The following is a 270980-nucleotide window of genomic DNA, read 5'->3' as shown; positions in this document are numbered from 1 at the left end:
CTTAACACTAGGAGAAACGTTTTCTTCATAGCAAAATTTGGCTAATCCAAACTACCTGTGGTCTTAGGTTCCATTTTGCCATGTCTGAGAAATACAGAGACTCATGTACTCGGATGAACTTAGTAGAGCGTCTGCAAATTCTTTTTTCATTAAACTGCAAAGATTACATATAGGCATTTATAATTTTGACTGCTTATATTCTCTCCATCAGAGTACACTGTTTATGTAGCCTTTGCCACGTATTAAATAAGGATTCACAGAAAAATAGTGAAACTAAATAAATTTGCAGTTTAAGGAAGCAGAGCTACTTTCTCACCTTCCAATCACTAGAGAAAAAGTTTACTGCCCAGTCTTACATAACACATTCCTTTTATGATAAAGTGTGTAAAGTCTACTTATGTACATGGATCTTTCATTCTCTTTGATGACAAGACTTCCAGGAGTTGGTATAGATATAAAGTCCCCTGTTCCAGGGAATGGAATAAAAAATTATATTTTACTGTTGTTTTTATTATCCTGTCACTACACAACAGGTGGCATTATATAGAGAACAAGTCCTATGCTGGACACTAGGCAATACAGGATCACCATAAAAGTCCTTGTCTCTCCGGTATTTCAGTCCTTGTAACTGAATAATTCTTGTATGTGGTGGATGGGACCAAGAGCAAGAAGACTCAAAACTAAAACGATGGTAACCCTCTAAAGAGAACCAAAATGTAATAGATGCTCTAGCCATCTTTAGAAATGAGATAAATCAAGAATACTTTATAAATGTGTGCTTTGAGATGTTTTACAATAAATACATAAAAAAAAGAAAATGTAAATATAAAAAAAGACCAGTAAAACAAAATGCACTAGGAGGTCAACACCAGAGAAAAAGTTACAAAACAAGAATATTCAAGTAATGAGATGTAATACAATATGAAAGTTAAACCATAGATATGGTTTGCAGCTTTCTGGAGACAAAGCAAATAAATAATGGCTATCAGTTGCTTGATTCTCATTGTCTTGGAGGAGAAATACACAAATTCTTCAATGGCAACAAAGCTTTTCAGAACTTTAAAAGAAATGTCTTGCCTGCACTACACAGCAACATAGTAATGTAGAGGGAAATACCCTTTACCACCTCTTCAAATTCACTAGCTTGTTTTACAACACTGTTTCTTTTAGTGACCATCCATGAAAGTTGAGGGTACATTATGGGTATATAACCTACCAAAAGCAGTTTTAATGGGAAGACAGTAATGCAATGCAAATTTTTAGCTTTCTACAGATTCCATCTAACCCAAGGGAAAATAATAGGCTATCCAGTGTTAAAGTCTATGGTAGTCAGGCAGGTATGATGAATAGGTAAAGTAGGCTAATATGAAGACAAAAGTGGGGGCCATAGCAAACCAAGAGATAATAACCCTGCCTAAAAGGGGCAGCCACTAACTTAGTCTCAGACTGGCCTTTGCATTGTAAGAATGTAGGCCCAGTGCTTCCAGACATTTGAATTTTCCAAAAACAACTAGAAAGTTGGATTTTTATGTGAAATCTGTTTTTTTAAACTTGCCAACTAATTAAATTTTTAAACACAGTGTAGGCCAAATATATCACATTAAGTAAATCATGGTGTGAAATTCCAGTTTGCAGACCCTAAAGTAGAACATCCAATTAGTATTAGTTCTCAATATGGCTTCAGATAAGACTGTAATGTCAGCAATTCAGTTCTCCATCGGATTGAACTACTTGCATTTTTTTGTAAATATATCCTCTTCTCCTGAGAGAGATACTCAAATATTTTTTGTTGGAATGAATGACTAGTCTCTGAGAAGACTAACTCATTATAAGTTTTGCCTAAACAAAACACTGTTAACAGAAGGGGGATGGTCTTCAGAAAAAAAGAAAAGAACATTCACAGAGATGAAAAAAGACAGTGAATCCTCAGTTCATTACAAAGAAGAAGAAAATCTGGTCCACAGACATGAGAATCTATCTATCTGACCCATGAGTTACGGCCATCCTTCAAATATGATAGATTTGGGGCACCCAGGTGGCTCAGTTGGTTAAGTGCCTGACTTTGGCTCAGGTCATGATCTCACGGTTGGTGGGTTCAAGCCCCACATCAGGCTCTCTGCTGTCAGTGCAGAGCCTGCTTCAGGTTCTCTGTCTCCCTCTCTCTCTCTGCCCATCCCCACGCTCTCTCAAAAATAAACATTAAAAAAAATTAAAGAAAATATGATAGATGCATCAGGCTAACACACCTTTGTAAGGTGACACAATTAGATCTTCAAACTCAGTAACTTTAAATTTAAGGGATCTTCTCAAAAGAATTGTGAATACCTATACCCCTTTCCACATATCCAAGCTGACATCTAATTTTTCCATTATAAGTTTAAAGAGTTGCAAAGGATATACTTCCCAAAATATTGTAATGGTGGCCCTTTAAAAAGAAAGCCTTCATTTAACACTTTAAAATGCATGCAATGGAATCTAAATACCACAGCAATTTGATATGTCCATCATTCTTTTTTTTATAAATAAAGAATATGTTTCTTCTTTAACAGTAGGAAATTTTATGATTTCTTTTTCTCTCTGATCTCAAATTCCCATTCTATTTCATCCAAAGAACTTTATCCCAGTGTAATATGTTTAAGCCCAAAAGTCTTTTGGTGATGCCCTACTATCTTTTTCTGCAACAAAAAGATCTCTATAAATTGACACTCAAAATTAATAATTTCCCTCTAGATTACATTATCAGTCCAATTATTATTAATTCCCAATCGATCAAAACAATATACATGTATTACAAACTTTGATTAAAGCTTATTGAACAAAAATCAAAATTGAACTAGATATCAATCTCTTAATAAGATGGATGGGACCTGAAAAAATTAGGTCCTGTACCTGTGGATAAATTTTATATAACACTAGAATGAGAATGAGTTTAATATCAGTTCCATTCTTATTCTTTATGTGTATGGAAGTAAACTCTGAGAAACCACATTCACACAATAGGGTTTTGTTGCTAAACCATCACTGAATTCTTTGAACTCCTTAGTAATATATCATGTAGTGATCTTCCTTCAAACGTTATTGTTTATAATCTTACACTGTTATTTTGATCATCTTCACTTGTGTTGAAAGCAAATAATTAAAAGCTACCTGACTTAACAAAAGGATTTGTTACCCAGTCCTCACGGTCCTTCACTATAATTCACATCAATCTTGATGAATACCAAAAAAAGACTTTGCCAAAACTTATCAAATGAACGATTGTACTGGTTATTTTTTTCTCTTAGAGGCACACATTTAAGCCAACATCCTCAGAAAAGGGAGGGCAAATGGACATATTCTTAATTTTAATACTTTCTTGTCAATATAGTATTTTTTTTTTTTTAATTTATTTTTGGGACAGAGAGAGACAGAGCATGAACGGGGGAGGGGCAGAGAGAGAGGGAGACACAGAATCTGAAACAGGCTCCAGGCTCCGAGCCATCAGCCCAGAGCCTGACGCGGGGCTCGAACTCACGGACCGCGAGATCGTGACCTGGCTGAAGTCGGACGCTTAACCGACTGCGCCACCCAGGCGCCCCAATATAGTATTTTTAAATAAAACCTTTTTCTTTTCTTTTATTTATATTGGTCACATTTTTAAAGTTTATTTATTTTGAGAGAGAGAGCATGTGCGCTCCTGAGCAGAGGAGGGGCAGTAAAGAGGGAGAGGGAGAATCTCAAGCAGGATCTGTGTTCCCATGAACCGTGAGATCATTACCTGAGCCAAAATCAAGAGTTGGACGCTTACATCTTATCACACATTTTAAATACATTTTTGTCAAAACCATGGAGCTTCAGATTCAGCCCTTTCAGATTGTGGAAAATATTTGCCATACAACTCAACCAGCAAAAACTGTCCCCTTTGTCAAACCACACTGCCAGGTCAGATTTGCTTTCTTTCAAAGAAAATCTGACTTCACTTTCTAATTTCACTGCCAATCCTAATGAGCATGTTAAATCTTATTTTGAAGCATATTAAAAATCATTGAGAAATAAATTACAAACCATGTGCTATAAAATAGATTACTAAAAGGCAATTCAAGATTAAAATGAGGTAAGATTTAATAGAATGTATTCATTTTATCATGTTATAAAAACAAGAGTAATCAATAGACAGTTCCTGATTACTTAGTTTGTTTTCATTCAATGTAATGTGTAGCTAAAATTGATAAGTTATTTATTTTGCAAAGGATGTGGTAAAAAGCACAGTAATCCTTTGGCAAATGTGCATGTGTGTGTACTGAACTTTGGTATTTGCTTTGGAAATAAAGAATTATGAGTAAAATATCAGAAATACTCCACTAATTTCATTTGTGTTCAAACTTTTCTTATATATTTGATGATATACAAAGGTATGTGCTGCTAAAAATAATCAGTCCAGGATTTAGCCTTTCTTTTTATTTTTAATAGAAAGTGGGAAAATCTTAGATGAAATTATATAAGGATTTTTATCTGTGACTTTTATCTAGTGTTCCTAGAAATGTGGAAATCTGAAAAAAATTGTTTCCTCTTGGAGTCATGTTTATTGAGACTAATTGAAAATACTTGCTTAAATAGTGTTTACTATTTCCTATCAATGCTTGCTTCTGTACTTTGTTCTTTCTAGAACTCTCCTTCAAAAGCATTCTATTTTTTTGACGGTCAGAAAAGAAAGTCTTTAAATGAAAATTATTCTGCCTCTCACTACTCCACAACATACTGTCTCTGTTATCAGAAAATCCCAACAAGGACCAAAATACTCCATTCTTCACACCATATTTAACTTAAAAAATATATAAGACAGGAAGATTTAACATGCATTAAATAATTTCTACAAGCTTATTATATATCCTTCATTTTTTTTTTTGTGATGTGTTTCTCAAAAATTTTTTTTATTTTTATTTTTTTATTTTTTTGTTATTTTTTTTTATTTTTTAATATATGAAATTTACTGTCAAATTGGTTTCCATACAACACCCAGTGCTCATCCCAAAAGGTGCCCTCCTCAATACCCATCACCCACCCTGCCCTCCCTCCCACCCCCCATCAACCCTCAGTTTGTTCTCAGTTTTTAACAGTCTTTTATGCTTTGGCTCTCTCCCACTCTAACCTCTTTTTTTTTTTTTTTTTCCTTCCCCTCCCCCATGGGTTTCTGTTATGTTTCTCAGGATCCACATAAGAGTGAAACCATATGGTATCTGTCTTTCTCTGTATGGCTTATTTCACTTAGCATCACACTCTCCAGTTCCATCCATGTTGCTACAAAAGGCCATATTTGATTTTTTCTCATTGCCACGTAGTATTCCGTTGTGTATATAAACCACAATTTCTTTATCCATTCATCAGTTGATGGACATTTAGGCTCTTTCCATAATTTGGCTATTGTTGAGAGTGCCGCTATAAACATTGGGGTACAGGTGCCCCTATGCATCAGTACTCCTGTATCCCTTGGATAAATTCCTAGCAGTGCTATTGCTGTATATATCCTTCATTTTAATGTGCATTTCTAAAACTATACGGTTAAGATCTCTTCTTATATCTTGGTCACTCTAATTGTAAAAAAAAAAATACACTTCTCTAAGACTGACCAAAACAGGCTGAACAAAACAACTGTTCAAGTACTGACAAGTGCTTCATAATTCTGTTGTGCTGTATTAGAATAGAAGCTAGAAAGGGTATTAAAAAAGCTTAACTGACAATTTCAGAATTTTAACACTAAGTAACGGGCAACCCGTTTGGAGAACTGGGTTTGTGATGGAATGCACAGGGCATGGAAAAACAGGGACTTCTGCTGATGCAGGATCATTAGCAGGGTATTAACAGAACTAGACTTATTTAATAGACTTACAAATTATCTTGAAGAAAGAATGTACAATTCAAGGAATGCCAGTGACTTTGCTCTCCATCCCCCTGATGAAAATATTCTGGTTTTATCTTGAGATGAAAAGACTTGAATTTTCCATACTCTTGGTTGGCTTCTCACAGTGTAAGCATCTTGCTGCACTGACTGTAATTCTGGTGTTTAAAGATACTTTTTTTTTTTTTTTTTTGGTACAGCATGGCCTGTAAATACAAAACTCCTTCATCGTCTGGTGTTAAACTAAAGAGATACCAAGTTAATACTGAAGGAAAATTGACTTCACTGGATTTTTTTGAGAGGCTGTATGTGGAAGTTTCCTAACTTTTTTTTTTTCATTTCAATTTCTTTTCAAATTATTATTATGGGGCACCTGGCTGGCTTACTTGGTGGAACATGCAACTCTTGATCTCGGGGTTGTGAGTTGGAGCCCCATGTTTGGTATAGAAATTACTTTACAAAAATAAAATCTGGGGGTCCTCAAGTGGCTCAGTCAGTTTAGTCTCCAGCTCTTAATTTCGGCTCAGGTTATGTTCTCACACTTTGTGAGATCTAGCCCCATGCCAGAGCCTGCTTGGGATTCTCTCTCTCCCTATATCTCTTTGCTCCTCCTCTGCTCCTGGTCTCTAAATAAATAAATGAATAAATAAATAAATAAATAAATAAATAAATAAATAAATAAATAAATTTAAAAATAAAATAAAATCTTTAAAAGGTAAAATAATTATTATGAAATGTTTTAGGAATATCAAAAAGTATGCCATTTAAATAGCTTTTTATCTTCCTTTCTCTTCATTTAGCTTGCACAAACTAAATGTAAATACAGTGTTGATTCCACATGATAAGCATTTATTGAGTACCTATTAAGTGTGTATCAACCACCTTGGAGGTTGGTATTGTCTCTGTATTATAGATAAAGAAACTAATAGAGAAATTGAAACTTACCCAGCTTGTGAATGACAGTTAAATTTGGGCCCAAATCTGCCTAAGCTGTTTTCTTCATATAAAAATATTAATGAGTAAACCAAGAACTATTAAAAAACAAAAAGCATTTAGGTGAAATCTTGGTAATTAAGAGACTGAGCAAACTCTGTTGGAGGAAAAACATGCTTAAACTAAGGGACCAGCTTTGGAAATAACCTATGAAACTGGATAATAGAAAAAAATATGTATTATATCAACTTATTGTAAAGCTCATACAATTAGGTAAAATAATCTGAGTTATATTGTACTTAAAAGATAATAAGCTGATAGAACACAGACTGTGTCCATTTGAGTCCCTCTTTGCATACACTTGGCCTAGCACACACACTCAGTAAATATAAGTTGGATGAATGAGTAAATCAGGATCCAGTTCGACTACAGCCACTTCCAAATAACCCACGGTATTCAGTAATGACGATAACAGGCAATGTGTCCTAGTGCATCACTGGAAGGGTATTTTAGAGGCAGCAGTCATTCACTTATTAATCCATTTACAAATCACTTCCATCCCTGGCCTTTGGTTGGATAGGGCCTCCCCATGCAGTAAGTGTACCAGGAAGACAAGTCAGGGACAGGAGCTGTCTGACTTCACTGTGCAGTCAGGCAGCCCTATTGTTCACCTGTTCTGACTTGTTGCAGTCCAGCTCCCTCCCCCACCTCAGATAACTAACTCCCCTTGATGTCACACAGAGTAATGTTCCTAAGGGCCCCCTTTTTTGTATGACTCACTGGAACATGCTCCCTTGGCTTTCACCCACTGCGTTCCCCCTGGGACCTCCACTCACCCATAACTGCAGGTTTTTCCTGGTCCACACAAGCCACGTCAGCTCTACCTGGCCCTCTATCTCAGAGAGGAAGGGACATAATGAGCTCCCTGTGCTAGGCTAAGTGGATTCACTACAAAACTATAATCATTCACCAACTTGTATTTCAGCTTTTGAAATACTTACACGCCAACACTTAATTTTACACACAAATGAATACCCCCCACCACTGAGTGGATTTCTATCCAAAATTACCATGTCAAAGTTGTTCAAGAACAAGCCTATTGGGGGAGGACTTTTTGACATAGAAAGAAGAACTTTCTATCAGAAGCATTTATGTGCTGTATTAGTCTGCTGGGCCACCATAATAAAGTACCACAGACTGGGTGAGTTCAACAGCAGAAATTTATTTTCTCACAGTTCTGGAGAGCGGAAGTCCAAGACCAAGGTGTCAGAAGGATTGGTTTCTCCTGAAGCCCTTGTCCTTGGCTTTTAGATTCTCCTCACGTGGCCTTCCTTCTGTGTGCACATATCCCTGGCGTCAGTGTATCCAAATGTCCTCTTATGAGGACATCAATCAGACTGGATTCGGGCCTATCCTAATGGCCTCATTTTAACTTAATCACACCTGTAAAGGCCCTATCTTCAAGTATAGTCACATTGTGAGGTACTACAGAATTCAACATAGAAACTTGAGGGGACACAATTCAATCCATAACAGGTGTCCCCTCAGATTCTTTCCACCCAATCTGCCTCTCATACTTGTAGCTTCTGCCCTGGATGATCAACTCCACGCAAGGAACTGCATTCTGGTGTCTGGAGTCTTCTTGCCACTTCTGCACTTGGACAACACACCAGCTGCAGAGCACAGAATCTGGCTTTTTGAGTAACTGCTGGAGGGGCTAGATGGTGTAAGGCAGAAACATGGAAGTTTTGATTCTATATCAAACTTTCATGAATGGGGACATGGGAGACAAATTTTGATGAATGGGGACATGGGAGACTGAAGGGTATCTGGCAGTTAAATTTCCTCTCCTCCTTCCCTTGGATGGATGACTCTGGGGTGCTGGTTCCCCCTGCAACCTGTCCTGAGATGTCCAGTGTGACTGAGAAGATGCATCTGCTGAGTGACCTGCTGGGCCTCCTGTGGCTTTGTCACAGAGCAATGAGCAACATGATTATGCACCACTTTGCAGTGCTTTCCATTCTTCCCTGTTTAACTTCCCTTTTTCCATCCTCTTGCTGCCATGGTTTTCCATCTCCCAAATACTCACAAATACATCATCACTTAATCCTTGCCTCAGGTTCTGTTTTCTAGGAAACCTGAGCTAGAACACTGGCATACTTGACAAAGAGAAAATGAAACTGAAAAAAAATCCTGTTAATTAGAGACAAACACTGACAAGGAATCTTGGGGATGATTCTGAGTAGAGTATCATTTAATCAATAATGTGGCCCTACACTACACATGTTGAGCTCAGAGGACTCATCATCACTCTTAATGAAATAGAAGATTAGGAAGTATATCAGCCAGTTCCAAATAGAAAATCAGAAAAACCATTCTAAGATTTAAAACAGAAGAAATTCAGGGCGCCTGAGAGTAGCTCAGTCAGTTAAGCGTCTGACTTTGGCTCAGGTCATGATCTCACATGGGTTTGAGCCCCGCATCGGGCTCTGTGCTGACAGCTGGGAGCCTGGAGCATGCTTCAGATTCTGTCTCCCTCTCTGTCTGTACCTCCCCCACTTGGATTTTGTCTCTCTGTCTCTCTCTTAAAAATAAATAAACATTAAAAATTTTTTAAATAAATAAAACAGAAGAAATTCAAATAAATAAACAGAAGAAATTAATCCATGAATGGGTTACACAAGTCTAAGATTCAAAACAGAGTACTGTGAAGTTATTCAGAGATTTGCAGAAAGTGCCACCACTCTTAAGCTGGAGGGACAAAAAGCATAATCAATGTTACCACAGCCCGGGGGCCAGTCAGTGAGGGAAGCCAGAACTATGGTATACTTGCCTAGCTAGAGCTGTACCGGAGATGTAACCAGAGACAGAGAAAGAGGGACAAATATCCTGGCTTCTCTCCTTCTCTCTCTGATTTATTACCAGTGCCTTCCATTACCTGAACCCAAGAAGAAGCCAGCTCACCCAGGAGCCTAGGAAATGGAGCTTGTAGGAATTGTTGCCCCTGTCATATGGAGGAGTTCAAGAGAATTAATGACATAGGCTAAGGACTGACCCAGAAAACAAGATTGGTCAACTTGGAGAAATTGTTAGAAGGTCAGTAACATCAGGGGTGCCTCGCTGAACATGGAAGAACATGCTACTCTTGATCTCGGGGTTATGGGTTTGAGCCCCACGTTGGGTGTAAACATTACTTAAATTTAAAAACTTTGAAAAAAAAACGAAAAAATAAGGTCAAGAACTTTATGGACCAGGGAAGTGTATCTTGGGAGGAAAAATATAACACAGATACAACAGTGAACATTGGAATAAAACAGATCTGAATTTAAATGTTACTGGCATGTGAACTTGGATAAGTCATTTAATGTATCTGTACCTCAGTTTCTTTTTTTTAGTCTGTGTTGTACCCCTCTTAGAGTGTGTAACTCTTTAGAAGCGTTCCACAGAGGGATAAGGAAGTTGGAATTATATCCACCAATTCCCATCCCCATTTGAAGCTAATTCCTGGCATTAACTCTCAGGCACTTTCATCCTGACCTTCGGGAAGGCCCAGCCTGCTGTCTCAGCCAGATAACTCTCATAGGCAGAGAAACGCAGGAACTAGGTGTATAAGGTGCTGTCTGAAGGTGACTCCAGGTGGACTGAAAAATATGGATCAAGCGTTGGTAGTATCTACTGCTGACGGATAGCTAAAAAAGCTCTGAAAATCATAATGGACCAGAATCCAGCCTTAAATGAGCACAGTTGCACTTTCACGTTTTCCTAGACCAGTGCTTTTTACACTTTTCTGACCAATACCCACACTTGGAAAGGTATTTTGACATTTTGACTCAGTACACGTGTGTAGGTATATATACATGTATATAACTGAAACAAAAGATTCATACAATTATACTCATTCTAAATAGCACATACTCTGATTTTTTTTCCATTTCATTATTTTTTTTAACAAGGTTGCAAGTCTTGAATTGATTTCATGACCCTCTAAAGACCCTCGGTTCATATCCTAGCCACACAAAGTGTGGAATGCTGCCATGACAAGGAACTGGAGCCAGAATGCAAATAAACTATGTCACTATACACTAAAGTCATTAAACACTAAATTCAGCTGACATTTCTTTCATAGCAAGACGTTCTCAGTGAAGGAAGCAGTATGTTGATTGATATTTTATAAAAGCAAAAAAAAAAAGTTTTCTAATACGCTTCTCTATTGTTAAAAGATCCTAGCCCTCCAAAATCTTGTTCAGTTATTTCTTGGCATCTCTAAGGAACATCTCTGATGCTGCCATCAAACTACATTTGCAAAAGATTCCCACCCTCTCCTTAGTGCTGATGGCTAGAAGCAAGGGTGAAGACCACTGCCCACTCCTACTCACCCTTGCAAGAAGGACCACATGGCCCATACCCCTGGGCTCCCTGCTGCTGTCACCATCTGGCCTAATGGGAAACAAGACTCAAGTTCCACTTCTGTGGACTTAAAAGAGAAGGAAAATTGGGTCCCTACTATGACTATAGTTTCCATACTTCGGGTTGCAGATGATGTCTGTGAAGCTATCCTCCTCCAGGACAGCAGTCCTCAAACTGGAGTACCCTAAGGCAGTGGTCCTTAACCAGGTGTATTTTGCTCCCCAGGGGGACATGTGCCAATGTGTGAAGATATTTTTGGTTGTTAAAATGTGAGGAAGGGGGTTGCTACTAGGATTTGGTATGTAGAGGTTAAAGATATTGTTAAATATCCTACTATGCACAGGACAGCTCCCCTCATGACAAAGAGTTAAATGACCCAAAATGTCAATAGTGCTTAGATGCAGAAACTGTGCCCTAACAGTGCACATAGGCTTCCATGCAGTGAGCAGGCACAGATTGTTTTAAGCTGACTGGTTACAGATCTTTAGTTTCCATTTGTACTCTTTCCTGACTTTGGGCTGCTACAGCCTGCCAATTCTCCTTTCCAGCCTTCCTTTCCTGATGACCCTTCTCCCAAATCCCATATAAACCTGCCCAAGTTGAAAAACCTAGAGAGCACCTAAAAAAAAGGACATGAGATTGTGTGCTGTCTCCTGTGAGGAGCATCTGTGAGGCAGTTCCCTGAGGGCAAAGCAGAAGAGCTTCATAAAATTAATAAAGCATCAGTGCCTTGGTTCAAGCAGGTAACAAACCGTCTGGCAAGCCTCTGAGCTTTATGCACCCATTTATATGTTTTAGAATTGGAATCCAAAAGTAAGATAAATCCATCACAGGGAGACCTAGGAACACATATATATGAGTTGATAAATGAAGTCAGACTCCTTCTGACTGAAAATTCAATCTGGCTAATTGGTTTAAGAATGAAGACTGGCTTTGCCATTTAGATTAGATAGCAGACATTTCCATAAACAAAATAGGTTCAATCTGCAGGCCAAGGTACACTATATAATATGCCAGGAGTGACATCCTTTGAAATTCTTTAGATTTATAATAGAAAAATCTTCATGTGAACTGAAAAATGTGAGACGATGGTGATAGAAGTCAGAAGAGTGGTTACCTACAGGAGGGAGAGGGCAGGTATCAACAAGAAGGGAACATGAGGGAACCTGCTAGTGCTGGAAATGTTCTACATCTTCATCTTGATGGTGATAACATGAGTGTATAAATATGGAAAAGTTCACTGAGCCTGTACATTTAAGATTTAGGTACCTTAGAAAAGTTATATTTAAATTTTTTTAAATTTTTATTTTGAAAGAGACAGAGAGAATGTGAGTGGAGGAGGGGCAGGGAGAGGGGAAGAAAGAATCCCAAACAGACTCTGTGCTGTCAGTGCACAGCCTGATGTAGGGCTTGATCTCATGAACCATGATATCATGACCTGAACTGAAATCAAGAGTCAGACGCTTAACCAACAGAGCCACCCAGGTGCCCCAGAAAAGTTATACTTGAATAAAAACAACAACAAAAGTAAAGGAGGTTTTAAAAATCTTATGTGAGACTATTCAAGCAAAAAAGTTTGAAGACCACTGCTTTAGGAGATTGGGAGGAGGAAGTTTTCCTGCAGTTGCAGTCTAAAATATGTCTCTCCTGTTCTGTATCCTCAGAACCTCTCCTTCTTAACATGTCTTCTTTTCCTCCCAAACTCTTCCACCAAGCCTCCAGGAGTCCTACTCTGTGATCTACACACCCCTTATATCCTGAATCACTTCCCTGGGCATTTCTCCCCACCACCTGCCTTAACTGAAATTTGCTCTTCTCCTGATCCCCCACTGCCCCCACCCACCCAGGACATCACCCTTTCAGACCATACAAACTTCAGGGTCAGGAGGTGAGGTCCATGTCCTTGTTCCTCTGGTAGGAAGCCAGGATGCTCCACCCTCTGAGAATCCTAATATTCACTCATACTATCTTCATTCCTGGTCACTGTCATTTACTGATTACATGGCCACTGTTCTTCACCAACGTAGGATCTGGTGTATACACTGCCTTCTCCCCCCTAATCCCTGCTATTCTCTTGGTTGCATTTATACTTGAAGAACAAAGATTTTAATTTTGATGAAGTCCAATGTATTAATTTTTTTCTCTTATGGTTGGTGCTTTTTGTAGCCTGTGTAATTTTTGTCTTCTCAAAGTTTTCCAAGATTTTCTCTGATATTGTTTTTCAAAGTATGTTATAGTTTTAACTTTAACATTCAGGCCTATGACCCATTTTGAGTTAATTTTTATATATGGTGTGAGTTAAGGGTCAAGGTTATTTTTTTTTTTCAATATAGATACACAGTTGTCCCAACACCACTTGTTGAAAAACTTTCCCCATTGAAATAACTTGGCACCTTTCTCAAAAATCAACTGAATATAGATACAGATATAGATATAGATATAGATATATAAATATTTTTGATGGTTCATATATATATCAAAAATTTTTTTCAATTCATATATATTTATGAAAAATTGTATGTGTATAATGCCTATTACTAGGGTCCATATATTTTTTCATGATTCTTGATGACTTATAATAATAAGATTCATAATAAATCTTGAAATTGGATAAGACAATTCTTGATAATTTATAATAATAAAATTTGTAATAAACCTTGAAATCAGGTAGTGAAAGGCTTCATCTTTGTTCTTTTTTTAAATTATTTTGGCTATTCACTATCCTTATTTCCATATGAATTTCAGAATCAGTTCATCAATTTCTACAAAATTCCTGCTAGTATTTTGCTTGAGATTGTATTGAACCTATAGATCAATTTGGAGAGAATTGCTATCTGAACAACAGCAACTCTTCCAATTTATGAACACAACATATCTCTCCATTAACTTAAGTCTCATTTAGTTTCTCCCAGCAAAGTTTTATGGTTTTCAATGTATAGATCTTGTAAATCTTTTACTAAACTCAACCCCAAATATTTTATGTATTTTTGATACTATTTTAAATGGCATTTAAAATTTTCATTTTACCATTGATTGTTGCTAGTATATAGATATTCAATTAAATTTTGTATATTAATTTTGTACCATACAACTTTGGAAATTTTATTTATATGTTAGTGGCTTCTTGTAGACTCCTTAAAATTTTCTATTTTCACAAATATGTCATCTGCAAATAAAGACAGTTTTACTTCTACCTTTCTGATCCATATATCTTATTGTTTTTCTTGCTCTATTGTGACTGCTAGGACCTCCAGGATAATGTTGAATTAAAATGTTGAAAGTATTTATTCTTCATTGTTCCTGATATTCCTGGGGGAAAGCATCTCATCTTTTACCTTTGTGGTGGTTTTGAAATATAGTCACTGTTTCTCTTATACTCCTCCCCTCAGAGAGTGGAGTCTTTCCCCCTCCCCTTGAATGTGAGCAGTAGTCACTTGCTTCTAATGAATAGATTCTGGTGGAAAGGCTATATGTGACTTCATAAATGGTCATAAATGGTATTGTAGCTTCCTTCTTGCTTTCTCTTTTTCTTGGATCACTACTCTGGGGGAAGCCATTTGTCAAGCCATGAGAAGACTTATGAAGAGATGCGTATGGTGAGGATCTAAGGCCTCCTTCAAGTAGTAAAGACCTGAAGGCTTATCCCAACAGCTTTGTGAATGAGCTATCTTGGAAGCAAATCCTTCAGCCCTAATCAAGGTTTCAGATGACCATAATCCTAGCTGATATCTTGAATGCAACCTCATGAGAGAATCTCAGTTAGAACTACTCTACCAAGTTGCGCTCAAATCCCTAACCCTAAGAAATAGTGAGATGTTAAGTGTTTATTGCTTAAGCTGCTAAGTTTTGGGGTAATTTTTTACACAGTAATAGATAACTAATATAGCCATTAAGTATGATGTTTCCTGTAAACGCCCTTTATCATATTAAGGATATTTCCTTTCTATTACTAGTTTGCTGAGAATATTTATTACAAATGGGTGACAAATTTTGTCAAGTAACTTTTTTGCATATATTGAGATGATCACATTCTTTTTCACCTTTATTCTGGTAATTGGTGATTTTCAATGTTTATCCAATCCTTCATTCCTAGGATAAACTTTAATTTGTCATTTTGGTACATCCATACACTAGAAATAACATCAAGCAGTAAAAAGGTATGAAAACAGATACAAGTAACGACATGGATGAATCTCAAAAACACTCTGGTTCCAGTTATATTAAATTCACAAAATACAAAATTAATCTAGGAAAAGAAGGTAAATTTGTGTTTGCCTGGGACTGGAAAGTGTGTGGGGACTGACAGTAAAGGACAGGAGGAAAGGTGATAGAGATGCTCTATATCTTGATCATAGTAGTGGTTACACAAATGTATAACTCACTAATCAGTACCCTTAAAATGGGTGCACTTAGGGGCACCTGGGTGACTCAGTCAGCTAAGCATCTGACTCTCGGTTTCAGCTCAGGTCATGATCTCATGGTTAACTTCGTAGGAATGAGCCCTCTGAGTTGGAAGTGCAGAGCCTGCTTGGGATTCTCTCTCTCTCTCTCTCTCTCCCTCTGCCCCTTCTTGCTTGTGATCTCTCTCCCCCAAAATAAATTTTTTTTAAATAGGTGGTGCACTTAAATGTTAAGTGAATTATACCTCAAGAAAGTTGACGTTTAAAAGTTTATACTTGAATTCTACAAAACTATATAGTTTCAGAATGTATATCCTAATCATGCACGTTAAAATAAAAATGCTAAAACGGTAGGTGTAGGTTATCTTTAAACATGGTTTTCTGTGTTACACCTAATGCTAGCAATTTGGTTAATAACCACAGTGAGGGAGAAAACACTGGCTTAGTTAATGGATTTAATCTATTCCTGAATCTAAATGGTTGTTAAGTAAAGCCTTCAGCTGTGTATAGAATTGTTACTGAAATAAGTGTACTCACTGAGCCTGGTTTCCCAGGGTAAAATTCAAGTACGGTTGAGAGATTCAAACGCAAGTCAATTTTCCAAGTCAGAAACCTCTACTTAAGTCATTCCAGCCTAAGAAAAGAGGGTTAAACAGAAACACAATCCATGACTTTTCTGATGGCCTTTCTCTTTGTGCTGACAGGTTTTCTCTTTCAGCTGTGGTACTATTGAAATCTGTCTCACCCCAAACCAGGACTCTTCAGCCTGGAATGCATAGAAGGTACTAACACCAACAGTTGTTTCTAAATAAACCAGCCATAAAAGAGAAGTCATTGAAAAGAGGAATGATAAACATTATCAGTTGTAAGTTACTGTCAGCAAAAACCAGTTATTTATTACTACCTTACCTAATGCGGAGACTCCTCTCCCTTCCCCTTTGCAGCAAATAAAAAGACCGAAGGAAATGAGAGTCCACCTCTAAACTGATCATTGCACTGGCTGTTCCATCTCATCCTTGCCACTCTCAGGTTGGAATTCCAGAATGATTGCTGTCCCATCCCCAGTTCAGCCCTTCCTCGGTCCCTCAGCTGGTCACTCCAGCAACTGGAGTAGAAGAGAAAGAAAAGGGGTACTGTCAGTCACATTTAACCTTCCTCTTTCTCTCCTCTTTTATTTAGGGGGTAGCATCTGAGAACCCCAATATCTGCCAGCCTTATTCCTTAGTGGAGGAAGTCAAGGAGTCTGCCAGTGTGATGGAGAATGACTTTTACAGGAAACCCAGAAGATGCCTGAAATCAAGGAAGTGCAGGATTCCTAAGGTCAGTGAGCCAAACAGGCTCTAGGAGCCAATAGTGGGAAGTAGGGTGCCATAATCAAAAAGACAGATGATAGCAAGTATTGACAGGGATGTAGAAAACTGGCACCCTTATACACTGCTGGTGCGAATGTAAAATTCTGCAGCTGCCTTGAAAAACAGTCCGGAGGTTCCTCAATAGGTTGGGTATAGACTTGCCACATGACCCAGCAATTCCACTCCTAGGTGTACACCCAAGACAAATGAAAACATATGTCCACACAACAAGTTATATACAAATATCCTAGCAGTATTGTACGTAACTGTCCCAAACAGGAAACAACCCAAATGTTCATCAACAGGAGAAAAGATAAATAAAATGTGGTATATTCATATGATGGAATATAATTTTGCAACAAAAAGGAATGAAGCACTGAAACATGCTACAACATGGATGAATCTTGAAAACATCATGCTACATGAAAAAAGCCAGTCACAGAAGACCACACATTGTCTAATTCCATTTACAAGACATGTCCAGAATAGGCAGGCAAATCATTGAAACAGAAAGTAGAATAGTGGTTGCCTAGAGTGCGGAAGGGGATGGGGAGTTTGGTGGCAGAAGGATTGGAGGTTGCTGTGTTTCTTTTGGGGATGATAAAATATTCTAAAATTCATTGTGGTGATGGCTGCCCAGTTCTGTGAAGGTACTAAAATCCATTGAATTGTACATTTTGAATGGGTGAATTGTATGGAAGGTGAATTATATTTCAATAAAGCTATTTAAGGGTGGGGGAAAAAAAAAAGAACCATGAGCCCAGGGCAGGAATAGAAATCCCAGGAGCTAGCCTGAAGGGAGGGTTGAAAGAGAGAGAGATGGTAGGCAGGTGGGTGGCCTGAGGCAGCTCCGAGGCTAGTGCTGGGAGTTGCTGTTGCTGGTATCTGTACATTGCAACAACAAGAGGCAATTATAGGTTGAGCAGAATGTAAAGGACCAAGAGTGGGCATCTACTGTTCTTAGGACATAAGACTGTTTCTATAGTTGGTATTACAGAACTCCAAAGAGGCTGCTTTTGCAGGGTTTTTTTTCTTTTTTGTTTTTTATACCAATTTTATTTTATTTTTTTAGATATAATTTACTGTCAAATTGGCTTCCATACAACACCCAGTGCTCATCCCAACAAGTGCCCTCCTCAATGCCCATCACTCATGTTCCCCTCTCCCCCACCCCCCATCAGCCCTCAGTTTGTTCTCTGTATTTAAGAGTCTCATAGTTTGCCTCCTTTCCTCTCTGTAACTTTTTTCCCCCTTCCCTTCCCTCATGGTCTTCTGTTAAGTTTCTCAACATCCACATATGAGTGAAAACATACGGTACCTGTCTTTCTCTGACTGACTTATTTCATTTAGCTTAATTCCCTCCAGTTCCAACCACATTGCTACAAATGGCAGGATTTCATTCTTTCTCATTGCCAAGTAGTATTCCATTGTATATATAAACCATATCTTCTTTACCCATTCATCAGTTGATGGATTTTTGGGCTCTTTCTATAATTTGGCTATTGTTGAAAGTGTTGCTACAAACATTGGGGTACATGTGCCCCTATGCATCAGCACTCCTGTATCCCTTGGGTAAATTCCTAGCAGTGCTATTGCTAGTCATAGGGTATTTCTATTTTTAATTTTTTGAGGAACCTCCACACTGTTTCCCAGAGCGGTGGCACCAGTTTGCATTCCCACCAACAGTGCAAGAGGGTTCCTGTTTCTCCACATCCGCCAGCATCTATAGTCTCCTGATTTGTTCATTTAGCCACTCTGGCCAGTGTGAGGTTGTATCTAGTATGGCTTTGATTTGTACTTACCTGATGATGAATGACACTGAGCATCGTTTAATGTGCCTGTTGGCCATCTGGATGTTTTCTTTAGAAAAGTGTCTGTTCATGTCTTCTGCCCATTTCTTCACTGGATTATTTGTTTTTAGGGTATGGAGTTTGGTGAGTTCTTTATAGATTTTGGATACTAACCCTTTATCTGACATGTCATTTGCAAATATCTTTTTCCATTCTGTCTGTTGCCTTTTAGTTTTGTTGATTGTTTCCTTTGCAGTGCAGAAACTTTTTATCTTGATGAGGTCCCAATAGCTCATTTTTGCTTTTAATTCCCTTGCCTTGGGAGATGTGTCAAGTAAGAAATTGCTACAGCTGAGGTCAAAGAGGTTGCTTGCTTTCTCCTCTAGGATTTTGATGGTTTCCTGTTTCACAGTCAGGTCTTTCATCTATTTTGAGTTTGTTTTTGTGAATGGTATAAGAAAGTGGTCTAGTTTCATTCTTCTGCATGTTGTTGTACAGTTCTCCCAGCACCAATTCTTAAAGAGACTGTCTTTTTCCCATTGGATACTCTTTCCTGCTTTGTCAAAAATTAGTTGGCCATACATTTTTGGGTCCAATTCTGGGTTCTCTATTCTATTCCATTCACCTATGTGTCTGTTTATGTGCCAATACCATGCTGTCTTGATGATAACAGCTTTGTAGTAGAGGCTAAAGTCTGGGATAGTGATGCCTCCTGCTTTGATTTTCTTCTTCAATATTACTTTGGCTATTCGGGGTCTTTTGTGGCTCCATACAAATTTTAGGATTGTTTGTTCTAGCTTTGAGAAGAATGCTGGTACAATTTTGATTGGGATTGCACTGAATGTGTAGATTTCTTTGGGTAGTATTGACTTTTTAACAGTATTTATTCTTCTAATCCATGAGCATGGAATGTTTTTCCATTTCTTTGTGACTTCTTCAATTTCCTTCATAAGCTTTCTATAGTTTTCAGCACACAGCATAAAGCTTTATAAGCTTTCTGTAGTTTTCAGCATACAGATCTTTTACATCTTTGGTTAGGTTTATTCCTAGGTATTTTATGGCTCTTGGTGCAATTATAAATGGATCAGTTTCTTTATTTCTCTTTCTGTTGCTTCATTATTGGTGTATAAAAATGTAACCAATTTCTGTACATTGATTTTGTACCCTGCGACTTTGCTGAGTTCATGTATCAGTTCTAGCAGACTTTTGGTGGAGTCTGTCAGTTTTCCATGTAGAGTATCATGTCGTCTGCAAAAAGTGAAAGTTTGACTTCTTCTTTGCCAATTTTGATGCCTTTTATTTCATTTTGTTGTCTGATTGCTGATGTTAGGACTTCCAACACTATGTTGAACAACAGCGGTGAGAGTAGACATCCCTGTCGTGTTCCTGATCTCAGGGGGAAAGCTCTCAGTTTTTCCCCATTGAGGATGATATTAGCTATGGGCTTTTCATAAATGGCTTTTATGATGTTTAAGTATGTTCCTTCTATTCTGACTTTCTGGAGAGTTTTTATTAAGAAAGAATGCTGAATTTTGTCAAATGCTTTTTCTGCATCGATCGACAGGATCATATGGTTCTTATCCTTTCTTTTATTAATGTGATGTATCACATTGATTGATTTGCGAATATTGAACCAGCCCTGCAGCTCAGGAATGAGTCCCACTTGATCATGATAAATAATTCTTTTTATATGCTGTTGAATTCGATTTGCTAGTATCTTGTTGAGAATTTTTGCATCCATATTCATCAGGGATATTGGCCTGTAGTTCTCTTTTTTTGTTGGGTCTCTTTCTGGTTTGGGAATCAAAGTAATGCTGACTTTATAGAACGAGTCCGGAAGTTTTCCTTCCATTTCTATTTTTTGGAACAGCTTGAGAAGGGTAGGTATTAACTCTGCTTTAAATGTCTGGTAGAATTCCTCAGGGAAGCCATCTGGTCCAGGACTCTTATTTGTTGCAAGATTTTTGATAACTGATTTAATTTCTTCATTAGTTATGGGTTTGTTCAAATTTTCTATTTCTTCCTGTTTGAGTTTTGGTAGTGTGTGGGTGTTTAGGAATTTTTCCATTTCTTCCAGGTTGTCCAGTTTGTTGGCATATAATTTTTCATGCTATTCCCTGATAATTGCTTGTATTTCTGAGGGATTGGTTGTAATAAATCCATTTTCATTCGTGATTTTATCTATTTGAGTCCTCTCTCTTTTCTTTTTGAGAAGCCTGGCTAGAGGTTTATCAAATTTAGGGGATGAATGGCGGGCACTGTATTAATATGTTTATTTAGGTCTTCAGAGTCAGGAACCTGAGCTACTCATGCTCAGTTAGAGACACTTTATCTTCACTGATTCCATGTAAGGCCTTTTTTTGTATGTTCCTTTATGTTAATTCCTTTTTACTCCCATAACCTACCAAAGCAACCATTCTAATGGGCATGATGAGCATCTTTTTTTTAAAGTTTATTTTGAGAGAGAGAGAGAGAGCATGAGCATGAATGAGAGAGAGAATCCCAAGAAGACTCCACTGACAGTGCAGAGCCCAACACAGGACTAGATCTCAAGAACCCCAAGATCATGACCTGAGCCAAAATTAAGAGTCAGTTGCTTAACTGACTGAGTCACCCAGGTGCCCTGAACATCTTTTGGTTTGTATGTATACACTTGTATATTGAATGTTACTGTTTTGTATGCATGTATTCATACATTCAGTAAATATTGTTGTGATAGCTCATTCTGTTTCTTCTTTTTCACTCTACACATTGTTTTTTAGATTCATCCATGCTGTTAGGTATACCTCCAATTCTTTGCTTTTAACTGCTCACTGATGTGTGTCCAGTACATATTATGTATTTACTGTCCCCATAATGGACATATATGCAGTTTCCTCTCCCTGCTACCCCCAATACTGTGTGCCATCCATGAGAATGCTCCTCACAGGCCTCTAGCCCCAGCGAGTATAAGTGACCGAAGGCCCCAGCTGTTGTGCTCTGAAATCTATCTCTGTGCTTCACCTAAGGTCACACTTCCTGTGGGCTGCTCCCAGGAGGGAGCAGAAACACTAAGACAGACCCATTTCTGGGTAACATGAGACTCCTCTCATAGCTGATTGTTCCTGGAGGACTTCCAGGTGGACTTGAAAAACATTCCTTAGATCACAAGGCAATTGAGGACACTTCCACCAACATTCTTTCCCTCTCTTCTTCACTCAGGACCAGACTCGCATCATGGAATGAAGGTTATCCCAGTCCTCCCAATTTTCTTTCACAGGTACTTCCTCTACTAATATCTTTGGACATTTAATTCCCATCTTGGTGTCTGTTTTTCAGAAGACCCAGGCTAATCCATAATGCTATATTGAGCATCCTTGTTCATGTTCCTTGATAAAGTTGTGTAAAGATTTCTCAAGGATGTACATCTAGGAGGAAACTTTTGGGGTCACTTGGTGGGTCCAGGTTGCCCCCAGAAGGGGCTGCTGCCCCATCTCTGTTCTCACCAGCAGCACCTAGGGCTCCAATAGCTTCTCACCCCCGCCTCCTTGGGGTATATTCCAGCTAATGTCTGCCCATCTAATGCACATAGTGATGTCTTTGTTTTATTTATTGATTGATTGGTTGGTTGATTATTTTATTTGAGAGAGAGAGCATGCACATGAGCAGGGGAGAGGGGCAGAGAGAGAGAAAGTGAGAGAGAGAGAGAGAGAGAGAGAGAGAATTTTAAGCAAGTTCCACACTCAGTGCGCAGCCCAACACGGGCTCCATCCCAGGACCCTGGGATCATGACCTGAGCAGAAATCGAGTCAGACACTTGGGGCACCAGGGTGGCTCAGTTGGTTAAGCTTCGGACTTCAGCTCAGGTCATTATCTCATAGTTCGAGCCCCACATCTGGCTCTGTGCTGACAGCTGAGAGCCTGCAGCTGGCTTCAGATTCTGTGTCTCCTCTCTCTGCCCCTACCCCACTTTCTCTCTGTCTTTCTCTCTCTCTCAAAAATAAATAAATGTTAAAAAAAAAAAAAAGCGTTGAACACTCAAAGGACTGAGCCATGCAGCCGCCCCATTCATCTTTGTTTTAAATTTCTCTGATCACTAAAATTATTGATCATGTCTTCAAATGCTTATTAGTCTTCAGAGATTCCTCTTCTGTAAATTATCCATTACACTCTTTGCCCATTTTTACATTGAGATTGCTTTCTTTATCTTTTTGGTTTCAGAAATTATCTGTATATTCTGAATATTGAACCATTTCTGGTTTCAGACATTGCAAAATCTCCCAGTTTATCATCTAGTAACTTTGTCCACAACATTCTTCATTAAACACAAATCCTTCATTTTAATGTAATCGAGAGTATGGTGGGGAAGGGTGTTTACATGTCACACGGGCAAGTTATCTCTCTAACTTTTAATTTTTCATCTCCGAAATGGTAGTAATATAAGAGAATCACACCCATCTGAAGTAAGTCAGATGAATTGGTCAACTAAAAATGGAACATCATAAAATGCCATATATTTGCCAAACATTTTTTTTAACTTAAAACATACAAAAAAAACCTTTATTTATATGTCCTTATGTAGTGCATAGACCTTTCTTTGGCTAACTATTCTTCACATCTTTTTTTCTTACCTGATCCACATCCATAATACATGGGCAACAATTTCCAGTTTGCGACTCTTTAAAGTAAAAGCAAAAACTATTGTCTTCTAGATTTTTACAGGTTTTTTCTATCTTATTACAATTGTTCTTATTCATATTTAATTAAACAGAATGGTTTGTTTTAATCACATCATTCCAAAACAGTCCATTTAATTTTCTTCAGAAAAACTCTTCACACTCATATTTAATCAGTTTATGTACTATTTTTCTTTTTCTTTCTTTCTTTTCCTTCTTTCTTTCTTTCTTTCTTTCTTTCTTTCTTTCTTTCTTTCTTCCTTTCGAGTTAGGGAGCATGAGCAAGGGAGGAACACAGAGAGGGAGACAGAGGATCTGAAGCAGGCCCTGCACAGAGAGCCTAGAGCCTGATGTGAGGCTTGAACTCACAAACCGTGAGATCATGACCTGAGAGCTGAAGTCAGATGCCCAACTGACTGAGCCACCCAGGCGCCCCAAATTCATGTGTTTTTTAATCAAATAGCACAATTGTAACAAGTATGATAGGCACAAACAGGTTTGAGAACAAAGACATTTCTTTTTAAACATATGAGTCAACATGCCAGGGCAGAAGCACACGGGTGAACCAGAGTCCTTAGGAATAAATATTCATGTGTCCTTGGAATTCCTCCTTATTGGTCATGGAGGAAATAAGTGGACAGTCTTGTAGAATCTGGTGAGTTGTTTTAGTAGGGTCTACTCACCAATTTTCACCATTATCTACCTTTTGGCTGGTTGTGCTGAACACTGCACCTGACACCTAGTAAGTGCCCAGTAATTGTTCATCATTAATAATACTAGACCATTGGTCTCATCCCTGGATAATCTGTCCCTCCCTCTTTCCTCTCTCCCCTAAAAAAACATCTGGCAATGCAATGTGCTAGAGGCATCTGGGGATGTCTCAGCTGGAGAGGTGGTACTGGTATCTAGTGGGCAGAGGCCACATATGCTGATAAACATACTACAATGCACAGGACAGTTCCCTTGACAAAATGTCAATAGTGCCCATATGGAGAACCCTTCACTAAACTGCATGCTTCAAGAGAACAGGAACCATACAGGTGTTTATTCACAATTGTACCTCTAGCACCTAACACACTTCATGGCCCATAGTAAGTATTCAGTAAATATGTGTTAGCACATTCATGCAAACTGACTACATGAGTGAAACCCTTTCGAGATGAGTGAGAGCACACCCACAGAGCCAGGCTCCAAGACTTCAAAGGGAGCACAGACCCCTTTCCCAGAAAATTAGTTCAGACCACTTACGCAACTTAAGTGTCCATTGATAGATGAATAGACAAAGAAGATGTGGTATTTATATACAATGGAAAATACCCAGCCATAAAAAAAGAATGAAATCTTGCCATTTGGAACAACATGGATGGAGCCAGAGAGTATTAATGCTAAGTAAAATAAGTCAGACAGAGAAAGACAAATACCATATGATTTCACTCATATGTTGAGTCTGAAAGCAAATCAAATGAATAAACAAACAAAACAGAAACAGACTCATAGACACAGGAAACAAACTGTCAGTTACCAGAGAAGGAGGGGTTGAGTGGGTGAAATAGGTAAAGGACATTAAGAGGTACAAACTTCCAGCTATAAAATAATCAAGTCTGGTTGATATTACATACAGCATAGGGAATATAGTCAATAATATTGTCATAACTTTGCATGGTGACAGACAGTAACTAGTAACTCATCTCATAATGTATAAAAATATAGAATCACCATGATGTACTTCTGAAACTAATAAGATATTGTATTTCAGTTATACTTCAATAAAAACAAAACAGAACAAAATACAAATATCGATAATGTTCCAAAGAGACTGGACTAGAACACAGCCCAGTATCCTTTCCACTAGGATGCCCTGCTCCTAAGCAGGTTATTTAAAGACATATGAAAATGATTTGGATAAAGTAACACAAAATAAACACATTTCAAATGGGTTGGCATAAAAGGAAGCTGCACAGCACACATGTTAAGGACTTTTTAAAATGTTTATTTATTTATTTTGAAAAAGAGAAAACAAGTAAGAGTGCAGGGAGGGGCAGAGAGAGAAGAGAGAGAGAAACCCAAGCAGTTCCATGCTATCAGCACAAAGTCTGACATGGGGCTTGATCTCACGAACTGTGAGATTATGACCTGAGCCAAAATCAATTAAGCCAATGCTTAACCGACTGAGTTACCCAGGCACCCTCTAAGGACATTTTTAAAAAATGTTTATTTATTTTGAGGTGGGGGAGGGGCAGAGAGAGGGGGAGAGAGAGAGAGACAGAGAGAGAGAGAGAGAGAGAGAGAGAGAGAGAGAGAGAGAGAATCCCAAGCAGGCTCCACATTGTCAGTGCAGAGCCTGACACAGGGCTTGATTCCACAAACCGTGAGATCATGACCTGAGCAGAAAAGTCAGACCCTCAACCAATGGAGCCACCAAGGCACCCTGCTAAGGACATTTTTATGATCACATTCCAGAATGTTAAATTAGAAAATCACAGAAGTACACAACTAGTCATCTTTTCTTTGCTTGGAAACATTTCACAGAGAAGTTTTGCATGTGGCCCTGAAATTTCTCTGCTCATTCAAGTTTTGGCTATTCTTTTTGTGGCATGGATCTACAGAACAGCAAATGCCATAACCTTTAGTTCACGCATGACTGTCGCCTGTGTCACTCTGTGGGATTCAGCCAGCCTTGGCAATCCTCACGGATGGATGGAAGGGGAGAGGCCTTGGATACATCTGGGTTGGTCCCAAGGGGTCAAACACAAGGGAGGAAGAGAGAACCAAGCAGCTGCAACTGCAGACAGCCTGAGCAGGCAGTTGAGCAGGAAGAGAAGCCCAGCGGGTATGTGAAGCACAGGAATGGGGCACTCAAAGTGGAGCACACTTAGAAGTTCAGGACACCAAGCCAGCAGTCTGTCATTACTGGGGCTGTCTGTGATTCTGATCCTTGGGAGCTGGACTGGCATAGCTGAGGAAGGCTCCCATTCTAACGGATGGGATATCAACCAAGTTATCAACAACAGGCTCAAATACAGAAGCCCAGATTCAAAAAATGGAGCCTGTGAAGTGTGCCTGGGTGGCTCAATAGGTTGAGAGTCCGACCAGCTCAGGTCATGATCTCTCGGTTCATGAGTTGGAGCCCTGCATCGGGCTCTGTGCTGACAGCTCAGAGCCTGGAGCCTGCTTTGGAATCTGTGTCTCCCTCTCTCTCTGCCCCTCCCCCGTTCATTCTCCCTCTCTCTCTCTCTCCCTCTCCCCCCGCCCCGACTCCATCAAAAATAAATAAACATTTAAAAAAAATACTAAAAGAAATGGAGCCTGTGAAAGTAGATGGAGAATTCAGGAATCAAGTAGCTACTGCCTAAGGATCTCTGTGGGTCGGTTATGGATCAGCTGGAGTAGAAAGACTGCTCTGCGGGGAGATAAAAATGAAGAAACCAGGCTCCGGACTGGACAAAAAGAGACAAGGGGTTAACAACTGTCAGGAGGCTGTGGGATCTTTGATTGTTTCTCTTGCCCCATTGTGAGCATAGTTACAGGAGCACTGGAGTTTCTGAGCTCCAGAACATTCCCTTCCCATATGCTGCCCCAGAGTAGATTTACAGGTTATACCACAGAGCTATTATTAGAGAGAGAAAGGAAAACTTTCGAAACTCTTTGGTTGAGATTTTAAATGTTTACAGTATTTTTTGCAATTGATTGTTAGTTGACTTCTTTTGCTCCCTGGTGCCACCTTGCACTTGCACTTGCACTAGCCCATGGAGCTCTTTGTACACAGCCAGCCCTGACCTCCTAAACTTATGAGCAATCTCCTTGAACAAAACCCACCAGAGATGTCTCCATGGGGAAAGGATGAGACAAACAGAGGGAGGGAGGGGAATCAGCTCTACGTGAGGTTTAAGTTGGAAGAACACTGAAAAGGAAGTTGTGTAAAGAGAATGCAGGTGTGCTCTGAAGCATTTTGTGGTAGGATTGAGTCCCCCTGTGTATACACCCTGTGTATTTTTTCAATGCTGATCTACAGAGAAATGAATAAATGAATGGTCGAATGAATAAATCAGTGAATGAACCAAAGAATCAATGGACTGATAAATGAATGAATGATGATGATAAGAAAATGGCAATGAACAACTATCATTACACAGATTTGTGTGTGTATGTGTGAAGGGAGAAGAGTTCAATGAGTTGATGGGTGTAATCAGTAAACAGAGGGCTGTTCAGGCCCTTCCAGAGGGATTGGTGACAAACTACAGGAGATTCACAAGCACCAAAGTGCCTCCGAAACCCTCACCCCTAGGATGGCTACAGACATGTGTGGCAGGTGCACCCTCATAGTGGACAGCTGTTATGTTCTATGCTCCCCTTCCCCCATCCAACCACCAGGTGTGGAACAGAGGGCCCCAAGTCAAAGGACTCACCACTCAACCAGTCCTTTCTCCAAGAATCCCTTATGTTAACTCTCTGACAATGCGAGAGAAACAGAATCACAGAGGATATAACTAATGTATTAATTCAAATGAAATTCCATGCCTCTGAAAGATCAGCTACCCAGCATTGGCCACAATGATACTGTACACATGTGCCATACAGTGGATGGTGAAACTGTTAGCTATACAGAGTGAGATGACCTCCAGCTTGATTTTATCTAGCCAATCTATCGGAGAACAATGTATTCTAATGGCCTATTGTGGCTGACCTTTTCAGATTGAATATTGAGTTCTCAACTGATAGACGGAGTGAGTACCAGGATCACCTGGGGAGCTTGTCAAACTTCCCATGCCCCAAGAGTCCTAGCCCCGATTCTGGTACTCCCTGCCTGAGATATCAGCTACTAGATATACAGCAAGGAATTAGATCTGTTTGCACCCAATACAAGGTCTAGCATTCAATGTAGCTCAATATGTAGTTCTTGAGTAAATGGATGAATAACTTAATTTAGTTGTTTTTTTAACCATAGAATTTAGAGGGTTTTTTAATATTTATTTGTTTATTTTGAGAGAGAGAGAGAGCATGCAGGGGGAGAGAGAGAGAGAGAGAGAGAGAGAGAGAGAGAGAGAGATTCCCAAGCAGGCTCCTTGCTGTCAGTGCAGAGCCCGACTCAGGGCTCTATCTCATGAACAGCGGCAAGATCATGACCTGAGCCGAGATCAAGAGTCAGATGTTCGACCGACCAAGTCACCCAGGTGTCTCTAGAATTTGGAGTTTGAAGAGACCTTCTAACTCAAACACCTTAATGACAGAAATAAGGTCCAGAGTGGTGACGTGATTTTTCCAGTATCACACATTTAAATAATGGCTTAGCATGGCTACTAAAATTCGAAGAGTATTCAGAGTAGTGAGTATAAAAATGTAAGTTAATCAACAAACATAACTTTTCTGCAAAAGGCAAAGCAACAGTTCAAGAGGACTGGTCAGATGGTGTGATTGAGAGGGAAAAAGAGACATGCAAGGATCACACATCAAATGTAGGGCCATGGATCTGTCCTATCTTTAGGTTCCTGCCCTCCACATTCTGAAAAGACCTACTGCCAACTAAGCCTGTCCTCCGAGCCTAAGCCTACAAATTACAGCAGATGGGCATCGTTTACCAGGGAAGTATTTCCTTTAGCAGGAGAAAAGGAATCAGTGTCAAATGCCAATTTGGTGCCTCAAAGATTCTGGAAGAGATGTTCATTGATTGGGAATGATTTAGATGAGATTCCATTTCAAGACCTATGATCTCTATTATGAAATTCCTTACCACCATTAAAACATCTTTTCCTGAAGCAATAGCGGTATCAAGAACATGGCTATCAATTTGAGAGGAAAGACTACTTATTTCTAAGGTCGAGAGCCAATAAATCATTCAACATTGAAACAGCTACTTATTTTTTCACTGGGCAAAGGCCAAAATAAAAATCAGAGCCTCTCCTTGCAGGTGAAATTCTTTCCAATACTTCATACTCCAAGAGCCTATGCATAAGTCTACTTGGTTTTAGGTTGCCAGAGAGCAGGATGTTATTTTAAACAAACATACCACTGGAGTGACACTTTCCATGGGGCCACTAAGATACCACTTAGAGAAGATAATGATGAGGCACAATCATCTTCTTAGACTCTTCTTTGGTGATTGAGCAGCTAGAAGGAAACACTGATTTGGAGAGCCCGCAAATTTATCAAGAAAATGCCTTTTGATAGTAGGAGCACTTTATGAAACTGGTCTCCATGAAGTTCCATGATATGTCTTTGGATTCTATCCATCCACCCAAATGGTTTAAACCAAAATCAAGTGCTGCCATATGAAATATTTTTAAAATGTGTGTTTGATCCTGATTAAAAATGTTTATGGCCACTATATTTCCAAAAATATCTCTTGTGTATGCCAACAATTGAGCCCACAATCTATGTTATCTGTGCCCTCAACCACTTGCACTGTTCTTCATCTTTGAAACCAGCTGTTAAAGGGCATTAAGAGTGAGGTCACTTAGCCTCCAAAGAGGATCATTTGACAGTGCTACACAAAGTCATCCACTGACGAAAGATAATAGTCTTTGCAACTGTGTGTGGCCTGCACCATTGCACAATGTCATTGAGACCAGAGAAGTCACCAGGGACACCTTTCTGAAATTAAAACATGCATTCTACTGCCTTGTTTTCCCTGAGAAAACTGATTTGTGAAATCCACCAGTCACATAAGGTTTAAAAACCTTCAGATGGCAAAACTTGCAATATATACAACAAGTTTCATCCTAAGGTAAAATTATCCCTCATCCCTCATATTTTCACAACTCTGGTGTTAATAGTTAAAATAATAAGATTTTAAGGAAGTTTTTTGTTTTAAATGTTTATCTATTTTGAGAGAGAGTGTGTGTGTGTGTGAGCAGGGGAGGGGCAGAGACAGAGGAAGAGAGAGAAAATCCCAAGCAGCCTTCATGCTCAGTGTGGAGCTCAACACAGGGCTCAATCTTATGAACTATGAGATCATGACCTGAGCTGAAATCAAGAGCCAGGCGCTTAACAAACTGAGCCAACCAGGTGCCCCAAGGAAGTTTTTCGAAGGCAAGTAAGTCCTTAGCAAATGTGAAAATAAAAAGTTTCTTGACCAGAGTGATTTCCACAAAATGTTAAATGCAGCACTTAGGTTAATATGTGTCTGAGTATTTAACTGCATCCTTCCAGGCAGATCTCAACATAAAAAAATAAGGAAGAATGGCAAGAAACCTGTTTACCCCAGGAGAGGCTCACTTCTCATCTCAATAGGAATTTCAGTTGTAATAAACTTGCTAAAACTATTTTAGCATGAGAGATTAATTATAATTCTAAATAATGAGACATTTTCTTCTTCAATTGCTCATGATACAACAATTATAGTTGGCAAGCTCTCCCTTGGTCACACTTATAATCTATGACATTAAAATATAGCTGTGGTTTAGTCAAGGCCAATGAAATCAAGCAACTCTGTACTGGGTGTGGAATGAAATGTTACATTAGCAATTCCACTTTAATGAGTTTATCTTAAGGAAATAAAGATACGAGCAAAGATTAATGCACAAAGATATTCATAGCAAGATCTTTCTTTCTTTCTTTCTTTCTTTCTTTCTTTTTTTCTTTCCTTCCTTCCTTCTTTTAGAGAGTGAGCAAGCAGGAGTGAGGGACAGAGGGAGAGACAGAGGCAGGGAGAGGTGCCCCAGCAGGATTTGTGCATAAGAAAAAATTGAGAACAATTCTAATGCTCAATAACGGGTCACTAAATAGATCATGGTACTGCCATAAAAATGATGATTTTTTTTTTCCTGGTGGCTCAGTTGATTAAGCAACTGACTCTTGATTTCGGCTCAGGTCATGATCCCACAGTTCATGGGACTGAGCCCCACATTGAGCTCTGCAATGACAGTGCGAAGCCTGCTTGGGATTCTCTCTCCCTCTCTTTCTGCCCCTGCCCCACTCTCTCTCTTTCAAAATAAATAAATAAATAAACTTTAAAAAAAGACAGATGAGTTTATTTTTAGAAAAAAAAATTTCATATACAGAGAAAATAGTCCAGAAGAATATATGGTATTATTATATATGGATTATACTATGGGTTATAATTATGGGTTATCTTAACTTTCTTCCTTCTTTCTAAGTTTTCTACAATAAATATGTAAAGACTTACATAACTTTATTTTTAAAAACACATTTTATAGAAAAGAATAACAATGTTAGTGGCCAAAATGCTATTTGCCAGATGTTTGTCTTAGATACCTGCAAGCCCTCCTTCCTACTTAAAAAGTCGGGATGGGCTAAGAGGATGAAACAGATAAACCCAACATCTCAGTGACTAAATCCAATGAGAGGTTAGTTTTTATAAATGCGATGGTATAATGCAGCTGTTCCTACGCAGCTCCCTTAAGCAGTTCTTCTCTGATCAGTGACCCAGGAACCAAGGTTCTTTTAACCTGTTGGCTTCACTAGACCCTTTGCATTAGATCAGCAGGGAAGGGAAGAGAGAATTTGTAGGGTTACACAGAAGGTTTTCTTAGCCAGTACCAGATATAACACATAATATCACCCAAATCCATTGTCCAGAATTCAGTCATATTGCGGTGTCTAACTGCGAGGAAGACTGAGAAACATGTAGCTATGTGACTGGAAGGAAAAGAAATTATTTGGTCATCAACTAGCCCATTGCAGCCACACTACCATAACCAAGATGGGCATGACTTCCACATGATCACTCTTCTTGGTACATGGAGGTGAGGGTGAGGCATCCTTCCAAGAAGTAGAAAATGAGGAAATGAAAATTAACCTAGCTGAAGCCAACTCAAATTCATGAAATATATCAAAATCTCACCTCTTTGAGCAATGAACAGGAGATTAGATGGACATTAAAAAGGAGGGACTTCTCACCTATGCCCTATATTCTGGGACTTATTTTTTTCAACCCCCAACTCATGATCACAATACCAGAATGGAATGTTTCATGCGATCTCTGACAGAAATCTGGATTGGCTACATGTAAATGACTGAGGATCTGATAGCACCCAGAACAAATTGGGCTGACTTGAGTCCAACCTTTCAGAAACATGATTGTACCAACAGAGCTGAAAATGTGGCACAAACATTAATTTAGCCCAATATTTTTAAAATTTATTTATTTGTTTGTTTGTTTATTTATTTTAAGTGTGTATGTGTGTGTGCGTGCACAAGCAAGGGAGGGGCAGAGAGACAGGGAGAGAGAGAATCCTAAGCAGGTTCTGCACTGTTAGCGCTTGATCTCACAAACCGTGAGATCGTGTCCTGAGCCGCAATCAAAAGTCGTACGCTTAACTGGCTGAGCCAACCAGGTGCCCCAGGGTAGTCAAATATTTAAGATGAAAGCTAACAAAGTGAAGCACTCTATCTGAAGAATAAGTGTGTGAATAAAAAATGATCTTCAGAAAATCCAGTAAAAGAGCTAGAAAAGAGGAAGAATTTGGCAGTTTAGTCATCACTATTCAGGGAGAGACATTAAATTATATTCATTGAACCCTGTGGCTCTCATGCTTATAAATATTTCACACATATTGTACCATTTAATTCTATAACAACTCTATGAAATAGCTTCTGTTGTAGCATTCCAACAGTTGAGGAAACAGATGGTCAGAGAGTGCAGGGACCTTAAAGCAGGGATCTGCTTTAAGTTTTCAGTTTCTAAGCACTGGAGTCAAAAGTGAACCAATGGTTTCTGACACCAGAAGCTGAGAGGCAGTGAGTTCACTGCATCACATGGGACATGAAAATCATGGTTACCCAAGAGGTGTATCCTATGGCAGGACAGGAATAATTCATCAGGTCCCACCTTAGCCTGAATGAAATATTTCCCCATTCAGTTGTTCCTAAACTTGGGTGGTGTTTTCTGTGAGCTTATAAAATTCCAGTTACCAAGCTCCATCCAACCCCTAACACCTCTAGTAGTACAATTCAAGGATTCATATTCTTACAAAGCTCCTATGGTGATTCTAATATGCAGTAACATTCAGAAATTCATACTCCAGAATCTCCCTTCTTTGGCTCTGATTCATACATTTGAAATATTCTATTGAAAAATTCAGCCATGTGGTTGATGGGATAGGGTATCCTAGATGATATACATAAAATTCTACTCATAGGGAAATTTGTTACTCTTTTGTAAATTAAAAGGTTAGCTTTTAATTTTGTAAATTCATCTTTTAGAAATTTTATCAACTGTCCCACCCCAAATCTGTCCATTTCACTTTGTAGTTTGGGTAGAGGAGCCAACAGTCCAAGAGTTTTCCTGGTATTAACACTGTAAGTTCCACATCCCAGGAGATTCCTCTGGTCAAACTGGTATGGTTGGTAGGGTGACCAATTCATCCTGGTTTTCCTGAGAATGCACCATGTTTTCAAATTGAAGGTCCCATGTGCTGGGAACCCCCCTGAGTCCCAAGCAACCTGTGTCAGTTGGTCACCCTAAGTGGTCACAAACCACTGCCTTCCTATGAGACCCTGCATAGTCTGATAATATCAGACAAATTCTCTATTTTATCATTTACTAAAATATATCTTCCCAAGACTCAATGATTTCCAGAGTTTTTAGGAAATAAGGATTTTGTTCCTAATGAGACCTCATAAATATTAAAACATATAGCATAAGGGTGCCTGGGTGGCTTAGTCGGTTGAATGCCTGACTTCAGCTCAGGTCATGATCTCACATTTTGTGAGTCTGAGCCCCCCATCCTCCTCTCTGCTGTCAGCGACAGCTCGGAGCCTGCTTCAGATCCTCTGTCCCCATCTCACTCTGCCCCACCTCCACTTGCACGCTCTCTTTCTCAAAAATAAATAAAAAACATTAAAAATAGAAAAATAAAACATACAGTTTATGGAGCACTGTAAAGACTTATTCAGAGAAAAGAAACTCCTCATTAAGGATTTCTCAAAAATGGAATGCTCTGTAATTTCCTTACATCCTTTCATAAATAGGACTGAAAAAGCAAACCAAAGATATGTTGCTATATAGGTCCAAATATTAATAGGACGGGATCCAAGAGTCACACCATAAATGTGATCATAGCAATTCCGAGGTTCCTGGAACCTGCAAAAAACTTAATGTCACCAAGTGTTCCTCTCTGATTAGGAGTTCAGGCTTCATTCCCAATCTCTCACATAAGCAGGCTATGTTTCAAATGAGTGACCCAAGACAGTGAGTTTGCCTAATAGATTTCTACTTTGCTTGTGAGATCTTTTCTTTATGCAAGAATGCTGGGTCAGTTGTTTATACATTAACACATTTGAATATTCATAAACAGTATCTGCTTTAATGTTCCCAAACTCTGCTTCATGAATAATTCACATGTTTGACAGCAACCTATGTTATTCAATTTATTTAAAGACTACAATCAATATAGCATGCTGCTCCAAAACATAGCAACCAGTCCTTTAACTATAGTGTGCTTCAAAATATCTTTCCAGTTATTTCTCCATCACACTGAACTACAAATATAGGGTAATTACTAATAATTCTATCTCCATTTTGCATGTCACCACAATCAACATATTGATTGCTTTTTGATTATAATAAACGGTTGGTTAAATTGAAGGTTTGCGATTAAGAATGTTAAGCTCTGATATTTATTTAATTCAGCTGCACCAATTTAGGCTCTACATGGTAATTTCATAAAAGCTATTGAGAATCAGAGTAGTTATTTGAATCAAGTTATAAAGAGAGCCCAGTTTCCCCAGGAGAATCTGGCATTTGAGTAAATTACACCAAGTAGGGGTTTGGTTTTGCCTCTTAGAGTATACAAATCACTCCAGCATTATGCTCATTTTGATATGTAAATATCAAAGCAGAGAAAAACAGGAAATTTTTTTAGGTTAATTTTTTATGTTAGGATTTAAAGAAACGAGTTTCAGAGAAAGAGTAAATGAAGCCTTATTTAAAAACAAACAAACAAACAAACAAAACAACTTTATCCTCAACTGGCTGGGTGAAGAGAAAAACAAGAATTATAGAAGAAATATGACAGAATAGTCACTTTGATAGAGAATTTGAGAGATTATCAAGATTTTGGCTTCAGCCAGGAAACCCATTTCAAAGAACTGAAAACCCTCAATGTTTTAGAATCCCTTAGGAGGAGATACCAAGTTTTTGTATAAACCCAATATTGCAGTTACAAAGAGCAGCCCAAACTAGAATAATCAGTGATTAGAAATTCTTGATAACATCATGAAGACCTTTCATCTCTCCTCTTATTTTCTTTGAATGGCCATCTCTCAACACCTTCCTCATTTATTTAATTAAGAAATAAAGTATGTTCCATCGAAGACTGTGTCCCTCACCTCCACTAACCAAAAACATGAAGAAGTTATACAGAACCAGCTTTCATATTTTCTTAACTCTAAGGCATGTATGTTTTATACTGTAATGTTTCTGAAATCAGGTTGGGTAGTAAATATACTCTTTCCTTATTTTTCCCCTAAAAGCTGTTATTTATTGCATAGTCTCATGATTCATATTGTCTTAAAATGAAACTATGGTACTGTTATTGCTCATGGGCTCATCTAAACTAGATTCCTCTTGGAACTATAATCAACCAGGGCCATGCCTGACTTTGTACAGAAAACTAAGTCCCTCCTATACATAAAGCCACTATGGAAACTAAGTCTTCCAGATGCCCTACTTTTAGTACAACATGGTTCACTTCCATGTCACCTTTTTTGTCATCTCTTCTCTCCTAGACTCTTCCTCATACTATTTTGTCCTTCCTTTCTCTTGCCTCAACCACTACTGTTCCTTCCCATTGTACTCTTGGGAAACTACTTCTTATGCATAAATTCCACAGGATTTTCAACATCACCAAGTGTTCCCTAAGTATCTTGCCTAACCTGAAACCCAGACCTTTCCAAAGAAAACGTCTTGCCTTGACACCCTCTGAAGAGTTGCTTCTTAGTTTGCTATACCTGATGTACTCTGAAGTCAAAAGATTATCTTGACAGCATCTTCCTTAAGCAATGATGCATTCAGGGCATTATTCTTCCATCCTTGAGTAAAATCCTCTTTTCCTTGAAGGCCCAAAGCCTGGCTTTACTATCTTCCCTTCCTCATCTCTCTTATTTGTTGACCTCCTCAAATGTCCCATCATTCACTGTGAACCTTGGCTTTTCATCTATCATCTCCCTCTTTCCCCCAGTCTATCATCATCGATGGTTCCTTCAATGTCTATATGAAAGACCCATCCAGTGCTTCTTTACTTATTCAACTCTAAATACCATCACCTTCACCTATTTCAATTGACATACATTGGGTCTCACCACCACCTAAAATTATTCCACCTCTATATGCCATTACCTGGATAATAATGTCCTATCTTGTTTTCTCATTCTGGAATTCGCACTGTTTGTTCTTGACTCTTGTTTCTTCATTCTCTCTGCATTTACTTTTCTATCTAATCTAGACCCCACAAATCACTTTACCCTTCTCCATCCAGTTTCCTCTACTGCCTTCTTTTTTGATCCTTCCATCACACATGCCCAGGAAAACTCCATGACTGAAGTACACAACCACCTGCCTTTGTGCTTCACACCTAGTCTGTTAGCCATGATGGGAAAAAAAAATTATACAAACACTTATAGTCAGGCCACTCTGAATTCATGCACTCCAAACAGGTTCTCAGTGGATGTATGGCAATCCTTCTGTTGTATGGGTAGCTTTACTCCCACTCTACAGAAATCATTTGAAACTTCTCCCTCCTTTTCTTAATCTATATCCCAGCACTTCTCACTGTCTGTAAGAGACTTCACCTTAAGGAAAATAGAATTCATCATTTGGGAACACCTTCAACTTTGTTCTACTCAATGCACAAATTTACTTTTGTCTGTACCTCTTTCTCCTTCTTTTCTCCATTGCCCAAATGGGAAAGATGTCCTGCCTTTTATCCAAATCTACTCTCTCTACTTGTAATCTGATCTCATTTGGTTCTACCATCTCTCGATATTGTATCTTCACTCGTGCCCTCACACTACTGCTCTCCTGAAAGCATTTAAACAGGCCCTAGTATTTCCCATCTTAAAAAATACACCCATTCTCAACTCCACATCCATTCAGGCTCTCTCGTCCTTCAAAAAGGTATCTGCTCACTATCTCCTCTTCTTCACCTGTCATTTATTCCTTGGCTGCTGCAATCTTGGCTTTTCACTCCACTGAAGTGACTCTCACTGAGATTCCAATCCATGTTGCCAAATCTAGGGGACTCTTGCAAGTCTGTATTAGAGCTCTGTGGCATTTGACCATATTAACCATGTCATTCTTTTGAAGATCTCTTCCCTGGGCTTCTGTAAAGTCATGGTCTCTGTTTCCTTTCTGCTTCTTTGGCCACTTTTTTTCAGTCTCTCTCTTTAAAAAAAAAAAAACTTTTTTTAATGTTTATTTTTGAGAGAGAGACAGAGCACAAGCTGGGGAGGGGCAGAGAGAGAGGGGAGACACAGAATCTGAAGCAGGCTCCAGGCTCCAAGCTGACAGCAGAACCTGATGTGGGGCTTGAACCCAGGGATTTCAAGCTCACGACCTGAGCTGAAGTTGGATGCTTAATCAACTGAGCCACCCAGGCACCCAGTTATTAACCTCTTTCTGTAGTCACCTCTTCCTCTGTCCAACCTGTGAATGTAGATGACCCTCAGAGCTCTGTTTTGGACCTTTTCTCTTCTACACTGAATGATCACTGCTATTTCTATGCCTAAAGTATCATCCACACTGTGTCAGTTCAAGTTTTCCAAGAAGCATCCACCAAGATGTGATTAGATATGCAAGAGATTTATTGGGAGAAATATCTGTGAAGGATAAAGGAGAGGCAGCAGAAGTAAGTTGGGAAAAGAATTTAGATCATGATATCATTTCAACAACTCACCTATGAAAGAAGAGGGTAAAGGAAAATCAGTAGGAAGAGTCTCAGACTGCCATCGAGTTCTAAGACAGTTTCAGTCAGGCGCACAGGGAATCCTGGAGCCAAAGTTGCCTTTTAAGTAGTCCTATGGCTAGCTGGGAAGTGTGGCCTTGGTGTGAACACAGTGCAGGATTCAAAGGTTGGGGGAGAGGTGGTCAGCTGGGTCTGTCAGTCAAGTGTGCTTCTCAGACCAGGTTCACCTGAAGGAAGTCTGAGCACCGCACTTTCATAGCTATCATCAATATCAGTAAATTTCAACCTTGGCAGAGCTTCAGAATCCTGATGGAGCTCTTTAAAAACATATGTATCTAGATTCTGCCTCCTGAGAATTTTGATTTAGTCAGGCTTAGATGAAGTTAGACATGTTATTTGCAAAAAGCGCCATAGGCAAATCTGATTCCTAGCCAAGTTTGGAAACAAAGATCTTCATGTTGATGGCTTGAATTGATCTATTCAGGGTAGGTCTCCACCTTGAGGTCCATACCCATATAAGCAACAGGTCTTTGCATTTGGATGTCCCAAATTAAAGTCAATATAATCTGCCCCAAGTGTGCTCCTTTTCCTGATTTCCCTACTTCAGTGAATGCCAATACCTTTCAGTGGTCCAAACCAAAAGCCATGGCATCCTAATTGATCCCTCTTTCCCTATTCCTCACTGTCTCTTACTCACCAAGTCCTGTTGACTCTGCCTTCTTGATATTTGCTGAATATCCCTCTCTTTCCTGGTGTCACTATGTTAGTTTAAGCTATCATTCTTGCCCACATTCTTGACCCCTCTAATTCATTCATTACATGACAGCAAGGTGATCCTTCCATATTTGGTGATGTCACTCTATTGTCTCCTCATGGCCTACCAGATACAGTCCAGAATCCTTTATATATTACACAAGGCCCTACACATTTGAACCCTTGTTTATCAGTCCTGCCTTAATTCTTGTCATCATCCTGCTTCCTGCTGATCTATTTGGAGTTCTGGGAGATCTCTAGGCACTTGTTTCAGCTCTAACTTCTTCCTGGAATATACTGCCTACTTCCTTTCCTTGCTAATTCCTGGTGTCTCAAGGCTCCATTTGAATTCACTTCCTTCTTAAACCTTCCTTAAGGCCAGTGTCTCTTTCCACTTCCACCAAGATGAGTTGATGTCCTTGCACTCCCATCACATCCTACCATTGCATGTTTCACAAAGATTAATGTGATCCTTGAGGCTGTGAATGTGCCTTCTTCAATGGTACATCTCCAGGACTTGGCACACTGGAGCTCTCAAGCTGAGGTACCTTGAGGTTATGAGCCGTAGAAAGAGCACAGGCTTTGGATTTCACCATGGCCTATTTCTGAATAACCTTGGCAAACACTTAAACTCTTAGACCTCCAGTCTTCTCATTTGTAAACCGAAAAATATCCCTCTGAATTGCTAAATAGATCATCTATGTAAAGCATGGTGCCTGTCATTTGGAAGTATACCCTAAAATTCTAGTTTTTTTATTCTCTTCACTTTTGCAAGATCTCAGTTTAACACTTCATCTAATTGAATCTGATCTGTTTCCCCCTTAGAGCTGTTTCCTTCCTGTATATTAGACCATCTTCCCACAGCTCATCCACGCAGCTACCTTCCTCTTTTCTTTGATTTCTTCCATGAGCCAATTCCTGTACCTCATTGCTGAGGCAGACACCACTAATGGTTTTTGCAGAAACCGTGGCGTCAGACACAGCAGCAGATCCATAAGTTACTGCACATCCATGTGAGCAAAGGCTAGGGCTTGAATCCCCAGGTGGGAAATGATAAATATAATTGCTGAAGTGGATACCATTAATGGTTTTTGCAGAAATCATACTGTAAGATCCTCCATCATATGGACACATGAACTCCCCCAAGAGCAACCAGGATAATAAATTCTGGTGTATCAGAAGTTCTTAGCCAGATCTTGGGCATTAAAACACAACCTCACTTAAGCTTTTCCTAGGGACAAAGCAAAAGCTAGGTAACAAATCCTTCTCACCCAGATGTTCTAAAAAAAAATGACTTATGACTCCTGTCCTACATAGATTAATTAACTAACTAACTAATTAAATCTGCTAGTATTTACTGAGTACCTTCTAAGTACTAGGCACTGTGAATGGTCTAGGGATAAATACAGTTGGGAACTGAAAGCAGCTTAGCACAGTGGCTAAGATCATGGGCTCCAGTTCCTGTCTGCCTGAACTCAAATGTAGGCCCCATACTCATTACTTGTATGACCTTGATCAGCAAGCTGTGGTGTGCCTTGGTTTTCTTGAATGTAAATTGAATATATATAATAGTATATTTCTGATAAGTCTTCAAAGAATAAATGCATTAACACATGTTAAGATTTACTTAGAGCAGTGTCTGCCACTGTATAAATTTAAATATGTTAACCATGATTATTGTGGGAACACAGAGGAAGGGTATCCAGCCTAGGCTTGGAGACCAGTAAGGGCTTCCCAGAGGAAATGATGTCTAAACTGAAACTGGAAGGATGATGGTAGGTGAAGGAAAAGATTATTTAGGCAGGAACTGCATATGCAAAGCTCCACAGCACAGTGACAATGATCCACAGGGGAAAACTGTTAGAGCTGCTGGGTTATAGTGCATACATGTGTACGTGTGTGTGCGTGTGCGTGTGTTGGAAATAGGGGACCTAGAGAGAGAGAGATGATAAAGGTAAGCAGGTGTTCCCCCTGTCCTCCATTTGTCCCTTCTATTTAAATTCTCCTCCACCCTACTCTTTGTCCCAAGGCTGACTACTATGGACTACTTTTGTGCCTCCTTTGTTTACTGACTCCCAGTTGTTACCTGGCCAGAGAGTAGCCCTGGAAGGCCATCAGAAGGAGGGAGGAGAGTACAGGTGGGCTTACTCCTTGGTGCTCTTCCCAGGGAGCCACAGCTTCTTCCAATCACCCTTCCTCACCCACAATCTTTCCCAGGCATGAGGAAAGATTCCCAGCCCAAGAAAGCACCTAGGGAAGGAAGTCACCAAGCCTGATATTCTTTGGATCTCTGGATATTTCTAACACTGACTGGATGTTTGCAACCCTAGCCCAAGGGTCAGCCTTAAGGAGCAAAGAGAAAAAAACTCTCTTTCTCTTTTCTTAAATATTTTATTTTATTTTATTTTGTTTTACTTTATTTATTTTATTTTATTTTATTTTATTTTATTTACTTTATTTGTTTTTAAGTGGGCTCCATGGCCAATGTGGGACTCAAACTCATAACCCTGGTTAGGCATGGCCTAACCATTTGATGGAAGTAGTATCTGCTTTGTACTATGACACTCACCTCTTTGTTCTAAATACCTCAGGAGGGGCTCTAGAGATGGGATCCATAAAGTGAGTTCGCCCCACAGATTATCTAGGACAAAAATACATTGGTTTAATATGCTCATGATATTTTACCTGTTACACAAAGATTAGCAATAATGTGTATATAATGCACTATACAATTCCTGGCATGTAGAAAGCACTTATACAGTACCTGTTACTATTTTGTAAGTTAGAGATAATGGCTGATGTGATTATCATAAATTCTTAAGAAGTGATTCTTCAAAGCTCTCTCTACTGCACCCAGATGAATACAGCCCCACTTTCACAGCCTTTCTTCTTTTTCAGTTTATGTTTTTTAACTCTGTATCTGGATTCTTTTGTGTGGAGCTATCTCAATCCTATTATCACCTGCCAGGCTAATCTGTTGACTGTTCTGGTTTCCAACACTCTTCTGCTCTGCCCTTGGAAACACATCTCCAAATAGGAATAGGTCAACCACTGCAGCTGTCCCTGATTCCAACTTGCAAAGCTTTCAGGAATAGAACTTCCTCAGGGCCACCTGAACTTAAACCTTTGCCAGGCCTGAGAGCTGCTGGCACTACCAAACATGGCCTCTAGGGGCACTCGGGTCTCTCTAGTCACCAGAGCTGCAGTGGGCAGGTAGATATCACAGGAATGGACGCTTTTACATGAAACAAGTTCTTGATCCTAATGTAACTAGAAAAACACTAGACTGGTTTTATTTGCACAGTTCCCAGGTTCTGTAGGGTATGATAAAATATTTGCAAACCTGACAAATGAATAGTATCTAGAATACATAAGAAAATCTCAAAACTCAATAGTGAAAAACAAACAATGCAATTAAAAAATAAGCAAAAGACATAAAGAGACATTTCCCTGAGGAAGACACACAAATGGAAAAAAAAAGCACATGAAAAGATATTCAACTTCATTAGCAACTAGAGGATTTCAAATTAAAACCACAAAGAAATACCACCATGCACGGCTAAAATCCAAAACACCGACGGTACCAAATGCTGCCAAGGATGTGGAGAAATCCAATCACTCATGCAATGATGGTGGAAAATGAAGAATGGTACAACCACTCTGGAAAAGAGTCTGGCAGTTTCTTTAAAAATGAAACAATTACTATACTACCCATCAGTTGCACCCCTGGGTATTTACACCAGAGAAATGAAAAATTATGTTCACACAAAATGTGTACACAAATGTTTACAGTAGTTTTATTCATAATAGCCCCACACTGGAAACATTTCAGATGTCCTTCAAAGAGTAAATAGTTAAACAAATGATGTTACACCCATATCATGTAACACTACTCAACAAAAAAAGGAAACAAACTACTAATGCGCACAACTTGGATGCATTTCCAGGGAATTATGATGAGTGGGGGGAAAAAAATGCAAAAGGTTACAGAATATATGTTTCCATTTATCCAACATTTTTGAATGACAAATTAGAGAAATGGAAAACAGTGATAGGTAGGAGTCAAGGAACAGGGTAAGTGGTAGGAAGTAAGTTTGATTACAAAAAAGCATTGTGAGATATGTGGTAATGGAAGTATTTTGTTTTGTATCTTGATTCTATCAATGTCCATGTCCTGGTTGTGATACTGTTCTATAGTTTTGTAAGACTTTACCATTAGGGATAAGGGGTAAAAGGATTATGGAATCGCTCTGCAATATTTCTTGCAATTGCATTTAAATCTCAAATTATCTCAAAATAAAAAGTTTAACTTAATAATGGAAAAACACTATTTAAAATTCAGCAATTGTTCAATATTGGCATAATTTACTAATATTGATCATTAGTTACTTTGGATTTACCTGTTATGCCCCTAGTTTCTTAATGTGTGTTTATTTTTGAGAGAGATAGAGACAAAGCGTGAATGGGGGAGGGGCAGAGAGAGGGAGACGCAGAATCCGAAGCAGGCTCCAGGCTCTGAGCTGTCAGCACACAGCCTGATGCAGGACTTGAACTCACCAACCATGAGATCATGACCTGAGCAGAAGTCAGATGCTTAACTGACTGAGCCACCCAGGCTCCCACCTTTTATGCCCTTATTGAAATCATTTTACTAATTTAAATATGACCAAACTCCCTACCTCCAACCCACACACACATGCACACACATGTACACACATTTACCTAAATATTAAATACTCCTACTCTGCAGGTCTAGTGTGGTGCCTAGCAATCTATATTTCTAGTAATCAGATAATTTTGATACATACTAAAACACTTCTTTAGGTGAAATTTGGTATCTTTCCCTTTCATTCTAAATTAATATTCCAAAGTCACCTATAAGTGATCAAGCAGTGTCAGTGATAGGACAGCGCTTTGCCAAGCAAACATCTTCCCAGGAAGTCTGGCTCCTGCTATTTCATAGGACATGTTTCCTATTGGAGTGCATAGCCTCCTACTTCCTGTGTGCATTAACACCATCTTTGCTCACCTCTCCAGACTGTATAGGTGACCCATTCAGTTTCACCTGGAGGAAAAACATGGCATTGAGAGTCTTGGGTTCAAAATGAAGGTCTCTTGAAAAGTACAGATGTTCTGACCTTAAAATAAAACCCCTACCATTACAGTTCTGGATCCTGCAAATGGTAAAGAATGAGAAGAAAGTTTCCTGTCAAAACAAAAGCTCTGGACTCCATGTAATCATATATTCTTGTCCTGGGGTAAAGGTTTGCAGCTAAGCTAAGGGATATCATTTCCTCCTAAAATCTATTTAAGGCAAACAGGGATTTAAAAAGACACACAAGTTACCTCTGATACCAAATAGCAAGAATTAAAACCTGCACTAGACAGCTGCTTGCTTCCAAAAATGTCTTGGCAGGAACACAGCTGCAACTTTTCTGAAATCTGAGGAATCAAATTCAGAGAGAAAGTTGGGGGCTAAAGAATCAAGACTTTAGAATACCAAAGCATTAGAAAGTTGAGAGGATTTTCATCAAGTAGGCAAGTAATTCATGCCAAATAAATCCATGTCAAGGCAGAGGAGCAGTGCAATGAGGCTGGGAAAGGGAGATAGATACACTTTTATATCCTAGCACTTGAAGACATTTCCAACATACTTCATGGCCAGGTGTGGACTCTTCTATCAAGCAATTGGGCTTTCTCCCAGAGGACAAAGAGATAAACTGTATGTTTTCTTCTCTCTGTTAGAGGCAGGTATGGAAGAATGAACATGGACTGAACATTCCTGAAAACTCCACTTGGTTTTTGTACTGGCCAGAGAACTCGGTTTCACATAATGAAGATTTGGGATAATTAAGCAAAGTAGGAATTAATCATAAGGAAACTTAAAGAATCTAGCTCAGAAAAGGAGTGTGAGGGGCAGCTGGGTGGCTCAGTCGGTTAAGCCTCTGACCTTGACTCAAGTCATGATCTCACGGTTTGTGAGTTTGAGCCGCACATTGGGCTTGCTGCTGTCAGTGCAGAGCCTGCTTTGGATCCTCTGTTCCCTCCCCAGCTCGTGAGTGCAAGAGTGTTCTTTGTCTCTCCCAAAAATAAACATGAAACAAGGGAAGGAAGAAAGAAAGAGAGAAAAGGAGTGCAGGGGTGCCTGGGTGATCCAGTTGGTTGAAAGGCTGACTTTGGCTCACGTCATAATCTTGCATTTGTGGGTTCAAGCCCTGCATCAGGCTCTGTACTGACAGCTCAGAGCCTGGAGCCTGTTTCAGATTCTCTGTCTCCCTCTCTCTCTGCCCCTCCCCCACTCATGCTTTGTCTCTCTCTCAAAAATAAACATTAAAAAAATTTTTTTAAATAATAATAAAATAGGGGCGCCTGGGTGGCTCAGTTGGTTAGGCATCCGACTTTGGCTCGGGTCATGATCTCATGGCTTGTGGGTTCGGGCCCCGCGTCGGGCTCTGTGCTGACAGCTCAGAGCCTGGAGCCTGCTTCGGATTCTGTGTCTCCCTCTCTCTCTGACCCTCCCCCGTTCATGCTCTGTCTCTCTCTGTCTCAAAAGTAAATAAACGTTAAAAAAAATTTAAAAAAAAATAATAATAATAAAATAAAATGTTTAAAAATTTTTGAAGAAAGAAAGAAAGAAGAAAGAAAGAAAGAAAGAAAGAAAGAAAGAAAGAAAGAAAGAAAGAAATAAAAGGAGTGTGAACCGCGGTGGGCTAAGCAGTTAGGCCCACTGCCAAGGTCATGCCAGCCTGGTTGGGTGTCAATGCTGTTGCAGCTACTACTGCTATAAACTGAACGCTGCCAATGGCTCTGCTACCATTGAGTCCTGAGGGGCACCACTGTTGTCGACATCACTAGGGAAGCCATCTCTTCTGAGAATAGGATGAATCAGAATGAAAGGTCCTAATGATTCAGGACCTCCAGAAGCGTAGCCTATAAATTTGTATTTTAAAACATAATCCTCAAAGTGATTTTAAAGATCTCCCGATTTGGGTAGCAATTACTTAAATATGGAACACTAGTTGTGTTATTGTTCTTCTCAAGGCTTTCCTGTTTGTTTCATGTTCAAAATTACTCAATGGCTTATTACTACCTATGGAAAATGAGGTTCAGATTCCTTAGGCTGGCATGCAGCACCCCAGGTTCTCTGGCCCTACCCCATTTTTCCAGACATGTCCCCCTCTCTCCTCTGTGTACCCAACACAGCAGTCCCACTGGACTACCTTGATCATTCCACAACAGTGCTGATACTCTTCTTGGCTCTGCTCCCATTTTTACCTGCTGAAATGTCTTCATTTTTCAGGTCACCTCCACCACAAGTTTTCCTTAACTACTTCTCAGCTTTCTCTGACACATGTCTTTTTCAATACATCATATTATGACACTGACATAGATTTCTGACATATATGGTATTTATAATAATAGATAATAACCTTTGCATCACCTATTATATATACAATAGTACCTGATTCATAATAGATATTCAATAAATATATAAACAAGGGATGCCTGGGTGGCTCAGTCAGTTGAGCATCCAACTCTGGATTTCAGCTCAGGTCATGATCCCAGAGTCATGGGATCGAGGCCCCGTATCAGGCTCTGCACTGAGCGTGGAGCCTGCTTAAGATTCTCTCCCTCTCTCTCTCTCTCTCTATCTGTCTGTCTCTCTCTCTGTCCCTCTCTCCCATTCACGTGCATGCTGTCTCTCTCAAACCGAAAAAAAAAAAGTGTGTGTGTGAGTGTGTGTATATGCATATATATACAATATAAACTATACACACACTCACACACACACACACACACACACACACACACACACACAAGCCATTTTGGGAAATTTTCCAGTCAGATTTATAAAGTACATTAACCACGATAAATGTCTCCAATTAGGGGCAGAGCTGGCCACAAATTCTGGTGTTCTAAACAATAGTCCATTTTTCACATTTATAGATCATGATTCTTTAACACGAATGGATGATCACACTAAGTCCTCTCAACTACAAATGTTGCTTATACTAAAACAACTGAATATCAATACAACTATGTTTTACATAGTTAGATCATGCCCCTGCCCTCAAAAGTTAAAATTAAGAATGTCTATTAACTTAAAACAAATATTACACAAAGATCATTCCTGTCTGTGGTAGCCAGAGATAAATACTTCATTGTAAATATGTGGCAGTGAATTTGACTTAGAAAAGTCCAAAAACCAAGTATCTACTTTTTTAAGGGCTTAACCACAAAGAAAAGGTTGCTCATTTACCTCCCAGGTCAAAGTTTGAAGGCTGAGAGTGATTGGCACAATGGTGTGGTTAAAAAGGACGAAGGACTGAGTTTTGGATTTCATTTCTGTGGTCACCTTATTTCAGAGAGCCATTGCTGTGAAATTATAAACAAAGTACTTCCATTTTTCTCTGTATCTTGAATGTTTCTTCTAACTAAATTTACAAAACCAAGTCAAGCCAAAATGAAAATAAAAAAACAAAACAAAGCCCTTAACTCCTTTGCTTTGACCTGGCAGATCAGAACTACATAAACATAGAGGTGAAATAAGTGTGGGGAAGGGCTTTATTGATGGAACTGTGAGGTGGTCAGTGAGTCTGGAGATTCCATCCAGAATTCAATCCATACTCAGGAAAGGATTGTGAAAAAAGCCTCAACATAGGATGATCCCATGACTCTTCATTTATTCAACAGACATTTACTACATGTCTGGCACTGTAGGTCTTGGGGTAAGTAAGACATAGTCTGTCTCCTCATAGAAATTATCGTTCAGTGAAGAAAATAACTAACAAATGTTTGTACAGATGATCATCCTGCTGTGGTGACAACAGTTCCTACAAAGGAGATGCACACAGTGTATCCTGAGATTGTGTAACAGGGGTCCCAACACCAGCTCACTTCTTGGCCTCTAGACTTTTAGTATTTACCTCTACTGTTTGTCCTCAGTTTGCTTAGCTCTTCATTTTACTCATTAGGTCAGTCCTGTCTATTCCAGCTCCCTCTTCTCCAGAGCTCTGGCAAATCATTACACCTGTGTCACTTTTATGCATCCAGAATTTGGAAAAAACAATATTATTTTCTGCATAGTACCCTAGTCTGGCCAGAGCTAATTAGAAGAATTATCATCGTGGATGATCCCAGACAAGATTCTTTAGATTCCTATCATTCTAAAACAGAATCTGCATTGTCTACAGAAGGTAGTGTGGGAGGCCTGCATTAAATGACAGCAATCCATGGCCCCCCCGCCCCACTCCAGGAACCACCAACAGTCCTCTCTCTTTCCTTCAGTGGCAATGGGAGTGTCATCATAGCCTCTATGAGATGATGCCTCATGTAAAATGCTCATAGACAGGTTTTTTCCTGCTGCACTCTCTGGGGGTTGGGAGCATTATCATTGCTCAGGCATATTTACTCAGGCCAGTATCTATAATCTTGACCAGCTAATACAATGCCCACAAACTGATAAAGTTCTTGATTTTCACATTAGTTTTTCTTATTTCCTTTTAGGTCATAAATATGGAGACCTGCTATGCTCAAAGATGCCCAATTGTGAACATCAATCTGTGGAGAGGTAAAAGTGAGGATGAGGAGGATCAACAGAGTTCTGTACAACCCGTTTATGCAGTCACACAACATTTGTTCACCCTTCTACATACCCTTCTGGGTTTCATGCTAAAGAAGATTCAAGGTGAGAAAGATACAGTTCCAATTTCTAGGCAATAGGTTCGACTGAGCTGAAATAGAAAGATCACCTTCAAACAATAATATTGATGGTAAAAAAAAAAAAACCTAACAAAAAATTTTAATACAGAGTTAAGCTTGAAAGCAAGTAAAGGAAATTCCCAGGTGCTAGGGACACAAAACAGGAGTTGGAGCCAAACCCCTTAAGAAAATATTGACAAATCAATATTAGCCTCAGAGGCCAAGGACTATAATATTAGTGGTTTCATGGAGATGAGAGGTGAGGATTTGAGCTTCCCACAAAAACCAGGCTCACAAGGCCACTCTGCTCATGATAAAGAAATGGAAGGACACTGACCACTGACCAAGGAAGGGTCAATGAAGATATTTATCCGCCAAGGGAAGGTGGCATCTAACAGAAATCAGAACCTCAAATCTGTGTCACAAGTGTGAGAGGCTATAAATTCAGACTATCCTGTGGAGATGTGAACACCAAACCAAAAGATTAACCTGGAAACTTTTCGAGAGCCACTGAAAACTTTAGGACTCTAGAAGAGGTATCATATAACTATCTTGAAGAGATGTCCACCATATTGAGAGTCCCCAAAACCACGCTGAGGTTCAGTGATTTGCTAGGAGGACGCACAGGACTTAACATATAGTCATACTCATGGCTAGGATTTATTATACTAAAAGAATACAATGTAAAGCATAATTGGCAAAGAAAAAAAGCATATGGGCAAAGTTCAGGGAAAACCAATTACAGTTTTCCAAGAGTCTGCTCCCAGTAAAGTCACATAAGACACATTTAATTCCCCTAGCAAGGATTTGTTACAACATGTGAATGTTCCCAGAGCACCTGGGTGGCTCAGTCGGTTAAGCGTCTGACTTCGGCTCAGGTCAGGATCTTGCGGTCCCATGGGTTCGGGCCCCTGTTGGGCTCTGTGCTGACAGCTCACAGCCTGGAGACTGCTTTGGATTCTTGTCTCCCTCTCTCTCTCTGCACTCCCCTGCTCGCTCTCTCTCTCTCTCTCTCTCTCAAAAATAAATAAACATTAAAAAAACAAAAACATGTAAAATGTTCTCTACCAGGGAAGCTCATTAGAAACTCAGAGTCTGTTAATTAGGCAGTTGGTCAGGTAGGCATCCTCTCCCTATCTCATACCCAGGTGCAAGACTCTCAAGAGGAAAGTAAGCGTTCATCATAAGCCTAATTGTACAATTTAAGTAGAGAGAACCACTCTGATCAGTCCTGAGAATAGTGGGACCACTCCTAAAATCTAAGTGTGAGATATAGAACCACAAAGACATCTTAAGTATTCTTATCTATCACACACCAAAAAGCTAACTATGTGATATGATGGATGTGTTACATAACTTGATTGTGAGAATTCTTTCACAATGTGTGTATATATATATATATATATATATATATATATATACATATGTATATATATATATATATATACATATGTATATGTATGTATATATATATATATATATATATATATATCCAAAACATCACATTGTATGCTTTAAATACAATTTTGTTTGTCAGTTATACCACAATAAAACTGGGGGCAAGGGAGGGGGAGCAAACATAAACAAACCAACAAAACCCAAATCCATTTCTGTTAGTTACAACCAAGAATCTTGATGTATATAAGAACAATCTGGGGGCACCTGAGTAGCTCAGTTGGCTGAGCGTCCGACTCTTGATTTCAGCTCAGGTCATGGGCTCACTCTCCATGAGTTTGAGCCCCACATCGGGCTCTGCACTGACAGTGTGGAGCCTGCTTGGCATTCTTTGCCTCTCTTTCTCTCTCTCAAAAATAAATAAATAAACAAACATTAAAAAAAAAAAAAAAAAGAACAATCTGAAATATACTTTAAAATAATATATGGGCTCTGGAGCTTCAAGATTTTTGCCACCTGGTGGGAGAAACATACACATAGAGACCTAACTATATATAATTTGGAAAATGCTGTAACAGACACACCTACAAAGCACTCTGCAAACCCAATGGAGGGAGTCTTTTTGTTGTTGAGTGGAGCAGGGTTCCAGGACAGGCTTCCCCAGGAACTGACAAAACAGGAACTGAGTGTCTAAATATCCATAAGATTTCATCATGCAAAGAGGAGAGGGAAAAGATTTGTATTTAAAGGGAAAGTCATGATCAAATGTACGGTAGGAGGAAGCTGAGTCTGAAGATAAATTAACTTAGGGTATCAGCACTATTACATTTAAGTTTGAAGAAAAAATAGGGAGGGTATCTGAAGAAGGATAAGGAAAATTAAGGCAGATAAGTAGGTAGAACTAAGTTCTATAAAACCTTAAATTGACATTCCAAACTATTTGAACATTATTCTTGTTGGATTTCTGTCACTTTTAGAGCCAAGGCATATCGGACCATCACCTGCATGAGCTGGTGGGAGAGGAGTGGGTCACTGAAATGAGGAATGGATTGGAGCCAGAGGGCAATCATCCAGCCCCAAGGCTAGTCACTGAAAACAGGACAAAAACCAGTAAATTATTTTAGGTTTAAAGAGCCTTATTCAGATAAAAGAACAAAGAGGAAACAAAAGACATACTGGAGAAACAGAAAACAATTAGCAAGATGATAAATTTAAATCTAACTATATCAATAATTACAACCCTAATTAAAAGACAGAGATGATCATGTATCAATTTTGGCTCATCAGTTGTGTTATGGACTGAATTTTGTCCCCTGACAAATCCCTTTCTTGAAGTGCTAATCCAGAGTGACTATATCAGGAGATACGGTTTTAGGAGCTAATTAAGGTTAAATGAGGCCATAAGGGTGGGGCTCTAATTCAGTAGAACTGTGGCCATATAAGGAGAGGAAGAGAGGTAATCTTTGTCTCTGTCTCCCTATCAGTGTGTGTGTGTGTGTGTGTGTGTGTGTGTGTGTGTGTGTGTGTGTGTGTGTGTGTGTGTGATTTTACCCAGAAAAGGAAGAAGGCGTCATCTACAAGCCAGGAAAATGGCCTTCACCACCAGTGACTGAATAGACTGGGTCCTTCGTCTTGGATGTCTGTTTCCAGAACTGTGAAAAATAGTATCTGTTGTTTAAGCTACCCAGTCTATGGAATTTGTTATGGAAGACAAAGCTGAGAAAAAAATGCAACAAATGTACTACATTAAGGCAAGAAGTCAATAATAGGGAAACTGGGGTGCAGGAGTAAAGGGATCTATGGGAACACTAGTAGTTTTCACTTAATTTTTCTGTAAAGTCAAAACTGCTCAAAAAAGATAGTCTATTATTTTTTTAAAGGCAGAAATTGTCCAACTGGTTATAGAAGCAAGATTCCCTATATAGCACATATAAGAAATGCACATTATAAAGACACAAAAGGTTAAAAGAGAGAGGACAGGAAAAGATATATCAGACTAATGCTAATCAAAATAAAGCTGAAGAGCCTATATTAATATCAAGACACAAAAGGTTTGAAAGCAGAGAGTCTTTCCAGAGACACAGAAAGTCAATTCATAATGACAAAGTGTCAACCTACCACAAGGACACAACAATCTTAAACATTTATGCAATAACAGAGCTCCAAATAAACATAAAGCAAAAATGTACAGAACTGCAAGGAATAGTAAATAAATCCATAATTATAGTCAGAGATTTCAATAACCCTCTCTCAAGAATTAATAGAACAAATAAAGGAAAAGTCAGTAAAGCTATAGAAGACTTGAACACTGTCAACCAACTTGACCTAGTCAATGATTATAGAACACTGCATCCCTAAACAGCAGAAAACATACTCTTTTCAAATGCATACACAATATTTACCAAAATACATCATATTTTGAAGTCTTGACAAATTTTAAATGATTCAAGTAATTGTATATTTTATGACCAGTGTGAAATTAAAAATCAACAACAGAGGGGCGGGTGGTTGGCTGGGTGGCTCAGTCAGTTGGACGGATCATGACTCAGGTCATGATCGCATGGTTCGTGAGTTCGAGCCCCACATTGGGCTTGCTGTCAGCCTGTCAGCATGGAGCTCACTTCAGATCCTCTGTCCCCCTCTTGATGCCCCTCCCCTACTTGTGTTCTCCCCAAAATAAATAAATATTTTTAAAAATCAATAACAGAAAGATCTTTGTGAAATCTCCATATACATTTGACCCTTGAACAACATGGAGGTTAGGGACGCTGATCTGCCACACAGTAAAAAATCCACATATAACTTTTGACTCCCCGAAACTTAACTAATAGCCTACTATTGACTGGAAGCCTTACTGATAGCATAAACAGTCAATTAACACATATTTTGTATGCTACATGTATTATATACTGTAAATATAGCTTATTTATACAATAAAATAAGCTATAGAAAAGAAAATGTTATTAAGAAAATTGCAAGAAAGATGGGAATGCAAGCTGGTACAGCCACTCTGGAGAACAGTATGGAGGTTCCTCAAAAAATTAAAACTAGAACTACCCTACGATCCAGCAATTGTGCTACTAGGTATTTATCCAAGGGAAACAGGTGTGCTGTTTCGAATGGACATATGCACCCCAATGTTTATAGCAGCACTATCAACAATAGCCAAAGTATGCAAAGAGCCCTAATGTCCATTGATGGATGAATGGATAAAGAAGATGTGGTATACACACACACACACACACACACACACACACACACACACACACAATGGAGTATTACTTGGCAATCAAAAAGAATGAAATCTTGCCATTTGCAACTATGTGGATGGACCTGGAGGGTATTACGCTAAGTGAAATTAGTCAGTCAGAGAAAGACAAAAATCATATGACTTCACTCATATGAGGACTTTAAGAGACAAAACACATGAACATAAGGGAAGGGAAACAAAAATAATATGAAAACAGGGAGGGGACAAAACATAAGAGACTCTTAAATATGGGGAACAAACAGAGGGTTACTGGAGGGGTTGTGGGAGGGGATGGGCTAAATGGGTAAGGGGCACTAAGGAATCTACTCCTGAAATCATTGTTGCACTATATGCTAAATAATTTGGATGTAAATTTAAAAAATTAAATTAAAAATAATAAAAAAAGAAATTAAATTACCTTTGCAATTCAAAAAAATAATTGCAAGAAAGAGAAAATACATTTACATTACTATACTGTATTTATGGTAAAAAATCTGTGTATAAGTGGATCTGCTCAGTTCAAACCTGTGTTGTTCAAGGGCCAACTATAATTGGAAACTAAATAGCACACTTTTATTTTTTTATTTTTATTTTTTTTTAATTTTTTTTTTCAACGTTTTTTATTTATTTTTGGGACAGAGAGAGACAGAGCATGAACGGGGGAGGGGCAGAGAGAGAGGGAGACACAGAATCGGAAACAGGCTCCAGGCTCCGAGCCATCAGCCCAGAGCCTGACGCGGGGCTCGAACTCACGGACCGCGAGATCGTGACCTGGCTGAAGTCGGACGCTTAACCGACTGCGCCACCCAGGCGCCCCTAAATAGCACACTTTTAAACAACAAAGGTGACAAAGGAAAGTAATCAAAATTAAAAAAAATATTTTGAACAGAGTGAAAATGAAAACACAACATATCAAATAGTAGGGGATGCCTAAGTGGTAGAGTGAACAATGGCACCCAAATATGTTCACATCCTAATCTCTAAAACCTGTGAATGTTACCTTATATCACAGAAGGGACTTGCAGAAGTGATAAATGAAGAATCTTAAAATGGGGAGATTATGCTGAATTATTAGAGTAGGCCAATGCAATCACAGTAATCCTTATATGAGAAACTGAGGAGGAGTCAGAATCAGAGGAAAGAACAATGTGATGACAGAAGCAGAGACTGAAGTGATACAGTCTGAAGATATAAAAAGGGCCCTTGAGCCAAGAAACACAGACAGCATTAGAAGCTATAAAAAAGCGGGGGGGGGGGGGGGGGGGGCAGACTGGTTGATTCAGTTGGTAAAGCATACAGCTCTTGACCACAGAGTTGTGAGTTTGATCCCTGTATTGGGTATAAAGACTACTTTAAAAAAAAAAAAAAAAAAAAAAGCTGGAAAGGACAAAGAAACATAGTCTCTCCTCAAAGATTCCAAAAGGAGCCAGCCCTGCCAATACCTTGACCTTAGGTCAGTAAATCTGAATTTGCATTTTTAATCTCCAAAATTATAAAAGGACAATTTTGTATAGCTTTAAGCCATTAAGTTTGTGGTGATTTGTTACAAAGACAATACAACAGGACTCTGATATAGCCCTTTAAATACTACTTAGAAGGACATTAAGAAGAATATATGCCCGACTTGTGCCTTAAGAAACTAAAAGCAAATTCAAAGTAGCAGAAGAAAGCAAATGATAAAAATCAGAGCAGAAATCAATGAAAAATAAAAGAGAAAAACAACAGAGAAAAATCATGAAACAAAAAGGCTGGTTCTTTAAAATCAATAAAGTTGAGGGGCAGCCAGGGTGGCTCATTTGTTAAGTGTCGGACTTTGGCTCAGGTCATGATCTCGCGGCTTGGGAGTTTGGGCCCACGTTGGCTCCGTGCTGACAGCCTGGAGACTGGAGCCTGCTTTTGATTCTGTGTCTCCTTCTTTCTCTGCCCCTCCCCTGCTTGTGCTCTGTCTCTCAAAAATAAATAAATGTTAAAAAATTTATTTTTCATCAATAAAGTTGATAAACCTCTAGCCAGATTGACCAGAAAAAGAAAAAGAAGACAAAAATTACCAGCATCAGGAATGAGAGAAGTGATAGCCCTACAGATACAACTGATGCTAAGATAATGATAAGGAATTTCCTTTGTGCTGATCCTGGGCAGGGCCCCACTTGTCCCTTTCAGACACCTTGGAGGGCAAGGGGCTGAAGAGGGCCAGACCCAGGTTTCAGGGGCACAAGCAGGGCAGCTTTTGGCTGTGTACATAGGGTGCTTTATTCTCCATAGAGTGATACATGCTAAGATGGGCTGGGTTGGGCCAATGTCCCCATATGTACAGAATTGAATAAAGTGTGTCTCTGAGGAAAAAAAAATGATAAGAAAGTATTACCAATAACTTTGTACTAAAAACTTCGACAACTTAAATGAGAAAATGGACAGATTCTACAAATTATGAAAGTTGCCTCAAAAAAAAATAGATAACTTCAATAGCCCTACATCTGTTAAAGAAATTGAATTTGTAGTTAAACTCCCTCCTCCAAAGAAAATTGCAGAGTCAGTGGCTTTACCAAGTTCCACCAAATATTTAAGGAAGAAACAATACCAATTATATACAAACTCTTCCAGTAAATTGGAGAGGATGAAATAATTCCCAATTCATCCTATGAGGCCAGCATAACCATGACACCAAAACCAGACAGAAAAAAAAAAGACCAATATCCATCATAAATACACATGCAGATATTCCAGACAAAATGGCAAGTGTAAACTGTATCCAACAATATATAAAAATGATAATACATTATGATTACATGGGGTCTATCCTTCTGTATCCCCCATTACGTGGGGCTTGAAGAAAATGAGAATACAAGATTGGTTTCATATTCAAATATCACTCAACATAGCTCACCATACATGATTATTTTTTAGCTACAAAACTAAAATAACAACATCTATGTAATCATGTAATAGATGCTGTAAAAAAAAATGTTCCCCGATAAACAAACAAAATCTCTCAGAAAACTGGTACTAGAAGGGAACTTACTTAGTCTAACAAAGTACAATTACAAAAAAACTGACAGCTAACATTATATTTAATGGTGGAAATTAAATGTTCATCCCCCATAAATTCAGGAGTAAGATGAGAACGTGTACTTTTGACATTTTGGTGCAACATTATATGGGTGGTCCTAACCAGTGCAACGAGGCTAAAGTAATAAATAAATAGATAGCAGTCATATTAGAAAGAAAGAGGTCAAACTGTCTTTATTTATAGAAGAAATATGGAAATTTCTATATAGAAAAAGATGGAATCTGCTTAAAAGCTGCTAGAATTAATATATGAGTTTAGAAATGTTGCAGCATTCAAGGACAATATATAAAAATCAATTGTATTTCTATACACTAACAATATGAAAAACTTAGGGTTAAGTCTGACAAAAGATATGCAAGGTACATACAAAACTATAAAATATTGCTGAGAAAAATTAAGGAAGACTTTAATAAATGGAAGAGATGAAAGGTCAATTCTTTTCAAACTCATCTATAGCTTCAACACATTCCCAATAAAAAACCCAGCAGGTTTGTTTGTACTATTAGACAAGTTGATTCTAAAATTCATATGGTAGTGCAAAGGACTAAAATTGCCAAAATGTCTTTGAAAGAGAAAAAGCAAAACTGGAGGATCAACACTACCTCATTTATGAAGCCACAGTTATCAAGACAGTATGTCATCGAGAGAGACGCATAGATCAATGGACCAGACTAGAGAGTCCAGAAAGAAACCTACACCTATATGAACAGCTGATTTTTGACAAAGGTGCAAAAGCAATGCAGTGGACAAAAGATAGCTTTTTCCACAAATAATGCTGGAGCATTATAAACAAAAATGAATTTTGACCCACATCTTGTGTCATTAAAAAATTAACTCTAAATGGATTATAGATACAACTGTAAAATAGAAAACTATAAAATGTCTATAATAATAATAAAAAAAAAAAACAGGAGAAATTCCCAAATCGTGGTTACCACAGGTTAAGCAAAATTTCTTAGATATAAAACCAAGAAGAAAACAAAATTATAAGTTGTACTTCACCAAAACTAAAAATTTCTGGTTGGTCTTCAAAAGAAATTATTAAGAAAATGAAAAGAGGGATAACTCAGTGGGTTGAGCATCCAACTCTTGATTTCAGCTCAGGTCATGATCCCAGGGTCATGGGATCAAGCCCCATGTCAGGGTCCAAGCTAAACGTGGAACCTGCTTAAGATCCTCTCTCTCTCTCTCTCTCTCTCTCTCTCTCTCCCCCTCCCTCCCTCCCTCCCTCTGTTCCCCCCCTCCCCCTGACTTGTGTTCTCTTTAGTTCTTTCAAAGAAAAAAAAGAAAGGAAGAAAAGAAAATGAAAAAGAAAAAGAAAAAGCCCCAGATGGGGTGCCTGGCTGGCTTAGTCAGTGGAGTGTGCAACTCTTAATTTCAGGGTTGTGAGTTCAAGCCCCATGTTGGGTGTGGAGATTACTTAAAAATAATTTTTTTTTAAAAAAGAAAGAAAGGAAGAAAAGTCACAGAGTGGGAGAATATGTTTGTAAGTCATATTTCTGATAAAGGTCTTATATTAATTATGTATAAAGAATTCTCAAAACTCAGTAATCAAATTTAAAGGCAGGGATTCAAAGAGATATTTATACACTCTTGTTCTCTGCAGCATTATTCACAATAAAGTGATAGGGGAAAGTGATCCAAGTGTCCATTTATGGAGGAATGAATTTAAAAAAACATGTTATATACACACAATGGAATATCTGGCCTCTTAGGAAAGAAATCCTGACATATACTACAGTTTGGATGAATCTTGAGGAAATTATGCTAAATGAAATAAGCCAGTTACAAACCAGATAATTCCATTGATAGGAGATACTTAAGATGAGTCAAATTCATAGAGATGGAAAGTAGAATGGTGGTTGCCACAGTTGGGGGGTGCGGGAGAATAAACACAATAAACTATTACGGTTTTACTACGGTTTAATAGATACAGTTTCAGTTCATCAAGATGAAAGAGCTGTGGCAAAGGATGGTGGTGATAGTGGCACAACAATATTTAACGCCATTGAATTTTACATATAAAAGTGGTTAGGATGGTAAATTTTATATTTAATGTATTTTAACACATTTAAAAAATTTTTTTTAAGATTTATTTATTCATTTATTTGAGAGAGGAAGAGAAAGAGCATGAGCGGGGCAGGGGGAAGAGAGAGGGAGACACAGTATCCGAAGCAGGCTCCAGGCTCTGAGGGTTCACCACAGAGCCTGACGTGACGCTCGAACTCTTAAACCACGAGATCATGACCTGAGCTGAAATCAGAGGTTTAACCAACTGAGCCACCAAGGCACCCCTATTTTATCACAATTTAAAGCAAACTTAATAAATAGAAAACAACCCATTTTTTTAAATGGGGCAAAATGTTTGAACAGACTTTCCCCAAAGAAGATAAACAGATGGAAAATAAGCATATGAAAAGATGCTCAACATTGTTAGTCATTGGGGAAATGCAAATTAAAACCACAATGAGAGATCACTACATACCTATTAGATGGCAAAATTTAAAAATACTGACCATGGGGCGCCTGGGTGGCTCAGTCGGTTAAGCGTCCGACTTCAGCTCAGGTCACGATCTCGCGGTCCGCGAGTTCGAGCCCCGCGTCGGGCTCTGAGCTGACGGCTCAGAGCCTGGAGCCTGCTTCCGATTCTGTGTCTCCCTCTCTCTCGGCCCCTCCCCCATTCATGCTGTGTCTCTCTCTGTCTCAAAAATAAATAAACGTTAAAAAAAAAAAAAAAAAATTAAAAAAAAAAAAAATATACTGACCATACTAAGTTTTGGCAAGGATATGGAAAATTTGGAATTTTCATATAGTGCTAACGGGAATGTAAATGGTAAAACGACTTTGCAAAACAGTTGGGGAGTTTCTAAAGAAGTGAAATATATTCTTACCATATATGCTCTAGCCTTTTGACTTCTAAAGAATTTACACAAGAGAAATGAAAGCAGATATCCATACAAAGACTTGTAAAAAAAATATTTATAGCAATTTTATTTGTAATGGCTAAAATCCTGGAAACAACCCAAATGTGCATCAACAGGTAAATATGTATAAACAAATTGTGGTATATCCATGTGATAGACTACTATCTCCCTCCTTTTATTAGTCCTTTTTATTAACAAAAGGAACATGGATAGATCTCAAAATAATTATGCCAAGTGAAAGAAACCAGACAAAACAATAGTACATACTGTATGATTTCATTTACATACCATTGCAGACAATACAAACTAGTCTGTACTGACAGAAAGCAGATCGGTGGTTGCCTGGGCATAGAAAGAAAGGAGGAGGAACAGGACAGGAAGGAATTAACTACAAAGGGGCATGAGCAAATAGCTGGAGGTGTTGGATAGCTTCCTTATCTTGATGGTAGTAGGGGTGGTTTCATGGATGTATGCATATGTCAAAACTTTCCAAATTGTATACTCTAAATATGTACAGCTTATTGCATATCCATTTTACTTCAATAAAACTGTTAACAAAATAAATAAACAAGTTTTATAAGCTCAGACTCAATCTGCCTCAGTAAATTCCACCTGTTGGTGGAGGATGGAGGGGCATAACCATTTGGAATTTTTCACTTTGGGAAATGACCAAGGAAGACAACCTGGGATGAGAAAAAAAATATTGCTGAGCCACGTGGTGTGTTCTGAAGAGGTCAAGAAGTGTTCATTTTCTCTACATTTAATCAACATAGAAGGTCTCAGAGTCAAAAGATATTGGAGCCAGGAAGGAACTTTGAGAAAGAAAATGCAGTTTAGTTTTTTTTTTCAGATGAGGAAATGAATCCAAGAGAAATAAAGGGCCTTGCTTTCAGTCAGATAGCTTGCAAAGCTAAGCATAAAATGTGAATCCTCTGAAACCTACTCTAATGTTTTTTATTTTTTATACCTAGATATCCTAAACCCTTGGGTAATTGTTAGTCTAGGTTAGTCTATGAAAATATGGAAAAAGATAACACCCATGAGACTCTGAGATAATAGCTCTAAGCTATCTTTCATGACCACGTGGACAGCCCAGAAAGTAGAAGGGAACACCACTACCTCAACCTTCATATTTTCAGTTCCCAAAGCCTCTTAGACATCAGGCCCTATGTGCCACTAATGACCTCCTTACTACTGGCAGAGTCTTGACAACTTGAAACTATTACTTTTGATGTGAACTCCTTACAGGCAGAGTCAGTTCTGCAATAATGCTTGCCTTGAAAACACAAATATGGTCCAGGGTGATTCATATGTTAGGAAACAATATGAGGATGGTGCGCATTTACCCTTGCCTATGTAAAGTGAGGTCTTATGAGTGAGAAACTGGATGAAAACAGAAAACTTGGCTCAGCTGAACCCAGCGGTGTGGGACACTCAAAACGCATATGCACATGCACACAGATGCTTAATGGTCTACCAGCTAACTCTGTGCGCTCCGTGTGTTATGTTGTCCCATCTAAGTCTGGTGTTAAATTTTTCCTCTGACTTTACATAACCTACCTTCCTACCCCTTTACGGTGAGTCACAAGCTGCTACCCTTTCAACATTCACGTCCTCATTGAAGTCTTTTTAAGATAAAGTGCCATGTTTACTTTATTATTTATGAATTTCCCTTTTTTTCTAACTTGGAAGTGGTCACTGTTTATTAACTGAACAGATTATAAAAATAATCATGGGAGACACCTTAGTTCATCCTTCTAACACGTCTGTTAATCTGGTCTTCCCTGTTGGTCACCATCTCTACCTTCTACAATATCGGTGATCTTTTTCTTCATTCTTCCTCGGGGAGAAGATAATTGGAAGGGCTGCAGGAAGTTGTTTGCTTCTCTGAAATATTTTCCAACAGGACAGACCTCATGAATAAGACCCTCCATGTAGACGATGCCCTTTTCCCCAAGAGTTTGAGCAATCAAAGTGTTATCTGTCAGCACAATTGACTTTTTGTTGATTTTGCCATGACTATGCTGGCAGATCAATTTATTTACTGATCTCGGGTTTGGGTACCCCATGCAGTATATGGCTCCACCATCCTCAGATGTTAACTGAAGCCTTGCTGAGTTTAACAAAGGTTCCACTGAAGAACTGACAAAGATAAAGTGTCAACACCTTTTGGATTTTTGGGCTCACACCGCTGATATCTCTGATCCTGAAAACAAATGCCCACTTCGGTTCCACATTACATAGAAGTTGTTTGCATTTCTTGCCCAATCCTCACAATTCGAATCTTACTTCTTCCCTATTCTGGCGCTTAGCTTTTTCATAGATAAGCTTCATCCTTGCCTTGGGAAGCATCTTTTGAGCATTTTTCTCAGGTGCTTGATCTTCAGCACTGTAATACTTTTTCTTAATGGTTTCTGGCACAGCAGAAACCTTCTTTTCTCCATTCTCCATTTCTTTTCTCCAGAAAACTTCTTTTTCTCCATTCTCCATCCTCTGTTTTGGCTGCCTATGAATTTCTTAAGTTATGAGGCTACTTATGAATTTTTTAACCATTTAGCATGTGTAAAACTGTGCTAGCATTTTTATTAGGTTCCTATACTTTTTTGTTTAATGTGTCATTGATGAAGTTCTGTAATGTTGTCTCTCTGATCCCATCTTTTCCCATAAACCCTTTCATTTCTCTTGCACTGTTGTGCATAGCACAGTGATTTTTATGAGTGCATATGCCACATTATAGAGGAGCTAAATCAGGAGTGTAGGGTAGACCCTTGAAATACTAATTTTGGGTCCAGTAGCTGTGCCCATGCATATGCACACACATACATACATACACAAACACACAGAATTTTGTTTAAATACTGCTGGGCTGGTGTCCTGTCATAAAAGTTTGCTTCAGAGCTGACAGGAGAACAAAGTATCCTTTTCAGAGTCAGCTCACACAATGATTGTTAGTTACAGCATACCAGTCCTTTGTTCCTTCTGAGCAGTGACTGATCTTGGATGCAATGGAGACCATTAGTACTGGTCAACCAGCAAAGACAAGCATTAAGTCAGCTCATACATAATGGATCAGGCTTAGCAATGACCCACCCTCTTGGCATCTTAGTTGCTGGTAACAATATAAGTCAAAGCATGTTCCATTATGGTCTGCATCATAATCATGTGGGGAACTGAACAGAATGCAGATGCCTGGGCTCCACTCTTTATCTGCCAAATCAGAGCCTCTAAGATCAGCAATGAATCAGCATTTTGTTTTTGTTTTATGTTAATTAATTAATTTTTAATGTTTATTTTGATTTTTTAAAATGTATTTATTTTGAGAGAGACAGAAAGCACAGTGGGGGAGGAGCAGAGAGAGAGGGAGAGAGAGAATCCCAAGTAGGCTCTGTACTGTCAGCCTGGAGCAGACATGGAGCTCAAACTCACAAACTGTGAGATCATGACCTGCGCTGAAGTCTGACACTTAATCAACTGAGCCACCCAGATGCCCCTATTTATTTATTTTGAGAGAGAGAGAGAGAGAGAGAGAGACAGAAAGCACATGCACGAGCCAGGGAGGGGCAGAGAGAGGGAGAGAGAGAATCCTAAGCAGGCTCTGTGCTGACAGCAGAGAGCCTGACATGGGGCTCTAATTCACAAACTGTGAGATGATGACATAAGCCAAAGTCAAGAGTTGGAGGCTTAATTGACTGAGCTACCCAGGTGCCCCCATTTTTTTTTTTGGTGGGGGGAGGGGCAGAGAGAATCCCAAGCAAGCTCTGCACTGTCAGCACAGAGCCCAACACCGGATTTGATCCTGCAAACTGCGAGATCATGATTTGAACTGAAACCAAGAGTCAGACACTTAACTGAGCCACACAGGCGCCCCAAGGAAGATGCATTTTGACAGGCATTTAGTCATCCTTAGGCACCCTGAACTTTGAGAACCCCTGGACTGGACTGTCTACATGAATTGCAGCAAGACACATGATACAGAGCCAGTCTCTTGAGTGCTTAATACTAAGCTTAACTTCTTTTTTACCTAAAACAGCTGGCTCTTACTCCATTTTACATATTATTATTATCCAATTACAATAGCTTTTGTCCAATTTTAAATCATTATCGTTGAGGATTTGTCACAGGTGCCACATGTTGACATGTTGTGAGGGAGAGCGGGTTGATAGAAAAGTTCCAGAGAGTACTTTGACATAGTAGAGAGTGTTGTTCCGTAGCTGGTTCATTAAGTTCATATCTCATCTGTCAAAAAATTTTTACAACTATTTTTTCAGAACTTTGAACTAAATTCTCTGGTATGTTCTGAAACAAAGACAGGACACCTGGAGCTTCCTAATGAATACTTTCTATCTTCTATAATCTAGCCACTGATTAATTGGTACTATGATCTGAACTTGTGTACTAGATGGGCTGGGAACAAAATACCAGTTAAAAATTGCAGAGATATTTATGAGTACACTAAAGGAATATAATTATTTTTCTGGAGACGATAACCATTATCATGATGTAGCATACAGTAATGTTTTGCAATCACCAGCAAGTATTAATGTGATGTTTAACATCTTCCACCTTGGAAGATGACTCAAGTCACAAGAAAAATAATGAAAGATCTTAACTTAAAAGAGATCTTTTAAAGATATCTCTCTCCTTAGCAGACTCAAATACATATTACAAAATAATTCTAGTAGTACTTGCTATGTTGGGAGGAAAAAAGCAAGTTCTGTCTTCTAGAGTGTACAAGAGAACATTGTAATAAAGATGTTTTTGAAGTAAACAATGAAGAAAATGGACATTACAGACTTAAAATGGATTTTCTTTGTCTCTTCTGAAATTATTGAAACAAGAACTAGCAAGAAGGAATTTATTATGCATGCTTCATAAAACGGTACCATGTATCAGAAAATCAATGTGAGAATTAGCTAAGTGGTAGAAACCTCCATTACCAGAAGAAGCTATGCTGACAATTCATCTTGTCCACCTTTTCTTTTTTCTTTTTAAATTTTTTAGAGTTTATTTATTTTTGAGAGAGAAAGAGAGAGAGACAGAGCTTGAGCGGGGCAGGGACAGAAAGACAAGGAGAAACAGTCTGAAGCAGGCTCCAGGCTCCGAGCTGTCAGCACAGAGCCTGAGTGGGGCTCAAACTCACGAACCGCGAGATCATGACCTGAGCCGAAGTTGGACCTACTGAGCCAGCCAGGTGCCCCTTGCCCACCTTTTCTAAACAAAACTTGACTTTACCTATTCAAAAATTCTCACTTTCTAATGGTATGATAAGTGCCAAGGTTGGTGTGGTATTTAGGAGTAAAATGTCATGATAACTACAACTTAATTTCAAAGGGTATAAATATATATAAAGTTCAGAGAAAGAAAAAACAAATACAGCAAAATATTAACTATTCCTGAATCTACAAAGAAGGTACATGGGTGTTCACTTTAGTATTCCTTCCACTTTTCTGATGTTTAAAATTTTCCATAATATAAATCTGAAGGAAAAAAAAAAAAAGAAATACACAATTTAGCCACTTAAAGTCAATGAAAATATTTAGTCACTCCAGAAACCCGTGTAATCATAGCCAAGCCTGTGAGTACAATTTAGTGTGTAATTCTGGTTTTATGACTTAGCGTGGCACTCCTCTAAAATTACAGCTGAAGAAGGAAGTGAAACCTGAAACCGCCCTACCTACTGCAATTCTTTTGATACCATGCATATTCCCCTCCAGAAGTATGACTTGTATAGTAAACGTTACAATGGCTTTCTACTTTAGGCCCCTTGTCAAAAGATTTGTCCTCTTTCTGTGATTGACTAGCAACTGAATTGTCATAGTGTGGAGATCAAAATGAGAAGCAGCTGCAGAGAACCGGTTTTACATAAGTCTTCAAACCAGTGGGGATGTAAAATAGGAAAAGGTTCTTAAATAGACTTGAATAAAATTTTTATTTATCAAAATAAGTGACAACGTGGATTTATTCATGGAGTGAAATCATTGAATCGGAATTTTCCCCTGGAAGGGTCACAGATGTTTAAATATTGCATATGTTTATATTTTTAATATGTTATGTATATTTCCGTTTCAGGAACTTGAAGTAACTAGTTCATCTCAGATTCCCTTTTCGTCTCTCTGTGTCATCATCCTTCTTCTGCAGACCCCACTACTTCTGTCTCAGCCTTTCATACTTGAAGGGGGCCTCTGGGCAAAGAACTGCATGTCATCTGCAGAATGAGGAGGGCTAAAGCGCCTCCCAGCCCTCCTGGATTGCATAGCAGTTCAGCTGCATTTTCTTTGCCAGCAAATTGTCTTGTTTACTTTCCTCACCCCCTGAGAACCCACTGGCCTCGGGATCTCTTCAATCAATACTTTAAATGGCCCCTTTCCTGAAAGACGAACAATGAGATTTTAACTCTATGTCTCGCTGTCCTTCGTTCTCTCCTTCCTTTTTCCTACCAGCTTTCATTTCTGTAAGTCCAACAAATGATGAGTTTATGAGTTTCTAATATTAGCCCTTAGGCTGCCTGACCTATTAACCCTTTCACAGCTGGCTTCCCTCTGCACCTGCTAGACCATTATAGTTCTAAACTCCATGGAAACCAAAAGATTCTTAAAGCAAGCTTAGTAAAGGCCCGTTTTCCATTCTTCTAGAAATGCAAGTTCATGGCAGGTGATGTGTCTAATGGGGTTAGCTGGGCCTAGTTAAATTCTCTACTGGACCTCTCAGGTATAACCACATGACTTCCCAGTTACTAAATATTTCCGTGTAGGTCATCATGCACATATAGTTCCAGATGCAAAGTTAAAGTTATGACCAGACAAACACAGAAACACCTGCACATAGTTTTCTAAAGCACCTTCAAGATGACAGGTATTGTGTATGCTCATCTGCCGCTATTATTAGAAGCACTTCATACTGACTAAGCTGGTATTGAGGATGAAGTGGATTAAGACTTACAGAGCCCGAATGGTAAACACATGACACAGGGCTTTGGGGGCAGGCTCCATGGTGTGCAGTTTTGTTCAGCACACACCTCAAATGCTCAGTAGTGAAGCCTGCATTCAGGGCACTTTCTAAGCAGCAGAGAGGCAATCCAAATGTTTAAACGACTCATCTAAACTGACCTTCCACCACAGCCCAACTAATCTCAGGGGATGGGCAAACTGACAGCACAATGCCAAGGTAAAAAGCACTGGAGGGGAAGCAAGGGAACCACAGATGCCCACCAATTAAGCAGATGAATCACCATGTCCCTCCATGCCTGTTTCTGCTGAAGTTCAAGGACAAGAACACCTGACTCATCTGGAGTCAGGTAAGGTTGTTTGGAGCACTGCAGATAATGCTGACCACTTGGGTCACTTAGTGACCATGCTTGAAACATGGAGTGATGCTGAAGGGCAAGCACAAATGGGATGCCAAATGACAGCAGACACTCTGAACACCTGGGTGGCTCAGTTGGTTAAGCATCTGACTTTGGCTCAGGTCATGATCTCACAGTTCGTGAGTTTGAGTCCTGCATTAGGCTCTGTGCTGACAGCTCAGAGCCTGGAGCCTGCTTCAGATTCTGTGTCTCCCTCTCTCTCTCTCTCCCCCTCCCCCACTCATGCTCTGTCTCTCTCTCCTTCAAAAATAAGTAAAAACATTAAAAAAAATTTCATTTTTGAGAAAGAGAGAGAGTGCAGGTGTACATGAGCAGGGGAGGAGCAGAGAGGGAGACAGAGGATCCAAAGCAGGCTCTGCACTGACATCAGCGAGCCCAGTGCTGGGTTTGAACTCACAAACCATGAGATCATGACCTGAGCCAAAGTCAGATGCTTAACAGACTGAGCCACCCAGATGCCCCAACACAAATGTTTTTACATGATGATCTAATTAGTAACTAGAGAACCATTAGATAGAAAACTCAGCATAGCTGTGATGTGACTGCCACTCAAGGAGAATCCTAGAAGTGGGGGCAGTGAGAGAGCAGGAGCCTTTGACAAATGTGTGCTTGAGATGGTAATCTTTTAAGAACTACATCTGTTCAGAGGGTGAGAGGGCAAACAAATAGGTATGGAAGATTCCACCACCTTCCAGCAGAGACATTTGGTGGAAAACTACTTGAACTGGGCCGGGAGTGGTGCACATCTACCAGCCACTCTCTGTAGATCTAACTTGTGGACCCTACCATCCCCCAAGTGAAGAGAGAGCAGCATGAGGGCAAAGACACACCCAAGTAAGACCGCTGAATGAATCTTGCTTCTTTAGAGGATACACAGGATAATCAACAGATAGTAAAATGAAGCCGGTGGAAAAATACCAAAAACAAGAGAAGGGGCAATATCCTCAGACTCAGATAATCAGTTGGAATCCGGGGGAGGGGGGGTGGGTGGTGGTTAAAGTTTGGGAAATTTTTCCTGCTCAAAAGAATGCAAAGTAACTGACCTCTTTGAAACAAATTCAGAAGAGCATAGGATAGATGGAGATGGAAAGACAATGGGATGAAAAGAAAAGGGAGGTAGGTGAAATGGCTGAAAAAGCAGAACTGAAATCCATGATACAGACAACGAAGAGCAGAATTGGCAATGTGGTGTCACCTTCCTGGACGACAGGTTAGCAACATGTATCAATATCCTTAACTATGAACATGGCCTTTGACCCAACAATTGTATTTCTAAAACATTTAATCCAAGGAAATAGTAAATTTGTGAAATTTTGCAAATTTGCAAAAATATAACTACAGGATGTTACTGAGGGATTCTTTTTAAATATTTTTTAAGTTTCTTTATTTATTTTGAGAGAGAGACACAGCGAACGGGAGGGGGCAGAGAGAGATGGAGAGAGAGAATCCCAAGCATGTTCTGTGCTATCATCACAGATCCCGACACAGGGCCCAAACTCACAAACCATGAGATCATAACCTGAGCTGAAATCAAGAGTCAGATGTTTAACTGACCAAGCCACCCAGGTGCCCCTGAGGGCTTTTTTATAGTAGAAAAATAAGTTTTCACCAATGGGGAATTACTGAAATAAATTATGGTATCACTATATCATAATATTAAAATGAATATAGCATTAATAATATTAAACATAATAATATCAATATTTATTTAGCACAGTTATTTATTTAATACATGTTACATTATTATATTATGCTATATATATTATATATTATTGTTATAAATGCCACAAATAGGTGCATATATATCATATATACACTCTATATACCATATATGCTATGTATTATATTATGCTAAAAATAAAGTTTACAAAATAATACACAGAGTAAAACGTTAGGTTATCTTTTAAAAAAACATACATTTGTGAGCACTGTGTTGGTCTCTGTGCTGATAGCTCAGAGCCAGGAGCCTGTTTCGGGTTCTGTGTCTTCCTCTCTCTGCCCCTCCCCTGCTCATGCTCGGTCTCTCTCTCAAAAATAAAATTAAAAAAACATAAAAAAATTTGTTTCATAAAATAAATTAAATTAAATTAAAAAGAAAGAAAAGAAGTCTGGAAAGATTGTATTATCAACTTTGGCTGCATAACAAACCATTCTGAAACTTAGTGGCTTAAAATAACCATTTCTTTAGTTCATGATTTTGCAGAAAGACAATTTGGGCTGGGTTCATATGGGCAGTTTATCTGGACTCAAGCTTTGTCATGCATCTGTGGTCAGCAGCCTAGTGGCTGGACACTGAATGGTTTAGGACAGCATCAACTAGGACAGCTCATCTCTGTTCTTCCTGGTCTCTCATTCTAAGGGAACCTGGGCTTGATCACATAGTGCTCCCCATGGTTCTGAAAGCAAGAGTGAATCCTGAACCGATACCTGGCTTGTAGTTCTGCTGCGTTTTACTGGCCAAAGTAAATCACAAGACCAGCTCATATTCGAGAGGAGGGAAAAGAGACTCTCTCTCTCTCTCTCTCTTTTTTTGTAATGTTTATTTATTTTGAAAGAGAGAGAGAGAGAGAGTAGGAAAGAGGCAGACAGAGAAGGAGAGAGAGAATCCCAAACAGGCTCTGAGCTGTCAGCACAGAACCTGCTGTGGGGCTTGAACTCATGAACCGTGAGATCATGTCTTGAGGCAAAATCAATAATTGACCACCTTGAGGTGCTGGGAAAACTGGACACTGACATGCAGAAAAATCAACCTGGACCACTTTCTTACACCATACACAAAAATAAACTCAAAGTGGATGAAAGACCTCAATGTAAGACAGGAAGCCATCAAAATCCTCGAAGTGAAAGCAGGCAAAAACGTCTTTCATCTTGCCTGCAGCAACTTCTTACTCAACACGTGTCTGGAGGCAAGGGAAACAAAAGCAAAATGAACTACTGAGACCTCATCAACATAAAAAGCTTCACCACAGCGAAGGAAACAATCAGCAAAACTAAAAGGCAACCAACAGAATGGGAGAAGGTATTTGCAAATGACATATCAGATAAAGGGTTAGTATCCAAAATCTATAAAGAACTTATCAAACTCAACACCCAAAAAACAAATAATCCAGTGAAGAAATGGGCAAAAGACATGAATAGACACTTCTCCAAGGAAGACATCCAGATGGCCAACTGACACATGAAAAAATGCTCAACATCACTCATCATCAGGGAAATACAAATCAAAACCACAATGAGATACCACCTTACACCTGTTGGAATGGCTACCAGTAACAATTCAGGCAACAACAGATGTTGGCTAGGATGCAGAGAAAAATGATCTCTTTTGCATTTTTGGTGGGAATGCAAGCTGGTGCAGCCACTCTGGAAAACAGTATGGAGGTTCCTCAAAAAACTAAAAATAGAACTACCTTATGACCCAGCAATTGCACTACTAGGCATTTATCCACGTGATACAGGTGTGCTGTTTTGAAGGGACACATGTACCCCCATGTTCATAGCAGCACTATCAACAATAGCCAAAGTATGGAAAGAGCCCAAATGTCCATCGATGGATGAATGGATAAAGAAAATGTGGTATATATTTACACTGGAGTATTACTCGGCAATCAAAAAGAATGAAATCTTGCCATTTGCAACTATGTGGATGGAATTGGAGGGTAGTATGCTAAGTGAAATTAGTCAGAGAAAGACAAAAATCATATGACTTCACTCATGAGGACTTTAAGAGACAAAACAGATGAAGGGAAGGGAAGGGAAACAAAAATAATATAAAAACAGGGAGGGGGACAGAACAAAATAGATTCATAAATGTGGAGAACAAACTGAGGGTTATTGGAGGGGTTGTGGGAGGGGGGATGGGCTAAATGGGTAAGGGGCACTAAGGAATCTACTCCTGAAAGCATTGTTTCACTATATGCTAACTAATTTGGATGTAAATTTTAAAAAAGAAAAAAGAAAATTAAAAAAAAAAAGAATTGACCACTTTGCTGATTGAGCCACCCAGGTGCCCCATCTCTATCTCTTGATATAAGGAGGTGCCAGACCATACTGCAAGCACATGTGGATACAGGGAGGGGGATAATTGTGGTAATTTTTGCATACAATCCACCATAAGCATGTACTAGCATGTTAGTAGTACATGTTTAGAACATGTAATTACAGGTGATTTTTATTTTATTCCTTATATTTTTCTATACTGACAACATCTTTTGCAATAAGCATGTATTACTTTTGTCACTGAAATCAAGTTGCTACCTCCATCTTATAATTTAGCAGAGTCTTTTAATTTATTTTGAAAGAGAGAGAGAAAGAGCAGGGAAGGAGCAGAGAGAGGGGGGGATAGAGGACTCAAAGAAGGCTCTGAGACAGACTCTGTGCTGACAGCAGAGGGCCAATGTAGGGCTCAAACTCATGAACCATGAGATCATGACCTGAGCCAAAGGTGGATGCTTAACCGATTGAGCCACCCAGGTGTCCCTCACAAAAAGTTTTAATGGCATTGCAAACTGACCCTGGTGTAACCTTGAGTTAAAAGGATGATAGAAAAATTAAAAGTATATGCAAAATATATCCTAAAACATAAAATGCATGGAGAAAGGTCTAGAAGGAATTATCAAAATGTTAATAATGGTACTGTTTAGGTGTGGGGTTATGGATATTTTTCTATTTTATTAAACTTCCTAAATTTTCTCTAATTAAAAAAAATTACTTTGATAATTAGAAAAGAAAGCATAAAAACTGGTAAATGAAACAGGTTTTTAAAATGACATTTAAAAGACTATGATGGGGCACCTGGGTGGCTCAATCGTTTAAGCGTCTGATTTCAGCTCAGGTCACCATCTCGTGGTTCATGGGTTCCAGCCCTGTATTGGGCTCTGTGCTGAGCACGAAGCCTGGAGCCTGCTTCAGATTCTGTCTCCCTCTCTCTACCCCTCCCCCACTCATGTTTTCTCTCTCTCTCTCTTTCTCTCTCTCTCTCTCTTTCTCTCTCTCTCTCTTTCAAATATAAATGGACATTAAAAAAAAATTAAAAGAAGGCTATGAGGTGCCTGGGTGGCTTAGTTGGTTGAGCATCTGAGTCTTGATTTCAGCTTTCAGGCTCAGTGGTCAGCACAGAGCTTGCTTAAGATTCTCTTTGTCCTTCTTCCTCCACCCTCTCTAAAATAAAACATTAAAAGAAGAAGAAGAAGAAGAAGAAGAAGAAGAAGAAGAAGAAGAAGAAGAAGAAGACGACGACGGCTAAGCATTAATGTCTAAAAGACATCCTGGAACCAACAGTAACAGTGTGCCATACACTGAGAATGATTAACTTGGTTCCCTGCACTTGAAATCTAATGATAAGAAAATCATTTTTGCTGGAAAACAATGATGAATCTGTCTACTTGTATAAAAGCATTCAGAAAAATGTAGTGCAAGCTCCCCATTTTCCAACACAATTTAGTAAAACCCCTATATTTTGGAGTTGCTGGACACTGCCCAGCTGCTATGAAAGCTTCTGCTATATTGGTTTCTTATATCTACATCCAACTGATTGGGACTCCAAATGCAGGAGTGATAGATTGATATGCTCTAACCTCCAACAGCAAGGCCAGGTGAGTGTGAGAAGAGGGGCTCCTGGGACACAAATAGGAGACACTCCTTGTTCAGGCCAGCCTACACTTGCACCACCCTCGGAATGAATGTATCAACCTAGACCTGGCTGTGCCTTAGAGAACTAATCTCACTCTTCTTTACCAGAATACAAATACTCTCCAGCTATGCCTCTCGTGGTAGGGGTACTGACAGTGTCTTAGCCTCGGTTCCCCCCAAAAAACGTCTGAAGCCACTGGTATATGCCTGGGTGCTTTACTAGGGAATTCACTCCCAGGGAGCAGAAGTGAGCCTCAAATGCAGTGAGGCAGAGAAGGAGAAAGAACCAACAAGAAGAAGATCTAGCAAGATGACCTCTAATAAGTGATAACTCAAAACCATGAGATTGTGCCCCTAGAAACCACATAAATGACATCTCAGCATCATCCTGGGAGAGAAAGGGGGAAAGGGGAAAGAATTTACCCATAGGTTCCCATCTTTCATTGGCCAAATTCCTCCCTAAGAGGCATTAATTCCACCACACTGCCAGGGTACACTTGAGCAATACTGCTCTTTAGATCCAGACAAGAACCTCTGCCCTTGTCCTGATGCTCCAGACTTGCCCTGCACACCACAAACCCTGCATACCATAAACACACACACATACACAAATATCAGAGAGCATGTTAGCCATTGGGGATCCTACCATCAGCCTTGGCACAGCACAACCTTTAACACTAAACATCTACTACGGTGCAGACCGCGGGGGAATCTATTCACATGGCTTGCCCTATATCCTCAAAACAAAAGGCAACTGTGTCAAAATGCCATGAAAATTTGTGGGTTATCCCACTGTTGATATTGGAGGCCAACACCTTTTTGGAGTTCAGGGCGGATTTGAGAAACAGAAGTGCTTAGGTTAGAAAAAGATAAATTTGTTAACTTGTCAAATTCTTCTCAGAAAGCAGGAAGGCAACAGATCCTTCCACAGAGAAGTATTTCCCAACAGGGCCAAGCGTTCTTGTTTTTCTTTTGTGTTCCAGTTGATGGCTCTGGAGGAGTGCTTGCTTCAGCAGCACCTATAGTAAAATTGATGGCTTTGGAGGAACTGACAAATGGATGCTGTAGTCACAACAGTTGCATATGGTGGTAGAGGAACACTTAAAACATCAAACAAGCTGTTTTACTCTTAAATTTGTATTGTCTCTCAGATGCTAAACGACCTTCTGCTCTGAGGCGGAATCTCTACCTTCCGCCAACAGAGAATGCAAGAGGAGGCCATGAGGCCAGAGAAGGGGGGCTTGCTTCTCCTTCCTGTTTGCTGGGTGTCCCTGTTAATATCACCTCCACAACAGTCCTGCAGCTTAGCAGCGACACCTGGTTTGTATCCAGTATCACAGCACCCACTAGCCAGGCAGGTTTTCCTGTTCAAAGGTGTCTGCCCCAGTTCTGCAGTGCCATCCTGAGAATTTCTGGTTTCGTCTTTCTTTTCCCACCTCTAGGCATGGGAGCTTCTACTGATACTATCTTCAATGTCACCTTCCTGATCCCTTTTCGGTGGTTTAGTTCTCTGATACCTGTTTGGCCAATTCCTTAAGTTTTTGTTGTGAAATCAACTGGTGTGATTTGTTTTTTCCTAACTGGCCCTGACACAATAGATCTGAATGAAGCATAACAATTCTTTACAGGGCAACGAGATGGACAGTGAGTGTAGGAATTTAATTAAACTGCCAAAAACTAAAGTACAATTTTATTTGAATACTTTGAGTATAAATTTTTTCTTTTTAATTTTTTTGTTTATTTCTGAGAGAGAGAGAGAGAGAGAGTCAGAGACAGAGCATGAGATAGGGAAGGGCAGGGAGAAAGAGAGACACACAGAATCCAAAGCAGGCTCCAGGCTCTGAGCTGTCTGTACAGAGCCTGTCATGTGGCTCAAACCTACAAACGGTGAGATCATCACCTGAGCTGAAGTTGGAGGCTTAACCGAATGAGCCACCCAGGCCCCCCTAAATTTTTTACATTAATGAATTATGATATATATTGGGCCTTTTACTTATAATAAATAATCTTGAATATTTTAGAAGGAAAATTATCTTGTTTTTAAAACATAATGTATTGGTCAGGATTAGAGACAGAGACTTATTACAACAAATTGGCTCAAGTGATTGTTGAGTTTGGTAAGTTTGAAATCTGAAAGGAAGGAAGTTCCTGGGTGGGAATTGATACTGTGATCTTGAGGCAGAATTTTTTCTTGTCCCGGAAACCTTACTTTTTTGCTCGGAAGGTCTTTCAATGGGGGCAACTGGGTAGCTCAGCTGGTTGAGCTACCAACTCTTGATTTCAGCTCAGGTCACAATATCACAGTTCAAGGGATCAAGCCCTGTCAGGCTCTGTGCCGATAGCACAAAGCCTGCTTGGGATTCTTTCTTTTTCTCAAAATAAATAAACAGACATTTAAAAAAAGAAACACCCTTCAACCAAATGGATGAGACCCACTCACGTTGTGGAGAATAATCTGTACGTAAAGCTAACCAATGATAGGTGTTAACTACATCTATACCTCCACAGCAACACCTAGATTAATGTGATTGAATAACTGAGTAGTATAGCCTAGCCAAGCAGACACATAAAATTAACCATCATTTTTATACATAAAATATATAAAATAATGTGTATAAAATACATTAAAATGTTTTATTTTTAAAATTTATATTAATTTGTATTTTTATAAATATATTTAAGGTTTGTGTTCCTTGAATATTGTTATATTTGATTTAGAAAAGAACATTACAAAAATAGAGCTTAGAAAAACTGAAAAAAAACAGACCTTCCCCCACAAAAATGTTAACCTGCTGGTTAATATTTTTCTTTCAATACACCTTTGCTGCCCCCACAGTCCCACCCCTGGCATCTGGAGATCCTGGGACATAAGTACAAATGGAGTCTACCCATATTTTCATTTTTTAATCAATAATTAAAATCTCTATTTGTTACATATTTAAAGTTGCAGAAACTTTGCTGAATTTATCATGATCATACCCAACTGAAGGCTGCTCATTTTCCTTATTTTTAAGTTTTGAAATTTTGAGCAGACCGTCTCTTTCCAAAATGGAAAATCTTGAACACCTTTGGTAAACATGCTCTAATTTGGCAATGTCCTTGAAACATGTTACAGCCAGGTGTAAAAAAATATGTTACAGCCAGGGTGTGTCAAATGGCTTTATAAAAACCTTCATAAAAACCTACTAATGTAAATGTTTTCATTTATTAATTGTTTGGGCTAATTTGGTAGACCAAACTGATGGTAGGCCAAACATGATACCTTGTTTTTAATTATTGCTGAGGTGAAGGTTTCCCAAGTGTGTATTTGAACCAACACTCTGTATTATAAGGTATAAAATTATTTATAGTTCCTGACCAAGCAATTCTATTTGTCAATTTATTCTAAAGAAATAATCCATACTAGGTATAAAAACATTTTTTCTGGAGTTAGTGTAATACTGGAAAATCAGAATGAAGTTTGATCAGTGGGGACTTACTGTTTAATTATAATAAATTTGTTTATCAAGTTTATGCAGCCCTTGAAAATGGCTGCTATATTAAGGCTAGATGCCATCATGGGGTGGCAAGGCAGGAGGAAGGGGTAGGGAGACTCATAAGAATAGAAAGTCCAAACCAAAAAGCTCAAGATACTAATTACTTGTACACTTTGAGTACACTGAGACTTTGTTTTTTAATGCATTCAAAACACCAGAAGAAAATTCATCAGAATGCTAATGGTGGTTATATTAGGGTCATAAGACCACAGCATTTTTTTCTTCTTTAACTGCCTTAAAATTTTCTATAAAGGGGATATATAACTTTTTAATTAGAAAATTTAAAAAAATTCTATATATTCCACTAAAACTCTTGAACTCATTAAAAGTCTTCATTATTCAGAGCTAAATGAAATATTCAACTTTTCACTCCTTTTGGATCACCTTGCTTCATGATTTATTGTGACAGTAGGAAACATGGGAAGAGGACTCCATCAGGTTTTCTTTCATCACCTGCAAAACATTTTTGGGTACTGGACTGCCCTGTCCTATTGTCTTAAATATCCTGCCTATTTTCCAAAAGTTAACTTTCCAATTGGGTGCTTGGTTTAAATTCCTTCCATCTCTCAAAACTTTGCCTCAACCATGGTAGCCTCTCTCTTGTGTGGATTTGCCTCTGCTTTCATTGGGTCCTTCCCTGAAGAAGGCATCTTTTCATATACTCACCAGCCATTTGTACATCTTCTTTAGAGAAATGACTATTTTTGAGTCCTTTGTTCATTTTTTAAATTGGGTAATTTGCCTTCTAATATTTGAATTGTAAGAGTTCCTTATCAATCTGGATACAAGTGCCTTATCAAATATATAATTCACAAGTATTTTTTTCCCATTCAATTGGTTGTCTTTTCACTTTCTTGATGATATCATCTTCAGCACAAAAGCTTTGCATTTGGATGAAATCCAATTTAGTCCAATGAAATCTGTTTTTTTCTTCTGTTGCACATATTTGGTGTTACATCTCAGAAGGCTTTGCCTAATCTAAATCCATGAAGATTTATTCCTACATTTTCTTCTAGTACATTCGTGTGCTCACTGACCAGGAAGCTCTCCAGAGCCTCCCAGACCTTATTGGGGTTTCATTACATAAGCATGGTAGATTAAATCACTGGCCATGTGATTGAACTTTATCTCTAGCCCCTGATCCTCTCTTTGGAGGTCAGGTGCCTGAAATTTCCAACTCTTTAATAACAAGTTTGGTCTTTACGATGATCATTCAGCATCCATCCTGAGACCAGTTAGGTACCCTCCCACCCCACATTATGTCATAAGCATAACCAAGATACTCCTATCACTCAAGAAATTCCAAAGGTTGATGAAGATGTGCACCAGGACTAGAGACAAAGACCAGATATTTTGTATTATACTATAGTTATCTAGCATACTGATAATTCGGGGATATTTTGTACTTTAAAAAAATGATTTAACTTTGTTTAACCTGGTATTTCCTCAATTTACTTGAACATGAAGACCCATATTATGGACCCTACTTCTTCCCCACACATGACACCTATAAGCACACTTGGGAAACACTCTTTGGGGAACACTACTCAAAACTTTGCTTCTCTGTGCTCCAGTGCTGCATTCCCAAAGGCTTAATGGCTGAACCAACTACACATTTTGTGGGGCCAAGTACAAAACTGGAGTGTGGAGTTTCCTGTTCAACAATTACTAGAAGCAGTATTAGCAGAGCATTAAGCAAATCATGGGGCCCTTCTGAGCACAAGGTCCTTTCAGACTTACCTCTTTATCCCCACTGCCACATCCCTAACTCAGGCTATCACTGCTCATCCAAGTCTAATTTGGCCTTCTACCAGGCACACAGCCTCTTTTAAAAAAAATTTTTTTTAACATTTTATTTATTTTTGAGACAGAGAGAGAGTGAGCATGAACAGGGGAGGGTCAGAGAAAGAGGGAAACACAGAATCCGAAACAGGCTCCAGGCTCTGAGCTGTCAGCACAGAGCCCGACGCGGGGCTCGAACCCATGGACTGTGAGATCATGACCCAAGCCATAGTCAGACACTCAACCGACTGAGCCATCCAGGCGCCCCGACACACAGCCTCTTATCTCACTCCTCCACACAGGCAGCCAGGATAATCATTCTAAAAATGTGGATCTCATCATGATCCTCCCCTCACCTTCCCTGCTTACAACATCTCAATGATATCCCTTGCTTTTGGAAAAAAGGTCTAATACCTTAACATGGCTTAAAGGCCCTTTCTGATGAAGTCCCTGCTTACTTGTAAAGTTTCAACTCATTACTCCTGTTTGTCTCCTGGTGGTGATTGTTTCTCTCTGTCTTTGTTTGATGTAAGATAGGATCCTCAGGGGGCGCCTGGGTGGCTCAGTCGGCTAAGCCTCCGACTTCGGCTCAGGTCATGACCTCGCGGTCCGTGAATTCGAGCCCCGTGTCGGGCTCTCTGCTGACTGCTCAGAGCCTGGAGCCTGTTTCAGATTCTGTGTCTCCCTCTCTCTCTGACCCTCCCCTGTTCATTCTCTGTCTCTCTCTGTCTCAAAAATAAATAAATGTTAAAAAAAAAAAAAAAAGATAGGATCCTCAGGACAGAGAGCCAGACTTCATTTAAAAACAAAACAACAAAACAAAACAGGACAGGTTTCATAAGAAGGCCTCAAGGGGGGTGCCTGGGTGGCTCGGTTGGTTAAGCGTCTGACTTCGGCTCAGGGCATGATCTCACGGTCCATGAGTTCGAGCCCCGAATCGGGCACTGTGCTGACCACTCAGAACCTGGAGCCTGTTTCAGATTCTGTGTCTCCCTCTCTCTCTGCCCCTCCCCTGTTGATGCTCTGTCTCTCTCTGTCTCAAAAATAAATAAAAGTTAAAAAAAAAAAATTAAAAAAAAAAAAAAAAAAGAAGGCCTCAAGGGGAAAAACGGGAATAGCTTTAGAGCTGGGCCTGACCCCTCGGTGGCCAATCACAGAAGCTGCCCATGCAGCTCATTTGCCCTCTCCTGCTGGGCCATGGGATGGGGCAGCACAGTATAGTGGCTAAAAGCAGAGTCTCTGGAACCAGACTGCCAAGATAATTAATGCTTTTCTGCCTTAGTTTCCTCCTCATCTGTAAAAATGAGAATAAAACGATCTACCTTAAACTGAGAATTAAATGAGTTAGTGTCTATAAAACACTTAAGACATTGTCTAGCAATAGGCATTATTAACAGAGTTCAGATGCACTTCTGCTTCTTCCCTCTCCTGTCAACTAACTACCAGCTATCTTTCTTGTGCTCATGCTTTCTGCCAATTTATGGCTTTGGATTATTCATGGCTTCCATGGTCTTATGGCACCTGCATATTGTTCCTCTCTGTGTGAGTTTGGCTTCCACTACAATTTTCGAACTGGTCAGCTACCTCTTGAAACTTTCCAAACTCCCCAAGATCAAGATTTTGATTGGTCCAGAAAAATCACTGCAATCCCTCTGTGACAATTACTGCAGCCAGTTGAGGCAAGAGCACCACTCTGGACTGCTCCCCTCTGTGTGGTTCAGGGAAGGAACCTCTCAGGGGGACCTGTGGGGAAAGCTAGCATTATGGGCAATGGTCTGTGCAGTACACATGTGTACTCAGTACTCAGGCTTAAAGCTCGGTGCTGTCTCTGAGTGTTTTGGTGCCTGGTCCTCTACTCCTCTAGCCAATTCGAATAATTATCTTTAAAACAAATGTTTCCCCCCTTTTATTAAAAAATACATACAGCTTAAAAAAAAAAAACGCGCCTGGGTGGCTCAGTTGATTAAGCATCTGACTTTGGTTCAGGTAATGATCTCATGGGTTCATGAGTTCATGAGTTCAAGTCCTGCACAGAGTGAACATGAGCCCTGCTTTGGGTGAGCCCCGCTTCTCTCTCTCTCTCTCTCTCTCTCTCTCTCTTTTTGCCCCTTGCTCACTTGCGCCCTCTGTCAATAAGTAAATAAATAAATAAATAAAAATAAACCATCATAAAATGGTAAATTTAAAAAGATTCCAACTTAAATAGCAAAGAAGTATGTCCAAATTACTGCTAACTATAGTTACTTCTGTATTTTCCATGTTTTTAAAATATCTTACATGCCCTGCATTGGGCTCTGTGCTAAAAGCACAGAGTCTGCTTGGGGATTCTCTCTCTTTCTCTACCCCTTGCACACAAAAGTGCATGCATTCACACGTTCCCTCTCTCTCTTTCTCTCTCTCTCAAAATAAATAAAATAAACTTATCAAAGGGACATATGCACCCCAATGTTTAGAGCAGTGCTATCGACAATAGCCAAAATATAGAAAGAGCCCAAATGTCCATCGACAGATAAATGGATAAAGAAGATATGGCGTGTGTGTGTGTGTGTGTGTGTGTGTAATGGAATATTACTCAGCAATCAAAAAGAATATAATCTTGCCACTTGCAACTATGTGGATGGAACTGGAAGGTATTATGCTAAGCAAAATTAGTCAGAGAAAGACAAATATCATTAACTTCACTCACATGAGGAATTTAAGATACAAAACAGATGAACATAAGGGAAGAGAAGCAAAAATAATATAAAAACAAGGAGGGGGACAAAACATAAGAGACTCTTAAATACAACAAACTGAGGGTGGAGGGGCTGTGGGTGGGGATGGGCTAAATGGGCAAGGGGCATTAAGGAAGACACTTGTTGGGATGAGCACTGAGTGTTATACATAAGGGAAAAAATCACTGGAATCTACTCCTGAAATCATTATTGTACTACATGCTAACTAACTCAGATGTAAATTTAAAAATTAATTAATTAAAAATAAAATAAAATAAAAAACTTAAAAATATTACAAAATCAAATATCTTATTTGGTAATATGTACCTAAAGAGTAATTATGAAAAAGTCAGATAATTGTGTATACCTCTAAAAATCTCACTGAAAACATCATGTTGCATTGGAACTATCATAGGTGCAGCTGCAGTAACAGGACATACATGTGCTTCTTTCTTTTACACCATATTGACAAAATAAGATTTATTTTGTATTAAAATATATATACTAAATGTAAAAATACCCCAATATGCTATATAAAACATGAAACAGAAATGAAAGTTCATAAATTAATGCCAAATCTAAACACCTAGGGATAATTAAAAAGCATATTTAGCACTCTACTGTGTTTATTTATTTCCTGTACTTTCTGCCTGAAATCTTATCATGAAAAATCTCAAAAATATAGAAAAGTTTAAAGGATTCTCCAGAGATCACCCATATGCACACAGTTTATTTATCCATTCTTCTGTTGATGGACATTTTGGGACTTTCCATTTTTGGCTACTATGAATAAAACTGCTATAAATATTGTAGTACAACTTTCTTTGTAGACATATAATTTTATTTTGCTCTCTTAATGGTGCTCTTGATGAACAGAAGTTTTTAATTTTGATGAAATCTGATTTGTGAACTTTTTTTAATGGTTAAATCATTTGTGTCCTAGTTATAAATGTTTTACCTACCCCAATCCCATGAATATATTACCTTAAGTGTTTTTCTAGAAGTATAATAGTTTAATCTTTCACATTAGATCTATGATTTAATCTCAAATTAATTATTGTGCATGTTATAAGATGAAGCATGTTACTAGGGTCTTTTTATTCCATGTAAATATTCAATTGCTCTGACACCATTCATTGAAAAAAAGTCATCATGCAATTTTCTCACTGAATTGCATTGACGACTTTGTCGTAAATCACGTAACCATATATGCATGAGGCTCCTTCTGGACTCATTGACTTATTTGTCCTTATGCCAATAACACCACTGTCTTAATTACTCTTTTAGACTGTTTTAGATTAATTCTTGGCATCTGGTAGGTTAGTCCTTCAAATTCATTCTTCTTCAAGATTGACTATTACAGGGGCACCTGGGTGGCACAGCTGGCTAAGCGTCCAACTTCGACTCAGGTCATGATCTCACAGTTTGTGAGTTTGAGCCCTGAGTTGGGCTCTGTGCTGATAGCTCAGAGCCTGGAGACTGCTATCTGTCACTCTCCGCCTCTCAGTCACACTCCATCTCCCTCTCTCAAAAATAAATAAAACATTAAAAAAAAAAAAGTACCACTAGGGGCGCCTGGGTGGCTCAGTCAGTTAAGCGTCTGACTTTGGCTCAGGGCATGATCTCTCAGTTTGTGAGTTCGAGCCCCACATTGGGCTCTGTGCCTGGAGCCTGCTCTAGATTCTGTGTCTCCCTCTCTCTTTGCCCCTCCCCTGCTCACATTCCGTCTCTCTCTCTCTCTCTCTCAAAAATAAACATTAAAAAATTTTTTTTAAAAAAAGCACTGCTTTTTAACCTTAAAAAAAGATTGACTATTATAGATCTTTTACTTTTTTCACATAATTAAAAAAATTTTTTTTAAAGTTTTATTTATTTTTGAGAGAGAGAGAGACACAGAGCACGAGCAGGGGAGGTGCAGAGAGAGGGAGAGACAGAATCTGAAGCAGGCTCCAGGCTCCAAGCTGACAGCACAGAACCCAACGCAGAGCTCGAATTCAGGAACATGAGATCATGACCTGAGCCCAAGTCAGATGCTCAGCCAACTGGGCCACCAGGTGCCCCTTTTTCCACATAATTTTTAAAATCAGCTTGTAATTTTCTATTTTTAAAAAATATGCTAAGATTTTTATGGAATTGCATTAAATTTAAGATCAATTTGAGGAAACTAGACATCTTAACAATATAAAGTTTTCCAATTCCTAAAATGATATATATCTCTATTTAATTACGCCTTCAACTTCTTTTGGCAATGTTTCATAGTTTTCATTGTAGAAGTCTTTGTAGAATATCTTTGATTGACTTCATTGTGGAATAATGTGATGGCATTCTGTACTCTTATAAATGCAGTTTTAACATTTTTAGTTTCTAGTTGACTGTTGCTAATATGTAAAATATATTTCCTATTGACCTCATATGTAGGTTACTAAATTCAACTTATTATTCTAGAAATTTATCTGTAGACTCAACTGGATTTTTTTTTTTTTTAATTTTTTTTTTTTTCAACGTTTTTTATTTATTTTTGGGACAGAGAGAGACAGAGCATGAACGGGGGAGGGGCAGAGAGAGAGGGAGACACAGAATCGGAAACAGGCTCCAGGCTCCGAGCCATCAGCCCAGAGCCTGACGCGGGGCTCGAACTCACGGACCGCGAGATCGTGACCTGGCTGAAGTCGGACGCTTAACCGACTGCGCCACCCAGGCGCCCCTCAACTGGATTTTTTAACTATAAATCAAATCATTTGTGAATAAACAAAATTTTATTTCTTCACTTTCAACTGTATGCCTTTTATTTCTTTCTATTGTTTTATTACACTGGTTAGGTTCTTCAGTACAATGTGAATAGAAGTGGTAAGAATAGATATTATTGTCTTGTTACCAGCTTAGCAGAAAAGCATTCAATACTTCACCACTAAAGTGACATTAGCTGTTAATATTGTTGTTGTTTGATATGTGCTCCTTACCAAATTGATTTAGTTCCCTTCCTAGTTTTCTCTGAATGACATAAGCTTCTCTCACTTTCTTTGATTTTTTTATTTGTATCTCTTCTCTCATAAAGAAAATACTGGTCCTTAATAATGTGAATATAGTTTTTTTTTGTTTTACTCTATGATGTAGATAAAATGGTTTCAAAATTATAGTATCAATACCAAAGTTGCTACTAAGTAAAATGCAAGATTTGCTTTTTATTTCACTCTTTTGATATATCTCCCTAAGACTCTACAGGCAGGGTCCTATCTTCTAAAGACAATTGAAATAATTCTTTCCTCTTTATGGCTGTATCACCAATTTGATATACAGTTAAATTAAACTGTTTCATTTTACTTTCAATTTTGGAGGGTTTTTTTCACGTAAACTACCATATCATCTGGGAATAAAGGTAGTTTTGCCTCTACCTTTTCAATTTTTAATCTTCTAATTGTTTTCCACTGACTGCTTGTGTAGGCTAAAGTTTCACAGAGTTAATTTGTTGTGAAGATGGTGATTATTCTTGCCTCATTCCTAAATTGAGTAAGAGTGTGCCCAGTATTTCCCCAATGATATCCTGCCTTAGAGGGAACTGTGTATATCTACTACAACTGCTCCCTCCCCTATATTCCTGTAAGTACAATCCTAAATCTGATCTTCATTATCTCTTTCTCTGCCTTGATCTTCTTCTTTGCACTTTGTCCACCCTTCATGGTTGACAAATTGTTTGAATCCCTTCTGTGATTGTGCCACTTCTGTAAAATGCAAACAACTTTGCTTGGTATGTAAGGTATTCTGCATAAGGTGTAGTTGTTACAAGTATTAATAAGACATGAATGCACTGGGATTGGGCTTTGGAGAGGGTATAGGTGTGATACAAAAGAAGAGATAAGGGAAATCAGAGTCATATATAGTTCTGTATAGCAGGAGGCATCAAATCCCCAGTGGCATGAGTTAAGACTGTGATGGTCAGAGAACAGAGGCAAAGTTAGGAATTGCAACCCTTGTTTGAGACATTAGGACCTCTTTGAAGACCTGAAGTCCTTTCTCACTGATATTAATAAAGCACAGTTATCTGGCTTCAATTTACCTTTTTTACTTCTCTCATACTATTACTCTTGACAAAGACCATCAGACTTAACTTTCTGTACCATTTTTGTACTTGGGATTTCAAATTAGGTTCATTTTGTGTCTGACACTTTAAGTTGGTCTCTGTAGCCATAAGCCAAAGACACCAAGACCCCTACAAGACTCATACACAACAAAGAGATTTAACTGTGTTCTCTACTCCAACTATTCCCTCTGCTCAATGAGCATTTCTTTAAAAAAAAAAATTCTTTAATGGTTATTTATTTTTGAGAGAAAGAGACAGAGAGCAAGTGGGGGAGGGACAGAGAGAAAGGGAGACACAGAATCCGAAGTAGGTTTCAGGCTCTGAGCTGTCAGCACAGAGCCTGACACGGGGCTCGAACCCATGAACCGTGAGATCATGACTTGAGCTGAAGTCACACACTTAACTGAGCCACCCAAATGCCCCTCAACGAGGATTTCCTGATCCCTACTCCTAGAAATAATCTCTGGCTCCTTCAAATTTACATATGACTTCACCTGTGCTCTCTTATAACACCTCAATTCCTACTTTCTGCTGTAGTTATTAAAGTACAAACTTATCCTCTCAATAAACTTCCTGAATTAACTCAGACTGATCCATTTTAGATTCCAATAACTTCTAGGATGATGTTCTGAATCATTGTAATAAATAATCATGAATAATTGTGGTTTGATCATTACAGAAAACACTGGGCTCCATTCTTTTTTTGCTGTACTTCTATAAATACAACCTAAGGTTGCACTTGCTTTTTCTTATTTGTAAGTTATTAAGTAACATAAACTTAAAATCTTTTTAAGTTAAAAAAACCTTTTTAAGTTAAAAAAATCACTTTTTTTTAAGGGTACTTTTTTGATGAGGGAGAGGGGAAGGAGAAAGAGGGAGAGAGAATCCCAAGCAGACTCCATACTGTCAGTGCAGATGGCTCTGCACTGGGGCACCAGCTCATATACCGTTGGATAGTGACCTGAGCTGAAATCAAGAGTCAGATGCATAACCAACTGAACCACCCAGACACCCCAACCCTTTGCTTTAAGTTTTTTTTCAGTGCTAGGTTTCTTTTGACTTCTATTTGTGAGGCTGATCTTTAAAATTTAAGTAGACAAATTTGATCTTTTGAGATCTATCATGTAGTCTATGGAGATCTATCATGATCTATCATGTAGTCTATGGAGATCTTGATTCTATTATCCAAACTGTAATCTGTTTCTCCAGCTTTTAGTCATCTGCCTATTTGGTAAGCATCTCTTCTAGGTCTCCATAGAGGTAAATAATAAAGGTATGTACAATTCGTGAATCCTCATAAAATTATCAAAAACAAAACAAAACAAACCCCCGAACCTCTCAAAGCCAACATGGATTGATTAAGCAGATGTTTGGCCATTGTTAATAAATTAGCTAAGAATCTAACCCACATAATCCATTGTATTACTTTCCGTATCACATTTCCTGGATTCATCCAGAAGAATATCATGATTGTCTTTGTCACATGTCTATTAAACAAAAAATAACTATCAATAGCTTCCCTCTCTTCTACCAATCTTTTTTAAAAATTTTTTTTAATGTTTATTTTTCTGCAAGACAGAGCTTGAGCGGGGGAGGGGCAGAGAGAGAAGGAGACACAGAATCTGAAGCTGGCTCCAGGCTCTGAGCTGTCAGCACAGAGCCCGAAGTGGGGCTTGAACCCACAAACCATGAGATCATGACCTGAGCTGAAGCCAGAAGCTCAACCGACTGAGCCACCCAGGTGCCCCATCTACCAATAATAATAAGGAAGAACATGAGTTTACTTTGGCATGCCACACTCCTGATGAGCCCAAACTGGCGCCTACTGCCAGATAAAAGGATTCTGATTTGTTTAACAAAGGCTAGCATTCACACTCAACTGGCTCTCCCCCATCCAAGGGAAGGCGTTACTCCTGCAGGAACAATAGAATTCAGTGACTCACTCCCAGGAGAGAGGTTACTCTTCTTGACAGCTAATCACAACCTGGCAGCATGAAGGTAAAGCAAATCAAACTGACAAAAGCTATCTTCCTAGATTGCCCATTCCTGACAAATTCAGGGAGAAGAATAGAATCTCACTGCTATTGTTTCCCAGCACTTACACACAGTTCCCAGAACTTTATAACACAAGACCAACAATCAAATAAGGTTACCATCTCTATTCACTAATATAATCACCAGTTCTAACTGAGGAAAAAGTTCACTATCAACTGTGTAACATTCACTCCTAAGGGTGTTCCTAAAATACAGGTCTTTATGGTGTAGATTTTTTTTTAAGTTTATTTATTTATTTTGAGAGAGAGAGACAGTGAGCATGGAGAGGCATGAGGGAGAGGGAAAGATAGAGAATTCCAAGCAGGTTCCTCACTGTCAGTGCAGAGCCTGATGTGGGGCTCGAACTTATGAACTGTGAGATCATGACCTGAGTTTATGCCATAGCTTTTGATTAAATTTTTGTCTGCCAGAAATTATTTTGGTAGAAGGTATTCAATAAATATTTGATTTCGTTTCTTGTCTTACCTAAATCTATTAGTTTTTTTGGGGGGGTGTTAAATTTCAATTTGGAAATAGATTTTGTCAGGGTGCTTGGTGCCTCGGTTGGTTAAGCGTCAGACTCTCGATTTCAGATCAGGTCATGATCTCCCGGGTTTGTGAGATTGAGCCCTGTGTGGGGTGCAAAGGCTGCTTGGGATTCTCTCTCTCTCCTCTCTCTCTCTGCCCCTTCCCCCACTCGTGTGTGCCATCTCTCTATCTCTTAAATAAAAAAATAATTTTTGTAAAAAAGGAAAGAAATAGATTTTATTCTGATTAAAAAGGTAATTTTTTTAATGTTTATTTAGGGTTTTTTTTTTTTTGAGAGAGAGAGAGATAGAGAGAGAGAGAATGGGCAGGCAACAGGGAGAGAGAGAGGGAGACACAGGATCTGAAGCAGGCTCCAGGCTCTGAGCTGTCAGCACAGAGACTGATGCAGGGCTTGAACCCATGAACTGCGAGACCATGACCTGAGTCAAAGTCGGATGCTTAATTGACTGAGGCACCCAGGCACATCAAAAAGGTAATTTTTGAAAACATAATTATAATAGATCTGAGTTTATTTCCTGGCTCTCAGCTCTCCTTCCAGGCAGAGTTCATAATTATATTAATTAATTTGTGCATATAGGAAGAACCTTTTTTTTCAGGGCACTAGTGTATATTCCAATAAATTCCTAGAAACTAGGTTAAATTGGATTCTGTTTTCGCCATGTGTACTTTCTTAAAGGAAATATAATACAAAATAATTCTATTTAATAACAATTTTGGGGTAGGACATGAAAAGAACAAAAATAAAGTGTGTAAGTAAAACTGAGTTTCTCTTAGGACAACTTCCAATATAAAATGACATTCAACTAGTAGATCCTGGCTTAAACCTTTTCGACTTCCAAATGAAATACTTAAAAAGAAAGAAGATGGGGCGCCTGGGTGGCGCAGTCGGTTAAGCGTCCGACTTCAGCCAGGTCACGATCTCGCGGTCCGTGAGTTCGAGCCCCGCGTCAGGCTCTGGGCTGATGGCTCGGAGCCTGGAGCCTGTTTCCGATTCTGTGTCTCCCTCTCTCTCTGCCCCTCCCCCGTTCATGCTCTGTCTCTCTCTGTCCCAAAAATAAATAAAAAACGTTGAAAAAAAAAAAAAAAAAAGAAAGAAGATGACTACCAAGATCAAAACACAAAACTGATAATTAACTTAGAGGCAGAAGCAAGGGGAAAACTCCACTAAGTCAGATGGAAACTGGAAAAGTTTAATCAATTGCTCTCTTTTCCTATGCCACTGGGGAAAATAGTGGCACTCGTGGGCCAGAAATCAGGTTGTAAAGCCCTTCCGGTTGTCCTGAATGAAGAAATAAAAGACTGTTACAATGAGAAACCTTAGACAGACAGCCTCCTGCCACATGGTTTGAGGAAGCCAGAATCTTCTCTCCTAGTCCTCCCTTCCTTCTCTTCCTAAAAACATTCAAATTCCATGATAAAAACTAGGCAGGAAGTGGGGTATATACCAGGGGTGTTGTAGTCTCCGGTGTAAACACTGCAGAAACACCGAGACAGAAAGAGCGGTGAAAATAGAGGGTCTAGCAATTATAATGTTTCACAAATTCCACCAATTAGAGGGGGATAGAGATAGTGGGGGCAGGAGAAGATACCATTTCAGGCCAGCAGAGTCTCACTAGATGAAAACTTGCAAGAGGCTGGGAATGGGCTAGGAGCTGCCCAGCAGATCTGCTACAGATCTGAGAAGGGAACATGCAAGCTAAAACCCATTGCAGTAGTGTGCTGGTAAACAGACTCTGACTGCCCCACCACTACCACCAACACTCCTTCCATTTTGTAAGTTTTTGCCAATTTCCATGGTGTGAACATTCCGAATATAGTGGATCTCAGCAGTCAACGTCACTGAACCACAAGTTAGGAAGAGAAGCACATGACCCCAGATTGCCATAAGCTGGATCCATCACATTCCCTGGCAAGCACTAGATGTGGATGGATTTCTCTTCATTCTAGGATGAGTAAAGAGGACCCTGTCAGAAAAATGCCTTAGGACGCAGAAGGAGAAGAATGTTAACAATAGCTAGCCGGAATTGAGTGCTGGTTGTTCTAAGTACATTCTACTTTACAAGAAACATCTCTTTTAATCTTCATAGCAATTCTATGCAGTAAGAGGTACTATCTTAATTTTAAGACAACAATCTGAAGTTTCGTGAGATAAAGTAATTTTTGCCCTGCTCATGCAGCTATTAAGTGGCAGATTTGGTCTTTGGACTGCTGAACTGCAAAGCCAATGCACTTAAACTCTAAGCTAAGCACAAAGTAAACCTGCAATAAATGTTCTGATTTCTTGACTCATTATGATAAACCATTCATCTCACTTATAAATTATTGTCATTTTATACTTCTTTCTCCTTTGAATTAATGAGAGATTTATGTCCAGGACCTTTCTATTGATCTTTCCTAATTTACAGTGACAAGTGAGTGGCCTCTTGGGGGAAGATTTTTTTTCTGAGCGAAGTGGGGTGTAGGGGTATAAGTGTGGTGGGAGATACTCCGAGAACAGGGGAACGGGGTGTCAGAATGCAACAGATAGAGAGTAGGGGCTGGGATGCATACTCCAAACGAAAGCAGTCTGTCATCTATCAATATTTCAGCGTTCTCCTAAATTCATGCCAGAGTCGTTTGCTTTGCTGTCATCAGTGTTAACAGCCATATGGATTGATTAGTCATCCAACACTCTAGTTTGATATATACAATGACCTTTATTCCATAACAACTACCTCCTCCCATAGGCACACCTGGGGATCTTTGCACGTCTATGTGCTCCACCTTTGATACACTGAATTCCAGTAAATTGCTCGCTGACTACCACCTTCTAACTCTCCCACATCTTACTCCTTCACTTGACATTTGAACTAGTCAAGCCCTCAGAGACCATCTCCTCTGTTTACCACCAACTTTCCTTCCCTTCTGTCTTCTCTCCTTTTTTAACTCAGCCTACATCCTGGGTTATATCAGTTCAATCACTGTCTCATCAGTGATCCCATCATCTTTGCCCCTTTGCCTCCCATCATCCCTAAGTGTTCATCCATCAGCCCTCTCAGCCTCTGAATGCAAGCTGTTGTGAAAATCATGCAATAAGGTTCTCTCACCTCAGCTTACTCTTCCTCACAGCCCAAAAGTCCTTCAGTAAATGCTTTGTCAGAAGTTTCTCCTATTCCTCACAGAAGCTATTTCAAACTTTTACCATATTCCTAGTCTACAGACCTCTCCTTAACTTCAGAAGACCTTGGCTGCACTTCACAAATGTGTTCCACGGGAGATGCTCCATATTCTCGGGGCATCAGGGCACTTCTGAGCACACAGTCCATAAGCCTTTTCAACAGGAACTTTAGTACCTCCTTCGTGAAGACTCCACATTCCTGCATTATCTGAAAGCCCTGGGGAATTTCACAGCTAAAAAAGTCTGCCTTCCATACCCAAGTAGAGATGGCTCTGGAGTTTGATAAGAATGCTGGCATACATATTATTGACACTAAACCCCACTGCCTCCAGCCTCCTGATGATCTTGCAGGGGCTATGTGGAATACTTAAGAGAGGGCAACTGCCCTCACATAGTATAAATCTCTTCCAAGCCTTCCTACTCTTGGTTTCTCAAAGTTACAGACCTAGAGCAGAGAAAACAGAAAAATTTATATATAAGCCCAAATCTCTGATTCAGCCTAGGTCAAACTGAATTCCAGATTGTAATAGAGGTGCCATATGTTTCAATAATAGGAATCTTGGGCAGATGAGATGTTGACACAGACATTTTACAGTTTCAAAACTCTGAGCTGGGCATTGGAGCTTGCTGCAGAGATAAAGATCAAATATGGGCTTCATTAACCAATCAGATGTGTTAAGGACACTAAAAATGTAAACATTAGCCAGGTTGGGATAAAGGTCCTTTCTTGACAGATGATGTTTCTTATCATGACGAAATTGATTCCTGGCTAGGGTGTATTTAAGAAGTTCAACAGTTACATCTTGATTTTTAACTACAACGGTTTACTGTTTTATATTACCCTTAATTTTGAGACGATGATGCTTGTTTTACTTGTTTGTTTTGAGAAATTTTATTTCCTTATTGTTTGTTACAGGAAGTTCAGTTTGGATTTCTTCATCAACATTGTAACTGATCTTACCATAATTAATTCAAATGAACATTAAGGAACTGTCAGATCCTCTTGGAGGTAGGAAAAATACATGTATTTTCTTCTTTTCATGGCTGTGGTTAAAAACTAAACTGGGATTATATCAGAGTGTTTTTTTCCAGTATTGTGAAAAAACACCAACCTACAGAAAATTAAAGTGAACATTAAAATGAACCACCATGTGCCCAGCATCCAGATTCAACAATCATCAAGAAGTTGTCACAATTGTCAAAATGGCTTAAAAAGCCAATGCAAGCACACAGTGAAGGATTGATGGTGGGCCCTTCTCTGTGGGCCTCTCAGAGTACACCTGTGCCAGAGAAGCATGCAGCCCTGAACCACTGCCCAGCCTCCTCACTAGTGGGCTGTGGGCACTGAAGGGGGCTGTACATTGTAAAAAAATAAAAATTAAAAAAAAAAAATTTCAAAGCCAATACATACATTTAGCTGTATATTTAACAGTGCAAACTGGTTCCCTGAGCAGCTACCTCTCAGATCCAAGGGCACTACAGCTCAGGCATCTACTACTACACAGTGACAGAGCTATCCTCTCCCCAGGGCACACCTCAGGGTGAATATTTCTACTTTAAAATTTTTTTTTAAATTTTTTTAATGTTTATTTATTTTTGAGAGAGAGAGAGAGAAAGAGAGAGAAAGAACAAGTAGGGGAGGGGCAGAGAGAGAGAGAGAGACAGGGACAGAATCCAAAGCAGGCTCCATGCTCTGAGCTGTGGTGGGGCTCAAATTCATGCACCAAGAGATCATGATCTTAGCTGAAGTTGGTCACCCAACCAATGGGCCACCCAGGTACCCCTAAAAAAACTTTAATGTTTATTTATTTTTGAGAGAGACAGAGACAGAGTGTGAGCAGGGGAGGGGCAGAGAGAGAGGGAGACACAGAATCTGAAGCAGGCTACAGGCTCTAAGCTGTCAGCACAGAGTCCAACGCAGGACTCGAACTTCCCAACAGTGAGATCATGACCTGAGCTGAAGTCAGACATTCAACCAACTGAGCCACCCAGGCATCCTGGATATTTCTACTTCTAATTTTAACTTTTTATTTTTATGCTTCATTAGTTATGTGGGGTTTTAAAAATTATTACATAAATAGTACACACACATTGTAATCCATCAAATGCTACATGGGAGTTTTTATTCTTTTCCTGTTTGAAAGTTCTCATGATCTTCTTACCTCTGAGGTAACTGGTTGATTTGGATCATTTAAAGTTTTTTTTTTTTTCTTTTCCACACAATTATGTGTAAACATATGGTGCTAGGTAGTAAGCCTTTGTCTCTTAGCTCCAGCCTCTTCCCTGCTTTATTGTGATGGTGGGATTGTAAATAGGCTTTCTGGTTTTCTGTTAGGATCCTTGTTTGTTTCCAGTTTGCTAATGGACCCCCATCATCTGGAATGCTTCTTCACTCCTGCCGCTGTCACCGTAGCCCCTGGCAGTGACTGAATAAGGCTTGCAGTTTTTTTCAACAATTGGAGAACCAGATTCATCCCACCCTCTCACTTAGAGATCTGCAAGTTCCCTTTTAGTTGTCTAGTTAGCAGACTGATACCTAGTTTATTGTTATTTTATATTTAGCTTTCTCCCTTTCATAAAACTGATATGATCTCTCTCCTCCTACTAGACAATGACACAGAAATATTCATATGTTGGAATTTTGTTCTTCTCCTTATTTACATATTTTTTTTAACAATGGGATAATGCCCATTACTTTGCAAGTTGCATTTTTTCACTTAATATTTCATGGACAATATTTCCAGGTCCGTATATATAAGTCTAACTGATTTTCTCAATAACTGCATAATATTCCAGTATATGGGCAGACTGTAATTTATCTGACCATTCTGTCAATGGATGTACAAATCAAGTCCTAATTTTTGCTATTACAAAAAAAAAATGCTTCAATAAACATTCTTGTTCATGTATCCTTCTACAATAATGCATTTGTTTCTGTTAAAAAAAAAATTACTGACAGTGGGATTGCTATGTCAAAGAATGAGGTATTTATATTTGTGTGACACCATGTATACTGAACTGAAGTGATCACACTCCTCAGTTTATGACACCTTATCATGAATTCCCCTCTGCAGCCTCCAGAAAGAACATAGCCCCTGCCAACACCTTGATTTATTCCATGAGACTCATTGTAGATTTGGGACCTGTGGAATTATTAGATAATAGATCTGGTTGTTCTGAGCTACTAAGTTTGTGGTAATTTATTATGGCAGCAATAGGAAACTAATCTGTTCTTATTAAGTTTAGGTATTAATGTTATATGTTATTTCATAAAGTAAGTTCAATAGTTTCCTACTCACCTAATCTCACTACTTAATTTTCTTTTTCTGAGTCAACTTGATAAGATAGATATTACTAAATTGTTTTCCAAAATGTGAAATTCATGTTTATCCAACAATGGGTGAAACATTTTCTACTAATTCCCATAAGGAATGGACACTACTGATTATTTAATATTTTGCCAATCACATGAGCAAAAAGTGATATGTTGTTGCTTTAATTTGCATTTCACTATCAATGAATCAGAACACTTGTTGGTTATTGGGGTTTATGATATTCTATAAGTATTTCCAAATTATTATGTTTTCATTTATTTATACTATCTTCTTGCTATAAAAAGTTTTTAAATTTGGTATGTTTACCTTTTCTGTTGCTGTTTTTGGGTTTCCAGGCTTGATTAAAGTTCCTCATGCACTTTGATGGCTCATGTAAAGTCCGACATTTTCTTACAAAATTTTATTGTTTACAATTATGTCTTTAATCCAACCAGAATTCATTTTCTGAAATATTATAAAATACAGGATTCATTTGAGTTTCTCCCCAATTGCACCAACACTATTAAATAATTCACCCTTTCCTCAGTGATTTGAATTATCACCTTTGTTATGTATCAAATTTTAACTTACACTGTACCTATTTCTTTTTTTAATGTTTATTTCTTTATTTTTAAAAACATTTTTTAAATGTTTATTTATTTTTGAGACAGAGAGAGAGACAGAGCACAAGCGGGGAGGGGCAAAGAGAGAGAGAGAGGGAGAGAGAGAGAGACAGACAGAATCCAAAGCAGGCTCCAGGCTCTGAGCTGTCAGCACAGAGCCCAACGCAGGGCTTGAACTCACCAGCCGTGAGATCATGACCTGAGCTGAAGTCGGATGCTTAACCCACTGAGCCACCCAGGCACCCCTATTTCTTTATTTTGAGAGACAGAGAGAGAGGAGCAGAGAGAAAGGGAGAGAGAGAATACCAAGCAGGCTCTGTGCTGTCTGCTCAGAGCCCAACAGCAGGTTCAATCCCACAAACCATGAAATCATGACCTGAGCCAAAATCAAGAGTTAAACATTTAACCAACTGAGCTATCCAGGTGCCCCTGGATTTAAGTTTATATTAGCTTTATCATGTATTCCAGTGTTAAGTAGGCAAGTTTTTCCACACTGTTGATCCTTTTCTCTTTTAATGCTTTTCTTGTCTATTACCTTATATTTATTCTTCCATACAAATTTTAGGATCCAAATAAAAGAAAAAATTTGTATGGAATTAAATTTACAAAATAATTTTAGGAAATGTGGCATTTGATGATACATTATCTATTGAGAAAATCTTTTCATTTGTTCCATTATGTCATATTTTTAAAAATTGCCTTGTTGGGGGGCGCCTGGGTGGCGCAGTCGGTTAAGCGTCCGACTTCAGCCAGGTCACGATCTTGCGGTCCGTGAGTTCGAGCCCCGCGTCAGGCTCTGGGCTGATGGCTCAGAGCCTGGAGCCTGATTCCGATTCTGTGTCTCCCTCTCTCTCTGCCCCTCCCCCGTTCATGCTCTGTCTCTCTCTGTCCCAAAAATAAATAAAAACCGTTGAAAAAAAAAAAATTAAAAAAAAAAAAAATTGCCTTGTTGGATTTGATTCACTAGCATGTTATTTAAAATTTTTGAACCTGTATAAGTGAAATTACTCTATTGTTCTGCTTTTTTGTCTTTGTATGACTATGCTGGATTTATAAAACTATTGTGAAGAGTTTCATATTTTTATATATTCTGGAATAGTTTGGTAAACATAGGAATTATCTGTAATTTGAATGTTAGAGGGAATTTACCTGTAACTTGACCAGACTTGTTGCTTTTTTCATTATTTGAAACCAATTTTATTATAGGGGCGCCTGGGTGGTTAAGCGTCCAACATTGGTTCAGCTCAGGTCATAATCTCACAGTATGTGAGTTTAAGCCCTGTGTCAGCAGGCTCTGTGCTGACAGCTTAGAGCCTGGAGCCTGCTTCAGATTCTGTGTCTCCCTCTCTCTGCCCCTTCCCTGCTCATGCTGTCTCTCTCAAAAACAAACATTTAAAAAAAAAAACTTTAAAAAACTTAAAAAAAAAGAAAATGATTTTATTATAAAAAATTTCAAGTAGAGAAAATAGTATAATGAAGCTATGTACCTACCACCTAGCTTTGACAATTATCACAAGACTCTTCCATTCTTGTTTCATCTATCTTTCCACTTTTATTTTGCTGGAATATTTTAAAGCAAATCTCAGATTTCATATAATTTCATCTGTAAGTAGTTCACCATGTATCTCTAACAGATAAGGTGTTTTCAACACAGCCACCTCATCACACCTAAAAAAAATTCCCTGATTGTTTAAAAAATATCCTTTTACTATTGGTTTGAATCAGAATCCAAACAACATCTAGTGCATTGCATTTTTGTTGTTCTGCCTCTTGATTCTCTCTAATTTATGAAAGTTCTTTCTTATCTCCTCCCACCCTGCCCTCCCCATGACATTTATTTGTTGGAAAATCAGGTTGCTTGTCCTACAGCATATTCTAGCTCTGGATTTGGTTGATCGTTTCCTTGTAATGTTACTTCATTAATTTATCTCTTCTTTGTTTATTTGTTTGTTTATTTTTGGGAGACTGAAAATTAGATAAAGTCTTGAATGTATTTAAGTTAAATAACTTTTTTGTTAAGGATTCTTCATAGATCATATGGTATACTTCATATTGCACCACGTCATGATCGCCCTTAAGGTCTGATTGTCCCACTTATAGTGATATTGAGATTGATGATTGAATTCAGGTTAGTATCAGCCTAATCCATTCATTATACAGTTCACCATCAGCCTTTCACCTAATAGTTTTAGCAGCCATTAATAAATATTCCTAATTCAGTGAAGAAATGGGCAAAAGACATGAATAGACACTTTTCCAAAGAAGACATCCAGATGGCTAACAGACACATGAAAAGATGCTCAACATCACTGATCATCAGGGAAATACAAATCAAAACCATGACGAGATACCACCTCACACCTGTCAGAATGGCTAACAGTAACAACTCAGGCAACAACAGATGTTGGTGAGCATCCGGAGAAAAAGGCTCTCTTTTGCACTGATGGTAGGAATGCAAACTGGTGCACCCAATCTGGAAAACAGTATGGAAGTTCCTCAAAACATTAAAAATAGAACCACCCTACAACCCAGCAATTGCACTACTAGGTATTTATCCAAAGGATACAAGAGTGATGATTCGAAGGAGCACATGAACCCCAATGTTTATAGTAGCACCACTGACAATAGCTGAAGTATGGAAAAAGCCCAAAAGTCCATTGACTGACAAATGGATAAAGAAGTGCTGAATATTACTCAGCAATCAAAAGGAAAGAAATCTTGCCACTTGCAACAATGTGGATGGAACTAGGGTATATCATGCTCAGTGAAATAAGTCTGTCACAGAAAGATAAATATCATATGATTTCACTCATATGTGGAATTTAAGAAACAAAACACAAGAAGATAGGGGGGAGGGAAACAAAAATAAGATAAAAGCAGAGAGGGAGACAAAGCATAAGAGACTCTTAAAGAGAACAAACCGAGGGTTGCTAGCACGATGTTGGGTTGGGAGATGGGCTAAATGGGTGATGGGCATTAAGGAGGGCACTTGTTAGGATGAGCACTGGGTGTTATATATAAGTGATGAATCACTAAATTCTATCCCTGAAATCATTATTACATTATATGTTAACTCACTTGTATTTAAATGTTAAAAAAAAAATCTTTAGAGCCACTGTTTTCATTAGGATTTGCAAAAATGGTGGGGTTTTTTTCTACTATTGTTTCTGTCTTTGTTAGCTGAAATTCCTCAACAAAAAAGAATCTTTCCTTATCAACTATTTAGTTACACTGAAATGAAGCTCATATAGGAAAGGCAGGCTGGTCCTGCCTTCCCTAATATTTTCAATCATATTGGTATTTCAGGTTTTAAAAAACTTTCAGTCATTTATATATTGCTAGAAAAATTTCTAAATTTTCACTTTATTACCGTGGAATGTGCAAACCATTCTGGTATAATTCTTTTGACTTTTCTCATAGCTCCTTTTTCAAACCTAAAATGGCATGTGTATATACATATATGTATGTGTGTGCATCCGTGTCTGTGTATTACCTATGGGGTTTGTACATTATTTATCTTTGCAAACAACCAGCATTAGATTTTATTTATCCTTCTGATTTTCCCTTCTATGAGTCACTTCTTAAGTGATTCCAAGTACACCTGTTTCACATTTAGAGTAAGGCTAGGATGAGAGGTAGTTTCTTAAGTAATTTATAATTCCAAATTACCTTACTGTTCTATTTTTCCAGTTAACACAAATTTAATCTCTGGTGTTTCATTTTACTACACAGAGGCAAGTTAGAACTCTTCAGGAAAAAATTCCTCCATTTTTTACTTCTCTAGTCAACCTACAAATTTATTTGCATTCTTGCTTCCTTTTTTTTACCATGTCCCCTCTCACCACAGTGAAAGAAGGTAATTATTCAACTAAGTACTGCATCTATCTCTCCCCCATTCCTAGAAACCTTAACTGATCAATGAATGTTTCTCAAGTGTCTTTAAATTCTATCAAATTATTTTCTTCCCTACTCTGTAAACAGGCTCAAGTGTCTCCCATCTAGGTTAAACAGACAAATATTCCCTTTTAGTTATCTCCATGTCTTTTCTTTCCATTACAGTCAGCCCACTGAAACATAATCTATGGTTTCTACCCACACTCTATCCTCTGCCCTCATTACTTCTCCAAATCTCGTGCCAAAGTCAGAAGTGGCTTCTTCCTTGCTAAAAACCAGTGGACTCACCACAGCATCTGATGCTCTTGACCTCCTTGAAGTACTTTCCTTTCTTGACTCAGATCGTCCTCCCTCCACCTTCTCCTGATTCTTTTACTCCTTTGACTATTCATTCTTATTCTTCTCTGCAGTTTGCTTTTTTTTTCTGAAACAGAGAAGACCGTCAATGTCAAACTTCTCACTGTTTTCATTCTCTTTTCCCTCTTACCCTGGAAGAAAATAGCATCAATTAATGTTCACAGGGCAATAGCTTCTGGAGCTGAACTCTGGTCCAAAAGACTTGATTCCCATAAAATCTTCTGTGTCCACACTGGACTTGCCTAAATATTGTATTGGCACAACAAAGGCAAAGTGTCAAAATCTAAACTCATACTTTTTCTTCAGAACTTGTTTTTCATCCACTACTTCCCTTTTGATGCATAGTACTGCTACCTATCCAATTATTTAAGCCAGAAATTTGGCTTAAAATGATAGCATGAGACAGTGTGACTGCAAAACAGAAAAGCCATTGAATAAAAGATGATTTATCATATGTTTAAGGATAACCTCATAAAAGGCAATTACATATATATATATTTTAAGTTTATTTATCTTGAGAAAGAGAGGGCACATGAGAGGGGTAGGGACAGAGATAGAGGGAGAGAGAGAGAATCTCAATCAGGCTCTGTGCTGTCAGCGTGGAGTCTGACTTGGGGCCCAATCCCACAAACCACAAGATCATGACCTGAGCTGAAATCAAGGCTTGGATGCTCAACCTACTAAGCCACCCAGGCATCTATCTTTTTTTTAATTTAACTTTATCTTTTATTTTTTAAAATTTACATCCAAATTAGTTAGTATATAGTGAAGCAATGATTTCAGTAGATTCCTTACTGCCCCTTACCCATTTAAAAAAAATTTTTTTTTAACATTTATTTATTTTTGAGACAGAGAGAAACAGAGCATGAACAGGGGAGGGTCAGAGAGAGGGAGACACAGAATCTGAAACAGGCTCCAGGCTCTGAGCTGTCAGCACAGAGCCCGACGCGGGGCTAGAACTCACAGTCCTCACGGACCGTGAGATCATGACCTGAGCTGAAGTCGGACGCTTAACCGACTGAGCCACCCAGGCGCCCCTGCCCCTTATCCATTTAGCCAATCCCCCCTTCCACAACCCCTCCAGCAACCCTCAGTTTGTTCTCCATATTTAGGAGTCTCTTTTGTTTTCTTCCCCTCCCTGTTTTTATATTATTTTTGTTTCCCTTCCCTTCATCTGTTTTGTCTCTTAAAGTCCTCATATGAGTGAAGTCATATGATTTTTGTCTTTCTCTGACTAATTTCACTTAGCATACTACCCTCCAATTCCATCCACATAGTTGCAAATGGCAAGATTTCATTCTTTTTGATTGCCGAGTAATAATCCAGTGTATATATATACCACATTTTCTTTATCCATTCATCCATCGATGGACATTTGGGCTCTTTCCATACTTTGGCTATTGTTGATAGTGCTGCTATGAACATGGGGGTGCACATGTCCCTTCGAAACAGCACACCTGTATCCCGTGGATAAATGCCTAGTAGTGCAATTGCTGGGTCATAAGGTAGTTCTATTTTTAGTTTTTGAGAAACCTCCATACTGTTTTCCAGAGTGGCTGCACCAGCTTGCATTGCCACCAACAATACAAAAGAGATCCTTTCTCCTCATCCTTGCCAACAACTGTTGTTGCCTGAATTGTTACTGTTAGCCATTCTGACAGGTGTAAGGTGGTATCTCATTGTGGTTTTGATTTGTATTTCCCTGATGATGAGTGATGTTGAGCATTTTTTCATGTGTCGGTTGGCCATCTGGATGTCTTCTTTGGAGAAGTGCCTATTCATGTCTTTTGCCCATTTCTTCACTGGATTATTTGTTTTTTGGGTGTTGAGTTTGATAAGTTCTTTATAGATTTTGGATACTAACCCTTTATCTGATATGTCATTTGCAAATATCTTCTCCCATTCTTTCAGTTGCCTTTTAGTTTTGCTGATTGTTTCCTTCACTGTGCAGAAACTTTTTATGTTGATGAGGTCCCAATAGTTCATTTTTGCATTGTTTCCCTTGCCTCCAGAGACATGTTGAGTAAGAAGTTGCTGTGGCCAAGGTCAAAGAGGTTTTTGCCTGCTTTCTCCTCGAGGATTGTGATGGCTTCCTGTCTTACATTGAGGTCTTTCATCCACTTTGAGTTTATTTTTGTGTATGGTGTAAGAAAGTGGTCCAGGATGGGGCGCCTGGGTGGCTCAGTCGGTTAAGCGTCCGACTTCTGCTCAGGTCACGATCTCGCAGTCTGTGAGTTCGAGCCCCGTGTCGGGCTCTGTGCTGACAGCTCAGAGCCTGTAGCCTGTTTCAGATTCTGTGTCTCCCTCTCTCTCTGACCCTCCCCCATTAATGCTCTGTCTCTCTCTGTCTCAAAAATAAATAAACTTTAAAAAAAAAAATTAAAAAAAAAAAAAAAGAAAAAAAAAGAAAGTGGTCCAGGTTGATTTTTCTGCATGTCAGTGTCCAGTTCTCCCAGCACCACTTGCTGAAGAGACTGTCTTTATTCCATTGGATATTCTTTCCTGCTTTGTCAAAGATTAGTTGCCCATACGTTTGTGGGTCCATTTCTGGGTTCTCTATTCTATTCCATTGATCTGAGTATTTGTTCTTGTGCCATATCTATTTTTTTAGGTCAGTTCTACATGGGGCTTGGACTTACGACCTTGAGACAAGAGTCACATGCTATAACGACTGAGCCACGTGCCCCATAAAAGGCAATTATAAGAAATTTAAACAGGGGCACCTGGCTGGCTCAGTTGGTAGAGCAAGCAGCTCTTGATAGGGGGTCATGAATTCAAGCCCCATGTTGAGTGTACAGATTACTTACAAAGAAAAGAAAAAACAACCAGACCCCAAAGGAAACTCAGTCTCCCAAGCTCATCTGAATAGCTTTTCTTGACTTTTATCTATTTCCTCCTTCCATGACTAGATTTTTCTGCTAATCTATGGGTTACTAATGCCCCTGCAACTCTAACCCAGTGTGACCTTCCAGGCTAAGCCCACAGCAACATTTCTCTGAATGCCCTGAATATCATGGTTCATAGCCAGAGAGAATCAGACTGCCTCAACTTAGCTGAGTCAAGGGGTGCAAACATGTCTGTTCATGTCCTCTACCTTAGCTAGATCTGTAGATGGAAACAGACTCTCTTTGAAGGAGCTGTGGGAAAGCTAGACTATATGTTGAGTGTCAGTTCTTGAATTTTCACTCTTCACAAATATTCACATCTAAGAAAGAGTGATCACTAGGGTGTCTGGCTGGTTCAGTAGTAGAGCATGCAACTCCTGATTTTAAGGTCTTGAGTTCAAGCTGTATGTTGGGTGTAGAGCTTACTTAAAACCAATTAATTAATGAATTAATTAATTTAAAAAGAGTGAAAAAATAAAAAAAGAGTGATCAAGTTCTATCAGTTCTACCTGTCTAATATTTCACAAATCTAACCACTTCTCTTCATTTCCTTCTCTCATTTAAGTCACCCTTTTCTAGATCTTTCCAATGTGTCCCTACATTCACTCTCTTTCTTCTCATCAGTCCTCTATGCTGCAGCCAGAGTGACCTTTTTAAAGTACCAATTTGAGGGGTGCCTGGGTGGCTCAGTCAGTCAGGCATCTGACTTTGGCTCAGATCATAATCTCACAGTTTGTGGGTTCAATCCCTGTGTTGGGCTCTATGCTGATAGCTCGGAGCCTGGAGCCTGCTTTGGATTCTGTGTCTTCCTCTCTCTCTGTGCCTTCCCTGCTCATGCTCTGTTTCTATTTCTCAAAAATGAATAAACGTTAAAAAAATTAAAAAAATAAAGTACCAATTTTATAATGTCACTTTTTTACTTAAATCTTTTCATAGGATATGTCAAGACTGACATCTGACTTGTAGATATCTATATATCAGTTCAAACTTAATATGACCATCTTAGTTTCCCAGGGCTTCTGTACAAAATTACCACTAATTTGAAGGGCCTCTGGGAAGATGGTGGGGGCAGGCATGGCTGCTCTGGGCTCTTGGGTACCTCATCAGAGGTGGGGCAGAGAGGCTGTCTTCTTAGGCTTCCACCATGGCCTCAGCGCGTTACTTGCAAGGAAGTCGGAGTGGACGCCACGGTGGGTCCCAGCTTGCAGACCAAAGTCATCAGTCTCTTTTCTTAGTCAACCAGACCTTCCAAACTTGGCTTATAAGAAGCTAAAAGGCAAAAGTCTGGGAATTATCTTCATCCCTGGCTATATTTCTAACATGAATGGTACAAAAGCTTTGGTGATTGGAGAGTTTTGCAAATCTCTAGGTCATGCCTATATAAGGTTTGGTTCATCAGGAGTTGGAAATTCGGATGGTAACTTACAAGAATGCACAGTGGAAAAATGGAGAAAAGATGTTCTTTCTGTAATTGATGACTTAGCTGAAGGACCACAGATACTTGTTGGATCTAGCCTTGGTCAATGGCTAATGCTTCATGCTGCAATTGCAAGGCCACAAAAGGTCATTGCTTTTGTTGGTATAGCTACAGCTGTAGATGACCTAGTGACACAGTTTAATCAGCTCCCTGTTGAGGTGAAAAAGGAAATAGAGATGAAAGGTGTGTGGACCATGCCATCAAAATACAGTGAAAAAGGAGTTTTTGACATTCAGTACGGTTTCATTAAAGAAGCTGAACACCACTGCTTGTTACATAGCCCTATTCCTGTGAACTGCCCTATACGATTGCTCCACGGCATGAAAGATGACATCATACCTTGGCATACATCCATACAGGTTGCCGACCGAGTAGTCAGCAAAGATGTAGATGTCATCCTCCGAAAACACAGTGATCACAGAATGAAGGAATAATCGGACATTCAACTTCTTGTTTACACTATTACACTAAGCTTTCAACTGTAGTTAACTAGAATCACATTTTTAGTTGGTGTATCAACTAATGGATCCAGAAAATTGGAAGAAGGACAACAAATGAAAGACCCTGATACTTGGGTTTTTTCCTCTTATCTCTCTATTTTGTAAATATAACATGAGTATTTATTTAATGATGTATAATATAAGTGATACAAATTGTGACGAAAGTATAAGCTGCCATCTGGAAAATTTTCTTCCTTCAATCCTTGATTTCTTTTAATTGAAGTAGAGTTGACACAGTGTTATAATAGTTTCAGGGATACAACATAGTGGTTGGACAGCTCTATATGTTATGCTATGCTTACCACAGATGTAGCTGCCACCTGTCACCATGCAGCACTATTAGAGTGCCACCGACTATTCCCTCTGCTGTACCTTTTGTCCCGTGACCTACTCATTCTGTACCTGGAAACCTGTGTCTCCCAGTCCCTTTCACCTATTTTTGCCCATCCCCCCACCCTCTCCCCTCTGACAGCCACCAGTTTGTTCTCTGAATTTATGGGTCTGTTTCTGCTTTGTTTGTTGTTTGTTTTGCTTTTTAGGTTCCACATATAAGTGCAATAATACCGTATTGTCTTTCTTACTTATTTGTCTTACTTACTTACTTACTTACTTGTCTAACTTACTTCACTTGACCTAGTACCCTCTAGGTCTATCCATGTTGCGTGTTGATTTTTTTTTTTTTATTAAAAAATTTCCTACTTTTTCATTCGAGATAATTTATTTGCTAAATGCTTATGTTAACCAGGGAAGCTCTTAATTGTGTTCTCTTCTACTTAGAATTGTTAATAAAGCTTGAATTTTTTGTCCTTTGTTTGTCATCGGTCATATATGGAAATTTGTAAAATTGCTTCTGATTTTAAAATGCTATCCACAAAATACAGGACAATGTTTACTGAAGTAAATCTTAAATGATTGGAAAAAATGTCTGAGGCATAAATAAAGTTCAAAACATCAGAATATGACTATTAAAAAATTTACCACAAATTTGGTGGCTTAAAACAACAGAAGTTTACTTTTCACAGTTCTGGAGGCTTGAAGTTTACTTTTCACAGTTCTGGAGGCTTGAAGATGTTAGCAGGACCATGCTCCCTCTGAAATCTCTAGGGAAGAATCCTTCCTTACTTTTTTCTAGAATCTGGTGACTCCTGGCAATCTCTGACACTCCTTGGCTTGAACTGCATCACTCCAAACTTTGCCTCCATCTTCTCATGGCCTCCTTTTCATGTGTCTCTCTGAGTCCCCCCCCCCCTTCTTATAATGAAAACAGTCACAGGATTTAGAGCCTACCCTATATCCAGGATGATTCCATCTCTTAAGATCCTTAACATCTGCAAAGACCCAGCATTCTGAGATTCCAGGTTGACATGAATTCCAGGGAACTATTACTTAACTCATCACAATTGCCTACAGGCCTTTTATGATATGGTATCTACTTACCTCTCTAGCCTCATCTCTTACCACTCTCCATCTCTCATTCAAATCTTCAATCATACTAAACCCCTTGCAATTCTGGGACCACAGGATGTTCCTTCTCCCTTCTGCAAAAAGATCTTTGCATTTCCTGCCCATCTCTGTCTGGAATGTCCTTGCTATCTCCCTTTGCCTGACTCTTACATTTTTCAGATTCAGTTGCTCTAGGAAGTTTTCCTAAATCTCACCCCTCATTTCCATTTGCTCCCCTCACCCTAGATTTACCTCAATCATAGCATGTTTTGCACTATTTCATCATTTTAATTGCTGAGTCATTTCTATAGATCTCTTTCCCCATTTCTTTGCCAGCCAAGTAATCAGTAAGGGACCAAACATTTCTTGTTTTGTTTTCTTTTTAAATTTTTTTTAATGGCTATTTATTTCTGAGAGAGAGAGACAGAGAGAGAAAGAGAGAGAGACAGAGCGTGAGTGGAGGAGGGGCAGAGAGAGAGGGAGACACAGAATCCAAAGTAAGCTTCCAGGCTCTGAGACAGGCTCTGTCTGCACAGAGCCTGACACAGGGCTCAAACTCATGAACCATGAGATCTTGACCTGAGACAAAGTCAGATGGTCAACCACCTGAGCCACCCAGGTGCCCCTCTTGTTTTGTTTTCATTTGTAGTATTCTCAGAGCCTAACACAGCGCCTAATAGGCACTCTACAAATGATTATAGAATGAATCAATCAATCAATCAATGAAAAGCAGTTCACATATGGTAAGAATTTCCAGATGTTAAAATTGATATGCAATAGCATCCGTGGTGGTTTCTTTATTCATGTTTCTCCTTTAAAGAGAATATTAACTTCATCTGAGGAAACTGTGAGTACTCCATGAATACTGAATATCACATTAGGCAATATTAAATTACCCCATTTGGTTTTGGTGTTGCATGAGATGAAAACCCACTTTGAACTGACCGTAGCCATATTCATTTTGATTATCCTTAGATCAAATAATGTAAGATTCTCAATTACAGCCATAAACTTGAATGATGTAAATTATCATATGAATGGGTTTGAATTCCATATTAGTATTAACTTTAAGGAAAATTATGTAGTTTTTTTCTAAAGAGAAGAAAAGCTTCTATTGAAGTTGGAAATTGTGTATACCTGTAAGTGAAAGAACCAGAAAAATAGCCTTAAAGAAAAGAGAAAGTTAAAGTATGAAGATAGTATTGATTATCTGCAAGTAACTCACCACTCTCATTACAATAGAATTTATATTATACAGTCACCTTGAATAAAATTAGGACAGAGAAATGTTATTAGGAAGATCACATTCCCTTTTGTTAATTTTTGGAATGAAAGGCTCCCAGGATTTTTCAATATTTTCCTTTATGGTTAACAAAACATCACGGATTATGTAAGTATGTAGCAGGATCTCACACTTGTCAGAATGGCTAAAATCAACAATACAAGAAACAAGAAGTGTTGGTGAGAATGCAGAGAAAAAGGAAACCTGTGCACTGTTGTTGGGATTTCAAACTGGTGCAGCCACTCTGGAAAACTGTATGGAGTTTCCTCAAAAGGTTAAAAATAGAACTACCCTACGATCCAGCAACTGCATTACCGGGTATTTACCCAAAGCATACAAAAACACTCAAAGGGATACGTGCACCCCTAACTTTATAACAACGTTATTTACAATAGTCAAGATATAGAGGCAGCCCAAGTGTTGATTGATGGATAAAGAAGATGTGGTATATATATATACAATGGAATGTTATTCAGCCATAAAAAAGAATGAAATCTTGCCATTTGCAAAAACATGGATGGAGCCAGAGAGTATAATACTAAGCAAAGTAAGTCAGAGAAAGACAAATACCATATGATTTCACTCATATGTGGAATTTAAGAAACAAAACAAATAGAGGCACCTGGGTTGTTCAGTCAGTTCAGCGACTCTTGGTTTTGGCTCAGGTCATGATCTTGCAGTTTGTGTATTTGAGCCCCGGGTCAGGTTCTGTGCTGACAGTGCAGAGCCTGCTTGGGATTCTCTCTCCCTCTTTCTCTGCCCCTCCCCTATTCATTCTCTCTATCTCTCAAAATAAATAAACTTAAAAAATTTTTTTAAAAAGAAACAAAACAAACAAGCAAATAGGAAAAAAAAAGAGAGTGAATGAGACAAATCAAGAAACAGACTCTTAATTATAAAGAATAAACTATTCTTTACCAGAGGGGAGGGGTGGGGATGGGCAAAATAGGTGATGGGGATTAAGTAGTGCACTTGTGGTGAGCACTGGGTGACATATGGAATTGTTGAATTACTATATTGTGCACCTGAAACTAATATTACACTGTATGTTAACTAATTAGAATTAAAATAAAAACTAAAAAAAAAAAAAAAAAGTATGTAGCAGGCTAGCTGGGTTACCTGAAAGAAAAGAACTTAAAAGCTAATTGTTGTTGAAGGACATCATCAAGTAGGACATCAATGATGGAGACAGTTCCTGGAGTCCCTTGGTTCCTGTGATCCCCCAGTCATGGGGAAGCACTTGTAGCTTGTGTTTAAAGGATTTGTAAGGGCCTGCCAGAGGGGTGGCAAAGTTCTCCAGAGTAACAGCAACCCAAGTTTCCAAGGGGCATCAAGAACAGAATAACTCAAAGGTGGAGGGACTGAGCTAGCTGTGATGAGACTAAGAAAGGGGAGTTTCTGGTGACTGCCTGGTCTTCAGACTGTCCTTGGGGAACTAAGCAAAATGAAAGAGGATGACTAGTAGATAAAAAGACTACACTTTACTTCACTTATTCCCTCCCTCCTCTCTTCTTTTCTTTCTTTCTTTCTTTCTTTCTTTCTTTCTTTCTTTCTTTCTTTCTGAGGGAGAGAGTGGGTGCAGGAGAGTGGGGAGCGAGGGGCAGAGAGACAGAGAGAATCCTAGGAAAGGCAGAGAGAGAGAGAGAGAGAGAGAGAAGTGGGGCTCACGCAAAGCAGGGCTCGAGATCACCTGAAGGGGAGCTCAAGCTGATGAACCAAACTGTGAAACCATGACCAGAGCGGAAGTCAGATGCTTAACACCAGGTGTCCTTCTCGTCTCTCTTTCTATCCTCTCTCTCCCTGTTCTCTCACACACCTGCTGTCTGGCCATCTCTGGATTATTGGAAAGTAGGAAAAAAAGCAAGACAAATCCCTGTTATTCACATAACCTTTCCCTGAAGCCTATCTTTCTGTGAACAAAGGCCATGGCTGGAAAGAACTAGATACTCATTTATAACCCTCATTTCTGAAAATCTAGTCATTCATTGTTTTTTAATTCATTCATTTGTTCATCATTCATCATTCAACAAACATTTATTGAGCCTATAATGTTCTAGGTATAAAATTTATCTTCCAGATCAATTATTTTCAATCCTTTTTCTTTAAGCCATGCAAGCATTTTTTTTTTTTTTCCAGTAAAGGATCACCGATGCTCAATATGGAAAACATAAAAGCTGCACTGAGTCAATTGGGGTGAGGACACAGAACTTGCCCAATTCCTACCCTTCCTTGCCATGCAGCCCCTGAAAGATTCTGTGGAGCATAGCATACCTACACTGTCCTATAATGATCACTTTTGGAGGATGCTAGTGAACGACTGTGTTAAGTTTGAAAACTGATAAAGAGAGCAAAGAATTAATCATTACTCCTGTGCTTCCTATACATGCTGTCCCTCATAATAAGCAAATATTTGATGAACAAGTTTCTCTTTACAGGACTACCAGTAGAAAGAAGGAACAATATTGAATTCAAATATCACCATTTTGCAATCTCTAATGAATCAACAGATCAAGTCAGTGATCATCGATGGTGGCTAACATCACAAAGAACAACCAGACTTTCTGTACCACCTAATAGAAGAATGCACACCACCACTCACGAGGTTGTCTTGGAAAATAAATCCAGTGTCAATCTGGTTAATCACTAGATCTCATTTACAGAAAATTTAAAGGAGAGAGGATCATGAAGGAATTCTGTCCTCTGCTTTTCTTGAAGTTGGCACCCCACATCAATATCTTCTTCCCGACTTCAGGTGCTCCAGCACTAGCTCAGAGACCTAGATAGAACAATTGAGGTATTAAGTGGATAATTTGTTTATCTTTGAGGTACCAGACAGAAGTCTCTCTCCTCATCTTCAATTCCTCATTCTCTACCGGATCGCTCTCATGAGCATTTAAATGTGCAATTGGTTCTCAGTGAGTTCCATATCCCTAAATCAGATGTATATTGTCTGTCAGTAGCATTCGTTGTAGATCCTCTTTGAAGCCATTCTGTTGTCCCTGCTATTGTGATACTGCATTCTTCCACTGGTTGTCCAGTCTCTCTGATCAGAGCTTCTCATTCTTTTCTGCCACATAATCTTTACATGTTGGACATTTTTAAAGGCTCAGACCTGGCTTCCCTTCCTTCTCGTTCTGTTCTCTTTCTCTCTCTCTCTCTCTCTCTCTCTCTCTCTCTCTCTCTCTCTCTTCCTTCCATCTCATCATACCCCTATCTTCAATTACTCACACTTCTTTAGTGATTTATATTCTGATGACTCCCAAGTTTATATTTCTGGCCTAGGTTTCTCTGATCGCTTTAACATGTCTGCCAATTCTTTGACAATCCTTTCACCAATGATGGAGTCTAATTCCCCTTTGCTCAAACATGGCTTGGCCTTATGACTCTTAACAAATAGAATGTGTGTAGTAGAATACTCTTGTTGGCAGGGATGCTATGTGACTTCTGAGGCAAGTTAGAAGAGGTGATACAGCTTCCTCCTGGCTCTCTCTCTCAGGATGCATGGTCTAGAGCCCTGAACCACCACATAAGAATTCTCATACCCTGAAGCTGCCTGAGAGACAAAGCAGAGACCACACTGTGGTAGACAGAGATGTCTGAGGAGCTTCAGCTGTTCCAGACTCAGAGTGTTTCCCAACACAGTGTCAGGCGTGTGAGTGAAGAGTCTTCCAGGTGACACCAGTCCCAGCCATCAGTTGACTGTGACCTCATGACAGACCCAAGCCAGAACACCTCAGTCAAATCATTTCAGATTTCTGACCCGCAGAAACTGGGACAAGTAATAAATGACTATTATTGTATAAAGACACTAAGTTTTGGGGTGCTTTGGTACTTAAAAATAGATATTCAGAATACCCTCTGACTTTCACACAGACATCTCCTGAAGGAATGCCACCCCAAATATGCCACTTTGGCATATTGACTATTTTGAGCTGAAGGCACTTGAGAAGCAGCAGATGCAAGAAGGGCTCTCTGACCTCCCCTTTCCTCTCTAAAAATAGCCCATAAAATTTCCCATGAGAAAGGTGCCCTCTTCCTGTAGCAGAAATAAAAGAACATCCATATCACCAGAAATTGGGAATTGACACTGAGATGGATCTGTACAGATAAATTTACTAAAATCTTTACTTACTAAATTTATTAAAATCTTACTATAATCTTACTAAAATCTTACCTTTATCTTCTACTAATCTCTACACTCCCCACCCCCCACTGCCCCGTACATCTCCTAGTCACTTCCCCATAATTTATTGCCTCTAGCCCAAACCTCCTTTGTCTTATCATCTCTTTTCAAATGTATTATTTCTTTATCTAAAAGGTATATATATAAACTTTTTGCTCTGGGCACATCTCTGGGTCATTTTCTTGTGAAGATTTTCATACATGTAAAATTCTAATTAAACTTGTATGCTTTTCTCCTGTTAATTTGCTTTAAGTCAGTTTAATTCTCAGGCCCGGCCAGAGATCCTAAAAGAGTAGAGAAGAAATTTTTATTTCCTTCTCTCTGGCCCTATTGTTTCCCCATTTTGTCCTCTTGTTAAGTAGTTCATTACCTTCCTCCATCACCCACCTCCCATTCTTAGAAACTTAGCTTCTTGGTTGATTTTCATTTGGTACTTGGAACAGTACTTCCCTCAATCTTTTCATATTTATTATCTGCCTTGTGTTTCCTAGAATTCTTATTTGGTAGCATCCAAGGCATTTGTGCAATATTTAAAAAAAAAAAAAAAAAAGATCCCCAGGGTGTAGCCAAGGCAGACAGCCTATAACAAAGACTCTTACATATGCATATATTGGAATGAAGATCCAAGTGTTTCATGAAAATAATTATCTCTGACTGAAGTAGAAGAACCATTAAGAATCATTAAACTTTGACATGAGTTGCTGGTGAAAGCAATAATTTCCTTTCCTAGAAGACATTAAAAGAATTAGATTCACAACAATTTAGGAATCTGAGTAGTAAAGATACCGTCAGTTCTAAAGCTAGGATAAAGATCTGAATGGCCAATGACCTGTGAGGAATCTAATTTTAAAGGCTAATACAGGCTTGGATTAGATGTATTTGTACCCAGGGGTGCCTGGGTGGCTCAGTGGGTTAAGGCTCACACTCTTGATTTCAGTTCAGATAGAGACCCTGGTCGGGCTCCATGCTGAGCATGGAGCCTGCTTGGGATTGTCTCTCTCTCTCTCTCTCTCTCTCTCTCTCTCTCAATCTGTCTCTCTCTGTCTCTCCCTCTCTCTCTACCCCTTCCCCATGTGTGCACTTGTGCTCATGCTGTCTCTCCCCCCTGTCTCTCTCACTCTCTCTTAAAAAAAAAGAAAAGAAAAGAAAAGGAAAGAAAAGAAAAGAAAAGAAATATTTGCACCCAAAGCAATGTTTCTGTACACAGTTCTAACCTGATTAGTCCTACCAAGGGATAAATCATACTTTTTTTTGGACTTGATTTCTCTTGGCCTTGATCTGCAACAGGAATGGAAAGAACAGGATGAACTAAGAGAATCTTTGTCATAGTACAGGAAGGGGAGGAGCAAGAGAAGAGGGTCAGGAAGACTAGGAATGCCCAGGTCTGCCCCAAGATGGGAGGAAATGAGACAGGATGACAGAGAAGTTAAGACAGGTTGTGCCCTAGATGGATTCAAATGGAATTTCTTTGGGGCTTCCATAAACACACCTGTATCTCAGAAGGAAGAGCTGTCTGCCTTATTTTGTGAGAAATGTTGGTCATGAATGTAAATAAATAGCCCCAAGCTATTGTGTGTTAAATCGAAGAATAATTCTTTGATAAGAAAATTCAATAATGAATGTTTTGAGACAGGCAGGGGAGAAAGAGAGAGACATTCACAAAAAAAAAAAAAAAAAGAAAGAAAGAAAAAAGAAAAGAAAAGAAAAAGAGAGGGAGAGAGGAAGTAATCCTTCATAAATTCCACAAGAAAAAAATACTAATGGAGGGCCTGGCTGGCTGTGGGTAGAGCATGTGACTCTTGATCTTGAGGTTTTAAGTTCTAGCCTCACATTGGGTGGAGATTACTTTTTTTTTTTTTAATTTTTTTAATGTTTATTTATTTTCAAGAGACAGAGAGACACAGTGTGAGCAGGGGACGGGCAGAGAGAGAGGGAGAGACAGAATCTGAAGCAGGCCCCAGGCTCTGAGCTGTCAGCACAGAGCCCGACACGGGGCTCGAACTCACGAACTGTGAGATCATGACCTGAGCCAAAGTCAGACACCCAACCGACTGAGCCACCCAGGCGCCCCGAGATTACTTTTTAAAAAATTAATGAAGGGTGCCTGGGTGGCTCAATCAGTTAAGCATCTGACTCTTCATTTTGGCTCAGGTTATCATCTCATGGTTCATGAGTTAGAGCCCCACATCAGGCTCTGCACTGACAGTGTGGAGCCTGCTTAGGATTCTCTCTCCCTCCCTCTGTCTCGGTTCCTCCCCCACTGGTGCCCTCTTGCTCTCAAAATAAATAAATAAACTTAAAAAAATTAAAAATTAAAAATTAATGAAAGGAAAGACCAGGTTCCAATGTTATCTATACTGCAACATATTGGAACATGAAATAAATCAGTATCTCAGTCCCCAGAAATTTTAAGACAATGAATAACTCATCTAAGACAATGTATATTTAATAGAAAAGTCCCAAAGTGAAGCACTGCAGTAATCTAGAATGAACATGAACAGCTTCTGATGTTAGGCACATTAAGAGTGAGGTGTTTTGGGAAAACAGCTTTCTGTTTTTGACAAGTACCACATCCAAGATGACATCTGAATAATTAATATGTTTAGCCTTGATAATACATTTTCAGAAGGAATGTGTTAGTCTGGATACAAATTTTCAAATAGTGAACAGCACTTCTTACTGTCACCTCCCATTATGTGTCTTTCATCATCTATTTAGCCAGCTGTGCTGTTATGTAGGCAAAAGCAAATGTATAACAGATGCTCCTAGAACTTAAAGCATAAGGTGTTTTCAAACATGGCTAGCTACATTGGTTAGAGATGAAAGGTGTCTGCACTGGAAAACAGATTAGTTTATCCACTAAGAGTAGTAGATAATGGAATAAAATTCACCACCTGCCAGCTAGCTATGTGTTCTTGGGCTAAGTTATTTAAACTTTCCAAGCCTCAGTCTTCTCTTCTTCCAGGGATGGCTATGATAATTAAACAAGATAATTCACTTAACAACAAACACATCTGGCAAAGGGTAAATGTTCAATAGATGTTAGCAATTCATTATTTAATTCTTATTGAATCGCGTATGTGAGAGCTTTGGCGAGCAAGGAAATAGTTTGAAGAAAGCAAGTTGGTTTGATGCAGTACTGCAGCCGAGGCTGCTGCTTAGTGGCAAAAGACAAACAAAATAAAACAAAGAATACCTGTATGAGTGGTGCTCCCAAACTCTCACCTCAGCTTGAAGCAGAGAAGTTCAACTTTTATCATCTATATATTGAAGTTCTGGGTAAAATCTCAATAAAAAGCAGTGCAGCTGGGTGGCTCAGTTAGTTGAGCATCTGACTCTTGAGTTTGGCTCAGGTTATGATCTCACAGCCTGTGAGTGCAAGCCCAGCATTGGGCTCTGTGCGGACAGTGTGAAGCCTACTTGGGACTCTCTCTCTCCCTCTCTCTCTGCCCCTCCCCTGCTTGCTGTATTTCAAAATAACTAAAAATAAACTTTAAAAATTTAGTTTCAATAAAAACTAAATATTACTACTACTTAAATAATTTACAATAAGTGATAGTGGGTAGAGCCTCTGATGTCAAATCTGTACATTACATATCTATGGTGAAAGTCTTAGAAAATTAGAGATAATAGAGAACTTACATAACATGATAAATGGTATATACCAAAAATGTACAGCAGTAATATACTTAATAGTAAAATGCTGACTGATTTCCCTCTAAAATAAGAGTGAGAAAAGGATGCCTGTTTTCCATTCAATAGTGTACCACCCAGTGCAATAAAGCAAGAAAAAGAAATAAAAGGTATAAAGAAATGAAATAACAAAAATGTCATTAACTTCAAGTAATATGATTTTAAACATAAATATTCAAAATAGTCTACAGATAATTATATTTAATATGTTCATTAAAATTGATGGGTGCAAAGACAATATAGAAAACTCAATTCTATTTCTATATCCCAGCAACAAATTAGAAAATAAGTTTTTAAAAAGACACAATTTTCAATAATTTCAAAAATATCAAATACATGGTAATAAATCCAGCAAACAAAATGTTAGTGAGATAAATTTTTAAAACCTGAAATTTACAGATACAACATGTTCTTAGATTGGAAGACTCAATGTTGAAAGAATGTCAGTTCTTTCTAAATTGACTTCCAGGTCAATGTGATCTCATTAAAAATCTCAACAGAAAATTTGTGAATTGAAAAGGTGATAGTAAAATTTATATGAAATGCAAACAGCTAAGAATAATAAAAAAAAAAATTGAAGAAGCATATAAAGTATGAGGATTTGCTGTACTGAAATCAATGATTATTATAGTAACAAAGAGAGTAAGGTGTCAGTGCAAGAATAGAAAATTACAGAGTACAGAAAAGACCCATATGCATTTTGACACTTGTTTTACATTAAAGGTAGCAATGCAGAGAAGTGGAGGAAAGATGGTTTCTCCAATGTTAGGTATCCTTATAGGAAAAACAAAACTTGACCCCTACCTCTAATACAATACACAAAAATAAATTCTAGATAAACTTTGTTTCTAAATGTAAAACTTCAAACAGTAAAGTTTCTATATAGTAACTTAGTAAATCATCTTTGTAATTCTCACATTCTCCCTCTCAGATCCTATAGGGGAAATCAGCTCCAGGAGACAAAATGATCAGCTCATTTACATTAACATATAAATTCTAGGGGTTGGATGTACCATTAGAGGTCATAAGGTTCAGTTCCTCCTCATGGTGCATAAAAAGACTGGCAAGAGTTTAGCTATTAGCATTCCCAGGCCTTTCAACTCGACTATGGAGTAAGTTTCCTACTATGAAAGTTAAGTGCCAGACTGCTAAGCTGACGAGAAAATTTTAGTTCCCTGAAATATTACCCTCTGAGTTTGGGTTGTGCTTGAATTATTTCACTTTGAAGGAGATATTTTGCCTGGAGCTTTGGGCCATGTAATAGTGGAGGATCCTAAATCTTCAGAAGTTGTTCTGAGGAGGGAGAGGGATGTAGCTCATCACCTAAAGCAGGGTGACCAACCGCCTTGGTTTGCCTGGAACTGGGGGTGGTGGGGTCAGGACAGGCACTCTTGACTTGGGACTGAAATCATCTAAAGGCTCACTTACTGTATGTCTGGTCAGTGATGGTGACTACTGACTGGTAACTTAGCTGGAGTTATCAACTGAAACACCTTTACATGAACTCTCCATGTGGTTGCCAGGGAACCCTCACCACGTGACAGCTGAGTTCCGAGAACAAACATCTCAAGAGAACCAGGATGACTTGTGTCACCTTTTATGTTCTAGCCTCAGCTGTCACATAGCATCACCAGTCACCCAGATTCAAGGAGGAGGGCCCTAAATACCGCCCCTCCATGCGAGAACTCTCAAAGTACATTGTAAGATGAGTGGGTAGGATGAGAGATATTGTGGTGGCCATTTGTGGAAAATACAATATGCCACAGTCGTATACAGAATCCACTGAGACACCTGAAGGACTTGAACATACAGGTGACTGGTGTGGAGTGTGGCGGGGCAGGGAGCAAAAGAAAATCATTCTCTCAGGTGCTTCTCATTATCTTCCACATCTCATAAATCAATTTCTGTCCTGTGGGTTCTAGGTTTTTAAATATGAGCTGGATTTCCATGAAATTATGATAAAGAATGAAAGCAATGTGGCTGGAAAGGACATCTGTTCACAGTTCAGGTGTGCTTTACAACTTTGGTGATATTATATGAATGCAGAGTGGGGACTGGTCACCTGATTTGGTCAGAAGACTGTCATTTTAGGGTTATAAATTCTGTCTCCTTCTACTGTTACCTCCATTGTTTCATCTTACGATGTTGGTCAAGTCACTTGTGTCTCAGGTGCCTCATTTTTGAAATAAGAGTGATAGCAATACTTCACTTATTCACTTGATAGCTGTAGGAATCAAATAAGATCAGTATAAGAAACTGCCATGGAAGCATAACATTTATAATATTATATAAATGTGTCAAGTTTAACTTGCTATCTTCAAAAAGGCTAAGTATGAAAGCAAAGACAGGAACAGCCTTGGATGGGAATGATGACCTCTCAGGCCCTATTAGATCTGTCATTAAGACCTTGAACCAAAATAATCATTTATATCTAACTTACTGAATTAAAACATTTTGACCCAATGAGGACAAAATAACAATTAGATGATAACACTGTGTTTAATGCATTACTACAGTAAATCTGTAGATCAAGTAAGGTCCAACTATACCCATTATTTTTGGAAAATAATAGGGAAGAGCATAGTTTCATTTTTATAGATACAGAGCTTAACAAACTTTTAAACTTATTGTATTTAACCAATGTTCCACTCTGCTGAATTTCATGATGCAGAAAATGGACCATATTGTAGAAAAGGCTATTGGGAAACCCAAAATTGAAAAGTAATGATCACAAGCCACTATGGAAAGTGGTTGTAAAGAATTGAATGAAAAATGAGTAACACTAAAAAGAAGTTAAATCTCTCAACTTAATAATGAGTCTAGTAAAGAAGTCACAGACTGAAGGGGTGATAATAACCACCTCGTTGGATAATAAATTTGATTTCATTTCTGTTCCTAAGACAGCAAATTTATGAACAGCTCACAGTGGTGCAAAAAGTAATCTGAAATACACAGTAAGTTAATCAATGCTTGTTTTATGATTGCTGACCTAGGAAACTGCTGGCTGAGAAAGAGAAACACTCTGGGTCTCAGCTTCCAGTAGAGCCTCTCAGGCCTTCTCATCTGGTTTTTCTTCTTGGGTTGTCTCAATCCCTCTCAAAGTTCCAAACGGTCACCTTTACATGGGTGTGTGCTCTTCTACCACTAACTTCACTCTCTGGGCTCCAAGCTCATGTTACTAATGGCCTACTTATTATAGGGCAAAAAACTGTCCCATTTTGCTTAGGAATGAGATTTCCAGGATGCAGACTTTCAGGGCTCTAACTGGGCAGGGCCCAGCCACACTGGAACAGGATACAACTTACTATTAAATAACTCTCCTTGGTCACTCCTGAGGGAACTTACACTCAACATATCCAAAAGTTATTGACCATCTTCCCCTTCAATGCAGTTCCTCACAGTATTCTCTCCAGCAATGCTTGGCACTCTGTCTGCGCTGACTACCATGTTAGAAACCTTGAAGTGATCACAGACCTATCCTCCTCACCTATCTCCCACACAAAATTAATCGAGTCCTCTGTGTGCATCTTTGAAAGCGATGTCTCTTTAGTTGGTTTAACTTCCTTATAATCTCCTACATAGACTATTGCAAAGGCCTCTTATAAGATAAAAATGATAGGGGCACCTGGGTGGCTCAGTCGGTTAAGCGGCCGACTTCAGATCAGGTCATGATCTCGCGTCTGTGAGTTTGAGCCCCAAGTCAGGCTCTGTGCTGACAGCTCAGGGCCTGCAGCCTGTTTTGGATTCTGTGTCTTCCTCTCTCTCTGACCCTCCCCCGTTTATGCTCTGTCTCTCTCTGTCTCAAAAATAAATAAACGTTTAAAAAATAATAAAATAAAATAAAACAAAATAAAATAAAATAAAAATGATAATTAAATATGCACTATCTGACATGCCTCATTACTTATATTATTTGGGCTCTGTATTCATGTTTCTTTATTAATAAAAAATATTAATATAAAGACTGAGAAAATGTTTCAGAGTAATGGGACATGATAGAATCTTAGATTAGGGGAGAAAGTTCCCATAAAGGATGATATTGGGACAATTGATGAAAACTGAATATGGACTATAAGTTGATAATAGTATTTTATCAATATTAAACTTCATGAGTTAAGTCATCACTCAGTACGTATGTATCTGAATGTCTTTGTTCTTTGTTTTTAAGTTTTATGTATTTATTTGTTTGTTTGTTTATTTATTTAGAGAGTGAGAGAGAGTACAAGCAGTGGAGGGGCAGAGAGAGAAGGAGACAGAGAATCCCAAGCAGGCTCCACACTGTCAGAACAAAGCCCAAAACAGGGCTCAAACTCACAAACTGTGAGATTGTGGGATGCTTAACCAACTGAGCCACCCAGGCCAGGCGACCCTGAATGTCTTTGTTTTTAAGATTTACATGCTGTTGGAGTGATAGGCCATGATCTTGGCAATTTTCATATTTTCAGGAAAATATTTTAAAAAATAAAAAAAAAAGAAGGGGATAAAATAAAAAATAAAGAAGATATCTTAGATGTGTGTAAGGTATCTTAGGTGTGTGTAAGCACTTGGCAACATTGTTGAAACAAAACATTAACTAATCGCTGGTGGGCCCACATCAGGCAATGTGTTCAGAAGTCTCATTCATAGCAAATACAATGAAAATCTTGGGTCTAGTGTGACATCAGCGTAAGCTGTAAAGCCAAAGACTTTCCAGAAGCCCTTTCTGGTCTAAACAGATGTTAAGGGGATTTGCTAAGTAAGTGCTTACCAAAGTAAAGCTTGGAAGGAGTCTAATAAGACAAAACCAACAAATATTGCTTATTGCAATTCAGCCTTCCACTTTCTATTGCAACCACTGTCTTGCAATCCAGCCTTCTACTTACTGAATTTTTTGCGTCTCTGACATTAAAAAGTGAAGTCTTGGGGTTCCTGGGTGGCTCAGTCAGTTAAGCATCCAACTCTTGATCTTGGCTCCAGTCATGATCTCACAGTCATGAGACCCAGCCCCACATCAGGCTCTGTGCTGGGCATGGAATCTGCTTGAGATTCTCTCTCCTTCTCCCTGTGCTCCTCCCTCACTTGCACTCTCCTGCTCTCTCGCTCTCTCTCTCTCTCTCTCTCTTTCAAAAAAAAAAAAAAAGTGAAGTCTTGAAAGGATTCATCTATAATATAGGGTCAACTGACTGTATGTCTTAAGGAAACCAGATCAGACTTGACCTTGCTGATAATTTCCCCATTGAGTCATGAACCAGTGACTGGAGAAGATCAGGTAATAGGCAGTGAGGTCAGCCCATGAGAAGAGCAACTGTTTTGTGAATCTGAGGCCTCCAACAGCTTCCCGCAAGAAAGTCACCTCCCAAAGTGTGGGTTGGGAATGACAATGTGTTGCCCGAAGATGGCATCTGAGTTTTAAAGCCAGGATGGTATTCTCCAAAACCCAGATTCTTAGACTAATTGTTCTGCTGCCACCTGAACCTGGTCTTGTACTTCTGCCCTACATCCAACCTCTATGCCTACTATTTCTCCAAACATGGTTAATTTTCAACTCTATCTAAATCATCGGCCCAACATTTAACCCATACTGCCCTCATATGTCTCCATATCTTTGCTCGTGTGTTGCTTCTACTCAGATGACCCCTAAGCTTTGCACAGTGGCAGTATCATAGCCAATGAGGTTTATCCGAGGCCTGATTATGGCTAATTGAAAACTTTTCCCTACTCAAAGGACCCTTACCCACTAGGCATGCAAGAAATCTCACCTTGCTTCAAAAGTTTATAACAAATGTTTGCTTTTTAAAATCTTTAGTGAAATATTTTCTAATTCCTCCAAGCAGAGGTTGGCTTTCTCACCTATGACTTTATACATATTTCTATTATAATTTTTATTTTTAATTTTGTTTTATTGTTACTTTCTATGTCTGCCTCCCTTGGTAACTCCTTCAAGGCCCAAACTGGGTCATTGTTTTCTTTCCATATGGCCACCTTTTCAATTTCTCTCCAGTAGGCATCTTTAACACCTCATAGTTTTGTCCTTATGCCATACCAACCTTCCAGTGTCCTGCTGACACTCAACACTCACACCAATCATTTTTGTTATTGTCATTGTTCCCTCCCTATCCAGGTTTTGTGCTTAATTAGCTACTGACCCCCATACACTTAGACTGAGGGAGGAGTAAGGGTAACACCATAACTCTAGGGTAGAATGCTGGCATGCACCAGGAGCATTCTTGGAATGGTATATTTTCCTTTTGCATCACTCATCCTGATTGTTCTTTCAGTTCACTGGCTATTGTACCAGGTGTCTATGATGCTTACTATTACTGTTCAGGATTGTCTGAAACAAATTTCTATTTCCCTGCTTAGTATAGCAGATTGGATAGTTTGGGTGTAGGATGGAATCCCTTGGTTAGATCATGAGGCTATAAACAAGGGCAGGGATGCAAACACAAGTGGAGACAGTAGGTAAAAGGCTATTGTGTTAATCAGTTTGATTGCAAACCTAACCCATAAGGTGAAAAATCTATACACTGAAAACTATAGAAAGCTTATGAAAGAAACTGAAGAAGACACAAAAAATGGAAAAATATTCCATGCTCCTGGATTGGAAGAACAAATATTGTTAAAATGTCGATACTACCCAAAGCAATCTATACATTCAATGAAATCTCTATCAAAATAACACCAGCATTCTTCACAAAGCTAGAACAAATAATCCAGAAAAGAGCCCAAATAGCCCAAGAAATCTTGAAAAAGAACCAAAGCTGGAGGCATCATAATCCCGGACTTCAAGATGTATCACAAAGCTGTAATCATCAAGACAGTATGGTACTGGCACAAGAACAGACATTCAGATCAATGGAACAGAATAGAGAACCCAGAAATGGACCCACAAATGTATGGCCAACTAATCTTTGACAAAGCAGGAAAGAATATCCAATGGAATAAAGACAGTCTCTTCAGCAAGTGGTGCTGGGAGAACTGGACACCGACATGCAGAAAAATCAACCTGGACCACTTTCTTACACCATACACAAAAATAAACTCAAAATGGATGAAAGACCTCAATGTAAGACAGGAAGCCATCACAATCCTCGAGGAGAAAGCAGGCAAAAACCTCTTTGACCTTGGCCACAGCAACTTCTTACTCAACATGTCTCTGGAGGCAAGGGAAACAATGCAAAAATGAACTATTGGGACCTCATCAACATAAAAAGTTTCTTCACAGTGAAGGAAACAATCAGCAAAACTAAAAGGCAACTGAAAGAATGGGAGAAGATATTTGCAAACAACATATCACATAAAGGGTTAGTATCCAAAATCTATAAAGAACTTATCAAGCTCAAAAATCAAGTAATCCGGTGAAGAAATGGGCAAAAGACATGAATAGACACTTTTCCAAAGAAAACATCCAGATGGCTGACACATGAAAAAATGCTCCACATCACTCATCATCAGGGAAATACAAATCAAAACCACAATGAGATACCACCTCACATCTGTCAGAATGGGTAACATTAACAACTCAGGCAACAACAGATGCTGGCGAAGATTTGGAAAAAGAGGATCTCTTTTGCGCTGCTGGTGGGAATGCAAACTGGTGCAGCCACTCTGGAAAAACAGTATGGAGGTTCCTCAAAAAATTAAAACCAGAACTACCCTACGTCCCAGCAATTGCGCTACTAGGTATTTATCCAAGGGATACAGGTGTGCTGCTTCAAAGGGGCACATGCACCCCAATGTTTATAGCAGCGCTATTGACAATAGCCAAAGTATGGAAAGAGCTCAAATGTCCATGGATGAATGAATGGATAAAGAAGATGTTGTATATATATACATACATATATGTATATATGTACGTATATATATATATATATATATATGTACATATATATGTATGTATATATATATGTACATATATATGTATGTATATATATACCACATCTTCTTATTTCTATTTCCCATATATATGTACATATATATATATATATATATATATATATATACACACACACACACAATGGAGTATTACTCAGCAAGCAAAAAAGAATGAAATCCTGCCATTTGCAACTACGTGGATGGAACTAGAGGGTAGTATGCTAAGTGATATAAGTCAGAGAAAGACAAATATCATATGACTTCACTCATATGAGGACTTTAAGAGACAAAAAAAGTGAACATAAGGGAAATGAAGCAAAAATAATACAAAAACAAGGAGGGGGACAAAACATAAGAGACTCTTAAATACAGAGAACAAACTGAGGGTTGCTGGAGGGGTCGGGGGGGGGCGTTAAATAGGTAAGGGGCATTAGGGAGGACACTTGTTGGGATGAGCACTGCGTGTTATACATAGGGGATGAATCACTGGAATATACTCCTTAAGTCATTGCACTATATGCTAACTTGCATGTAAATTTAAAAATTAATTAATTAATTAATTAATTAATTAAAAAATTGGTTTGATTGCAGAGCATATATGAAGTAATGAGTGATTAGAAGAGACTAGAGCAACACTGGACTCTTACCAGTTGGATATTGCTCATTGGATTAGCCTTGTCTCTCTCTCTCTGTCTTGCAGTCACTTGTAAGGCGGTCCAAGAGCCTTACTGAGCAGCTTAAGTTTTCTCCAGGAATAAGTTAAAGGGTGGAGCCTTCTGGAATGGGAAATATTAAGAGAAAGCCAGTGTGGTAGAATTTGGTAAATGCAGTACAAGATGACAATGAAAAGCAGCTTCCTGCTACTCTGTTAAGGACTTTGATCTTTGGATTTAGAGCCCTAGGATACAACTCAGTGTTTTTAAGCATGGTGGGGGTATGGTACTGGGGACATCATCAGATTTATATATGTTTAAAAACTACTTAGTTGTTATATAGAGAACAGATGGAAGTATATCGAAAAGATGAAGTTCATAGCCCCATATGTGCCAAGGAATTTATTTTCAATTTAATCAAGCCTCTAGATCTAGTTCATGGAAAATGTGAGAGCTAGAGGAACATGTTAAACAATATCACAAGGATATAGTCAGCCAAATCCAGACTGTGGGACATTGTATAGGATGAATGACCTGGTTTCTTCAACAAATGAAGGAGATTAAGAAGAAAGGGAGGACGGATTATAAATTGTTTGGATCCTAACTGAGACAAAACACCTGCACAAGAAATTTGGGAGCAACTGAACAAATTTGAGTATGTACTGGGTGTTATATGAAAATGAAGAAATAATTGTTTTGGGGTGCCTGGGTGGCTCAGTTGGTTAAGTATCTGACTCTTGGTTTTGGCTTAGGTCATGATCTCAGTTTTGTGAGTTCAAGCCTCACATGCAGCTCTGTGCTGACAGTGCAGAGCCTCCTTGGGATTCTCTCTCTCCCTTTGTCTCTGCCCTTTCCCTGCTCACGCTGTCTCTGTCTCTCTCAAAATAAAGAAATAAACTTAAAAAGTAAAAGAAGTAACTGTTTTCTTAGGTGTGGTAATGGCATTAGAATTTGTTTTTGAAAAATTGACCTAAAAAATTGACCTTATATATTATTGATATTTGCCAAAGCATTTACAAATGAATATATATGATATCTGCAATTTGCTTTAAAATAATCCAGAGATAAGAAAAAAGGAAATTAGAATATCTGGCAAATTGTTGGCAATAATTCAATCTGGTGTAATGGGACGTTTTATTATATTATATTCTGTCTACTCTTAAACATTTGAAAAGTATACATTTGACAATTTTTATGATAAATTCTTCAAAAAATAGATTAATAAAATTTGGGATTAAATCTGACTAAATTTTAATAAAAGAAAGTAACCATCAAACTGTGAAATCTACCCAACATCTCACCATATCCCTAGTGATATGGGAGACAAAAGCAAGAATCAACACTACCACCACCAATGACAAAAATCAGAGATTGGAGAAGAATAAGATCATTCCCTTTTTATGCCCTTCTCTCCATCCTCTCCTGTCTCCCCCCCCCCCCCCCCACCTCCCCTCTCCCAAAGAGTGGATGCAGTAAAACAAGTTAAAATGCTACTCCTGTCGTCCAGTGAAGGGACAGCCTAGACTGGGGAAGTGGCTTTGGAGATGGATGAAAAAGTGTTCGGGTTTATTTATAAAGTTGTGTATGTGGGGAAACCTACAAGGATATTGCAGTGATCTCCTGTGGTGGCCAATTGGATGCTAGGTCCCTTAAGCGTAGAGATTTAAAGAGAGGGAGCATGAGCTGGAGTAAAAGGGGAGAGTCATGTGGAGTTGGCCTGCTTCAGAAAAATAGCCTTCAGTAAGGAATGCAGCCAGCTCACAAAGCAGGAGCCTGGGAAGCCAATACCCTGACTTAGTCTCCTCCCTCTGCAGAGATAACCAGGGACAGAAGCCCAGTGTAAGACAGGCACATAGCCCTCAATACTGGGCCTTGAGTGGGCAGAGCAGGGTGGAGAGTGGATTGGAAGGGGCAAACATAAGGGGCCCAGCACAGGCTTCAGATTTTGTGCATGACCTATGCTATGAGGTTCACACAATCTGAATACTCCCTGTCTTGCCTCTTCTCTAGCCACACCCTTATAAAATGGGGGTATTAAGGTATAAGAGCATCTAATTCATAACTGTTGATCAAGTAAGCATCGCACGAATAAACTTGTGTAAAGCATTCACTTTGCATAGTGCTTGGCAACTGCATGCCTTCCTGGACATAGTTCTCTTCCTCTGAATATTTTTTTCTTCCCAGGTTTCTCTAGGAAATAGGTCTTTTTTTTCTTCCTTTGTTTTGTTGGGTTTTTTTGGTTGCCTGCAAGAGTAGGTATTTAATAAATACATGTTCAGTGAATTAACACTCACTATGTGTGCTAAGTGTTTTAACCTGCATCATCTCAATTATTACAACAACCTTATAAGGTAAATATCATTCCCATTTTACAGAGGAGGCTATTTGAGGCTCAGCAATGCTCCAGCTTGCCCGAATCAGACCACACAGGCCTGTTTTACTCTAAAACCTATGTATGTTCTTTGCTCCATACCAATAGCCTCATGCAAGGAGGGTTTTCTGCATAGAATGAATGCTGGCCCCTGGAGTATCACTCTGACACTCACGCCACTGTGAATCCCCAAAAATGGGCCTCTGTTCACCAGAAGCCAGGTGATCATATGCCTTTTATCTGCCAATAGATTTCTGGGTCATAGAACCTCTGTCTGAATCATCTTTGTGTCCCCACAGGACAACCCATTTCTTGGTGCTAATCAAGGTCTACTGACTTCAATAATATTAATAAATGATAGGCTGTCTTCTTCTGCTCTTGCTGACCCTGCTTCCAATGTGCTTTGGTCCCCTGAGGGGTTGGGGACCTTAGCCTCTAACTCATAGTCTGGAAGGGCTCTGCCTAACATCCAGTAAGCAATTTCACTGCCAGGCTTCCTTCTAGGTGCTTTACACGTAGTCATTTGCTCATCATGACAAATCTATGTCTTAAGGTTTCTCCTTATTCCTATTTAAAGTTTCGGGAGGGGCACCTGGGTGGCTTAGTCGGTTGAGCGTCTGACTTCAGCTCAGGTCATGATCTCGCGGTTCGTGAGTTCGAGCCCGCGTCGGGCTCTGTTTCTGACAGCTCAGAGCCTGGATCCTGCTTCGGATTATGTGTGTGTCTCTCTCTCTGCCCCTCCCCTACTCATGCTGTCTCTCCGTCAAAAATAAACAAACATTAAAAAAAAAATTTAAAGTTTCAGGAAACTGAAGTTCAGAAGAGTTTAGTGAACTTTTTCAAACTCACACAGCTAGAGAGAAAGCCAGGATTTGGAATCCAAGCAGTCTGATCCAGAAACTGTACCTTTAGATATTAATAAAGAAGAGCTTACAATTTTCCAAATGGTCACTCTGCCCTTTTCAGCCCTTTATATCTCTTGTAGTTTTGTGGCCTTCAGCTCTTCCCTGCTCACTATTAGCCTACAGGGCAGCTTCACATTGTCTCTGCTGTTACAAGTAACCGTTAAAAGCAAAACAAAGTGAAAGCTTTTTGCCAGAATTTTTGTTGCCTACCTGCTTCACATAGATCAGTCTCACTTCCTTATCTTTGTCAAGCACATTTAGAGATGAAGCTGGTGAAAGGGAGTTCAGTTCAGCGTTTTGTTTCTTATTGTCTTTTCCCCACAGAAGACATTTGGCCTGGACGCTACTAGTAACAAACCAAAACCCCAAACTTCATGGCAGAGTGTTGATTAAAGAAGACTGAAGAGAGAGATGTAAAGCAAGCAGCACAAAAGCTAGAATGGTCTGCAAATCTTTGCTGGAGACAATGTTACCTTTTTCATTTTTTTTCTTTTTGAGAGAGCGAGAGTTGGGGAGGGGGAGAGGGAGACTGAATCTTAAGCAGGCTCCATGCCCAGCAGGAGTCTGATGGGGGGGGGGGTGGCGGGGCTCCATCTCAGGACTGTGAGATCATGACCTGAGCCAAAATCAAGAGTTGTTTGTTTAACTGACTGAGCCACCCAGGCACCTCAGTACAATGTTAATTTCATTGAAACAATCACTAGTTCTTTAATGTGACCAAAATAGTAATAAACTCAATTATTTTAAATTCATGACACTAATATATGTTCCTTTAAAATTTACTATTTTCCCACCCTACACATTTTTCTTTCCCCCCTTTTAGTCTTTCACTGAATTTACATATATTTTTTTGAAGTTCCTGCTTTTAATTCTTTTGGGCATATACTTAGAACTAGAATCACATGGTAATTATGTTTCTAATTTTTTGATGAACTACCATATTGTTTTTTTGTAGTCGTTACACTTTATATTCCTACCAATAGTGCACAAAAATTCCAATTTCTCCGCATCTTCACCAACACTTGTTATTTTCCGCTTTTTAGATAGTGGTCCTCCTAATGGGTGTAAAATGGTATCTCAACGTGGTTTTGGTTTGCATTTTCCTAATGATTAGTAATGTTAATCATCTTTTCATGGACTTGTTGGCAATTCATAGATTTTTGAAGAAATGTCTGTTCCAGTTCTTTATCCATTTTTAAATTGGGTTGTTTTTTGTTATTGTTGAGTTGTGGTAGTTTTTTTTTTATATATATTCTGGATATTAGCCCCTTATAGGATCTATGACTGGCAAACATTTTATCTCATTCCATAGGTTGCTGGGGTGGGTGGGGTGTTATTTTCTGTTTTAAGTTCAGCTTGATAGACATATTTATATTATCTGCCTGGTCCCTTTGGGCATTTGAATTTCTGAACCTGCTGACACTTTCTTATATGCAACACTTAACATGCCTCCCTGAAGTTAACACAAGCCTCCTTGATTAGATTTTGGATATTTCCACATTCTTCAGTTATTATTTGAAGGCATTTCTTTTGTCGTATCATTTGTACAAGTGGTTGAACTCAATTGTTAAATTTTGAACCCACCTAATTTCATTTCTCATTAAGTTTAACTTAGGAAGTTCCTTGTTGTGATCCCTATGCATATGGGATTTTAGCTTCACTGATCTTATTCTACCAGTTCTTTTTACTGTTGAATCTTGAACAACATGAGTTTGAACTGCACCAGTCCACTTACATGGGGATTTTTCCCCATAAATATAGTACATTACTGTAAATGTATCTTGTCTTTATAATTTTCTTAATAACATTTTCTCTAGCTTCCTTTACTTTCATTTTAATCTTTCTCTCCTAAAAGAAAAAGAAAGAGAATTTTCAAATCTGCAATTTCAGTGATACCTGAAAATTGCTTGGTTAACTGTATTACTTTTCCATATTTTAAAATTATAAGCAGGTACTTCTTCTGGAAGCAAAGTTATGTGCACAAAGGGAAACAGAAGCCATGAACTAACAGAGCTGTGATGTAGTCACAATGCTGTCATTTCTCCTTTGAAGAAATGTTTCTATGATATCTGTTCTGTGGAAGGCACAGACAAATACAACTCATACACAAGACAAAAAGAAACAGACTTAAAGACCAACAGGGTGAGGGGGCAAAAATAATATTAAAAACCAGCAAACAAAGCAAAAAATTAAAAGAACATTGTTTCTGGACCTCAAGAGACATGATAGAGTTGCTTTTAATTGGCACAACAAAAGCATACAAAACTCTTCAGTTGCCAAAATCAGTCTTCAGAACTAAATTCCATGTCTAGAACCTCACGCAGACTTATTTTTTTCTTTTAGAAAAGACCTTGAGAAACACTCTGGATACCATCTCATCACTTATATTCAAGTTTGGATTACAATGAAGGTCTTGGAAACCCCAAAGATCTTACTTAGGTCTCCAGTAAATTCTCATCCAAGGTCAAGCCAATTCATATAAGTCCTTATTAGTGTCTTGATTAAAAGCAGAAACTGATTCCTTCAACAAGCTGGGCAGGGAAGGAAGAAAATCTCTCAGAGAGTGTGCTTTTAATTTCAACCAAAAAAAAAAAAAGAGACAAAGGCACGTGTGAAACATTTGTTTTAGGTTAGCTAGTGATAATCTCAGTTAGACAATAAGCCAAAGCCTCATCCAGTATTCGATGGGGAATATATTTCTACATTGGAGATGCCTAAACTGTTCTTTCTGGGGAAGGAACTATCTATGTTGAAAATACAGAAGTGGAATCTCTTATATCTAGGATTGAAATACTTCTCCCTCAACTGACACATACCTCCTCTTTAAGATTCTGTTGAGCATCATTGCCCACAGATTTCTGTATATTCCTGAAGAGTCTTTGGGAGACCCGAGACTCTTAGAAGCAATATGGTATGCTTCTCTACAGACTAAGTTCTGGGTGGGAAACAGAAAGACTCAGGCATGTGAGTTCCCTTTTCAGAGACAGAAGGACACAAGGTTGAAGGCACTCTGGAATCAGACACACCTGGTTTCAAATCCCAGCTCCATTACTGAGTGGTCACATGACCTTGCCCATGTTACTTAACCAGTCTGAACCTTGTTTCCTCCTCTGCAGACTTAGAATAGTAAGTTCTAAGTTACTTCATAGGATTATGAGGAGAATTTTTGCTACCTATAGTGTGTGACAAATTACCCCAAAACTTTGTGGCCCAAAACAATTTACTTGCTCTTAATTCTGCTTCTATGTTGGGCTCAGCTGGGCAATTCTTCTGTACATCTTGCCTGGGGTTCTCAGGCAGCTGCAATCATCTGGAGGCTCAATTGGAGCTGGGGGAATCCAGAATCACTCACAGCTGGGAACGCCAGAATACCTGGAGGCTAGATGGGCCTCTCCCTCCATATGGAGCTCAGGGCTCCAAGCGAATGAAAGCATCAGCTGCTGGGCCTTTGGAGACCTGACCTCTCGAATTCATATGACATTATTTTTGCTGCATTCTTTTGGCCAAAACAGGTCATAAAGCCAGTGCAAACTCAAGGGGAAGGGAAATAGACTCCATCTCTCAATAGGAAGAGCAGCAACTACATGGAAGGGAGGAATTTGGCTGCTCCCTTTGTAGACAATCCACCACAAGGAGTATATGAGATAATGCTAAGCACAGTGCCTGGCAGACAGTAGGCTGTTCATAATGCACTGGATAAAAACATATTTCTGGTATTATATTGCTTGAGTTCAAATCCTGCCCTTACCACATACTAATGACTTGATGGTAGATAAGTTTTAAAATTTTTCTATGCCTCAGTTTTCATCTATCAAATCATTGTAATAATTATATGTATCTCACAAAGTTATTGTAAAGATTAAATGAAATACTACATGTAAAATGCTTAGAGGAATTGATTTAAAAAAGAAACTATTTTGGTACATAAGGCTCTAAGTTTTATGGCTCTAAATTAATTTTCTCCAGATTATCGACTAGTTGTCTAAGCATTCATAAAATCATGCTTCCCTCTGCCTTTATTTTGTAGTGTCTCTTTTATTACACAGTAAATTATTGCGTGTAATAAAGTTCTATTTCTAAGGTTTCTGTGCAATTCCATGAATCTATTTTGTGCCCTTTTATAAATGCTTGTTGCATCACAATGTGATATCCTATTTTGAAAGCTACTGTCTCTTTCTTTGCTCTTCTCATTCAGGCTATTCTTTGATAGCTTAACCTGCTTAGTAAACTTTATATTTAATGAGCTTTCTATCACTTTTACCTAGTTCAACGAAAACTCCTATTGGCGTTTTCATTGGGAAGGTATTACTTTATAAATTGACTTGGAAAGAACATACTTATGGTATTTGTTTTGTTTTCCTTTGTTTTCTTTAAGTTGTCATCTTCAAATATCTAGTAATATCAGTGTTCCTTAAGTCTATTTTATACCATCTTCATTGCAATTATCTATTATTTTTACCAAAATATTTTCAAGGCGGTTAATACTGCTTAAGTGTATGGTTTTTATCACTTATTACTTTTCATATTAGACTTCACTTGTAGAAGTTTTAGTTCATCATACTTCTTAATTTATACATATACATGTGTATATATAATTTCTTCTACCTGCATAGAATTCCACATCCCCCACATTTTACATACCCATCCCTAACATGCCTCTGGCTCACTATTTCCAGAAACACTGCAATGAGTATTACTGTAGAATTCTTCAGATCCATTCAAGAATTTCTCTGGTATATGTATACCTTGAGATAATGGAGTCTGAGGCACACACTAACTCATCTTCACTGAATTCTGCCAGATCGCTTTTCAGAATACCTGTATCAGTTTACACTATTTCCCCATATTCTTGCCAAACTGATGTGTACCATCTTTTCTAATTTTTGCCAATCTGACAGATGTAAAATTGTGTATCATTTTGCTTTTTTATTTATCTGCTTACTGGTGATGTTGAGTAGCTCTTCATTATTTGTTTCCTCTCTGCTCTTTCCTTACTTCAAATCTCTTATTCATATCTTTTACCTAGTTTTCTATTCAGTTTCTAATTTTATTTCTAGTTATTTGCAGGAGCTCTTTGTATATTCTAGTTTAAGCATCCTGTAAATGTTAGTCATTGCTAATATCTTGTCCTAGCCAGTCAGCTGTCATCTAAGTTTGTACTTTATTGAACAGAAATCCTTAAATTTTAATCAGTCGGAATTATCATTTTTCATCTCATGTTTGTATTTTTGGGCCTTGCTTAATAAGCTGTCCCCCTGGTTCATAAAGATAGTCTCTGTATTTTCTATTACATTAGTAGGTTGTAAAATCCATTTTGAATCCCCTTTGCATATGGTAACAATGCAGTATCCAACTTGATTTTTCCCTGTATAGTAGCCAGTTTTCTCATGCTGCATAGGAAATAATCCTTTCTATATTGTTTTGTGGTACTGCCTTTATCAAATATCAAATTTGCACATATTTCTAAGCTCTCTATTCTGTTCCACTGGTCTGTCTGTCTTCCTACATGACTTCTATACTATTGTTACTATTATGACTTTGCATAAAAATGACTGATTACATTTATGCTATACTTGGCCAATTTTTTAATAGATTTTCAGTGAAGCTATAATACCATTACATTTTCTTTTCCCTTTTTGCAGTTGGTACAATTTGTCTCATTGGAAGAAGCACATAATGATTGGTGTGACTCTCTTAATAGTGATAGCAATAACTTTTATTTAATCACATTTGTTTCCCCCAAGAATGGAAATATTTTTAATTACACCAGAGGGTCTTCAAGTCCATATCAAGCAGCTAGGATGTTTATTCAAATCCTTTTCACACAAACTTTTCAGTTTTGGGGATTTCTTTCATACTCCTTGAGGCCCCATATTCTTCAGGAATATGGGTGAGCTTTATCAGCTCCCCTAGTAATTGCATGGAGTTGGTTGGTTATCTTACCTACCAGACCCATTTTTCTGGAGGTGGGGGAGGACTCATTTCTATACTCCCACTGACTTGATTTATTTTGTTGTTTTTTTTTAATTTTTTAATGTTTATTTAATATTTTTGAGAGAGACAGAGACAGAGTGTGAACAGGGGAGGGGCAGTGAGAGAGAGGGAGACACAGGATCCAAAGCAAGCTCCAGGCTGTGAACTGTCAGCACAGAGCCCAACATGGGGCTGAATCCATGAACCATGATATCATGACCTGAGCCGAAGTTTTATGTTTAACCAACTGACCCACCCAGGAACCCCTGACTTATTTTGGATAAAATTTTTAGTATGCCTATTACCTACTAACTGAATTCCCTAGGTTTTGGGTTGCCAGACTGCCATGCCATGTTCCTGCAGATACTTGTTCTGCAAACATTAATCTCTTCCCTAGGATGTGTTACTTCTGTACCACTTTGTCTTATTCCAGGTAGCTTCCTGCTATATCTCCCTCACTTTTCCTGCCTTGTGCAAAGAAGAAGTAGAAAATGAAATTTACACCCAGAATGTCCTTAGCAGGAGAATGGAACATGGCAAATAAAAAGTTTTTTTGTTCTGCTGAACATTTGGATAGGTTGGGATATGCAAAGTGTGTCTGGACTTTAGCTTGGAAGCAGACACCAGTGAGAGCTGCTGTGCACTGCATAAAGAACAAGAATTTGCATTGGGGGCTAGAGTCCAGGAAGGAGAAGGTGCTAATGAGATAAGATACTCAGGAGAGAGGAAGAGAAACAAGCTAGCTAGTGTATGGCTGAACCTCTATATGGATGGGAACTGAGTAGACTGATACCTGAGAAAAGGACTTTTAAGAAGTGCCCGGTTTTCAGGGCGCCTGGGTGGCTCAGTTGGTTAAGCATCCAACTCTTAATTTCAACTCAGGTCATGATCTCATGGTTCATGAAATCAAGCCCCGCAATGGGCTCTGCACTGACAGTGGAGAATCTGCTTGGGATTCTCTCCTTTCTCTGTCTCTGTCCTTCCCCTGCTCGTGTGCTGTCTCTCAAAATAAATAAATAAACCTTAAAAAAATAAAAAATAGGGCACCTGTGTGGTTGCGTCAGTTAAGCATCTGACTTCAGCTCAGGTCATGATCTTGCTGTTCCCAAGTTCAAGCCCTGCATCAGGCTCTGTGCTGATAGCTCAGAGCCTGGGGCCTGTTTCAGAATCTGTGTCTCTCTCTCTACCTCTCCCCCACTCATGCTCTGTTTTTCTCTCTCAAAAATAAACATTAAAAATTTTTTATAAAAAAAATAGAATAATATATTAAAAAAAAAGAAGAAAAAGTGACCAGTTTTTGGGACACCTGGCTGGCTCAGTTGGTGGAGCATGTGACTCTTGATCTCAGGGTTGTAAGTTCAAGCCCCAACTTGGGATACAGCTTACTTAAAAATAATTAATTAAAAAAATAAAATTGAGCTTTGTTGAAGCATTAGTGTAGCCATTTAAAAAAAAAGAAGTTCTCAATCTTAAAATGGAATGAGTTCACACTGTTGAGCTATAAGTATTCATACCCCAGTTGTCTCCCAAATTTTCACTAAATTCTGATAAAAACAAAAGTGTTTCATGCTATCAGATACACACATCTGTGTGTGTTGAGGGGATAGGGGGTGGTGGTGTTATGAGCATGTATCAGTTGAGAAAGGGAATGGAAATGACCAACTGATTCACATGGTGCCGAATGGGACAACCTGGGTAAGAAATAGTGAGACAATCCATGAACTGACCATGTTCAGTAGAAGCAGGAACTCAGAGCCAGAAGTCATAATAATAACAAGGAGAAGGAGGTGTAAGGAAAAGAGAAAATGAAAAAGAATGAAGATGGAGAAATAATTACCACTTGTAAAATGTGCCAGAATTTGTTCTAAATGCTATGCTTTAGATATATAATGGTGACCATAAGAACATAATACCCAACACCTGCCTGTCTCTCCCAGCGATGCACAGAAACCTTAGGGAAGGTTCCCATAGTAAGTAGTGAGGATTCAAGCCAATCCTGTTTGATCTCATAACATACGAGACCTCAGCTAACATCTGGAGAGAGTTTAAGCATTAGCCCTTACTCCCCAAAATACTTCAAAGGCAGCATAAGTCCTGACACAGTGGTATATCACAACTTCCTTCTGGCTTCTAGCCCTGTAAGGGCCCCTTAACTCATTATTAGAACAAGCTTTTGTTGCAATTTCGTATCGTAAGACCACAAATATTTTAAAAAGAAAGATATTTCTGAAAAATAGAAAAAACTTGCCAGCCAACAGTTCCTTTTATGGATCTTGATCTTGCATCTCTCTCTCTCTTGTCTCTGACTTTGACACATGACAGCAACTTTCTGCTTTTTCTTAATCTCACTCTAGGGTACCTTAGCTGGGTTCTTAACTTCCTCTACTAACTCTATTCCTTGTCTAGTCAAGTTTGAGCTCAGCAGGCCCCAAAGTAGTCCTATATGTCTCTGGGAATTTCCACAATGGACAAGGAACACTTTCATAATCACTCTTGCAGGTCTCAGCTGGGTCTCTCCATAGTAGTTAAGGCAGCTCTTGGCTGCCCTCTTCTGGGATCAGGTCCCTAAGTCACTCACTACTACTGACCAGCAGCAACCCTGTAAGTCCCAGCTTCCCTTTGAGCTGGGATAGGTGAGGTAATCACAGCTGTAAGTCTGTGACTCTCTTCTGTTTCCATAGAATCTCAGCAATGTTGTTTTATACATGTACTTGTTTTTTTAATTTCTTAAATGTGGTAGCTCTTTTATCAACAAGGAAGATTTTGTGGAAGAAAAAACAAAGAAATGCTGAGGCCTCTCAGATAGTAAAGCATTAATGAATTCAATAAAAGTAGATAACAATGGAGTACCTGGGTGGCTCAGTCCCTTAAGTGTCTGACTCTTGATTTCAGCTCAGGTCATGATCTCACCATCCTGAGTTGGAGCCTTGCACCGGGGCTCCACACTGAGTGGGGAGCCTGCTTGAGATTCTGTCTCACCCTCTTGTCTGCCCCCTCCCCAACTGGCACTTTTTCTCTCTCAAAATAAATAAATAAACATTTTTTTAAAGAAGAAAAAATAGATAACCTTATCTTGCACTATCTGTTAAATTATCTTTTCCATCTAGGTTGGACATAATAGCCATTAACAAATATCTCAAAGTTAAAAAAAAAAAAATCATCCCTTGGGGCACCTTAGTGGCTCAGTTGGTTAAGCATCTGACTTCAGCTCAGGTCATGATCTCACAGTTCATGAGTTTGAGCCCTGTGTTGGGCTCTGCGCTAACAGCACAGAGCCTGCTTGGGATTCTCTGTCTCCCTTTCTCTCTAACCCTCCCCTGCGTGTGTGTGCTCTCTCTCTCAAAATAAATAAACTTAAAAAAATTCTAAAAACAGTTAATCTCGGGGTGCCTGGGTGGCGTAGTCGGTTAAGCGTCCGACTTCAGCCAGGTCACGATCTCGCAGTCCGTGAGTTCGAGCCCCGCGTCAGGCTCTGGGCTGATGGCTCGGAGCCTGGAGCCTGTTTCCGATTCTGTGCCTCCCTCTCTCTTTGCCCCTCCCCGTTCATGCTCTGTCTCTCTCTGTCCCAAAAATAAATAAAAAACGTTGAAAAAAAATTTTTTTTAAATAAAATAAAAAAATAAAATAAAATAAAAACAGTTAATCTCTTACACTATTCTGAGACAGCTAATTTTTAAAGATTAAATTGAAATATACAGAGTAAGGGAATATGCTTTATGTTCCTAAAGTTCCCATTTTCCAGTTTGCCCCATGAATTATCTAAGAACACACATTCCCTCAACACACACATGCATAGACACAAGTAGCCATATCTTTTCTTTGAAATATTACTAGAATTAAATTGCTTAGGACCTTCAGACTTTCAATTGTTTCTATATTCTGGCTATGAACACAGTTTGTTCCTAAATTAAGAGCTCTCTTCTCAATTGTATGGAAATGATTATGAGGAAGCAAAAGGGCAAAATAAAAAGAAAAAAAGGAGGAAGCGAAAAAACAAAAGATTAGCATACACTGCTAATGGAAGTGTGAAAATATATAATTACTTTGCCAAACTGTGGCAATTTCTACTAAACTATATGCCACTCTATAACCCACCATTTCCACTCTTAAGTATTTATCCAAAAGAAATAAAAACAAATGTCCACATAAAAACCTGTATAAGAGTGTTCACAGTAGCTTAATTTATAATAGCTCCAAAGTAGAAACAACTCAAATATCCATTAACACTTGAATGAATAAATAAATTTGGATATATTCATCTAATAGAATACCAGCAACAGTATACATGAATCTCAGAAACATGATGTAGGGCAGACATAAAAGAATACACACTCTTTGACTCCATTTTTAAGAAGTCCTAGGATAGCAGAAATCAGAATAATGGCAACGCCTGGTGGGGGGCTGGTGGTTACTGATTGGGAATGGGTACAAGAGAACTTACAGTGGTGAAAGCAATATTCCATATCATGCCTAGGTAGTGGTTAATGGGTGTATACATAGGTAAAAAGTCATTGAGCTACCCACTTAAGATTTGTGCATTGCTAAATGTCAATTATATATCAGTTTAAATGAAAGAGAATGGACAAAGAAAAGGAAATCAGAAAATCAAACAGTAACAGGGCTAGGGAAGAGAGCTTCCAGTTAGAGAATGTCTAACTGCAACCCATAATGTCATTAAATATCCCATCTAATTTAATAGTAAAATAATTTTGGGGATACCTGGGTGGTTCAGTTGGTTAAGCACCTGACTTGGGCTCAGGTCATGATCTCATGGCTGTTGAGTTGAAGCCCCACATCGGGCTCTCTGCTGTCAGCACAGATCCCACTTTAGATCCTTTGTCCCCCTCTTTCTCTGCCCCTCCCCTGCTTGCACTCTCCCTGTGTCTCAAAATAAATAAACTAAAAAAAAAATAGAATAACTTAAAAAAATTTATTTTAGGGGCACCTGGGTGGCTCAATTGGTTGAACATCTAAGTCTTGATTTCAGCTTGGGCATGATCTCACAGTTATGGGATCAAGCCCCTTGTTGGGCTTTGTGCTGATCTCAGCATGGAGCCTGTTGTGGGTTCCCACTCTCTCTCTCTCTCTCTCTCTCTCACCTCTCCCCTGCTTGCATGCATGCACACATGCACACTCTCTTTCACAAAATAAACTTAAAAAAATTTTTTTATTTTAATTGCAAATTAGGTCCCAAAATTACAATAATTTTCCAGGCTCTGTCTTTGCTCAGGACCTGGTAAACATACTGAGAGGGTTGAATTTTGGCCCTGGGACCAAGGTGGACTTCAGGGATACACAACTTAAGAAAGTAATGCAGGGTTCCCTGTTCAGAAATGTCCTGTATGTAGTTAATGTTCTGCTGTTACTCTCTTAAAACTGTTAAAAATTCTATGTTTGAACTTCTGTTTTGCAAGTGAGCTTCAATGGAACAATGAAGCCAGTGCAGAAACAGAAGAGATACACACAATGTGTCTGTCTGCTGTTCCTGTCTGTCCATTTGCTCTTATCATTTGTGATGCCCATGGGCACAGAATTTCTCCCATCTACAATGTCTGGGAGTTCCCTGTGACTCAAACCAAGTACTAGATAGTATAGTACATCTAGATGACTGAGTAAAGTGGGAGGTTCTGACACTCACCAGGGCCATGTTAATCTTCTTCCACCAGAACTTGTTTCCAAAACAGTAAAAAAAGCACTGGTGTTCTAAGAAGCACAAACCATCTAGATACCTTGCCATATCCTTTCTTACCTTTGCTAATCTCTTATATGAGCTATGTGAACATAATGCCATAAAAGTAAAGGGAAATAAAGGGCAACTCATTTTTTCCCCCTTTAAGTCATTCCTTACTCATCAGAAAGCTGAAAGTAAGATGTAGTGGTACAACGGATGCATGTCAAGAAGTGAAATAGTCATGCAGTCACCATCTCTTTCTAGTTTCAAGACATTTCTATCATCCCAGAAGAGACCCTATGCCTGGGGAAGTAGTCATTTGGATCTCTTATTTACATTTATGCTCTAATTTCTCTTTGGAAAAGAATAAATGAATCTGGGTTTAAATTATAGCATTATTAAATAAATAAATAAATAAATAAAATTATAGCATTATAAAAAGGAAGTGAAATAAAAACAGATGAGTTAGTTTTATACAGTGTTTCACGGTTCTGGTAAGAACAAAGTATATATACACAAATACAAACTATGAAATATAAATTGTGCAATTTTGGTAACTACGCATGCAAGTTAAATGCTCTAACATTTGCATTTAAAACTGACATTGCATACTATATAAATAATGGTAAAATTCATGCTTATTTTAATTTTTCTTACTTAGAACAACAAAATACCATAACAAGGCAGGGGAGAGACTGTAGGAGATAATGAAAACTTTATATTTTGGTGCCTTTTAGGGGTGCCTGGGTGGCTCAGTCAGTTAAGCGTCCGACTTCAGCTCAGGTCATGATCTCATGGCTTGTGAGTTCAAGCCCCATGTCGGGCTCTGTGCTGACAGCTCAGGGGCTGGAGCCTGTTTTGGATTCTGTGTCTCCCTCTCTTTCTGCCCCTCCCCTGATCATGCTTTCTCTCTCTCTCTCTCTCTCTCTCTCTCTCTCTCTCTCTCTCAAAATAAATAAATAAATAAATAAAAATAAACATTATATTTTAGAGCCTTTAAGGGAGCTTTTTCCCTGGTATTTGAACAAGGGAACTGACTTTTCATTTTATACCAGGTCTAAAAAATCATGTAGCCTTTGTCGCCTAGAACTGAAGCTTTCAAAAATAGATGTACTGTGGGAAGAACAGAGAAATGAGAAAAATAAGGAGATGGGGTGGGCACCTAAGAGTCCCTCTTAACCTCCTAGACTGAGGGTCCCTACTGCCAAAAAAGCTCATTCTAAGTAGGAGAGTCAGAGAGCATAGTCAGATTTGAGGTAGGAAGGGTCAGCAGAGCAGTCTGATTTTGAGGGTTGTCCTGTGTGCTGTTTCTTTCAGTACCATCTGACCCAGGCTTACCAAGATATCTCCAAGTGGGACACTTACAGAAATTAAAACAGCAGTTCAGAAAAGTCTCACAACACGAGGACTGTTGTAAATGGTGGGAGGCCTGATCTAAGGTTTGAGGTCTGATACCACTGACACCATAGGGGGAGCATGGGGTTGGGTGGATCTTTTTCCGTCCTAGAGTGGGGTGTTACTTGCTAGGTCTTCCAGGGTGTTGGTGAGAAGGGTAACTTCAGTATGCAGTCTACAACAGGGCCTGAAGTCAGCTCATTTCACTGAGAGCCTCAGGGTCATCAAAAGCTGAGGGGACCCAGCTATCCAGACTTGGAGATGAAATCTAACAGGCACAGAAGTTTTTAAAACATGGTCCCAAATGCTTTGGTGCTTCTCCCATTGAGAGGCAGAGTATATGTCCCCTCCCCCGAATCTGGGCTCTGTGTTTGACCAATAGAATATAGCAGAAGTGATGCCATGACAGGTTCTAGCTCCAGGCCTTAAAACACTGGCAGACTCCACTTCCTGTCCCTTTTGGTTGCTGGCCCTTGAAACCCATCCATTATGCCCCGAGAAACTTGAAGCAGATTGTGAAAATACCTACACACAAAGGAATCATGTCCCTCTCCCCCGTTTTCATACCTGGCTGAGTTCTCAGTATCAGTCACCACCAACTAACCAGCAATGAAGGTGAGCTAAATGGGAAGTGGATCTTGCTGCTTCACTTGACACTGATGGATCAGAGATGAGCTCCCTTGCTGAACCCCATTCAATATTACAGACCTGGGAGCTAAATAGATTATTGTTGTTGAAAACCGAGTTTTGGCATTTTCTTTTAAGACGCGATATATAACTGATATACTTCTTAGGTTCTACTGGGAGAAAGGTGGACCTGATTTAGAACTTGAGGTTCTAGCATTTTTACCTGTGGGAGGTCCAGAGAAGATAGAGGTTAAACACATAGACCCTGGAGTTAGGCTGTCTTGGTTAATATTCCCAGTGCCACCACCTAACAGTTGTGTAACTGTAAGCAAGCCACTTACACTTGCTGTATCAGTTTCCTCTTCCATAACAGAACAATAATGAAATGATATCCTGTGACATTGTTGTCAAGATTAAATGAGTACTTGAGTATTTGACACAGAGAAGCTCCATCATTATTTCCAGAGCAAGTGCATCTTCATCCTTTTAAATTATTCCTCACCTGTGATTTTTACTCTCTCTAGAGCTTGAGAAAAAACTATCTCACGTTTTACACATTTAGTAATGACCTCTCTTTTGGGATTCCACCACCAGTCTGCCTCTTTACATTCTATAAGAGAATGTTTTACTTTATTCATAATCAGAATAAATGAAAAAAAAAAATCAGCAGTGCAAAGAGATGAAGCTCATGCTGAAAGCCCACAAATTGGATTTGAAGCTGTCATGTAGGTATTTAATCTCATGCATCCGTCTTACAACATATAATAACTTTGTATTACTTTGTTAGTTATAAACATTATAGATGAGGTCTAGGTTATAGGAACACAGGTATTATGTTTTTCTCAGCACTTGTCTGTACTTTTAACATCTCTTGAAGTTAAAAAAGAAAAAACCCAGATGTTTATTATTCAAAGTATGGAAAATACAAAATGGTAAGACAATCACCCACAATTTAACAGCCTGGAAGTAATTTCTCTGAAAATGTCACTACTATGTCTTAGCAAAGGGAAAATTAACCAATCTTCTAGAGATTTCATAAAGGTTAAGGAGGTGGCATCTGAAAGCAGAGGAAGTATTGCTCTTGAGAACACGTGTTATCAGGCCCTTCAAAATAAGCTGGGGGGCATAAAGAGGTACTTGACACAGAGGCAGACAGATGGGTAACATCTTAAGACAATCAGAATATTACAACACAATGGTAGTAATTTACGTAAATAAAATTTTTAATTCCATATGAACATGTTTCATAACTTTGTTATTCTAATTAGCAGGACCATTCACATTATATACTGAGAGTGGATTCTCATAAAACAATTTTACTTTTCCTTTGGGTCTACAGGCAGGAGAATTCTTTTTGTAAATTTATTTCTTCACCCAACTTTTAAGTAATAAAGTTATCTCTACTGTATCAGTTGTAGATACAGTAGAATTTCTGTCCGTTTGTTTATTTCTACTGACACAGGTAGACTTCTTAGGTGATTAAAATTTTGCTCCTGGCTCTTTCTACATAGATCCAATGGCATGGAGATTTCACCTGAAGGAAGGGGGTCTCAGACCATGGTTTGAGGCTGCTGAAAGTTATGTTCCTGAGGCAGGAACCCCACAAATGCAGAGGCTCCCTTCCAGCCCCGCCCAGTGTTTGCTCACAGAGACTGTCCTAATACAGGAAGGACACAGTTTGTGGTTTTTTGCTTTAAAATATGACACCATTTTCCCTTTCCTCAAACTGCATCCCCTAGAGACTAGACTCAGCTGGATTGGGGTTCCTCTGCTCATTGGTAAAAACTCTTTGATTTAGCACTCTATCTTGGGTCTCTTATTTTTTCTCCTTAAAGATGTAGGCTCATACAGAAAGTTGTTTTGGCAAGTGAGAGAGGCAAGGACTTTATATAACTTTCAATTACCTCAGTAAGGTAGAAACTGAGTTTTTCAGGGGAGTGATGGATTGGTTAGAAGACCTGAAGAGGGGCGCCTGGGTGGCGCAGTCGGTTAAGCGTCCGACTTCAGCCAGGTCACGATCTCGCGGTCCGTGAGTTCGAGCCCCGCGTCAGGCTCTGGGCTGATGGCTCGGAGCCTGTTTCCGATTCTGTGTCTCCCTCTCTCTCTGCCCCTCCCCCGTTCATGCTCTGTCTCTCTCTGTCCCAAAAATAAATAAAAAACGTTGAAAAAAAATTTAAAAAAAAGAAGACCTGAAGAAAGAGATAAGGGACCACTGCTTAGGGAATTAGGAGAAACTGGTCGCAGGAAAATACACAGATCCATGAGAACTGAAAATGGACACTTGTGAACTTTCAAAAGGGATTTAGTAACATTCTACAAGAGAGTCCTCAAGTGTAGAGAGATAATCTTCTGAAAACAAAATTCATATAAAGGAATGGTAGAGAACGTTCATTTATAACGATGAGTATATAAGTGAAAAGGGAGTGGTAAAGCATCCAAAATCCAATTAAGATTTCCTTTTAGTTGTGTCCACCCAGGTATGATAGGAAAAGATACGATTCAATAGGCAGAGGGGAAAGATTAGGACCTGAGGTCCCTGGGTGGGGAAAAACACTTATTTTGGAACAATGCTGGGAGCTTCTGACCACAGCAAAGCCCCTTAGGCATAATGTTCCTCTTAAGATTGTAATAGATACCACCTACTACCCCTCAGGCTCCTCTCAGGAATTTGACAAAAGACCTGACTAAAAATAAGTAGTACTCCACTCCAGCCATTTGTCCCAATTTAAGTTTAGAAATTATCAGTTTCAGTAATTGCTGAATTTCTGGTTTTCTCAATAGCTGTTCAAATTGTTAATAAAAGTTTTTTTGTGTGGTATGTATAAATAAATAAATAAATAAATAAATAAATAAATAGTAGACCATAAGACATATGGCCCATCCATAGACCACCCCTCATGTAATAGAAAGGAACCAATCAAAAAGGAATGACTAGGCATTTAGAGTTACCTGGCCAATAAGGGTAGGACCTGAGAACGTAGGACCTGAGAAGAAACAAGGGAGAAGGAGGTGGGGGTGAAATCAAAACCTTATAAAACAAAATCCTTGCCTATTGTCACTGGCATTCACTTCCGAATGCCCCCTCTCTGTAAAGAGAACTTTCATACTATTCTTACTTTCTGATTTTATCTTATACTCGAATAAACTTTTGCCTGCTGCTCATTTTGTGTCCACCTCTTCATTCTTTGAAGCAGTGAGACAACAAAGCTTGGGTATTGAGGTAAAAAAATCCTGCAACACCGGGAGGTAAAAAAAAAAAAAAAAAAAAGATTTCCCTTTATTAAGTAATCAGATCTAGTGATTTCCTTAAGTCCTTAGCATTTCTAAAAGAAAAATACTGTAAAGAGATTTGTTTTGTCCACGAATTCGCCCCCCCCCCCCCCCCCCCCCCAGGAAAGACAGGAGGGAGTGGTGGGTAGGAACTGAGGCCTGAGGGAGAAGTGGGGTTGGTGACCTTCACAGACCTGCCCAGTTCATCAACACTGAATATGGCAGGCCTATCCCCTGAGGGTGCCCCGAAATCTGGGAGGGTGCTTTTGATTGTTACAAAGATAGCATTTAGTAAATCCAAATTTTGACAATCTAACTTCTAAAAGATTGACATTAACCATTCCCTATGCCACTCTAATGTACAGCCAATTTTGTAGAAATACAACTACTGAGTAAACTGGAAGAAAATCATACTTTCATGAGAAACTTTTTATCAGGAAACATTCTGAACTGTAGGCACTCCAAGGAGCTGTAGAAAATGGAAGACTTTTACGGGCAGAAGGGAGCAGGAACCAGGAAGTTAAACAATAAAGGGGGTTGGTTATTGCAAGGTTACTTACTCTTACAGGATGGCAGGGATCTATCTGGCAGATTACCTAACTAGTGCTGATCAGGTGACTCCCCATTCGTTTAAGATTTCATTTCTGGGAGGGTCAAATTTAATCAAGTTAAGTTTGCTTGGTGAGGTGGGACTTAGGATAAATGATACCATTTTGGGCCTGTGTTCTTATTGTTGTTTTTTCCTATTTTTTGTTTTGTTTTGTTTTGTTTGTTTTTGAGTTTTTTGTTGTTGTTGTTGTTTTTTAACAGTACAAACATATGACTATCCCATTATGCATTTCACTGAAACTGGAACTAAGCATTTACACACTGAATTGTGTTTTACTAGAAATTACTGTTTAGGGGGCAACACAAAATATTTGTGATTAACAAAAGGAGAAGGACATAGATAAGTGGAGTTGAGACCCAGTGGCCTAGTATAAGCTTTTCAGTTGGGGATCAATAGACTCCTTTCAGAATATGATGGACACCAGAAAACTTCCCATCCATGCATAACCACCCTGTGCTTTCGTATATGCAAATAGAGTCACTCTTCGGGGGATATTTTGAAGGTGAAGTAATGGAGGAGGATGTGCAAATAGTGTAATAAATAAGCTAGACTTGGTAGGGTGCAAACAGAAAACAACTCTATTCCTGCTCAGTCTTGGGCATTTAAACCCTCTCTCTAGGATGGTTCTTGTCTTTCTCAGGACAAAATCTCAGGCATATTCCATAGTATTTTCACCATCACTTTCAGATCATCTATATTCCAAACTGTCACCAATTCAAGTTCTCCCTTCCCTCAAACTTTAATCTTATAGGTTTTAAACCTTTGGTGGGGAAAGGGGTGTGGTCAGTGTCTTCCCTACTACTTTCCTGCCCTGAATTTCATTGCCTTCTCTTGTTTCATTGTTTCATTCATTGTTTAATCTGGTACTGATGTCCTCTAGATTGCATGCATTCCAAATGTTGATTCTCTCCCACACAGCTCTTTTCCAGGGATTTAGTAAACCCTTACCACTTTGAGAATTTCTTTTTCTTTTTTTAAGTTTATTTATTTTGAGAGAGTGTGTGCACATGCTGTCAGTGCAGAGCTGGATGTGGGGCTCCATCTTGCAACTGTGAGATCATGACCTGAGCTGAAATAAAATCAGATGCTCAACTGGCCGAGCCACCAAGATGCCCAACACTTTGAGAATTTCTGACCTTAAGAACTGTATTTGTGGGCTCCCCCTGGTTCCTCTAGGTGACCAGCCTTCCTTAGCTCCTGGTTTTCACAAAGAGTTTCTCCTTGACCAAACTCCAGCCAGGATCCTCTGAGCCTCTGAGGTGGAGAAAGTAGGCTTCAATCTTGATCTATAAAAACTTAAACAAACACTGACAATTGCTAACATTCCAAAGCTACATCCCTAGGATGACAATAGCACTTAAAGTGCCTACCAGAGAAAACTCAATGTTGCCAAAAGAACTTACTGTGTGTTCTAGCCAACACTTAAAGATGGAACCCCTGTCTCCCACTCTCTGTGGAAAGGCAGAACTCTTCACTTTGATAAGGGCAAATTAACAAGCTCAAATGTGTTACACACAGGAAACCCACCCCCTCCCCAAACTTTTTGGGAGTTTTCATTTCCCTGATTGTATGGAGCCCCTGCTCTCCCCTCTCCCTTTTCCTTTATCCTCCCTTTATTTAACGTTTATTTATTTTTGAGACAGAGAGAGACAGAGCATGAACAGGGGAGGGTCAGAGAGAGGGAGACACAGAATCTGAAACAGGCTCCAGGCTCTGAGCTGTCAGCACAGAGCCCTACGCGGGGCTCGAACTCACAGACCGCGAGATCATGACCAGAGCCGAAGTCGGCCACTTAACCGACTGAGCCACCCAAGTACCCCTCCTTTATCCTCCCTTTAAAATGCCAGTCACTTCTGTACAAATTGAAATTGAGTTCAGTTCACACAGGACTCTTTCCCCTGTTGCGATACTATATAACTGATTAAAATTTGTCCTTACCATTTTTATCGCGTCTAGCTTTGTCTGTCTTTGATAGTTTCCAGGGGTTTCCAATAATCTACCTCTCCGCTGACATAACCACAACCTTCAAGTGTTCCTCTTGGGTAAGTCCAGCCTGTTTATCTGAGTCCATATATGGCTCATGCATCTATACCACCAAACTTTGGATGCGGGCCTTTCCCAACACAGCCTGCTTGCTTAGCTCTTTTGTCAGAAGAGCAGGCCATCACAGTCTTGAGACTTTCAGACCAGAGTCAGGTGTCCTGTCTTCCAAACTGCCCTCTTCATTACCTTAGGAATAGACTAAGCACCCTCCTCCTTTTGCCCATTGCCTAGGGTGTTTGGGGAGCTTGGAGAACCTCAGTACAATAATACAGTGGGTGTTTGATATTCATTTTCTTTCCTTCCTAGAATCTAATTCTGACTCATACAAATATAGATGGACTCATTGGTATCTTACTCTTTGTTGCATCCTCAGCATTTACCTGGTGCCTAGGTCACAGTGAGCTTTATATCTATTTGTTTAATGGCAGAATGACCACGCCATTGGAAAGTACACTTTATGTAAGTTAAAGAAAAGAACCACAAAGAAAATGCTGAGTAAGGTTATTTTCCTGTTTTAGTTTTCTTGCTCATCCAATTTTATTTTCTCATTGCAATTCTACTTTTCTCTCACTCTTTGAGTCACCAGCATCTTTCCCTCAAAGTGGGAAATTACCTTCCTTCACTACCTATTCATTCTGCACTTCTAAAAGTTTGGGTGAATTCATCCTTCACAGTAGGAAAGAATACTAACTGTAAGGAGACTTCCCAGAATCTTTCTCAGATTCCCTTTTCATTCTGTTGAAGTGAAAAGAGCTTCTGCCCTGGATGATAGAGGAAAATTGGATAGGATAAATTGTTTCCTTTTCAATTTATTTTCCACAAAAGGGATCCTGCTTTAAACGGAAACTTATTTATAGATAGAATAAGTGGATTTGATTTTTCTTTGGGCTAGCCATAGTGTCGATACAAAGGACAGAAAAACACCAGAAGTGTTACGCTTACCCCATTGGTTGTTTCAGGTAGCCAGCTTCTTTACCAGAAACTGAAAATCTGTCACAGATGACTTTGAATATCATGGATGAAAGAAAACATTGCATAGTATCAATCACCTTACAGGACAAAGACCCTGAATTTGTAGGTACTCCTTGGACAGAAAGGGACAGAAACCCAACACAAACTAATAAACAATAAAGGGATTTATTTGCTTACATTTGCTTATATATGAATATATATACGAATACATACACACACACACATATACATGTTTTGTTTTGTTTTACAAAAACAGTCCTCTTTAAACTCCTTCCAAGTTTGAGGATTTACCAGATGGCAATCCCTTATACTCCTTGGTTATCCATTCCAATATTTAATAAATTTTTCCCCTTCAAAATCATCTCCTTATTTCTAGTGAAAATCATTCATGTTTTAATTTATAAACACATTTATTTTGTTGTAATCTTGATAGTGATGTCAAACAGCAGTAACAAACATTGCTTTAATAACATTACGGCTTGGAAAAAGAGAAAATTAGAAAGAAAAAGGAAAGAAAATCAAGGAGGAAAAGACACAAATAAAATACATGCAAAGTAACTCCAAGAGTAAAGAAAATAGTTCTAAGATAACAGTAGCCTTAGTTGTCATGAGTGAGTGCCGGAGATGACTGAAGTTAACAATGCTGCCTGGAGTTAATAGGGGTGCCTGGATGGCTCAGTTGATTAAGTGGTTTACTCTTAATCTCGGCTCAGGTCATGATCTCACGGTTTCATGAGTTCGAGCATTGCTTCAAGGTTTGTGCTGACAGCATGGAGCTTGCTTGGGATTCTCTCTCTTCTTCTCTCTGCCCCACACCCCACCCTGCTTACACTGTCTGTCTCTCTCAAAAATAAATAAATAAACTTAAAAAAAAAAACCCCACAATGGGATATAGAGCTTATTATGGAAACTTCGCCAAGTTGTATTTCTTTCCCATTGGATTTTGTGGTTTAAGATTTGTACCCACTACATATCCCAAACTGAACTCATGATTACGTCTTCCACTTAACCTATTTCTCTGCCTCTGTCTCCTAGCTCAAGGAATGCCACCAGCATCAACTCAAAGGTTTAAATGGGAAACTCCATTTAATCTTGGATTTTTTTTCTTGCTCTATCTTCACAAACATTTAAACATAACATTCTATGTATCCACTCTTGAATCTCTTCACATCTCTCCCTCCCCACTCACTCACACATTTCTCATGAAATCTAGAGTCCAGTGGGTGAGGCATATATCCAAACAATAACCATATAAATAACCGCTTAATTTGTAATTAAATAATTTATCATTTATAATTATGTTCAGTGCTAAGGAGGGATCAGGGTATCAAAGAAGGCTACCTAAGGAAGTGACATTTAGGCTAAGACTTTAAAGCTTGTAAGAACTGGTGGTTGAAAATGGGGGAGCATATGTGTTCCAGCCAGAAGGAACAGTCTGTGTGATAACCCTTCTCACAATTGTATGTGTTAGAAACAAAATGGAGGATAATTATGATGTGTAGGAGAAACTGAAAGATGGTTAGGCTGGTCTCAGCCACCATCACCTTTCATTTGGATTACTGCAATAGCCTCTTACCTTCTTTCTCTTCCTGGAGTCTCATTTCCTTAATGTTTTCAGAGGATCACAAGCAGCCTCCTTGTAAAGTATGAATCTTATCATAACTCTCTCTTACTTAAAATACATTAGTCTCCCCTTACCTAGAGGGAGTAAGTTCTAACAACTCCATGGATGCCTGAAACCACAGATAGTACCACACTTTATGTTTTTTTCCTATACATACATACCTATGATAAAGTTTAATTTTTTTAAGTTTAATTTATAAATTAGTGACCGTAGGAGATTAACAACAATAAATCATAATAAAATAGAGCAATTATAACAATATACTTAGTCCCTGAACAACAGGATTAGGGGTGCTGACCACGTAGTCAAAAATTCGCATATAACTTTTGACTCCCCCAATATTTAGCTAATAGCTTAGCGTTGACCAGAACCTTACCGAGAAAAGTCAACTAATGTATATTTTGTGTATTATTACATACTGTATTCTTACAATAAAGCAAGCTAGAGAAAAGAAAGTGTTAAGAGAATCATAAGGAAAAGAAAATACTGTACTGTACTTATATAAAAAAAAGAAAACCCCTCACGTATAAGTGGAACTACACAGTTCAAACCAATGTTTTTCAAGGGTCAACTGTATATATAAAAAAAGTTATTTGAAAGTGATCTCTCTCAAAATATCTTATTGTACTGTACTTACCCTTCTTGTGGTGATGTGAGATGATAAAATGCCTCTGTGAGGAGATGAAATGAGGTGAAGGACACAGGCATTGTGACGTGGAGTTAGGCTACTACTGACCTTCTGATGATACATCAGAGGATCCTCTACTTCCGGATCCTGGTTTACTGTGAGTAACTGAAACCTTGGAAAGCAGAACTGCAGATAAAGGGGCACAAAATGTAAAAGACTCTCCAAACGCTTCAGAATAAACATGTGATCTTCGTAGCAGAGGGTCAAAGCCCTTTTATTATGGTCTCTGTGTTGTTTTCTAGCCCTCTCTCATGGTTCCCAGCACCCTGTATGGTGGCAGTCGCTTCTCTTTGCATCTTTGTAAATGCCGTGTTCTGGCTTATTTTCATCCTTTTCTCCTGGAAGTCTGTTTGACTCATCAGACTTAGTTTTTTCTTTTTCTTTTAAAGTACTCTCCACACCCAATGTGGGGCTCAAACTCATGATCCTAAGACCTTGATACCAAAGATCATATGCACTACTGACTAAGCCAACTAGGCACCCCCATCAGACTCAGTTTTTAAGGCTTCTTCTTGGAAAGACATGTCATAGCACTCTATGCATGCCTCTAACAGCACTTGGCACAGTCTTAAAGTTCATTCACTCAACAAATAACATTGAGTGGTTACTATTACTAGGCCCTGCTCTAGACACTGGAGGAACAGGCAGCGAACAAAATAGATATTATGTCAGCTTCATCTCTCAGGCTGTAAGAATCTGGAGGACAGATGGGGTGTGTGTGTGTGTGTGTGTGTGTGTGTGTGTGTGTGTGTGTATTTTATTTATCTATTTTTGGTGGGTGAGAGGGGCAGAGAGACAGGGAGAGAGGGAATCCCTAGTGGGCAGGGCACCCGACTTAGGGCATGAACTCACAAACTGTGAGATCATGACCTGACCCAAAATAGAGTTGGATGATTAACAGACTGAGCCTCCCAGGCACCCCGGACAGATTGTGTCCTAATCATTCCTATACCCTCAATAAATAGCATAGCAACAGCACCTAGTATAATAAATCTGAACTGACCTGCGCTAGGATTCAAGCCCAGGCCTAACTCTAAAGCTCAGGATGTTTCCAGTACTATGTGGAATCAAGATTAATCTGAGTCTATTAAAGTAAAAATAGTAGCAGTATTAAGAAAATGGCAGCATGGATCACAACTAACTGGGACCTGGTTCATCATAAATACTAGTAAATGATGTTATTTTGCCAAATCTTCCTTAAAACTACCATCGTTGGCTTAATGACTTACCCACTGGCATTTTTCATAATTTTTCTACCACTTACTTCTTTTTCCTTTCCAAACACACTCTAAATTCAGAAATATTACTATATGGTTTATAGGAGGAAAAAGTAGATGCAATTTAAATGTCTTTCCAGAAGACACTGGTTAAATAAGATAAGGTGAATTCTTTCAATGGATTATTACATAATTCTTAAAAATAATAAGTATCAAGTATACTGACATGGAAAGATGTCCATATATTATTAAGTTGAAAAACAAATTACAGAATAGTATATATAAATCAATTTTATTAAATATATGTTTCTATGTATAGAAAAAATCTACAAGGATGGGGCGCCTGGGTAGTTTAGTCAGTTAAGCATCTGACTTCAGCTCAGGTCATACTCTCGCGGTTTGTGAGTTCAAACCCTGCGTGGAGCTCTGTGCTGACAGCGCCAAGCCTGGAGCCTGCTTTGAGTTCTGTGTGTCCCTTTCTCTCTGTCCCTCCCCCACTCACACTCTCTCTTAAAAATGAATAAACATTTAAAAAATTTTTAAAAAAAGAAAAAATCTAGAAGGATCACAACAAACTTCACAAAAGTTTCACTCTAGAGGTATAGTTGGACTTTACTTCTAATTTATATACTTTTTAAGTATTCAAATATTTTTAAGTGTATGTTATTTTCATAATTAAAAGGAAGAAAAAGGTTAAAGTAAAATCAAATATGCTCTCATGATATAAACCATTATTTTATTTATTAATATTATTAAAAAAATTTTTTTTAACGTTTAGTTTTTTGCAAGAGATGGGGGGAGAGAGAGACAGACAGAGTGTGAGCAGGGGAGGGGCAGAGAAAGAGAGGGAGACAGAATTCTAAGTAGGTTCCAAGCTCTGAGCTGTCAACACAGAGCCCGACTCGGGGCTCAAACTCACGGACCATGAGATCATGACCTGAATTGAAGTAGCATGCTTAACCTACTGAGCCACCTCTGCTGCCCTATTATTTTTAATATTTATTTATTTTTGAGAGACAGAACATGAGCCGGGGAGGGGCAGAAGAGGGGACAGAGGATCCAAAGTGGGCTCCGCGCTGACAGCAGTGAGCCTGATGTGGAGCTCGAATCCATGAACCATGAGATTACAACCTGCGCTGAAGTCAGATGCTCAATGCTCAACCGACTGAGCCACCTAGGAGCCCCACCACTTTAATTCCTATGAATTTTAATAAAAGCCAGTTAGTGTGAACACAGTTACTAGTCTCAGTAAAGTTGGAGTGATCTATGATCTCTACTCCTAAAACTTAAAGGCTTCCTAAAGTATCAAAACTAGAAATTTTCAGGTTTTACTTCCATCTCTGATATTGTTTGATTGGCTTTTGTGTCATTTAGCTTCTGTCTATATCTCTATATGCCAATTAGGTAATTAGACTTAGTGTTATGGGAGGCATTAATGCATTTAAGTAGAATGGTTTGGAAGGGCTGCCACTCAGTTGCACTTGGGAAGCTACTGACTGATTCAATAAAGTTTCTGATGTACGTGATGCATTTCCTTTCATAAAATGGGTGTTCAGAGTCAAAAGTGGAGGATGCTATCTAAAAATGAACTTGGAAACCTCAGAGAATAAATATGAAGGAAATCTGGCCATGGAGAATATTCCAAAGCAGTGTCCCACATGTTTATTGTACCTAGAATAAAAAGGTAGCAAAGTAAACCAGTCTGGATTCAGCTTCTCCTCAGATTACACAATTCATGACAAGGTGAGGCAACAGGGGCAATTACACCTCCAGGGTTTTTTGTATTCCATTCCGGAAATGATAAAGGATACAACATATTGAAATCGAACACAAATCTTTTTTAAAAACTGTAAAATGTGTTTTTTTTACCTCATCTACAACCATTTACATGCTTATATTCCTGCTGTAGGTGTAAAACTGTTAAAGCTGTGTAAGAGAAGGCTGTGTTTTGGAAGTCACATATTGGGAGAGAACATTTTAAAACTTTTGCTGGTAATTTGTGCTCATGCTAATGGTGTTCCTCCACACCTCCTGGTACAGAGTGGGGAGCACAGAAGTGGACATGCCAATAAGGGAAACTGGGCCACCCATAACTGAAGCCTGGAGGAATATTTGTCAACGTACGTATCTGCTTTAAGAAGTAACTGTTGGGCTTCCTGTTTTTATATTATTTTTGTTTTATTTATTTAATTTTATATTTATTATTATATTTTATAAATAACATGTTATTTATGTAATATATATTATGTATTTTTATAAATAATATATTATATATAATTATATATATTATATTATTTATTATTATATGACTTATTTTATATTATTTTGTTTGTATTTTTGTCTCCCTGTTTTTATAGTATTTTTGTTTCCTTTCCCTTATGTTCATCTGTTTTGACTCTTAGAGTCCTCATATGATATAAAAACAGGGAGAGGGACAAAACATGAGACTCTTAAATATGGAGAACAAACAGAGGGTTACTGGAGGGGTTGTGGGAGGGGGTATGGGCTAAATGGGTAAGGGGCATTAAGGAATCTACTCCTGAAATCATTGTTGCACTATATGCTAACTAATTTGGATGTAAATTAAAAAAAAAAAAAAAAAAAAGAAGTAAGTGTTGGGGCACCTGGGTGGCTCAGTTGGTTAAGCGTCTGACTTCGGTCCAGGTCATGATGTCATGGTACTTGAGTTCAAGCCCTGCATCAGGCTCTGTGCTAACAGCTCAGAGCCTGGAGCCTGCTTCTGATTCTGTGTCTCTCTCTCTGCCCCTCCCCTGATCACGCTCTGTCTCTGTCTCTGTCTCTGTTTCTCTCTCTCAAAAATAAGTAAAACAGGGGCACCTGGGTGGCTCAGTCAGTTGAACGTCCGACTTCTGCTCAGATCATGATCTCGCGGTCTGTGAGTTCGAGCCCCGCATCGGGCTCTGTCCTGACGGCTCAGAGCCTGGAGCCTGTTTCGGATTCTGTGTCTCCTTCTCTATCTGCCCCTCTCCCGCTCATGCTGTCTCTCTCTCTGTGTCAAAAATAAATAAACATAAAAAAATTTTTTTTAAATAAGTAAAACATTAAGAAAAATCAAAGAAGTGTCAATTTTCTCATCAAAAGGGAGAAAATCTTGATAATTTAAATTTATAATCACAGAGGAAACCTTAATAGAATCAGGAGTATTTTCTGATGGTAAGAAGGTCAGAAAAGTTGATCAAAAATATAATCATCCTTATTGTGTTAAAAATAAAGACATCATACAACTAGCATAAACTGTTTTAAATTAGGAAATCAAATCTTACATTAGTCTTTAAAATGGAATATAGACAAAATGAAGACTTTTTAAAATATGGGGAATTTTAGAACATACAAAATAAAAAATGGACACAAAACCATATATATGGGGTGCCGGGGTGCCTCAGTTGGTTAAGTTTATGGCTCTTGATATTGACTCAGGTCGTGATCTCATGGTGGTGAGATGGAACCCCGTGCTTTTGGCTCTGTGCAGAGCATGGAGCCTGCTTGGGATATTCTCTCTCTCTGTCTCTCGTTCTCTCTCTGCTTTTCCCCTCCCCTGCTCATGCTTTCTCTCAAACAAATAAATAAACAAACAAAGACCATGCAACTCTTGATCTTAGGGTCATGAGCTCAAGCCTCATGCTGGATATAGAGATTACATAAATAAATAAATAAATAAATAAATAAATAAAATTAAGAAAATTATTTTTAAAATGTTTTTATTTTCATTAACCAGTCTTTCCTCCAACCAGGTAGTATTTATGGAGTACTTACCCTGTGCCCAGTTTTGTGCCAGGTTTTGGGGACACAACAGGGAACAAAACAGGTATGGGCTCTTGCCTTACGAAATCCAGTGAGGAGAGGGACCCATTAAATGGATCAGTACAAAATTGTGAAACGTGCTAGGCAGAAAGAGTAGCATGCAAATGTATTTTTTTTTATGATACCAAAGAGAAAACCTTTGTGAGTTTCCGATTTTTTCCAAGTTAGGTGGTTGAGCCTCAACTCAGACTGTCTGTCAATCACCAGAGTGTAATAGCAGGACCACAATCTGTAGTCAACAGAGAACAAGAGAGGACCTCTGCACCTAGGCAGTGACCTCAAACAGGTCAGGCTGTGTGGGTGCATGGGAACAGGAGCCGAGTGGGGTATGGATGCTTCAGTCATCTGTCTGCCAGTTATATTTATTGAGGACCTTCTATGGATTGAGCATTGTTTTAGGGACAGGTAATGAATGGAATAAGGGTCTCACCATCTAGAAAGAGGGACACACAGGAGAATAAATAGTGATACAAGTGAGTGTAAATCCATGTGAGAGTCCAGAGAAGGAAGTTCTGAGCTTTACCTGATTGTGGTTTACTTGAGTGTTATTTGAACAAGGTTTCCAGGTATTAGAAATAAGAATTTGCAAAGCAGAGAGTGGGGAAGAGAAAGGCAATCTAGTTAAAGGGAATAATATTTGCATAGAATGTTCAAGAACAAGGGAAATTCTGAGAACTGCAGTTAGTATGAGGCTAAAACAAAGACTAAAGGTAGGGAGGTGGTACATTGAACAAATATTGGAGACTTTACATCGCGGCTGAAACTTTGCTAATTGCTATGAATAAAGAAGGAAAAGATATAATTTCTGCTTTCAAGGATATTTTGAATTCAGTGGTAGAAATAAGTAAGAAAATTGGCAATAAGAATCTAGGGTAATAAGTGTAGGAAAAATGCTAAGGAAGTTCCTGCACACCCTTTAAGGCTCAAGGTAGAAGTAGGAATGGATAGATAATTAATCAAAGGGGTACGCACAGGATTGTACAATGGGAACACAGAAAAGGGACTTTGGATATAATTTTGAATGATTCAAGGTTTCCTACACAAATATTTCATTACATTCTTCAATTGTTGCAGATCACTGCATAATTAAATTTTATGTATTTATTTTTTTATTTATTTAAAAAAAATTTTATTTATTATTTTTGAGAGAGAAAGAGACAGACAGAGAGCAAGCAGGGAAGGGGCAGAGAGAGAGGGAGACACAGAATCAGACGCAGGCTCCAGGTTCTGAGTGCTCAGGACAGGGCCCAATGCAGGGCTCGAACACACAGACCACGAAATCATGACTTGAGCTGTAGTTGGCCGCCCAACCAAACTACTGAGCCACCCAGGTGCCCGAAATTTTTTAAAAATAAACTTTATTTTAGAGAGTGAGAGAGAGAGAGTGAGCTGGGAAGAGGGGCAGAGGGAGAGAGAGAATTTTAAGCAGGTTCCACGCTCAGCCCAATCAGGGCTCGATCCCACTACCCTGGGATCTTGACCCGAGCCAAAATCAAGAGTCAGACACTCAACTAAATAAGCCACCCTGGTGCCCCAAGTAATTAAGTTTTAAACATTACTCTAAAATAGTATATTCAAATAGCACAACAATGAATAAAATAAAGAATCCTGATTTAATGAACATTAAAGAATTATTTTTTAGGCATCATGATGATGATGAAGCTACACTTTTATCTCTTAACAAAACATATTGAACATCTCTGACAGTGTATTATAGGTCTACCTTATTTTTTTTTAAGAGCTGTATTCTGTTACATCAAAGTGCTTTACTTTTTGTTTTAAGAGACAGCAAGAGAATCTTTTTTTTTTTTTTTTTAATATTTATTCATTTTTGAGAGACAGAGAATGAGTGGGGGAGGGGCAGGGAGAGGGAGACACAGAATCCCAAGCAGGCTCCAGGCTCTGAGCCGTCAGCACAGAGCCCAACGTGAGGCTCGAACCCATGAACTGTAAGATCATGACCTGATCTGAAGTCAGATGCTTCACCAACTAAGCCACCCAGGTACCCCAATGAGAGAGAGAATCTTAACCAGGCTCCATGCCTGATGTGGGGCTTGATCTCACGAGTGACCAGGATATCATGACCTGAGCTGAAATCACAAATTGGATACTTAACCAACTGAGCTACCCAGAAACCCTTTTACCTTAGTTTTTTGCACCAGTATTCTGTTGGCAGATGTTAGGTTTCTTAGTTTTCTCTGTTACAAATAAGTTGGAAATGTTTATATATCACTGTATATTTGGGCTAACATTAATTTGGAACAAGTTATTTAATCTCTTTGTGGCTGATATCTATAACATCATTGAGAGAATTATCAAACTCATTTAATTAAACTCTCTTGCACAGAGCTAAAGAAATGTTCTCCTGAACTACTATATTTATTAATAAACTAATTATGTGATAAATCTTTTTAGTTTTCAGTAGATGAATAAAATAAAATAATGGAAAACATGCTGGTTGGAGACAGGTTCTTGTATTTAATTGTTCAATTTGCTTTTTAAAAACTGATTAGAAAAGTAACATAACCTCTTATCAAGTCTAAATAATAAAAATAAAGATCCTCTATTATTCTGCCACCTAGAACTAAGCACAGTCAACATTTTTGTAATATTCAGTCAGATTTTCTCAAATGGTACATACTTTATTTTACCAAAAATGGGACATTAGTTTTATAATCTACCTTTTCTCTTTCTTTCTTTCTGTATTACTACCTTTTATTTTTGTTATTGGTATGCTGTGAATAAAAACGTTTTTTGGATGGTAGGCTGTGAAATTTATTTCATATGACCATTAAAAAATGTTTGTTTTTTTATTTTGGTGGGGGGAAGGGCAGAGTGAGAGAGAGAGAATCCCAAGCAGGGTCCACCCTCAACTCTGAGCCCCAGTCCAACTCGGGGCTTGATTTCATGACCATGAGATCATTACCTGAGCTGATATCAAGAGTCAGATGCCTAAGTTACTGAGCCACCCAAGCGGCCCCTATCCCCCACCCCCTTTTCCTTCCACAAAAAAGCACATCATCATGTTTGTTTAAGTAATCTCTATACCCAATGTGGGGTTTGAACTCATCCAAAGATCAAGAGTTGCATGCTCTACTGACTGAGCCATTCAGGTGGCCCTACACCATCCTTTTTAATGGCTTTGTATTCTATACATGGTTGTCCAAAATTTATTTACTCAGTCTCTTTATTTATAGGAATTTAGGTTGTTTCCAATTTTTTTTGTAGTTATAAGCAATTTATCACAGAGTATCTTTATAAATTGTTGGAAACCTTTCCCATTATTTTATTAAAATTGATTCTAAGATGTAGAATAGCTGGGCAAAGTGTATCTTTAAAAAATTTTTTTTTTAATGTTTGTTCATTTTTGAGAGAAAGAGAGCTGGGGGGTGGGGGGTGGCAGAGAGAGAGGCAGACATAGAATCCCAAGCCTGGATGTGAGGCTGGAACCCATGAACCTTGAGATCATGACCAGAGCCAAAGTCAGAAGCTTAACTGACTGAGCCACCCAGGCACCCCAGCGCAAAGTGTATCTTAAAGATTTTTTTTTTTAAATGAAAGCCAGGGGCGCCTGGGTGGCACAGTCGGTTAAGCGTCCGACTTCAGCCAGGTCACGATCTCGCGGTCCGTGAGTTCGAGCCCCGCGTCGGGCTCTGGGCTGATGGCTCAGAGCCTGGAGCCTGTTTCAGATTCTGTGTCTCCCTCTCTCTCTGCCCCTCCCCCGTTCATGCTGTCTCTCTCTGTCCCAAAAATAAATAAAAAACGTTGAAAAAAAAAAAATAAATGAAAGCCAAACTATCTTCCAGAAATGCTGTATAGATTTTGATTCTTGATATGTTTAATGCAATTATGGTTATCTATTCCTTATATCCTCATCTAGGTTTTATTCTTTTAATGTCATTGCCAATCTAATAGGTGAAAAGTAGTATCTCATTGTTAGCTTTATTTTCATTTTAATGATTTCTAGTGAGGTAGAATATCTTTCCTTTAAAAAATTTTTTTCTTATCATTTATTTATGTGTGAGAGAGAGAGACAGAGGGAGAGACACAGAGTGCAGGTGGGGGAGATGCAAAGAGAGGGGGAGACACAGAATCCTAAGTAGGCTCCAGGCTCTGAGCTGTCAGTACAGACCCAGACACGGCGCTCAATCCCATGAACCGTGACATCATGACCTGAGCCAAAGTCAGACGCTTAACCGACTGAACCCCCCAGGCTTCCCAGAACATATTTTCTTATAATTTCTGACACACACATTACCAACTTGTTTTTGTCCTTTGACTTTCTAAGAGTTAGTATAGTTATCTTTCATGATTTGTAAAAGCTCTTGATATGTAAATATAATATCAGATATTAAGGTAGTGACTATGTATGTACAATTAAATATTAAGCAGTTTGTCATTTTATTTTTCCATTGTTTCTCCATTTTATTTTTCAACTTTATGTCTTTTGCCATAGGACAGGCAATTTGTGGATGTTCTATTATCAATTTTTTCTGTTGTTTTTACTTATACTGAAGCGGTGTAGTGTAAAGAATATGGATTAAGACTTTAGCAAATTTTAGAGGTACAGCCAAGCTGGTGGCACTCAGCTTCCATGTACTGCAAGCTTAAACGTTACTTAACCTGAACCAGTTTTCCTCAACTGCAAAACGTGGCAAATAACACCCATTTCATAAGCTGGTATAAAGACAAAGTGCCTGGCACAGGTAAGATACACAGCATGTGTTAATTGTCTTTTCTTTGCTCTCGGTAAGGTATTAATTGCCCAAAGTGTCTATTTCCCCGATGCAAACTAAACTAAAAGGTTGGGAGGTGAAATTTTTGTTGAATTTACATTCAAACATTCTTTCAGGGAGCTTTTAGAAGCCGTCCATTAAACTACAAATCCCATAATGCATATAAAAGGACTATAAAGTTACTATGTATGAAGGCTTTGTGGCTTGGGGGAGTGCAGAGAGCCAACGACTTAATTACTGGAATTTCTCTGGTTGAGACACCTCCCTTAACATTGTCCCTTAAACACATGTGATTACTTTCATTCCTCTTAGAAAGCTAACTTCACAGGTTTCAAAGTAAGCCTCCTGTTACAAAGGGGGAAAGTATCGCAACTAGATAACTGTGAATACCATTAAATTCATTAAAAAAAAAATTGTGTGGGGTGTGCCGGCCAGAGACAGCGTTGAAATAATTCTCACCTCATGCAGACTTAGCAGAAGGAAAAATGATTATAGCACGATTACATCTAGTAGCCATTTTTACCCTTTAAGAATCTGAGCTTAGTACCCACCGAGTTAGTCCCCTTTCTTCAGCCACTGGACTCCGGTACAAATTGTTTATGTCTGACACACTCATATTTGCATTCGATGATGGATCCATTGCTTCAGGGCGCCCAATTAGCCCTGTGCCTGCACCACCAGCGTTCCGCCCGCGCAGGGCTGTGTACAGGCAAGCATGTGATCTCCCTTCCGCCCGGGCCCGAGCGCGGTACCAGGCGAGGGGCGCGCGCCGCAGCTCCTCCGAGCGTCCAGCCCGGGAAGACGCCGTTGCGCGCGCCACTACAGCTCGTGCGGCCGCTTCCCGGCTCAGCCTTCTCCCCTCACCCGCTCGGTGGCCCCACCATCACAGCCTCCCGGGCGGCCCCGGGTGGGGGAGGGGCGGGAGGAGGGGCTCCTCAGGGAGCGGCGGGGAATTCCCCCTTCCACCGAACGTTCCCGATTGTTCACCGTCCTCACGTCAGCAGCAGGGGGTAATCCCCGACTCCAGCTGCTCTTGACGTCACTGCGCGGAGCCACCGCCCCCCACGCGCCCCTACCTCCGGGGCTTCCTCGACGCCCCGCCCCCAGACGTAGCCACGCCCCATTCCCCTCCCCCCAGCCGCCCCACGTAGAGGGCGGAGCTTCTTCGGCCGGGGCGTGAGCGGTTGCTTGGGCCAGAAGGTTCTCTGGTGGAGGCGCTCCTCCTGCTGCCCCGCCCAGTAGGTTCGTTCGCAGCTCTTCTTCCACACCCTTTCTCCCTCCTCCTTCTCCTCTCCCCGCCTTTTCCCTCCCTTCTCTTCAACCCGTCTAGTTCCTTCCCCGCCTCGCCACCTTCCACGATCTCGCGAGACTTGACCCAGAACATTGCGGATCGGGTCGGCGCCATTTTGGGACTGAGACTGGTTGTGGGGGAGGGAAAAGCGGCAAAAGGGGATTATTCAAAGTACCGAAAACCTTCTCCCGGGATCGAGCGCAGCGGCACCCCCAGGCCAGGGGCACCTCTGGTGTGGCAGAAGGTAACACCGTCTTCCGTGCTCCGTGCTGGAGTCTGGGGGAGGAAGGGGGTGCCCGTGTCGGCGTTGGGGTTTGAGGGGTCGGGAGCGGCGTTGGCGGCGCGAGGTGTGAGGCTGCCTTCGGACGCGGTGTGGGGGGTGGAGGAGAGCAAGGAGGGGGACGGAAAGACGGCGCCGAGAGGCCTCTATATATTTACTGGGCCCCCATGAGGCGGGGGTGGCGGTTGTGGCGAGGGGGTGGGTGGTTGAGGCTTGGTGGCTGGGGGGATGTTTGGCGGAGGCTCAGAACGGGTCCGACACCCTCCGTGCTCGGTCTTCCTTCCTCCGGCCTCTCGCATACGCCCGCCTCCTTTGGCACTATTGCTCCTCTTAGAGAGCTGAGGGAGTCGAGGCCGAGTTGTGGCCTTCGGTTGTTTTCTTCAGTAGCGCGCCCGCTTTCCGCCTCTCCCCGGTCTGTGGCACTAGCTGTGTACTGAGTCCAGTGCTACCATGTCCCCCCGAGTCCTGTGGGGCCTGAAGGGACCTATTCTGTTTTTGGAGAGAACCACTCTTAACGTGATTTACGAGAAGGGTTGAGTACCTACCACCCCCTCAGTGTTGGGAGAAACCTGTTTTCTTAATTCAAGGAAATGGGGACCGACACGTTTCTCCCACAGTTGCCCTCAGAAGCCAGGGAAGTCTCACCCTCAGGCGAGTTTAAGGAATGTTCATATCCCGTTTCTCACCCACCTACTTTCTACCCTTAATGGGGAAATGTGTCTTTTCTTTTAGACATTCTAATTTGGAGGGAGCGTCTTTCCTTTTACATTCCTTATTCTCTTAAGTTGCATTTACTAATGCCCCATGGCACCACACCTGCCTGTTCGTTTTTCTTCGGTAGCGTGAATTGAAAATATGGAAGATCTTTTATAAGATTGTGTGGCAGTTTCATAGTTTTAATTTTTACTCCCAAAGTGTGGGGAAGGTTTGTTTATATAATCCCCCTGTATTATATCTGCACCCTCTTCCCAGTTGAAATCACTCCTTGTGTTCTGTAACATCATCTCCCACCTTTTTCTCTCTTATTCTAAAGTCTTTTTAATACATTAAAGTGTTTTTGGGCGCTTGCTTGGGCAGAGCCTTTTTTTAGATCCCAGTAGAATTGGATAGAGGTGAATTTCTCTCTAGAAGTAGGCTTCTTCAAGATGGGGGTTAATTTTTTGCTCAAAATTAAAATTTCAGTGTGTAATTTTTTTTTTGTTTTTGTAACTTTTACAGGTGATTGAATTACCCGTTTGTGAAGATCATCTTCTAGGTTTTGTGTTAAAAGGCCCCGGATATTTGAAGTGGCCATTTTGGGATTACAATATCTTTGGATAATTTTGCCCCAGAAGTTTATTAAAAGTGGCAAGAATCATCTCTGAAGTGAATTTATAGTAGTGAACAGTTCTGCAAGCTACTTAAAGAGACCCAGTCATTTCTTCAGTATTTTGGTTCAGACGGATTATATAACTGGTTAAATTATTTCAGCTGGTGGTATTTTTTTTTTTGCCCCTTCCCCCCACCCCCACCCTTCTCCTGTAGTTGGTGTTCTTCAGCCAAAACTGTAAGATAATGTTTGATTTGTGTACTAAGTAGTTTCGGCGGTTTCAAATTACAGTTTAAGTACTGCTGAAGTTTCATGGCATTTTATTTTTACCTTTATTAAAAGTTTTAGGAATTTTTGACCTCAGCTATTTTCATGTCACAATGGGACAGCTTTTCTAAATGAAGACGTTGAAAGAATACAGAGTTTTTTTCCTTTTATCTTTTATTTACGTGGAAATTTAAGATGTTGCAGTTTTCCAGCAGCATGGTAGTATTGAGATAGCTATGTGTCTCTCTTTGTGCTGATGTTTAGGAATGTTCTTCAGATGTGAAATTTTCTTTTTGTTTTTGCTTTTTGGCTCATAAATTGGATATTTCATCTGGAGTGGATAAGTACAACAGTGACAAGTACATGGAATAATAAAGAAGACTTTAAAATCTTAAATCCAAGGAACTTGGCTAATTCTGGAGATAGCCGTATGAAAACTTTAAGACAGAAGTATGGGTAGCTGACTTGAAGTAACTCTATGTCAAATAGTCATAGGTTAAGTATCTTCAAAGAACTTGGATATTATTTCAGAGGATACAAAATAAAAAAACAAACTGGAAGACATAAAGATTACAGAGAAAAACCCAACACCTTCCTGTGCAGTCCTGTTGGAATTTGTAAGTATTAAATGGTGAGCAAATCAAGAGTTCATTTGTAAATTAATGAGTCAAGTTTATCCTATGTTGGAAGACTTTCTGTTTCTTGGAATAATACTGCTTGGCTTAGTTTCCTGGACAGTCTGTAAAGTACTGTTAAGTAAATTGAAATGAAGAAAGAGTTAAGATTTAAGAATATTTCGGATCAAACAGTCCACATTTTACATTTTTGTGTTCCGAAAGTAAAAAAAAAAAAAAAAAAGAAAAAATCCTTATGATCAGTATTCATCTTAATTTTTATGGATTCATAGATTGTTAAAAAGGCGAGAAAAATGTTTCATGAGTCTTTCCAGCCAGTTTATTTTAAAAAAATTTTTTTAATCTTTATTTATTTTTGAGAGAGATAGAGAGGGAGACAGAATCTGAAGCAGGTTCCAGGCTCTGAGCTGTCACCACAGAGCCCGACTTGGGGCTCAAACCAGTGAACCATGAGATCATGACCTGAGCTGAAGTCGGATGCTTAACCGACTGAGCCACCCAGGCACCCCCAGTTTACTTTCTTAGTGTGAGTTTAGACTGCTTTCTAAAGGCAATTTTGTGTTACAGTTTAGTTAGGTAGTTTAAATTATAACATAGGGCTTGGTTTTTAAATCTGATATTTCATAATCGTTCATAATTCTTTTAAATAACTGATTTCCTTTTCGGAAGTTTATGCTGGCTTATGTTTATAAACAAAGCTTTTTTAAAAAATTAGAAATATTGCTGTAATAGAGATCTTCTGACAAATGAGAATTCTGATTTAATAATTGTTATATTTTTCAGAATTGAATAATAGTACTTTTAGTTACCGTATAATTTTTCAGTCTATTCTAGGCATAGGAGTGTTTTTAAAAATTTATTAAAATACATTTTTTAGATAGTTACTACTAGTGAATATAATAAAACTAGAGTTTATTTCATTTAATTACTTTTCTGAGATAAAAGATTGTAATTTTGAACATTTTGCCAAGATGGCCTTACAACTTGTCAGTACTTCACTTATTTCAAAACTTTTTTGCTTTGCTCTTGAATCCTTTTATCTCACTTAGAGCAGAAGAGGTAGTAGAGTCCAAAAGAATGGAAGTATCCAAATATAGCATTTATTTTCTGATCTAAAATTGAGATTAGAGTTCATTAATTTTGTTAAAATAGACTGAGTTAGTTGTGTTTTCTCTGTCAGTGCTATGTAGTACTTTTAATTGAACTTCCACCTTGATTTATGTAAAAAAAGTGGCAAGACCATTCTCCACACCTTTTCACTTCAGATTGCCTGCTATTTTATTCATTTCTCAATTTAATGACTTTTCAAGTAATTTGTCTAAGAATATATATCTTAAATGAGATTAAAAAGTTGAACTGCGGGGTGCCTGGATGGCTCAGTTGGGTAAGTGGCTGACTTCGGCACAGGTCGAGATCTCATAGTTCGGGGGTTCAGGCCCCCCATCGGGCTCTGTGCTGACAGCTCAGAGCCTGGAGCCTGCTTCGGATTCTGTACCTCTCTCTTTTGTCTCCCTCTCAAAATTACATAAACGTTAAAAAAAAAATGTTGAGCTGGAAGGGCACTTGGGATGCTCAGTCGGTTAGCACCTCCCTCTTGATTTTGGCTCAGGTCATGATCTTCGGGTTTGTGGGATTGAGCCCCAGTGTGGTTCTGTGCTGACAGCACAGAGCCAGCTTGGGATTCTCTTCTGTCTCTCTGCCCCTCTCCTGCTTGCACGAGGGCTTTCTCTCTTTCAAAATAAAATAAACCTTTAAAAAAAGAAGTTGAACTGGTAATTATTTTTTTTTCGTGGAAAAGAACAACATTAATTGTGATTATCTTCCTTTAAATTATTACTATGGATGTTACCTGAAAGCCTTGGTGTCAGGATAAAACTAACTCCAGAGTCAGGGTTTTTAACAATTAACTTTAATCTTTGAATAGTCTGACGTTGGTGAACTTTGCTTACAGCAGTTGTTCAAGGACATATTTACTTACTTGAACGTCTTGATAAATATTTTATTATATTCTTGGCATTGAGTAGATAGCAATACTAATTGGAACAGTTGCTGGGCTGCTCCCCCTACCCTCTTAGTACCTCTTTTGAGCCTCTTTTTCTCCCCTACTCTATTGTTTTTTTTTTTTTTTTTTTTTTAATCTGTGCCTAGACTATAGACATAAGAAGTAATCTAGTAATGCTTATAGATGATGACAGTGTCACATATTCTGTATAATAAACATATTTACCTAGAATACCTTAACCTTAGAATAATTCTGTGAAGAAAGTGCTGTTATAGTGGTATAGATAAGAAAATTAAGATTTAGAAAGACTGAAACTTGGAGAAAGTTACTTGGTTAGGACCAAAGTTACCTAGGAGTCTGGGCCAAATCTCTCAGGTCTGACTGGAGGGCTCCACACTTTCAGTCACCATGCTACACTATAAATGCTCATTTGAGCATTATCCGTGATATTTTTGTTTCTTCTCTTATACTGCTTCTCTTTGGTTAGTATTGACTACTAGTGGAATTTGGAATTAGGCTAAAAGGTAGAAGAGAAAATATTGTTCGTATTGCTGTTTGTTAGTAACTGGTAAAATTTTGGTTAGCCAAAAATTAAAATGTGGTTTCAGGTTTTGTTCATGTCTTACACACCCATAGCCTCTTTGTACAAGTGTGAAGCTAAATTCATTTTAGCTTTGTTGTACTTTTTCTCTGGTTTTGAACTGAGATTAGTCCATGAATTTTTGTGCTTAAAGTTCCTGACGCTTGAGAATTGATGAAGGGAAGAATAGTAGGGAAATAAAAGGAATGGAAAATAATAGGGAAACAACAAGAGTGAGCAGAAGAAAGAAAAAAATGAAATTTAGAGAGTTACAGAGGAATAAAGATGGGAACCTCTAGTCTGAAAGTGAAATTAGCAATTGAGGATAGAACCTAAACTCCAGGCCAGGGGCCCCTGGGTGGCTTAGTTGGTTGAGGGTCCCACTCTTGATTTCTCCTCAGGTTATGATCCCAGGGTGGGTCATGGGATTGAGCCCTGTGTTGGGCTCAGTGCTGAGTGTTGGAGTGGGTTTGGGATTCTCTCTCTGTCCCCTTCTGCCGCTCTCCCTCACGCTCTCTTTAAAAGAAAAACAAAACAAAACCAGTAACATAAACCCAAGCAGGATCATCTAATTGTCTTTGACCTAACCACCTTTTCTGTTTAATTTTTTACAAAAACGTTAAGGTAACCATTTAGATCCAGGTAAGGGTAGTGATGTAGAAAAAGAGAAATGGCTGGGAGTTAAAAGAGATTTTTGGTTTAGGGATTGGAAAATTTAGAAAAGAGCCTATGTGACCTTGTATATTTACCTAATCTCTTTGGTGTTAGTGTTTTCATAAAACTGATGACAATAATATATGAAGGCTTTTTGTTAATGGAGAAGCATAATCTATAAAGTTATATTCTAATTCCAATATTTTAAGATTCTGAGTGTTACATGTCAAATCAGTATTTGTCATAGTCTGAAGTTATTTCTTCTTTCAAGTTTATTTGTTTATTTTGAGAGAGAGAGAGAGAGTGCCAGCAGGGGAGGGCCAAGAGAGAGCTGGAGAGAATCCCAAGCCAGTTCCATACGTAGAGGGTGTCTCTCTATCCTACAACCCAGGAGCTGAGCTGACATCAAGGGTTGGGTGCTTAACCCACTGAGCCACTCAGGTGCCCCTGCAGTTTCATTTATTATCCTAGCTTGGCCTTTGAATAAGAAGGTAACCGTACTATCTCATCTCTTTGCCTTTTAGTTCCATTCTCTTTTTTCCCATAGTCTCTCCGTGGCCAGAAAAGTCTACCTAAAGTAGGGCTCTTTGTTTTGTTATCTCACTAGCCTTTAAGGTGATGGATTTGACATATTTAGGAAGAGCAGGTTGGAAAGAGATTTGTTCACTGTCCCCTTCTCCCCTTTTATAAATGTTTTATATATCAGGATTTCCTAAAAATTTTTTTGGGTGGGGGGGAGGCAGCTACATAAGTGGGTGTGGGAGACTGTGGTTTGAGAACTGTCTAAAATTGATTATTTTGGGGGCGCTTAAATATTTTTTCTCAGGAGCGGGTCCATTGCTTTGAGCAGGACTCTCATTAGAAATTGAATGTTAGAATTACTGATAAACCTTTTGTGGTTTGATTTTCAGTTTTACCTGCTTGCTTTTCTCCTTTTTGTTAGCTGCTACACCCAGCAGAATAGTTAGAGGCTTTTGCTCTATGTCTTTTCAAGTAATTACTAGTTTCTGCATCTTTTTATACAAGGTATCCCATTCTTGTTCTTGAGTCATCTTTGTGTTCACAGCTTTGGTGAGTGTAGTGTTTTGGTGTTTTATTTTCTGCCCTTTAATTCAGTTTACAGATTTTATTTTTTGAAACTGTATTTAAAAGTTTTTTTCAGGGGCGCCTGGGTGGCTTGGTCGGTTAAGCATCCGACTTCGGCTCAGGGTCTGTGAGTTCGAGCCCCGCGTCGGGCTCTGCTGACCGCTCAGAGCCTGGAGCCTGTTTCAGATTCTGTGTCTCCCTCTCTCTCTGCCCCTCCCCTGTTCACGCTCTGTCTCTCTCTGTCTCAAAAATAAATAAAAGTTAAAAAAAAAATTTAAAAAAAGTTTTTTTCAGACTTATTTTTTAGCAAGAAAGTTTTAAAATTGTAGTTGAATATGTTGTGTTTCCTTTGAAACTCAGAACTTGCAAATACCCTTTAAGAAATTCTTAAACTGAAAATTGTCAGAAAGTTATCTATACGTATACATATTAGTAAAAGAAATTAGTTGGTTTTTCAGTGAATGTAAATATTTTAATGAAAGAGCTTTAAAAAATAAAAATTGTTACTATCTCACATGATTTCTGTGGGTGAGAAATTTGGCAACAGTTGAGCTGAGTGATTCTGACTCCCTCTAGGTCCGAATCTAAAATCTACATCAATATGGTAACCAGGGCTGCAGTTATTTGAAGGCTTGACTGGGGCTGGATGATCTTCTTCCAAGATGGTGTACTCATTGGCCTGGCAGGTTGATGCTGGCTCTTACCTGGAGGACTCAGTTCCTTACCGTACATGGATCTCCATGGAGCTCTTTTGAGTGTCTTCTACGGTTTCTTTTTTTTTTTTTTTTTTTTTTTTAAAGTAATCTTTAGGGGTGCCTGGGTGGCTCAGTCGGTTGGACATCCAACTTCGGCTCAGGTCATGATCTCGCGGTCCGTGAGTTCGAGCCCCGTGTCGGGCGCTGTGCTGACAGCTCAGAGCCTGCAGCCTGTTTCAGATTCTATGTCTTGCGCTCTCTATGACCTTCCCCCATTCATGCTCTGTTTCAAAAATGAATAAACGTTAAAAAAAAAAAATTAAAAAAAATAAAAAATCTCTACACTCAACTTGGGGCTCGAACTCACAACCCCAAGATCAGAAGTCCAGTGTTCCACCAGCTGAGCCAGCCAAGTGCCCTTCCTCCTTAAGTTTCTTTAAATGTGGCAGCTGCAGTTTGTAGAGCAAGTCATCTGAGAAGAGAGATAGGTAGAAAGCACAGTACCTTTTAGGACCCATTCCAGAAGTCACTTCTGCCACATTCTTTTCGTTAAAAGCAAGTTATTAAGTCTAGCCCTCAATCAAGGGAGGGTAGTTAGGCTTCATCTTTTTTCAAAACAATTTCTGGGCATACTTAAAAACCACAATAGGAGGTAATATTTCACAACCACTAGTTGTCGGCTTAATTGGAATTAGGCAAAGTCGGAGCCAAAGTCTTAGCTAAGTATGGGTAGGTTGGGCTATTATAAGTTTAGAGAAAATATATTCTAAATTTAGGAGACTTAAATCTTTCTACTTTTTAGCCATGATACGAGATTTGGAAGTAAGGGTTTTTTTTCCCCCCGCCTTCATACTAATCTTCCAGTCATTGTAATGAGGGATAACTTTTTTTTTTTTTTTAATCCTGGCAAAAAAAACATAAGGTTTACCAATTTAGCCATTTTTGAGTGTACAAGTGGCATTGAGTGCCTTCACATTGTTGTGGATTCTTCATTTCCAGAACTTTTTTTATCTTCCCAAACTGATACTCTTTGTACCCATTAAACATTAACTTTGCATTTTTCCCTGTCTGTAGCCCCTGGCAATCACCATTCTACTTTGTATTTCTATGAGTTAGGCTACACTAGGGACTTAGTGTAAGTGGAATTGTGCATATTTGTTGTTTTGTCATTGCCTTATTGTACTTTGTGTAATGTCTTCGAGGTTCATCCATGTTGTAGCATGTGGTAGAATCAATTTCCTTCCTTTTTAAGACAAAAGAATAATCCATTGTATGTATGTATCAAATTTTGTTTACCCATCATCTGTAAATCGACACTTCAGTTGTTTCTGCCTTTCTGAAATCATGAATAATGTTGCTGTGAAAGAGAGTGTACAAATAATTGTTTGAATCCCTATTTTTTTTTTTTTAATCTTTGATTTTAATCCTTTTGGATATATACCCAGAAGTGGAATTGGTGGTTCGTATGGTAATTATATTTTTAATTCTTTGAGGAGCCCCCATAGTGTTTTCCATAGTGATTGCACCATTTTTTATTCCTACCAGCTGTGCACATGGGTTCCAGTTTATCTATATTCTTTGCAACATTTGTTGTTTTCTGTGTTTTTGATAATAGCCATCTTAGTGGTTGTGATGTATCTGTGGTTTTGATGTGCATTTCCCTAATAATTACTGATGTCTTCTCATTTGCTTATTGGCTGTTTTTTTTTTTCTTTTTTTTTTTTTTTAACGTTTATTTATTTTTGAGACAGAGAGAGACAGAGCATGAACGGGGGAGGGTCAGAGAGAGGGAGACACAGAATCTGAAACAGGCTCCAGGCTCTGAGCTGTCAGCACAGAGCCCAACGCGGGGCTCGAACTCACGGACCGTGAGATAATGACCTGAGCCGAAGTCGGCCGCTTAACCGACTGAGCCACCCAGGCACCCCACTTATTGGCCGTGTTGTAAAAAGTTTATTTATTTTGAGAGAGAGCATGTGTGTGGGGAGAGACAGAGAGAGTTGGACAGTCCCAAAGAGGCTCCATGGTGGTAGTGTGTAGCCAGAGGCAGGGCTCAGTCTCACAAACTGTGAGATCATGACCTGTGCTGAAACCAAGAATTGGATGCTTAACCCATTGAGCCACCCAGGCGCCCTTGCTTATTGGCCATTTTATATCTTCTTTGAAGAAATGTGTATTCAAGTCCTTTACCCGTTTTCAAATTTGAATTGTTGGAGTTCGGCATATATTCTGGATATCCACACCGGTCATGATGACTAGATTTTGATAGCTACTATTTATCAGTGTTTACCATGTTCCAGGCAGTGTTCTAAGCCTTGGAAGTGAATTAACTGTAATCCTCATGGACGGTGTGTGTGGGAAGGTCCTATTTTCATTTTACAAATGAGAAAATGAAAGCACAGAGATAGTCACAAGGTCACATAGCCAGTAAGTGATATTTCTGAACCTACACATTCTGTATATCCAGAGCTGAGACTTCCAACTATGAGGGCTTATAGTTTAAGTTTTTAAGGTGTTAATAATGAGCAAAGTAAAAATACTACTGTTTCAGGACTGGGAAGATACTTTATCGTAAGCCAGTGACTAAATTTTATTTTCCTTAATCAGATGCAGTTGTGACTTGTTTATAATCTACCTTTCACATGGGTATATTCTTTATTCTCATTCGGGAGTATTTTACTTTTGGATCACTTCGTAACTAGTATTCACAGTATTTTAGATTAGAAAGTGCTTTTCCCAGTTATAATGTGAAATAACTGCTCTTTCCGCTCTGAGGTTAATTTACCCAAGGTTGTCATTAAGTGACAGCCAGAATTTCAGTTCCGTTTATCTGTATTTCCTTAGGGTTCTAAGTAGATCTTATTCTAGAGCAGTGCTGTCCAATAGAACTTTGTGAAATGAGGGAAGCAGTCTGTGTCTTTGCTGTTTGTTAGGATAATCTCTAGACCTAGGTCATTATTTGAGGTGTGGCTAGTGCCGATGAGGAACTGAATTTTGAGTTTTATTTAATTTTAATGTACATTTAAACAATCACATGTGGCTGTTAGCTGCCATGTTAGCGCAGTTCTAGAGCCAGCGGTGTAGGATCCAGTAAGATCTGTGTATCTTTTTTTTTTTAATGTTTATTTTTGAGAGAGAGAGAGAGAGAACACAAGTGCTTGTGCCCATGAGTGGGGGAGGGGCAAAGAGAGAGGGAGACAGGATCTGAAGTGGGCTCCATGCTGACAGCAGAGAGCCTGATGTGGGGCTCAAACTCATGAACTGTGAGATGTTGATGTGAGCAGAAATCAGGAGTCAGACAGTTAACCGATTGAGCCACCCAGGTGCCCCAGATCCATGTATGTTTTATAACAAGTACTTATCAAAGTCCCCTTCACTATCCTGAAATAAAATTTTATTCACATAATAAGATCATATTAATACACACCTGAAGAAAGACATTTATAATAATAAATTTTAATATGTAGTAGTACAGATGTGAGAATTCTAGAAGACAAATGTTTCCAAAACATTCTCACAAATTTCCAAACACTATTTGCCCTTCTTAAAAGAAACAAAGTGACTAGTGTTTTTTTTTAATAATTTTTTTTTTTAATTTACTTATTTATTTTGAGAGAGAGCGTGTGTGCACATGAGAGAGTGGGGAAGGGGCAGAGAGATAGGGAGACTCCCAAGCAAGCAGTCTCTATACTACCGGTGCAGATCTCTAAACAGGGCTTGATCTCACAGACCCTTAATGGTCTGAGCCACCCAGGTGCCCTAGGATTAGTGTTTTCTTAAGTACTTCTGGCTTTTTAGGAAGAAAAGTATGTCGGGTAGATTAATAATACAGTGATTAAGGTACGTTTCATTTATTTTTCTAATATTTACTGCCATTTCAGTTGAGTAGGCAGTTAGCTAACATTAAATCTGTCTTATGGTGTAGTGGCATGGTATGTGTAGATATGATCAAAAGAAATTATCAGCTTTCCTCTCATAAATTGAAGGTAAAAATCAGTATCCAATTTGGATTGGTGGCCTTGGTTGTTGATGTAGAGGGGAAATTGTGAGATTAATTTATAATTCCTCAGAGCAAAGAATATAAATATAGGGTCAAAGTAGTATAGGGGAAACACTATTAACAATAAAAATTAACATTTTAATAGTTTGTTTTTACAAAAGTGTGTGTGCCTGTTAGTTTATTTTAATGGAAGTGTGAATGCATTTTTAAACTAGGTGTTTTGAAGTGTAGTTTACATACAGTAAATTCACTCTTTAAGCGTACAGTTTGAAGATATTTTTTCAAATCAGTTGTGTAATCTTACCACGTGAGAATGTAGAGCATTTACATCACCTCAGTTACTTTATTGTCCTTTATGGACAGTCCTCTTCCCTCACCTCACCTCTGTTCTCTGGAAACCACCAATCTGTTTTTCTTGTCTTTTGTGTATTCTGGAATGTCATATAAAGGGAATCAGACACTGTGTATACTTTTGTTTCTGGCTTTTTTCATGCATGTTATTGCATATGTTATAATTCATTTTTTTTTTTTTTTATTGCTAAGTGGTATTGTGTACACCACAAATGTTTATTCATTCTCTGGTTACTAGGCATTTGGGTTGTTTCCCATATTTGGCTTTTGTGAATAAAGTTTCTGTGAACATTTGCATACCGGTTTTGTTTTGTTTTGTGGAGAATTATTTTCATTTCTCTTGGGAAAATTACCTAGCAGTGTGATTGCAGGGTCATATGAATTTGTGTATTTAACTCTGCTGAAAACCTACCAAAGTGTTTTACAGACACTAAACCGTTTGCATTTGCACCAGCAGTATGGTGCATAGTTCTGCATTCTTGCCAGTATTTGATGTCAGTCTTTTAATTTTATCCATGGAGTTGGTGCATTGTTTGAATTAGCATTGTGGGTTTTTTTTTTTTTTTTAAGTTTATTTATTTTGAAAGAGCACAAGTGTGAGCTGGCGAGGGGCAGAGGGTGAGAGGGAGAATTCCAGGCAGGTTCTGTGCTGACAGCGCTCAAGATTTCATCTCACGAACCATGAAATCGATGTCAGTGGAAACCGAGTTGGATACTCAACTGACTGAGCCACGTAGATGCCCCTTGCATTGTGGTTTTAATTCGTATTTCCCTAATAATGATGCTGAACATCTTTTTATGTTTTTGGTGGTGTCTGTTCAGATCTTTTGCCTGTTTAGAAAAGATGAGATTGTCTTGTTGAATTGTAAGAATCATTTATATATTTTTAGATACAAGTGTGTGCAATACATGTTTTGCACATAATTTCTCCTAGCCTCCTAGAAATCTTTCTTTAATCCATAATTGCAGGATTTGTCTTGCTTTCTTCTAGAAGTTTTGTAGGTTAGCTTGTAACTTTTTTTTTTTTTTTTTTGCATGTGGTGTGAGCAGTGGGTTGAGGTTCTTTTCTTTCTTTCTTTTTTTTTTTTTTAATACTGTAGATGTCCAATTGCTCCCCAAAAAAACAAAACCTTTTTTTGTTTGTTTTGTTTGGTCTTTTTCCAGTACCATTTATTGAGAAGATTTTGTTTCCCATTGAATCAGTTTGAAATACCTCTTAAAATGCAGTTCTGCGAAACTGCTGATTTATTTATCATTGCCGTATATGTTAAGTCAGTAGTTGATAAATACAGATGCTAGCATAGATCTTTTCTGCCTTATTTTTAAAATCCGGATATCTCTTGCTTTCTAAAATCTTTTATAGGAAATGTGGACTTAAAAGGAGAAATTGTTTTTATGGGCATGTGAGTAAGACCTGTTGCAAAATAATGCCATCTTGAATTGATAGAGCAATCTTCTTTTGAGTGGCTTGAAATGTTAGATATTATCTAATTTGTACTTGAACATAAGTGAAAATATTTCTTCATTGGAAGTGAAAGGAGGGAACAAACTATCAACTTACTGTAAAACACTGACTCACCAATGGTTCTGGGATTCTTGAGTGCTAGTCTGCTAGAGATGTTCATTGCCTTAGCAGATGTTTTAGTGCCTACTGTGTGCCTGCTCTTTCATGTACTGAACATTTATTTTACTTTTATTATTATTATTATTATTTTTACAATTTACTAATTTATTTTAAAAGGATATGGTAGAGGCACTGGAGTGGCTCAGTTTATTTTTTTAAGTTTATTTTGAGAGAGAGAGAGAGTGAACACAGTGGGCTGGGAGAGAGAGAATCCCAAGCAGGCTCTGCACTGTCAGCACAGATCATGATGAGGGGCTTGAACTCAGGAACCATGATATCATGACCTGAGCTGAAATCAAGAGTTGGGACACTTAACCAACTGAGCCACCCAGGCACTTCTGTACTGAATATTTAGTAGCAAGGCAAAAATGTACTATTTCTGAACTCATCTAGTCGGTCTGCTCTGAAGTTCTGTGAATGCAGAGTAAATAGAGTCCTTAAATTGGAATTGTGGTTTCTTTGCTTCTGGTAAATAATAGCTATTTAATGATGACCAGGGTAGCCTTTGTAAGACTCTTACTTTTGCTCTGATAAAACTGTTTTTTTTTCCTGCCTCACAAGATTATCCTTACAATCCAGTGAAATAATGAGTGCTGAATGCTTTGAAATTGTAAAATGATGCAGACGTTATTAGCAGTATTGTTCTGGCTTCATCACATAGATAGTCGTGATTGAGGAGCATTATGATCAACTAGGAGAGAGAGAGCTTGTAGATTGGGAGCATAGGTAAATGTAAATTGAAAGGACAGAACTAAGCAGAAACCAGGTATATTTAGATTGTATTTTAGAATGTTTGAAATTGATGAAAATATAATGCATTGCCTTCTTTTGAAGCAATATTTGTGTAATCTGGGTTATGGTACCATAGTTTATGGTACACAAATGATTTCACGTTAAATCTGCAGTCCATCTCTCTTCCCCATATTATACTCTTGTATTTTTTAACTGTCTTCTTGACCTCTCCATTTAGTTTACAAATTTAATATATCCAAAACTGCACTCTTTTGAGTCTTAACTTAGCTCTATTCTTTCTCCATTCTTTCCTAGCTCAATAGATGGCTACATAGTCCATCTACTCAAGCTAAAAAAATGTGGCAATCACCTTTGGTTTCTTTTTTCCCATCTAATTAGCTAGCAAATCTATTTGAAATATGTCCATTTTTATTCCACTGCCACTGGACTTGTCCAAGCCACCATTTTCTCTAACGAGAACTACTGCTATAGCCTTGTAACTTTGTTCCTCTGCCATTCTTATACACTTGTAGTTTATTATTCACAGAGCCCACTGTACATACACATAATATGTAGACTCTAGGCTGTAAGCATTTATGCATTGTTTGTCCCTTCCATTTCTTTGCAAGCTTCCTTAAGGTCTGATACCATTGGCCTTTGGCCCTCTTTCTCTTTGAACACAGGAGGCATTTTCCTTCCTGTCTTAGGGCCTTTATGCTTACTCGTTCTTCTGTTTTCCCCTTGTTAGCTCATTTTTAGTGTATATGTTATATTCTAAGTGACCCTAACCATTCTGTGTGAAATTGGCAACCCCCCTTCCTAATCCTTTGGTTTCTCTTATCTGTTTATCCTATTTATTTCATTCAAAGCCCGGTCTCTGTCTTGTTTACTTTCACCCATATTTATCACTTAACTATTCTGAGGGCAGGGACCTTGTCTCATTTATTTGTTATATTCTTAGTGTAGTTACTTGCAGAGTAAAAGAATTAACAATTTAGATAATTTAGGTTAACTTATTTTTTTCCCCACCTTTGAGTATGTGCACTTGGTATTTTTATTATAGCACTGCTTTTTAACTGTTGGGGGACTAGGAGAAATTTGTTAGGGATTATTTATAGCCCAGTTGATTTGTTGTCAGATCATTTAGAAGCTTTTTTTTTTCTGCCTAGACTTAAATAATTTGTTTTATGAGCTTTTAGTCTGTTTGCTAGATTTAAGACTGGCTTTGAATTTGCTGTTAGCTTATTGTAGGAACTGCCTTTTAAGGACTTACACGTTATGACCCTTGCCTTTAAAAATGTTCCTTAGTTAGAACTGTTGAGTTGGAGGGATTAAAACGTAGTAAAATTGTTCTCTCAAGTTTAAAAAGATAAAACACACTTTAAATTTCAAGGAGTAACTTTGAAATAAGTGAGTGAACAGAATTTTTGGCTCCTCATTTTCAGAAATGAGAAAGGCCCCGACAGTTCATTTATATTAACTAATGTCTTGTTTTGAGAAGGAGACATAATCTTTTTATGTTTCTTCCTCCATGATACAAAAGGGGCTGTGTGCCCATAGAGTTCAATTATTTTTGGTATTAAAAATTTTCTCTGTGTTCTTGCTTTGGTTCTTTCTAAGAGCATGTTAAAGGTTGCTTACAAGGGGCTATACTTACCAAAGCTCTAGAAGGATGCTAAACTTGAGGCTGTTACAGTGGGTGATGAAATAATTGTTTGAAGGAACAGTAGCTAGGTTGAAAACTGCTTGAAAAATGCATTCACCTGATAATCATGATGTTTTAAGGACTTTTCGTTGTAACTTAGTTGCCTCAGTTTTTCCATTTAAGACAGACAACTGGTAGTTTTCAGATTTTTCACATGAATTACTCTTTGGTCTTTTTCATTAAAATGAATCCTTGTTATAAGAACATTGTAGAAATGGGGACAAGTGAGTGAAAATGTTTTCAAGTTAGTCCTTTAAAGTAGGACTTTGAAGGCAATTTGATGAGAGGAGCGTCGGTTGGAGACAAAGTTGGCTTAGGTTAGTGGAAAGCAAGTTAGGACTGCAGTGGTAGCTTAAACTATTGCTCTTCTACGTGTTTTGGAGATTACGATTGTATTTTATATGGTTGTAGTTGTACCTCAAGGCAGTGCCTGACAGGTGAGACTAAAACTAACACACAGAATTTAGGGAATTACTAATACAGCTCTTACTAAGATTAATATTTTGTATAAGGTAAGATCTGTACTTAATGTATTCTCAGTTACAGTATGTAAATAGGCAAATATGTAAATATGAATTTCAGGGGGACCTGGGTGGCTTGGTATGTTAAGCATCTGACTTGGGCTCAGGTCATGATGATCCCAGTGTTCATGAGATCAAGGCCTGTGTCAGGCTCTGTGCTGACAGTGCAGAGCCTGCTTGGGATTCTCTCTCTCCCTCTGTCTTCCTCTCTCTTCCTTCCCTGTGCTTGCTCTATCAAAATAAATTAATAAACATTTTCTTAAAAAGCTTTAAAAAATAATTTCACTTATCACTGATTGGTGGGACCTTGGAAACTTTTTTTTTTTTTTTTTTTTTTCATTTTAAAGCTTATTTATTTTGAGAGAGAACACAAGCAGGTGAGGGGCAGAGAGATGTATAGACAGAATCCCATCCAGGCTCTGTGCCATCAGCATAGAGCCTGATGTGGGGCTTGAATTCATGAACCATGAGATCATGACATGAGCAGAGATCGAGTCGGACACTTAACTGACCGAGCCACCCGTGTGCCCCAGACCTTGGGAACTTTATTTACTTATTTATTTTTGACCTTGGGAACTTTAAAATGGGTTTCACATCTATACAAAAACCTATTTATCTTTTTTTGAAGAAAAGATTTTATCAGTATCCTCAGGGTGTACTGAGCACTGAGATACTTGTAAAGTCCTATGCAAATTGCCTAGTTAATAGTGTGTGTGTGTATATATTATGTATATTATATATATGTATTATAAATACATAATAAGTATATTATGTATTTTTAGCTATTGTCTTTATAATAAATCAAGGTACTTGAGTTTCCAAATCTTTGATTTCATGTGAAGGTTCCGATCTCTGAACTCTTTGTGAAATGACTAGTTCATAGTGTTAGGTTCATTTTATAAATTCATTGGTTGAAACTTGTTTGCTGCTTTTCAGCCTTATTTGGCTTGAGAAAAAGGTAATGTTAGTTTGAGGATTCAAGAAATGATAAAGTTAAGTCAGAGTAAACAATTTAAAATTATTTTGAACACATGCACCCATTACAAATTACAAAAAGTACAAAGATTTTTAGAGATCACCCCCTCATGCCTGTTTCCCAGCACTTGTTCTTATCTGAAGAAACCACTGTTTTATGTACTTCTCTGGAGAGCTGTAATGTGTGTAAGCGCTTTATATTATTTTTAACGTAAGTAGTAGTAGCATGAGGTTCACCTTGCTCTACAGCCTATTTTTTTTTTTTCTTAAGGAAATATTTTGGATAGTTATTTCATAATAATGCATGTAAAGCTATAGCTATTCCATTCTTTTTATATTGATGGCTTAATGTCTGTTTAACCAGGTCTTTTCATGTGCATTGTTGTTTTTTTTTTTTTTTTTTTAGAAATAATGGTAGTACCCTTGTAAATGTGGGATACGTTCTTTTTTATTTTTTAAGTTTATTTACTTATGGGAGCGAGAGTGAGCAGGGGAGGGACAGAAAAAGGAGACAGAGAAGAATCCCAAGCAGTCTCCATACTGTTAGTGCAGACCCCAGCACAACCCTTGGATCATGACCTGAGCTGAAATAAGAGTCTGACACTTAACTGACTGAGCCACCTAGGTGTCCCGTGGGGTACATTCTTACAAGTGGAATTTCTGAGTGCAATTTTGAGTGCTATGCTAAATTGCTCTTCATAGAGGTATAACAGCTTAAAGTTCTAACACTATGTGGTATCAGATTTTTTTCTTAGGTGTTTTATCTTTTGAATTAAAATGAAAATTTTTCATACATATGACCCTTTTCTGTCAATTCTGTTTATATGCTTTCTTCATTTTGAAGTTCTTTTTTTCTGTTGATTTGTAGGAGCATTTAATATATGAAGGGAAGTCAACCCTTTATATTTACTCTTTGTAAGGAGTATTCCCCCCATGTTGTTTGCTTTGACCTTGGTTGTGAATTTTGTCGTAGAAAGTGCTCTTTGTGTTTATGCTTATATTTGAATATATAAATATATTTTTATTACTTGTGTTTTGTATGTCATACTTAGAAAAGGCTTACCTTCCCCCTTCTGAGATTATAAAATTTTTTCTCATGTTTTTTCCACAATTGTGTCAGTAATTTTTTTGTCTCTACCCCTTTCAGTCCTCATATTCAGGATTTTTATTCTTCACAAATAAATCTGATGTGGAGTTTTCAGCACAGTGTAACCAAGTATGGAATTACTTTGATATCATAGTAATTTAGTCTGCTGCATTTCCCATTTTGGTAGTTGGAAGATAATCCTTACCATTAATTGCACCTTTTTCTTTTTTACCTGTAATTGCTACTCCTGGTACCAGAAAGAATGCAGTAATCCCCCTACCTTCTTCACTTTCTTCCCCTCCATCCCCCTTCCTTCATTCCATAGTAGTATGCATTCTTGTCACAGAATATTGTTTAAAGTGCTTATGTAGAGTAGCTGCTCCATAAATGTTTGTGAATCAATTTTGTTATTCAATAAGCAGATATATCAAATGTTTCTTTAGGGAAAGCAGAATTTTCCTGTTTGTAAAGTGAAAAGAAATTTGAAGTTATTTTGGTTACTTTCTGAAAACATATTTGGCAGGGCAAGAGAATGAGTTAACTTTCAGTAATTTATGTTGGAGAACTTGAGAGATCCTGGTATTAAAAGAGCAAGCAAGGGGCGCCTGGGTGCCTGGGTGTGTTGAGTGTCTGACTTCAGCTTGGGTCATGGTCTCGCAGTTCGTGGGTTTGAGCCCCGCGTCGGGCTCTTTGTTGACAGCTCAGAGCCTGGAGCCTGCTTCACGTTGTGTTTCTCCCTCTCCCTCTCTCTCTGCTCCTCCCTCACTCACACTCTGCGTCTCTCCCTCTCAAAAATAAATGTTAAAAAAAAAAAAAAAATCAAACAAGGCCTTTTGAGACTGGAGGGGCTTGAGTTCTTCTTGTCTGTCCAGGTTCTGTCAATACTGGCTGTGTATCTTAGGGGTTGTTTGTCTCTTGGTAAATCAGTCCCTTTTTCAGAGCACATGTTTAAGCTGATTGAAGTGTATGTTTTCTTTTTTTTAAAGTGTATCAGTTTACTTCATTTGAACCCTCATAACTTGGGTATTTTCCTCATGGTAAATACTTCAGGTAAAAAACTAATTTGCTTTTACATCTCAACCTTTCTGATAGAAGGATTTGAGGTCACAACCTACCTTTCTTTTTTTTTGTTTGTTTGTTTCTTTCTTCTTTCCTTTCTCTCTCTCTTTTTTTTTAATAATTATTTGTTAACCCTGTTATAATGTTAGATCTAGAGGGACGGCCTTCTTGAGTCTTTAAGGATCTTCACTGTTTTGACTTCACTTTGTTTTGAACACATAGGCTCTTCGGTAATTAAGTTTATTCAAATTAAGTTTTGTTCCAGTTGAGTCCAATTTGTTTGCGGTATTACTCTAAATTACAATATACCATTACCAATCCTTAAAGGAAAAGGGTTGAATTAGAAAAAAAAGGCTGAATTAGAAAAAAAAAAAATCAAGGATGACTTAACCTACTTGAGTTTTATGAAGAAAGAGAAGCTCAGTGAGCAAAAACTTGTTCATAGAGTAAGGCTTGTTTTTTTTGTAGTGAATTTTACATGAAAATTAAATCATTTCATTTTATGTTTCAAAGATCTTGAATTCTGTGTATTGTACCTTTTAGTAGTCTAGAAACTTGAGAAATAGAAGCATCGTGTTTCCAGTAATGATATTTTGTCCTTTAAAATTCTTTTTGAAGAGTGAATGTAGCTATTTCTATATGTGATAATTTAATAATAAGAGTTCTTTAATACTCTGGTTTTTTTGGGGGGTGGGTGGGTCGTGTAAGCAAAGCATGGGAAGGTACTGAGCAATTAAAGAAGGAAACGGAGCATAAGGGTCTAACAAAATTCCAGGGTAAAAGGAAGCATTAAAATGAACCTTTTTAATGGATGGAAATTTGTAATGCTCTAGATTTCTTTTTTTTTTTTTTTTTTAATGTTTACTTATTTGAGAGAGAGAGAAGGTGTGTGAGCAGGGAAGAGGCAGAGATAGGAGACCCAGAATCTGAAGCAGGCCCCAGGCTCTGAGTAGTCAGCACAGAGCTCCATGTTGGGCTCAAACTCGCACCACGAGATCATGACCTGAGCTGAAGTTGGTTGCTTAACCGACTGAGCCACCCAGGCGCCCCTGTAATACTCTAGATTTCTTGTGAAGTTTTTTAATGCTTTCTTATATTTGAATGTCTAATCTATAATTTTAAGTAGAGTTCGATAACTGAAAATACTGGGCATTGTTTCATGGTCCAAACTGTAAAATAACAAACTATAGAATATTTTCCTTTAGTGTGGCCATGGTCCTTAGGCAAGTATTTTTTTTTTTTCTTCTTGATGTTTATTGCAGCATTTACCATCCTTTCTTGATGATCATCACTTTACTTATTTACTTAGTTACTTATTTATTTATTTTAATGTTTGTGTATTTTTGAGAGAGGGACAAAGCATGAGTAGGGGGAGAGGCAGAGAGATGGGGAGACACAGAATCTGAAGCAGGCTCCAGGCTCTGGGATGTCAGCACAGAGCTCGACGCCTGGCCAAAACCCACAAACTGAGAGATCATGACTTGAGCTGAAGTCAGACACTTACCGACTTGAGCTGTCCAGGTGCCCCTATGATAATCACTTTAAATGTTGATTTAAAAACATTTGTAGGCTCTGCTTAAGACCTATGGAATCAATCTATGGGGTGGGGGGGGACTCTTTTACTTCGTATTAGGGAAGTCTGGAAATCACTTAGCACTTAGTATGTGCCTACTTAAATATTAATAAGAATTTTACAACATTGAAAACAATTTCAGTGGAACAGGATGTCCTAGTATTAGTTCTCAAAAATTAGAAATGTGACTCACAAAACTATAGAATAAATGTCACAGACTGATCATTTTTAAAGAATGATTTTCCTTTTATAACCTGATACATGAAGGTTATCGGCCAGTTATTGTAGTATAACTCTTTGGAGAGTGGCATTTCTCATTCAGACAGGCTCTGCTTCTTTGGGTTATGCATCTTTGGCTAGGATATTACAAAGTAAAGTAGTGCTTTCTTCTGCTCATTGCATTCTATCATTTGGCACACTATTTCAGTTTGTTCTTTAACTGATGATATTCACTTTGATCTGTTGATTAAGGATTTCCCAGGCTATTTGCTTGGCTGTTTGACTGCAGAGCTGTAGTAAGTAGTTTGTTTTTGTTTTGGAGGGTGGGAGGTACTTAGAAATTGTGTAAATAACCTCTTCTTCCTTTAATTTTTCATTGTATGCCTTTATATCCAGATTCATGGTGTTTTATTCAAGGGGTTGTAGTACAGCACTCTTATTTTTATTGAAGTGAAACTCATATTACGTGATGTTAACCATTTTATTTTATTTTTTTATAAACAATGCATCAATTTTATTTCAGCCTTCACCTTTTTTTTTTTTTTTTTACATTTTTAATGTTTACTCTTGACACACACACACACACACACACACACACACACACACACACACACAGCATGAGCAGGGGAAGGAGCAGAAAGAGAGGGAGACACCGAATCCAAAGCAGCCTCCAGGCTCTGAGCTGTCAGCACAGAGCTTGACATGGGGCTCGAACTCATGAACTGTGAGATCGTGACTTGAGCTGAAATCGGACGCTTAACCGACTGAGCCACCCAGGTGTCCCAGACATTTTATTTTATTTTATTTTAAAAATCATGTTATTTTTTAGAGGGAGAGTGTGCGTGCAAGCTGGGGAGAGGGGCACAGGGAGAGGAAGAGAGAATCTCAAGCAGGCTCCATGTTCAGCCCAGAGCCCTAGACGGGGCTTGATCCATGACCCTGGGGTCATGACCTGGGCCAAAATCAAGAGTGGGATGCTCAACTGATTGAGCTATCAAGGCACCCCTGAAGTTAACCATTTTAAAACACAATTCAGTGGCATTTAGTACATTCACAATGGTGTAAAACCACTTTTATCAAGTTCCAGAACATTTTTGTCATCGTAAAAGAAAAATATGTATCGATTTAGCAGTCACTCCCCATTCCTCTGTCCCAGCAATTTTTGGCAACCACCAGTTGGCCTATCATCTCTATGGATTTACTTATTGTTGATATTTCATATAACTAGAATTATGCAATATGTGATCTTTTATTTGGCTTCTTTTCACCACTTAGCATGTTTTTGAGTTAACTCTTTTAGCATGTGTCAGTACTTCATTCCTTCTTACACTGTATATATATTATACCACATGTTTATACACTGATGTGTGATGGACATTTGGACATCCCACTTGTTATTGTGAGTAGAGCTGGTGTTGAACACTGGTGTGCAGGTATTTGAATACCCATTTTCAGTTCTTTTAGAGATATATACATAAATATATGTAGTATTTCTGGGTCGTGTGTGTGTGTGTGTGTGTATACACACACACACACACACACACACACACACACACACACACAGAGACATATATTTAACTTTTTGAGGAGTTACGGGAATTTTCCGCAGTGCTTGCATCAATTTACCTTTTTACTAACAATGTCAAAGGGTACCAATTCCTCTCATATTTTTTTTATTTATTTATTAAAAAAATTTTTTTAAATCTTTATTATTTATTTTTGAGAGAGAGAGAGAGAGAGTATGAGCAGGGAAGGGGCAGAGAGAGAGACACAGAATCGAAAGCAGGCTCCAGGCTCTGAGCTGGTAGCACAGAGCCCGATGTGGGGCTCAAACACACGAACTGTGAGATCATGACCTGAGCTGAAGTCGGACGCTCAACTGACTGAGCCACCCAAGCGCCCCTTTATATTTTTGATATTAGATCCTTATCATATAGGATTTGCAAATATTTTTTCCCATCCTGTGAGTTGTATTTCCACTTTCTAGATAATACCCTTTGCCATAGAAGTTTTGTATTTTTATGAAGGCCATTTTCCCCCCTATTGCTATTTATGCTCTTGGTGTCATCTAAAAATCCATTGACAAATCCAAAGTCATGGAGCTTTATCGCCTATCTTCTTCTGGTAGCTTTTATTTTATTTTATTTTATTTTATTTTATTTTATTTTATTTTATTTGTATTTTTCTGATAGCTTTTATAGTTGTTTGATGATCCATTTTGAGTTTATTTTTGTATGTGGTGTGAATAGTATAGTCCATTGAATATCCACCAGTCTCAGCATCATTTGTTGAAAAGACTGTTCTTTCCCCCATTAAATGTTCTTAGTGTTTTGCTCAAAAATTAACTGGCCATACATGTATGACCTCATTTCTGGACTCTTTGTTCTATCCCATTGGTTTATATATCCTTATGCTACTGTGATTTTATTTTTGTAGCTTTGTAATAAGTTTTGAAATACCCAAATGTGAGTTCTGTAAATGTACTCTCCTTCGCAGTTAATGTTTTAGATGTTTGGGATCCCTTGCAGTTCCAAGCGAATTTGAGAATGCCTTTTCTGTTTCTATGAAAAATGATGTTGGAATTTTAATAGATAGTATGCATATGTTATATACTTACACTGTGGTGGGCGTTGGTATGTTTGATGGTGTCCTACATGTCTTTTTGTAGCTGGGGTGCAGAGATAGGTGCAAAAGCACCTGGCTCTGAGAGTCCTCAATACACCAGGCTCAGCCCCTCAAGGCTGACAAAATCCAAAGGTAGAAAAGTGACTGGGGGTGAAACAAGAAAGGAATTTATTTCATTGAGGCCAACACCAGGAAGACTGTGGACTAGCATCTCAAAGATGATTTGTAAAATAACCAAAAATACTTCCGGGTTTTGCATAAGGAGAATGTATGCCAAGGAGAATGTGAGATAATTAAAATTTTAATGAAATTAAAAGAATTAATGGAAAAATCCATGGTGAACACAATGTAAAAGTGTAAATGAATATCAAGATCAGTAAGTTATCTTCTCTAAAGGTAGCAGATCTTTTCACACATGGGTCAAACAAGGAACCAACTTTTAGTGCTTACAGGTTGCAGCTTTTAATAAGACTTGACTAAAGATTTATTGGTTACAGAAAGTAATTTCAGTGCAATACAATAGGAGTTTTATTTCTGCTGTCTGCACATACTGCTACTTTGAGAGCTTTTCAAACAAGAGCCACTTTTACCTAAGTAGAGACACCTTTAACCATGTTCAGCTAGTGTTTTGTTGGAGATGCATGTCTGAAGACAAAAAGGAATAAAAATAAAGGAAAATTAAAAAGTAATTTAACTTTCCCAGTCTTTGCCTGTTGGGTCTTTGTTGGGGAATTTCTTGAATGGTTAGGCACACAGTTTACAACTTAGATTTCATTTCCTGCTCTTGTTGAAACTAAAGATCAGTCTGAAGTGAAAGTTGAGGGTTTTCTCAGGGTTTTTTTCTGAGCAAGTGTCTTGATCTGGGCATATATGGTGTGGTTTTCTAAGTCTCCTGGTATAAGGGAGTTCTCTGCAATGTCATAATTTCCCAGAGAAATTCTCTCTTGGCCTTTATTTACAGCCTTTGGGTGTGCTATTGTTTACTCAGTTATAAACCTTGGTCCCAGGGAGGAGGTTGTTGATTTGCTGTATAATGTTTTGCAGGAATGCCTCTAGCTTAGCAGTTTTTCCTTGCATGGTAGGTAAAACAAAGGCAGCTACCTCAGGTCATTCCTTAGCTCCCAGACAGGTTTATACAGACAAACATAATCCTTTGAGAATAAGGTCTACTTGACTCCAGAAGCAAACCTGGGTTTCACACTGGCTTCAGGACCTCCACTATGCTAGGGAAAGATGGGAGTCAATGACAAATAAAAATGCTATGAACCTTTTCTACTGTTTTTAAGTTTGCGTTTTCTGGATTCATTGTTTGCTTGATTGCTGTAAGCCTTTTGATTGTTTCAGAGTACTGACAAAGCTGATTTTGACAGATTTTGCTTGACTTTTTGGTGTTTCTGTGAAGGGGTAGGCTCTTGGAGTTCCTTTTTTGGTCATTTTTGTGTTGATGTCCTTCACATGTGTTTTCTTATTTTAATGTCCGTCTTGTCCCTGATTTGGCCACTGGGAACCCATTCATGCTGGTTTCTATGTCCTCTTGATACTTTGTAATCATTATTTAGACATTTCTTTGCATATTCTGGGCTTATTTTGTCATCTTCTTTCCCCAGCCCTGGAATCAGCTATTTTTCAAAGCCCTGGTTTTGTTTAGTGGAAAACCATTTTTAGAAGTCGAGGCCCAGTGTTAAGTATGCTCATTGCTATTGGAGTCACTATGCTCAGGCTCTCTCATTGCAGAGTTGGGGGAGGTGTATATACATAAACAGGAATATTTACCTTTATGGTTATATGTGAACATTAGTATCTTAATATTATTTTTTAGTATCTTAATATTGTTAATATGACTGAATTAATCGTTCATGATAGTGATACATTACATTACAACACCACAGCATTCTCCTTTAGTTTTCACCTTTTCTGTTACTAGTTGCTGTGTTCTTTGAATAGTATGAAACTTACCTTTCATTATTCTGAATACTTACTTGATTATTTCCCCTGTATATAATCAGTTTTCTGTCGTAGCCATTGTCACCTGCCCCATGTGGATACCCACCTCTCCCAGCCTAGCCTCTTGACTGTGATCACTCCTTTCTTCCCCGCACATGGATGCCTTCCTTACTACTCTTTTGGGCTCAGTGTCCCATCCCTGACTGTCCCTCTCCGTGGATACCCTTCCTCACTTTGTTTTGATATCGACATCCTGTGCTGGGCCACTCCCAGGTGTTGATACCCTCTTATCTGACTCTGCCTGTTAAGATCTGGATCCCCTGGCTCCTCTGCTTTTCTCCCATATAATAACTGGGATAATAAGTGGGAAGAGGAAGACCCACTTTTTAAATAAAATCTAATATATTAAACTGAGCTTATACTAAAAAAGTATTTCACACGTGAATTTGAATAGTTGTTTTCTGGTTCTTACCTTATTAATGAAGGATTGTGAACAGTTTGGCTAAATGAAAAAGTTAACCTTGTTAAAGGGTTCTATGTAGATAGTCTGATAATAAAGGGTAGTTGTCTTTTTAGAACTTTAATAGTTATCAAGTTGAATCTTGAAAGGTAATTGGTAGTTGTCTTAAATTTTAATAAAGAGAGGAAACATTTTGGTGTTAACTTACCAAAGTCAACCAACCTAGTAACTGAGTTGATTTGAATCTAGGACAGAGTCTAAAGCCTGTGTTCTTTCTTAAAAATCTTTCTTAGCTAAAAAGTTAAAATGCCTTAGCTGTTAGTTGGTTTTGCATGTTTTTGACGTGCTTTGTGACTTAAAGTTTATTTATGGTGTCTGAAATGTAAACCATTATAAAGATAGTAAGTTCACTGTTCATCTAAATTTGAGGTTTTCATTGAAAATATTTGGCACAAACTTTTGGTGGGTTCAGAAGTAAAAGCATTATAGGAATTAGGAAAAATCATATTACTTGTGTACTTTTTGCCACAGTGCATTTTTCAATCTGAAGAACTCCATTTTGGATATTTAAGTCTGGTGCGTACACTTAATAAATATACAGTATTTCAATTAGGGTTTTTTCAGAACCAGTTTTCCTCTGGAGAATTTTTTTAATAGTTGATGTTTTAGACTGAAGGCATTTATTCATGAACAGGTTGTAAGTTGGTTGAGATTAGAAATTAGTATTTTCATACCATCAGCTTTTTTTGTAATTTTATTAAAAAAATTTTTTTTAATGTTTATTTTTGAGAGAGACAGAGTGTCAGTGGGGGCGGGGGTGCAGAGAGAGACTGAGACACAGAATCTGAAGCAGGCTTCAGCCTCTGAGCTGTCAGCACAGAGTCAGATGCGGGGATCAAACCCACAAGCTGTGAGATTATGACCCGAAGTCGGACGCTCAACTGACTGAACCACTGAAGCGCCACCATACCGTCAGCTTTTAAAACTCTTAATTATTTATGTCTACATGGGCCCATCAGACCTAATGGATCTGGTGGAAGTTTCCTAATAACCTGGAATTACTGGTTATTTACCCCCCCCCCCCCCCCCCAGCAGTTTCCTGTAAGTACTAGTTTTTATATACAAACATTTTTGATGAGCGTATTTCTGATACTGTTTGTATTCATTTGTGTTAAGAAACAATTCATCATAGTAAATTTAAAGATCAAATTGGTTTTATTCAGTTTCATGAATGGGGTAGCATCCTATCTATCAAATAGATAAGAGCTTCTAGGAGCTGTACAAAATGGCAGGCTTTTATAGGCAGAAGAGGCTAGGGACAGGGAAAAAGTGGACTACTATATCTTTCATTAGGGAATGGAAGGGGTCTATCAGGTGATTACCTCACTAGTGCTGACCAAGAAATTCCAGACTGACCAGCTAAGATTTGATTTTTGGGAAGGTCTGAAAGCACAGTCAGGTTACATAGTAATAAGTCTTGGTTTGTTGATGTGGGGCTTAGAATAAGTGACTCAGTTTGGGTCTTTTTGTTTCTTTTTTTTTTTTTTTTTTTTCTTTTTGTTTCTTTTTAACGTTTACTAGGGAAGCCATAACAAAAACAAACTGAGTGTCTTAAATAAATTTATTTTCTCACAGTTTTGGAAGTTTAAAGTCCAAGATCAAGATGCCAACAGAGTTGGTTTCCTCTGAGACTTCTCTCGGTTTGCAGATGACCACCCTCTTGTTGCCTCTTCACATGGTCTCTTTTCTGTGCAACCCTGGTGTCTTTCATTGTGTCCAAATTTTCTCCTCTTATTAGGGCACAGAGAATTGGAATGGGACCCACTCTAACACCCTCATTTAAGTTAATCATCTGATTAAAGCCTTTATCTCCAAATATGGTTACATTCTGAGGTTGGGCAGTTAAAACTTGGATATGGGAGTTTGTGGGGGCAAGGGGGCACAATTTGTCTCCTAATATTATGCAGGGAAAGTAAGAATGAATTCTGATGGCACTAAGTGTGGCTAAAAAGAAAATGATAGGGTGGCACTTTCGAAAATTTAATTTGCCTTTATACAGGTAAGGGGGTAAAATTTCTTGTAGCCTCCTAGGTTCCCTGGTTTGGGGCACTGTCAATTAGACTGACAAAAGACAGATTAACAAGAGAAAAGAAATAAAAGTTTATTAGAATATTCTCTCATAGGGGAGTAATTTAGGGATGGTTAGAATTTGCTAAATAACTCTTTACCTAATTCCATTGGGGAGAGAGGAAGGGGAGAAAGGGCAGTAATGGAAAAACAAGATGGCTTGGGAAAGTTAGGTAAGTGGACCCTTAGGAAAATTGATGGGAGAAATGATAGTTTGTGGCAATATCTCCGTTTGGGACTGAATTTTTTTTTTTTTTTTTTTTTTTTCTTTGTAGAGAAGAGTTGCTCCAGGGGAGCTGAATCATAAATCCTTTGGGAGGCTCTGCTTTTAGATAGATAAGGGATTTCAGGAACTAAAATGCTTTAGCTCAAAGCATTTGAGCTTTAGCTCAAAACTGTTAGGTTAAAATGGCATATTTTGGGGTGGCATATCATAATTCCTTCACACACTGTGTAAATGCCTTAATAAGCGTTTTTTACCTTTTTTTTCAGAACGTGAAAATTTCTACCATTAGCTATTCATACTTTGTTCGTTAAAAACTAGGTTCAAATCACATTTAAAGATATTGCAGAAATGAATATGTAATAATAGTGATTTGCCACCTAGGGATTGTTTTTAGCATATAAGTTAGCGAAGATTGTTTAAAATAAGCTTTAAATTATTGGTTATTTTAGGTTATCTGCATTTCCCTGTGAATTTTTGATATAAAGTATAAAAACTTTTTATTCCCATTTAGTTACTGAAACTAATTTTAAAGAGTTTCCAACAAAAAGTTGTTGGAAAAGTAACATCTTGTCACAAACATCACAGAGCAGCTTAGTTTGTAGCTTCATTTCAGAATAGATAATGAAAATCCTTTATACATTCAAAGACACTTAAGTTTTACTTTTAATTTCAGAAAACTTGAAAATTTAGTGTAAGATGACAGTAGAATTAGAGTTTACTGGATTGTTTGAATTTTTATGTAGTTAAGTATACTCTTCCATTTGTTTCATAAATGTATTACTGGAATTTGTCTCATATTTTTCAGATTTTATCAAGGTTTTTCCACATTGGGGTCATGGCTCATACGAGCATTTAGTATTTGAACATTTTCATTACCATAGTGAGTTAACCATTTGTATCTATTTCTGTATCTGGCCACTCTTAACCTTAACCTTTAAATTTTTAAATAGGTCCCTACTGTTTGGAATAGTAAAAAAAAGACTACTTCTGTAATATTTGAGAATGTTTTTTTAAAAAGTATTTTAGCAAGTTGGTGTGACTAAAGGATTCTGCCATAGAAATTATATTTGAAAGAATTTGGAAAAAGGAAGATTAACAATGGTATCGATTATTTTTTTTTTTTTTTAAATTTCACTGTTGAGATTAAGCAATTGTAAATACATTAGTCATTAGTAAACTCAGACCTTGGTAATGCATAGAAAATTTGATTCCTTCATCAACTGATAGTCTAAACTTTATAATGAAAGGAGTACAGTTGTCCAGTTGGCTTCTGCATTATTTAAAACAAACAAACAGAGGCGCCTGGGTGGCTTGGTCGGTTAAGCGTCCGACTTCGGCTCAGGTCATGATCTCGCGGTCCGTGAGTTTGAGCCCCGCGTCGGGCTCTGTGCTGACAGCTCAGATCCTGAAGCCTGTTTCAGATTCTGTGTCTCCCTCTCTCTCTGCCCCTCCCCTGTTTATGCTCTGTCTCTGTCTCAAAAATAAAAATAAACGTTAAAAAAAAAAAAACCAAAAACTATGAATTTCCTGTTTAGATTGGGCTGGCAACTTGAAACTTTGATGGAGTTGATAGAGGCATCCAAAAAGTTAATTTAGAGTGCAGAAAAGCTGTAGCTCCTGAAATATTTAAGATGACTGTTGTGATGATTATAATTTTAAACAGCCATTTTAATTATGGGCATTTTCAAATACACCTGTGACTAGGGAAAAAGTATATACCTCCTTGTACTACCATTTATAAACATGTGCAGCCTTTTTTTAGAAAAAAAAAATTTTTTTTAACATTTACTCATTTTTGAGGGACAGAGAAACAACAGGAGTGGGGGAGGGGCAGAGAGAGAGAGAGAGACAGAACCCGAAGCAGGCTCCAGACTCTGAGCTGATAGCACAGAGACTGACGAGGGACTCAAACTCATGAACTGTGAGATCATGACCTGAGCCAAAGCCAGACGCTCAACCGACTGAGCCTCCCAGGTGTCCCAGCCCGTACCCCTGTTGAACATTATATGATTTTTAAAGCAAATTAAAAAAAAAATGTTTATTTATTTTGAGAGGGAGACCGTACTCATGTCTGAGCAGGGGAGAGGCAGAGAGAGAATCCCAAGCAGGCTCCTCTTGGAGCCCCACTGTCCACTTAGAGCCCCACTGGGGCTCAATCTGAGAAACTGAAATCATGACCTGAGTCTGCATCAAGAATTGGGACTCTTAACTGACTGAGCCACCCCAGGTACCCCTAAAGCTAATTTTAAAGCAGATCCCAGGTGGATCAGTTTAATAGACTTCAGTATTTCTTTTAAATACCACCATCACACCATTATTATATCTAAATTGACTAATAATTTCTTAATGTCATTTAATGTTCACTTCATGTTTAAATTTTTGATTCATAATATTCAGTCTTTAAAGGTTGTTTGGTTTGAGTAAGGATCTGTATAAGGCCCACCTGTTGTGTTTGATTATTTGCATATTGACAGCCATTTATTTGTTGGGAAAAAAAAAAAAAAACGCAGATCATTTGACCTGTCCAGTATCGTGTGATCTGGATTTGCTGGGTTATTTCCCTCAGATGTCCTTAATTTGTTCCTGTTTGTTGAGCTTCCTGAAAGTTGGTAGTTAGATCAGATTTCAGGTTACATCTGGGGTGGGAGCAAGAATGTATTATAGGTAACATGGTTGTGCATCTTCATGTGTCACATCTAGAGACACTTGATGTCTAGTCTATTTGTGATTAGACCATTGTAATTTTAAAAAATAAGGTTTACTGAGGTATAGTTTACTTACACTGAAGTTGGCCAGTATTAAGTGTACAATTTGATTTTTGACAGATGGGTACATTTGTATAACTACAATCAATATAAAAACCTTGTTAGCTCAAAAACTTCCTCCTTCCCTTTGCAGTCATACCCGTACGCCTCAGGCCCTCACCCCCACTCTTCTGATTTAGTTTTTGTTACTGTATTTTTGCCTATTTCAGAATTTCATTATAATTGGAATCTTACAGTAGTAAGATCATTGTCACTCAGAAGAGAGCATAAGAAGATAAATTGGGCAAGGAGCTCCAGGTCTAATTTCCTTCCGTTTTTATATGACAGGGACTTGCCATGAGGTGTTGAAGCCTTGTTTCACTGAGTTGGAGAGACTGGACCTAAATGGCGCAGCATGACTTTGCTCCAGCCTGGCTTAATTTTCCTACTCCACCATCATCAACAAAGGTACTCTTTCTTGCATTTCTCTTTGTCTTTTTGTGTGCCTCTCAGTTCATGTTCTACACAAAGGTAGCTTAAATGTGAAGCCTTAGTATTTTTGAGGAGAAAATTTGTGTTACCGTCTAAATTCTCTTTTTTTTTTAATGTTTATTTTTGAGAGAGACAGAATGCAAGTGGGGGAGAATCAGAGAGAGGCGGGGGGCACAGAATGTGAAGCAGGCTCCAGCCTCCGAGCTGTCAGCACAGACACCGACGTGGGGCTTGAACTCACGAACCGTGAGATCACGACCTGAGCCAAAGTCAGACGCTCAGCCGATTGAGCCACCCAGGCACCCCAAAATTATTTCATGTTGAATTTGTCAGTTTTAGTATACCATCACCATACTTGTTTCATTTACTTTGGTTGTCTTTTGTGCTAATCAAATTTGTACACATTTTGTTTTTTCTTTTAAAGTTTATTTATTTATTTGAGCCCGTGCATGTGCAAGGGAGTGAGAGAGAGAATCCCAAGCAGACTGCATGCTTTCAGCACAGAGCCTGCTCAGGGCTCTATCCCATAAACCCTGTTATCAAGATGATTTAAATTGAAATCAGGAGACAGAAGCTTAACTGACTGAGCCCCCCAGGCATCCTCCACACATTTTTATTCAGACCTGTTGGATACATTGAACTTTACTTTTGGATCTTACCTTTGCCTATACTGTTCTTCAAAGAAAATTTTTTTTAATATTTATTTTGAGAGAGAGACAGCACGTGAGCAGGGAAGGGGCAGAGAGAAAGGGAGAGGCTCCAGGTTCTGAGTTGTCAGCACAGGGCCCAACACCGGGCTCAAATTCCCCAGCTGTGAGATTATGACCTGAGGCAAAGTTGAATGCATAACCTGCTGAGCCACCCAGGGCCCCCTATCTGTACTATTCTTAAGAAAAATTTGAGGACTTTGAAGTCTTTCCATGCAACCAGAAGACTTTTCCAGATACATAAGACTTTGGCACAGCTCTAAAATTTCAGGAGTAATGAAAACTTTGCAGTGTTATAGATGAGGCCTCAGTAATGTAAGAAATGTTCCTTTTACTTAAAAACCCAAACATAATAGTTGGAATAAGATTTGTGAGGCACTGCAGTTGTCTTCCACTTAAAGACTTTTAAGTGTGGTGCCTGGATGGCTCAGTCCGTTTTGTCCGACTTCGGCCCAGGTCATGATCTCATGGTTCCTGAGTTTGAGCCCTACATCAGGTGTCTGCTGTCAGCCCTGAACCCGCTTCTGATCCTCTGTCTCCCTCTTTCTCTGCCCTTCTCTGTCTCAAAAATAAACACTTAAAAAGCTTGCTAAGTAAGAGAGGGACCTTGGAATTTGTTAGAATCCATCTGTCTGGCTTAATAGTTGTCTTTGACTTTGTTTTTTCCATAATGCAAAGGAATTGAGAGAGTCTTAATCATCTGTTTGCCTGTTAATCATACTCTACCATGCTAAGGTGTTCACCTACGACCTTTTGAGGTACAGACAGTTCTTACAAAAACAGTTTGTTAAAAGTAGCTCTTATGGGAACAATTTTTGTACTTTGGAAAGTCGTTCCTCAGTCAGGACATGTCAGATCATAATAATTGGTCCATAGTTTTGGCTCATAATTTTGTACAGATGGATTCTCTGGAAGGTTAATTGAGTTCCTTGTTGTTCATACAATTACTGTGAGCCTACACTAGAATCCAGGGTGCATTTCCTATTCCATTTCTTGACATAGGACTTATTTTGGAATGCTGTCAAATGATTAAACATCTCATTTCATAGCCTATGAAATGGGATTTGAGATTGGAGACTTCTGTTGATTAAGCTACTGAGATCACTTAAAAAAAAATTTTTTTTTTTTTTAACGTTTATTTATTTTTGAGAGAGCATGAGAAGAGGAGGGGAGAGAAAGGGGACACAGAATCCGAAGCAGGCTCCAGGCTCTGAGCTGTCAGCACAGAGCCTGACATGGGCTCAAACCCTCTAACAGCAAGATCATGACCTGAACCGAAGTTGGATGCTTAACCAACTAAGCTACCCAGGTGCCCCTGAGATCAATTTTTAATGTTTATTTATTTTTGAGAGAGAGCGAGCGAGCATGAGTGGGGGGAGGGGCAGAAAGAGGGAGACACAGAATCAGAATCAGGCTCCAGGCTCTGACCTGTCAGCACAGAGCCCTACCAGGGGCTAGAACTCACAAACCCCAAGATCATGACCTGAGCCACAGTTGGGATGCTTAACCAATTGAGCTACCAGGCGCCCCTGAGATCACTTCTTACAGATTTTCCTCCTTTCCTCTTAGGTATGGGTCTCTGCAGTTTGCTCCTCACCCTGTTAAAACCCAGCTGCTCTAATCTAGCCATTTAGGGGTCATTCTTAATTTGTGCCCACTTCACAGCCTGGATACATAAGAGTTTCGTGCTCCCCACCTTCCTTTTTTCTTTTTTTGTTTCCTTTTCTGAAATATGTATAAGACTTGTTTTCATTTGCAAGCCAATTAATAAAAATTATCAGTACCTGGAAAGTTAGTTACAACATATTAAAAAGTTTGGGAATACATCTTTTTTAATCAAAAGTGATTAACGTATAAATGTTATGGTCTGCCATTTTATTTATTAAAATTTTTTAGCTTTATTTACTTTGAGAGAGACAGTGTGAGCCGGGGAAGGGACAGAAAGAGAGGGAGAGAGAATCCCAAGTAGGCATCTCACTGTTAGCACAGAGCCTGTTGTGAGGCTTGAACTCATGAACTGCGAGATATGACCTGAGCTGAAGTTGGACATTCAACTGTGCCAGCCAGGTGCCCCTAAAAAATTTTTTACTTAGTATATCCATTTATTTTGAGAGAGGGAGGAAGACAGGCAGGGCAGAGACACTGGGGGAGAGAGAATCCTAAGCAGGCTCTGTACTGTCAGCGCAGAGTCCAGTGTTAGGCTCCAACTCACTGACCTGAGCTGAAGTCACGAGTTAGATGCTTAACTGACTGAGCCACCCAGGTGCCCCTGTGGTCTGCCATTTTAATCTGTAATTCTTTTTTATGTATGTATTTATTTATTTGTTTTAAACTTTGATTTAGTTTTTATTTGAATTATAGTTATTTAAAGTACAATATTGGTTTTAGGAGTAGAATTCATTGATTTATCACTTACAGTGCTCAAAAAATTGAGATTAATTTTTGTCTTTGTTCAGATGTTAATCTGAGATTTATATGTGGTGAAATCCTTACTGCTTTCCTGAACCTCTTTCTGGATATAGGTCTACATGAATGATGATGATGATTTTAGAAATTGGGATTGCCTATTCTGAATCTCAATTCTAATTTGTTCTGAATTACCTACAGAAAATAGTATTTGAAGTCTTAACTAGCAGTAGTTGAAATTATTTGTTTAGACCTTACCCAGACCTTTTGTGACAAACACAAAACTTTTAGTAATGACTTCTTAAACTTTCCATCTTATCCTTTCATGTCTCAAAGTCTCACTATTCATCGAGTCTCATTTATAATTAACCTCTTGTTTTCTGCCAGAGCCCTTTTAATCTTCTATGAAATAAGTGGAACAGACATTAATCGACTGTGGGTTTCTCTATTTCAACATAACAGAATTCTTTCATTTATTTGTTGTTTGAAGGGATGATAAGAGGACTTGAAATAAAAAGAATGTTTTTAGAAGAGCATTTTAGCAGTTTTCTGAGGTGTGTAGAGTTTTAGCCCCATCATGTGGTGAAATTATAAACTGCATGTGGTTGATTATATGTCTGGCATAACCTTGAGCTGTTGATTGGGACCCAGTAAAAAGTAAATTTTACATAATGTTTTTGTATACACACAGGTGTAACTAAAACAAAAGTCAGTATACCTGTGGTGCACTAATATATTCTCTTGTGGTTTTCTGTTCTCTTTTTTTCCATTAAAAAAATGTAAATTGTTACTGTTACTATCATCCTTTAATAGGTCCTGAGTTGCATTTTAAAGAACATTTAAAAAGTAACAATTTTATTATTGAAGCATTACTGAACTGAAATGGTTGTAGATACTGGAAAGTTTTAAATAACTCTTTGGTTTAGAATCTTCTCCTTCTAGTTGTCTTACTTGAGGAAGGATGATAAAATGATCCCTGTAATAGGCTGCTCTGAAGTATCCTTTCATAGTATTGTTAGAAGGAGAAAGACTCCAGGGGCACCTGGCTGGCTCATTCAGAAGAGTACGTAACTCTTGATCTTGGGGTCCTCAGTTGCAGCCCCACAATGGGTGTGAAACCTACTTAAAAAAAAAAAGGGGGGAAGGTGCCTGGGTGGCTCAGTCACTTAAGCTGTTAAGCGTCTGACTCTTGATTTCGGCCCAGGTCATGATCTCACTGTTCAGATGGCGCAGAACTTGTTTGGGATTCTCTCTCCCCCTGACCCTCCCTCTCTTTCTCAAAATAAATACACTTAAAAAACAAATTAAAAAAGCAGGAAGATTCCAGGGGTGTGATACTAAAAGAGCAAATGAGTGGTAGGAAATAAGAAAATATGGGAATTTTTATTCTTCTTAAATAAAAAGTGACATTAAACTTGTGACCTTCCACTGCAGTTAATACATATTCATATTCAGTATTCTGTAGTTACTTCTGTCACTAGCATTAGTGCATTATGGATTCTTTTTTGGCAGCATCTAAAAAATAGTGGTTTAATATTTACCAAAACTTTTATTTTCCAAGTTTATTTTTGTGAGAGAGTGAGTGAGCATGAGGGGGCGGAGGGGCAGAGAGGAGACAGAATCCCATCCAGGTTCTGTGCTGTCAGTGCAGAGCCTGACTCAGGTTCAAAGCCAGGAACCGTGAGATCATGACCTGAGCTGAAATCAGGAGTTAGAAATCAAGAATTTAAAGTTCAGGCTAAAGAGAGGATCAGAAAGTTCAGTCAGACTGGTAGTGGAGTTCATTGAAACTTCTTGTTTACTATGTAAAGTTTTTATTAACTAGGGACTCATATTGTGAGCATCTGAGAAAACATTGCTAAATTAATTTTTTAAAAGGAATCCAGGATAAGATTTAAAGTATGTAAAAGGTAAAGAGGGATAGAGATGGTTTCTTCCTTATTACAGATGTTGTAATAGCTTTTTTTTTGAGTCCTCATTATATGCCAGTGACTGTATATAACACTTGATGTGAATGCTAATAAAAATCATAGGCAGTAAATTCTCTTTTTTTCTCTCCCATTTACAAAGGAGGGAACTGAGGTTGAGAGAGAGGAATATGTGCCCCAAAGTGCTAAAGCTAGGATAGGAGTCCAGGTAGTAGCCTAATTTTCAAAAGTGCTTTTATGTAAATGCTTTTGTTAAATACTAGAATGCTTTTGTGTAAACATCAGAATATATATATTTTCAAAGTTTATTTTGAGAAAGGAAGAGAGGGAGGGGCTGAGAGAGAGAGACAGGGGATGGGAGTGGGGGGAGTGAATCTCAAGCAGGTTCCATGCTGTCAGTGCAGAGCCGGATGCAGGGCTCAATCCCATGCACTGAACTGTAGTATTGTGGTCTCAACTGAAACCAGCAGTCCTACGCTTAACCGACTGAGCCAGCCAGGCGCCCTTACACCAGAATATCTTTATTCTGGTTTGGATAAATGAAATTTTCTTCAGAGATGGCCTCTCCAGTATCTTTCTATGATCATCAGTACATACAGATTGAACTATTCAGTGGCTGTGTAATCTTTTATTGAATATTTCTACATGGGTTATTTAATTAGTTTACATATTAATGGACTAAGCTGTAGGTTTAGGCATCTCTCAGATATATTTGTAGGGTGAAATTTAGCAGTATAATCAGTGGATCAGAGGGTTTGTACATTTTGGTTGGTAATGTGTAATTGCTTTCAAATTTTATGAGGGGGGCTAGTGTTCTCAGTTTTGGCAAAACTGGATGTTTTCACATTCTGTGAAATTAGATGTAAAATAGTACTTCATTGTTTTGATTTGCATTGTTTAATTATGGTTGAGTGTATTTTGGTGTTACGAAGAGTTTCTTAACTGCTTGTTCAGGGACACCTAGGTGGCTCAGTCTGTTGAACGTCCAACTCTTGATTTCGGCTCAGGTCATAATCTCTTAGTTGTGGGATTGAGTCTTGGCTTTGGCTCTGCTGACAGCACGTATCATGCTTGGGATTCATTCTCTGTCTCTCTTTCTGCCCCTTCCCCACTCTTATCCATGTACTCTTTTTTTTTCTCTCTCAAATAAATAAAAAAAGAACTGCTTATTCATGTAATCTATTTCTTAGTGATTTGCAACATCTTTTTTCATATTGGAGAATTTGCTGTATGTAGTAAATATTTGTTTTGATAATTCTTCTTACATTTATTTTAATTCCTGTGTAGTTAACATGCAGTGTTACATTAGTTTCAAGTGTACCAATGTAGTGTTTGAACAATTAAGTACATGTTTTGATAATTCTTTAAAAAATCATGTAGAGGGGTGCCTGGGTGGCTGAGTCAGTTAAGCGTCTAACTTTGGCTCAGGTCATGATCTTGGGGTTCATGAGTTCAAGCCCTGCTTCATGAGTTCAAGCCCCCCACGTCAGGCTCTGTGCTGACAGCTCATAGCCTTGAGCCTGCTTCGGATTCTGTCTCCTTCTGTCTATGCCTCTTAACCCACTCACGCTCTGTCTCTCTCTTTCAAAAATAAATATTAAAAATTTTTTTAAAAATTAAAAAAAAGTGACTTTAAAAAACCATGTCGAATTTTTTTTTTTTTTTTTTTACACATTTATTTATTTTTGAGAGACACAGTGAGAGCACTAGCAGAGGAGGGGCAGAGAGAGGAGACCCAGAACCTGAAGCAGGCTCCAGGCTCTGAGCAAGCGTTCAGCATAGAGCCTGTTGCGGGGCTCAAACCCACAAACCGTGAGATCATGACCTGAGCTGAAGTTGCATGCTTAACTGACTGAGCCACCCAGGTGCCCCACCATGTAGAATATTTTAATGAAATACTCAAGCATACAAAGGAGTACAGATAATAATTAAATGAATACTTATTAAAAACACAAGACAGTCCTTTCTTAACATTTTGCTATGTCAGCTTTTATTTCTTTGGGAAGTAAGGCATTATGTATGCAGTGAAGTCCACTGTTGTTATTTCTTCACAGTCCTTTGTTTTTATTTTCCTCAAGTATTCTCAGTGCATGTTCTTATAACTACATATGCAAATGTCAAATAGTATTGTTATATATGTTTTTTATTAGTAATTATCGTTTATATAAAGTCTGCATCTTTTACATTCATTATATTTTTGAAAAATTTTCTCCCATGTTGATATCTGCAGAATTAGTGTAATTATTTTAAAACTCTATATGGTATCCTATTTTTTGTCTCTGTATTAGATTTAATTTGTCCATTTAAGTTTAGATTGTTTAAAACGTCACTCCATTGGAATGTTCTGGTAATATGTCCTTGAACACATGAATTAAGAATTTTTTAGGTCACTGCACTGCTCCTCACACTTTTTTTTTTTTTTTAAACATTTATTTATTATTGAGAGACAGAGACAGAACATGAGCATGGGAAGGACAGAGAGAGAGGGAGACACAGATTCTGAAACAGGCTCCAGGCTCTGAGCTGTCAGCACAGAGCCCAATGTGGGGCTTGAACTCACCAATTGCGAGATCATGACCTGAGCCGAAGTCAGACACTTAACCGACTGAGCCACCCAGGCGCCTCTCCTCACACTTTGAATGGATAAGAAAATAACGTGGGGATTTTATTAAAATGCAGATTCTGATTTCAGTAGTTCTTGGATGAGACCCTAATTCCAACATATTCAAAGTGATGCTGATATCTGCTTCTCTGTAGACCAGTTTCAATAGAAGGTTCCAACTTACAGTTAGAAGAAAAATTGTTGGGACTTGGTTAGATATTGCCAAATTCATTTTTGTGTGGTGTAGTGATGTATACTCTTGTATGCTGTGTAGAACTATTGTCTTTACTTTAATTCTTGCCAAAATTTTATCACAGTTAACTTCTCTGCAAATCCTTGTTTCTTGGACAAGGAGTTAACATTTCTGTGAAATGCCTCTTCACGTCATTTGTTAACTTCTTTTGGGTTGCTTTTTTTTCTCTTATTAGTTTAGGACAAAATTATACACATCATTACACACATATATGTATATATTATATGTATATATGTATATAGGTCTTCTTTAATGTCTTTAAAATTACAGGTTTTTTCCAGTTTTTCGTGAATTAGGTATATTCAAGTATTTCCTAGTACTTGTTGCTATTTTAAACAGTATTTTAAAAAGATTTATCACTGGGGAGCATAGCTGGCTCAGTCAGAAGAGCATGTGACTCTTGATCTTGGGGTTGTGAGTTCAAGACCCACAATGGGCGTAGAGCTTACTTAAAAAGTAGTAAGTGGTGCCTGGGTGGCTCATTAGGTTAAGTGTCCAGTCCGACTTTGACTAAGGTCATGATCTCACAGTTGGTGAGTTTGAGCTGTGCATCAGAGAACCTGCTTTGGATCCTCTGTGTCCCTTTCTCTACCTACCTCCCATGGGTTTGCTCATTCACTCTCTCTCTCAAAAATAAATAAACATTAAAAAAAAATAAAAGACTTCATTATTACTGTTCGTTGCAGATATATTGTATTTTGTGCTAGTATTGTATCTAGCAACTTTAATTCTTACCCTGTGTTATATTTTGGATTTTTAAGCCTGGGCAATCATTTATTCACAAATAATAAGTTTCCTAGCTACCTTTTTGGTCCTATTGTATTTCTCTTTTTTTTCCCCCCGTTAGTTATATGTCTTATTCTTACGTTACTTTGCTGACTATATGTCAGTCTGTGAAGGATCTGGGTTTTATCCTACTTGCAAGGTAATATAGATGCAGGGAGAAGACTGCTGAGTCCGTGACCAAGAGCTTTATTACTTATTAGCATGACAAATATGATATTGGCACTGATTCTCTATGCCCCCTAAAACTTTGGGTAGTTGACGTTGAAGGGCCCACGTGGATGCTACCCTTGGTGCTGAGTGGGGAATTTATTATAAGCCTGCTCTTTGTCCCAGAGAAGGATGTTACCTATCATCCCTCAAATGGTGCTTACTGCAAACTTCACCTTGAGAAATGGGCCATAGAAAAAGCAGTGAAGGTCTTGCATTTTTGGCATATTAGAACAGAAGGAAATGCTCACCGTCTGTGGTGGATTGCCTGTCCCAACAGCTCTACAATCAGCTCTATGTGTTCTTGGCCAAACTTGTATTTTCATATGACTACCATTCAGCCAGCCACTCTGATTATTTTGATAGAGGCTAGAACAAAATTCATTTAATTGTCTTAAACAGCATTTAATTAAGGCTACTATTAACATCCCTGACAGCCAGGTGAGGCCAGGATTCAGCTGGATGTGAACAAGTCCTAGAGTGGATCAATAGGTAATTTTTCAGCCAGACAGTATATGGTCTACGCCTGCTGTATTATCCATTAAAATGCACTCAAGAGAATTTAAACTGATCTGAATTTTGGTGTCATTAACCTACATTTATAAGGATAATAGGTGGTCCAAAAATCAACTCTCACCCTTAATAGAAGACAATCTGTGACTTATTTTCCCTCACATAGAAACATTGAAGGGGTACACATCAGTTTAGTTAGGGATTTGTTATTAACCTTGTTTTGGATAACTTTTACATTAGTTCAGTTAAGAAGCATAGACGGTGTCACCATTACTTGCAGCATCATTTGCCATATGTGGCATAACAGAATACTGCTCAGGTGTTGGGAGAATCATGAATTTTTATCAGAATGAAACCATTTTTTTTAAGCGTTTTTTACACATTGACTTTCAGGAGCTGCTGTTGATATCAGGCACAGGAGAATATTTAAGGATTGTTTATGGCCATCTGAGTTTTTCTGATTTTGAAGTATGAGTAGGGATGACCCTTCTAGCAGTAGATCAGTGTTTTCTTCTCTTTTTCTGTTTGAATCAGGCCTTGGTGCTGTTTCTAGGGGATAGAGCATTAATTGTTTTCCTTTCTTCCAGTACTTTCTGGGGTCAAAGATGTTCCCTCTACAGATGCTAGGGGTTTTCTTTTTTAATATTATTTTATTATTTTTGAGAGAGAGAGACAGACAGTGTGAGTGGGGGACAGGCAGACAGGGGAGACATAGAATCCAGAGTAGCTCCAGGCTCCGAGCTGTCAGCATAGAGCCCGACGACACGGGGCCCGAACCCACAAGCTGTGAGATCATGACCTGAGCTGAAGTCGGACGCCTCAACCAACAGAGCCACCCAGGTGCCCCTAGCGTTTTTTCTTTTACACCCATGAAATTGGTGTGTCTCATTTGTTGTTGCTGTTTTTTTAATGTTTATTTACTTTTGAGAGAGAGAGTGAGACAGAGTGTGAGCAGGGGAGGGGCAGAGAGAGAGGGAGACACAGAATCTCAAGCAGGCTCCAGGCTCCGAGCTGTCAGGACAGAGCCTGATGTGGGGGTCGAACCGTGAACCGTGAAAACATGATCTGAGCCGAAGTCAGACACTTAACTGACTGAGCCACCCAGGCACCCCTTATGTGTCTCATTTGGATAGCTGACTTCACTTAAAAGAAAATTCCCTACTTGTACCCAGATTTTTTGGTTTGGAAGAGTTGGATGTGAGTGGAACCAAGGACATTTTTACATAATTGCAGTGATGTATCATATTGCTCACCCTAGTCCACATTGGACCTTACTGAGGACTGGGTGAGAGATAGTCACACAAATGGTCAGTCTTCAGATACAGGACCATCTCCCTCCAAAAAGAGAATCCAGGTGGCCAAACCAGATTATTTGAATTCCTTAGATTTCTTTTTTGGCCAGTGCATCACCCTGAGAGGTAGATTGGCCTGCAGTTTCTCTTAGGAGAAAGAAACAACATGTCAAGGGATAATCAGGGCAAATCCTGGTATTTTGTTTTTTAAAGTTTATTTTATTTATTTTTGAGAGAGAGAATTCCAAGTAGGCTCCACGCTGTCAGTGCAGAGCCTGACGCAGGGCTTGATCCCACGAACCTGTGATATTAAGACCGGAGCCAAAAGCAAGAGTCAGATGCTCAACTGACTGAGCCACCCAGGTGCCCCCAGAATCCTGATATTTTAAAAATAGGTCTGTATTATCTCATAACTCATTTTTTAAAATCCTAAATACTACCTAGGAAATGGCTAAGAAAAGATGATTTCTTTATGGGTTTGTTGCATTCATCGACCAAAGTGTCTCATTAAGGTGTGTGAAATGAGGAATGTAGAGTTGTAGATTGTCCAGAGTTGAACTTTGAGACTGTTAGTGTTGCTTGACATTACTGGATGCCTGCGGATAGTAGAGGGTATAGAGTATCCATTTAGTATTTGAATATCGAACCATTGCAGGTTGAACTTTATGACAAAAGATGTACTATTACTGGAATGTTAGTGCTTGGAATACCAAAAACATGACATGGATTTATTTCAAGGGTCACGATAGTGTGACCAGAGTTAGAGTTAGCCAGTCAGATTGCAGCAACAATACTGTAACCTGAAAAAATTTCAACAGTGAAGAAACACTATAGATAGCTCCAAGAAGTGATCAATGATTTGATGCAGTTCGTCTTGTGTAGCGTGGCCTCCTTTGCAGCCTCCTTTGCAGCACAACAAGTAGATGAGCTGTTGGCAGGAGTCTCAGGCTGGCATGCAGAGGTGGCTTCTGCATCAGAAAGGAAAAGTCGTTTATTTTGTGACCAGTCTACGGTAGTGGATTGTTACAGGTCTGGTGTGGTGGATCTAGGTAGCATGCTACAGACTTCAGCAGTATTCTGATTTTAGTTCTTTATGCTAGCGCATCTTACTGTGAGCATCTGAGTGACTCAGATTGTCTCATCAGCTATAGTTTCAGTTTGTGACTCCAAAGAATTACCTTTAATCTGCCAGTCTCTAGTGTCTCAGGTGACTGGCCAGATGACTGGACGTTGGCAACAGTGGAAGAGGCAGAAAAATAATAGAAAATGTCTAGTCCTTAAAGCTTATCTAAGGCCAGGGTCCTGCTTTTCATTTTAGCCCTTTGTGCTGACTGACAATCCATTTGGTCTTCCAGAGTTGTTGAGGCTGGATGGCTGCTGCCACCCAGTGGACACTGTCCTCTCTTAACCTAGTTGAACCAGACCCGGGGAATTAAGGGAACTATGATTTGAGAGCCTTATTGAACCAGGAGCTTGTTAAGGTGGCAGGCAGAGGAATAAGGTTTACTGTAAAGGGTAGTTGCCATTTCTTTGTGCAAAACAAATGTCCCGGTAGCCAGGTCAGCTGCATGCTCAAATACTTTTCATTAGGTTGAGAGCCCTAATGGGCCCCTTTTTTTGTTCTTAGTTTAAGTTGTTCACTTTAAGAGCTCGGCAGTAGGGCAAGAGCCATATTCCCTTTAGAAAGGGGATGTATGTGTCAGGCACATGGCACTTCTGTACTGGGAAATAGCCTCTCTGAATATCCCATTACCCATCAAATCTTCAACTCTGTCTCTGATATTTTTTCTTTCTTTTGAGAGGCTTTGGTGTTTCTGCTAGACGACCTGGAAGGGGGACAGAAATCACCTGTCATCCTGTCATATCCCTGAATGGAAGAATCTTGAGCATTTTCATTACAAGCATGTAACATTAGTACCAAGTTAAAACATAACAAACAATGGTAAATTGAATTGGCCTAAAGGCCCCACCTGCAAGATCACTTTAATTTCCCTTTCCTACTGCTGAATTTTCTCCAAACTCCAAAATCAGTCAAATTGGGTTTTAGTGGCATCTTTTCTCACTATAGTGACACTGACGGAGAAGTTTCGTCCATGCGCTTTAAGGTTACACTCTAAGCTTTCAGGAAATGATTTCTTCATCTGTGAATGAGGGAAAGTACAGGGTGGAGGAGAAAACCACTCCTTTGGGCATTGGATAGGTGGCTTGTAGGCTTTTTGTTTTCTGATTCCTCAACTCAGAGTTGATGTTGCCTCTTCTCTTGTGTACCTTTTGGCTTCATCAAACACCCAGGATGGGGCCTTTCCTCCCCCCATACACCACATTGACTTGGCTTTGCCCCACATTCCTCAGTATTTTCAGCCACCCTTCTCTTAGTACTGTGTTGCTCCTCATGGGAGTGAGATGGTGACTTGAGCATGTATGTCTAGCAGAGCTATAGAAGTTTGTCAGTTTCCTTAAATATCAGTGTACTTGACATTCTCATTAAAGTTGCTAAGGTTGATGTAGTGGGAAGTGGGGGGGGGGGGTGGGATCAGGGAGTACAGAAGGCACAGAACACTTCCACTCCAGCATGCTAGGCTCTGCATTTACTTTGTTTCCAAGAAGTCAGTAGTGTTAACATAATTCCTTCTCATAAGTTTTTAATCTTCCTAAAACTCCATTTATCCTCATTGCTGACACCATTTATTTCAGTGTGGAGTTGCTTTGGCTCAGCAGCCACAGCAGTATTGCCTTTCACTTGGGGCCCCAGTCATAATAAAAAATCCCTTTGTTCTACCATTCATGGGAGAATTACAACAACTAAGGCACTGTTTGGGTGCCTTGTTTCAATTCTACTCCTTGCCACTTGGCTGTTAAACATTGAGGGATGCTTACTTCCACCTATCACTTGGATGATAGCGGTTGCTGCCAGGATCATGAGAGTCTTCTCTTACCCTAATCTGGCCTGCAGACCCTTGTTTTAATTTTTTTCTAGAGAATTTTAGCTCTGTTAGTGTTGCATCCTCATCACCAAAACTGTTAGGGTCTGTGAAGGGTTTGTGTTTTTATCATACTTGCAGGCCTAGCATGGTTAGCCTGTTGTTGTTTCATGGATGCTGGTGAAGACCTGAGATGGTCAAGGACTAACTTTCATGGCACAATAAACAGCATCAAGATAAGGCTGGGGCAATAGGGGAATGATACCACAAGGTCCCACAGTGGCAATGTGGAAAGGCCCAGGGGATGACCCAGTATGTGCAGTGGTTTACATTTCACCTGATGTACTCTGCTCATTGTCCTGGAGATGGTTGTAACAAAATCCAACCCAGAGAAATGGTCAGGGCATTTAAAAAGTTGGAAGTTTTGATTGTGATTTTATTAGATTCATGGGCTAATGCTGGGGAAGAAGAGCAACCTTTAAAAACAGTTGTGGCTTTTTATGTTCTTTGTAAATCCCTAATTTTTAAAAATAGTTTTTATAAATAATTATTATTTTTTTAGATTTTAGTTATAAGTAATCTTTACACCCAATGTGGGGCTTGAACTTACAACCCCGAGGTCCATAGTCACATGATCCACTGACTGAGCCAGCCAGGTGCCTCTATACATTCTTTAGATAATTTCCAAAAAACACTTGTTGTGGGGAAGAGGAGTTTGGAAATCAATCTGGAGAACTTAAAATAGAACTTAAGCTTCATTTGCCATAACTTTCTGTTCAAGAAAATCTTGAGCCATTTATATTTAAATTAAGTAATGTATGATACAGAATGTCAAATTCTGTTACTTAAGAGAAGTGTACTACGTTTTGCCTTGTTTCCCTTACAGTGGTATTTTACTTTTAAAGTTTTTGGGTAAGTAGATGTGGTTGTTAAGCTCTTTCAAAATAGCTTCCATTAGACAAGGAAAATAGACCAACAGTGGAATCCATCTTTTAATATGTTACCAGTTAACCAAATACATGGACAGTAAATACAGAATGTTCTTAACCATTTAGAATTCTTGGAAATAATGTAGGCCGGATTATTACTAGTTTTTAAAGTTATATTTAGGTTTTATGTGTATGTTCATGTATGTGTTTATGATTTCAGTCGTCACTGAATTTTGAGAAGCATTCTGAAAATTTTTCATGGACAGAAAATCGTTACGATGTGAATCGTCGACGACACAACTCTTCAGATGGCTTTGATTCTGGTATTGGACGTCCTAATGGAGGTAAAATTTGCTAAGAAATGAGAGTGTAGGATGATTTTCTTCATGTTGTTTTAAGAATGTTTTGTGATTCAGTAGTTAACCAGAGCCATCTTTGAATTTATGTTACTTTACCATTCTTAAATAAGGTAACTTTGGAAGGAAAGAAAAAAATGGATGGCGGATGCATGGAAGAAATGGTACTGAAAACATAAATCATCGAGGGGGATACCATGGTGGAAGTTCTCGTTCTCGTAGCAGTATTTACCATTCTGGGAAAAGCCAAGGACTACATGAAAACAGCATACCTGACAATGAAGCAGGGAGGAAAGAAGACAAGAGAGAACGCAAACAGTTTGAGGCTGAGGATTTTGTAAGTTTCTTGTAACTTTAATACAAATGAGGTTTCTGCAAGCGCCATTTTAACATCAAGGCTTTCTTAGGAGATTTTATCACTATGGTTCATATCTATAGAAATCACACTTGGTTCAATTATGTTTAATCTTTAACATTTTGTGAGGCTCTTTGTTTATATAATTCTCTTTCCTCAATTCCTCTCCCTCCTCCTACTTACTCCTGTGTCTTAACCATATAATCATTTAAAAACTTTCGATAATCTGTGTCATTTTATTCCTTAAATTTGAACAGTTTCCCTTAGAAACAATGGCTGAGCTTGCTAGCTTTTTTGCAAGTGCATCATAACATCTCTGAAAAGCTTTTAAGCTTTTGGAAAGAATATTTTACTAGTACATTTTATTTAGACTGTCTCTTTTAAGTAATGTTTTATTATTCATTTATTACCTTTTTTTATAAAATTATTTTAACGTTTATTTTTGAGACACACACACACACACACACACATACACACACACACGCACGCACACAGAATGTGAGTGGGAGGTGGTGCAGAGAGAGAGGGAGACACAGAAGCTGAAGTGGGCTCCAGGCTCTGAGCTGTCATCACACAGCCTGATGCAGGGCTTGAACTCAACTAATGGTGAGATCAGACCCAAGGTGAAGTCAGACACTTAACTGACTGAGCCACCCAGGTGCCCCCATTCGTATATTACTCTTAAGTTACTTCCAGGATAGTTCTCCTTGTCTTTCAGCTACTTTATTCAAAAGTTTCTTAGTGGTTAGGGAAGGTAAACCACTTGTTGGCTTAGGTCAGATACAATTAGAAAAGTTAACTCCACTCTTAAAAACAAATTATGAACTAGTTACAGACAGAATTTTTTCTTTCTGTATGTCTGTCTCCCTTTCCTCCCCTTCCTTCCCCTCCTTTTTTTGAGAGAGCACGCGCAAGTGAATGATGCGGGGCGGGGGGAGATAGAGAATCCCACAAGGGGCAGAGGGAGAGAGAAGTGGGGCTCATCTGAATTGGGGCTCGTGCTCACCTGCTGCAGGACTCGAGTTCACTAACTGTGAGGTCATGACCTGAGTTGAAGTCAGATGCTTAACCAACTGAGCCACTCAGGTGCCCTACAAAAATTCAGAATTTTCTTAATTCTTCTTTATTTTTAAATCTCACTATGTGACTGTCTAAACACACTGCTTCTCTAGTTGCATGAAAAATTGGTCTCGTGTAAAATCTTCCTGATCTTGGCATTTTTTCTTGTGGTTCATCTCTGGTAATTTATTATTTGTATATGTTCGTTCTTCATTCAGTATATATTTGAGTGGCTCTGAGTCTAGCTGTTTTGCAAGGTGAAACAAGATAGCAAGGTCCTACTCTCACTGAGTTTCTGTTCTATTAGATGTATTCACAACATAAAAAGAAAGTAATTAGTATTTTGTAGAAAATTTAGGTAAAAAGTGACAGGACGGCTACTTTTTGGAGATCAGGAGACGTTTCTCTAGGGAAGTGACATTTAATCTAGGGCCTGGTTGGTAAGGAGTCAGCTTTATTAATCCTGGGAAGAGGGCCTAAGGTGGGGAGCAAGCTTGTAATGTTTTGGGGGAAAAGGTCAGTATGGGTAAAGTGACTATTCAACCAGATTAGAGAGGTAGCAGAAGGTTTTGATTGAGTAGGACCTGGGCAGGTAAAGGGAAAGACTTTCAGTTTAATTATAGGTGCAGTAGGACGAAGCTCCTTTGGATCAAAGGAAAACTTTCGATCATTTGATCTGATTTTAATTTTTTAGAAGAATATTTTAGTTGTTCGATCTTGAATGAATAACAGTGAGTGAGAGCAGGGAGACCAGTTAGGAAATAGTGGTATTAGTTCAGAAGAAAATGATGGCTTGGCTTGAACTGTGTAGCTGTGACTAGCAAAGATAGTGTTTTTGTTACTTTGTTACAACAGCCTTGTTGTCGCCGTTGCTGATAACTTCCGAGGTCATGATCCTAGCCCTGAAGATAGATAGACCTATAGTGTAATTTCTAATACTGTATTTTTTAGAAAGCACCTATTGCTTCCACGAAAGTCTTCTCAGTCTTGTTAAGTTTGTATCAAGGAATCATACTGGTATGCATGTATACTCTTTTGGGACTTTACTTAGTAATGTCATTAGAGTGTAAATAGTTTACTTTTGTTGGTAAGTAAAATATATCAGGATTCATTTTATTCAACATGGGTTAAATACCTTCTTTAAGGCAGGCATTGTTGCTAGGTAACACAGAAAATACCTGGAAATTTAGGATTCTAAAATTGGTTTTGAGTACACATTCAATGCTGAAATCACTTTTCTTTTTAATATCCTGTGAATCACTTGTTGAAATAAAAATTTGTACTTTGTTTTGAGAATGAGTGTGTTACAACGAATGCATCCAGCAACGAAAACCTAACACCTGTTGGGAGTAGTCTGATTTTTCTCTTCCTTGCTTTTGACCTTAGGCTAAGAAAGGGTGATTTTTTCCAGTTGATGAAAAGACCACATTGCCTTGTTTGCTCTTTTTTTTTTTTTAAATCCACGCATTCTCAAGTAGTTGGGGGTAAGAATATTTAAAGACCATTTCCTTGTTTTCTCTTTAGTAGAAGTGAGTATAGATAGATAGTAACCATTTTGATGGTTAGCAGAATAAGTTAGTGAGGTTCCTGAATGGTCTTTAATAGTTAAGAGTTCATCGTATCATATCAGGGTTTTTATCAGTATGGTTTTGAGATTACTTTTAAAAGGTTTATTTTTAAAAAATGTGAGCAGCGTGAACATTTATTTTCATTCCAATTTTTTCAGCCATCTTTAAATCCTGAGTATGAAAGAGAACCAAATCAGAATAAATCATTAGCTGCAGGTGTATGGGGTAAGTAATTTTTAATTTAACTTTGAGGGGTATAAAATGTTATTTGTATGTTTCACTTTGTTGTGTTTTTAAAAATAAAGAGTAGTCTAGAATTAAACTTACTCTTGTAAATATGTTTTTGAGTGCTCAGCTACACAAAACGGTAGCACTTACCTTTTAAAAAGATACTGGGGATAGAAGGAGTTTGATTTGAAATACTTGACTTGCACAGATTAGTACCATTAAGTATACTCACGAGTTTTTTTAATGGTTGTAAGTTAATGTAATGAATCAATGTTGTTTCAAACTCAGCCTGATAATCTTAAGGAAACAAAAAACTTAGTTTAAATTTAATTTTTAGTTTTTCACAGTTGAAAACTTAAACTGAAAAGATAAGTACTTCTAATCATAGTGTGACATAAAATTAATCTTTTTTACTTATGAAAATGGTTATACGTAGAGAGTATTAAATACTTGTATAAATTTGCCTATGGAACTAATCTGTTTGGAATTATTTGTCTTTTTGATTGTCAGAGCTTAATGACTTTTTTTTTTTTTGGTAATAATCCCTTTTCTTTAAAACTGCTGAGTTTAATTTGATAGCATCTTACAGAAGATTAAAGCGCACTCATATAGTACAAATCAGACAGCTTTTTAAAGATTCAAGTGAAGTTTAAAATAATGGAAAAAAATTTAAATATGAAGATTTGATATCTGAAAAATAAATTATTTGATGCCAAATTCAAAGGCGACGAATCCACTTTGGAACTTATACACATGTTCATTTGTATTTTCCTATTGAAAATTATCAACTTACCAAATAAAAGGATTGTGGCTTGTGACAGCATACTAGTGCTAATGATAAAGGCATTATTTTAAACTTTGCCACTTCCTATGCTGTTCTTTAATGTATTTATGGGTGATAACTCTGGGGCATTACTTTGTTTTCTTTTGATCTCCCGATTTATTTAAGGGCTTTTTGAGGGTGGGGGTGGGGGTGGTCAGACACTTTTGTTAGAACCATGTGAATGGCATTGTTTTTTCTGTATTGCAAATTAGTATTTCTACCACTCTCCCCAGGCCTACACGCCCAGACACACACATACCCAACCAAAAAAATCTCCCAAGCTCCTCTCTTAGGTATGTTTCCTTATTATTCAGTTTTTCTGGGAACAGCTGATTGCATAAGAATATAGAACCACCTGGAAGGTGTTAAATAGAGTCTCTTAAGAAATTAGGAATAATTTGGATTTGATTAGAATGAAAGTAAATAAAAAATTAATGTCAGTGAGCTTTTGTCATATAAAATTACCTATAGATACTATTGGTGCTGATCCTTGGTTAATTTAATAATTTTAGAAATGATTTAAAGGCAAGTACATCTTTGAAAATATTGAGAATAAAATGTATTAATATAAAGATTTTGGTTCTACTGTTTCAGGGTTGGTCTAAGGATTTTGAGCACTAGTTGAAAAGATGTTTAAAAGGAAGATGTTCTGTGCCTTAGGTAAACTAAGAAGTGTGTTTGCATTAGAAAAAAGAAAATGGTTAATTGTGGCTTGATTAACTGTTAAATTCCCAGTACTTCCCATAGGAATACAATGAAGTTTTCATTGTATTACACTTCACTATTCCTTTCTCACTTTCCCCCCTGGGTTCCCAAATATCGTTTTCCCCATTGCAACATTTAAAATAGCAATGTTCCTGAGGAAGACATGAGAGAATTTTAGGAAAGACTTCAGTAGAACTTTTCTAGTGCTACTTCCTTCCAGGTAAGTAAAAATTTAATAACCAAAATGTAATATGTATTAAACAAACCAGTTTGTCCCTGAAACTGTCCTTTTGTAGATCAGAAATTGCAAGAATCTAAACAAAATATCCCAATTAAAAAAAATACCTTGAGGGAAAGTAATTAAACTGTTTAAAATATAATTACATAAGTGTAATTCTACTTAGAACTTATTTAGCTTTTTTAAAAACACCTTCCTGCAGCTTATATCTGTGACTTTTTTATTGTTTTGATCTTAATCAGGAGCACTGTTGTTGGGTGTCCAAGATTAATGCTTACTAAATTAATCTATATCTTTAATACTTGAAAACTAAAAGGTACTTGAGTGTGCCTGTGACCTTTTTAAAATACTCAGTTGTGTGACTGATATATTTGGGAGGTGAGAAAGAGAAAAAATGATGTGTATATGTTTGTATACAATTTGATACATAATTAGTAATTGTTGATTTGTGTGTTTTCAGAAGTACTACTGGCTATTTTTGTGTTGATGAATTATGTCAGCAATATATTATTGGCAGAGTCTGACATTTAGTTCTAAAGATACTAAATAATGAAAAATTTCACTCATAGTAATTAATTTAAGCATAGTGTTGTTTAAACTTAGCATTTATTTTTGTGTCTATTCCTTGATAACTTGATGAGCTTTCCTGTTTTTTGCTTATATTTGATATACTACTTAAGAGCATCAATATTCATTTTTAAGAATTTTATTTGCTTGGCTTTCTAACAGCAAATTGGTGACTATTTCTTAAAGATGGGTTATTTTCTAGAGAATTCCAATTATAGTAGCCAAAAGCATACACATTGAGTGACATGCATGTTTGCATTAAGTGAATTCGATTATGATGAAAGCCAGTGAATTTTGTTTTTTAAAGGAGCTCTGTAAGTAGAATTAGGAGAAAGGAATAATCCTTACCGAATTTCTTTGTAAAAGTATCTGTTGGTAGTCTATACGTGGAAATGACTCCACTTTCCTTGAATGTCTTACGAAAATAGTTTTTAAACTTAGAACAAGAAGAAAAAGGTAATGCAACATACGTTAAAGGTTGATGAGGGAAAATTAATAGAGTTTGATGAGACAACTTGACAGAAGTCAATTTTACTTGGTTGGAGTTAGAAGTATTATTTTGTTCATCGTGTAAGTTCTTTTAGAAGTATGAGTGATGTAGGGGGCCTTATTAAAGAAAAAACACCATACCCCTATTGTTGGCTTACATTATAAGTTAATGAAACTCATTTGTTTCAAACTTCTATTGTGAAACAAAGCAGATTTGTACATTAAAAAATTGAAAACCAAAAAGATTCAAACCACGTCAGTTTCTTTAGTCGGAAACATTTAGTTTTCTGCATTAAAATTAGCGTTCACAATAGGAATTTGTTTTTATTGCTGAGGTTTGGGTTTGATATTTGTGTATTACTGTATTTTATGTGACTAAGTTTCTTCTTCAAATTAGTGTGAAAACTTAATTCACATGTGATTCACCCTTCATTTGGCCATATGCTTTTGTTCACCCCTTAAAGTTAACTCTTTTGTCAAGATCATGAAACCAAGTCAATAACTTGGCATCAGAAAAGGGTGGACTTTGATCTCACTTGGTAGTACGCAGACTTTTTTTCTGACCATTTAGTTACAGGCCTAGTATGCTTATTTTTAGTTGGGGATGGTAAAAATTTGAAGTATTTGGCATAGCAGTAAATACTTGAATTCCCATTTTCTCCACTAGTATATAATATAGTAGTTAAGGACATTAGTTATGGAATGAGATAGATCAGGGCCCCTAACATTAGGTGTTTTACCTGATGGTTAGACTTTTGGGTAGATTACTTAATCTGAGTGAATTTTCTCATCTCAGAGATGAGGGTGATCACAATTTTAATGAGAAAAGCAGTATAAATATTAAATTGCATAAAATATTAAAATTATTGTGTAAATCAATCTTTGTAAAACACTTGATCATGTTAGAGTTGTTTAATGAACCTGAACGTTAGCTAAGTTATGTTCAAATCTAGTTAAGTGATGGATATTCTTGTAGATTCATTAAAAGGCAAAAAAAGAGGAATTTTTAGGTTAGAGATCAAAGAATAAAGTAATAAGTGATTGAATCAGAAAACGTATAGAAGACACTTGGAGGGAATGTAGTGAAAGACAAGAGGATGAAGAATTGAAATGTTTGCTCTTAACTACACATGTTGCCAAATTAGTTTGTATTATAGGTGGCAGTATTTTAATTGTTTTTTTCTAGAAAGAATTGAGCCAGTCCTCCTCCCACCATTGACTTTGTATTTAAGAAAAAAAATCTCTTGTATCCATAGATATTGGGAGAGTATAAATAACAAGGAAATAAAGGGATATTTAAAGTCAGTTATTGTCAGATAATAGTTTGTGAGGGTAGCAGAAAACAGGTATATGAAAATCTAAAACTCCTTTGCCTTCAGGTGTTTTTAACTTAAATTTCAATGACGATGCCTGCTTATCTGAGTTGGAAATAATATGGACATGTAATTTACAGAGGAAGTCACTGAGATCACTTACTTTCTAGTTTTTTTTTAATACAAGTGTTTGCATATTGTTAACCAGTTGACAAAGTAAATGGAGAAAGAATAGAAGGAGACATTGGATACTGTTTGAATCTAACTGCTTCAGCACTTGAAAGATTAATGTCAGAATTTGTAGGGAGAATCTGAACAGATGAACATGTTTATGTTTATAAGTACATTTGATTCTTGAACGGTGCAGGAGTTGGGGGCCTTAATGCCTCTTACCCCACCCCTTTGGTCGAAAATCCCTGTATAACTTTTGATCCCCCCGCCCCCCAGACTTAAGTACTACTGATAGTGTACTGTTGATTGAAAGCCTTACCGATAATATAATTGATTAAAACATATATTGTGTATTACATGTATATTGTGACAGAGTAAGCTACGAGAAGAAAACCTTATTAAGAAAATCATAAGAGAAAATATACTTATAATACTGTTATGTATTTATTGGAAAAGTACTTGCATGTAAGTGGACTGGTGCATTTCAGACCTTGTTATTCAAGGGTCAGCTGTAATATAAATGACTCAAAATTTGGACAGTTAGTGCTGCCATCATCCTTTCCATTACTTTTATTGTAATGGTTGCTATTAAGAGCTCTTGTTATTAAATGGGCAGGTTTATGTAGTATATTCAGCACAGTTACATAGGATATAGGTTAGTCTGTGTTTATTTCTGTTAGACTTTTTCTCATCTTCTGTAATTTTGTAAATCAACTTAAAGTTTAATACAATATTGAAATATGATTGGAAGCATACTATAATGGAGATAGTCTGACTTTTCTAGATTTTTTTTCTAGTATTTTAAAATATTTTACAGTAATTCTCTGACAGGAGCTATTGTTTTTCATTTTATAGATGAGAGAATTAATAGAGTTGGAGCAAGATTCTATCAATCTGGTATAAATGTCCATGTTCTTAACCTCTGTACTGTACTTACTTTGCTACTTAGTCTTCTATGATTTATTTCTTAGGCTTCACATTTCTTCTTTTTTTTTTTAAATAGGTTTCACACCTAACGTGGGGCTTTAACTCAAGACCTTGAGATAGAGTTGCATCCTCTACCGACTGAGCCAGCCACATGTCCCTTCACCTTCCTTCTTTATAGAATATTCTGTCTTTGCCCTGAAGGCTTCTTTGAGGAAAAAGCCACATTATTTTTTGCTCTAGATGTCCAGGAATCCAGTTTTAGGAAAGTGAACTTAGTAGTCAGGAAGTATGTTGAGGTTTAAAGATAACATACCTGTTTGCTTGTCTGCTCTCTCTCTTCTGCCTTCTAATTTTGATTAATGATTGCTTATACACAAAAGTTTTCTTTATTTTTTTCTTGAACCTTCAGCTTTCCATGTGGGATCATTTTTCGCCTGCCTATAGTACATTGTTTAGGATTTCCTTTAGTAACTTTCTTTTCATAGCGATTGATCTTTGAAAAGTTTCACTTCTGCCCTCTGCCATGTGTGGCTTTTTCAAGTACAGGTCTGTAATCCAAGATTCAGGGGTGGATCAGTCCCATCCTCAGCTGTTAGGTTCCTTTGTGCACACTCAATAAAAGTTTTTTTCTTTACTTCTTGATAAATGTGGGTTGACATCACCCCTTGCTGATGATGGTGACTCTTTTCCTGTTGTATTTGTTTTCCTCCATTATAATAATTTTAACATAGGACCTACTTTAAGGTAAAGAAGGTAAACTTGTGTGCTTAATGGGCCATTTTGAACTGGAAGTGTGCTTATCAGTCATGTTTGAACTTCTTTAATTGTGGTGTACTGATAGAAATGTCCTCTGTTTCAGCACTTGACTTTCTGAGACCTTGCAAACTCTTACTGCCTTTTGCATTTCCCAGTATCAGTCATTACTGCTTCTTGAGATTCCTTTTAGCAATCTTTTTTTTCCCCAGTTTTATTCTCACTGTCATCATCTGTTTACCAGAATAATTGCAAAGCTTAAATGGTTTAGTGCTGTTTCTAGGGTTCTTTTTTCACCTGTGAGATCTTTCTTTCCCTTCTATCTTCTTTCTTCTTCTTCTTCTTCTTCTTCTTCTTCTTCTTCTTCTTCTTCTTCTTCACTTATTTTGACAGAGAGAGCACGCATGTGTCTGAGCAGGGGAGGGGCAGAAAGACAGGGAGAGAGAATCCTAAGCAAGCTCCATGCTGTTAGCACAGTGCCTCTTTGGGGGGCTCGATCCCATGAACTGTGAGATCATAACGTGAGCCAAAATCAAGAGTCAGACACTTAATCAACGTTGACACCCGGGCACCCTGAAACATCTTTATACTTAATTTTTGTTTTGTTGACTTAATTGTGTAAATTCTTTAGAAAAGCTGTATATTGCCGATTTAATTTCTGTTTTTGTGTGACCAAAGATTTCTTTCTTAGCCTTTATTCCTTGGGCCTTGTAAGGCATCCAAGAAGTTGGAATATTTGCCTTAGTAGATTAGCCATGTGTTTAACTTTTAAGAGGATTTGCTCAGTTTGCTCTAGGTTCTTGTTCTTTTATACATCAGCAGTAAAATGAAGTAGCATACCAGCTCTATATTTTGAAGATTTTGAAGCCTCAGATGAAGTTTGAGAGTCTCTTCATGCCCCTATAAGTCCTTGTTTAGTTTTTGAGATGATCCAGTAGGAATTTTGGTTTGGTTTGTTTGAGGTGGGGCATCATCACAAACATTTAGGCAACTCAGCATGTCACAGGAACTTATTTAATACACAATGCTAATCTTGATTTAGATTTCCTAAGCTTTCTCCCCTTAATTCTTTTATTCTAAACTCTTCAACTATGAAACTGACACTTAGAGAATTTTTGTAAAGGAAGAAAGACATACTTCACCACAATAATTGTGAACATGCTCATGTGTAATACCTACACTAACTAAATTCTAGGATTAAAATTAAACTCTATGGGCAGTTTTTCATATTTTAGCAATTGAATTTCTCTTGAGAAAACAGCTCTGTTAGCAATTATTCCTAGTACTATCTTCAGAAGAATTGAGTTTGTTACCCTATAACTTACATAATGCCTTCATTATGGTTAGATGGCCAGTAAATATTTGAATGACTTGGTATTGTGAAAATAGAATTCTGTTTTCTATTAGTCACAACTTGAGTAGCAATTTAGAAATTGAGGGACTATAGTTCTTTGTTTATTGATAGTAACTTTGTGAGATAAGAATGAGAAGGAGTTAGAAAAACTATTTTTTGAAAATGGAGAAGAGGAAAATATAATGTACTTTATATTCTAAGCCTTAGGAGACTAGAATGAAATTTGCAATTAAAAAAATTAACGTTTTAGGCCAGTGTTCAGCTGAATTCATTTGTATTACTTGACATTGTGCAATCCTTGCTATATTCTGTTTATGTTTTAGCTTTATTTCTGAAGCAGGAATATAGCTTATACTTATTTAGCTTAATTATTTTGCCCAGGAAGCAGCAATTATTTTTAAATATAATCAAGGATTGGATTATGCTGTTTGTGTGTGTGTGTGTGTGTGTGTGTGTGTGTGTGTGTGTGTGTGTGGTTTAATTTTATGCTAAAATTTAAACTGTATGTAACTCTTGCTCGTGCTTTATTTATGCAGAATATCCTCCGAATCCTAAATCTAGAGCTCCAAGGATGCTGGTCATTAAGAAAGGTAATACAAAAGACTTACAGCTATCTGGATTCCCAGTGGTAGGAAATCTTCAGTCACAACCAGTTAAGAACGGGACTGGTCCAAGTGTTTATAAAGGCTTAGTCCCTAAACCTGCTGCTCCACCTACAAAAGTAAGTTCTAAATTGTTTAAAATGCAAGTTTTAAGTTGGTACCAATTGGGTTACTTTGAGAATAGAATGTTAAAAAATTTTATACCAAAGTGGGAGGGGTTGTTGGTGGGATACTGACTTTAAAGTGGAGAGTTCACCCATTGTGTATCATTAGTTTTAATTATCTTTTAAATGATGTGTGTGTTTGCTCATGTATGTGTTTTCTTATATTACTGGTAGTAAATCTATAAAATTTTGTTTTGCTAAATAGTACATAGTGCTGTTTCCTTGGTGTTCAGTTTTAGGTTTTTGGAACTCGTACTTGTGTTTTCTTGATTTTAGGCAAAACAAACCTAACTTCAGGTTTGTAAGACCTTGTAAAAATAGTAATGTAGTCAGATGTTTTTTGTCTAAATACCAGGCTTTGATTTTAGTTGTAGAAAAAGAAGAGAAATATGTAGGAATGATGTAATACAATAATTATTTTTATGAGTCACACACAGTCATCTGTATTGTGTTCACTTTGTTTTTCTCCTCTGAATAATCTGTTTTTGATAGACATTAATGTTTGATGTTTTCCTCTAGCCTACTCAATGGAAAAGCCAAACTAAAGAAAATAAAGTTGGGACTTCTTTCCCTCATGAGTCTACATATGGTGTTGGCAACTTCAATGCTTTTAAATCAACTGCCAAGAATTTTAGCCCATCTACAACTTCAGTGAAAGAGGTATGTTATTTAAAATTATTCCTGAGGAATGCAACATATCTTAATCATACAGTGTAATAGTGAACAAAAGGCATAGATTGATTAAATGAATACATTAAAATGAGATATTTTAGTTCTTCCCTAAAACTTGATTCAAGTACTTTGCTCTTTGCTAATCAGTTTTGCACTTTAAGTATGGATAATTTAAATATATATTTAAAAGTTTATTAAAAATTTTTTTTAATGTTTATTTATTATTCAGAGACAGAGCATGAGCATGGGAGGGGCCGAGACATGGGGAGACAGAATGTGAAGCTGGCTCCAGGCTCTGAGCTGTCAGAACAGAGCCTGATGTGGGGCTTGAACTCACAAACTGAGATGATGACCTGAGCTGAAGTGGGATGCTTAACTGACAGACACCCAGGCACCCCTCTTAATGTTTTTTTGAGAGACAGAGCACAAGCAGGGAAGGGTCAGAGAGAGGGGGAGACACAGGATCCAAAGCAGGCTCCAGGCTCTGAGTTGTTAGCACAGAGCCCGATGCAAGGCTCGAATCCATGAACCATGAGGTCATGACCTGAGTGGAAATCAAGAGTTGGACACCCAACCCATTGAGCCACCTAGGCTTCCCATTGCCACAAATAATTTTTAAGAAAAGAATTATGACAGTTGCAGTTTTGACATTTGTGTTAAGAGTTAGGCTATGCTGTAGGATTGAACTTTGACTGAAAATGAGGATTTGTATCATATAATCTTCCATTGGGTATGATGGACATTTCATTATTTTATTAACATGTTTTATTAGTGTTAACACTTAAGGGGCAAGAGAGGAGAAGAGGGAGGGAAAGGTGCATATTGTTACTTTATGGACTTAATATGCCTGGTAGCTTAAGTATTTTTTTGTCACTTGGCCAGGTTTCTGAAACTTCTAGACCAGGGAGTTCTCTGATTAGTTGAGGATCAAAAGACACTTGTGACTATGTTGCTACATTTGAAATTGCTCTCAGTACTTTGTTGGAACATCATAGCCCCTCATAATCATAGAAATTTAGAACTGGAATGAAGGGACCAGCATTCATAGCTGGTAATTGTGGCTTAGATTCCTTATAGTTTGTAGATAGTGTTGCCAATAGTTAAGCATTACGGTAGTTTTCCATGGCTACAAATTTTTGTGACACGGAGTTGTAACATTCTGTTTTCTAATGTATTCCACTGTCAGAACCCCCAAAACAAAAGGACTCTAGTACAGGTCTCTCCCTACCTCCCTCTTGCCCAACCACAAATATTTTCCTTGGTGAAATCCTACCTGATAAACCCTCTGTGTATCTGTGTGTAAATAATTATAAAATAGGTTTTATTGGAACTATTATTAGGACCCTAAAACTGAGGAACACAGTTTTAAAAACCACTCTTATATGTATTTTAGGCATATTTAAATAGCTTTAGAATATTTTATAAAATTGTATTTAAACTCTTAATTTAGGGAGCACCTGGGCAGCTCATTCAGTTAAGCATCTGGCTCTTGATTTTGGCTCACATCATGATGTCATGGTCGGGCTCTGTGTTGGGTGTGGAGCCTGCTTTAGATTCTTTCTCTCCCTCTCCCCACACCCTGCTTGCACACATGCCTTCTCTGTGTCTCTCAAAAAAAAGTAATTAAAAAAAACCCTCTTAATTTAAAACAGTAGTTTTCAGTATTGCCAGACCTTAATTGTTTTATGCTATAACAAAATTGTTTTGGTTTTGTTTTGGTTTTTAACGTTTTTATTTATTTATTTATTTATTTTATTTATTTTTTTTTTAAATTTTTTTTTTCAACGTTTTTTATTTATTTTTGGGACAGAGAGAGACAGAGCATGAACGGGGGAGGGGCAGAGAGAGAGGGAAACACAGAATCGGAAACAGGCTCCAGGCTCCGAGCCATCAGCCCAGAGCCTGACGCGGGGCTCGAACTCACGGACCGCGAGATCATGACCTGGCTGAAGTCGGACGCTTAACCGACTGCGCCACCCAGGCGCCCCCGTTTTTATTTATTTTTGAGACAGAGAGAGACAGAGCATGAACGGGGGAGGGGCAGAGAGAGAGGGAGACACAGAATTGGAAGCAGGCTCCAGGCTCCGAGCCATCAGCCCAGAGCCCGACGCGCGGCTCGAACTCACGGACTGCGAGATCGTGACCTGAGCTGAAGTGGGACGCTCAACCGACTGAGCCACCCAGGCGCCCCTGTTTTGTTTTTTTTAAAGAAAAGTCTTTTGGGCACCTGGGGGGCCGAGTCGGTTGAGTGTCCCACTTCAGCTCAGGTCATGATCTCGCGGTTCGTGAGTTCAGGCCTCACATCGGGCTCTGCCAACAACTCAGGGCTTGGAGCCTGCTTCGGATTCTGTGTCTCCCTCTCTCTTTGCCGCTCCCCTGCTCACGCTCTGTCTGCCTGTCTCTCAAAAATGAATAAATGTTAAAAAAAAATTTATAGAAGAAGAAAGAATCTGCTCATTCACTGGGGTAGATAAAACATACAGGTATAGAAGAAAATAGACTTAAAATCATTTTTGTATTGTGAATAAAGATGAAATAGGAAGTTATGGTAGTTGTGAGCTTTATATTGATACACTTTGTCTACATGTTTATTAATATTTCTGAATTTTTTCTAGTGTAATCGCTCAAATTCCTCTTCACCTGTTGACAAACTTAATCAGCAACCTCGTCTAACCAAACTGACACGTATGCGCACTGATAAGAAGAGTGAATTTTTGAAAGCATTGAAAAGGGATAGAGTAGAAGAGGAACATGAAGATGAAAGTCATGCTGGCTCAGAGAAGGTAATTGAACTTGTAGTAACTCTTGGTTTGACATTAACATGTCATTGAACTATTTAGACAAATAATCATTTAAGACCTTTGAATAAACTTTATCAAAATAATCATCTTCCTGAAAGCAACGCTAGTTTGTTTATTTGCATAAAGAATGACTTCCTTTCTGAAGCAGTTTTTGCTCATTCTGGTGTTCCTGTGCAAAAATAATGTTTTCTTCTGTTTTCCACATTGCCTATCTTCATCCTTTTGATTTGCCTTTGTTGAATAGTCATGAAGAAATAGTTGGAAAGCTTTGGGGTATCCTTCACAGCTTAAGTTTACATGGTCTGAGAATGTCTCCTAAATTTAATGATTATAACATTTATGTATTGTCTGGAAATGTAACAAGAGTCTATTAAAATTTTAGCAATTGTATTCTGTATCTCATTCTTTTTTTTTAACTCCCCCCAAACCAGGATGACGACTCATTTAATTTGCATAACAGCAATAGTACTCACCAAGAAAGGGATATAAACCGAAACTTCGATGAAAATGAAATTCCACAAGAAAATGGCAATGCCTCAGTAATCTCCCAGCAGATCATTCGGTCTTCAACCTTCCCACAAACTGATGTTCTTTCAAGTTCGCTTGAGGCAGAACACAGGTTAGTATTCATTTTTATTCTTTTCTTTGTGTTCTTTACAGGATTTTGATATTAGTATGGAAACGTTGTGATCTATTTAACAGTTTTATTGAGTTATTTACCACAAATTTTGGTGGTAGATATTGGGAGTGGAATTGATATGTTTAACATTTTGAGACTGCCAAACTATTTTCCAAAATGACTGTACTGTTTTACATTCTCATCAGCATTATATGAAGGTTCCAGTTTCTCCATATTCTCACCAACATTTGTTACCATCTGCCTGTAATTTAGCCATTCTTTTTTTTTCCTATTTTTTTTTTTTTTTTAAGTTTTATTTGAGAGAGATAGCACAAGTGGGTAGCAGTGAGATCATGACCTGAGCTGGCCCCTAGAGTCAGATACTTAACCAACTGAGCCATCTAGGTACCCCTAATTTAGCCATTCTAATGGAAATGAAATGAAATGCTATCTTTTTGTGGTATCTTTAATATGTGGATAACAAGAGGTATCTTTAATACGCATTTCCCTTAAAACTGACAGTGACGAACATCTTTTCAAGTACTTATTAGCCATTTGTATGTCTTTTTTGAAGAAACTTCTGTTGAAATTCTTTGTCCGTGTTTAAAGTATTTGTCTAATTGTAAACATTCTTTATATATTTTGAATATAAGTCCTGAATCATAGGCATAATTTGCAGGTATCTTTTCCCATTGTGAGTTGTCTTTTCACTGTTTCAGTGGTACTGTTTGAAATAAAAAACTTTTGATGAAGCCCTTTTACCAATTTGTGTGTGTGTGTGTGTGTGAGAGAGAGAGAGAGAGAGAGAGAGAGAATGTTTGTCCTGCCTCCCCCCTTACTCTCCCGGCCTTCCCGTAACTCTATAGTTAAGAACAGGTATTTTTTTGTAGAAATGCCTTACCCTTCATGTGGTCTTGAAATAAACCACATGGTTTAGCATTAGTAAATGAAAGATTTGTGGACTTCTGCTTAATTGCTTTTGATTGTTTTGTTTGTTTTAATTTTAAAAGAAGACTTTAGTTGTGTTACAGAAATATACTTCAACTGATTTAACTCCTCCATGAAGGGAGAAATTATGGCACCAAAACTTAAGCTCTTCTGCCATAGATACTAGGATTATTTTAGATTACTGTTCAGTCTACAGTTTTCATTTTTATAAGCTTGATTCCATACATATTTATGCAGTTTGCCAATACAACTTCTAAAGCAAGAAAATGCTAATATATGCAGTTATATCATCATGTATTAGTCTGCAACTGCTTTGTGTAAGACGAAATTTAAAAAATTTTGTTTATTTTATTTTGAGGGGGAGAGACAGTTGGGCCGGAAGGGGCAGAGAGAGAGAGTGAGAAATTCCCAAGCAGACTCTGTGCTGTCAGCAGAAAGTCCCACGAGGGGCTCGAACTCAGGAACCTGCGTGCAGATCATGACCTGACCCAAACAAAACCAAGAGTCTGACGCTCAACCGACTGAGCCATCCAGGTGCCCCAGTTGTCAGGTTTAATTATATCATCAAGATAGTTTGAATGGCTCCAACTGATAGATTTGTGGTATCATGACTTGAGCAGAAGTCGGGAGCCGGACATCTAACCAGCTGAGCCACCCAGGTGCCCTTGAATTGTTGTTGACTAAAAATTCTTAACACCTTCTGGGACCAGGCTAAGTGTCAAGTGATACTTGTTAACTGCCTTAGTGATCAACTTGACTTTCTGTTTGGTTTAATGCCATTTCTCAGAGAATTTCATTTAATTCTAAGACAAGGGGAAGTGGGCTGTACCTACTGTGGAATAACTTAAAAATTTATATTAAAGACTCCTTTAAGTCTTTGGTCTTTTTGGCCCAGTTCATTATTATTTATTATCCTGATGATTTTGGTTCCCTTTTACCAAAGTATGTTCTGCTCTTTTTAGATGCAGCTGTAACTATTGTATATTAGAATACAGGCATTTGTTTTGATTTTTATAATCCCATACTAACGTGGACTTCATTTTTCCTTAAAATAATTTATTGGGCTGATGATAAATGCAAATGCCCTTTTGATGAGAGTTAATTTAGCTAGATGAATTTCGAGCTGACTTAACTAGGTAATATCTATAAATTTCCTTGTTTGGGCAAACTGTATTTTATTACTGTACATTTAGTATGAATGGATCAGAAACTACACTTTTTATTCCCACCCCAGCTGTAGAATTCCCGTTTACCTCATACTATATAGATTGTGGCTGAGATTAGGCTGAGTAATGTCTGCAATGTCCTGTGATGCAGAAAATAATAATAGTAAGCATTAATTCCTTTTTTAGAATATAGGCATAAGTAGACATTCCAGTATTTTTTCCCATTATTCTAGTATATCATCTTATATACCCCCTTTGAAGCTACTGTTCTGTAGTATAGGTATAATTTGTGACACAATTTCTCTATCAGGGATCTGTTTCTCTTTTATAAGTAGTGCTGGTGCGATCATACTTGTATTTATATCCGTAAACATTTGTATAAGTGTGTATAAAACATTACTAGGAATGAAGTTGATTGGTCACATGGGCACACCTAATTAGACTCTGCTTTGTTAGTACCCAAAGATGTTTTTTCCACTTTCCATTTTTACCAGTAGTCCTTTAAATATTTCTATTCAGACAGTTGATAGAAAAGAAGTCTTGTCCATAGAAAGGAAAGTATACAAACCAGACGTTCTAATGATAGTAAAAGATGAGTTTTCTTTTAGGGAAGATACAGTATAGGCGATAAAATAAAGGTAAATTATTTACCTATAAAATCTCTTAAGACTGTGGTAAAAAAAAAGTTGAAACTTAATGCCTTTTGATTTTTATATATGCCTTCAGTATTTTGTAGCAAAAGAAAGTTGAGCCATACTTGTTTGAAAATATTCTTGATAACCCCGATACCTATAATGAGTGTTTTAATTTTAACACTTCATTATTATTTCTTCATTTGCAGACATATTTAGTGTAGGAAGTATTTTGGTGGTTTCTTTGATTCATGAAGACTCCGGGAAGAGAGATTTGAAGTTCCACACCTCAATACAGTTTGATCCTCTGGTGGTGACTAACAGGAGAAAATGGAGAGAATAGGGTTTAGGAACCAAGCTAAATAGAGCAAGAAGAGAACATTCTAAATTGGAATAAGCTGTAGCGGGGATGGGTGGGAACCCATGCTGCATAAGGAGATTATCAATGATGACTACTTAAATGAATATTTCATTATATATATGTCTTTTTTTTTTAAGACCTAATATTATTTTGTGGAAATGTTGTGTGTTCTAAAAAGAATTCCAAATCAGTAAAAAGAAGTAAACCTACTACTACTTTGGAAACATTTTAACTTTTTAAAATGTTTATTCATTTTTGAGAGGGTGAGTGGGGGAGAGTCAGAGGATCCCAGGTGGGCTTGGCGCAGTGAGTCCAATCCAGGGATTGAACTCCTGAACCTTGAGATCATGACCTGAGTGGAAGCCAGAATTTTTTAGCTTGAGTTTTCTTTCTGCTTAATATAGTATATGTTGTGTATGTGTTCCACAGATAATATATTAATACATTTTTTAGGTAACAAAGTTAATGGCTTCTTCTAGATGTGGGGTTTTATTTCTTTGAAAAGGAGGTGGTATTTCTTTTCCATGGCTTTAGATTTCTTGTAAACTTTGGTTCTTAAGTTGTGTGCATATTAAGTACTTACATTAATTGAATTTAACAAACCAGGTGTCAGCGATACAGATCACAAGGATGAAGATTGTGTTGCTCACATGTGTAAACTAAAATATAAAATGAAAAGTTATAGAAAATGTAAAATAGGAAAAATACGGTATTTTTAATTTGGTGTCAAGTTTCTTAATTATTTTTTTAAGTTTACTTATTATGAGAGAGAGAGAGAGACAGAGAGAGAGAGACAGTGTGAATGGGGAAAGGGGAGAGGGAGAGAGAGAATCCCAAGCAGGCTCTGTGCTGTTAGAACAGGGCCACATGTGGCGCTTGAACTCAGAAACTGTGAGATCATGACCTGAGACAAAACCAAGAGTTGGACGCTCAACCAACTGAGCCACCCAGGTGCCCCAGTTGTCAAGTTTCAATATATCATCCAGATAGTGAGGATAGCTTGAATGTTAGAGGGGGTAGTTGTTGTTAAAAGCATCAAATGAATTAGCACAAATGAGTGCCAGAGAAATTCAGGGGGAGTTTGGGGTAAATCTCATAGCTTGAGTACCAGTCAGAAAGTTGTAATTCAGAGCTAAATTAAATCTTTAAAGGTGAAACATTATCTTATTAATGTGGATAACTGGATAGTCGTTTTGGAAGAAGAGGGTGTGAAGGGATGTTTAGGGTTGAATACATAACCTCGTTTGTTTTAGGAGCAAGGAGTGGAGTATCTTGACAGGAGAGTATAGTCCTTAATGGAATTAGAGGTGATGTTGAAGAGGCAGGGCCTTCCAGATTAGTCAAGCACTGTCATTGCTTCAGATGAAGAAATAGCTCAGGGAAGTGAAGGAATTTACCTTTGTTCTTTACCTGTTTGTGGCCCAAGTCTTCTGCTTCTAAACCTATGCTTTTTCTAATGTAAGAATTTGAATTTGTGGTCATGGTGTTCAAGTTAAGGAGTTTGTTCTTGAGGAAGTGGAAAGCCTTTGGAAACAGTTAGTATGTAGTTATTGTGAAAGTGGTGTAAGGGTGATTTGGTAGTATTGTGAAAGAGCACAAGGAGAAACGCTAATGAGAAGTAAAGGTACAAATAACAGTCACAGTATATTCCTAACTGTGGGGAAAATTATTTGTTTTGAAAGCTATTTCAGGAACAGTTAACAGTTACACCCTCTGGAAGCGGAAAGATGTGAGAATGGACATTTAGGAATACTTGTCTTTTATACAATTTGAAATAACTTGTTTTGTTTGCATTATTGTTTGGTTAACATGCAGTTTTTAATAGTGAAACTAGTGAGTATCTAGCAAAAGAAGTTAGATTGCTTTACCAATCTAAATATGTAGACTCTGGTCTGGATGGCATTGGGAATGAAAATACCATTCCACAGGGAAGCCATCTAGGTTAAAGAGTGAAGACTGTGTTGGAAAAGTAGTGTTAAGTGATTAAAAGGATAGTAATTAACGATGATTATGACATTTTGGTCTAGAGGGTTTGGTACAATATATACTAACTTGGGAAGCTGGAAACCAGAATTCTGTTTCCTTCTTTGCTGTCAGGTAGGCAAGTTATTTTACTTTAGTGATCTTGGTCTTTTTACATTTAGAGTATGAGTGTAGTGTTAAATTTTATTCAGATTCTCTGAACATTGATATTCTGAGATTATTTGAAAAGGTACAGGACTCTTGTGGCAGGCTCAAGTTGAAAGATGAGTAGCCATAGAGTAACAAATATTTAAGAGATATAATTATTAGAAAACAAATTATTAACAGACCAATACATGCTATATATATATAAGTGGCCGAAACTTTGAAATTGTTGAGTCAGATGCATCAGCTATGACTATGGTGGTGGTGTTTACCTGAGTGGAGAAAGTGGTTGGTTCCCCCTCTCTCCCCTTTGGGATTCTCTTTGCCTAAGATGGAGGTATTTTCTTTAAAACATGGAAGGAAAAGAGAATAACCTTATGATTTTACTTATTTGGATCCTAGTTAAGAGTGTTTAAAAAAGTTGTCTTTCTGTTATTGTAGAGCATAATGCCAGTTTCAAATTGAATTATGTGTTAAGGTTGATGACAGGTGGTATCAACAGAAAAATACAGTGTAAAATGCAAAGTAGGGAGTTATATAACTCAATCTTTTGTCTTCAAAGTAAAAAACTTAATGAGTAGCTAGCTAAGAATATGATGGATTGTTGTGGTGTTAAAGAAAATGAGGAGTATTGCTTTTACTTTTAGTGTAAGAATTTAGCAAAATTTTTTCAGTGTCTAGAGACCCTTTTGCAAATTTCCAGCCTAGAGAACCTCTGACAACAAGGTAAAGCAATTGTGCAATTTATTCTGAAGCTTATTGGGGTTTAAGCTTACTGGTTCATTTTCAGAAAGATTCAAAAACAGAGTAAAAAGGCTCTTTATGTATTTTGAGGACTGTGTGTAATGGATCTGGATGGTGTTTTCTTGCACATAATATAAGTGGAATTATCTTACTTGGGAGAAGCTCTCATTTACTTATTTCCTGTCCTTTTTTCAGATTATTAAAGGAGATGGGCTGGCAAGAAGACAGTGAAAATGATGAAACGTGTGCTCCCTTAACTGAGGATGAAATGAGAGAATTCCAAGTTATTAGTGAACAGGTAAGAGGACCTGAATCATACAGGTTCATTTTAAATTGCCTTTTCTTAATGAGAACAACATATTACATTAAGCATTTTTTAAGGAATTTCCTACTTAGGAATTTATTAGCCATCACAGCATAGGTCAGACTGCACTGACAGTGTGGAGCTCTTTGTGAGACTCAGTCACGGACTGCGAGATCATGACCTGAGCCAAAACCAAGAGACAGAGGCTACCCAGGCACCCCGGAATTGCCTTTGTTTTAAACAGGTCTGCAGTGTTTGGGAATTAGTGTAAATAATATGTCTATGATTTGTCATGTTCCAGACTTTTTTTAAAAAATAGTATAGGGATAAAAAATGGAAAACATCAGTAGCTTCCCAGATGGCTTCACCTTTTACCTTTTCCTTACATAAGAATATTTAATGCTCTAACACATCCTGGGTTTTTTTTTTGTCTTCATAGTCTCCTTTTTGAAAGAGTATTAGGAAATGTTTGCTAGAATTGGAATTGCTAGATCATTTGGTCATCTGTGTTTAACTTGAGGAACTACCATACTATTTTTCCACTGTAGCTATACCATTTTACATTCCCACCATTGGTGCTCAAGAATTTGTTTGTTTGTTTATGGTTAGTAGCTATCCTAATGGTTGTTAAGTGGGTATCTCTTTGTGGTTTTGATTTGCACTTCTGTATTGGTTAGTTGATGTTGACTCTTCATGTACTTACTGGTCATTTGTGTATCCTCTTGGAAGAAACGTTTATTCAAGTACTTTGCCCATTTTTAAATCAGGTTGTTGCTGAGTTGTGGCATTTCTGTATGTGTTGTGGATTTTCAATCTTCTATGATTTACAGATAATTTTCTCATACTCTGTAGTTTGCCTTTTTTACTCTTTGGATTGTATTCTTTGATGCAAAGAAGCTTTAAATTTGATGTAGTCCAGTTTATCTCTTGTTTTCCATTAGTTTCCTGTACTGTTATGTCATATTCCAGAAATTATTGCCAAACTTAATGTCATGAGTGTTTTCTTCTTATTGTTCTGTAGTTTTGGTTCCTACATTTAGATCTTGGATCCATTTAGTTAGTTTTTTGTTTGTGTTGCAAGGACTACCTTAATTCTTTTGCATGTGGATATCTCAAAACTTTGTCAAAAATCATTTGAGTATGCATTGTCTCTTGAACAACACAGGTTTCAGCTGCCTGTGTCCCATTTTATATGCACATTCTTCACAGTAATATACATGTATTTTCTGTTATGATTGTCTTAATGTTTTCTTTAGCTTTATTATAAGAGTACTATGTCTAATATATACCATACAAAATATGTTAATTGACTTTTTGTTATCTGTAAGGCTTCCAGTCAACAATAGGCTATTAGTAATTAAGTATGGGGAGTCAAAAGTCATACATGGATTCTCAGCTGTGTTAGGAGGGGAGTTGGTGGATTCTCAGCTGTGTTAGGAGGGGAGTTGGTGCTCCTAACCCCTCCTGCATTGTTCAAGGATCGACTGTATATGAAGGGATTTATTTCTGGGCTTTCTGTTCCATTGGTCTTTGTTTTTTTTTTTAAAAAAAAAAAAAAATTTTTTTTTTAATGTTTATTTTTGAGAGAGAGAGAGAGAGAGAGACAGAGACAGAGCTCAAGAGGGGAAGGGCCAGAGGAGAGGGAGACACAGAATCTGAAGCAGGCTCCAGGCTCCGAGCTGTCAGCACAGAGCCTGATGCAGGGCTTGAACCCACAAACTGAGATCATGATGTGAGCCGAAGTCAGACGCTTAACCGACTGAGCCACCCAGGTGCCCCATTGGTCTTTGTTTTTATGCCAGTACCACGTTGTTTTGATGATTGTAAGTCTGTAATAAGTTTAGAAATCAGAAAGCATGAAACCTCCAACTTTGTTGTTTTTAAAGATTGTTTTGGTGATTTGGAATCCCTTGAGATTCCATATGAATTTTGGATGAGTTTTACTGTTTCTGCAGAAAATACCTTTGGGATTTTGCTAGGGATTGCATTGAACCTGTAGATTGCTTTGGATGTAATATTCACATCTTAGTAATAGTCTTCTAACCCAGGAGTATAGGATGCCCTTACATTTATTGGTCTTTTTAAAAATTTTTCAGCGGTGATTTATAGTTTGTCTTGTGGAAGTTTTTTGCTTCCTTGGGTTAAGTTTATTCCTTACACTTATTCCTAAGTATTATCTTTTTAATACTATGGTAAATAGAATTGTTAATTTCCTTTTCAGATTATTTATTGTTACAGAAACACAACTGACTTTTGTGTATGGATCAGTATACAGCTTTGCTATTTTTGTTCAAAAATTTTTGTGTGGAATCTTGAGGGTGTTCTACATAAAAGGTCATGTCATCTGTGAACAGATAATTTTACTTACTTTCCATTTTCATATTTCTTCAGAATTTAAATTTTTTATTCAGAAGTTCTTACTGAGCCATGTGTTGTTCACAACATCGTTGTGAAGTTAATGATGGGTGATAGTTGTGAAGGGTTTTTGGTCAAGTTTATTGTACTATATATTTTACATATAGAAGTTTGACTTTAAGTGTATGGTTGGCTGAGTTTTTACAGGTGTATATAGTTGTGTAAACCATCATCTCTTTTTGCATTCAGTTCTTTTACTTCCAGTTCCAGTCCCTGGCGGACGTTGATTTGTTTTATGTCACCATAGCTTGCTTCTAGAATGTTTTTAGTAATTGAACCAAGCATTAATTATATAGTCTTGGATTTGGCCACTTTCATGCTTTTGAAACTCACCCATGTTTGGTGAGTTACTAGTCCATTGTATGGATTTACCAGTTTGTGAATCTCTCTAAACAATTTGTTCTGAACTAGGAAAAGGCCATCAAGAGAAATCTACCAGGTGCTGTAACCTCGTGATAAGTACAAGGTAGTAGTTTCAAAGAATACAAATATCGTCTGACTGAGATAGTTGGCTTTAAACATTGTCATAACTGGGGCAGGTAGAGAAAATCTTACTAAAAATGTGGTAATAAAATATGACATAAGAATTTTGTGCATACTGTATGTTGGAGAGCAGTGGCATGTAAGTATAAATTTTTCTGAACCGATGATAAGGACGTGGATACATCTGTTAATACGATATTAACGATTACCTCTCATTTGACATGTAGATGCCTGAAAAATCATTAGGGCTTGATACTGTTAATAAAAGGGTTTATATTTTATTTGATAACATAGGAGCATCTGATTTCAAGCTTCTGTTTTTAAATTTCACAAACACCAAATAATCACTATGCCCGAGATGTTATGGACTTTACATAGATGAGCTTCTTCATAGAGTGACAATTAAATGAGGGTAAGAAGTGTTCCCACATAAAGCAGAATGTGATAGTTTTCAAAATATTTAAGGTGAGGGCAAGAGAGAGAGAGGGAGGGCCAGCATGCGTGCATACGTGTCATGTAAATCCATCAGATGTTTCTTGAGTGCTTACTGCATGCCAGGCCCTGACCTAGAATGGAAAACCACAAGATTTTTGCCCACATAGAACTTCTATTCCTAGGATTAATCTAGGCATTAATTCCAGTTGTATTTTGGGAGAGTGTATCTGAGGAGTTGGATTTGAATTGGCCTTTGACAGGTAAGATGAGGGAATGACATTCCTTCTGCAAGGCGTGAACAAAGGCAAAAAGAGTAGAACGTATGTTGGGATTCACAGTTCTTGGAGCATGGGGCAGAAAAGTTGTTAATGAAAGATTATGTTAACAGTAATAGGGTAAGTGTTAAGTCCTGGTTTATTCTAGGGAATCCCAGTTTGTTATTCTGCTGTAGTTAGTAATAGCAAGTGCTCACTTTCATTCTCAAAAGTGCTCTCATTTGAATGATAAGTTACATGGCCTTCTAATTTAAGTAAAATTATATGAACTCTTTTTAAAATAAAAAAAAAAATTTTTTTTTTTTTTTTTTTTTTTTTAAATTTTTGAGACAGAGACCGAGAATGAGCAGGGAAGGGGCAGAGAGAGAGGGAAACACAGAATCTGAAGCAGGCTCCAGGCTCTGAGCTGTCAGCACAGAGCCTGATGCGGGGCTTCAACCATGAACTGTGAGATCATGACCTGAGCTGAAGTTGGATACTTAACTGCCTGAGCCACCCAGGCGCCCCAAAATTATATGAACTTTTAATGCCTTCTAGCTATTGTGCTAAGTGTATTTTTATAGCATTTGTATGAAGTAGGCACCGATAGTAGTCCTGTATAGATGATGAAACTAAGGTGCACAGAGGTTGTGTAATTTTCTCTCGGTGGTAACAGTTTATTAGTAGTAGAGTTGGAAGTTGAGCCCAAATCTGGTTGATATCGTATTCTGGGAGTTTAATCAAGATACAAGGTTGGAAAATACACTGGGGTCCTGTTATAAAGGTGCTTGTATGCCATGCCAGAAGTATAGATTGTGTTCTATGATTAGAAAGTTCTGAAGGTTTTTTTAGGGATGTGAAACAGTCATTTGTACATGAGGAAGTACAGGTGTAGTGTGAAGTGTACCTTGGAAAACTAGAATCAGGATGATCAGTTGGGAATATATTGTAATAATTAGAGGAGGGATAAATGAGGGCCTAAAGTAGAGGAATGATAGTAAGAAATGGTCTTGATGAAACTAAGATCTGAAATAGAATCAGCAGGATTTGAAATTTCAACCTATGAGCCGACTATTGTTTGATTATCAACAGAAATAAAGGAGGTTTTTAAAAAGAACATACTAAGATGTTCTTGGGGCCAGTGCAGACATTTAGAGAAAATACATGTATTTTTGCTTTTTTTATCATCAATATTCTGCAGCTGATTGCAAGGTGTGGTAAGATTAGGCAGCGTTGATGATAACGATGTGAAAAGCAAGGATAGAACTTTGGGGGATGGGAAAGATGTACCTTTAAAAAAGGGACAGAGTGTATTTGTAATCATCACAGTGGCTGAGAATACCGGAGGATGCATACATAGGCCTTGGCTTTTCTCAGTAAAGGTGGTAGGAGGTTATTTGTTCAAAGTGAAGGGGAAGGTAATTTTAAGATAAGTTCAAACTGTAGAATTTAGGTGGGAAAGAAAATCTGCTATGGAAAATAGAGAATTAAATAGGGTTAAAGGAAAATTGAGGGCTAAGACTCCAGACTTGTTATCTCTTGTTTGTCAGGTCTGTGACAAAAGTAGCTATGATGTAAGCAGCCCTTGTCATTTGGACCCTAACCTAATACAATTAAAAAAAGAAGCCCTCTAGAGTGTCAAACTTATAGACAGTTTCCAATAATATTATGTAGCTGGATTTGGTCTTATAGAAGGTTGTATTTAGGGATTTTGGTGTAAATTTCCAGAGTCTCTTTTTCCATTAAAGAAATTCAGAAGACCAGAGTTAATAGAGTGTATGTTAGCACTATTAATTTTGTGTCTTTTAATTGCTTCCAATTTGGATCCCCCCCCCCCCCCCAAATATGTGATCTTTGGACCCTGTTCTTATTTATTACCATACCAACCCTTTTATTTCTGATTTCTCATTTTCAGAAAGAAAAGACTAGTTTTTTCCCCCCAGTATCAGAATGTCTTCGGTTAAGCAAAGGGCTCTATTTGATTTTGTTATTTTGTGCACCTTAACTTGAATACTTAGTACTGGAATAGTTAGTATTCTTCTAATTCTGCAAAGTGTGAATAAAGCGGTTTATAGGGTGTGTTAATAGCCTAGTTTGGTCAGAATAATAAAAACAGCTAAAGCTTTAATGGCTGCTGATTATTTTCTGGTTAACATCTGAAGGTATTTATTACAGCTTTCACTTAAGGAAATTAAAATTTGGGAATGCTTATTAGTACCTTAACAAGTGATAGTGGCACTCACCCTGTCTGTATCTACAATCCATGTTCTTTCTACTATGCTAATACACACTAATCTTACTTATTTTTTGGTTTGATAGATGTTAATTGTGGTTCTCTCAAAGGTAAAGGTTATTCCTGGGAAATATTTTTTAGTACAGTTGGATCAATTACCTATATTTAACTAGTTTTTCAGAAATGATACCATCTGGGATTTTCAGGGTAGAATACAATTTTATTAATATATTCATGGTTACATTGAATTATTACAGTATTTTTAATTTCGAAGTTACCCGTGGAGGATAGATTGTTTATTTAATTTACTTATTTTTGATCTTTTAGTTACAGAAGAATGGTCTGAGGAAAAATGGTATTTTGAAAAATGGCCTGATCTGTGACTTCAAGTTTGGACCCTGGAAAAACAGCACTTTCAAACCCACTATTGAGAATGATGACACAGAGACAAGTAGCAGTGACACATCAGATGATGACGATGTGTGAAGGATTTCCTAACAGCTTTAGAAATTTTAGTGTGATACATCTCTCATGCAGTTTGGGGTGAATTGTAAAAATGAAGAACTATAATTTATGTAGTAAAATACCCCATTAGAAGATGATTTTTTTGAGGGACTTCACTATGAAGAAAACCAAGAATGTTGTGTTGGGCTGTGTTGAACATTATTTCTTTGTAAATGAATGTTGTAGAAATGAGGACTTTGGTTGATCCAACATTGACTATCTTCATCACTGCAGCATTTCTCTGACTAGCAATGTGACGATGTAACAAATGAGATTTTCTCATTTAATAATAAAAAATTGTGTAATGTTTTGCAAAGCTTCTGTCTTAAAATGTCCAGGTCTTAAGAAAAAAGGCAGCTTACACTGTTTGCTTGCAGAGTCATATCTTTTCGTATAATGGAAATCCTCAAGTCCACTTTGTGCCCCCCCCCACCCCCACCCCCAAAGGACAATGTAGCATGTTGGCTAAAACTGGAGCAAAGTGCACTAAAACATTAATTTCCTGAACTCAAGTGTTGTACTAGTCACCTTTTAAAACATAAATTGCTCTTTAGCCATTTGTAGTTCAGTAAACTTTACAGGAAAGACTTGACACACTTTCTTCCAAATTTTAAGAGACGATTTTCAAGAATTTTATTTGGGTATGTTGTCAGACCAGGACTTTCAGACTTGATGGAAGAGTCTTGTGGGAAAACTTATTTTGATAAATTATTACACATGCAGAAAAACTGATCACACTGACTGGATCTGTCCACACATGGAAAATAAACTGGATTTTCAGAAGATTGTCGTTCTCTGTAGTGTTCAAGGTATTGGTGTCTAAACACAATGTGCTTTATTTACTTATTAAAACAAAGTTATACTTTCTTTATTAAAGATAGTGATTACTTTCTTAGTTTAGAAAAAGAAAGTTAATGGAAAATAGCCTTTTTATTATCAAATGCTTAACAAGTTTATTAAATGAATGTTAAACAGTCACTTTATTTTTCACTTGCATATTAATTTTAGAATCATTTGTTTCATTGCTGACTGGAAGAGTAATTTGGCTGTGTATATTTGTATTTTGATTTTTCTGGTTTTGTTTACCTGCATTTGCTTTTAGCTTCCCTCATCCCATTTCCATCCATGTTTAAATATATGTTGATTGTAAAGAGTGTAATCTCAGAGCAAAAATGTAGGTTTTAGGTCAGGTTAAGCTAATTCTCAGAGTTTTTTCATGTTTTAAATTGTATTTTCTCAGAAGGCTGCAGTGTTTTTTGCTGTTTCTACCTCAAGATCCTGCCCAGACCCCCCCAGCTTTCAACAGAAGCCAGATTTTTTTGTTCACACTGAGACTGGTAGTGATGGGGAAATTAAAAAAAACAAAAACAAAAACACAGTTTTACCCCCACAAAACCCAGAGGATGAGTTAGAGTGGTAACAAAGTGTTCGATCTAGCTTAAAGTTCTCTTTTAAATTACTATATAATATGCCACAATGCAATCTAGTCATCAAAAGTTAAATGTAGTGTTATGGCCACAGAAGAACTAGAAGTATGTTTTGACAAAGCTCTGTCAGTATCACATATTGAATGTTTGGGACTCTTAGATTGCACCATTTGGTTAACAGATTAATGAAATCTATCAGATGGAAAATGTATTTGGTAACAACATAAACTAGAAGGGACCTGAGAAATTTGGTTTACATTAAAATCTACCTGTGTCCACGGAATAGCTTTCAGGAAAGATTTCTTAAAAATGTTCTGGAATTTTCTGCTTTATATTCAGATAAAATTTTTTTGGCCTTAATTCTCATTTATCAGTAGCTAAGTAATGTTTATCGTGCATTCACACATTGATAAAGAATGTGTTTAGTAGTTTACCTTTTATAAGCATGGTAAGATATGGTCGTGTGGTTATTCTACTTATTAAATGATAGCTGCAACAAGTTTGGTTACTGAGCTGGTGGATCCGTACACATGTATTTCAATAGAACCATTAAAGCTTAGCATAATTTTAACTTGCTGTCTGAATAATGGGTAGCTAGTAAACAGTTTGGACCATAATTGAAATGGAGCTCACCAGCACAGATACTAGTTCAACTGTACATCTGATGTGGAATTGTTGAACTCTGAAATCGACCAGGGAGGTATGAAAAAAAAGTACTTTGGGCCGCTTCATACTCAGTTTCTCTGTAGCAGGTTATTTTTTTACAAACCACTTTATTAAAGTATAACTTGACATAAACTACACATTTAAAGCATATAATTGGATAACCTTTGACTTGTGAAACCATCACTGCAATCAAGGTAGTGAACAATATATGTCACCCCCAGAAGGTTTTTGTTGTTCCCTCCTTTGTAATCCTTCCCTCTTACTACTACCTCCCTGCTCTCAGCGCCCCCTGTTTTTTGGTATGAAATGTAATTAATGAACAAAAATCTTATGGTAATGGGTTTAAAATAGCATTTCAAAAATTGTATCTTATTTGCTTTATATTAAGATAAGGATTAGAATAATTTATATTTCCATAAATATTTCTATTGAAGTTGAAATAAATGTAGAAGTGTTAACCTAAAAATAATATTGATTTGATAACATCAGATTTGTATTAACTATTAAAATTCACTGTCTTGAAGGGCCTGATTCCTATATACAAATACTTTTAAGTTCCTTTTACTAGTGTTTACTATATACTGTTGTTAAAATATGGTTATATGAACATATTTTAAACTTAGTAATATGTCAGAAATGACTTGTTTTTGACCCCCCCCCCCCAAACCTATATTAACCTGATACCACATTCTCATTGCTCCGTAATCTACTCACAAGTTTTATAAAAGATGTTTGATTAAGAAGTACTCTTAATAGAATCTAGGTACCTGGATTAGAAAAGACACACCCTTTAGAAGTTTTTTTTTTAAATGAGATTTTAATTTTATTTTGGCTTATTACATGATAAACTTAAGGCTATATTGTTTGGGCTATTTAAATAATAGGATATCACTATTTGAGAGCTGGATATTACTTTTTTTTTAAGGTTTTTTTTTTTTTGTTTTTTTTTTTTTTGTTTTTTTTTTTTTTTTTTTAGGTTTATTTTTGAGAGAGGGGGACAGAGGATCTGAACCAGGCTGTGTGTACACAGCAGAGAGCCCTATGTGGGGCTGGAACTCATGAACTGTGAGATCATGACCTGAGCTGAAGGCAGACGCTTAACCTACTGAGTCACCCAGGCGCCTCACGGCTCTTTAATAGTTCTGTTTCTGGAGGTTATAGTGGCCACCTAGCCATAGGGGGTGGGTGGAGCATATCAAACAAATCTTTATTCTATTTTGCTATTTGATGATAGTTCCTTGCTTTAGGACTGCATTCTAGAACTTAAAAAAATGATGATCCAAAAGACATAACGATTGTTATAAAATATGGCACTTTGGGACACATGGACCTGAAAAGTTTTTAGTTAAGAGCTTGGAAAAGTGTAAGTCAGTACCTACTTTAAAAGGTTTTGTAATTGGGCTTTCCTTGTTAAGAGCCATAAATTGTGCAGTTAGTCATTTGATGATGTTTAATTTAGCCTGTAGTTTCACTCCACTTACCCTTGGTATTTGTAGAAACAATCTGGCACAATGATTGAAGTTTATAGCATGTCAAATCCTAAGATCTTTTGGAAGGACACTTCTGTGGCATGTTCAGTGCAATAGTATCCTATTGGTATGCATAAGAGCCCAAGGAGTAATGATTCCCAAACTTGTCTGTACATTGGTGTCACTAGGAAGCTTTAAAAAAATGGTGAATCTAACATATTGACAGGTAGTAGTATGGTGAAAATAGTCACACTTAGGTTTGAAAACTGACTTTGCACCTTAGGATCTGTGATTTTAATCCAGATACCTAATGCTTTTAGATGTTAATATCCTGAAGAGCTACTATGAGGACAAAAATCATGTAGACCACCTGATGTAAATCCTGGGCACACAGTAGCTGTTGTGTAAATTTTAGCTTCACTGCTTAATTAATTTTCTTCACTGCTTAACACCATGTTATTCAACATGAAGTCCAAGGAACATAGAGTGTATCGTTTTAAAAGTACATGTTAGATTACACAGGCAGATCCTATTCTAATTGGTTGTATATGACAAGAAACATCTGGTTGAGTTCTCTGTGAACTAAAATTTAGCTATTTGAGTCTTTGCTTCATTTTTTGGCATTCTCTTCAGCTATAAATTAAGCTTGATCTGATTTAATATTTGAAGTCAGTTTCACCAGTTTCCTGAAATGTAATCGTTGTACTTTTAATGGTAAATCATGTCCTTGTGAACTAATTACAAAGATGGAGTTCAGTGCATTCAAATCTTTAAGAATTGCATTCTACACATCATGCTTTTTGTGGAAATAACAGTTCTAAGCTGGAGTTTGACCAGCTACCTCCACTACATTTCTCTTTCCTTTTTCTGGGATGCTAAAATGAACAGATAATGGGCTGGTGAGTTGGGGTGAAAGAGAACCTTTCTTTTGGCTTTGAGAGTGTGCTTTCGCGTAGGGGAGGAGCAAAGAGGGGGGGACAGAGGGTCTGAAGAAGGCTCTGAAAGCAGAGCACTCAATGCAGGGCTCAAACTCATGAACCATGAGATTGTGACCTGAGCCAAAGTTGGATGCTTAACTGAGGCCCCCAGACGCCCCTTGGCTTACCGTTCTTAAATGGACATTATATTAATAGAACAAGCTCAGTGAGACTAGGTGACGTTGATTTGAAAATAGATTATAGGTGCCAGCCTTAGCATAAGAGGTTTATGATTCTGTAATGGCATTTTTATTTAGATGTAAGCATGCTTTTTCAATAGGGAATATACTTTTGTCATCAAAGCCTTAATTACGTTTTAATGTTTAATGACCGAGGAAAGGGCAAACTGGTATGAATTGTAGTCATATTGCAAAATAGATAAAACCTATGTGTTGCAAAGTAAGAATAGAGACCATCTCTTGTGCCTAAAAAGAGGCATAGAGGTTTCATGCCACCTGTTAAGATGTATGCAGTTTAATTTTGAAAGATAGTTTCTCAGTTGGGTGTTGGCAAACTTTCTGTAAAGTCTGTAAAGGGTAGACAAATATTTCTGCCCATATAATGTCTTGCAACTGCTCTGCATCTTGGCACAAACATAATACCTAAATGGATGTGTCTTTTGCAATGAAAATGGCCAGCTCGGGGCAGTAGTTTGGTGATACCTCTTCTAAATATTAAGGATCAAGTATCTATAAACTTTAAAGTGAAAGAGATGTGGTATTGGATCATTATACCATTACCAGGATGATTTCTCAGTCTTAGAAATTGCTTAACTTAAACGTGTTTATTTATTTGAAAGTTTGTTTTGAGAGAGCGACAGAACCAATGGGGGAGGGGCAAAGAGGGAGGGAGAATACTAAGTAGGCTCCATGTGGTCAGTGCAGAGCCTGATGGCAGGGCTTGAACCCATGAACCATGAGATCATGACCTGAGCTGAAACCAAGACTGGGATACTTAACCAACTGAGCCACCCAGGTCCCCCAAATGTTCATTTTTGAGAGTGTGAGCGGAGAGGAGCAAATGGGGACAGAGGATCTGAAGTAGGCATTGCCCTGATAGCAGGGAGCCGGATGTAGTTCTCAAACTCATGAACTGTAAGATCATGAACTGAGCTGAAGCTGGATGCTCAGCTGACTGAGCAACCCAGGTGCCCTAGAAATTGCTTAACTTTTAAGAAATTAATTTTGTCCTTTTTAGTAAACATGGTTGTAGTATTGTGGCCACACAGGATAAATATATTGCATACTGAATCACATGGAAAGAAACGCAGGTTTATCAGTGCAATACAAACGAGTGTTTTAGTGAGAAAGTGGGAAATCCTTAGTAAAACACAGGGACAGTTTTAAAGGAGAAAAATCTGATTTATTTCCTGACTTCTGTTACTCTGCCAGTATTCTCTACTTAGCATTTTTATAAAGATAAAAATTTTTGTCTTTTTGTCATTGGTATTGTGCCACTAATAATATAGACCATTTATTTTAAAGAAAGAGACTGTCTTCCTTCCTTTGGTGGAAATAAGAGCTTTTCTCTAAAGTGAGGGAAGTATTTGGTAAGGAGAATGTCAGCTCTGTTCTGAACATGAGTTGAGAAACAAGCATCTCTTTATCAGTAACAGGACATAAAATGGGACAAGAGCTCTCAAATAAGTGAGGGTACAAAGTTTGGTATCGGAAGTTGCTATTCCAAGGCCTCAGGTTCCCCTCAGAATTTTGGTGCCTGCATTGAAGTCTGGTGGATGCTGGTTAGACAAGACCCAGATAATAACTCCAGTAATTGAGGTGATAAAGTTAAGTCTCAGTGGTGCATGCTTCAGGCTAACAACTGGGCATGTAGAAGAGGGCAGTACTGAAATTCTTCCTGGAGTGGAGGTGACGGAAAGATCTTGTGTCTGATAGAGGAAAAGTAGGGTAAAAAAAAAAAAAAAAAAAAAAAAAATAGCATTATCAGTGTATTGAATCTGAGCCCAGGAACTGGACGTTGGGAACACCTTCCTCAGCTAATGATGGGGTTAAGCCACACCAGAGGTACCACACATGGGCTCTAGGTCCATAGAATAGGGAACAAGTTGCTTCTGGTTTCATTGATCTGTTCTACTGTTTGGTTGGTTGGTTTCGATAGCATTGATTTCTGCTCTAATCTTTATTATTTCCTGTTCCTGCTGGTTTGGGGTTTTTTATGTGCTATTCTTTTTCCAGCTCTTTAAGGTGTAAGGTTAGGTTGTGTATCTGAGACCTTTCTTTCTTCTTCAGGAAGGCCTGGATTGCTATATACTTCCCTCTTATGACTGCCTTTGCTGTGTCCCAGAGGTTTTGGGCTGTGGTGTTTTCATTTTCATTGGCTTCCATGTACTTTTTAATTTCCTCTTTAATTTCTTAGCCCATTCATTCATTAGTAGGATGTTCTTTGATCTCCCAAGTATTTATCTTTCCAAATTTTTTCTTGTGGTTGATTTTGAGTTTCATAGTGTTGTGCTCTGAAAACATGCATGGTATGATCTCGATCTTTTTGTGCTTGTTGAGGGCTGATTTATGTCCTAGTATGCGATCTTTTCTGGAGAATGTTCCATGTGCACTCAAGAAGAATGTATATTCTGCTTTAGGATGAAATGTTCTGAATATATCTGTTAAGTCCATCTGGTCCAGTGTGTCATTCAAAGCCATTGTTTCCTTGTTGATCTTCTGTTTAGATGATCTGTCTATTGCTATAAATGGGGTGTTGAAGTCCCCTACTATTATGGTATTATTATCAATGAGTTTCTTTATGTTTGCGATTGATTTATATACTGAGGTGCTCGCACATTTGCAGCTTAGTTACAGCATTTTTTAATTTCATCCTGACTAGTTTTTACTTCTTTATCTCCGCTGAGAGGAATTCTAATCTATTTTCAACCCCAGCTAGTATTCATATTATCATGATTGTAAATTCTGCTTCAGACATCTTGCTTGTATCTTTGTTGATTAAGTCCTGGCTGTCATTTCTTCCTGCTCTTTGTTTTGGGGTGAATTCATTTCATCATTTTGAAGGAAGAAAAGTAATAAGAAAAAAAAGATTACAGGTAAAAAATTAAAAACAACACACACAAAAAATCAAATAAATGATGCTAGATCCTAGGTGCGTTTGGCCTGGTTGTTGAAAGATGCTTGATACATTAGAGAAAAAAGGGAAAGATAAGAGAAGAAAAAAAAAATGTTTGAAAATTTGAAAAAATGTAATGAAATATAATAAAATGAAATGATGGAAGTAAAATAGAATTTAAGAAGCTTATAAAAAAGTAAAAAGTATAGTAGAAAAAAGTTAAAAATATTTTTAATAAAAATTGAAAATAAAAAATTTTTTCTTTCTGTATTCAAGAAAAAGCAATGAAAAAGAAAAAAATTGAATAGATGGATCAGCGAACAGATTGAAATATGATTGAAATTACATCGTTTTCCCCTAGAAATCGAACTATGAAGCACTTTATATAGTCCGTAAACTAAGCAGGCAGCGAGACTTGTGTTCATCAAGAGTGAGGTTGGCCCCGTTGGCCCCGTTGGCCCCGTTGGGCATGGCTTAGTGTAATGGCTCCACTCTCCACTAGATGGCGCTGCTTAGCTTACTCGGGTAGATTGTGGCGCTTGTAGGTGTGTGCGCGCATGTGCTGGAGGGGTGAAAATGGCGTCCCCCAGCTACCAGTCTCTAGTAGCAGAGGTCTGTTCTCGATCAGCAATCGGGCACCCGTCGTCTGTTTCTGGCTTCCATCTACACTCCACTTTTACACTGTGACCAAGCCGTCAGATTGCCAGGGAGCATCTTCCTTCTGAGTTTTATCACAGATACGGCTGTATTTCCCAATCCCTCACTTCTGAGGGACTGCGGCTTTCACCTGCTCAGACCTTCTGGGGGAGGTCTCACCGAGCAATGGCCAGGTGCCGGCCAGGCGGGACTGTGCTGCTGCCGATTCCCAGAGACTGCAGCTGGGTGCCAGCCAGCCCCAGAAAAAGTTAACACGATTGTGTAGCAGCAGTACTTCAGGGATTATGGAAAATCACAACACACATTTGATACTGGACTTCACCCTTAACGTCCTTGTGCCGGCACCAGCAAATGTGGCTGTTCTCTGGGGTCCGCTGGGACGTTTGCCTGTGGGGAGGCCGCACAGCCTCTACCAAATGTCCTCCCAGGAGGGGACCCAACTCTCCTCATGTGGTCCAAGGACCCAGTGGACCTCCCTCTCTGATCCTGGGGATTCGCCCTTCCCATCACAGCATCACCAGGTATCCAGCTGTGGAGTTCCAGACTCTGACCTCCCCGTTTATAGACTCTTAATGGAATTTAAACCCTCTCCTTTCTCCTTTCTCCCTTTTTTGTTCAGTCTCAGCACCAGTTTCCACTTTTCCACTTTCTCTCCAGCTGCTTTTGGGGGGGATGCTTTTCTCATACTCTCCCCCCATCTTTGTCCTCTCTCCACAAGAAAAAACAGTTCCCTGCACAGTGCAGTTCCCTGCACTCCATGGCTTCTCTTTCCCCCAGTTCACCTCTCTGTGTCACATATCTGCTGAATTCTGTGGTTCAGGCTGTGCAGATTGTTGTGTTAATCCTCAAATGAGTTTTCTAGATGTGCAGGATGGTTTAGTGTAGACCTGGCTCTTTTTCATGGGTGCAAGAGGCGAAAAAAAAAAAAAAACCCTTCCATGCTTTTCCGCCATCTTAAACATGTTCTTCTTTGAACCTTAGACCAATTGCTGGAGTGTAGTGAATAGCCTTAGTACTCCCCATTCATACAATCTGAAACTCAAGGAGGTTAGCAAACTGCCCAAAGTTTTCCTGCTAGTATATGAGTGCACTGGAACTTGAATGAGGGCTTCTAATTTCCTAAATCATTGTGCTTTTTACTATATCAGGCAACCTTAATGAAGCAGTTAGGGCCAATTCAAAGATGTTGGATGGCTGCAGAGTTCTGTCACTGAATGAAAAATCTTTTACTAGAGTTCTTGCAAAATGGTTTGCTTGTAAGGAGAGAGTGAGCAGTGGCGGTATTCAAGCAAGAATTTGGTGACTGGTTTTCATAGATACTGTGAAGGACCTCTTGCATTTGGGAAAATCTTGGTGCTGATCACTGTCATGGTCCTTTTGACTTAGATTGTTTGGTCTTAAGGAAACTAAATGTGTTAGCTCATACTTTTAAAGTTTTCATTATTTTTCATTGTGATTCATCTCAAAGTTGTAAGAAATGTAAGCTGCTTTCACTTAGACGTTTCATGTAATTTATTTGCCTTATGTTTTCTGATAGCAAAATGTGAGTAACATGACCTGGAATATTTAGCCTTATGTCCGTCCCAGTGCATCACACAGAATATTAAAAAGGCATGCACTCAAGTGTTGAAATCTAGCAAAATTAATAACTTTTACTGTTTTAGCAGAACATTCCTCTTTTTTAAATCTTTATTTGTTTTGTGAAAGAGAGATGAGAGGGAGACAGAGAATCCCAAGCAGGCTCTGTGCTGCCAGCGTGGAGTCAAATGCGGGGCTCAAACCCACAAACTGTGAGATCATGACCTGAGACAAAACCAAGAGTTGGACGCCTAACCGACTGAGCCACCCACCCAGGTGCCTTTTTAGCAGACATTCTTAAAAAAATTTTTTGGGGGCTCCTGGGTGGCTCAATTGGTTAAGCGTCCGACTTTGGCTCAGGTCATGATCTCAAGGACTGTGAGTTCGAGCCCCATGTCAGGCTCTGTGCTGACAGCTCAGAGCCTGGAGCCTGTTTTGGATTCTGTGTCTCCTTCTCTCTCTGCCCCTCCCCTGCTTATGCTCTGTCTCGCTTGCTCTCAAAAATAAATAAAACATAAAAACAATTAAAAATGAAAATTTTAAATGTTTATTTTTAAGGGAGAGAGAGAGAGAGAAACAGAGTGTGAGCAGGGAAGGGGGAGAGGGAGAGGGAGACAGAAAATCCAAATCAGGCTCCAGGCTCAGGGCTCCAACTCATCAACTTTGAGATCATGACCTGAGCCAAAGTTGGACACTTAACTGACTGAGCCACCCAGGCGCCCCAAGCAGAACATTCTTAAGTGACTATTTTCCCCCCTCACCTTCCTATTAGTGTCTGAGAATTAAAAAATAGAATTATTACTAATACTGTTTGGTGTTACCACCTTGATTCATAGTGAAGTACCAGCAGTTTACCCGTTTATTTTCTGCCTGGAGTATGCACCCTTACCTGAATGTTAAGGCCTCCTTTTGGATGCTGTAGAAGGAAGGGAGGCATAGGCACACGCATAATGACGGCCATACCCAGGATGGTCCCAATAAAGGCACTTTTACTTCAATTAAAGGGCTGGGAGTTGGCTGGGAGTGTTGTGGGGCTGGGGAGGAGTTATTTAAATGGAAGTGTTATTTGCAGGTTGCAGAGAGAAATGAAGGGAGTTCACCTACATGGCACCATCTGCAGGTTCAGTAGGGGCTGCTCTATGTCTGTGCTACGTCAACTGGAAGGTGATGTAAGGGCATGATAGCCACAGAGGCACGTACTGATTAGGCCCGTACCCTTGCAATGATTTTGGAGTGGTTCTTCAACAAGGACGAAAATAGAGGTGATCAGGTAGAGGATGGCTGCTATGAGGGTTCAGAAGAAGTCACTTCTAGGCCAGTGATGATTTGTATCTTGGTGTGCAGGTCACACATGTAGATGACAAAGAAGATAGCAGCAAGGATCATCTCCACTACTGCCAGGGAGGAGTATCCTGGTGTGGAGGCACTGAAGCAGATCAGAATCACCAGGTACCATATAATCTCAGCAAAGAGGAGAATTCCCTTTCACGTTCAAGAAAAGTTGGTACAGGATGCCCACCAGCTGGAGGCTGACAGGGGCTTGGAATCTGGCACGGGGTGGGCCGGAGTCCCTTGGGGCACAGATCTTGCTTGCTTGTGTAGTCAGAGATGCTTGCATACCCTGTCGTCTTGCTTGCTGTCTGGCCAGAAAGGGGGCTCCTGTGGCAAAGGAGGGACTGAATCACCTTGCTACCTTAGAAATTTCTTTTCTTGTTTTTTAAATGTTTTAATGTTTATTTATTTTTGAGAGAGAAAGAGAGCATGAGCAGAGGAGGGGCTGAGAGAGAGGGAGACACAGAATCTGAAGCAGGCTCCAGGCTCTGAGCTGTCAACACAGAGCTCGATGTGGGGCTCGAACCCATGAATCATAAGGTCGTGACCTGAGCTGAAGTCAGATGCTTAACTGACTGAGCCACCCAAGCTCCCTTGTACCTTATAAATTTCTTTAAAAACACAGTATATAAACGCATTTCATTAGCAGAGCAATAACATTAGTATGCCTTGAAGTCTCTGGAAAGTCTCACTGTACATGCATGAGAAAAGGAAAGTGACAAAAGTGAAAACATGTTGGTATTATAACAAAAATAGTGTGAACTGAACCAACCCTCAAAGAGTCTCAGAGATTCTCAGGAACCTGGGCTCTAGTTAGAGAACCAGTGTCGAGGATAGATGGAATATACTTACACCAAATGCCAGTAAGTAATTCAAAACATGACATTTTCCTCTGTAGCACTAAGACCACTCCCACCAGACCTTGAACTCACTCACTGAGGGCACTGATCATACTTTATTTGTACTTATATCCTTGTTACATCTCCTTGTTCATAAAAAATGAACAATGCTTAATAAATGTTCATTGAAGAAATTTGAGGAACTTTTTATTTCAGAAAACGTGGTGAAAATATTTTTAAGTCTCCGGTGCCCTCAGGTGGCATAATATTGCAAGGCAATTTAGAAAAATACTGCACGTATTATTTTTTAATCCTTAAACCCAGTTTGAGTTTAGGTTGCTACTTCTATGTGTTAATAAATCTTTTCTTCCACCCCAAATTATCTTGCATAATTCAAACAAATTATTTGGATATATTCCATCCCTCATGTGAAACAAACAAATAGCTTTCATTATATAACAAAACCATAAATCTGTAAGCCCTTTGATCCAGCACTCCTCAGAAAAAAATGGCAGGATGTAAAGATAAGTTCTGGTTCTTTCTTTTTGCTATTTCATATGAGTATATATTTCCTCACATATACCTGTATTTTTGCCACCATATTACATACAAATGATATGTGTATGTATCATATACCTCTATAATATAGTAGCAAAAAGTCAGTCAGTAGAAACAACCGAAATGTTCATAAATAAGGGAATTTTGAATAAATTATGATACATCCATTCTATGGATTATTGTGAACCTATTAGAAAGAATGAAGTATATCTATATATTACCTGAGGAAGTATCTTTGAAATATTATTAAGTGAAAAAAGAAAATTATAGAATATTATGTGTAGTTTAATTCAATTTTAGAAAAATAAAGAGGAGAAAGAAGTCTATGTGCATCTATATTTGTGTATCTTTGAACATAGAGAAAGTTATGGAAGGATTCTTTAAAAAATTTTTTTAAAACTATACATTTTGTATGTGTGTGTATTATATATAATATAACACACATATATACACATTATATATAGTATATACACACATATATACATATATATTATATATATTATACATATAATATACACACACACATATATATATACACATATATATATATGTATATACATATATATATATTTACCAGAGGCCATTCTCTACCATTTCCTAAACTAGTTTGGGATTAGAAGGGCAGAACTCTTTGGCTGACTCCAGTCCTACTTCCCCTATCCTACTGCACCGAGAGATGGACATTGCAGATGCAGTAGTTAGGGAAGGATTCCTAAGGTTGATTACTTCTGTGGAGTAGGGATTGGATGGGGATGGAGACAAGATTATCTTTACATTAATTTTTAATTACTGATGTAATTAATGAATCCATATATTTGTAACCTGGAGCCTTTGCATACCACTCCTGGCCCTCTTCCCTTCTCTCTCCCTTGCTATCTGTTTAGTATGTGGCCTTCCTGATATTTTCTGCATATTTACATGGTTATGCACATGGAGAGAATTTGTAGTATTAAAAAAAGTACATGACACCATGCCATATGGATCTTTCTACAATATACTTTTTTCCCTTTATTGTGTTTTTTGGATATATATCCATGTTAGCACATGTAAACTACCTTATTCTTATGAAATGCTGGATAGCTTAAGTAATCAATCATAGCATAGATAATCCACCATCTATTTGGCTCTTCCCTTGCTGATGGGTAGTTAGATTGTTCTCATTTTTTAGATATTACAAACAATGTTGCAGTCCCCACCCTTGTAGCCTTGTATACATGTGCCTGTTTTTCTGGGAGAGTCACTAAGTGGTGAAATCGCTGGGTCATAGGGTATGCAATTAAAAAACAACAACAACACAGTTTTAGGGCACCTGGGTGGCTCAGTCGGGTGAATGCCCAACTCTTGATTGTGGCTCAGGTCATGATCTCACTGTTGGTGGGTTTGAGCCCTGAATTGGGCTCCACAGGGACAGTGCAGTGTGGAGCCTGCTTGGGATTCTCTGTCTCCCTCTCTCTCTGCCCCTACCCCATTTGTTCTCTCATTCTCTCTCTCTCAAAATAAATATACTAAAAAAAAAAAAAAGTTTCAAAAAGGATTTTGTGGAAAGGATGCTATGACAATTTAAAAATGGGTCTAAGTTTTAAAGCCAGCATGTATTCCAGGTAATGAAAGAAAAACAAAAAGAAAATCCATAAAAGTCTTTGCTAACTCTCTCTAGACATGTGAATGAGATTAGGTGGATTTTTGCCTGTCTAGGCTTTCTCTAGGGATTCTTCCCATCTGAGGCAGGAGGTAGAGAAAGTCCCCTTAGACAGCAAAGACTAATGAATCTTCAGAGAACTTATTTCTGACCATATGGCATCTGGAACTTAACTGCAAGGATGAAAAAAATCTTTAAATTTACCATTTGATATTCTCTTGCAGTTTTGGCATGAGAGAAAAGCATCTTTGAGCACCAGATGATTTTATTGATTTATTTACTTTGTTTATTTTTCTTTTAAAGTTAATTCTACCCCTAACATGGGGCTGGAACTCACAACCAAGAGTGATCAAGAGTCACATGCTCTGCCAACTGAGCCAGCCAGCTGGCCCAAGATTTTGAGTATGTGAAAATAATGGCTGAGGGGAAAAAGTTCTTTAGAATTCATAGAAAAGTGTCAAATGGAAATGTTTCCTTCTATGACACCACCAGTTGTTGTAGAACATACTCAGATAATTTAGTGGCGGTTTTAATAGGAATAAAACTACTCAGCTAATGAATTTGTTAGCTTACAGGATGTTCTTAGGGAAGACATCCAAGCAGTATTTTCATACTTGTTGACAAGTGCATCACTTACCAGCAGAGGGGGCCAAAGAGCTTTCCATGATTGGGAAAATCCTTGACTACAGAATTCCGGTCAGGATCACCTTTGCTAGCCTAATGGTGCAGCCTATACAGTGTTTAAAACTTTGGTGTCCAAGAAACAATGTCATAGCTTTCATTAACATTATTAAAAATTTATACATAGAATAACATATGCTTATTTTTAAAAATATAATACTAAAATATAATGCTAAAAAACTAATGCAAAAAATCTTTTTGTATATAAAAATAGAAAATGATACAAGATATACCTACACTCTCCACTCCTTCATTCTCTTCAATTCTACTGTCCAGGGGCAACCATTTTCAACTCCTGTTTATTTAGCCTTGGAAAAAAAAATCACGTATCTTTTTCATAATACAACATCAAAGCACAGATTTAAAAAATATAGAAGGAAGCTCGGTGAAAAATATTTTTTCTCTCCCACTTGTTTCCCCAGCCTCCTATTTCCCTTCGCTAGTGGCAGCCATTGTGAGCAGTTCATTGACTATCCTGCCAGAGGGAATCCATTTGATGCATCTTTGACAAAATAATTGCAGAAATGCAATACATGCATATGGTTCAAAATTCAAAAGCTTCCATTAGGAATTCAGAGAACAGTCTCACTCTCACCTCTGCCTCTCAGAGGTAACATATTAATTCATATTTCTGAATTTATCAATTTGAGACTTTAGCTACTGGCTTTATATTAGGGTAGATGGTTGGCCTCTACCTCATTCCCTTCTCCAATGTCCATCCTCATTCCCTTCTCCAATGTCCTGATGTAAACATAACAATGGCATCATTTTGTAGACCATACTTTTCACTGCTGAGCTTAATATTGGGAGTAATTTTTCCTTTCGTTTTTAAAAAAAAAAATTTTTTTTTAATTTATTTATTTATTTATTTTTTTATTTTTTAATATATGAAATTTACTGTCAAATTGGTTTCCATACAACACCTAGTGCTCATCCCAAAAGGTGCCCTCCTCAATACCCATCACCCACCCTGCCCTCCCTCCCACCCCCCATCAACCCTCAGTTTGTTCTCAGTTAAAAAAAATTTTTAATGTTTATTTATTTTTGAGAGAGAAAGAGAGACAGAGTGCGAGCCAGGGAGGGGCAGAGAGAGAGGGAGACACAGAATCTGAAGCAGGCTCCAGGCTCTGAGCTGTCCGCACAGAGCCCGACACAGGGCTTGAACCCATGAACTGTGAGATCATGACTTGAGCTGAAGTTGGACGCTTAACCAACTGAGCCACCCAGGCGCCCCCATAATTTTTCCTTTCTTATATAACATTTAGTTAACCCGGTATTAATTGCTTCACTTTTTCATTGGCTTCACTTTTTTATGCACTTGGCCTTGATTTTGCATGCACATCATCCGATTTGTCAAATGCCAATGATATTTTCCAAATTAGCAAACGTATTTTTTCCCCTTCTCTGTCTTCTTGCTTTAGGCTGAACTGCTTGTGCTCTGAGCCTAGACAGAGCTCCTGTCCTCCAACTTGCCTTCATCCCTTAACCCTGTCGGAGCTCCTTTTGCCTGGGTCCCATGTGTTACATTAATTAAACAAGGAGGCCACTAGACTGAAGAGGTTTTAATGCATTATGGCCTATGCAAACAAACCAAAATCTAAGCCCACAAACGCCTCAAAGTTACAAAATTGAAATGCTAAAGACAACCAGTCACAGACCGCCAACTCACCTTTAAGTTATAACCACTTATATGATTTCCTTTCTTTGCCTCCACACCTTCTCTATATAAGTTTTTCCCCTGCTCCTGTTGGGGAAGCCCTCCTGCCCACCTCTGGTTTGACACTACCTGAATCAATTTTGGCTTTAACTCTTAACAGTTTTAATGTTTAATGTTCAGTTTATCTTTTAACACATTTAATTTTCTGCGTTTATTCCCTTATTTGCTGGAGGGAACTTCCCAAGGACCTTCCTAAGAGAGAGTGCCTATTTAATATTTTGAGTTCCTTTCAAGTCTGAACATGTCTTATTTCTTGATACATACTTTGGCCTGATGTGTATATGTCTAGGTTGGTAATCTTTTCCCTGTGAAATTTCTCCATTGCCTTTCAGTGTCTCTGGTTGAGAAGTTTGATGGCATGACAATTCCTGATCCTTTGTATGTGACCTGCTTTTTTTCTTTCTTTATTCCCAGGCTCATGGAATTTTTTGCAGATATTACTTTGTGTAGGTCTTCCTTCATTTATTCTTCTAGGCATTGAGGAGATCTTTTCAGTTCATGGAACTTTCCCTATATTTCTTTAGTTTCTTCCATCCAGCAAGTCACCTGCTCTTGTATCCTCTCCTGTAAAATTGTCCCTGTGGGTTATAGGTCTCCCATGCATTTCGTATTACTTTAGTGAAGTCCTGGAAAGATTGAGGACATAACATGGGTGCTTAGTTGTCCACAGTAAACCAAGTGTTTGTGTCCCTTTACTTGTTGGAGGATTCCTGAAAGAGGGGCCCCCCGGGAATCTTTGGAAACCATCTTTCAAAACACAAAACGCAGAACCAGCAGAATATCTTTAAGTAAATGGTTTTGTAAGGGGAACGTTATAGAAAAGGCCCCCTTCTCTTTTGACCTTGTCCCGTCCTCAATGCCAGAATTAAAGTGGGCACTGTAGACATGGAAGGGCTGCATTTTAGAGAAATTGACAGGGAAGCATAAACAGGATGTGGTGGCTGCCTGGCTACGCAGAAGAGGATCCAAGAGACTACCAGTGATGGTGTGAGCTTTGCACCTGGCCCTGCTTAGGGCAGATGAGCAACAGAAGCTTCTTTCTTTCTCCACTGCCTCCACCCCTCCCATAATGGGGCTCTTTCACCTTGGGTGCCAGATCCCAGATCCCTGTATCACCCTGGTGGGCCCCTTCTTGGCCCCAGACAAAATCCTCGACTCCATTGTGCTTCCTTGCTCTTCTCTGCTATCAAAAATTGACTTTTTATTTCTTTTTTTAAAATTATGTCTTGGGGTACCTGGATGGCTCAGTCGGTTAAGTGTCCAACTTCGGCTCAGGTCATGATCTTGCGGTCCTTGAGTTTGAGCCCTGCGTAGGGCTCTGTGCTGACAGCTCAGAGCCTGGAGCCTGCTTTGGATTTTGTGTCTCCCTCTCTCTCTGCCCCTCCCCTGCTTGTGCTCTCTCTGTCACTCAAAAATAAATAAACATTAAAAATATTTTAAAAATTCTGTCTTTTAGTTGTTGTATACACATCAATCCTTGCTCATGTAGTAGTTCAGTGGTTCTCAAATCTGAATGTTTAGTGGAATTAGTTGGGGAGTTTTAAAAAATACAACTGTCCCATCTCTACTTATTCACAAGGTCTGGCGGTGAGGCCCGGGAGTCTAGACACTGCTCCACAGATGCTTGGCCTGATAGGGAAGTGCTGGAGTAGCTTATGGCTTTTCTTAGGTAGACAATTACCCTCTCCTTAAAGAGACCATGTTGAAGTGACATGATGGTGACTTTTGTGGTTATGGTTTTGTCATGTGGTCCTTTGGGGTCCTTCCTGCTCCCATGTTGATGGCACTGATTGGTGACTGACAACTAGGAGGAGAAGCAGAAATTGTGTTTCTACTGTAAGCAACTGTCATGTATGTGGTAAGAAGACCCTTGTCTTTTTTAAAAATTTTTTTAATGTTTATTTTTGAGAGAGAGAGAGAGAGAGAGAGATGAGCAGGGGAGGGGCAGAGAGAGAGGGAAACAGAATCTGAAGCAGGCTCCAGGCTTTGAGCTGTCAGCACAGAGCCCGATGTGGGGCTTGAAGCCATGAATCACAAGATCATGACCTGAGCCAAAGTCGGATGCTTAACTGACTGAGCCACCCAGGCTCCCCGGAAGATGCTTGTCTTTAATTTAACCGAGTTGTCTTTTAATTTGGCTATTTCAGTGACACTCGAGGGATAGTTATCCTTAGAAAGACTGGGAGGGAAAAGAAAATGGAAAGTTAATAAGGATTATTATAAGGATTTGTTAAAGTTTTTTGATAAAATAAAATGAACACGAGGGGGCAGCAAACCACTGCTCAGAGGAGGGTCTGTACAAAATTCAGTAGGGCAAAGATTGTTTTCTTAAAAATTTCATGTGTTTGTTAAATATCTTCTAAAAAAGGTGGCCCTGATATCAGAGCCACTCTTCCCTGAATGATAGTTTCAGTCTTTTCAATGTTCCCTTCCACATTATCCTGATATCCCATATCTTCTCATGAAGCACATTTGAATGTGATACTTGACACTTGAGTGTTTCCACACACTGGGGCCCTCATAGGGAACCCTCCTTGTTCCTTTCCCAGAGACTCCTCACACTGATCCTCCAAGGACACTCCATCTCTTCTGGAAAGAAGCAGCTTGGGTAGCTCACTGACTGCATCTTGAGGGATGAGGAAGTGGAGGTCTTTGAGTATGGAGTTGACCAAAGCCCTCACACAGGTGATAGCACTCGGGCAGACCCGATCAGGTGTGTATGTGTGCTGAGGGATGACCCTGAGGCCCTGCGATATACTGAGGGACATTCTGGATAGCCAAAGGCTAAGGGGTGTATGGCTAGGTATTTTATTCTACATCACCTATGTCTGTTTCCTCTGCTAACTCTGGAAGTTATTACCCAGGTTATCTTCTTAACTAGAACTTTCCATAGTCCATCCAAACATGGAAAACAAAAACAAAAACAAAAATTATGTCCTGCATTTTTACTGTTTAAGTGGCCTGATATGGTTGTTTTTGCTGAGAGGAAGGAGTTTTTCAGTTGGTATTCATAGGGCCTTGGTACCATATGATGTTTTCTGATAAGTACTCCTAGTGGAGACTCCGCCAGAGTGTGGGGTGTTTGTTGGGTTATGGTATTCTCTTCCATGAGCTGTGTGACCTTGAACATGTCACAGAACCTCTATTTCCTCATTTGTAGAAGGAGGGAGTTAACCTAGAAAGTGGCTCTTAATCAGAAGTGAAGACCTGTGGGTCTGGTTCGAAGCATGTAGGTCCCCAAGCTACATACTCTCCCACAAAGTCACAGTGTCCACAGGTGGGCCCCTGGCATGTGTAAGTGGCTGGTGGGGGCAGGGAGACTGGGAACTTAGCCTACTCCAAGTGATTCTGGTTAGCTCCCCAGGGGATGAACACTCAGGTTAGGATATTGCAAATATTCCTTCTAACAGACATTCATTCACTCACTCATTCATTAATTGACCAAAAATTCAGCAAAAATATGCTGATGTAAAGGTATTTATAATTACATTTGGAATTCAGATCCACTAAAAAGTTGCCACAAAGATTATACAGAGCATGCCAAATACACACAAGAACTGTTCCAATAAATATAGTAATGGGTACTTGGTCAGGTAACATTAATATCATTATTTATTTTTTAAGTCTCAGTGACCTGATAGTAGCTGATGAAATGAAACCCCCTGGGACATATGAACCAAGAAGTGAGTGACACTGAATGAAGTAGCTGTTGCATGGAAGCTTCTGGAAAGAGAATCTGAAGTTCTGTGCCAGATACCCCTATGCCACACAGCGATGGTGTGATCTAGGCAAATTGTCTTGGGTTTCTTCATCTTTCTTAATTATTCCTTTCCAATGGGGTTTATAAAAACTACTGTTTATTGCCTGGGATGAAGACTGGGATTAAATGAGATCACGTGTGCAAACACACTTTGTAAACTCTAAAAGCCACAGGCCTTAATAATAATATTGCCTTCCCTGCCATCTGGTCTTCTATCAAGCAGGAGTGGTGAGAATTTTCCCCTCATCCTGCATCTCTTAAAGACAGCAGTAGACTGAGTGGGTTTTTTTTTTTAAATATATGAAATTTATTTGTCAAATTTGTTTCCATACAACACCCAGTGCTCATCCCCAAAGATGCCCTCTTCAATATCTATCACCCACCATCCTCTCCCTCTCACCCCCCCATCAACCCTGAGTGGGTTTTTAGTTTGCACATGGTGAGTGGCCACTCTGTGTTTTCTCTCTTTTACTTTCCATGAACCACAGCAGTGCACATTTTCATGTGCTCGGCCTCAGCCAACTCCTCTCTGAAGTTCCCTTCATACAGCATTCATCTCCTCCACCAAAAATTGTGCCCTGTGGTCCAAAGTACCTCAGCCGAAGCCTTTTCCATTTTATTGTTTAGTTTCCCTGTAAATGTTAGGCTTGTGGTGAACTGGGGCCTTGGAGCTACAATAGCTCCATTTTGGTTTATTTGGGATAAGATTCCTGAGAAAACAAAGCTGAGTGAGCCTGAGAAAAGCTGACCAATGTGTCCTGCATTGTCCTCCTCATCTCTCCCTTGAGGGGCAGGGGACTTTCATATCTTTGTCTTGGGCTTCAAGGTAAGCCTTTCTTGCTTCAGATATTGAGGGTCTTTTTTTATGCTTCTTCGTTTCTAGAGTGAGGAGAGGGATTGGTGCATTTGTTTTACAAGAGGGAAGGAACATAATGTTTAGCAGGAGAGGCATTCTGGGATCAGATGGACCAAAGAAACAGGTGTGGAGATGCCATAGCAACTGCTGTTGTTCCTAGGGAACATGGTACCCTGGCCCCTTACAGTTTCTTCCTAAGGGAAGGAAGGGAAAGGAGGCATTGGATGACCTGATTCAAGATCACTCGCAATGCTAAATTTGTAATGAAGTCTCTGCAAGGCGCAGAAGCTGTGCACTTTCTAATTTTACAAATCGCTGGGGGAAAGTTCTGGCCTCACGAAGAGAACTGAGGAGATGGCCAGCCCTGTACCTCTGCTCTCCCAACTCCCCTGGCCCTATGTCTTCTCAGTCCCTCTCAGTGGGCAGCTGGCTCCTTCCCAGGACACATGCTCTGCCACTTAACAGTGATCCCCAGATGAAGACAGATGGGGAGTCAGGGTCCTTTTTATCAGTGCTGAACTTGGGATGGTTTCTGAGTTTCAGATCAGTGCTTCTCATACCCTCTGTAGGGGAGGACGAGCTTAAAAACGTTCCTAGTCCATCACAATTTTGACAGATATAACACAACTGTCAAATTTCTATAAATGTTTCAGAAGACTTGCTTTCAATTGCTACCTGAAGCCATTCTGTAACAGTTCTCGCCCTGGGACAGCTGTATGGGCCGTGTTTTGGGAAGCACTGCTCTGGAAGACTGTGAAAGCCCACACTCTCCAGTCCAGGGCTCACCACTGCGGGGCTGGGCAGGGTGCAACTTCCATGCCTCAGGCCCTTCACCTGCAGATAGAATAGGGCAATGACAGGGCCTGCCTCCTGGAATTGTTGTGAAAATGAAGTGCGTTAATCCACACTGACCTCTTAGAACACAACTTTGCTATTATTAAAGTGTGAGCCAAAGGCCAGTCAGTCCCAATCGACAATCAACTCTTGATGTTGAAGGTGTTTGTGTCCCTGGGATGGTAGCCAAGCTGGTAATAAGGGCAGAACTTTGAGCCAGCCGCCCCTGCTCATCACAGTAGATGGCAAGACCTCCTTTCTCACCCATACTCATTCAGGTGAGGTGGAACTGCAAACATTTCATGCCTTTTGCTTTTTCTGCTTTTTTTTACCGTTTGTAGTTTTGCTTGGAAAATAAGAATCTATTGAGTCATTGTGTTTATCTTCTTTATTTCTGGTTAGTTTCTCTTTCTAATTAAAATATACAGAAAATTCTAAGCTCACAGTACGTCAGGGGGATGTTTAGATCTAAAATAAACTTTTTGGTCAAGACTAAGAAACAAGAAGGAAGGACTCATTTAATACATTCACCTTTTCCTTTAGAGATCTTCAACTTTTCTCTTAGACGAACATTCCTTTTAATTAGTATAGATCATCTTATTTCTGGTTGGCATTTTACATTTTGACATGTTCTAAAAGCAGAAAATATCAGTAAGATGTTTTAAACCAACTGAATCATTCTTACCAAGTCATCAGCTTAAAGCTGATGCCTATAACATAAACACTTTAAAAATGACCATTTCACTATATTCCATCAGAACTTGGCCTCATGTTTACACTGTAGTTTTCCTAAAATACAACAGAAAACTGGGTGAGAAATTTCTGTTTACAGTGTGAATCTTATTTCTCCACTGGCTTCTGTTTTGTTTAGAAGTTGCCTTTTCACAGCAGGTCTTGTGACCTGAGCAACACACAAAATAAAGACTGTGTGGTATTTCTGTGTTGAAAGGTCCCATTCAATCTGAGGGGGAGAATTGGTCAGATGAGCAATTGATGTGTGGCTCTCTGTACACCTACAGAGGAATAAACCACAGTGAATAAACTACACCAAGATAATTGACAGGGTGCTCCTTTTTTTTTTTTTTTTTTGATGGTGATTCTGGAGGACTTCACCTGTGTGTTGCTAGCCTCACCTGCTCACAAGTGATAAAGGAGCCAAGCAAATGGCACCAATTCACAGTTCTCAGGGTTGTGTGAGATGCAGGAGGACACCTGATTTACAATGGCCACCACCCTGCTGCCCCTAGAAGGGCTCTTTGCTGTTCCTGAGCTACTGGCTGCTCTATTCCCTGCAGCCCTGACTGAGCAAATGCCAAGTTATGTTCCTTGATGAGCTCGAGACTGTCACACTGGGAGTTCTGACCTCTCTGCCATCCTGTGTGTACCAGAGCACCTCCTGCTGAAGCACTCTCTCTGACTGGGTCTAGCCCTGAGTCCTGGGCATCTCCCTCCGGGACTGGTGGACAGACTGTGTTGTTGGCCTCTTGCCTTAGAGGCACAACTACCTAAATGCCTTAGATGGTACCTATTCAGCTGCCACCCTCCATTTTCATCAACACCTTTAGAACCTTTCTCTAAAATTAGAGTATTTCTTTTTGGAGAATGTAACAGTCCCCTGGTGAATTTGTTCTTTGAAGTAAGCCTGCTCAAGGGAGTGATAGAAATATTTGAGGTGTTTCCACTGTATTCGTTGAAAAAGTATTTATTTGTGGGGCACCTGGGTGACTTAGTTGGTTAAGTGTCTGACTCTTGATTTCGGCTTAGGTCATGATCTTATGGTTCCTGAGACTGAGCCCTACATCGGGCTCTGTGCTGACAGCGTGGAGCCTTCTTGGGATTCTCTCTCTCTCTCTCTCTCTCTCTCTCTCTCTCTCTGTCGGCCTTTGTGGGCCTCCCCTGCTTACACTCATGCTTGTACTCTCTCTCTCTCTCAAATATTAAAAACAGAAAGTATTTGTTTGAAATGGATAAATATCATGGCCTCTCTGTTAACACTCTGCCCCTCCATTCCCACTCCCCACCCCCAAGGCATAGTGTCACTAAGTGGTAGAGTGTAAGATCACTTCTAGGGGCCCCATGAGAGGGACCTCTCTGCCTGATAGAATAGGATAGTCACCTGAAGCCTATCTGCTCTGGCCCATTCTCTCTCCTCTTCTCTGGGTCTCTAATTGAACATATTTGATTTTCTCATTGTGGCCTTTATATCTTTCCCCCACTCCCTTCTATATTCCATTCCCTTTATTCTGTGTTTCATTGTTTCTTGTGACATAACTTCCAGTTCACTAATTTTTTATTCAGCTTTCTCTAACCTGCTGGTAAATTGGTACATTATTTTAAAGTTTGGTTATTGTATTCTTAAGTTTTGAATTTCTTTTTTTATTTTTATTTTTATTTATTTATTTATTTTTTTAACGTTTATTTATTTTTGAGACAGAGAGAGACAGAGCATGAACGGGGGAGGGTCAGAGAGAGGGAGACACAGAATCCGAAACAGGCCCCAGGCTCTGAGCTGTCAGCACAGAGCCCGACGCGGGGCTCAAACTCACGGACCGTGAGATCATGACCTGAGCTGAAGTTGGCTGCTTAACCGACTGAGCCACCCAGGCGCCCCCCCCTTTTTTTTTTTTTTTTTGAATTTCAACTGATTTCTTTTCCAAATCTACAACATTACTTTCTCTCTTTTCCAATTTCATGCCAAAATTGCTCAGGTTTCTTTTTTTTTCTTTTTGATCACATTGATTATGGTAGTTTTATTGTCTTTATCTGGGATTTTATTATTTGGATTACCTGTGTGTTCATTCCTATTGTTATTGTGCTATTATTGTTCATATTGTCCTCCCCTTGAGGCCTGGTTATGTTTGATTGTGTGTTGGACTCCACGTTTGAAAACATTACTTGTAGAAATAATTTGAGACCTACAATGGTATCTCTCACCAGAGAGAATTTTCTTTTGCTTCTGCTAGGTGCCTGGATGTAATTAGAAGTGCAGTCCAGGGTTAAGGTAATATAATTGCAGGGTTTCAGACTTTGTGGGACACTCAAAAAACTTTTTAAAAAATGCTTATTAATTTATTTTGAGAGAGAGAGAGGGAGAGAGAGGCAGAGAGAGAATCTCAAGCAGGTTCCAAACTCATTGTGGTGTCTGTCACAGGGCTCGATCTCATGACCACAACATTACAACCTGAGCTGAAATCAAGAGTCAGACACTCAACTGACTGAGCCACCCAGGCACCCCTACTCAAACAACTTTCAATCTGGCTGCAACTGAGAGCAGGTTCAATCGTGGTTCGCACTTTATTCTAGAGTACTGCTCTCAGGATACCAACCAGTGAGCAGCTCCCTGGAGCCCCTTTATGGCAGGTTCTGTCTTTTGCTCTTCTATTCTCATGAGCTACTGAAAGTACTTCTTTGCTTTTTAACTACCTCTTTAGGGCAAAGGCAGCCCCAGAAGTGGGGCCCATCTCTCTGAATTTCCATTTTTTAACTAGACTATGGCCATGTAATTCTTCCCTCTCTTGTTAGCCTTTATGAAAATATTTTTGTATAATTCATCTAGCTTTTTTTTTTTTTAAAATTTTTTTTTTCAACGTTTTTTTATTTATTTTTGGGACAGAGAGAGACAGAGCATGAACAGGGGAGGGGCAGAGAGAGAGGGAGACACAGAATCGGAAACAGGCTCCAGGCTCTGAGCCATCAGCCCAGAGCCTGACGCGGGGCTCGAACTCACGGACCGCGAGATCGTGACCTGGCTGAAGTCGGACGCTTAACCGACTGCGCCACCCAGGCGCCCCTCACCTAGCTTTTAAAAGTTGTCTTCATGGGGCGCCTGGGTGGCGCAGTCGGTTAAGCGTCCGACTTCGGCTCAGGTCACGATCTCACAGTCCTTGAGTTCGAGCCCTGCGTCGGACTCTGTGCTGACGGCTCAGAGCCTGGAGCCTGTTTCTGATTCTGTGTCTCCCTCTCTTTCTGCCCCTCCCCTATTCATGCTCTGTCTCTCTCTGTCTCAAAAATAAATAAACGTTAAAAAAAAAATTAAAAGTTGTCTTCAGCAGAAGAGTTTATTTGAATGATCTGGTCTGTCTTTAATGGAAATAGAATTTGAGAACAGTTCTGTAAAGGCTGGCTGATGTGTGTCTTCAAGGAGAGAAACTCTGAGCTGCTTGTTCTCTGCTTCTATGCCATCAGAAGTCAGGTGTATGCTCACCGGCTCCCCCTACAGCAACAAAGGAAGCACCTCACCTGGGGACCTCTGGTCTTGTCATTCAGTATCATATACCCAGGGCTGGCTTGACGATGTAGCAGGTGGCAAATTCAGAACACAAATAGTAGTACAGAGTATACTCTTAGGCTCTCAGTGTAGTGGCAAAATCCTGAGTCTATGAAATGTGAGGAAAGGGCATGGTGTCTGAGAGAAGGCAACAAAACCGCGTCTCCAGACACAAGCTGGAGTGGGCGGCCAAGCAAGAACCTACTCCCACACCGCCTTCTACCGTGGACAGTGCGCTTATATGATCATCCGTAACTTCTTGTATGTGTCTACTTCACTGGCTTTTGAACTTCAGCATGCATGAGAATTATTGGAGAGCTTGTTATAGCACACAAGTTGTTGCCATCACCTGCCGTCCTAGAGTTTCTGATTCAGTAGGGCTAGAGCCTGAGAATTTGCATTTCTCACAAGTTTCCATCTGGTGCTGCTGGTTTTGGCACCCCATTTTGAGAATCCCCAGTTTACTCTATCCTTTAACTAGATTATACATCTCTTAACAATGGGGACTTTAGCTCCTCCTTGGTCTCTCTCCACCTAGCTCAGTAGTAGGACCCACACAGAACCTGCTTATGTAATACTCACTGACCAAATACCTTCAAGGGTTGTTGTGTGTGTTGGGTTTCATGGTAGCTCTGCTGTCTGTGGTAACAGTCACTCAGACACTTGATCTATATGTTTCCCCTGCTTGGGTTGTAGAGACAAAAGTGTTCTGGGCCGATAACTGCTGTTAAAGCACTTTCCCTCTTAAGGGCATTTCTTCACTTGTTGCTTTGAGAAATGAGCATACTCTCTTTCATGAACAAATGCTGCTAGTGACAGGCCCTAATTTCTAGAAATCAGGGCCGGTTAAATTTAATCTAATCACAAGGACAAAAGAACATTCACCCAGAAAGAGAAGCAAAATAAATGTGAAGATAAACAGTCAAGAAAGAGAGGAAGTAAGAACCTTCAGAGTCTGAAACAGGTGGCTCACATACAGCGTTTGACCACTGTCTGAGTGTGTCTGGAGAAGGATCCTGGCAGTTTGGCCCTTGGCAGTTTGGCCTTGGTGTTTACTGTCCCCAGCTGGTGGGTAGGGAAGGCCGGCCCAGTAGGTAGGTAGTGAGAGAAGCTCACCTTTTCTCAGGCACTTGCTGGTCTTCTCTGAGGGCTCTTTCTACCCTCTGTGGCCCAGTGTTTTCCTGATGTTAGGGGTCCCTCCCGTCTGGTGAACTGGTAGGTGGCCAGAGATTAGAGTATTAACGACTGAAGGGCATTTTCATGTTGTTTAGTTAAGTTCCACAAATTATTGATTACCTTCCAGATGTCAGGTATCTCTAGCTACTGGAAGTAAAGAAGGAAATGTTGCCCAGCCTCTTCTTTCATTCTAGTGGGAGACCCAAGGCCTTGTGGCAGGGGTGGGCAGTAGGCAAGAATGGGCTCAGTTGACTGGAGCACTTTAGAAACTGAAAGGAGATACTAAATTGAAAAAAAAAAAGTTTTTGAAACGTTTATTCATTTTTGAGAGACAGAGGAAGACAAAGCACGAGCAGGGGAAGGGAAGAGAGAGTGGGAGACACAGGATCTGAAGCAGGCTCCAGGTTCTGAGCTGTCAGCTCAGAGCCTGATGTGGGGTTAGAATCTCTGAACAGTGAGATCATGACCTGAGCAGAAGTTGCCCACTTATCTGACTGAGCCCCCGCCCCCCGCCAGGCACCTGAGCTTTTGCATTTTAAAGCAGGACCCTGAGGAAGAGGAGCAGCTCTTTCCTTCAAATAACTCTTCTGGTGGAATTTAGGGTTCCCTGGCCCCTGGGGGTGCACAGGAGGAAAGCTTTCAAATGAAACTACTCTAGGTGACCACTGATAGGACCTTCTTTACTTAACAAGTATTTATCATTTGTAGGGGCAGCAAAAGTCACTTGATAGTTCCTTGTTCCTCATTTCAGAAAAATAAGAGACCAATTGATTAACTCAGAGCTCTTGAAAACAGGGAGAAGCCCTTATCCCACCTTTCCCATACGTACCTCTGTCTCTCTCCCACTCAGTAGAAAGTAAGTAAAGCCAAGGTCAGTAACAAGGTAAGCCAAGGTAAGTAACAAGGTCAGTCCCAGGCTAGGAGATATCTCATCATATAGCTCTAAACATTTAGACAAAGCTAAGTTCTTTGCATTACAGCTAAATGGCATCTACTGGGCTTGCACTCTCTCACCTGGCCTCTGCCCCATGTCCTCCCTTCATTGCCAGGTTTCTTTTCTAATCACCTGGCCTGGGCTTGCTTTCTCACCTGCTGAGAGCACATTCTCACTGTAGTATAATTGCATAGCTGTGGCTTATATTTTGCTACTACTTTGGGTACAGTTTGCTGCAAGTAAGGACATTTACAATCCCTGGGAGATGTTGAAACAGTCCCAAAATGGCAGACATGCAAATGCTCTGCCTGATTAGCTGCTACTTATTAAAACATATGGTTTAAGGACTGAGTACCAATTTTATGTTTCCATATAGTACTGTATGGTTTTATATAACAAGGAAAATTGCAGAATGCTGATGTTTATGGAGCAGTCAAATCTGTGCATTTCATAGGCATAGACCATGAATTCTAACTAGGAGTTTCATGTTTATAGAGGCTTTTTGCATTATGTATTTTTAACATTTTTTATTCCGATGAGGATTGAGTTCTGTTTGTTTCCCTTGTTGGATTATACTTCTATCCACTGTCTTTCCTTGAGATTTTTCTGGGTATGCTAACAGTATGAAAAGCTTAAGGTTTTTCTTTCAGAAAAAAACTAAGAGCCCAGCATCTGGTTAGGTAGATGGTTGTTAAGTGTTGAATTGTGTTCCCTGAAAAAGATGCATTGAAGTCTTGGCTTATAGTCTCCAGAATGTGACCTTATTTGAAAATAGGGTTATCACAGATGTAATTACTTAAGATGAAATCATGCTAGAATAGGGTGGGCTCCATATCCAAAATGACAAGTGTCCTTATAAGAAGATGGCAATTTGAAGACACAGACATTCATGGAGAATGCCACATTGAAACAGAAAATGGCCCTGTGGACACCTTGATCTTGGACTTTTGGCCTCCAATGCGGAGACAACACATTTCCATTGTTTTAAGCTGCCCAGTTTGTGGTAAGTAGTTAATACCCCCTTATCTACAGTTTTGCTTTACGAGGTTTCATTTACCTGTGGTTAACTGTGGTCAGAAGCAGGTGGTCATTCTTCTGACAAATTGTCAGGTTGGTAGTAGCCTAACATTTTGTCACAATGCCTGTGTCATTCACCTCGCTTCTTCTCATCACAGAGGTCTTTTATCATCTCACATCATCACAAGAAAGGGAATGTAGTACAATAGGATATTTTGAGAGACAGAGGCCATATTCACATAATATTTTTTTTTTAAGTTTATTTATTTATTTTTGAGAGAGAGAATGTGAGTGGGGCAGAGAGAGAGGGAGACAGAGAATCCCAAGCAGGTTCTGCTCTGTCAGTGCAGTGCCCGACGTGGGGCTTGAACTCCAGAAAGTGGGACAGCCATCCTTCACACTGTGGGGTTCCTTTGTGTGGATTGTTTTAAGCCTCCTATTCTGCTCAGTGGCTTTTCCATTTCCTTCCTTCTTGGTTTCAGCCCCTTTGATAATGGGTAGGATGATGGGTAGGATGCTCACGGTCCTGACAAGACCAATCATTATGATGTATTCCTTGGCAACAGTGGCACATAATTCAGAGCCAGAAAAGGTATAATGTCCTTCCCCGTAGTGGATAGAGAAGCATTGAAAGTAAGTGCTTCCTTCCCATTGGAATGCTAACTGGGACTACAGGAAGCCATATGTATTTTTTTTTCCTGAGGTAGAGAAGGCCTGTCTGCAGTGAGTGAACTACTGAGAAGTCCTGAGTTTTTGAGTTCCCGGGTCTCATCTCCAGGCTGCCAATCTTGCCTTTCTGACCTCCATTTTGTGACCTACTGTCAGATTCTTCCTAACTACAAGATTCACTACATTCCATTTCTACTTGCACTAGTTAGAATTCCTTCTTGTCATTTATAACAATCCAGCCCCACCTGCAAATCTTTCCTGAATCCTCTTCCTCTCCCTCTTTCCAGGTAAAGAATTATTTTCTTTTACTTCCATTACACCTTATAAATCCTCTTAGAGTATCAGACAATAATTTTTTTTTTTTTTTGGTTTGTATGTTGCTGGATCCCAACAGACCATGAGTTTCTTGAGAACAGAGGCTTCATCTTATTCATTTTTATTTCTTAGTGCTGTGCCTGGATTATATCTGTGACCCCCATTTTTAGGGAGCTTGACTGGCTACATGATCAAATGAGTAATGAACTAGCTCTAATGGGATCACAAAATGTTAAAGCAGTAAAGGAACCTAGAGTTTTTCCTACTGTAATTGTTTTCAAATTCTAGAAGCTGAATCCTTTCTTCAAGTGAAATCTTAGGTTGAAAGTATCCTGTGATTCACCCAGGATACTGCCTGCCCATCCTTTTCTCTGACCCTCCTGCCCCACAAGGTGACCTCTGTGGAACTTTTAGGGTTTTGTGGATCACTGTTTGGTAACCATGTTTTCTTTTTTTTTTTTTAATGTTTATTTTAATTTTTATTTTTGAGAGAGGGAGAGACAGAGCACAAGCAGGGGAGGGGCACAGAGAGACACAGAATCTGAAGCAGGCTCCAAACTCCAAGCTGTCAGCGTAGAGCTTGGCCCAGGGATCAAACTCACAAACGATGAGATCATGACCTGATCCAAGATCAAGAGTCAGGCGCTTAAACATGTTTTCTTAGAGTCATTGAGCTTGGGTTTCTCCATCTGGCTTCCTTTCCTTATAAAGAGATTTTGACATGTCATAAGGTGATGCTATTATACCACAAATACTTCCTTCACATACGTGCATGCACTCAGGTACACATACACATCCCTCTCTCAGGTCCTGGTGAAAATATTGAAGAAGATGATGTACATAACTCAAAGTCTCATAATCTGTGGAATTCACAGTGGCTATTGACATTCTGGCAATAGGACCAGCTCAAAGGATTAAAGCTTGACCAGAGTTTATGTGGGAGAATCTACTTTCTGAATTATAACACCTTTCTCAAACCCCTTTCCAATTATGCTCCTCAATCTACTACTCAACATCATCAGAACACCTCATGTCCTATCATAAACCACTGATCTGCCATGAGAGATTGAAAGGCAGCATATTAATACGATATTCCTCTTCTATTAAAAAATGTTCTTGTTAAGGTTTTAACTTACCTTACCTTTTCAGGATTTTGGTATCTGGTATCATATAGCTTCTATTTGTTTACAACAGTGAAGTCCTCAAGTATATTTGGGTGCCCCCAACATCTTGCTACCAGGATGACCCTTTCCTATGCTTGGTATTAGGGAATAAATGTAAATTTTGAGGTTGCTGGTACTATCAGTAGGAGACTCTTGAATTCACATTAGGGCAGGGTGTCTGAACTCATTTAAACAAATGATACTCTACAAATTATAGTGAATTGAAAAAGCACCAAAAGAACTTATTAAATGAAATTTGCATGTAAATTACAGTATATAGCAAATATGGAATCACTATGAATTAATTGCTGCAAGAAATAAATTTTATTAAATTTTTAAAATAATATTAATGGGACAAAATTAGATAAGTGAAAATTTTGTTAAGAATAAAAAATAGGGGCATCTGGGTAAGCATCTGACTCTTGATTTCAGCTCTGGCCATGATCTCATGGTTCATAAGATTGAGCCCTCTCAGATGCCGTGCTGAGCGTGGAGCCTGCTTGGGATTCTCTCTCTCCCTCTGCCCCTCCCCCTCCATAGGCATGCTCTCTCGTTCTCACTCTTTCCAAATAAAAGTAGGTTGAATTTTTCATTTTGTTAATGATTACTTTTTCTGGCAGAAACTTTTTAGTTTGATGTAGTTCCTTGTTTACTTTTGATTTTGTTCCTTTGCTTTTGGTACCAAATCCAAAAAATAATCTTGGCCCAAACCTATGTTAAGGAGCTTACATCCTGGATTTTCTTCTAGGAATTTTATGGTTTTAGGTCTTACATTCAAGTCTTTAATCCATTTGAATTGATTTTTGCGTATGGTGTAAGAAAGTGGTCTAGTTTCATTCTTTTTCATGTGGTAGTCTAGTTTTCCCAATTATTGAAAAGACTGTCCTTTCCCCATTGTATATTCTTGGCTCTTTGTTGTAAATCAATTGATCATGTAAGTGTGAGATTATTTTTGTGGTCTCTATTCTGTTCTATTGATCTACATGTCTTGCCTATACCATACAGTTTTAATGACTATAGCTTTGTAGTATAGTTGAAAATCAAGGGGTGTGATGCCTTTAGCTTAGTTCTTGTTTCTCAAGATTGATTTGGCTATTTGGGATCCTTTGTGGTTCCATACAAATTTTAGGATTATTTGTTCTATTTCTATGAAAAATGCCATCGGAATTTTGATAGGGATTGCACTGAATATATATGAAAGCAGTGTTTTAAAATTTTTTAAAAAAATGTTTAATTATATTTGAGAAAGAGAGAGAGATAGAGTGAGACAGAATGCAAGTGGGGGAAAGGCAGAGAGAGAGGGAGACACAGAATCCAAAGCAGGCTGACAGCTCAGAACCTGATGTGGGGCTTGAACTCACCAGCTGTGAGATCATGACCTGAGCCAAAGTCAGACGACTAACCGACTGAGCCACCAGGTGCTCTGAAAGCAGTGTTTTAAATAATTTTTCTATGTCTGCTAAATTTTACAATGATATTTCTGAGTCAGACTCCCACATCAAAAGCAGTTTAGAACCCATCCATATATATATATATATATATATATATATATATATATATATATATCCATATATATGTATATATATTATGTATATATATGTGTATATATATATGGATATATATTTTATATGGGTGTATATATATATATTTATATTTGTAATGTGTATTTATTTATTTGTTTTGAGAGACAGAGAGCGACAGTGTGAGCAGGGGAGGGGCAGAGAGAGAGGGAGAGAGAGAATCCCAAGCGGGCTGTGCATTGAGTGCAGAGCCTGATGCAGGGCTAGATCCCATGAACTATGAGCTCATGACCTGTGCTGAAACCAAGAGTTGGACATTCAACTGACTGAGCCACCTAGGCACCCCCCCCCCATTCTTATACATTTTAAAATTACAGTCTAATTTGGAAATTTCATTTTGCATTAGGAATGTTGTAGCAGAATGAAGATGAATATCACCTATACATTTTCTAATATTCAAGTCAATATGAATTAGATTGCTTTAAAATTCATTAATTGCTTTGTATTGGACAACCTCTTTCTCAGTTTCTTAGAAACTCAAGACAGAAATTTTTCATTTTTACTTTGGAGAATTCCAAACTTTTGCATGTTTTATTTGGACACACTTTGAGAGCTACAAACCTGTCTACTTTTTATGCAAAGTATCTTTCTTTTAGAAATAGCATTGTGGGGAGAATGTGTGTGAGGTATAGATGTTCAGTACCCAATAAAATAAAAAATATCAATCCATATCCTAGACCAGCCATCATTTATGAGATGACTGTTGGTAGACAACCTGCCTTGGAGATATGGTTTGCCCTGCTCACAACACCAAGAAGTGCTCTGCGAGCTCACCATTTAGAAAAATGCCTGGTACCTAGTGTCCCAGCTGTCTGTGGGTTAGGTGAGGTAATCTCTCATATAGTATTTCATTGCTTTGAGACACCAGTGGTTGCACCATTGATTTAATAATAGCTTTTTAGGGGGCACCTGGGTGGCTCAGTCAGTTTAGTGTCTGACTCTTGATTTTGCCTCAGGTCACGATCTCACTGTTGGTGAGTTCGAGCCCTCATCAAGTCCTGAGTCTGGCTCTATGCTTACATAGACTTCTTGGGATTCTCTCTCTCCACCCCCCTCTCTCTCTGCCCCTTCCTCGCTCGCACACACTTGCATGCTTGCATTCTCTCTCTCTCAAAATAAATAAATAAACGTTAAAGAAAAATAATTGTTTTTTAGGAAAAAAATCTGCCACATCAATTACTGATTGCGTTGATTCTAGAAACTTTAAAATGTGAAAAAAATTTTCATTTTAGAATCAGAGAAATAATAAAGCTACACACATGTGCCTAGCATTTTTCTAATTTTTGTATATTTAGAAGAAAAATATTGCCTCCTACATATCTCTATCATACATATAATTTATTGGAGCATGGTTTGGAAATATTACTGTAAATTGAGAGGGGATACAGAATGTCATTGAACAGAAAAAAAAAAACTGTCATAAAAAGGAAGCTGAAATGGTAAGGAAGGCAAGCTAAAGGCAGCAGATATTCACTGAAATATTTCAGGACTCAATAAAATAAATAATATTCACTGACAGCAATCAGGACCCCATAAGCAGATTGCCAGCAAACTGCTCTCTGCTCCCAGGGAATGTCCCCACAAAAAGAAATTAGTGTAAAATTTGGGCAATTGTTTTGCAAACCACAAAAGAGCATCTGAATGTTGTGTTGTTTTCCCCATTTGTTCTTGCTTAGCTGAGAACAGAAAGCTGCAGATGGCCATCAGTCATGAATTTTGAGGCTGAGAGTGATTTCTTGGCCATTACGGATAGTTTTGGGAGGGGCCAGACTCCCATGGCCTTGAATTCAGTCATTGCCCTTTCTCTCTCTTTCTGTGGCCCCATTCCTCCCAACCCAAGGTATCAATCCTGCCCTGTTACTGTGCAGGATGGAATATGCCTGGAGGGTGTGTGTGTGTGTGTGTGTGTGTGTGTGTGTGTGTGTGTGTCTGTGTGTGTGTGTGTGTGTGTGAATATAGCTTCACATTTCTTCAACTGTTGATTCTTTGGGGCCAGATTAGGAATTTGCAACTATCGATTCCGGCTCCCTCAACCTCCAGGCTTTTAGTTGTTCCGTTCATTAGCACTTCCCCCAGAATTTGTCCAAAATACAGAAAGGACATGGTTTCAAAGGTACATATTTTAAAGTATCCCAAAAAGATTCATTGGAGAAGTAGGTTAAAATTGATAAAGAGAAGTTTTCAGATCCTGTGTTAGGATGTTGGCTGACCTGAGCCAGTTATCAGGTTCAGACTTAGGAGTGTGAAGGATGCCATGCCTGAGTGTCTACAGAATTCTAGTGCAGCTGTTCTGGCCCTGTTAGAAGACAATTGATAGTTAGCAACAGAAATTTTTTCACCCCTTGTTTATTGTTGCTTTTCATTATTATTATTTTAATTTTTGTTGTGGTAAAATCCATATAATACAAAATTTATCATCTTAACCATTTCTAAATGTATATTTTAGTAGAACTAAGTACCTTCACACTGTCATACAGCCAAGCTCCAGAAACGTTCATCTTGCAAAACTGAAATACTGTACCAATTAAACAACAACCTCCCACATCTCCCTTCCCTCAGCCCCTGGCAGCCACCATTCTATTTTCTGTCTCTGTGAATTTGACTATTTTAGATATTTCATATGAGTGGACTCATACAGTATTTGTCCTTTTGTTTCTGGCTTATTTCATTTAGCATAATGTCCTCAAGGGTCATCCATGTTATCATAGGTGTCAGAATGTCCTTTCTTTTTCAGGCTGAATGGACAATTTTAAAGAATCCAGAGAGTTGACCACATTGGCCAGGCACATAGAGGGCACTTAATAGCTATAGGATAATTTTTATTTTTCAGGTCATGTTTCTTAAAGTGATTTAAGTATTTGTGTTTCCAAGTTTCAATAAGCAGAACCAGTAAGAATGCCCTGTGGGTGTGGATGATGGATGGAGGAGACCTATCTGAGGATGCTCTGAGAGTCGCCGAATGTTCTACAAATGGTCTCTGCCCTTGCTGGCTTTTGTAAAAAAACAAAACAAAACAGAACAAAAAAAAACACCTTCCTTTTTCACTTTGAGTGGTGGTCTCAAGTTAGGTGGGTCATGATTCTGCCCTCCTCCATGGGATATTTGGCATCGTCTGTAGGCATTTTTTTTAATTAAAAATTTTTTTTGTTAAAAAAAACTTTTTAAAATGTTTATTTGTTTTTGAGAGAGAGAGGCAGAGCATGAGCTGGGAAGGGGCAGAGAGAGGGAGACACAGCATCGGAAGCAGGCTCCAGGCTCCGAGCTGCCAGCACAGAGTGCGACCCGGGGCTCAAACTCACGGACTGCAAGATCATGATCTGAGCCGAA

General features: G+C 38.6%; 1 protein-coding gene, 3 long non-coding RNA genes, 1 other non-coding gene and 4 pseudogenes across 11 annotated transcripts; 5 read left to right on the top strand and 4 right to left on the bottom strand.

Annotated features, from left to right (window-relative positions):
* Positions 1-36867: 36867 nt before the first annotated feature.
* On the bottom strand, positions 36868-159310 carry LOC132681371 (uncharacterized). Of its 2 annotated transcripts, none has more exons than XR_013556721.1 (6): positions 158842-159310; positions 148465-148641; positions 115922-116083; positions 98328-98463; positions 41596-41667; positions 36868-37753 (listed from the first exon to the last, which is right to left on the bottom strand). It is a non-coding gene; the product is annotated as an uncharacterized LOC132681371 (long non-coding RNA). The 2 variants fall into 2 exon arrangements; XR_013556720.1 differs by having other exon boundaries at positions 36869-37753; positions 115982-116083; positions 158842-159308.
* Positions 47640-91552, top strand: LOC144616891 (uncharacterized). Of its 3 annotated transcripts, none has more exons than XR_013556716.1 (3): positions 47640-47755; positions 48534-48714; positions 91125-91552. It is a non-coding gene; the product is annotated as an uncharacterized LOC144616891 (long non-coding RNA). The 3 variants fall into 3 exon arrangements; XR_013556718.2 differs by lacking the exons at positions 47640-47755; positions 91125-91552 and adding exons at positions 48182-48442; positions 65434-65719; XR_013556717.2 differs by lacking the exons at positions 47640-47755; positions 91125-91552 and adding exons at positions 48212-48442; positions 51101-51373.
* On the bottom strand, positions 61109-61989 carry LOC132681370 (large ribosomal subunit protein uL30 pseudogene; annotated as a pseudogene).
* On the top strand, positions 91436-91572 carry LOC132676458 (small nucleolar RNA SNORA42/SNORA80 family). The gene has a single exon (XR_009609029.1). It is a non-coding gene; the product is annotated as a small nucleolar RNA SNORA42/SNORA80 family (small nucleolar RNA).
* LOC132681369 (palmitoyl-protein thioesterase ABHD10, mitochondrial pseudogene) lies at positions 102282-103405 on the top strand (annotated as a pseudogene).
* Positions 119479-119561, top strand: LOC132682483 (U4 spliceosomal RNA; annotated as a pseudogene).
* A 205-nt stretch (positions 159311-159515) lies between the features above and the next one.
* Positions 159516-235841, top strand: GPBP1 (GC-rich promoter binding protein 1). 4 transcript variants are annotated; one of them, XM_078449681.2, is made up of 13 exons: positions 159516-159532; positions 161080-162054; positions 191410-191529; positions 206318-206441; positions 206567-206790; positions 209594-209660; positions 210720-210779; positions 217540-217724; positions 218289-218429; positions 221057-221224; positions 221674-221861; positions 228035-228137; positions 234291-235841. In XM_078449681.2, exons 3-13 carry the CDS (start codon positions 191467-191469, stop codon positions 234447-234449), a joined length of 1482 nt encoding a protein of 493 aa, XP_078305807.1. In that variant the 5' UTR covers positions 159516-159532; positions 161080-162054; positions 191410-191466; the 3' UTR covers positions 234450-235841. The 4 variants fall into 4 exon arrangements, with proteins under 4 accessions (XP_078305807.1, XP_060491724.1, XP_060491725.1 ...); XM_060635741.3 differs by lacking the exon at positions 159516-159532 and adding an exon at positions 159560-159825; XM_060635742.3 differs by lacking the exon at positions 159516-159532 and adding an exon at positions 159560-159825 and having other exon boundaries at positions 161080-162068.
* An 8972-nt stretch (positions 235842-244813) lies between these two features.
* LOC132680417 (proteolipid protein 2 pseudogene) lies at positions 244814-253850 on the bottom strand (annotated as a pseudogene).
* Positions 253851-260646: 6796 nt separating this feature from the next.
* LOC132675174 (uncharacterized) lies at positions 260647-262253 on the bottom strand. The gene is made up of 3 exons (XR_009608702.2): positions 262096-262253; positions 261916-262011; positions 260647-260745 (listed from the first exon to the last, which is right to left on the bottom strand). It is a non-coding gene; the product is annotated as an uncharacterized LOC132675174 (long non-coding RNA).
* Positions 262254-270980: the final 8727 nt, after the last annotated feature.

Source organism: Panthera onca, chromosome A1, assembly GCF_046562875.1.
Source record: "Panthera onca isolate mPanOnc1 chromosome A1, mPanOnc1 haplotype 2, whole genome shotgun sequence".
Classification (NCBI taxonomy): domain Eukaryota; kingdom Metazoa; phylum Chordata; class Mammalia; order Carnivora; family Felidae; genus Panthera; species Panthera onca.
The sequence above is the reverse complement of the archived record's forward strand: the minus strand, read 5'-3'. Positions and strand labels throughout refer to the sequence as shown.

Bases quoted from the DNA above. Each gene is read 5' to 3' on its own strand.
- GPBP1 (XM_078449681.2), top strand. From the start codon at position 191,467: ATGGCGCAGCATGACTTTGCTCCAGCCTGGCTTAATTTTCCTACTCCA. The intron at 206,791-209,593 runs GTAAGTTTCTTG...CAATTTTTTCAG, and splicing joins AGTTTGAGGCTGAGGATTTT to CCATCTTTAAATCCTGAGTA. The intron at 217,725-218,288 runs GTAAGTTCTAAA...GTTTTCCTCTAG, and splicing joins CTGCTGCTCCACCTACAAAA to CCTACTCAATGGAAAAGCCA.